Raw genomic sequence first — 283172 nt, forward strand, 5'->3', positions numbered from 1 at the left:
GCGGCTGATAGAGACAGACACGCGAAAGAGCGGTAAGTAGAAGAAACGTGGGCTTACATAAATCATCTGTTCTAGAGATGCAGAGGCTAAGACTCTGTGCTCCCAACACAGGGGGCCTGGGTTCAATCCCTGGTCAGGGAACTAGAGTCCACCTCCCACATGTGACCATGAAGATTGAAGATTCCATGTGCCAGAGGAGCCAAGTAAATAAATAAACACTAGAAATACTAAAGATGCAGAGACTTAAACATATTAAGAGGCTGAGGAGAAGACATTGGTGGAAAGAAATTTGAAAATATAAGAACTGCCTTTCCTTGACAGAATAAAACCCTTCTGAATGGGGAGAATTTACACCCTCTCCCCTTAAGCTGGAAGTTGGGTAATCTTTTCTTGGAGTTCATTGGAAGTATCCTCAAGTCGCCAGCCTATTCAAAGGAGTTATTCTAAATAATCAAGTATGATTTCTGAGCTTTTCAGATCCAATATTTGTAAGTTTTATTAATACAGTATCACCCATTATTTCCTAGAGTCTGAGAATTAGAATCATATGGTGTCTGACCATCTCATTTTACTAAAGAGAAAACTGTCATCCTAGAACTTTATTCCACTTAGTCAAGGTGATAATAAATACTATAATAAATTAGTGATGATTCCCAGGCTTGTGAATTCCAGTTTAAAAACAGTCCATTCAGGGAGTTCACTGGTGGCCCTAACCACCTAACTGGTGGTTAGGATTCCAGGCTTTCACTGTCATGGCCCAGGTTCAAATCCTGGTTGGGGAACTGAGATCCCACAAGCCACATGGTATGGTCAATAAATAAGTAAAAATAAAAATAGGTCATTCACTCACTCAACATACACTGACCATACAAAACTCATACCAAATCCCTGTTCTTGTGGCTAATACAGGATGATTTCCACTAAACCAACCTGTCCTTACATGTTTATTTCAATGTCTCTTCAAAAAATAAAACAACAAATTCCCTGGACATTTTTAATAATGACTAGAGTCAATTCTTACCTCATTATGGCAGTGAAGTCTTTCAGCCTCCTTCGACTTAAGCAGTCTTAGCTTCCCAGGTGATGTTAGTGGTAAAGAATCTGCCTGCCAATGCAGGAGACATAAGAAACTCGGGTTTGATCCCTGGGTTGGGAACATCCCCTGGATGAGGAAATGGCAACCCACTCCAATATTCTTGCCTGGAGAATCCCATGGACAGAGGAGCCTGTAGGGCTACAGTCCATGGGTTGCAAAGAGTTGGACACAACTTAGCGATGAAGCCACACATGAAGTAATCTAGGTTTTGTCCTGCCGACAATGGAAAGTTATCAAAGTTTTTTAAGAAGTGACATGATGAATCAGGGTTGGCACCAAATACGTGTAATAATTGGCAGGTACCAGGACTGGGGAAAGAGTTCGTGCCCTCCAGATGAGAGTCTCCATTTATCTGGTGAGCTCTATTTCTGAATTTAATAAACCTTGAAAATGTTAACTTTCAATAGACATGTTAAAATGATCAGAGTCCACCAAAAAGGCCAAGAGATGTACAAATTCAGTTTTCACAGTCCTGCCCCAGCTTCAGCGGGATCCTGAGTCCTTGAAAGCACTTGGTATGCATTGAGTTGATCAAAAAACATCAGGGAAAACATATTTCATCTGTGGACATCATTTTTCTTTGGTACAGAGTGACTTTCACTCCTAACCAAAAAAAAGGAAAAAATGAAAAGTAAAGTCTTCATATCAAAGCCTTATTGATTCTTTTCATTTACAAAAAAACTCAGTCATGCCTGTCTATTAAAAATAGAATGTCTAAGGGCCTGAACTTAATGTCGTGCCAAGAACCCAACTTTTCGCTGACTTCAAGGAGATTTTTTGGGTTGGAACAAAGCAGAAGAGGCCAAAAGAGGACTCAAAAGTCAAATCCCAGACCCAGGTCTTCAAAACCTGATTTTCTTATTCTCTCCCTATGCTCCACACAGGGTGGAGTTGAAATATCATGCAGGAGGTATCAAAGGGCTTCATAAGAGATGCTGTTGTGAGTGACAGCAAGACAGTCAACAGATATTTGAGGACCTGTACTGTGCTGCATAACCCATGACTTTCAAACTACCTTTCCAGACTCATTGCCCATCACTCCCCCTACCTACACTATATGCCATCCAAAGTGCAACCTGCAGTCCAAACCCAAACATGGCATTGACCATAATATCGTCAAACCTTTGCCTGCTTACCACCTTGTCCTACCACGTCCAGCCCAAACCACCTGAGATCAGTCTGTGCACACAGAAATTATGTATACATGTCAGCTTTACTGTTTGAGCCACCAGGGAAGCCCTTCTTCCATAATAATGGAAACTAACTCCACAAAGACACCAGGCCTTATTCACTTTGTACTTCCAGTACTCATCAATTTCCTTGAAAAAAAAATATAATAGGTGTTTCAAAAAGAATGCAGATAAAGAAAGGATGAGGTAAGCACTTCCGTGGTAGTCCAGTGGCTAAGACTCTGTGCTTCCAGTGCAGAAGCTGGGTTTGATGCCTGGCCAGGGAACTAGATCTCACATGCTGCAATGAAGATGCAAGATTCCTCAAGCAGCAACTAACACCCTGTGTGGCCAAATAAATACATTAAAAAAAAAAAAAAGAAAGGATAAGTTAAACATAGATTCTGCTATCAACAAAGTCTCAAAGGAGAAGTAGTAACAGAATAATATACACAGAAATCTTAAGCAAAGTGATAAGTGTGATGAGAGATGTTTAGAGAAAGTCTTTAGAAGCAGGGACTAAAAAGTAGCTACTGAGGGAGAAGAAGAGAGGTGTGGTCACGGAAAGCTTCATGGAGGAAGTGGCATGTGAACCAAAGCTTGGAGGATGTCTGGGGACTGAACCAATTAAACCAAGCAGGGCACCTGTAAGAGCTAAAGGCAGCATAAGCAAAACACCAGGTCCTTAATGAGAGCTAAATAAATGGCAGCTAATGAAATAATAGCAGTATATGTGCTCAGTCACTAAGTCATGTCCGAAAATTTGTGACCGCATGGACCATAGCCTGCCTGGCTCCTCTGTCTATGGGATTCTCCAGGCAAGAATACTGGAGTGGGTTGTCACTTCCTGCTCCAGGGGATCTTCCCAACCCAGGGATTGAACCTGTGTCTCTTGCATTGGCAGATGGGTTCTTTACCACTGAGGCACCCGGGAAGCCAAGAATAGTCTAGCTAGTCTCAAATGGATATGTTAATGGTTAGTGCTTCCATTTCATTTCTTCTATACTTTATCTTGACTGGAGTCTCAGGCTGTATGAGTCTGAAATTGGTATGTCTCAACAGTGAAGAAGTCAACATGTTAACAGTTTCTGTACAGACAGTCATGTAGGAGACTGAGCTCCTGGTTTGCTCAGCCTTGAGCTTTGCCTAGTTCCTAGAAGTTGGCTGAACTGGCAAGGCCGTTGCTGTGCTCACACTCTACGCTTTACAGCCAAGAGTCAGCTCAGGTATTTATTCTCCCACCAAGGGGGCAGACATTCCTCCTTTCCACCAAATGCTCCTACCTCTAAATGAGGACCCCAAGACTCCCTTGCACTTTCATTTTGATGATCTCGATAATTAGCCAACAGGGACGCAGGGCTCTTGCTCTTCATATGAGATACACAACAGGGGTTCCACCTACTCCTAAAATGGCTGTGGCCTTTTTTCGACCCACATATGTTTACGAGGGAGCTGTATCTTTCTCAGCTGTGAATGCAGTTCCAGCAAACATGGACGCAGTTCTCCTGAAGGCTCCCTGCTCCTCCCTACAGTCCAGCCTCACGACACCAGCATGGTCTTGCTGACACCCAGACATCCTCAGGCCACTCCTCTGTTTCAAAGCCCTCTGGCATCCTGTCCTTTGCTGCAGCAGTTTTCAAAATGGGATCTATGGAGTCTTAGAAATCCCTTAGCCTATGAATAACTTCTTAGGGGGAGAAAAATGGAGGACAGAGCAGAGATATGGACTCTGAAATGACAGGTTTGCAGTTTAAAACCAGTTCAGTTCAGTTCAGTGGCTCAGTCGTGTCTGACTCTTTGAGACCCCATGTACTGCAGCACGCCAGGCTTCCCTGTCCTTCACCAACTCCTGAAAACCAGTAGCCCACTGCTTTAAAAAAAAAAAAAAAGGTCAATAAAACTCACTGAAGATCACTCAAGCCCTTTGCAACCTTGCTGCTCTTCCCTCACCCCCCTAATCCATGGCCATGCCCGTGTACGCACTTAATGCTTCTACGAACTATCCTATGTCTTAGAAGTACTTGCCCAGGCTCACGTCAGTGACATCTGCTACATACACCCACCCGCACCCAACCCCACCCCTCCCCGGGACACTCATGTTCACGCTCTAACCCCCAGGCCACATGCCTTGTGCTCAGTCCATCATTCCTCAGCTCTCCCAGCAAAAATCCCCTGCTCCCTCCTCTCGACCTTCCCATTGACCTTCATACTCAGACAAGACAGAGCCTCCTCTGAGAACTTGATAGCTATTCTCCACAGTTACAAAGCTGAATAGAGAAGCCCAATGATCTTACAGAAATAATCATTATCAACTGTTTAAAAGAAAACAGTTCTTGTCACAACACGTGGCTCTATTCCTACCATCAGCTCTGGGTTCTTGTTGATTATGCCATGCCTGGCAAGCATCTCAAAAGGAAATTGTTTGCAAAATTAAATTGTAATTCTTACAAAGATACAGAATTCTGTGAGCTTAATAAAAGTGATGTTGGGGAACTACTCAAAAGAATAGGATACCACTGACAAATGATGATCTATTAATAACTCAGAGACAGTTGTCAAGCAAAAGGATAAAATCTGTAGCTAAAAAACAAGAGTTTACTGTAAAGCACAGGTAACTATATTAAATATCTTTTAATAACCTATAATGGAAAGGAATCTGAAACAGAATATACATGTGTATGTATAACTAAATCACTTTTGCTGTACACCAGAAGCCAATACAATATTGTGTATCAACTATACATCATTTGAAAAAAATAAGAAGAAATCTTCAAACTCAACGGGCAGTTCACAAGAGGTTTATATGAATATTGCAGAGTTAAAAGTAGCCATTGTTAAAATTAGGATTCCCTGGTAGCTCAGCTGGTAAAGAATCCGCCTGCAAGGCAGGAGACCCCGATTCAATTCCTGGGTCAGGAAGATTCCCCTGGAGAAGAGACAGGCTACCCACTCCAGTATTCTTGGGTTTCCCTGGTAACTCAGCTGGTAAAGAATCTGCCTGCAATGCTGGAGACCTGGGTTTGATCCCTGGGTTGGGAAGATCCCCTGGACAAGGGAAAGGCTTCCCACTCCAGTATTCTGGCCTGGAGAATTCCATGGACTGTGTAGTCCTGTGGGGTCGCAAAGAGTCGGACACGACTGAGCGACTTTCACTTTCACTTTCCTTGTTAAAACTGGTGAATCCCTTAGAAAGCTGGACAGTTTAAATTCATAAAGATAAGCTAACTATTGTAACAAACAACCTCAAGATTCTCAGGAGCTTTACATGAACGCAAGTATGTTTCTCACTCAAGAGGTGGTCTAAGGTGAGAGGCCAGGGGTGAGACGGGACGGGAAGGAAGTCCTCCTCCAATCTGTTTCCATACATGTCTCCTAAGACCAGAGGTGGGCAAACTTTTCCTGTAAAAACTAGATAGTAAATCTTTTCAGCTTGCAGGTCACCTGGTCTCTGTCACAACTATTTAACTCTGCCATTGTAGCATAAAAATGGCCATAGACAATGCATAAATGAATGGATTTGGCTGTATTCCAGCAAAACGAAATTTACAAAAATAAGCAGCGGGGGACTTCTGTGGTCTTCCAGAGGCTAAGATTCCACATTCCCAATGCAGGGGACCTGGATTTGATTCGTGGTTGGGAAACTAGATCTCACTTGCACAACTAAGACCCAGTTCAGCCAAATAAATAAACAAATAAGTAAATGAACATGTTTTTAAAAAGCAGTAAGTCAGTTATGGACAACTGGCTACGGTTTACTGACTTCTGTTGTAGATCTTCTCTTTATTCAAAAGGGAGAGAGGAAAGACAAGACACACCTCATAAGGTTACTAGCACTTATACAGTCCATGCTAGAACATTAGCTCTAGAGATATTTCCTGTTTTCATCACTGATCTGAAATACACAGAGGAATCCATGCAGGTAATCAATCAATATCTATTCAATGAAATTACTGAATATGTTTATTATAATAAGATTTTGAAAAGCAAAATGAAGATTTGATAATTTTGCTCATTCTAAAAATTAAAAATAGTAGCTAATGTTTATTGACTGTTTAACATATACCAGGTACTGTTCTAAATCAATTATGTGTAATATGCCATTAAGTTTCTCACAACCCTGAGACGGAAGTTTCATTATTTTAACCTTTTTCTTTTTTTCAGATGAGAGAACTAAGTCACAGGAAGGGTGGTCATAATTTCAATTATAACATAACTGAATCATTATAAGTAAAATGTATTTACTTTCAAAATTTTGAATTTTATGTTGCTAAATCGAAATAGCATTGAAAGCCTTTTTCTACCCAACTTACATTTTCTTCTAAAAGTAAATTCTCCTTGGGTGTCTTTCTCTTGGTACCAATTATTCTTCCTGACTGAATGCCTTCTATGATGGTTTATAAGTGTGTCTGTTATCAATTGATTGCCTCTTGAGTGCAAATTAATTCTTCAGTACCAATTCTGGAAAAAAAAAAAAAAGGGAGGGGGCGGAGCTGAGCGCTTTAACTATTTTTTCCCCATTGTGAACTTGCCAACAGAGGGCGCTGAAGAGACCTTGCAGGAGGAAGGAACTCCTAAGCCAGCTCCAGCTGCAAGGTGGCTTCCAGGCACCTCCCAGGGCTGTTCAAGGATGACTTAAAAGAAAAATGGAATGTAAAATACTGACATACAGTTCATGCACAAGCAACCTCGTATCCCTCTCTTAATAAGTAATTATACCTGATTTCAATACTGTGGAGGATTAGCAACAGAACGTGGGGATAAAAAGGGCGTAGAAAGATTTTTTTTCTCTCCCCTCTGTTATTTTAGAAGGAAAAATACCATTGCCCCACAAAACAAATATTTATCTCCTTTACTAAGATCATAAATTTACAGGTCAATGAACAAACATTCCCTATGTAGTCCTTTTGTCTCCAGAGAAAAATAGAATCAGAATCACATATTCGAAATATTTTGTCCTGTAACCTTACTTTGCCAGACTTCCATTCATCTGGGAAAAAAGATTTGGAGGTTGAATGTTGTCTCATTTTTATCAGGAGACTGCTTTTATGGAATAAGAAAAACTAACGAGGTATTCAAAATGTGTGCAATTATTTATCAAACTTGCAAAGCAAATCATTTCTGATCATCAAAGTAACAACAAAAGTTAAGAGGTATAATTCACACACTACAATGAGGAAATGTAGCTCAAAGAGTTTATGAAATTTACCCTATAGCACAAAGATTAATAGTGACACATCTAGGATTTGAACCCCAGATGCAATTGGCCCAGAACAGACATTTTGCTCTGACACTGTCATACTTCTCTCGCAAACTGTCAATGACAATAACACTTGATGAAACCGGATCATAAACCCAGGTCTACCTGACTCCATAGCAAACACCTTCTCCATTATAAAGGGCAGCGGATGGGAGGTGAGGTGGGCAGGAAGTCAGAACCAAGCACAGATATTTATCATGCACTAAGTCAAGAAGTTTGGTCACAAGTGACAGGATTCTAAGACCAATGAGCTCAGCAAGTTGCAATGAAGAGAATTTATTGACTCATGGCACTGGCAAGCCCTGGGACAAAGCTGCCTTCAGGCACAGCCCTGGATAAGGGTTCAGGAATGACTGTAGCTCCCTTTCTGTCCACTCATGCCCATCTCTGCTTCCCTTTGGTGACTGGCTTTATTTTCTAATTATAGTCAAGTTTTCTCCATGCAGTAGTCAAAATAGCCACCACCAGCCCCACGCCTCCATGTTTACTGCCCTTGATTCAAAAGAGAAAACTTCTCATCTACTGCCAATATGGAAAATTCCAGGAAGGTCCTCAACTGCTGAAAATCACTAGATTCCTCTAATTACTTGGGAGTAGAGGGAGGAGGGGAACCCTAAACCATGAAATGTTGACCAGAAGTTGTCACTACATCCCTAATACCCCCTGCATCTGAGCCAGAATTACATAATTCTAATGTCCCCAAAATTGAATATTCTAAGAGGTAAAACATGGAACATTTTCATACAGCCAACAGACAAAATCAGCTAAATGACAATCACATTGTTTTGTTGTAGAAGTGACATCATCAAGGTTTCATCCAATGAGAAACCAAACAAAATATGAAGTATTAACTGTGTCTCACTGAGAATTCTACCATCTCTATATCGGGTTGAGCCTTGCCAATCGTGACTCCTTGGCTTATTGTGCGAGCTTCAATATTATAAAGTGTGTGCAATATTGTGTGATGCTATTTTTGCCCAACTGTGAACTCCGGGAGTTGGTGAGGGACAGGGAGGCCCGGCGTGCTGCGATTCATGGAGTCGCAAAGAGTCGGACACGACTGAGCGACTGATCTGATCTGATCTGATCTATGATCATTTTGATCTTTTTTTTTTTTTTTTACTGCCTCTGATGCATCATGAAATATTCTACTGTGAAATAGCAAACACAGAGTCCCTCTTTAGAGTCCCTCTTGGAGAAAACTCTTGAGAGTCCCTTGGACTGCAAGGAGATCAAACCAGTCAATTCTAAAGGAAATCAGTCCTGGATATTCATTGAAAGGGCTGATGCTGAAGCTGAAACTCCAGTACTTCAGCCACTTGATGGAAAGAACTGACTTATTAGAAAAAACCCTGATGCTAAGAAAGATTGAAGACAAGAGGAGAAGGGGACAACAGAGGATGAGATGGTTCGATGGCATCACCGACTCAATGGGCATGAGTTTGAGCAAGCTCCAGGAGTTGGTGATGGACAGGGAAGCCTGGAGTGCTACAGTCCATGGGGTCACAAAGAGTCGGACATGACTGAGCGACTGAACCGAACCGATTGAAGCAAACATATGTGGACCATCAGTTCGGTTCAGCTCAGTCACTCAGTAACGGATATGGACCATAATAGATGCATATCAAGTTTAAATGGCCAAATTGCTATATTTAAGAATTACCTGAGCACAAGGACTTCCCAGGTTTCGCAGTGGTAAAGAGTCTGCCTGCCAATGCAGGAGACACAGGAAATGGGAGTTTGATCCCTGAGTTGTGAAGATCCCCTGGAGTAGGAAATGGCAACCCATTCCAGTATTCTCGCCTGGAAAAGCCCATGGACGAGTTACAGTCCATGAGGTCACAAAGAGTTGGACATGACTGAGCAACTAACACACAGCACATTTGGCTAATTCATCCAGGGGAGTAGTTAACGATACATGTCCTTTTGAGGACTGATGTTCCTTTCCTCTGCACTTCTAATCCTCTGATTCTGTTACTATTAGATAATGCAGGTACAGCATGGGGCTCGGGCTTCTCTGGTGGCTCTGACAGTAAAGAATCCTCCTGAAATGAGGGAGACCTGGGTCAATCCCTGGGTTGGGAAGATCCCCTGGAGGAGGGCATGGCAACCCACTCCAATATTCTTGCCTGGAGAACCCCATGGACAGAAGAGCCTGGCAGCTACAGTCCATGGGGCCGCAAAGAGTCAGACTCGACTGAGCACTCACGCACACTCAGAGGACTTTGTTCCCATCCTGGGAAGCCAGTATGCCTTTAATGCTGGATGATTCTCACCTCACATGAACTGACATCTAAAAGGATATCCTAAGCTTGGATACATGCTTGTTTACATTAAACCAACACTTCTGAAAGCATGTTCATATTCTGTGGGGGCACACGCCCTCAATATGATAAATCTAAAAAAGGTTCAATGACTAAAAGCATACCTTCTCTGAGATAATGATAATGTGAAATAGTAGATAAAAACTCTCTGAGAACTGTAATTAAGAGGAACTATTTAGCTTTTCTGAAACCATGTGTCTTCATTTGGATGTCCCCACAGGCAAAGTCTGAGACATAGATTTGCACAAAGAGTTAGAAAGGTGACCACGGGAATCGGGGTGGACAGAAAAGTAAGATTCGGATGGAGGCAAAGGTGATAAATGTTACATTATGGAAGTGGTTCCCACTACGGTTACCTGGGGGTTGGTCTCCGGAGGGCTCCCTACAAGGGATGGTGGGAAATGCCCTCAGAGTTTTCCATCTAAATTCAGGAAGCCAGCATTTAACCACCACCTCCGAACCTCTATTGCTGAGGGTTGACGCCCTAAGCACTAACCCTCTTACACGCCTGCTGACCTTCACACAGGACAAGGGACCTGGTGCAGCGTAGGGGAGACCATGGGGCCAAACCACAGAGGAAAGCACAGCGCACTACTGTAGGGGCTGAAGGTCGGACCCCAGGCACGGAACTGTGTACCGAGGATGTGCTGAAACAAAAGGTGGAAAAGAGAAAAAAACACAGATTTTTTTTTTTTAATCTGCTTACATATTATATTTCCCCAAATATTTTGAGAGTAGAGTCCTTGCTGTATGAAGCATCTTTTAACATCACACACAGTTTGGAAAATGTTCAGATCGACCATTATGTAGAAAAGAACCAATAAGGGTAGATTTCCAGAAGAGCAGAGAAAGAACCTCTGAAGATGTCCTCTTCCACAAAGCCAACAAGAGCACTGGCAAAAAAAAAAAAAAAGATCAAATCATAGGTTTCAAAATTCTTTAAATTAACAAATTTCTTATAATAAGCCAAGGAGCATTTACTCAAGGAAAAAAAAACAGCTGAATCTTGGAAAGAATCGGGAGTTTTGTGAGATTTTAACTTGCTCTATTTCCATCCTTTCTTCTCCACTCCGTAGGGACCTTGAAAACCAACTGAGCAGTCTTGACAGCTGGGCAGACAAGCAGCCTCGCAGACACTGACGGGTCTGGGGCTCTTCTGCAGTCCCACCCCCATCACATTGCACGATTTCTCTTGTCCAGCAGCTCCTTGGAAAAGCCCGATTATTTGACCTGAATCAGAGCTCATATAATGAGAAAAGTTCTATCCCCAGGGTATTTGTCAAAAACAATCAGTGGTCAAGAGGATGAGAAAACAAGCCAGACTCAAAGAAATATTTGCCAAAAACATATCTGAAAAAGGACTGTTATTCAAAATATACGAAGAATACTTAAAACACAACAATAAAAAATGAGTAACTGAATTAAAAATGGGCAAAAAATTTGAGCCATCCAATAGCAAAGAAGATGTACACGTGGAACATGGAACTGTGCTCAAAGTTATGTGGTAACCTGGGTGGGAGGGGAGTCTGGGGGAGAATGGATACATGTGTATGTATGGCTGAGTCCCTGTGCTGTCCACCTGAAACTGTCACACTGGTCATTGGCTCTACTCCAACATGAAATAAAAATATTTAAAATAAAATAAAATGGATAGCTTTTAACAAAAATTATTTCACCTCCAAAGAAAAGTATCTCATACCCAGTAAAGAAAACAATCAATAGAAACTGTCCACCAAGCAGCATGGATATGCTTACTAGATCTTCCCATCAGCTGTTTAAATCAGTTATTACAGTGTATTCAGTGTGCAGTGACGAGAAGCAGATCTGTGATTACTGGTGGATGGGGAGGTGATGAAGAAGGACTCCAAGGGGCAGGAAGATGCTTGGGAGGTGGCGAATGTCTTCACATTGTTGATTGAGGTGGTAGACTCATGGACATATATGTGCAATAGATTTTATGCGTGCTAGGTCACTTCAGTCATGTCTGACTCTATGCGACTCCATGGACTATAGCCCACCAGGCTCCTCTGTCCATGACATTCTCCAGGCAAAAATACTGGAGTGGTTGCCATGCCCTCTTCCAGGGGATCTTCCTGACCCAGGGATTGAACCCAGGTCTTTTATGTCTCCTACACTGGCAGATATTATATGTCTCCTACATTGAGAGCTCTAGAAAAAACATCTATTTCTGCTTTACTGACTATGCCAAAGCCTTTGACTATGTGGATCACAACAAACCGGAAAATTCTTAAAGAGATGGGAGTACCAGGCCACCTGACTTGCCTCCTGAGAAACCTGTATTCAGGTCAGGAAACAACAGTTAGAACTGGACATGGAACAACAGACTGGTTCCAAATTGGGAAAGGAATACGTCAAGGCTGAATAAGAAATGCTGGGCTGAATGAAGCACAAGCTGGAATCAAGATTGCTGGGAGAAATATCAATAACCTCTAATATGCAGATGATACCACCCTTAGGGCAGAAAGTGAAGAAGGACTAAAAAGCCTCTTGATGAAAGTGAAAGAGGAGAGTGAAAAAGTTGGCTTAAAACTCAACATTCAGAAAACTAAGATCATGGCATCTGGTCCCATCACTTCATGGCAAATAGATGGGGAAATAGTGGAAACAGTGGCTGACTTTATTTTGGGGGGGTCTTCAAAATCACTGAAGATGGTGACTGCAGCCATGAAATTAAAAGATGCTTGCTCCTTGGAAGAAAAGCTATGACCAACCTAGACAGCATACTAAAAAGCAGAGACATTACTTTGCCAACAAAGATCCATCTAGTCAAGGCTGTGGTTTTTCCAGTAGTCATGTATGGATGTTAGAATTGGACTATAAAGAAAGCTGAGCACCAAAGAATTGATGCTTTTGAACTGTGGTGCTGGAGAAGACTCTTGAGAGTCCCTTGGACTGCAAGGAGATCCAACCAGTCAATCCTAAAGGAAATCAGTCCTGAATATTCATTGGAAGGACTGATGCTGAAGCTGAAACTCTAATAATTTGGCCACCTGATGCAAAGAACTGACTCACTGGAAAAGACCCTGATGCTGGGAAAGATTGAAGGCAGGAGGAAAAGGGGATGAAAGAGGATGAGATGGTTAGATGGCATCACCGACTCAATGGACATGAGTTTGAGTTAGCTCCGGAAGGTGGTGATGGACAGGAAAGCCTGGCATGCTACAGTCCATGGGGTCACAAAGAGTCAGACACGACTGAGTGACTGAACTGAACTGATATGGGGGCTGGTTTGGGCAGATACTACAGGATTTTTTTTTAATTATGAAAGTATGATAACACATTTACAGAAGTCCTGGAAAATACCCAATAAGGTTACATATAGTTCCACTGTATATTACAATTATTTTTTAGTATTAATAGATAAATTGAAATTTCTAGCTGGAGTTTCAATATCAAACTCTTCTATATTAATAGAATGAATATACAGAGAAGTAGAAGGATATAGTAGATCTGAAAGGCACTATGAATCAAATCAACAAAACTAAGATTTACACAATTGTTCACACAACAGTAGGATACAAAGTCTATTCAAGTTCCCATAGACTTATAAACCAGGAGACACTGGAACATATCCAGGGACATAAAACAAGGTGCAAAAATGCTATGGTCTAAAGGATTAAGTCAAGATTCCGAGCCCCCAGAATGGATGAATCCAGGTAAGGCAGTCCCCTGCAGAGCCCTGAGACACTGCCCTGTTTTGCCCTCTGTTGCCCTGCACATGTGAACTTTCACTGGAAGGACTGATGCTGAAGGTGAAGCTCCAATACTTTGGCCTGTGATGCGAAGAACCGACTCATTGGAAAAGACCCTGATGCTGGGAAAGATTGAAGGCAGGAGGTGAAGGGGACAACAGAGTTGTTTGGCATCACCATGGTTGGATGGCATCACCGACTCGATGAACATGAGTTTGAGCAAACACTGGGATACGGAGAAGGACAGGGAAGCCTGGTGTGCTGCAGTCCATGGGGTCCCGAAGAGTCAGACAAGACTGAGGGACTGAATAGCAACACAGCTGGTAGCTGGACTGTTAGATGAGTCTGAGATTCTGATACACTGCTCCCTCCTCGTGCCAACGGAGAGCCAGCTGCTTTTGCAGCTCCAGGAGCTCCTGGGATGCAGGGCCACGCCGCCTCCTGCCCACCCCACTGCCCTCCCCCCGATTCCCTGCAGCCAAGAATCTACTCTGCTGCCTCAGAAGCTCGAACTAAACACACCCCACGGCCTGGCTCTGGACTGTGAAACCCTGCCCCCAGGAGCTTCTATTATTTTCCTTGCTTTCTCTTGAAAAATAGGATTTGCCATTTTTCAGTTCTGCAGAGGCAGAAACGAGAAGACACTGGCGGAAGCTGTCACCCGGAGGATCTGAATAAGATGTAAGGTTTTGTCTCCCCGAGAGTGGCTAGATTCAACACCTGTGTTCTCTGCTCCTGCGGTGAGCCAGGCTCTGGGAGGGACAGAGATGTGAGCAGGGAGCCTTCCAGCCCCCAGGGAATGTGTAAAGCCATGTCTGGAAAAACGTGTTGTTAAAAATGAAGGACAGAGGGGCTATGTGTATACTGATGGCCGATTCACTGTTGTTGTACAGCACAAACTAACACAACATTGTAAAGCAATTACACTCCAATTAAAAAAGAAAAAACTAAGGGAAAAAGCAGTGCTTTGATGACCCAGAACAAGTCTGGAATATATTCAGGCCTTGCAGTCAAAAGCAGCCACTTCCTGAAACCCTGCAAGAATGGCAGGGAATTTTTTCTCTCTCGGTTTTTAGTTGGAATATGGTTGCTTTACAATGCTGTGTTGGTTTCTGCTGTACAACGTGCATCAGCCATAAGGATACATGTATCCCCTCCCTCCTGAGCCTGCCTCCCACCCCATCCCACCCACTAGGTCATCACAGAGCCCTGGGCGGAGTTCCCTGTGCTCCACGACTTCTTCCCACCAGCTGTCTATTTTAAACATGATGGTGTATACGTGTCAACGCTGCTCTCTCAATTCATCCCACCCACTCCTTCCCCTGTTTTGTCCACAAGTCCAGCCTTATGTCTACGTCTCGATTCCCACCCTGCAAATAGGTTTGTCAGTACCACCTTTCTAGATTCCATATATATGCATTACTGTATGATACTTCTGACTTCAGTCTTTAACGGGCTCTAGGTTCATCCACCTCAGTTCAATGTATTCAATGAAAACCTATGAAGACAAGGAGGTGAGAGGAGAGGACAGCAATGAGCGGGCGGACTAAACTTCAGACGATGGAAAGTCTTTTTACTAACCTGCCCGGAGAGGCACCAGCGGGAAACATGCTGTGCTAACTGGGCATCCAAATTCTAGCCCCTTCTTTGCTTGATAAAGAAGCCAGTTTGGTTTGCAGCAGAAAAACGCAGGTCAAGGAATAATACTGAAGTGGGTTGCCCTTTCCTCCTCCAGGGGATCTTCTCAACTGAGGGATCGATGCCACGTCTCTTGCATCCTCTACATTGGCAGACAAATTCTTTGTACTGAACCCCCAGAAAGCCCTAAATACGTGATATGTGATTCCAATATTGTTTTCAAAATTTTGCATTTTCTAACATATATACACATGCATAAACTTATACAAAGGTATGTATGTAATTATAGAAAGAAAATCAGAAAGTTCTATAGAGTTAAACACCCAACTGTTAATAATGGATATCTTTCAGCAGTTCTTACAAGAAAAATTTTAGGCCATTATTTGTGTTTTCAAATATACCCTAAATTTCACTTTTATACTACTTTAATTATAATGAATCTTGTTATATAATCAAAAATAATATCTAAAAGTGGAAACAAACAATACTTAAAACACTTACGGCAGTGTTTAGGTTATAACAGGTATTCCTTGAAGGTCTGATCCTCTTATAGACATTTGAAGCAAGAACAGAGAACAAAATTAAGTGATTCATCTTCAGATCAAAGTTATGAACTTAATCCTATTCTCTCCATTCTCTGATTAACTTAACTTGAACCTACTAAAGAAAATACGTGTTTTATTGATCTTTGAATCTCATGTAGCCCAGTATCTGGCCGATAGTCAGTACTGCATAAACACAGCAAGGAAAATGAATAAGTAAAGAAATATCCTCATGTAGAAAGTAGTCTTCAGAGGAATCTGGAAAACAAGGAAGGGAGGGTACCACTGTGCCCAGTGCTATTTCAAGGTGCTTCATTTACGTGTCCCATTTATCTCACATTTGCTGTCGTTACGTCCCTCTTACAGATGAGGAAATGGGGATCCAAGGTTAAGCTGCTTGCAGAAGTTCGTACAGACAGCCAGGGGTGGAAAAGAATGGACAGCAGCTCTGTCCGACTTTCACATCTGTTCTTTTCCTCCACCCCTGAAACCTGGCCTGCAAATGCATGCAACTGCTGCTGCTGCTGCTGTTTAGACACTATGTCGTGTCTGACTCTTTTGTGACCCTATGGACTGTAGCCCACCAGGCTCCTCTATCCATGGGATTTCCCAGGCAAGAACACTGGAGTGAGTAGTCATTTCCTCCTCTAGGGAATGTTCCTGGCCCAGAGATTGAACCCGTATCTCCTGCATTAGCAGGCACATTTTTCACTACTGAGCCAACAGGGAAGCCAACGCATGCACTCGTGGGGGTTAAAAGCCAGCCTGATCATTCAGTCTTTACTGTGGTCACAATACCAAGCAGTACAGATGTGGGTCCTGATGGTCCAGAGGCTCCCTGATCAGGAAGGAGCTTGCAGAGACACAACCACCCCCTCCCCCCCAGGAAATGGGGTGGAGCGGCAGCTCTGCTCCGCTGAAGAAATTCAATGAATTTCCATCCAATCCCTTAAAGTATCCTTTTCTCCTCTCAGAAAACTTGGCAATCAAAGAGACAATGCCAAGAGAAGCAATGGGCTTGGGAAGGTCAGTGGTGCTAAAAAGCCCAGAACCTTCCTCCATTAATGCCCTAATTGTTTTTATCACCTAGTTTTCACTCAAACGTCAAACTTAATCTCTGCCTTTCTCCTCTCCCAGGTCACAGATGTTTAATATTCCTAACTAAGGCATAATGAAGCTTTTTATGTCACTGCAATATTTAGTCTCTTTAAAACATGATTAGCTCCATCCATTGTGCAATGCAGGGATGACCAGAAATTCTAGAGATGGGATTCTATTAGGCGGATATTATTACCAAGTCGAACCGAAAGGGAAATTAAGCCAGGTGGCAAAGTTCAGTGGTGATAAACTGCCCTGCCAGCTTGAGGTTGACTGTCTGTGAAACTTGGGGGAAAAAAATAAGTAGAGGATTGGGGTATTAAGAACTTTGGGAAGTTATGATTTTACAATTTTTTGAAAGTCTGCTTCCCAAATGAATAAATACATATATATTCTTTAATGTTCTAGAGTAGTAAGACTTTTTAAAGAGTAACTTCCATCTGTGTTCTTCTGAACTGTAGTGTTCATTTTGAGTGGTTCATTTGGTAAAAATAAGTTCACAAGTCAATGGATAGGCAATTGCTCATAAAACATCACTGAAAAATGTAAAGTGCATTCTTGCTTTTGTGCAAAAAAAAGCATGAGGCTGCACCTACCATTTCTTTTTCTTATTTCTCAAAAATAACATGCAGCCCCAAGCCCATGATAAAACCCAGAATATCTTTAAAGCATATCAACAGACCATGCAAGGAAGAACTGATAAAACTGAGCTGAACACACTCCAGGGTTCTTTGTGGCAATTACTCCAATTTTAAACATTTCATCCCAGACTTGTCACTTCAGTCTTTACCTAGGAATTCACTTCTTTATTTTTGTCTCCCAGTTGTCCATTCCATCGATGACTTTAAGCTTGAAATAACCCCATGAAGAAGAATTAGGACTATATCTGACATTTCTTCCGAATTACAAGTCAAAGGAAATGCTACAGAAATAAGGGGGAATACAGGGTCCATGAAGCATTTTTATAATTATCAAGGTGAAAACACTGGCTTCTGATTTTTGTCAACTTGCTAAAATAATAATTAAAATTCTAATAATTATATGAGCGTTGCTCAGCATCTACGATGATTATTTTAAGTTGTTTTCATTAGATATGTCATATGATGAATTAAACATATTGCCTTATAGCACACCACTCTTGATTGCTGGAATAAATGCCATATAGTCATGCTGTGATTTTTTTTTTAATGTTTTGCTGAATGGTTTCTTAACATTTTATTTAGGATTTTCTATTATCATGCATAGGACTTCCCAGGTAGTACAGGGGTAGTAAAAAATCTGCCTGCCAATGCAGGAGACTCAGGTTCAATCCCTGGGTCGGGAAGGTCCCCTAGAGAAGGTAATGAAAACCCACTCCAGTGTTCTTGCCTAGGAAATCCCATGGACAGAGGAGCCTGGCGGGCTACAGTCCATGGGGTCACAATGAGTCAGACATGACCGGGCAACTAAGCATGCACACATTATCATGTATGGCATAATTCATTGCTGGAGGATATAGGCACAGCTTGTGTGGCACCATCAGGAAAGGATTTTTGGACCTTTGCCCCTGGTTCCCTCTGAATTTTCCCTGAGTATCTTTTTTCCTTTGCTGATTTTGCCTTGTGTCATTTTGCTGTGATCAATTACCCCAAGTGCTTTGGAGGACTGGCTAAAGAGAGGTTAGTTGGGGATGTACTTAGTGGGGATTTGTTGAGATACATTTATTTGATTTGTTGTGCTGCCATTTATCGTTATTGCTAACCATCCTGGTAGAGGACTAGCTCTCAGAAGTCTTCACGGTGCCAATTACCCCACACAGCTGAAGATGCAGAGTGTGACCTGGAAGGAATCCATCCTCTAGTCCCTGGAACTGGGTCTATGTGGCTGGTGGGAAAGAAACAAGGTTTGAAAAGTACACAGCCAGAAGCCAGAAGGTTCCAAGGGCTGAAGATATTTCCTGTCTTCAACTAAGTTTGTTTCTCCTTCTCAAGTCAAAACAGAAGTTCTCTCCATCAGCAATATGCCCAAAATCACAGTAGTTACAATTATAAATGTACTCTACCTGTTTTTCTTTTGTGATGGGAATTGTACAAAATAGAATTTATCAAAATTCTTGTGTGTGTAGAGTAGAAACCAGTATCAGAACCAGAAACAGAATAACAACCAGAACAAACGTGTCTGTGTGAGAAGTTGTGTGTTTTATGCATCCTAACATACTGGATTGTGTCTACCACATCCAGTACATCTCGTCCTGAGGAAGTCTGCTGGTTCTGGATGAAAGAGAAGACAAAACTGTCAGTGACACAGCAGAGCAGCCTGAGGAAAAACGTGACGTTTCCCTACGCGTTCATCAGTACGTCTGCTACTGGATGTCGCAGAAAGAATAATTGGATTACACTATTAAGTAGCTCAGTACAAAGTAAGAGGCAATTTTTAAAAGCATTTGAATTCCTCTTGTGTATGCTTTAATTTCAGATTAATTTTATACATTTTAAGAAGTATTGATCAAAGCAAAATGAAAATGTGATGGAAAATATCTTAGTAGAAGCAAAAAAAAAAAAAAATTAAACAGGCCAAGACGGGCAGAATCTTTATGTCAAAAACTCTATTATTATATCACAACAGAAATTAAAAATTCTGACGGACAGAGTCAGAAAGATGAAGAAAAGAATCCTAGTAACCAAAGGATGAAAATAAAATGACAACTGAAAAAATAACAAAAGTGTGAAAATCAGGACACCTCCAAAGAGAAAACTGAAGGGAGAAGAAAATAAAAGTGAAATAAGACACAAGTTGTACCAGTGGCAAAGCTGGCATGAAGGCCATCCTGTCCTGTGAGCGTGCCCTTGTCTTGTTGCTCATACATCATGGCCCATTAAGAGAGGGAGTCAATGTTGTGCTTTTTTCATTTTCCATTTTTATATTTCACATAGGAGTGGGAAAAAAATAAGTGAACAAATCAAACCAAAGATAAACCCTTAGATACAAAGAGCACAGTGGTTACCAGAAGGGGAGGGGTTGGGGGAGGGCCATATGGGTCAACCAAATGGTGAGAGGTTGACACTAAATTTTTGGTGGTGAAAACATGCTAGAAATATAATGCTGTACAGATGAAACATATAACGTAATAAATCAATGCAACTGCAATTATAATTAATAATAACATCCAGGTGGGGAAAAGAGAGATAAATCAAATAAACCATCCCCTAAATACTACTTCATTATTTGTAGGTTCCACTTGGGATGTGGGCTGCCCAGATGAACCCATCTGCCAGTGCAGGAGTCGTAAGAAACATAGGTTCAATCCCTGGGTCGGGAAGATCCCCTGGAGGAGAGCGTGTCCACCCACTCCAGTGTTCTCACCTGGAGACTCCCATGGACAGAGGAGCCTGACAAGCTACAGAGTCAGACACGACTGAAGCAACTTAGCACACACGCACTTGGGATGCAGCCAACACTGAGATGTGACTGGTATTATGTGTTGGTCTTCTAATAAAAACCCTATGAGAAAATTTTAAATTTTTTTGCCAACAACCTATGACTTCATTCAACCAAGTGAAACAAGTTTGAGGCCACTGTAGCCAGCCCTTGAATCTTATTCATGGTCAGTCACATGAAAACACGGCTACTAAGGAGAACAAAGGGCTCCATGTGCGCTTTTAAAACATTTAAAAATAGCGCAATATGTGCATTGAGCATCTCACTGCCTTAAACCTATTGAAGAGAAAGCTGCCTCCATGGTGCTGAGGTTGTTGATAGCTTTGGTATTCTGCTACATTAAATGTTTTCTTTTCAGGTTTGAATTGTAGATGTGTTATTTTATCCACACAAACCAACTTGGATTTTTCTTTAAAGATTTTAAGGGTGATAAAATGACCTGGCTGTTATAAAGCTATTCTAGTCTTGCACATGGACATAAAGACATTAAAAGGACTCCGACATACATTTTTCAAGACTCAGAAGACAAACCTGAGCACAAAGAAAATGTAAAAAAAAAAAAACTATTCAAAAGTTGATAAAGCTTCAATACACCATTTCCAATACAATCTTAAAAGGCATTTTGGAATGTTTCAATAAAACATAAGAAATACAGTCACCTGAAATGATGTTTAGGAAGAGTACCTTCTTTTATCATCTTTATTTGTTAAGGAAATGAGAGGAAATGCAATTAAAAATTAATGAAAATAAAATGAAAAAATGAAGGAAAGAATGTGGTAGAAATCAACCTGACATTTAGGAGTGAATTATAACAAATACAATGGTTCAGTTCAGTCGCTCAGTCCAGTCCGACTCTTTGTGACCACATGAATCGCAGCATGCCAGGCCTCCCTGTCCATCACCGACTCCCAATGTGGTGATCCACTAGATTGTTTGATATTTTGATCAATCTAAAGGATTTGATCATCTGAATAAGTTGGGAAGGTATTCAAATGTCTGGCTTCTCTGAAATAAAACACTCACATTAATCAAGGTTCTACAAAACTCAAAACAAACTATGACAGGAGGAAATCATTGACAAGCTACCTCATAAATCAGTCATTCAAAGATAATTTAGTATTTAGTTACACAAGGAAACTTACAATGCCTTTATATGTTATACCCCATCTAAGGAAGACATTGGATACAGTTCTTCCTGAAATTGACAGCAATCCTAAAAACCTACAGGACAGGACTAGCAATCGATGATCAATAAATGGTAATAATTCTTAACGTGATTTTTAGCAAACTATTCTCCTATGTATCTCTCTCTTTCAACCATATTTTAAATGTCTTGGAAGGTCTAAGTCATCCATAGTTACTTATCCTTCTTTTCTCAATGCCAAGCACAGTGCCTGGTTCCTGATAATTAATAAACACTTGTACAGTAAGGTCAAGTAAGCATTGGGAACACACAGAAAGTGGGGTTTTGCTGCACTATTTTCTCCCAACACAAATGCTTATCTGGAAATATCACGGCTCTGTGTTTGGCCACAGGCTTTGCAGAGGGCAAGCCTGAACACAAGGTTTCTTCCAGCAGGACCAGCCTTCAGCTGGCCTCTCAGCAAATAAGGATATTCAGTTACTATGATTTAGTACCATCTGGTACAGAGTCCAGGGAGGTGCATCTTCATGGAGGTGAGAGAGAAGACCCTGTGAGCCACACACACAGCACACCCTGAGGAAGTAGCCACAGCCACAGCCAGTGGACAGGCCAGGACCAGCCAAACACCCAAGAAGGAGGCTCAGAGGGCACAAAGAATAAGAAAGACTAACCGTGGCGGCCGGTAAGCCCCAGTGCAGTGCCGGTGTACTCTAGATTGGTTCTCATCTCTTAGTTTCCACGTTTCTCCCTGCGTGCTTCTCATTTACTTTGTTCACAGTCCATGGTGCTTTCCCATTACCTTGTTTCACAGGGCAGCCCTGAATGTTCTAAGCCATGGCCCGCGGTGCCCCTGACAAGGTGGGGCAGTGCAGGCGAGCCTCAGCCTCCAGCTGCCTGCAAATGCTGCAGCCGGAAAATGGCGGGCACACTGGACCCCCAGAAGGACAGCCGCGGGCACGCTCCCAGAGCTCTTCCATCTGCGTTGAAATCATGTATAACAGTTTCTGAACCTCAGCTCTGCCACTCTTTCAGCTGTGTGAACTCGGACTGCTTAACCTCTGACTCAATCTCCTCATTTGAAAAATAGAGACAATAGCACCTACATAATTGAGTTGAAGAATTAAAACTATGGCTTATGAGTATTTCTCATTTCTCCTGCATTGTTCTAAATATTTCTAACACTTTAACCATTTAATTCTTATAACATCAACTATTAGTAGTCCCATTTTATAGATGGAGAAAGCAAGGCAGAGACAGGATTCAGACCCCATGCATGGCAAGGCACAGCTAGCAGTGAATTAACCCCAGACAGGTGGTGCCAGAGCCCACACTATTAACTCATCTTCAGGACTCAGTGAGCTGCTGCTGCTGCTGCTGCTGCTGCTAAGTCACTTCAGTCGTGTCCAATTCTGTGCAACCCCATAGACGACAGCCCACCAGGCTCCTCCGTCCCTGGGATTCTCCAGGCAAGAACACTGGAGTGGGTTGCCATTTCCTTCTCCAATGCATGAAAGTGAAAAGTGAAAGTGAAGTCGTTCAGTCGTATCCGACTCCCAGCAACCCCATGGACTGCACCCTACCAGGTTCCTCTGTCCATAGGATTGTCCAGGCAAGAGTGCTGGAGTGGGGTGCCATTGCCTTCTCTGACTCAGTGAGCTAAGGGTATGCAAAAAGCCTCGTAGGCATATAGCACATAGTATGTACCCTAAAAATAATGGTTATTATCCAGTTCCCAAAGTTTTGTGCTCACTTGTTCAGTTGTGTCCAACTTTGACCCCATGGACTATATAGCCCGCCAGGCTCCCCCATCCACAGGATTCTCCAGGCAAGAATACCAGAGTGGGTTGCCATTCCCTTCTTCAGGGGATCTTCCCAACCCCGGTATCAAACCCAGGTCTCCCACATTGCAGGGAGATACTTTACCATCTGAGCCACTAGGGAAGCCCCCTCAATTCTTAAGGCACATGATAAAAGAAAATTTACCCAGATTCAATTTGGGTAAATCTCCACTTTATGAATAAGTGACAGGAAACAGAAGATTTAACAGCTTCTACCTTCTAGAGCTCTGGTTCTCAATGAGGGGTGTTTTCCCACAGTAAGGGACATCTGGCCATGCCTAGGGACATTTTGGTTGCCCCAGCTGGGTGGGGATCCTCCTGGCATCTAACCTGTGTGGACCAGTAGCCTGCTAAGCAAGCTACAGTGCACAGGACAGTCTCTCACAATCTGTCATTTAAAAAAAGAATTATCTGTCCCTAAATGTCACTGGTACCAAAGCTGAGGAACTCCGTCCTCAAGCACTGAGTCTGGACCGTGTTCACTGATGTGGGCTAACTGCCCGGTACCAAGTGTCGCACAGAGTATGAATGAATAAATACATATTCTTCAGCTCTAAAGTGCTGTCCACTGAACAACGTAACATCAACTTAACAGATGTGGTTCACAGTGAAAGGAAATAGCACCACAGAGTGCATACAAAGAGCACCAGAAGATACATGCCAAGTCAAAAACGTTCAAGTGAATAGGAGGCGGGGGAGGTGTGCATCTTAGAATCAAGTAAACAGAATATTCCTTATGTTTAAAAATAAATGAAATCGCAGAAGAAACAATCTTCCCAATATGGAAAGAACCACCAAAATATAACCCAAGATACCTTCAGGGCCTTGCTCAGCCCCCAGACAGGCAACACATAGAAACCAGGATAGCGAGCAGAAGTTATCTTGGGCCTCAAGTTATTGGTAGAGGGCTGGGTTGAGAACAATGATGAGACAGTGTCTAAATTCAACAGGATAGGCACCATGATTGATTAGTAATGTCTGTGCAGACACGGAGGGGAAGCAGTGTTACGTAAGACACCAACCTGCTGTCAAAAGAAATCTACTCTAGTCAAACCTACAAGTGGATTCTGAATCACACTGTCTAGATTTGAACCTCAGCTCAGCCACAGAAGAGCTATTCCCTTCAGGAGATTGGCATGCTTCTCCAACAAATCTATTCTTCTATCAAATGTATATAATACATGTTAGTTCCATGACATGGTTGTTTGAATGAGATCCATTGAAAATACTAAGTATTACCATGAGATTAAAATGAGATCATCTATTCTGGTGCTTCATAACCTAAAGTTCCCAGGTACTCTCTAGGAAATATTCCATTTTCTGCATAGATTAGATTATTTGAAGGTGGAACTTTAGGCCATTCTTTAGGCTCATTTATGCCCTTTTTTAATCTAGATGTCAGAACTGGGCATGCTTTATGTAATAGGAAATTGATTGCAAAATAAATGACTGGTCTAATAAATGCCCTTTCCTGACTCATATTAGAGCCTTCCAGGGACAAAAGATAATCTGTCCACTGCTAAAGTGGATACACAAAGGAGCTATCATAACTAGTCTCCTTATGAGCCATGTCTCCCAGGCTTCACACTCTTGCATAATCTTTGCCCTTTGAACCTAGGCTGGTCCTTGTGCTTTATCGACTAGAACATGGAGGCAGTGATACTACATGACTTCTCAGGCTGGGTTCAGAAGAACACTTGCAACTTCCTCCTTGACTTCCTGGTACATTCATTCTCAAGCAAACCAGATTCCACTGAGCAGCATGATAACCTTAACACTGACATGATGTGAGGAAGCCCAAGCCATCCAAGAGCAGCTAAATGAAGAGAGAACCCAGCCAGCTCCCAGGAATTCTATCCACCCAACCAAGGCACCAGACACTGGTGAAGACATCACCTTGGTTGTCTAGCCCAGACAAGTCTTCAAATGACTCCACCCCCGGCTGCCATCGATTTGAACTATATGGAAGACCAAGCAAGAACCATCCAGCGAAGACCTGCAAACCCACAGGACCTAGAAAGATTATAGTAAATGATCATCTTAAGTCACTACTTTTGGGGTCACTTGTTACTCAGTGTTAGCAGTCTGAACCAGAAGCCATCTTGGATGTGCAGATGTGAGAAAGACCACCATGATAAACTGCTTACCTTCTGCCCTGGAGTAAGGCCACATTCTGAGCTGAGGCTTAGAATGTCAACAGTTATTTATTTTTTAGGACACAATTCAACACATAAAGTAGACACTCAGATTTTTTGTGGCTGGAGTATAATATCCACTAATTGCTTAATAGGCAATGAAGCTAGAAAGGTAAGTATGTGTCTGATCCTGAGTCTGATTCTGAGTCCATGCTAAGGACTTTAGACTTTACCATCAAAGAAACACAAAATGGATTTAAGCAGAAAGGTCAGGTGATCAGACCTGACTTTTGAATAGATGACTGTGACTATACAAAAATGTATGCTAATTCGTAACCAGAAACTGGGGTGAGTACCAAGCAAGATGCCAGTCAAAAGTCAAGGTGAACCTTGCAAAGTACATACAAATTTGACATGATTCATAAACCTAAATGTGACACAGTGAAGCTTCTAGAAGAAAACATAAGAGAATATCTTCATGCTGCTGCTGCTGCTTCTAAGCCGCTTCAGTCGTGTCCGACTCTGTGCAACCCCATAGACAGCACCCCACCAGGCTCCCCCGTCCTTGGGATTCTCCAGGCAAGAACACTAGAGTGGGTTGCCTTTTCCTTCTCCAATGCATGAAAGTGAGAAGTGAAAGTGAAGTCACTCAGTCGTGTCCGACTCTTAGCGACCCCATGGACTGCAGCCTACCAGGCTCCTCCGTCCATGGGATTCTCCAGGCAAGAGCACTGGAGTGGGGTGCCATTGCCTTTTCCTATATCTGCATGACCTTTGGGTAAAGATTTCTCAAATATGTCACCCAAAAAGCACTAGCCATAAAAAAAATAGATTAATACATTGGACTTCATTAGTGAAGAACTTCTGTTCATCAAAAGATACTGTTAGGAGAGTGATAAAACAAGCCGTGGACTGAGAAAAGATACTCGTCACATATATATATGAAAATAGACCCATATCCAAAATATATAAATAATTCCTACAACACAAAGGCTGATAACTCAATTTTTTAATGGACCAAACACACACATGTGCACTCAAGTGTACACACACACAAGCCTAAATGCAATAACAGAGTGTTGATGAAAATATGGAATAGCTTCAACCCTCCTACATGGCTGGTGGGAATGTAAGCTGGTTCAACCACATTGGACAACTATTTGGCAAAATCAACTAAAGCTAAATATACATATTGTATGACCTGGAAACTCTACTCTGGGCTTTGTCTCTAAGATAAACTAAAACTTTTTTCCACCAAAAAATAGGTGCAAGGATGTTTATAGAATTATTCATAATTTTAAAAGAATTTGGAAATTATCAATACCAATGCCCATTAAAAGTAGAAAGGATAAATCATGCAGTATATATAAATTTTCTTCCTTAGAAGATGCTACAGACTGAATGCCTGTGTCCCTCCAAAATGCATATGTTGGAAAATATGCCCCAATGTGATCATATTAGGAGTTGGGGGTCGTGGAAGGGGTGATTAGGAAATGAGAGTGAAACCTTCATGAATGGTATCTGTACTATTTATAAAAGAAACACCTTGCCCCTTCCATCACGTGCTGCTGCTGCTGCTAAGTCGCTTCAGTCATGTCCGACTCTGGGCAACCCCATAGTGAGGTCACAGCAAAAACACAGAAAGACAGCTATGCACCAGGAAACTGCACTTCACAAGACATTGAACTGCTGCGACCTTGACCTTGGACTTCCCAGTCCCCAGAATTGTGAGAAATACATTCCTGTTGTCTACAAGCCACACAGGACTACAGCATGTCATATCATTAAAGCCACTCAAAAGAACAAAGACAGTGGAACCCTTCCTCTTCATGAAAAAATCTACTTTCTAACACAATGAATAAGATTTATCTCACGGCCATAATAATGAGAAGAAAACAAACAGAAAAGCTAGATACAAAAATATATATTCTTTATGATTCCATTTAGAAGTTCAAGAACAGGTGAAAGTAACCTTGATAGAAGTGATTAGGATAATGTAGCCTTTGGTTACCAACAAGAGGGCTCAAGGGAGCTGCTGGCCTGCTGGCAATCTACATCTCAATCTAAGGTTCCACAGGTGTAGACATATGGAAAAAGTCACTGGAGGTACAGCTTGGGCTTGTGCACTTTGCTCATACAGGTAGCAGGTAACAGCTCAGTGATGGCTAAAGGAAGCTGGGGCTTCCTCGGTGGCTCAGGGGTATAGAATCCACCTGCCAATGCAGGAGATGCTGGTTCAATCCCTGGGTTCATAAGATCCCCTGAAGAAGGAAATGGAAACCCACTACAATATTCTTGTGTGGGAAATCCCATGGACAAGACAGGCCTGGCGGGCTACAGTCCATAGGGTCACAAAAGAGATACAGCTTAGCGATTGAACAACAGCAACAAAGGAAGCCCAGGAGAGCCGGGATGAGAGGCAAGCGGGGAGGGCAGCGCTGAGGATAGAGATAGGAAAGGCGCCTGACACCTGGGGGTGGCGATGGTGATGCCTGGAGAACCATTAGTCAAATCCATCTCCCCTGCCTTTCCAAACCAAAATCGTCTTCAAAAGACGCGCGCCTGCCAAGCCACACGTAGCCTAAACAAGAAGGTGCTCACCTGAGTTGCTGTCTTCCAGAAACTTGGATCAGCTTCATCCAGTTGGAGCCGAGCTCCTTAAGATTGGATGGGAATCATGCACCCTCCAATTGGGCATGCGTGGGCGTCCACTGAGTGACCTTTGGCGTCAGAGGGCTGAGAACTCCACCCTGTGCTCCTGCCCTGTTTTGACCTCGTGAATGCCGTAGCTTGGATAAGCCTCAGCAGAACGAGGACCACCATCACCGCATCTTTTCCCAGTCGCCGCCCCACACCCACCAAACCTCCCCACGCTGGGACCGCCGGGCTGCTTTAGTCTTCATCCCATAAATAGCCCAACCCCTGCCTTAGAGGTTTATTTCTGAGGTTTGTCTTTGTATCTCCTCTCTTGTCTTCCTCCTGAAAACAACCCTCTCTTGGCTGCAAACCTTGGCGTCTCAACGTTTTGGCTTGCTGAGCTGGGGGCTGAGACTAGGCTGGGTGGGTACCAGTGGGAAAAGCAAGACTGGAAACCATTCTAGATGGAAAGCAGGGGAGATGAGAAGATTCCTCTCTTAGTCCTGACTCCAAGTGTCTACAGGAGTGAAGGAAAAAAGCCAGGAGAGGCCAGAAAGAAACCAGAGCCCTCACCCAGGGCTCTTAAGAAGAAGCTGGATTTTGTTGGGGGTAATTGGTGTTTGGACAAGGGAACTGGCCCTGAAGGATGAAATCCATGCACAAGGGCTGTTAGATGGGGGCGCTCATGGCCCATTTCCCCACTGCCAGGAGAATTTCTAAGATCTTGTGATACAGGTCATTTTTTTTTAAAACCACTGTTTTGCAAAAACATGGTAACAAAACCCTAGAGTAGAAAATCTGCAGTCAAATCCTCCTCCAAGATGGAAAATGGCTGGGGGTGGGAAGGAGGGACGATCATATGTAAAACACTCAATGCTGCAGTCTTACCAGAAAAATGCTTTCCGAATCTGAAGCTCACTTTATCACAATTGTCAAAACAGACACAGGCAGTACATAATTTATGACCCTGGGGTGGCAGCTGAGGGGAAGAAGCCTAGAAGATTGGTTTATTTTTCTTATTAATATTTATTGGCTAAGAAATAGCTCTGCCCCCACTAGACCGGAATGTGGGCTTAATTTGAAGGAGACACATTTGATTTGTGTTTCTGAGCCCCTGGGGCTGGTCCTCCGGGCTGCCTGGAGCGGTGACAGCTTGGGGACACTGCCCTCCTTCACTCTGCTGGCCATGTGGCAGTGGGCCCCTCTGATGGAGCCCGTCCACTGCAGGGACACGTGCAGGGCAGGGGGTGGGGGTGGTGAGCCCCATGTGGGCAGAAAATAAAGGTCCCCAACACAGAGCCTGGAAGACACCTGGATACCTGAGGCAGCCCAAGGGTGCAGAGGAAAGAGACCTGAGCTACAGTCTAAAGGGCCAGAACTTCCGTGAGATATGGAGGAACGGTGCTCCGGGCAGAGGGAACAGCCCTTGTGAAGGTCCAGCAGCATAAAGGACTGCGTCTTTTCTGGGGAATGCTCTCCTTTTAGGAACAATAAATGGAAAAAAAAAAAAAAAACAACTTACACCTATCATTGATAATGGCTTCCCTGGTGGCTCAGTGGTAAAGAATCTGCAATCTGTCTGCCAATGCAGGAGACACGGGTTCCATCCCTGGGTGGGGAAGATCCCCTGGAGGAGGAAATGGCAACCCACTCCAGTACTCTTGCCTGGGAAATCCCATGAACAGAGGAGCCTGGCGGGCTACAGTCCATGGGGTCTCAGAGTTGGACACGACTGAGCAACTAAACAACCATCCTTGATATCGGGGTAGGAAAAAGAAGCAGACGAGAAAAATTGATAACAGCCCCTTCCTAGAAAACCTTGAGTGCTGAGTCGGGGGGAAGATCTGGACAACAGTCAGCAGATGGGAGCTTTTTCCAGCTAACTGGCCGTGGGCAAGGGGTACAGATGCCACCTGGACTTGAAGTGAGGCGGGCAGCTCTGAGGCCCGCCACCTCACCTGTGGCAGCCTGCACGACCTCCCTGCTGCCTGAGAGGTGGCCGGGGTGGGTGGTCCTGTCACAAGGAAGGAAAAAGGGCCAGGCAGCGGGGCACTGCCTGGGTCTCACTCTGCACAGAGTGTGGACTCGGACTCCAGGTTCCTGACTCTCCTGACTCAAAATCCAGCACTTTCTCCCTGACACCACCTCTGTCCAATCTCTACTTCAATCCCGAGCATAAACCTGATTTTTCAGAGAAAGGAAACAGCTGAAGAAAAGGAGGGTAGAGGGAAAAGGGGATGGAGGAGAGGACCAGCTTAAGGCGATCAGGGACTGGGCTAGATCCTGCCTTGCTGGGGGAGTTTGGACCAGTGACACAAAGTTTATGAGAGGTGTTCAAATCTTTGGAAAAGGGGCCCATATCTGTTTCATCAAGTGCTCATGAAGTTAAGAGGTTGCAATAAATACAAAAGAGCCCATCTTATGTGCCAGGCACTGAGCTGCACCCTCGTGCAATTTATTTACTCTCCAGACCATGCTGCAGAGCGAGTGTTACTACACCTGTCTTCTGGAAGAGGAGACTGGGGCCCGGAGGGACCACTGCAACCTGCCGAAGGCTAGTGGCACAGTGTCTAGACCCTAAAGTTAATAGTACTCTTCCTTTAAAGAATTAAAGGAGAAAATTCTAACCAGTCCAGACAAAGACAGGGGAGCGAAATCTCCAGGCCCCCCACCAGACATGCCCTGACCCCCCAAATCCAGCAGTTAGGATCCACTCTCTTAAATGCTTCTTTCTTGGTTTACACTACTTTGTCTTTTTTTTTTTCCTTTGCTAGGAGTCAAGATGTCTAAAGGGAAACCTTCTGTTTTTAGGTGTGGTTGTTTTTATTTATTTATTTATTTTTGAGAAGAGCTTTTAGGCTGTTTTAAAAATCTTTTCTGGGAAAACTCACTCCCAGAGAAAAGCCTTTCCTCAGAGCACGAGAATTACAGGGAGGTAATGGATTCTGATCTCATTAGCCTTCCTGGCCTGCCCCACCGATGGTCCCTCATCCCCTAAGCCTCAAAAAGAACCCAGGACGCTGTGCTGTGGCTACCAGATTAATGGGATGTCTTTCCCAGTGGAGACTCACACAGGAAGACCCCAAAAGAAGTACTGAAGGGAGAATGAGGGTCAGGCCTGCAGTGGTGCTGAGCTTCCCCAGTGGCTTGGTGGTCAAGAATCTGCCTGTGATGCAGAAGACCCAGAAGACACGAGTTCGATCCCTGGGAAGATCCCCTGGAGGGGGGCACGTGGCAACCCACTCCAATATTCTTGACCAGAGAATTCCACAGACAGAGGAGCCTAGCAGGCTACAGCCCACAGGGTCACAAAGAGTCGGACACGACTGAAGTGACTGAGCACACACTGGGGTGCTGCTGGAGAGAGGGGGCTGTCCAGAGGAGATTCTGGAGGGGGGTATGTCAGGGGAGGAAGGAGAGGGCGGGAGGAGGGCATCTTCATGATGACCCCCACATCAGTGGGTTGAACTGTCCCCAGAGAGGTAGGACCAAGGCCCAACTCCCTACCTGTGCATTCATCTTACTTGAAAATAGGGTCTTTGGGGAAGCTTCTTGAGATGAGATCATCCTGAATTTATGGTTTTAGGAAGGAGGGCATGGCAACCCACTCCAGTCTTCTTGCCTAGGAAATCCCATGGACAGAGGAGCCTGGCGGGCTATAGTCCATGGGGTCTCAAAGAGTCAGATAACACTGAAGCAACGGAACTCAATACACAGCATACCCTGGCTTGAAGGTGGGCCCAGAAGTCAAAGACCGACCCTTAGAAGACAAAGGACAGGGAGACGTGAGGCAGAGAGGGAGCCCACGTGAAGTTGGAGGCAGTGATGGCAGTGATGTGTCCACAGGCAAAGAGCACCAAGGCTTGGCAGCGGCCCCCAGAAGCCAGGGAGAGGCTGGCCTGAGCCTGAGGACCTCCAGAAGGGAATCAATCCTGCAGGCACCTTGGTCTCAGACCGCTGGCCTCCAGAACTGTGAGAATGAGTGTCTGTGGTTCTAAGATGCTCACTTTGTGGTAACTTGCTACATCTGCCCTGGGAAATGAATACACCCACCAAAGGGCCAGAGCCCTGAGGCTCCAGTTTGTCACTCATTTCTGACTGGTTTCAGGGGCCTCAGTCTCGGGGGGTGATGAGGCAGCTGGATCCTCTAGTATTAAATTCCGCTCGTTGGCCCCACGGCTCCCTGTTTCATTGGGGGCTACAGGAGTGCTACACGGGGGCTCAGGAGCTAACCCTCTGCCCCCAACACTCTGGGTCACATCTCTTCTCTGCTGGCAAAGACTTCCAAGGTTGAGCCAGGCCCTGCTACTGATGTGAGAGCAGGACCCAGCCACACAGCCTCTCCTGCCCCTCCATCCGGGCTGGTGGCCTTCCAGCCCAGCTCCAGGCTCCTTTGGGGTCTGAAGAAAGACCAGGGCATCTCCCACCCTGCAGGACTCAGCCCTGAACCACAGCTGGGAGGAGAGACCTTGGTACCATCTTGGACCCCACCCCAGGCCTCTGTGCCAAAGACCCCCAGCCCCTCCTCCTCCCCAAGCAAACTAGCTCCAGCAAGTCAAACGCCGGCAGGGCTGAGAACTCGTGGATTCAGCAAACACAACCAGACGCTGACTCCCAGCTCCCGCTCACTGTCCGCGGGTCCCAGCACCACGTGCTTCCCCCTGTTGGGGCCTCCGAGCACCTTGTGGAGCGCGCAGGAGCGGATGGACCAAGTGGGCAGGAGCGGATGGACAGAGCAGGCAGGAGCGGATGGACCGAGCGGGCAGGAGCGGATGGACCAAGTGGGCAGGAGCGGATGGACCGAGCGGGCAGGAGCGGATGGACAGAGCGGACAGGAATAGATGGACCGAGCAGGCAGGAATAGATGGACCAAGTGGCAGTGGAGGTTCTTTAGTCGCTCAGTCATGTCTGACTCTGTGACCCCAGGGACTGTGTAGCCTGCCAGGCTCCTCTGTCCATGGGATTTCCCAGGCAAGAAAACTGGAGCGGGTTACCATTTCCTCCTCCAGGGGATCTTCCTGACCCAGGGATTGAACCCACATCTCCTGCATTGGCAGGCGGATTCTTTACCACTGAGCCATCAGGGAAGCCCTTAGTCTCTCTTAATCTGTTTTAATGTTCCCTGAAGAGTGAGTCTCCAGAAAAGCTTCTGCCACCAGCCTTTGCCTGTGCTGGCCCCTCGGTCTGAAGCCCCCCACCCCCCATATTCACAGAAGCCGCTCAACATTAGCTCTGCCGCCCAGTCCCTTCCCTCTGTGCCCAGCGCTGGTTTCCATGTCTCTTCTCTGTTCTTCCTGTTGGCCGAAACAGCCCGTCAGGATTCTGGGGGTCTTCGGTGATCTAGTCTCACATCTGTGTGTTTGTTTATCTGTAAACACCTAAGTACTACAGATACAGGTGGCTTCACAGTCTGCTGACCCACAAGCCCAAAGTAAATAATTTTCTCAGCATTGGTCACCAGAGAAGGAAACTGTCGTGGGTGAAATATAAAATATATATATTTTTTACACCCTACAGGCAGGTTGAAACTGAGGTAGGACAAAGGAACGTGCGGCTCCTGTGTGGAAAACACCAAAACAAATTAAAACAATAAATCTGGGACAATGGCAGAAGGCGACTTAATACACCTTCCACAGAAGCAAATTCTGAGCAAGAACTCATCACCACCACCACCATGGTCCCCACCACCGCCGCCATCCGCACAGCTTCAGGAGGGCAGATGTGGGGTGGTGAGAGGCTGAGAACTCTGGGAGTTGGGATGGAGCTTCTGGTTTTCCTGGTTGCCTTACCCTAAGTCCATGAGATAATGTGTGGGTCGATATTCTGGCCTTTAAAATGGAGATAACGATTCCTTTGTAACTGTACCAAATAACTAGAAAATTTGGAAGGAACCCCATGGGAAAAGCATAAATCTTCTATAAATACTGGTGTCTTCATCAGCATCTAATCATTTTTATCAGAATTGAAATAACAACAATAATGAATCTGTTCACACTTAACCACTTTCTCTCGGAACTATAAAACCACACTTTATGGGTGAAGTTGACGAAGCTCTAAATCACTGCAGCTCCTCAGGGTCAGAACTGCCGTATACAGCTGCATAGGTTGTGCACTGCAGGACTCTAGGCTCTAGAGATGCCATTTTGGTTATCACAGTTTGATATCTCAGCAGAGGGCAGTGAGAAGGCTTGAGGAAGAGGCAACTTTTTTTTTTTTTTTACAAAATGAAATAGATGAAATACCAGATACCAGACAGAGATACAAAATGAGACATGAGATAGCAGAGACTGCTCTGTGAGCAATCACCAAGAAATAGAGGTGGACAAGGCTCAGGAAGCCATTTGAGCAGATGGGGACAGCACGCTCAGAGAGTGGGCCCTGATCCGTGAGTGCTCCAAAGCCTGGACCAAGGGCAGCCACCCAAGGGCTGGCATCTGAGAAGCTTGGAAATCAGGTCTCAACCCCACAGGTGTTGGTGGAGGAAACCTTACACCCACCTTGAGGGATGTGTCTGTAGGTCTTACATGGGAGGTGCTCTCAAAGGGCAGATTTCCCTCAGCTGAAAAAGCAGAGCACCCCAATATACCACATGTGGATCCACCTTCTCATGATGGGTTCCCCCCTCCATCACTTCTGGGGGCAGGTAGCCCAGCATCCCAGGCTTCCCGGGCGACTCAGTGGTAAAGAATCTGCCTGCCAAGCAGGAGACAAGGGTTTTGAAATAAAAGAAACCCGCTCAGATCCTGGTTCTACCCTATTCTAGCCGGTGAGCAACAGCATCTACTGGGAAGATTCTGTCCCAGCAAGTGGGCCGGGCTAGTCCCTGCTGTATACTTACAAGGAGGGATGCTCAGCCAGGAGTCAAAAGGCACGGTCCTTCCCTCCCCTTAGTGGCCACTCGCTACAGGTAAACCCCTTAACCTCACCCAGCCTCAGCTTCCTCACCTAAAAACCAAGCAAGGGTAATGATGGTTAAATGAGAAAATTGATTTAAAAGCATTCGAACATTAGCAGAAACACAGCTAGAGCTCAATAAGTACTGTTGTTATTGTTACACATGGGATATGTGTAACAATAACACTCTTTGTAACTCTTTGTAACCCCACAGACTATAGCCCACCAGGGGATTTTCCAGGCAGGAACACTGGAGTGGGTTGCCATTTCCTTCTCTAGGGGATCTTCCTGACTCAGGAATTAAATCTTTGTCTCCTGCTTGACAGGCAGATTCTTTACTACTGAGCCACCTGGGAAGCCCCATAGGGTCACTACCTCTCAGCTACTGCCCTAACAGCGCTGGATAACAAGGACTCCCTAAACTCGGTGGCTGACAGCAACAAGCATCTTCTCATCCTGCATGGTCCTGCAGCGTGGTCTATAGTGCCATTGGTTTAGCTGATCTACCCTGGGCTTGGCTGCCCCATGGGCCTCTTCTCCATCTGGACCAGCAAGGCATGCTCTTCTAGGCAGATCACAACCTCAAGAGGCAAGTCCAACCACACAAGCACGTTTCAAGCAGGCATTCAGGGCACGCTCACTAGCATCCTTCAGCTAAAGAAATTCACACGGCCAAACTCAAAGTATAAAGATGTACAACTCACTGCGTCCGCGTAGGTCTGGGCAGGGGTGTGGAGGTAGAATGGGGGGAGAGTGCAAAGAGTGAGGATCAGTCTCCAGAGGAGCCTGGATTTTAATTTGTTCTGAACACAATGGAGAAGTGAAAGCAGGGGAATTAAGGCCCCAGGAAGATCCTACTGGTTGAGTGAAGGATGCCTTACAGAAGGGAGGGGCGCAAAGCAGAAAGACCTCTTACAATAGAGCCTCTGGGAGTTCCATGGCCTGACCCCTGTGAGTGACCAGAAGGGTGAATTTGTGAACTAGCCCCAGGCATTTTCCGATAAACGAAAATCGCTCGCTTAGGTCACTGGGTAACTTGGGAAAGATCGGTCAGAGGATGAAATGATTTTTCTAAGGCTCCATTAGCGAGGATCAGGTGACCAACAGGACCGGCTTTTGCTTTCATGCCCACCAGCGTGGGTTGCCCACACAGTATTGCAAATTATTAGTCGCCGTTTGAGAAGTCTTAATTATCTGGATCCATTGGAAACCGTGTCAGTTATTTGAAACCAAGAGGTCGATAGCTCCGATCAATGCCGGGCCATTAAGGCACAGAGAGGTCGATAGAAACAGCTCCAGCTCCCCACGCCAAACTCAGGGAGCCCGAGGCACCTTCATTTTCTGAAACGAGAACCGAAAACTCTTCAAGTCGGACGGACAATGTGGTCAGACTTGCTGAGGAGGCTGTTACCACAGCTGTCAGGAGGATACCAAATTAGACTGAGATCTTTTATTTTCCATGGTTGTAAAGTCTTGCCTTTTACCCCTTAGGAAACTTGTTATTTATTTTCAGATTGAGCCAGACCTGCCTGAGGGTTTGTTTGTTTTTTTTCCTCTCTTGTCTCCCCTGTAGCCCAGTATGATTCCAAAGGGCCTCATCAGGCCAAGAAGAGCTGGCCTCCACTCAGGCTGCCCTTGCGGCTCTGCTGGGTGACCCCTGTGCCCCGAGGCACAGTTAGCACCCCCTTGGGTGTTGTGACGTGACTCAACCATGACACAACCCAGCCTGTTCCTCTGCATCTCCTCCGTCTCCAAAAGTGGCATATTGTGGGTGCCATTGACAATTCAAACAGTCTGGTACCTAGTAGACGCTCCACAAATATTTATGGAGTGGGCAAATAGAGGACCCTGGGGAAGTTATATAATCTCTTGGAGTCCACCTTCCCCATCAGTAAAGAAATGCAACGGTTTCTCCTCCTGAGGAGCTGTTTAACAGTTTCCCCCAAATAAGTGAGAACTTTAGCACAGTGCCTGACTCCCCTAGCGGTTCAGATGGTAAAGAATCTGCTAGCAATGCAAGAGACCAGAGTTCAATTCCTGGGTCAAGATGATCCCCTGGAGAAGCAAATGGCAACCCACTCCAGTATGCTTGCCTGAGGAATCCCATGGACAGAGGAGCCTGGTGGGCTACAGTCCACGGGGTTGCAAAAAGTCGGACACGACTGAGCAACTAGTACTACTACTATGGGCACAGCTAGGCCTGCTCCTTCTGCCCGCTGATGTGGGAGGCGGCCGTCTGTGCAGCAGGGGGCACTGGAGAGGGGGTTCCCAGAGCAAAGGGAGAGAGGGAATTGAGAGGACCAAAGCTTCTCATGCAAGCTCAGAACCAGCCAAGGATCACACCCCGACCATGCCACCTCACCCTGGCATCAAAGGGCAGGTGACCCTGAAAGGCACGGTGTTCTTAGCCCTCCCAGCTGCCTCTCCTCTGCAACTCCCCTCCCTCCACCGCCCCTGGAACCTTCCACTCCAAATTCAGCGAGCTACGTACCACCGCCAGATCCTGTGTCCTCGTGTCTGGCCCTTCATTCCCTCATTCGGCTATCCTTCATTCACTCCTTCCACAAAGATGTGCTGGTGCTCTGGGTTCAGGGCAAAGGATCTGAGGCACCCCTCCTCAGGGAGTTAGCATCTCCATAAGGAAAATGCTAATGGGAAGGGCAGACTGTTGAACACGAAGTGATTGATTACGCAATGATTAATTACACCCATGTGAGTGCCTTGCCTGAGACTTTCTGGGTGATGAGGTCAAACAATAGGGAACTAACCCAGAAGATGCCTCTAAGGGTATGAAGGCAGGCCGGGCAGAGGAAGCATGTGTATGCGGCCAGGAGCGGTCCAGAGCTCCCAGCATGTGGACGCAAGGAGGAAGGTGGTCCCAGGAGGCTCTCTGGATGGTCCATGTGTCTTCTGAGACCACAGTCAGGAACTGGTGGGATGGAGAGATGAAGTGCACTTAATGGGACCCCACTCTCAGTTTTCCCATCTTTGGCGTGACCGGGCTCAGCTTTCTCACATGTCTCTCTGGGACTTCCAAGGTGGTCCAGTGCTTAAGAGTCTGCCTGCCAGTGTGGAGACCCAGGTTCGATCCCTGATCTGGGAAGGTCCCACATGCCGTCAACTAAGCCCATGCACTGCCGCAGCTACCAAAGCCCATGCACCTGCCGCAGCTACCAAAGCCCACGTGCCTAGAGCCCGTGCCCCGTAACAAGAGAAGCCACTGGAATGAGAAGCTCACGCACTGCAACTAGAGAGGAGCTCCTGCTCGCTGCAGCCGGAGAAAGACTGCACAGCACTGAAGACCCAGCACAGTCAAAAATAAACAAAGAAAGGTTAAAAAAAAAATGTAAGTGCCTTTCCCCAAGAAAATATTGTGATTCTACACAATTCATGGAGGAGGCTCCAAGTGCCTTGGGAGTTATCCCAGGTTTTCCTACAGTGACGACAAAATAGCAGCCATTGCTGCCCGTCAGTTGGGTGAAAATATGGCCACATGTATGAAATTGATTTACTACCAGAGAAAGGGGCATTAATCCAGCTGCAAATTCTCTCTGCTGGGACACGAGGCGGTAAATTTCAGCTAGCCGGCAGCAGCTCCGATACAGCATGAAATATGGTGCTTGTGTTGTGTGTGTGTGTTTAATAAAGGGAACTCTTTTTCAGATTCTTAATTGACAATCACATTTTCCCATCTGAAAACCAGAGCAGATGATGAGATCATAAAATCGTGAGCCAAAAAAAAAAAAAAAAATGCCTTTTCCCTGCTCTTGTTGACACTTCAACACACGGAGTTTATTGAGTGAGCCTTTTGTCTGTAGTCGGGACATTCTTGTGTTTCTGAATATCAAAAGGGAATTAAACCATCCAGAATAATTTATTGAACACATATTAAATGCAAGTTGGCTTTTAAGAACAATAATAGCTTGTAGTATTATTCCTTGTTATTATTGTCATTAACATTTATTGAATAATCACCATGAACTTTCTAGAGCTCTCGCCTATAAATTCTGAAATAGCTGGGAAAGGCAGGCTGTTACTCTCCCCATGTTTGGATGAGCACTATGATCAGAGAAGGTAGGTGTGCTCTCCAGGGTTGCACAGGTAGATGACGAGCCAAATGTGAACCCGAGCTTGTACATTTCCCACCACATCACATAAATTAGACCCAGATCCCCAAGGCTGACACACATCCTCATGCTCTGAAGCGGGAAGCCCCTCCCACTCTTCCCCTGCAAACCGCCCCCTCCCAATTTCCTATTCTCATGGGCTCCAGGGAAGACTGGATAAAGTCCAAATCCCCAGCTAGTCCCTTGGTCTGGTTGTCTGAACTGGACCTTATGGCAAATTTCTCCCTAAAACAAAGTCCGTTTCAAAGGGCATTTTCCTAGCACTGTTTAATGTTAAAAGGGTTTCCCCTAGATAGCTGTCGTTTTCACCAGTCTTATTAATTTCATGAACACTAATTGAGCACCTACTGCATGCCAGAGCATGCCCTCAGCCGTGGGGAGACAACTCTGTGGTTCCTGCTCTAGGGAAGAGAGGACTGCTCTTCATCCAGCCCCAGCTAGCAGCCCCTCAAGCCTACTTCCTTGGAGAGTCCTTCCCTCGATGAGTGGAGGTGGGGCTGGTCAGCACGCACTGGACACAGGAAGCTACTTGCCCCCAAAACACCCTTCTCTCCCTCCTCCTTGACCAGCAAAACCTCCCTCCCAACGAGAGAGGCTGAAAAGACCCGTCCTCACGTTCTTAGAGTCTGCTGCAGCTAAGAGCAGTCACGTAATTGACACCAGCCAATGAGAGTAGACAGAAAACTCGTGGCTTCTAAGGAATGGTTCCTGCTGATCAGACACAGATGCTCAAGAAGAAAGCCTCAGCTCTTTCTCTTCTAATCTTGATTTTTATTTGGTTATGCAAGGAGGTCAGACATCCTGTGACACGGAGAACTTCAAAACACACTGAGGAGACAGAGTAGAGAGAAGGCAAGGACCCGGGTCCTTGACGGCATCCCTAAGCTGTCTCCTGGTCTGTAAAAGGAGGCTGTGTCTATACATGAAAGAATGGCAGCCCCAGAGATCTAGATATCACGGCAAATGTGGAAAATAGCCAAGTCGATAGTGATGGTTTCTCTCCAGAAAGCACATGGGTGTATCCGCGGAGACAATGGCCATTGGACGTAGTACTCAGTAACCCTTCATCCAGCGCCTGTGTATTCTTTTTTTTTTTTTTTTTTTTGATGTTAGTTTTGAATGGAGGATAATTGCTTTACAATGTGTTGGTTTCTGCCATCCAACAATGTGAGTCAATCATAAACGTAACATATGTCCCCTCCCTCTTGAACCTCCCTCCCTCCCACCCCACCCTCCATCCTATCCCTCTCGGTCGTCACAGAGCACCAGGCTGAGCTCCCTGTGCAGCCTCCCACTAGAGATCTCTATCACATATGGTAATGGATGTGTTTCAACGATACTCCGTCAATTCGTCCCACCCTCTCCTTCCCCCACCGTGTCCACAAGTCCCTTCTCCACGTCTGCGTCTCTATTCCTGTCCTGCAAGTAGGCTCATCAGTACCATTTTTCTGGATTCCATATATATGTGTTAATACACGATATTTGTTTTTCTCTTTCTGACTTACTTCATTCTGTGTAACAGGCTCTAGGTTCATCCACCCCTGAGTTTTCTTTTAAAGTATCCACAGTTAGCCCCAAACCAGGTCGGGCAGGATGAGGTGTGGGGTCTGAAAGCACTGACCCAGGCTCTGATCCGGATCCCAGGCTCTGGATCCCACCTTCACTGATCCCTATCCAGGTTTCCCAGCTGCTTCTAGGATTGAAAAGGGAAAAGAGGAAAACCCAGCCTGGAAGAGCTTGCCTTCAGTAGCGAGTCAGCTGGGATGGAATCAAATACTCCATCAAGGAGGAAACGAGGACACTGGAGTAGGGAATTGGAAATGAAGCTGAGACTGACAAGAAAGTAGATGGAGTATGAAAAGAAGCTCTCTTTTTAATGCATTTGTACATGAGGACATCAAAAATACCACATCTGAGAGAGCCCACATTTCCGTTTGCAGAAGGAACTGGGGGACTAAAAGTCGGGGTGGGAGGTGGCAATGGCATCATTACGGGGCCACTCGGGGGCCCAGGGGTTTCCCCTGTTCCTATCCAACGCATCCTCTGGGGAACAGCTAACAAGCATGTACTGAGCGCCTTCTGTGTACCTGGCACTGGAATAAACACCAGTACTTAAGGAAGAACTGGACACACTGCAAGCTTGGAGGAGTTGCTGACCTCTGGGGAAGACAAATACACAAAGAAATGATCAAAACTCGGTGTGCGCAGGACAACCTGCACATTTGAGAGGGGAGCCCTGTGTGAGGTGTCAGAGCCCATGTGGGGTGAGGAGGGCACCCAGGCAGGGGGATGGCCAGTGTGGGGTGGACGAGACCAAGCTGGGTGAGGAGGGCAGCCTCATAGTGCGGCAGCCCGTGGGAGAAGTCGGAGGCCAAGCAGGAAGAGGAGGACATCCGTGTGGGCGAAGTGGTGGAAAGGGACAGAGGAGATTCCAGGTACAGGAGGGTTGTTGACAAGTAAACAGATATATTGAGGAGGCTAGAAGTCAGACTTCTCACCATTGGACTTATAAATACAGAAGGAGTGAAAGCTAGAATAAACCCTGTGGGTCTGGATAGGAATTGGATGTATCAGAATTAACTCCTGGTTCTCAACACAGACAGATAAAGAAGTAAACATAGATTTAAATGTCCGATGAGAGTGCCTGGTGGCAGCCACACCAAGCTCACCTCTCCCCCAGATCTTGGCTTTTGTATTGCCCTTCTCTTCCCAAAGGAATCAAGCCTTCTGGATAAATGGCTATTTATGTATTTTGAATGTAATCCCCTCACAAAATACGGATCACTTGAAAGGGGAAGTCAATTACAATGGAGAAGCTCTGGGCGTCCCATCTACTAACCCAAACGTTCAAATTGATGGGACAAGTGGAAGCCATGAGCACAGCATCCCTTCTGTGATATTCCTGCCAAAGGGGCCTGGCCTGCACCCAGCCTAGAGGGCTCTTCAGCCTGAAGTGAGGGCTACGGACAAGAGAACGGACCTGACACTTTCAAAGGTGTCAAGGCCATCAAAGTTAGGGAGAGACTCGGATCTGGTATGTCCCACACACCTACCCAATCCCTGGGGGCCTGTGACATCCCCTGGCCGGCCCTCCCTTCTCAGCAGGGAGCCCTCAGCACTGAGAGCTCGGCCGTGGTTCCATTCATCTCTTCTGAGATGCAGAATTTAATATTACTGTGGGCCACCTCATCCCTTCCTCATACAAGTTCACCAGGGGAACAGGAGAAATTAAAGAGTACAGCAAGGAAAATAATTACTGGGCTGAAAGACTCGATAATTGCCAAATGATTGAAGTTCACAGAGAGCTGGAACTATGGAGATTGGCCAATTGATCTTCTTGACAAGGGTTCAGAAACAACATCACTTCCTGTAGCAATAATTGCAGAGTTCGCTAGTCCCAGGAGGGAAAAGCAAAGTCTGTTTCCAAGAAAGTGATCTATACAGTTACAGAGAAGTATTTGTCGTGTCTCCACCCCCAGTCAGCAGCAGACTCATCAAGTCTGAGCTTGGGGGTCAGGTTTTCGAGTGGTCACAGCATTCACTGGCGGTAGAGCCCTGGGCAAGTTCTTGTTCTATCTGAGCCCCAATCTCCTTTTCTATAAAATGGGTTTAATGATACAAATGTCCTAAGGTCGTAAAAGTGTTAGATCCTACATAAGCTAGCTATCACAGTGAGAGCTCAGTGAGGGCTGGCACCCACTGCTGTGGCCGCATTATGCACCTCTATCTTCTTACCTTTTAAGAGGTGATGACTTCCCTGGTGGCTCAGATGGTAAAAGCATCTGCTTACAATGCGGGAGACCCGGGTTCGATCCCTGTGTTGGGAAGATCCCCTGGAGGAGGGCATGGCAACCCACTCCAGTACTCTTGCCTGGAAAATCCCATGGACAGAGGAGCCTGGTAGGCTACAGTCCATGGGGTCACAAAGAGTCGGACATGACTGAGCGACTTCACTAGTGGAACAAAAATGGGAACCAGTGAGCGCAGAGAGGAAGGCAAAGTAGCTCAGGTCTTAAAAGAAGCCTTGCCTCCTCCAGGAAGCCTTCCCAGATTTCTCCAGGACAAGTCAGTGATCCCGCCGCTCCAGGCTTGCTGCAACCAATACAGTCTGAGTCAGACCACCCAGGGCCATGCCTACAACACAAGGGGCTCTCACAGCCCAGTACAAGGCAGCCCCCACCCCCCACCCCGTGCCCACACTCAGGTCCCAACTTGTGTGTCTCCTGAGTCTGACCTTGCACTTGATCTTTGGACTCATAACAGGTTTGGCTTTTCCGGCTAGACTTGGGCTTTCTGTGTGTCTTTTTTCACGTCTCTGTCTCTGTCTTTCTCTCTGAGCGACCTGGCCCCTACTTCCTACCTCTCGTGAGCCCCCAGCTGATGTCCCCTGAGCTTAGTGATGAACAGTGGGATTCTATGCCAGGAGACCCCCCACCCAGCCACCCACACAGTTCCTCTGGAAACCACCCATCCCCACCCCAGCTCCATCTCCAAGCCCACTCCCTCTTATAAGGCTGGGAGGCTGACTGGACCCAGGAATTTGGAGCTGTTCCCCAGAAATTTCCAGCTGCAAAGACACTTCATCTGCCTTTGGTGATGGAGGCTGTAGACATGAAGATAAGAGGCTGGAATTGAACAGAATCCTCCATGTAAAGGAAGCTAATTTGCAGCAAATGAAAAAGAATCCAGCAACTGGGAGACGCGGGGCTGGTGGAGCGGGGCTGGGTGCTTGGCACAGGGCTCCTGTCTGAGGATGGGTCTCCACAACCCCATGTGGCCCCTAATTACAGATGTCGCCGGAGAAGAGGGGAGCTGTGTGCATGGTTAAGAGGGCGGCAGGAGCCAGAGGCTGTGCTCCTTCAGCTGACAGGCCTGTACTATCCCACAACTCCAGCTGTCCCTGCTTTCCCTCAGGCTTCTGGTGGCCTTATCTCCTGACTGCTGGCTCTGACCTTTAAGGCCTGAGGACACCCCCTTCCCCACTGCTGCCCTAGGCACTTGGCAGGGAGCCCCAGGGGTCAGCAGTTATCAGAGCAAGGCTGTTTCCTGGGACCCCCGCCCACTCCCCTTCTGTGATTTGGGTCCAGAGTCTGGACGGGCTCAGCGTCCTGCATCTCCCACCAGCTCCAGCTTGTCCATCCCCGGGGGTGGCCCTCTGACACCCTTCCACGTATCCCTTCCCCAATCCCCCCCACACCCACAAACACCCTCCGTGCGGGTGTGCTAACCCGCTTCAGTCATGTCTGACTCTTTGCGATCCTATGGACTGTACCCGCCAGGCTCCTCTGTCCATGGGATTCTCCCTGCAAGAATACTGGAATGGGTTGCAATGCCCTGCTCCAGGAGATCTTCCCGACCCAGGAATTGAACCCATGTCTCTTGCCTCCTGCACTGGCAGGTGGGTTCTTCCCACGAGGGCCACCTGGGAAGCCCATAAACACCTAACTCCCACTGTGAATTCCTACACGCAGTCCTTGCATCACTTCTCTTCCCCAGCCCCAGTGGGCAATGCAGAGGTGGGAGGGAGCTGGACTCCTCTCTGGATTCCTCTCTCTGGCTCCTGAGACCCAGGTGAGGCCTCTTGTCCATGACCATCCAGCCCTCCTGTGGCCCCTTGGCCCCAGCACCCACTCCTGCCTCCCAAAAGCCTGTGTCTACACAGCAGCAGCCAGTCTGGGAAGAATTCCTACAGGTAAATGCACCAGGAACATGAATTCACAACTTAAGGGAAAAAATATCTCAGAAACACTTAAAACATTGTGAATGTGGAACCAGACCACAAATGATTAGGGATAATGTAATTTATTCACTTAATGTTTAAAGGAAAAAAAGAAACTACTCATTTTACATGAGATGTAAAATTGGCAGGCAGATCTAAAAAGTGATGCTTTTCTAAATTGAAAAAAATAATCATTGAAAGTTAGAACTCAGCAGGTCAAATTGCAGAGTGGCTACAGATGGAGAATTCATGAACAGAAAGGTAATTCTGAAGAAATATCCTCCAAATGAGGCATAAAGAGACCAAGCTGAAAAATGTAAAAGAAAGATTAAAAAAAAAAAACAAGGAGACTTATGTGAAAAGGGGTATGATCTTATGATCAAATTTCCAGAACGTGAAAATGAGGAAGAGGAAAATTTGAAGAGAAAAATCTGATTTTCGAGAAATGATGAAAGACAAGTCAGGGTTCAGGAAGCTCCACCTACACCCAGATTGAAAGTGAAGAACGCTGAGAACAAAGAAGATGCTAAAAGCTTGCAGAGACAGAAGCCCAATTTCCTCCAATGGAACCACCCAAACTGAGAGCTGACTTCTCTAGCAACAGTGAAATCCAAAGGACAGAAAATAATATCAGTGAAGTCCTGAGAGAAAACATTTGTCAACCTAAAACTGTATATTCAAAAAAAAAAACCCAAAACTTTAAAAATGGAACACACAAGACATTTTTCAGACAAGTACAGACCAAGAGCATTTATGACCAGCAGCCCCTTTACTGAAGGACATTCTGAAGGAAGCCTTTCAGGCAAAGAAAAAAGACCCCCTGAAGGTGGCACGTCCCTCAGAAGAAACAATGAGCAAATAACTGAGTAAGCAAATCTAAGCAAATTTTGTACGAAACAGCAATCTTTCAACAGCATTCATGTTTCATTCACTCATTTATCCCACGTGGATTTTTCAGGCACTTTCTGATCTTCAGCCCTGCCTGGGATGTATCACAAGGAAAATGGGCTTCTGTAGAAGAAGTCTTATCAATGACCTAAGAAACCAAGAGAAAATGTTCATTGAATTACTGTTTTTGATAGAAAGTGGAAACTACTGAAAAATAGAAAGGTGACCAAGAAAATGATGCATTCAGTATATTGACCTTCCCCATGGGCTGGGGAGCAATGCAAAGGCTTGGACCCCAAGCCTGATGTTTGCTCTTTTCTGCCACAGGACAAGGGGGCAGGGCCATGAGCATTCAGAGGCCGGGCAGTGGCGAGTGGTTTTCTAGGAAAGTTATACCTGTCCAGCCTGCAAGAGACAGGGGAGGTGAGCAATAAACCAAGGCTGGGAATTTTCTCCATTTTCCCCAGCATTTGCCCACTGCTCAAATCAGAAATGGGAGAAAGCAATGGCACCCCACTCCAGTACTGTTGCCTGGAAAATCCCATGGATGGAGGAGCCTGATAGGCTGCAGTCCATGGGGTCGCTAAGAGTCAGACACGACTGAGCGACTTCCCTTTCACTTTCCACTTTCATGCATTGGAGAAGGAAATGGCAACCCACTCCAGTGTTCTTGCATGGAGAATCCCATGGACGGAGAAGCCTGGTAGGCTGCAGTCCATGGGGTCGCACAGAGTCGGACACGACTGAAGCGACTTGGCAGCAAATCAGAAATCTTACCCTGTTTTGTTTTGTTTTTTCCTCTCCTTTTGTGCACTTATAAATTTTAAAAAGGAAGAGCACATATGTATGGGTAGAATTGGGATACTTGACATATACACTCTATGCTCTGTGCTTAGTGGCTCAGCTCTGTCTGACTCTTTGCAACCCCATGGACTTTAGGCCACCAGACTCTTCTGTCCACGGGATTCTCCAGGCAAGAATACTGGAGTGGGTTGTCTTTTCTTAGTCCAGGGGACCTTCCCAACCCAGGGATCAAACCTTCGACTCTTCCTCTCCAGGACTGGCGGGTGGATTCTTTACCACCAGCGCTGCCTGGGAAGCCCCATACATACACTGCTGCTACTGCTAAGTTGCTTCAGTCCTGTCCAACTCTGTGCGACCCCATAGATGGCAGCCCACCAGGCTCCCCCATCCCTGGGATTCTCCAGGCAAGAATACTGGAGTGGGTTGCCATTTCCTTCTCCAATGCATGAAAGTGAAAAGTGAAAGTGAAGTCGCTCAGTCATGTCCGACTCTTGGCGACCCCATGGACTGCAGCCTCCCAGGCCCCTCCATCCTTTGGATTTTCCAGGCAAAAGTACTGGAGTGGGGTGCCATTGCCTTCTCCGCATATATACACTACTATGCATAAAACAGGTAACTAAAGAGAACCTCCTGGATAGCACAGGGACCTCTACTCAGTGTTCTATAGTGACTTAATGGGAAGGAAATCCAGGAAAGAGGGGATATACGTGTGCATGTGTGGCTGATTCATTTTACTGTACAGAAGAAACTAACACAGCGGTGTAAAGCAGCTACACTCCAATAAATTTTAAATTAATAAAAATTAATTTTAGAAAAAAGTCACAAGCCAATAAAAAAAAGAAACAGGCTGATCGAGCATTGACTTTCTCTCCTCTCAGTTGCCACATACAGGATGTCGGGAATTAACAGTGGGATTGAGATGGCAAAGCGAGCTTGGAGATTCAAAACAAGGTGAAGCAAGAAAGCCCCCCTGTGTGCCTTGGCTCTTTCTGCTGATGCACCTCTTTGCTGACATTTACTGACAACCAGCATTTGATGGGTTTCTCCCTCCCCTCTCCCTCCCCACTGAGAGTCAGTCTAACGATGTGTATTGAAACCATTGCTGACATAAGCAAGCAGGACTCCACAGCAGCCCCTCCAGCTCCAAAGTGAATTTCCAGCAGCGAACAGCGACTGGAGCTCTCAGAGGACAGCTTTGCAGCCTCGGCCGTCAGCCTGGGCGGGGAGCCAGCGCATTCTTGGACAATCAAAACGTGTGCGGCAAACAGAACTGAATGGAATGGTGAGACTAGTGTAGGAAAGGGCAGGGAGAGGGGTCCCAACGAATTCGCTGTGGGATTCCTTGGGGGCAGCCTTGCCTCTTCCAGCTGGGTGTTGTTAAACCTCTGTGAGCTCTGAGCGCACAGGCTTCTAACATCCTCCAAGACAGAGTTCTGAACAGAAGATGCTGAGTTCATCGGGGGCACCGTCACATGAGTTGATCTGTCTTAGACATGAAGTTCCTACGGGGCAGGGCCAGATCTGAGGGCAGACTTCACAGTACAAACACAGGAGACAAAGGAGACACAGGTCAGGCCTCCACTCCTGGTCTTTCTGGTACTTCAGAGATTCAGGTTGGCTTTTCTGTCTTCTTTTTTTCATTTCTACCTGGGCAACTAAAATGTCCATCATGCCTCTGAGATGTGATAACTTTGAGCAACATTTAGCAAAGAAACTGTCTCCCGAATTCTGACCCAAATACCGATTCCCAGGGTTGCTCTCCCTAGGCCCCCAAGAAAGCTCTGCCTGAGATTATGGAAGCCAAGGCTACATTTATTTTTTTAATAAACACATTAGGATTTATTCATACAATTGAATATCCAGAAAAGAGAATGATAGTGTGAACACAACACAGAAGAATCACAAATGAACATCTGGTGAAAGTCACAGAAGAATATGTCCAGTATTATTACATTTATGTAAATGAAAAAGTTTGAGGATATAAAAACAAGTTATAAAAACTATATGGCGAGGAGAGAATACACACACACACACACACAGTCATACAGACACACACACATACAGACACACACACAATAATGGTGATCTCTGGGCAGAAAGGATAGGCCCATCGACCTGGGTCATACAGGCAGGAGTTGTAGCCACGAGTCTTCTAAGGCCTGGGCTTCAGCCACCACTGGGCTTGGGCTGCCTGAGGTTGAATCTTGCCTCTTGCAAGTGTGCAAAAATAGGAATTTTGCTTGATCCCCTGTGCTTACATCCATAAACTATGAAGCTATGAACTACTTAAGAGACTTGCTAAATCATGTATAGTGCTCATGTAAAATATTACTTGAAAGGTTTAATAAATGACATCCATTCTCATTATTATTAGAGCTACCAGGCAGCACTGGCCCCTCTGCTGACTTGCCTCTTCATAGCTCTGTTGTCACAATGTTCATCCATTCACTCATCCACACATCCATTCACCCATCCACCCATCCATTCACTCACTCACTCATCCATCCATTCATTGCACAGGTGTCGCTTGAAACTTCGTATACACTGGACCCTGTAGTGTGCTAGCAATCCAACTTTTAAAAGTGCGCTGCATTTATAGCATTTGCCAACTTACATGGTGTAAATATTCCTACCAATGCCAATTTCAAGCTACCAAACCATTTAAAAAATCCCATTGGCAAAATTGACCTGTGAAATCATCATTATTATTACCCCATTTTTTAAATCAACATTCGGAAAGGACAGCTTTAGTCTCCAACTTGTGGCTCTAAAGCAGCTGCGGAAAGCAGGAAATGGGTGTGGCCGCGTGCCCACTGCACTTTATTTACAACAACAGGTTGCCCACTGGATTTGGTGGACAGGCCACTGTTTGTCCACCTCCGTTCTCAAAAGTGTTAATTGTCTGGGGGCTTTGGACATTTTGTCTGTGGGCTCAATTTGCAAACAATGAATGAAGACTGTTTCCCTGAAGGATGGTTTGCTCTGTAAGGAGGCTCCATGACTGTGATGTTGATTTCTTTGCAATGACTAGATCAGAATTCCACTACGGCCTTTCGTGGGTGGAGGGCCGATCAAGCACTACTTGACAGATAGAACCATCAACCGTCAGGGCTACAAGGGAAGTGTGTATGGTAGAACCCCATGTGCTTTCCGATGAGGAAACAGGCATCCAGAGAGGGGACGGGACACCCCCAAGGGCCCAGGATGAACGTCGCACGCACGCGACTGCGTTAACAAGGTTTGCGCTGGGGGAATGCCCACCTTCTGCTGGAGGCTGTGTTTCAAACACATTTCCAATCCTGACCCACTGCCCTGCTTCTCCTGCAGATGATTCTCAGAGACAGGACCTCAAAGGAAGCCCCCATTCCAAGACTCTCTTGGTGGTGGAAATGGGAATTTCACGTGAGGGTTTGTGTGGAGAAGGGCAGCCGGCTTGAAGGTGGCTGAAGTGGCTGGCATCCCAGTTCTGTCCTTCCTGGCCGTGTGAGCCCCCGTAGGTCACTTAACCTCTCTGAGCCCGTCTTCATCTGCTAACGGAGGATGACGGTATCTGCCACGCATGGTCGCTCTTGTAGTTGAAGTAGGCATGGACACCGGTATCTTGCTGGAGCCACACCCCAGGAAGGGTCGTAGGCTCGCTGGGCCTCCAGTCTGCCCGACGCACACAGGGCAACGTCTCCCAGTCTGGAGGGACTAACAGCTGGGGCTTGATTTGAATGGTTCCGTGTGAGTCTGAGTCTTCAAGAGCTGAAGACTCATCTCAGCCAAGTGACTTAGGAAGTTCCTATGGACCCAAACTCTTAAAGCACAAGTACCCACTGAATGTCAGCCAGGCCCACGCTTGAGCGGGAGCAGGGGATGGTGAATTTCCCAGGACTTAACAATGCTCCAGCAAGATCGCAGCTGCCAAGGATGCTTGGTGAGCCCCTGGGATCCACTGAAACCGGGACTCTGGGGGTCAGGAAGAACATTGTGTTCTCTCTTGGGGCCAGCCAGCAGCCGCCTCATGGTGCCCACAGTGGGCAGAGAACTCTGTGATGTGGACCCAGGAGCCAGCCCAATTCACCCCCGCCCCCTGGGGTGGGGGGACTCAGATCCCAGCAACCTGCCCTGGGCAACAGTGAACATCAACCAAGGCCCTGCTTGGCACTCAGGAAACAAGGAGGCTTGAGACCCAGTCCTGTCTGCCGAGGGGCTCCCAGAGATGGGAGAAGCAGAAACAGAGGAGCCCGTGTCATTAGAGTGGGGTGACCGGGGCTCCCCTCCACACAGGTGTGAAAGAGCCTCTGCGAGAAGGCAGCCCCGCCTGAAACCCTGGGTGGCTGGGCAGGGCCAAGGGCCAGTGCTTAGGGCTGGCTGCGGGGCCTAAAGCCTGTCCAAACCACCTAGCGCCAGATAACCTTTGACACGCACTGTCTGTGACTCTGTTGCCCCTCACCGGCTGTTAACAGAGCCCGCTGTAAGAATTGCTGCCTGGAAAGAGGAGCAGAGAGTTTCAGAGTCAGGACAGGCTCCCTGCTCCTGGAAGGCAGGTGGAATTGGCCAGATAAGCTCAGGACACGGCTGCAGGCGCAAGGCAGCTGGCACACCTGGGCACAGGACAGAGGTGGGTCTGCCGAGAATAGAGACCCACTGGCAGGGCACACCTCCTGCTGTGTCCCAGGACCCGAGGCTTCTCTCTCACCCGGGGACCACTTTGGACCACCCCTCTGCCTGACCGTCATCCGCCAGTGGCCGGTCTAGGAATATTCAGGAGGCCACCGCTCCCTGCTTCCCCCGCCCCCTCCCAGTCCTTTGGAGTCCGAGTTCTGCTTCCTCTCTTTGGATGGCCCTCGAGTGCCAGATACCATGTGGGGAACTCACAGCCAGGGAGTCGCTAAGCCAGCGAGAGCAGCTGCACCCTGGACCTGCCCCCAGCCCCGTGCCCAGCCCAGGCTCATCCTTCATCATTACAGTCTGCTCATCCTGCCCTCATCCCAGAAAAGAGCCGAACTCCAGGCCTCCTGGATTGATCCTACAGCCCTGCCTGTTCTTTCTAATCAGAAAAATGCTGCATGTCACCCAGTCCCCTCTTCTTAAAAGGTGTGAGGCTTCCTGAAAGATGTGGGGAAGGTGATGGGTGGGGGCCCAGCTGTCGCGTAATCAAGCCCACGTGTCTTCATAGCCCGGGACTGGAGCCGGGGCGGCGGGGAGAGTGGGCCACGAGGCTCCATCCTGCCCTGAACACACAGCCAGGCCTCAGTGAGGGGCGCCCAGCAGGGCAGGTGGTCCCAGCCTGTCCCCCTCTCCCACCCCTCAGGGCATCACATACCAGGGAGGGTGGAACCATGGGGGCCCCCAAGGTCCAGGGCCTGTGTGCAGAACTGGGCTCTGCCACTCACCAACTGTGGGTCCTCAGCTTCTTCACAGAATGATGAAAAGCGGATGGAAAGGATTGTACTTAATTCCTGGAATCCTCAGGATTAACCAGGCCGAGGTAAGGAAAGCTCCCAGCTCAATGCCTGGCTTCCAGACAGGGCTGATCAAGTTCTACCTGAGGAAGAAAGACCAGATATAGAGTCACAGAGGCGAGGAGAGAGCCAAGGCCGGGTTTAGTGGGAAGCTTTGGTTTTACGGTGATGGCGTATTCCCCGAGATCTTCGCCTCCCCCTGGTCCTGCCTGGAGATGGATGAAAAGACAGAAGATCCCAGCATGTACAGTTTTCTCACAGATGAGCCCCCAGCTGAGAAATCTTGGGGAGCAAATTCCTTCTGGAGGGAATTCAGGGAGGGTGATGACAGTTTCAACACGAAACGGGCCTCCCTTCCTCCGGGGAAACTGCCTTGTTTGGCACCGAACTGCTGGCAGGGTCCTCATCCTGCTGAAACCGGAGAGTCTCCTCCCAAGGATGATCTGGGTGTGGGTGCTGCCTGCATCCACAGAGAGCTAACCTCATCTCTCTCTGAAAAGTGTGAGCATGCTTCAGAACAAATGGAGAGGCGAGACTCTAGTGTTTCCAGATGAAATATAGAGCAGTTAAATCTGCATCTCAGATAAATAATATTTCGAGGGTAAAATATGCTCAAATATTGCAAAGAACTTGCTTGTACTTAGTCTTATCTGAAACTGAACCAGGCATCCTGTATTTCTATTTGCTAAATCTGACCGCCCTAGCCTAAAGGCACTGCATTTCTTGACTCTGAGATGGGCATGGGCCAGTTCTGGGAAAGGTTGTGATATGAAGAAAAATGCCAAAGCAGCTTTTCCCCGGCTTCAACCTGCCACGTTCTCCTTTCTCCCTGCCCGTGGTCCCCTGGACCGGTGCAAACCCTGCCTTGCTCAGAAATCTGAGCCTTCCCTGTTGGCTCTAACCCCCACCAACCCATGTTGATGGATGCCCCCAGAAGCTCCCCTTTAACGACATCCAGACCCCAACATTGCCCTCAAATCAGCCAGACCCAGGGCTGAGCCAATCAGATTCTTCATTCCCCAGCTGCAGTGATTGGTTGGGGGCTGGCAACACATGACCCACGACGGCCCAATCAGAGTGGATGGCAGAGCTTTTGCTGGATGAGGATGGCCTGAGTCTCACCTGGAAGGACTCTGAGCATCACAGGACCTGAGTCGCAGCCAGTCCAGGACCAGATCTAAGAGACAAGCTTGCTGTATCTTCAGAATTTTCTGCTTGTTTAAATCAATTCATCTTTAGCTGAAAGCCAGCTTGTTTTGGGTTTTTCTGACCCTGGAACAAAATGTCCTGGTACAGATGTCAAAAACTGGCGTTAAGTGAGGGAGTCCAGAGAGCCTGTCCCATCTCCATGTAGGCAAAGTGCTGGGTCCCACATTTCCTCATCTGTTCCTTTTATCCTTCTGTACAGCACGCCCGCCTTGCAGGAAACCATCCTCAAATTCTGCCATGGGGAGAGAGACAAGTCACAAACGTTGGTGCATAGAAATGAATAAAGTCCACCAACTTCTATGCATCCAATTAACAAAGAGTAGGAGCAAGGCATTTCTCCCAAGGGGCAACAAGATGGTGTGTCTGCTCCTCACAGATTGTAAAGTGTTGTTAGCATTTAAGAGAAGTGAAAAATAAAACGTTCTGGCTTCTCCCTACCACTCACCTTCTGCTGAGTTTTCTCCGAAGGAACCTTAGAAACCTCAGAAATTCAGAATTAGGGAAGGGGGCCTAAGTCACTGATGGCCTCCCTTCTCATTAGTGGAGCCAGGAATGTCAAGGCCAATGGGCCTCACTCCAAAACCTAAGCATTTTTTTTTATCCTATTTAAGGCCACCTGAGTTGTCTTAGTGTGCATGCATGCTATCGCTTCAGTTGTGTCTGGCTCTTGTGACCGCGTGGTCTGTAGCCCTCCAGGCTCCTCTGTCCACGGGAGTCTCCAAGCAAGAATACTGGAGTGGGTTGCTATGCCCTTATCCAGGGGATCGTCCCAACCCAGGGATTGAACCAGTGTCTCTAAGGATTCCTGCATTGGCAGGAGGGTTCTTTATCATTAGCGCCACCTGGGAAGCCCCTGCCTTGGTGTATTACTTTCCTATTGCTGCCCTAACGAATTGCCACTGACTTATTGGCTTCAGTTTCAGTTCAGTCACTCAGTTGTGTCTGAATCTTTGCGACCCCGTGAATCGCAGCACGCCAGGCCTCCCTGTCCATCACCAACTCCCGGAGTTCACTCAGACTCACGTCCATCAAGTCAGTGATGCCATCCAGCCATCTTATCCTCTGTCGTCCTCTTCTCCTCCTGCCCTCAATCCCTCCCAGCATCAGAGTCTTTTCCAATGAGTCAACTCTTCGCATGAGGTAGCCAAAGTACTGGAGTTTCAGCTTTAGCATCATTCCTTCCAAAGAAATCCCAGGACTGATCTCCTTCAGAATGGACTGGTTGGATCTCCTTGCAGTCCAAGGGACCCTCAAGAGTCTTCTCCAACACCACAGTTCAAAAGCATCAATTCTTCAGCACACAGCCTTCTTCACAGTCCAACTCTCACATCCATACATGACCACAGGAAAAACCATAGCCTTGACTAGACAAACCTTTGTTGGCAAAGTAATGTCTCTGTTTTTGAATATGCTATCTAGGTTGGTCATAACTTTCCTTCCAAGGAGTAAGCGTCTTTTAATTTCATGGCTGCAGTCACCATCTGCAGTGATTTTGGAGCCCAGAAAAATAAAGTCTGACACTGTTTCCACTGTTTCCCCATCTATTTCCCATGAAGTGGTGGGACCGGATGCCATGATCTTCGTTTTCTGAATGTTGAGCTTTAAGCCAACTTTTTCACTCTCCACTTTCACTTTCATCAAGAGGCTTTTGAGTTCCTCTTCACTTTCTGCCATAAGGATGGGGTCATCTGCATATCTGAGGTTATTGATATTTCTCCCAGCAATCTTGATTCCAGCTTGTGTTTCTTCCAGTCCAGTGTTTCTCATGATGTACTCTGCATAGAAGTTAAATAAACAGGGTGACAATATACAGCCTTGACATACTCCTTTTCCTATTTGGAACCAGTCCATTGTTCCGTGTCCAGTTCTAACTGTTGCTGCCTGACCTGCATACAAATTTCTCAAGAGGCAGATCAGGTGGTCTGGTATTCCCATCTCTTTCAGAATTTTCCACAGTTTATTGTGATCCACACAGTCAAAGGCTTTGGCATAGTCAATAAAGCAGAAATAGATGTTTTTTATGGAACTCTCTTGCTTTTTCTATGATCCAGCGGATGTTGGCAATTTGATCTCTGGTTCCTTTGCCTTTTCTAAAACCAGCTTGAACATCAGGAAGTTCATGTTTCACATATTGCTGAAGCCTGGCTTGGAGAATTTTGAGCATTACTTTACTAGCGTGTGAGATGAGTGCAATTGTGCGGTAGTTTGAGCATTCTTTGGCATTGCCTTTCTTTGGGATTGGAATGAAAACTGACCTTTTCCAGTCCTGTGGCCACTGCTGAGTTTTCCAAATTTGCTGGCATATTGAGTGCAGCACTTTCACAGCATCATCTTTTAGGATTTGGAATAGCTCAACTGGAATTCCATCACCTCCACTAGCTTTGTTCGTAGTGATGCTTTCTAAGGCCCACTTGACTTCACATTCCAGGATGTCTGGCTTTAGGTCAGTGATCATACCATCGTGATTATCTGGGTCGTGAAGATCTTTTTTGTACAGTTCTTCTGTGTATTCTTGCCACCTCTTCTTAATATCTTCTGCTTCTGTTAGGTCCATACCATTTCTGTCCTTTATCGAGCCCATCTTTGCATGAAATGTTCCTTTGGTATCTCTGATTTTCTTGAAGAGATCCCTAGTCTTTCCCATTCTGTTGTTTTCCTCTATTTCTTTGCATTGATCGCTGAAGAAGGTTTTCTTATCTCTTCTTGCTAATCTTTGGAACTCTGCATTCAGATGTTTATATCTTTCCTTTTCTCCTTTGCTTTTCGCTTCTCTTCTTTTCACAGCTATTTGTAAGGCTTCCCCAGACAGCCATTTTGCTTTTTTGCATTTCTTTTCTATGGGAATGGTCTTGATCCCTGTCTCCTGTACAATGTCAAGAACCTCATTCCATAGTTCATCAGGCACTCTATCTATCAGATCTAGGCCCTTAAATCTATTTCTCACTTCCACTGTATAATCATAAGGGATTTGATTTAGGTCATACCTGAATGGTCTAGTGGTTTTCCCTACTTTCTTCAATTTCAGTCTGAATTTGGCAATAAGGAGTTCATGGTCTGAGCCACAGTCAGCTCCTGGTCTTGTTTTTGCTGACTGTATAGAGCTTCTCCATCTCTGGCTGCAAGGAATATAATCAATCTGATTTCGGTGTTGACCATCTGGTGATGTCCATGTATAGAGTCTTCTCTTGTGTTGTTGGAAGAGGGTGTTTGTTATGACCAGTGCATTTTCTTGGCAAAACTCTATTAGTCTTTGCCCTGCTTCATTCCGTATTCCAAGGCCAAATTTGCCTGTTACTCCAGATGTTTCTTGACTTCCTACTTTTGCATTCCAGTCCCCTGTAATGAAAAGGACATCTTTTTTGGGTGTTAGTTCTAAAAGGTCTTGTAGGTCTTCATAGAACCGTTCAACTTCAGCTTCTTCAGCATTACTGGTTGGGGCATAGACTTGGATTACTGTGATATTGAATGGTTTTCCTTGGAAACGAACAGAGATCATTCTGTTGTTTTTGAGATTGCATCCAAGTACTGCATTTCGGACTCTTGTTGACCATGATGGCTACTCCATTTCTTCTGAGGGATTCCTGCCTGCAGTAGTAGATATAATTGTCATCTGAGTTAAATTCACCCATTCCAGTCCATTTGAGTTCGCTGATTCCCAGAATGTCGACATTCACTCTTGCCATCTCTTGTTTGACCACTTCCAATTTGCCTTGATTCATGGACCTGACATTCCAGGTTCCTATGCAATATTGCTCTTTACAGCATCGGACCTTGCTTCTATCACCAGTCACATCCACAGCTGCGTATTGTTTTTGCTTTGGCTCCATCCCTTCATTCTTTCTGGAGTTATTTCTCCACTGATCTCCAGTAGCATATTGGGCCCCTACTGACGTGGGGAGTTCCTCTTTCAGTATCCTATCATTTTGCCTTTTCATACTGTTCATGGGGTTCTCAAGGCAAGAATACTGACGTGATTTGCCATTCCCTTCTCCAGTGGACCACATTCTGTCAGATCTCTCCACCATGACCTGCCCATCTTGGGTTGCCCCACGGGCATGGCTTAGTTTCATTGAGTTAGACAAGGCTGTGGTCGTAGTATGATTGGATTGACTAGTTTTCTGTGAGTATGGTTTCAGTGTGTTTGCCCTCTGCTGCCCTCTTGGAACACCTACCGTCTTACTTGGGTTTCTCTTACCTTGGGCATGGGGTATCTCTTCATGGCTGCTCCAGCAAAGCACAGCTGCTGCTCCTTACCTTGGATGAGGGGTATCTCCTCACTGCTGCCCTTCCTGACCTATAGCACAAATTTATAATATAAATTTAATTAAACTTAATATAGCCACAAGGGCTTCCCTTATGACTCAGCTGGTAAGGAATCCACGTACAGTACAGGAGACCTGGGTTTGACCCCTGGGTTGGGAAGATCCCCGGAGAAGGGAAATGCTACCCACTCCAGTATTCTGGCCTGGAGAAGTCCATGGACTATATAGTCCATGGGGTTGCAAAGAGTCGGACATGACGGAGTGACTCACTTTGAGCACAAATTTATCATCTGAAACTTCTGTGGTTAGAAGTTCGAACAATTTGGGTCCCACTGGGCTAAAACCAAGGTCCGAGAGGGTTCTTGGCAGCTCCCGCCAGAGGACACTTCTCTCTTGCCTTTTCTAGCTTCTAGAGGCTAGAAGCTGCGTTCCTTGGCCCGCAGCCCTGTGCTCACCCTCAAAGCACAGGGCTCCACCCTCTGGATCCGCCCTCATGTCTCCTCTCTCTGACTTTGACCTTCTTGTCTCCCTCTTATAAGGACGCTTGCGATGACGGTGGGTGCCCCTGGAGAATCCAGCATCTTCTCCCCACCTCAAGGTGCTTAGCTTAATCACGCCCAGCGATCTCGTTCTGTCATCGATGGTAACGTACTCACATGTTGTGGGGGATGGAGGCATGGACGTATTGGGGGACATCATTCTGTCTACCGTAGCTTGCGTTCCCCCAAATCCAACCCAGAGATAAGGACTTGGGTACAAATAGTTTATGTGGGAGGTGGGAAGAGAGGGCAAGGGGAAAGGCCAAGGGAGGTGCGTTAGCGAGAGGTCACCGCTGGGGGGCGCCCGGGGCTCATCTCACCCAGGCCCTTCTGGGAACCCGGGTAAACCCCGCCTCCCAGTTCCGTACCTGGAGGCAAGGAACACAGTGACGCCCACCCGGTGCGTCCCCTGCGCCCCCTGCGCCCCCGCCCCCTCGAGACTGAGGATTTCTCCTGGGGGCATCAGCTCGTGGGCCCCTCGTGAAGCCTCCGTGCTGGAGGTGGAGGCCATCCACGGGGGAGGGACTCTCCACACAGGCCTCCGTGACCGCCAGTGGCTGCAGGGACGGCCCCCGCCAGGGTCTGTGTCTGTAGGGTTTGTGCTGGGAGTCCCGAGCCCGCAGAGGCGCTGTGACTTGTTACTGAAATGGGAGGAAGGGGAACCAGAGAGAGAAGGGAAGGCAGGAGGAGGGGCTGCTGGGACTGCTTGTCCGTGCGGGGGGGCGGGGGGACAGCCCCGCAGCTTCCCTGTCCCCTCCAAGCCCATCGCATGGCTCGGACTGGATGCAGACTGGTCTGGAGAACCCCAGACTTCAGCTTCCAGAGGCTGCTCACACTGTCCTGTGCCACTGGGTGTGGACAGGTCTGCAGCGACACCTCCGTAGGGACACCTCTGTTTCCCACAAGAGGTGGCTCAAGCTTGGAGGACGGAGTCAGCGCCCCAGACCTTTCGTGGAACCCAGAGCAGCACAGAGCCGTGGGGAAGGCCTCCCAGCCTGCCCTGATGAACAGGGATTCAGAGCTTAGCAGGTGCTGTAGCCCACCGGGGATTCTCTAGGCAAGAATACTGGAGTGGGTTGCCATTTCCTCCTCCAGGGGATCTTCCTGATCTAGGGATTGAACCCACATCCCCCATGTCTCCTGCATTGCAGGCAGATTCTCTACCCACTGAGCCATCAGGGAAGCCCAGAATCAGACAGATTCAGAGAGACCAACCCAAACACAGAAGGCCTGGCTTCTCTTGCCCCTCTAGTGCCTGCCTGCGAGAAGTTGGTTTAGGCCCACGTTGGGGTCCAGAGAGTCCCCCCACCTCTGGGTGTGGCTTTGCCTTCCTGGGTTTCATCCCACTGATCCCCACAGGGGAACCTGTGCAGAGAAGGCTTGTCCATCCTTGAGCATGTCAGCACAGGTGGCCCTGTGTGCCGGTCACTTGTCCTCAGGGAGAGCCGGATGCTGGGGCTGGGGCATGCGGCCCATCCCAGATGTACTCTGGCCTGACGAGATCTCGGGCCTGGGGGAGGCAGATCTCCCAGGAGTGGGGACACAGGTCGGTGCTCAGGGTCACCATGGTGGTCCTGGGGGACCCTACATGCCACTGTCCCAGGGGCCCAGGGCAGCCCTCAGCCCAGAAAGTGGCCACGAGATGAAGTCCATCCTCCTTGAATCTTGGTCTGACCCTCTTTTCATCATTCTGGGCTGACTGTGACCTGCTGACCCCTCTTTTCTACCTTTTTGGCTGCATTTAGTACAATTCTGATAAAACTGAGCAAACCAATTTACTCTGAATGCCCTCAAAGGGGCCTCATCAGAGAAAGGGGTGAGGTCCAGGGAACCACTCAGTCCTCTCCCCGCTCACTGCTTTTCTCGAAGCTTTTCCCTCAAGGTCGAGTTTTCATCTTGGAGGCAGGGGGAGGCTGGGCCCCACCACCCCTCCCGGTGCCCGTCAGCCTCCCCCGAGCACGGCCCATCTCTTCTGTGAAGCATCTATTTACAAAGCAGGTCACAAGCAGCGCTGTGCTGCCGCCTAAAAATAGAAAGTCATTACGGCGCCGCCGCCAAGTGCCTGCGCTCTCCTGTGATCCCCCGGAGCTGCAGGAGCTCGGCGAGGTCCTCCTCTCCCATCTGGGCTCCTCCAGCCCCTCCCTGCCCCACCGTCCTGGCTCAGCCATGGAGCCTGCTCCCACGGGACCTGCTTTCCCTTGGATTCTTTCGACAACCCTCGCGAGGCCAGTGCTCTGGCCCATTTGTCCCCGGAGGGACCCAAGGCTTCGAGGCCCAGTGGGTGGTGGAGCTGAGGGCTAGCTGGGTGGCAGGTCCATCTCCGGCGGTTTGTCTATCACACCACGCTACCACGTACACTGGCATCAAAGGAGACCCGGGAAGAGTCGGCCCCTGTCTGCCCTCCCCATCCTGGGAAGCCTGCCTGGGAGGCTGAGATGGGGACCCTGATGTGCCTCTTTCCTTGGGATTCCCACCCCCGCCCGGGCCCCCAGACCACCCCCACCTTATCCCCACCCCCTAGTGTACCGACAGCGCCTGCCTGGGCCCGGTGGAGCCCTTCCACAGTGGATAAAGAGGCCAGCTCTGCAGGACAGAAGGGGGTGGTCTCTGGTGCCTGTTGAGAAGGAAAGGAGACAGGAGCCTTGGGCATCAGCAAGGGCGAAGAGGGGCCTGAGACCCCCAGCTCCTGCCTCCCCGGAGGCGGTGGGCAGCACAGCCAGGTAGGGAAGGGTGAACGTGCCTGGTTGAGAGAAGCCCCCGAGTGTCAGACTGGCTGGATGTGGGGAGGCTCCAGCTCAGGTGGGGGCTTCCCAGGTGGCTCAGTGGTGAAGAATCCACCTGCCAATCCAGGAGATGTGGGTTTGATCCCTGGGTCAGGAAGATCCCCTGGGGGAGGGAATGGCAACCCACACAGCCATGGACACAGGAGCCTGGTGGGCTACAGTCAGACATGACTGAGCACTACGGAACTACACAGGCGGGGGCATTTCTCCTGTCACTTGTGGCCAGCATGGCAGGGCCCCTCCTTTCTCACCTGCAGGGGCTGCTCTAGCTGACGGGAGGTGGATGACGTCACTGACAGTCTCCTGGGCTGGGGTCCATCTGCTTGGGGGTCCCCTCTCCCTGACCCACCAGGAACCTGGATGAGGCACTGCTCCCTTAGATCATCTGGCCCTGTTGAGCTCACAGTGACTCCGGAGACAGGCTTAAGGAGTATGCTTTGCTGAAGAATGCAACTAACTTTCCTATTGTAACACAGCGAGAGGACAGTTTTTTCCAGCTAACCTGATTCCCTCGTACCACACAGTGGAGGGGTATGGGACAAAATCTTATTGTTGGAGCCATGGCCATTGGATGCAAACAGCAAAGGCCTGCATCGGGCCAGATGGGAGGTAATAATAGCGTGTGAACTGGAGCAAACTAGTGCCCTGGCTCCATGCCCCTGCAGACCCGGGGCACACAGAAGGCAGGCTGGGGCTGTAGGTCCTCTGCTTATCATGCAGTCAGAAATCTAGTAATTGTGTGCAGTTATTTCGTAACAGATGACAATAAGCTGAAACAGCATCTGGGACAAAGGAAGCATTTTGTTGGCAAGGCAGAAGCAGAGAAAATACGCACAGTGCTTGATATTTAATGTGAAAGTTTTTCTAAGGTATCTGTAGCATGACTTGAATTATTTCATATAGTAGATGTGTGGGAAAAAATATCTAGGGAAGTAAATATTCTATGATATGGCTGCACTGTTTGGTTTAAGATGAAGTTAAGTGAGGTATGCTTTTGAACTGTGATGATGGGGAAGGCTCTTGAGAGTCCCTTGGACAGCAGGATCAAACCAGTCCACCCTAAAGGAAATCAACCCTGAATATTCACTGGAAGGATGGATGCTGAAGCTGAAGCTCCAATGCTTTGGTCACCTGATGCAAAGAGCCTGCCCATTAAAAAAGACCCTGATGCTGGGCAAGATTAAGGGCAGGAGAAGAAGAGGGTGACAGAGGATGAGGTGGTTGGATGGCATCACTGACTCAATGGATATTAAGTTTGAGCAAACTCAGGGAGATGGTGAAGGTCAGGGGAGCCTGGCGTTGCAGTCCATGGGGTCGCCAAGAGTCGGACACGACTGAGCGACAGTAATGATAATACAGAGGAGGAGCAGCTCGCCTCGATTAAGTCTGCAGTCTTAGCACGAGTGATAAGCCATGTGTTGTCGTTAGGAACACCGTGTGTGGTTTCCCTTATGGATCTTGAATCCCCCTCAATCCAGAGAATCCAGGTGGCGAGGCCCACGCAGGGCCCACGATCCTGGGACTTTCTCGGACTTGGAGCTTCCCCTATAGCTGTAGACAGCGGCCACCACAGGAGCCCAAGGTGGTCCTGGACTCAGCTGCCCAGGTGCACTTGCCCTTCACATCCCTCTTTGGAAGGTTTAGGATCTTGCCTCTGCACCAGCTTTTGACATCTTGGGAAATCATTTCCCACCCACAAAGGGAAGCAGATCCAATCCCCTCTGTCTGCACAGTTTTGTTATAATTCACTTTGGATGTTGACCTTGATTTCCCCAAGACAGCTGCCGGCAGCCTCCCCAGGGGTCTGGCCTTGGGAGGGGGATGAGCACAGCGTAGCACTTTGTCTAGGGATTTGGTCCTGCATCGTTAGGCGGGAACACCACGTGAGGCTACACTAGAGATCTGAGGGCGTGCTGGTGTTTAGAAACCGTGTGTGATCTCCCAGCCCACCTGTGGGTGGGTGTGTCCCCTCCCAGCTCCTGCCCCCACCCAGCTCCTGCCCCCTCTGCAATGCAGGGGCTCTGTCAGCCCACGGCCCCACCGGTCAGGACCCCACGAGGGTGGTGGAGATGGAGAATCTCCACCTCCATCTCCATCCCCAATGGAGATGGGGATCTCAGCACTGAAGGAACCGAGGGTCAGAGCTCTTTCACATCGCCCAGCTGATGGGGGGTGAGAAGAACTGGGAAGTATGGGCCTGGCTTGTAAGCAGCAGCCAGGGCTTAGGGGTGACAGGATGTCAGGGGTTAACGTGACACCCGCGGAGCCAGGCGCTTCTGTCTTGAAGCCAGTGGTCCGCTGCTGGGACCAATGGGTTAAGAGTCGCTGGGTGGGGCAGCCTCTTGCTCCCATCTGGTTAGACGGGTTGAGGCCGGCTCAGCCAGCAGCCTGCATCTTTGGGGTGGGGGGGGGAGGGGTGGAGGCCAGGGACCCTGGGTGGAGCCGGCAGCAGGGAGGTGGAGGGGCAGTGGACAGCAGAGGCCGAGCCTGCCTCGGGCCGCGAGGGTTAAGGGGAGCCTGGAACTCCCACCCAGGGGGCTGCAGAGGGCGCCTGCTGGGGTGAGTGTGGGCATGCTGGGGAGGGGGCAAGTCCCCATCCTGCCTCAGGAGCTCACTGCCATGGAGACGAAAGCTGAGGGTCTTCAAGTGGCGGAATGGGAGGGGTGGTGTGCACAGTCTCCATGGGACGTGCTTCTGCACGTCCGAGGAATTCACGGATAACACGGGGGAGCGCAGCACGTGCCGACCTTCTCCTGATGATTCCCTTGAGGGATCCAGCACCCCTGTTCTGTGGGGGGGGGACACTGAGGCACAGAGGTGTCGGGGAGCTTGCCCGGTGGGTCAGCTGCCAGGTGGCCCGGGGCCCGGCCTCCTGGAGCTCCCCACCCTGAGCAGTCACCCCCACGCTGTCCTGGGGCTGCTGGGGCAGACCACTGGCAGGAGGAAGTGGCTGTGTGACTTCTGAATGCAGGGCAGCATCTGTGGCCGCCTTGTTCGGAGACTCTCCCTCCTGGGGCCCTGGCTCCGGGGGAGGCTGGCTGCTCGGATGTGAGGACCCCGGGCAGCCAGTGGAGGGGCCCGGGGACAGGGCCCATGAGTGAGTCGGTGCGTGTGTTCCATGGCCTCAAGGGACCACAGCCCCTGCTGATGGCTTGCACCCTCGTGAGAGATTGAGCCAGAAAGAGCGCCAGGCCCCCCTCTCAGGATACACGCGGTGTGTGCCTCTTAAGCTGGGACAGTAGGTTACACTGCAGTAGACTGGAGCACCCAGGCATCAGCTGCCGGGGGTGCTCTGTGCCGCCAGAGGCTGCCCTGTGCTGGGTCACCTCCCGGAACCCAAATGAGGGACCACCTGGAGGAAGAGCCTCTAGGGGGAGGGCAGAGCAAGGACAACCAGCCATCTGGGACAGGCTGCCCGGGAAGGTGCGTCTAAAGGCAGTTAGGTGGGCGGCCTGGGGAGGGGCTCTAAAAGTCACCCCGGAGCAGGAACACAGATGCAGAGCTCTTAGCTTCTGCACAGAAGCATCTTTTTGCCAGAGTTTTCCATCAGGCAACACAAAAGCATCAGGGCTGGGTCACTGTGCAGAAGACTTTTGTCCTACGGAAGCCAGGACCGTCTGAAATCAGAAAGCAGAACTCCTCCGGTGTGGTGGCCGTGTTGTTGACAACTCCACGAAGGCATCCCTTCAAAAAGCCAGCTCTAAGGGTTGAATACAGTTAAGTATGCACTGAAAAAGCCATCAGTGGTTATTTTTAAAACCACAGGAAGTCACTCAGAGCCTTTAAAAATCAAACAGTAGAATGGCTCTCAGCCTGCCACGCTTGGAAGCTGCCAAGAAGACAGATGCATCAAGGAGGCACCCTAGCTGAGATGGACCAAAACCAGCTTAGCTGGAGAAAAGCTGAGTTTCAAATCTAAAGACTTTAGTCCAGTTGTTCCCTGCTGACCCCGCCCTCTCACACGTCCTCCCCCTCGAGGAGGAGCTACATTCCGAGAGCCTGTGAATGTAGGGGGTCTGGCCTAGGGGCTGAGCTGGGGAACGGTCATCTTGGGGCAAGCAGGTCCTGCAGGGCCCGAGAAGGCCGTGACTCCAGGGCAATGGATGAGGCCGGGGTCCACGCCCATTTCACATCCAGCCAGTGGCCCCGCTTCCTGAGCGTGTCTCACATGTGGACAGTCCTCAGGACCTGCGTGCAGGCCTCCCTCTGATCTCCACTGCAGGCTTGCTAATGGGACCCCACGTGGCCCCACGACTGCCTCAACGCGGTTGCCAGTTATCCTGCTGAAATACAGGGATCACATCCCTCTCCTCCCCTGAAGAACAGCTCCGGGCAGCCCTCCAAGCCCGGCCCCGGCCCCTCGTACGTCCCCCTACATGGACACTGCCTCTGTGGGGTGCCTGTGGCCCCTGCGAGGGCCTCAGTGCAGCGCATCGCTGACTCTTCTAGGTCCCGACAGAGGCGTCCCCATACTCCCCCACGGCCCAGCCAGGTCTGACCCCCTCCCGTCACTGCGCTGCCGCCCCTGCTCTGACCCTCCTGGCGTCCTCCAGTTTGCTGCTGATGGTCTGGCTCCTCCCACTAGGATGTGAAAGGTATGAGGCCCCTGGTCTGACCTGTGCTCTCACACACAGGGCAATGCCCAGCAAGTAGGAGATTCTCCGCCAATGTGTTTGCCGGGAATTCAGTGCCCAGGCAGCGGAGAGGAGGCCACGGTTAAGGCAGCAAGAGGGGGATCGGGAGAAGGGGACAGGAGGTGAGTCACAAAGTTCCAGTGCCTGGGATTCCACTCGCAGCTTTGTGACTGTGTCACTGACTTGGTAGAAGAGGCTGCAGGCCAAAAGGGAGTCAAAGTGTGGGAACACAGGACAATCCAGCTCAGGTCCTAATGTTCCTCCTTGTTTAGAATTAATTCCGCACAGACGGGTGCTCGGAGGCTCTGCTCTGAGGGGCACCCAGCGCCCTGGGATGTGGGTATTATTCTTTGCCCTTCTGAGATGAAGGGCATACGTGACAGACACAGAAATGTGAACTTCAGGAGCAGAAGAGCGCAAGGAAAAACGAACCTATCAGTAGCTGTTCTGTGCTCCCACCACAATGCTCCCCACACCACACCCCTGTAAACAGTGAATGCCTTGAGGAAAGGTGACTTTGAAGTAAGACAGTGACAATTTCACAATGCGCAGGATCGTTTTCGAAGTTTCAAGACTAGGAAGCCTGTTGTGTGAGCTTCTAACAGAAAGAATGAAACACCTCCTCCTGGGGTTGAGGGGTGGGAGGAGTTACTGAATTAAAATCACAAAGCACTAGCCAATGACGAAAAGAGCAGGAGCTGACTGCTACTGTCCATGGGGATGGCGACCTTTCTGTTTCATGACAGATTACGGAGGCATGAAAGCTGGGTTTCCATCCTGGCAGCGCCACCCTGCTTTCTGCAGAAGCCTTTTTATAAGTAACCTTTCATGTGGCGGAATGCTTTTGGCATAACATATTTGTATTTATTGGTCCAAAACTGAGATGGAGAAATCATTTTCAAATCTGGAATTTGTGCTGAGTCTTGACTTCCTGTAGTGAGGTGCAGCCACATATGGTTCTCAAGTGTGCAGAGTTCAGAGCTGGGCTGAAATAACAAGCCTTTGTTTTTCTAGGTTTATATTAAAGTAGAAGCGATTGAAATGGGCAGCCTTTATTAAGTAATACACAAATCATTTGTTTTCTGTTAGGGGACAAAGATTGATTTTCTTTCCCTTTTTTTTTTAACAGGCTTTTCAAATCAGAAAGCATACCATTTTATAAAACATTTCATGAAACACAAAACTGCAAAAAAAAGATGATTTTCAAGTTCTCAAGTGAATTCATTTACTGACTAGGCACGTTGGTGAGTTGACTATTCTTAAGCAGTCCGTAATTGGAAGGAAAGTTCCTGAAAGAGAGGAAAATGAAAAATATTTGTATACATCAAGAAACAAATATTTATACTCTGGTGGCAACACAGGATTTAGGCAGAGGAAGCAGGCGAGCTGAAATTTAATAGAAATGAGAATACTTACGGAAAACAAGGCAAAATAGAATTACAGAAATTAAGGACATAAAATCTTTGTGTTCAGTAGGCAGATGAATGATTTAAATAGTATGATGATCATCAAAATGCCATCCATTATGACATTTATGGGTCTGCTTTCAGAATGGCCATGCTTTTTTCCACATGGAACTTTCAATATTAAAATGAGGTGACTTCCTATGGATACACACTTGTCACCTGAAACTTGGCTTTCAGATGTATTTTATTAACACCAAATAATACATTTTGATGTGTTAACTACAACAAAATTGTTGTTTCAAAACCCAAGCGGCAATCAGAAGGGAAGAGAGCCGAATCCAATCACAGTGGAGACACGGCCATCGCCTCGCTTACTCCACAGCTCCGGTCACAGACGCCCGTCCGGGGTCTCCGGGTTCCCTGTGACCTGGCTGCCCACCCTCCTGTCCCCGCCCATGGGTGCCACACCTCACATTCCAGCAACTGCGTACTTGCCCCAGACCCGTGAGGCCCCTCCCTGCCTCGCAGACCTGCCTGTCACCTCTGACACGTCCTCCTCTTCCATCTGCTTCAAGATTTCAACTTATCTTTCAAACCCTCTTTGGGTTTCTCATCTCCTCCTCTGTGGAGCCTTTCCCTCCTTGTCCTTCCTTGACCATTGCACATGACCTAGGTCTCTGCACCCCCTTGGCCTTCACCTCGCCTGCCAGGACCGCACACAGCACCGGTGTTCTGTGGGACGAACCAGGCTGTTTACTTTAAAAAGGGAAACAGCTAATATGCATGTGTGCTCAGTCATGTCCAACTCTTTGCGACCCCCTGGACTGTAGCCTGCCAGGCTCCTCTGTCCATGGGATTTCCCAGGCTAGAATACTGGAGTGGGTTGCCATTTCCTATTCCAGGAGATCTTCTTGACCCAGGGATTGAACCCATGTCTCCTGCATTGGCAGACGAATTCACCACTGTGCCACCAGGGAAGCCCGAGTGTTAATTAGGGTACTGTTTAATCAATGCACATTTCCTCAATGGCTGGATGACTGTGCTCTCCTTGTACATGACAGACTTGCTCCTGACCCTCGAGGACTCTCAGGGGTTGCAGGACCACCCACACATCAATCAGTAGATCAGAATCAGGGGTTCGCCCCTTGGGTGCTGTCAGCCAGTGCTCCCACAGTGAAGAGGAAAAAGGGTTTTCGGGGGGCAGGAGGGAGAGAAGCTCTTGAGGAACTGGCAGGCTCTGGACAGCCAGAGAAGAGGAGAGGAAGCGGGGAGCTGGGCAAAGGCAGGGTGGACAGAGGGGCCAGCTGGGGGCCGGTTTCTGCGGAGAGGCCGTGGGCCCCGCGGGAGCAGAGGCGGCCCCTTCCCCTGGTGCATCCAGGGCTGAGCGCAGGGCCCGGGGCGGGCTGGCCTCAGACTCCATCGGCTCATGAAAGGAGGTCCCAGGAGCGAGAGGAGACCTGCAGGAGCCCGAGGGAGCGCGATCCGTCACCCTCTTTACCGTGGATCCTCAGCGATCACTGCAAGACACAGCCGAGCGCCCAGAGCTGGCCTCGCTCATTCCCACGGGGTCCGGCCCCACCACATGCACGTGGGAACAACTGTGAGCCCACTTTGCCGAGAGGAGTCTGCTGTGTGTAGGTGCTAACAGCTGTATACTGTGATGGACAGAAGAACACTGGGGGTTCAAATTTCCTTCAGAAAAGCGTATTAAGATACACGATTACCTCTACGGGGAGCAATACAGTAATAACTATAGGAAAATGTAATGACTCAATAAATCTATTTTAGAAACGTATTCTACAGATGTGTACGAACGTGCACAAGGACAGAGATGAAAGGCTGCACTGTCTAGCGCTGTCTCTAATGAGTGCAGAACACTGGAGGCAAAATGTCTGTCAACAGTTGTTTCAATTATGATGCATTCATATAAATATTATTCAGCCAATAAAAAGAAAAGCATACCTTTATAATTGAAAATGATAGAAAATGAACTCACAGATATACTCTAAAGTGAAACAAGGGAGGCAGACAACAGTGTACTGTTCTGTATGTAAAAACAGTAATAATCTGTGCAGAACCAAAGCGTATGTTTTTCTATCTCTGAAAAACACACAAAAAACCAAGACCAAGAGCTGCTTCTGGGTATTTCAGGGCAGGGGTGGGAATTAAGACCAACTTTCCATTGTACACTTTCCCCAAAGTTTTAGATTTTGTACCAGGTATGTCTATCGCCTACTAAATAAAGGGCATAGTTTTGTTTTCTAACTTCACCTTTCCTAGGGAAAAAGCCAGTGGTTACAGAAGTTAATGATCTCATTTCCACTGACAAACTAACAGCGAGAGGTGCTCAGGGTCAGTATTTTAAAATCACAGAGCCATTTGCTCACTGACTCAGTCAGTCATCGGCTCCTCCATGAGCACTGTCATGCCAGGGAGCACGCCGGGGTCTGGATGCAAAGTCAAATGAGACGTGGTTCCATGTGCACAGAACCTGAAGTGGTGCTGTCGGTGAGAAAGACAAATACAAAAAAACCCAGTGAGCGGAGATCAGCCCTGCCTTCACGAGGCGTCTGCTCACTTATTCCAGCCCCTCGGTTGAGAGCCTATTAGGCGCTAGAACTGTGTTAGGGAGTGGACATGGGCAGGTGAGGAAGGGCATGGATCTTGCCATGGAGGTCAGGTGAGCTTTTACATACGTGTGTATGTGAATGACTACATTTAGCAACCTGGTAAATTCTTTTCCAATGGAAGAATGACTCTAACTTGACCCGATGAGGCAGATTAAGTCCTAAGGCACAGTCCTGCACTCAGAGACACGATGCCACCTGGTTCATTTCACTCACCAGGTAAATGACAGCTGCATGGAGCCATGGTGCCTGCGCTGAGGGCGTTCACACCCAGAAGGGGGCGGGGGCTTGAGAGGAAGGGACCCCGTGCTGCACGTTAAGAGCCCTCAGGGCCCTCCGGGGGGATTCTGCTCCCAGGGCACACGTGGAGACACTGTGAAGACTTCCAGAGTGAGGAGGTGTGTCAGTCTTACTCCAAAACTGGACAGACCGGTGTGGGCTGGCTGTAGCAAGTGCTGGGGAGAAGGGTGGCGACAAGTGATCTGGGGCAGAGAACGGCGCAGGTTGCACAGCACCCTGAAGGTACGTGCCCGCGAGGCTGCAGCAGAGGGAGAGCAGAGGCAGGCAGGCCGCACCCGCGCTGGGAGCCCTGGAAGGACTCGCACTGAGACAGGACAGTGACAGCAGGCGGTGCCGGTCACAGCCAGACAACTAGGTGTGTGGGGTAACAACCCCTCCAGAATCAGTCCCGATCAGGTAGGATGAGGGGAGGATGCAAGTCAGATTTTAAAATGTCCTACAATCTTTCTCAAAGATGGAAACAGACTCAAGCATAAGATTTTGTTATTTTAAATATAATGATGGATTTATTTTCCTTTCTATTCCTACAATGTCAATACCAATCAATACAACTAGTACATCACTATAAACAGTAGATGGGCTTCTCAGGTGGTGCTAGTGGTAAAGAACCCACCTGCCGATTCAGATTAGACATAAGAGATGCGGGTTCGATCCCTGTGTCTGAAAGATCCCCTGGAGGAGGGCATGGCACCCCACTCCAGTACTCTTGCCTGGAGGATCCCATGGACAGAGGAGCATGGAGGGCTACAGCCCATGGGATCACACAGAGTCGGACATGACTGAACTGGCCTAGCATAAATAGATATGATTTGCATACAGAATAACAAACTACTATTTATACTTATCACATATAACCTAGAAAGTGGCTTAACTTATTAGACTTTTTACTACATTGTAATTTTTTCTCCGAATCATCAGAGTCACTGTCTAATTTTAAATTAGACTGCCTGAATTGTAATTCAATTTATGTGAGTGATTGCTTTCTTCCTGTTTTGGGTCTCTGCTACTACACCCAACCATTCCTAATACTGCCTGTCAGGAGTCACACGGATCACGCTGACAATATCACTCTTTCATATTCACTGACTTGCTAGATGCTTAAATTGTCACACACTGTGCTAAGAGATGCAACAAGAGGATGGAAACACTAGGCCCCTCTTTTTTAAGGCTCTCACCATCTGGCTATCACATCAATAACCAGTGCAAAGAGGTCTGTACAAAGTTCTTGCCGGAACAGAGACTGAAAAAGGCACCATGTCTGCCTGGGGTGTGCAGTAGGGCAGGTTCTAGGGTGAAGAGATTACATTTCGACATGGGCTGTCATGTTTGTGCTTCTTAGCAGGACCTGCAAGATCCTTCATTATGTGTCCCTTGTCTACATAGACAACATCATCTATTGGTTTCTCTAATAATCCAATATAACTAAAGTTTCCTAGATAACTGTGCTTTCTTATAATCCAAATATTTGCATAAAGCAGTAAACAAGAGCAAATACCTAGGTTTGTGGCAGGCAGGCTTCCAATCTTCACAGCAAACTGAGGTGGGCATCACTATTGTGTCCATTTTACAGATGGGGAAACTGCAGCTTAGACTAAAGTTCAGAGAGGTTAAGTCACGAAGCCGGTGGATGACAGAGCTGGGTGAGACTGCTTCCAAGAAGACCCTCCCTATGTGGTCATCTTCTACTGGGTCCTGAAACCCCTGCTGGCACCCTCCCTCCGCCTCCACCGCCCCACCTGGCGCCCATGTCTCTCCCCATGCGCTATACCTGTCTCAGCCCTGCTAGCACCTTCCTTGCCCGTCTCCCCAGCAGGCAGCTGCATCCACCATCACCGCGTCTCCACTGTCTGCAGCACAGCAGACGCTCAGCCAACGCGTCTGCATAAACACCGACACTGATTCAACTTGGAATATCTTGAACAAAGGAAGGTTCAGAACCTAAATACAGCCAAAGAATCTCTCCAGGAAGGAATCTGGGGCAGGGGGAGGGTTATCAGTCACAGGGTCTGCCAACACTCAATGTTGTGGGGTTACTTTAGGAATACAAGGTAAAAAAAAAAAAAAAAAAAAGGAATACAAGGTAAGATAGGAGCCAGCCCCTGTCCTCAAGGACCCTTCAGTATAGGGGGAGTAAGTGCCAGCCCAGAGAGCGGACAGCCTAACAGCACAGCTGGGAGCAGAGACCCTAGATTATAGTGGATGCTGTGCAACTGACTGCTGCCTCCGGGCTGGGAGCCTACACAGGGATCTATCGCCTGAAGCGTAAGCCTCTTCCTGGGTAAAATGGAGATGACCGTCACATTCTTACTGTTGTGAGGATTCAATGAAAGTGATTCAGCACAGGTTACAAGTTGGTTGGCAACTTCTAACCAATCTAAGTCACATGGTATCAATACTAAAAGGAGGAAGTGTAAAAGCATGCTATTTCAGAGAGCACGGCGGACTGTGGTTGAACTGGTGAAGACATCATGGAAGGGTGGGCAGGCACGGCTTCCAGGCGCAAAGGCCCAGCGACGGGAAGTGCAGGTGGGTCAGGCCACCACCTCCATCCGTGCTGACCTATACTATACTTGAGTGTAAGGTCCACGTCCCACAGACTGCAGCGCCCCTGGTGCCTCAGGTGTGTGTGCGGGAGAACTCAGTAAATGACCCGCGAGCCGGGAGGCCCCGGGGATGACTTGGGAAGGATGCAGTGTGCACGGAGGGACAGGGCAGGACCAGGCTGCTGTCTACAAGTCTTGGCTGTTGAGACAGGGAGGAATGAGGCTCAGTAGAGGATGTGCTGAGTAAGGGAAGCCCTCGAAAGCCAAGCAGAACCATCCAAGAGCATCCTGGTGGCTCCTGACCTTTCTGCATCACAACCCCCTTTTACAGTCCAATGGAGCTATGTTTTCTTTAAGAAAATGAAAATAAACATAAAACTGAACAATTTCTCAGAACGAGCTCTGAAGACTATCTACTAATTTACCTCCCAGGAATCTGTCCATAATTTCTGATTAAAGAAGCCTACACTTATTATTCAAGATGCCAATTCCTAAAAACAACAACAAAAACTTACTAAAGAAAATAGTGAAAAAATTTCAATATAACATCATAAATTGAAAAAATGTGTTATTCACATTCGCTTTCTGTACAAGAAAAGAGGCACCGAACAAAAGAGAACCCCAAACATTTATTCTGATTTATGAGAGTGAAGAGAACTATTTTCTTCCTAAGAGTAATTGGCTAATTTTGGTGATTAAGGAGAAAAAAAAGCGCTCATATTTCCCATGTATATGAAACATGTGTATTCGACTTCAATAATGAAACTCTACATTATGGTATCACCTGCCAGCCTTCAAAACACTCTGAACACTGCCTTGCTTAATGCTCAGAACAACTGCAGGAGATGAGGAATGTCCCCATTGTGCTGACAGCTGAAGCCAGACCACGTCACCCGGCGACGGGCAGGCTCACACACTCTCTTACAAGTCAGATTCTCTGGGATGTCAGGGCCCATGCAGCATTCCTGACAGTTTAGGAAAAAACAAGAGTAACTGAAAAGTGAGACCGTATTAATGGTCTCAGATAAATGATATCTTTCTTTCACGATCCCTATTGTTTGAATTTTATGAAACAATTTTATAAAATACTTGGCAATATTTACCTTCTTAAAAGCGAAATTTTGTTTTGCAAAACTCAAAGTAGAAAAGGACACACATGCAAAAATCATACTTTCACAAGCCTACGGTAATTATTGTCCCAAATTTCCAGCACATCTGCGTCGTATTATGAATATATACAGAGAGAATATATACAGCCTTTGAAGAAAAAGTGGGGGATCATCACAGTTATCAATAGGTTTGGGAAACTTTTTTTTCCACTTGAAACTGAAAATTTTTTCCTGCTACCAACCAGCCTGTTACATTTTTACTGAGGAGGTAACGGAGTTACTTACACACTGCGGGGGGCCGAGCCTCCTAGCTCCACAGCCTGTGCTGGCCTGACTGGGTCTGACTGGCTTACATTCCGGAAGGTAATTTGCCACTGGCGCTATGTCACTAGTTGGTAGCAGGAAGCGCGCAGAAGAGCCTGAGGCCGTCTTCGTCCTCCAAGCACATCAAAGAACCGGAACAAGGACACTCACCTGTGTCCGCTGGACTGACGGCCGCCTTCCTTTCACTTTCCAAGGTGGCTGACATTCCTAACAAAAGAAAAGACCTTTTTACTCAAAGAGAAGAAAGTCCCTCAGGAAATAAAAATTAAACATTTTACACAATCTACAGTTTTAAAAAAACTTAGGCCAAATGATTAAAGAAAAACTTTATTAAATATTTGTCAGTTTTAAGAAGTGCCCTCAATTACTAACCAAATAATGTATTACAAACAACTAGTTATGAGGTTTTACATTTGTTTAACAGGGTATAATTGGCCCCAATTAAACTGACTAAACTAAGGCTTTTTAGATTACTAAAACAAATTAAACTTTTTAAAATGAGAATTTAGGTGATCTTAAACCCTTTCTAAAATGGATAATGAAACTTGCTAAGTTGTAACCTCCCTGGTTTTATTAGTTATATTAAGATAAATTAAGTGAGATTAAAATCTTATTTGATTTATTTACCTTTGAAAATGAAGACCGTTTAAGGGTTACACATCCTCAGCCTTGTCGAGTGCGACCTCAATTAGTCAAGTCAGAAAGTCTTTAAAAGCTTTGTGCTTATTGCTTCCAGCATGGAGCGAGGTGTTCATTAAGGTACCAAAATTCTCATAAAAAATCCAAAGTTGCACTAGTGAAAAAACGCTCAACAAGATGAAAACTGATCACATCTTTTTCAGAAAATCAGTAGTTATTTTAAAACCAGTTTTTAAACAAGATTAGGTTTTGCGTAGTTTTAACGTGCCATTCAAGCAGCTGGACACCATTTGGACTCTTTAAACAGCATTTAAATCTACGGTGAGTATATAATGGTACATTTAGTTTTAAACCATGTTTTAAATAAATTGTACAATGTTTAGTGTGACCCTTTTTTGACAAGCATTGTTAAATGAATCTTTTCCCTGTTTACGACTATTTATGAAGGCCTTTTTAAATAAGAGAGACATGAAATTGTTAGCTCACACACACAAAATTTCTTTCAAAAGTTTATTTAGTATCAAGCAAGAGGAGACTTTGCTTAACACTACAGAACATTTCAAGACTTGAGTTACAAAAGAATACCACATTATTTGCACTTGTAACTGGCTTCCCTTTTTACGCATGTTGGCAAGAGAAAAAAAAAATAGCATATGGCTGAAAGATAAAATAACTAAATTTCTATGGAAACCTTTAAAATGAAAGGTGAGGCTTATGTTAAAAGGATGGATTAACATATTTAGTAAACCTATCTTTTTTGTTTAACACTAGTTAATCAAAGTTATTTTTTTTTTCCTTTTGATGACCTATTTTTCATATACAGACTGGAAATAACAAAATTTTACATGTCTTTTTTTTTTTTTTCTGCCCAGGTTGATGTTTCAACAAAGTAGTTTTAAATTCCATCCATTCAGATTTTAAGCATTTTGATTTATTTAAAAAGGGATTGTTCATAGAAAAAAATTACTTTGAACAGTATACAGGACTGGTGGAGACTGGCTATGTCACAACAGCAGACAGCACAGTCAGTATCTGCCGTATGGCTGGTCCCTGTAGACGCCCTTCGCGGTCCTCGCCGAGGGGGCCTTGTGTCTCGAGTTAGTCCACTCCTCTTGCCCTAAAGCCAGTCAGATGAAGCACAGTTAGATCAACACCAGAGAGCCCATGGCTTCATTTCTCAGAATCTAACTTAGCCCTGAACCCATGGTAGATGTCATACTGAAGATATAAATCCCCAAGGTATTAAAAAACCTGAGAGAATTAACTTTTAAACAATTACAAACACAATGGAAGATGTTCATCTCACTAGTAAAACCTACCAGCCTGGGAAGACATGATCCTTGTATCTTAAATGACAGCCAAGTTTGCAAGAACTTCCTTTTGGTCACTCATTTAATAAAAGTTCACAAACTCCAGCAGCAAATTGAGCTGCCTCTTGCTAAATGTGAAGACATTTATGCATGGGAAAAGGGTCACTTGGGATTTCTTCTTCAAAGACAAAGAAAACACAGATAAAAATCTGTGAAGGCAAAAGGAGAAAAATACTGGAGTGCAAAATGGCAATGGGCAGTTTGGGAAATGTGGCTTTGTTCTTCACGGGTCCTTCATGTAAAGAAGGAAGGAAAGCTGTACTGGGTGGAGATTTCTGTTTCCAAAATACTTCCTGGATAGGAAATAATCTCATGACATAACGTCAAATTGCACTCATCCTCATACTAAATCCACACGAAATGATGGATTTCCAACAGAGGACCCTGGTTCACTCCAGCTCAGGGCTGTCAGTGAGTCACTTGAAGGTCTTTGACAACAAACAGTTAATATCTATGCTGCAGCACACAGTGATTTAAAAGCCATGTGTCCACGGAGACCAATTTTAAAAAGCTGTGAGGAAAACTGCTTAAAATGACCTCTTCTTTGATACAAACATGCAATCAACATCATTCCCTCAAGCTAACTTGCATCAATTTAAGTAGACAGCATTCAACAAACCAAGGTATGTCTCTTAAGTGTTTGTTACGAATAACAACAAAAAAAATCCAAGGTGCGGTCATCAAGGCTTGGGGCAGGTGATATAACAAAATGCACTTCAAAAGGAACACTGGAAAATGGTTTTTCAGTTATGTTCAGAGAAATGTCATAACATCCATTAACGAGAATCCTGATTCACTTGCACTGGGCATGAGGCATTCATCAGAGCTTTGCAACTGATTGAAGCTTCGTGTTCTCTGATCTCTGCGCCCGGCAGCAAAGGAGGTTCTCAGTATCATTAAGTTGCTGCAGCCAATTCTTTTAATTAAACCTGTCGTCCTTCTGCATATTGAGACTCTGGATGTGGATTCCCCAGCACCTTGGGCAGCTCCCACTGGACTCAGTGGGGTTTCACTGTCTCTCTGTAAGCCTGAGACAGCCATCCATCTCCTCCCTGGCCCAGCGCTTCTGTAGCCTTTAACGAATGACTCCCACTGTAATGTTTTTAGAGGAACTGAGATTGGGAATAAATTAAAATATAAAGATGGCTGTGGTGGAATCACCACTACAGCAGTTGAGAGCTGTAGTCTCAACTGCTTCACTTTTCTTTACTCTCAAGAAGCAAAGACACTTCAGAGAGAGTCATTCTATCAAGTGTCTGTAGTTTGGCAAACTATTCAAGTAAGTGAGAAAATCAGCACATTGCAATCAACCCAAACAGAAAATCTTAAGTTCAGAATCAATGCCTGCAATTTTCTGCAAGTCTTTAGTCCCCTTTAAATATTAAGTTTAAACCTTAGAGAGCTTCTGAAAATAGCTGGATAAGCACAGATGAACTGAGAGGCAGCAGTGGTCTAAAATTCTGTCTGTATGAGTCTCCCCAGTTAAGTGCTTTAAGGTATTTCTATGACCTTTCTATTTATGGCTCCACTCCGCCATTTACTCACCATAGGAATCATACGTTTCTTCACTGAGTCCATGTCCATAATCATAGTAATCAGCACCGCTGCATGAAACAAAACACACAAGCAGAGAGAGACAAAAACACAGTTAGGACAAACTGATGTGGCTGTGAGTTTAAATCATACTTGATGAAGTATCTAAAACTTAAAGATAACTACTAAAAGCAGGGCTGAAAGCTGAACAGAGTTCCCACGGAGAAGAGCGATCTTATTAGGACTATCATCGGCCCCTCCTGTGGTCTCTGACTTGAATTCACAACAACCATGTCTGACACTGAACCACCACGATCAGCCTGTCCGTGTGGAGAGTGCTGACAGCACCTGAGGAGTACGCAGTCTCTTCTGGGAGGAATCGTGGTCTGAGAGGGTACGCGTATGCAGTGGACCCAGGCTGGGATCGTGCAAGGGATCAGGGTGGGGTGGGGGGGATGTGTGTGCAGGAGGAAGCGCAGCCACGGCTTCTTTCCTACCGACACCGAGTTCACAGAAGGCACAGCCCTACAGACCAGACACCTCGATGCTGTGCGAGGTCCAGGCACTGGGCTTTACAATAAAGCAACACGGCTATGGGGTGACATGTTTAACCCTCTAGCACCACACCATTACCATCAGGGGTGGCCGCTCAGCAGGGGCTGTGTGTGGTGGGTGGGAAAGGCCCCTGGGTCCAGTCGCCCACCCTGGCCAAGCCTGTGGGGACGGAGGCACGTGCGCAGCTGTCCTGTATTCTGACGCATGATGTCCCTGAGACCCAGGGAGGGAGTGATCTGTCACCAAGGCCATTTTGTAGATGATGCAAAACAGGCCACTCACATACACAACATGTGTGATCTAGGTGTAACCTTTACAGGAACGACTCTGGGGAAATCTGGATGACGGGACTATGGCCCACACAGTCAGTTTCTCACACTACTCTGGCTGTCTGAGGAAGGGCTTCTACCACTCTCCCTGGCTTCCCCTTTCCCAGTTCTCATAATTTTGTAGGGAAACAATCACCCTGAATTTGTTATCTTGGATTGTCCTGGAATAAACACTCTCATTATTCCAACTTGATGCAATCAAGCAAAGAAGTTCTAATCAGAATGGAAAACGATCCAGCTGAGCTGCTTAACACCCAAGGAAGCTGCTGCTAAGTTGCGTCCAACTCTGTGCGACCCCCATAGATGGCAGCCCACCAGGCTCCCCTGTCTCTGGGATTCTCCAGGCAAGAACACTGGAGTGGGTTGCTATGTCCTTCTCCAATGCATGAAAGTGAGAAGTGAAAGTGAAGTCGCTCAGTCGTGCCCGACTCTCAGTGACCCCATGGACTTCAGCCCAACAGGTTCCTCCGTCCATGGGATTTTCCAGGCAAGAATACTGGAGTGGGGTGCCATTGCCTTCTCTGCCAAGGAAGCACGGAGTGAATAATACCTGTGCCAGCCCCAAGACCCCCAAGCAGCCGTTGCCTCCCCTGGACGTGACAGAGCTGTCATGCCCATTTTACAGGTAAGGATGCTGTAGAGCAGAACAGCTGGGGCGCCAGCCTAACATCACACAGACAGCAGAAAGGGGACACATCCAGTTAAGTCCACACCTGGTTCTCCTACGTTTCGTTTCACAAGCCCAGGTGAACTTCACTGGAGACTAACCATCAACCTTCTAAGACAGCACAGGATGGCGAGCCCTGTGAGAGGGGATGGGGGTGGGAGCTACAGGCTTGTGTCATGCCTATGAGGACAGGTCTTCGCCTCTGCCCTCCTCTGCCAGAACGGTTCCTCTTGTCCTTTGCTCCCAAGCACCTCCTACCCAGTCGTTAGCCCAAATGCCACTTGTAGAAGCTGCAACTCAAAAAGGTTACACTGCCTGTCCAAGGTCACACTACTTGCAAATGGAAGAATAGGTGCAAGACTAAGTGTGCCTTTCCTTCACAACCCGAGCCCTCTGTCCACCTGCACGTGTCCCAAGGGACCGCATGCTGTCTCAGGGCTCTGCAGGAACCCCGCTGCCAGTGGGCCATGGTGAACTGCAACCGCCTCAGTACTCTCTGCTCTCCAGTGCCTCCTCTCCCTTGGAGCCCTAGTTTTCCATCCTGGTATACGTACATTTACGGCAAGAAGAGAAGAGGGGCTAGCTGAGTGAGGAACAGAGAGACATGCATAGTCAAGAAGGAAAAAGTCTAGCAAAAACAAGCAACAACAAAAATATATGGCCTCCCTACCTCTTAAAGTTCAACAGTTTTAAATATGAGAATGCTATTAAAGAAGAACACTTTCCTCACCTTGTAGACAGACATTCAGAAGGGATACTTTTGATAAAATGCCACTGTCCAACACGGGTCAAGACTCCTGAGTCTAAACCCAGGCCTCCCAGCACGGACAGTCTTGGGGCAGTTGTCCACCTGCCTGCTGAGTCCAAGTGCCCCTCTGCCTGCCAAATCTCACCACGCTAGATGCCCCCCAGACCCTGGGAAGCCCTAACGTTCTCAGTGCCTCACGTACAGCATCTGGACACAGCAGTCAACATAATTTCTCATTTTGTTGAAAATAAATCGGCTACTGTTTCTTAGAAACTCGGCACTAAATTAAAGAAGACTGAGTGAACCTCAGTCTTCTTTCCAAATGTCAGAAGTTACAATATAATGGCTCCTTAGACAAAGTTGCAATGTTCTTTAATATCTCATCTTTGCTGCACAGAAAACAATGAGAGTGACCTCTTCATAAAACTGAATAGAATTCCCTTTACTGAGACAGGTCGACTGTTTAACTTGGAACTGTCAGTGACAGGTACTGAGACCAATAAACAGGAGAAAAACAACTGCCTTCTGACTAAACAAAGTCCCCTTGATTAAATGAAGTGAGCATTAATGAGCATCGGGGTGGACTGGAAATCCACCTGGAAGTGCTCTCACACAGATCAGCATAAAAAAAAAACAAAAAAAACAGGGTGAAGAATGTTTCCCAATGAATGGAAGGATAAAAGGAAACATAATTTGGTCAGGCGATGGTTTGGTGATAAGACAATCTTAGTTTTGACAACTGGAAACTTTAAACTGACATATTTTATCATTTCACTCAGTTTCTGATTATTTATTTCAAGACTGTCATCAAGCCAAGAAGCTGGGAGCAGCTGAGCCCCATTCTCGTACCTGTCAGTTCCATCTGAATTGCTTTTGCAGCATTTCATTTCGTGCACCTCCAATGTCTATTAACCCAAGACGTGTCCTATTTCCCAAGGATAAACTAAAAACCCAACATAAGGCAAAGGGGGAAGACTCTAAAAATTTCTTCATTTATGAATACAACTTACAGCATTAATAAGAAGCAAGAAAACACGGTAGGTTGACTATGCCTTTTCTCCATCAGAAGGTGTCAATAGGAGTCCCTCCCTCAGGTGGTCCAGAGCAAGCTCCTCTCCCGGCACCAGGGCCGCCTCCCAGGCCTGCTCTGTCCTCCATGTCCCACCCTGCATCAGGGGTAGAAGGAAGTCCAAAGGCTCAGCGTAATTCCTGGCTTTCCCGGAGGTTCTCGATCCATCAACCAGAGTCAAGAAACAGGCCCAGCACTGGGAGTAAACACAGGGGTCACAGAGCAAATGGCAGCACTGGGACCAAGCCCACGTGCCCCAGGGCACGGACAGGCGTTCAAAAGGAGGACAAAAGCGAGCTCCCAGACCACCCTGTCTCCATGAATGGGACTAAGAAGGAACTCCTGACATGAATCTATCTGGTGTCTATCTCGTCAAGCCTCTACACGAATTTTGACCAAAAAGTCGCTGGGACTCATGTCATCAGGCCCTCGGCTGGTCATTGCAGCTCAGGGAACTCTAGATCACTAGTTACTCTTTATCTCCAGCACTTGTAGAGCTCCGCCCGTCCCCGTCTGTCCCCATCTCCGTCCCAATTCTCTCTGTGCCCTCCAGAAGTCACGGCTCATCGCGCATCCTCCACCTCCTCTTTAGACGCTCCCTTGCCTTCTTGCTCAATGAAACTCAATTCTCCTCTAATGCCACCTCTCCCTCAGTGGCCCTCTCCTCTCCCTTATCCCCCATGGCCCATGTGCCCCTGGGACAACAGGAAGGTGAGTATTCTCTTCACCAACTGCCCCCGCATTGCCACCTGTAGCCCATTACACTCCACTCCTCTGCACAAACACTCAGCTTTCAATCTCTCAATGGCATCTCTGTCCTAAGTCTTGCTGTTTTCTGTACGCAGGCAGATAATTCTTCAAATACGTTGGTCTGCTGACTCCCTGGACCACTCTTGTCCACTGATCTTGCCTCTACTCTCCTTTGGCCATCAGCTCCCAGGTCACATCTTAGTTCCTGTCATATCAATAACCCCTCTACCCCGCCTTGCGTCAGTTTCATGTACTCCATCCCCTGACTATGGCTTCCCCTCTCCAGTTTCACTCCCGTCCTCTAGTAACATGCTGACCCTCCTTTGCAGCACACTGCAATCGTCCCACTACTGTTGTTACATTTTCATCCCTTGGCAAGGGGACCAATGAACTTTAACCTGCTGGATTTGGTGGTCAGTTCGCAGGTCTGCTGTGTGACAGGGCAGCAGATGTGACACAGCTAGTCACACAGAGTGGACACCCCCTGAGGGGATGCAGCCTGGGTCCCACAGAGGTGCACTCTGGTCCAACGAAACAGGAGGGCAGTATAGCGAGAGCAGAGAGACCCAGGAAGGCAGAGGGAGGTCATGCAGACCACGGAGAGGCTTGGTTTCTTGTTTTTATCCTGAGTAAGATGGCTCCAGGGAGAAACGTCCCCATAATGAAGTTTGCCATCACCTGAGACGGGGAAGTGGAAGCAGAAGGAGCTCTGGGCAGGGAGCCGTCAGGAGTTTGGCCTGGGACAGGCTAGGTTGCATAGGCCTCTCGGACCTCCCAGAGCAGCTGGAAAGAGAAATCAAGAGGCTGGGGGAGTGGTCTGAACAGGAGACGTAAGTCTGCCGTCCTCGTAGTGTGAAAGGTACTCAAAATCCAGAGACGCCACGTGATCTCTCCAGGGACACATGCAAGCAGACAGAGAGCTCAGGCTGTGGAGTAAGGCTGCACTTAGTTCTGAACCTGTTTTTCCATTGGGAAGTGGTGTGATCTTCAACAGGAAGCATCATCTTTTTGAGGGGTAGCTTCTACCAGTGTCTGAAACACAAGAGGTGCTCAACAGGAGCACTGGCAGGAATGAATGGATGGCGTTTGCCGCTCAGGGTGAGGGCCCCAGCAGTGTCCTCTGACAGGGCGACAGGGGGGCCACAATGCAGTGAGCTCACACACAAAGCCCTTCTCACTGGCTGGACACTTCCTCTAAACCAAATAAAGAGCAGTGATCAGCCTTAACCGTATTGTTGTAACGAAGTTTGCCAAGCCTCATTTCAGATGAAACAATTACTTTGTCAAACAAAAAGATTTTAAATGTTAATGTAGGTCTGTCAGAGAATCAGAAACAAAAGGTTTGCCACTTACAGCAATCCTCCACCTCTAGTGTGAAAAACTTCTCAATCTGACCTCACTGTAAAGTGCAGGAACTTACTGGTACTTGACCGATCAAAGGCAAGAAGTGGGCCTTGAGAAATCACGTGGTCCATCCTCTGGGCTTCAGGCTAAATTGTCTTAATGATCTCAGAGAATGATTCCCTCTCCACTTTGAAAGACTTCCAGTAATACAGTCTGACTAACCTGTCACAGTAACACCCTTGAACAGGCCTGACAGAAAGTTCCATGTTAACCTTCATCTCTCACGAGACTCTCAGAATCCTTTCTCTCTGGCTCTGCTTCCCACAGAGCTCGAGAGCACCTCCTCCTGTGACAGACGGCTCAGGAAGGCAGATCACACAGGGCAGGAAGGAAGGAAGCACACGCCTCGGGGGTTACTGGTAAACCTAATTTTAAGGACCTATGTCAACTACTATGGCTTCCCAGGTGGCAGAGCAGTAAAGAACCCACCTGCCAACACAAGAGATGCAAAAGACACGGTTTTGATCCCTGGGTCGGGAAGATCCCCTGGAGGAGGAAATGGCAACCCACTCCAGTGTCCTTGCCTGGAGAATTCCATGGACAGAGAAGCCTGGCAGAGCTACAGTCCATGGGGTCGCAAAGTCAGACACTACTGAGTGACAGAGTACATGCACGCATGCACACGCGCACACACGCGTCAACTACTAGGATCGGGTACAGGCTACTGGGCAGAGACATGCAAACGAGATCTAAGACTAATGATAGATACTATCAAACAGCACCCACCACACATTAGCAAACACCGATTAGGAGCCGTGCATTCTGCACAAATTTTCTCTCGTATTTAAAACAAACTCGCAATCTGGATCTCTATTTTATAAATTTAGGTTAAAAACAACATTTTCCCACCATGTAAGAGAGAGACTCTCACTTGTTACGTTCTCTCCTGAGAAAGGTGCTCTTGGTAGGAATTTCTGAAGCTCAGATGTCACCTGTTCCCAGCATCTGTTCCACAGATATTTCTGGAACACCTATCATGTGCTGGGCACCAGGATGCAACAGTGAACAAGTTCCGGACTTTGTGATAAAACACGTCTGGTCTAGTGCGCAAGGCAGACAACTGTAACTAGGCCGGTGGAGGACTGTGATTCCCAGAAGCCCAGAGTTCTGATGGACTCAGGGTGGGGCACCTGGCCCAGTCCTGGGGTACCTGGGAGTGCCTCCTGGAAGGAGGAAGGTCTAAACCGACACTTAGAGAAGAGCCAGACAGAAAGGAGAACCACAACATGCAGTTTTGCCCTGGTGACAGCACAGTGGTGACTCAGACACGGAGCACTGCTCTAAAGCCGTGTGGCCGCCGTGCGGGCAGGGGCCAGGGTGCAAGTCTAGTTCCCCTGGCTCCCAGGGGCCTCTCTCCACCATCTAATCGGACGACCAGTCACCACACTCACAGCACAGTGGAAGTACGTTTGGGCACTTTTTCAAAAGACAGCGCCGTTCAGGGAGCCAGAAAGAGATGATGACCTAAGACACCCACAGTTGAAAAGCAGCAGCTGGAAAACTTCTTGCCTGGGTGCTGGAATCCATCTCCTGCTTACATGGTGTGTACACTGAAAAACAGTCACTCAACTGGACGCTTTTGACAGGTGTGAATTTATGCCCTTTGCTATAGGTATATAACATTTCAGGAAAAGGAAAACAAATCAAAAAAATAAAAATAAAAAAAAACTAACAGGTTAAAAGGGAAGAGCCAGTGGGCAGCTGTTGCCTATTCAGTGTGCACTCTCCCCGTCCTCCTTAGCAGAAGATGCCCTGTGAGACTGAGGGTGAGATGCTAGTGGTAACGCACCCAGCCATTAATCTCCATTTCTCGACCACTTCTACAGGGAGGATACTGATGAGACAGGAGTGTACTTCCGGGAGTGAAGCTTCCAGGGACTTCCTAAGAGCAGGCGGACCTGCCCAGGTTGCAGGGCCTTCCTCCTCTTCTTTCTCCCTGCCTGAAGCCCAGCCTGGCAGCTGGACTATGACCACTGCCCTGAGAGCAAGCTGAGCGTAAGGGCACAGGGCAAGGGCGAGGAGGATGAGGCAAACAAAGGAGCACCTGGCTGCTCAGAGACTCCACAGAGCGGTCCCAGGGGTCGGAAGCTGCTAACATCCATTCTTATGTGAGAGAATAAACCTGATTCAGTGGAATGTGGGGTTGATTCAGAGCTTATCCCAGTCCTACAATACGGTGCAAGCATCCTGACGTGAGGGGCACCACGTGTCTCTATTTTTCTCTGCTGCAAGGATATCCGCTCATGCTTATTTCAACAGCACGGTCAGTACTCTTCTCCATCTGCAGCAGTCTACGCTACTCCTATCAAAAGTTTCTTAAAAGACTGCAGATGGTTCTATGTAATCTTTTAGAAACGATGAATTCTGATTATATTCCAAGAAAAACAAAAGAGTAAAAAGATAAGAGTTTTGTTCATGAGCGTCTCTTCAGCTCACTGTGCCTCTCTCCTCCTCCCACACACTCGAGGCACGTCTGCACGGAGGCCTCAGGACACTCAGGGAGTGAGTTTCACAGAGACACGCACTGATGCTGGTGCTCCATGTGTACACCAGGCTAAACCTGCCTGACACACTCACAGTCACTTATCAGCAGGCTTCCTGTCTTAACATCATCATTTTGGAAGACAGTACAGAATTAACACTTAAGAACAGGGCTGTGCAGTCACACACATTATCAGAATCTAGGCTCCAGCGTTTACTGCGTGTGTAAGCTTGTGTGTGCTCAGTTGTGTCCGATTCTTTGTGATCCCCTGGACTGTAGACCACCAGGCTTCCCTGTCTATGACATTTCCCAGGCAAGAATACTGGAGTGGGTTGTCATTTCTTCCTCAAGGGGATCTTTCTGACCCAGGGATCAAACCCGCATCTCCTACCATTACAGGCAGATTCTTTACCACTGAGCCACCAAGGTGTAAGCTTGGGTAACGTTAACTCAATTTTATCTATAAAATAGTTTTTAAAATGAATCTTTCATAAGATTGCTGTGAGGTTCAAAGAAGATCGTGTGTTACATACATAAACTTAGCTCTTATTCAAGGACAGCTGTTATGAGTACTATTGAGGTAGAGGTTCCTTCTGAATGAGCAGTATTTTTCCTAGAGTCTTACTGATGTTACACAAGCTATTTCTGCTTATTTGCTAGAGTGAGGAATGTACCTTTAATGACAACAAATCCACCAAAAATACCAGTAACAACTAATAGTTTCCATCTATTTGAACAGTTCTCTGCAATTTCCTAACTTAAAGGAAGATAAGTGCTATTGGGCTCTTCATTACTTTCTGTAAAGCAATATTTTATTAATAGTTGTCAGTACAGAGGTCTTGAACATTTTGGTTAAAATTATCCTTAAGACTCCTTATACACCACTGGTAGGAATTAATGTACAAGTACTTTGAAAAACACTTTGGCAGTTTCTTAAAAAGTTAAACATATAATTAATATTTGACCCAGCAATTCTACTCCTAAATGTCTAAAGGAAGCTAAAATACAAGTCCGCACAAAGATCTGCACATAAATGTTCAATGCAGCATTATTCATAATGCCAAGGAGTGAAAACAAACCCCGTATCTGTCACCCAGTTAATGCATAAACAAGACACGGTAGAATCATAAATGGAAAACCATTCAGTAATAAAAAGGAAAGAAATACTGATCAAAGCTATAATGTGGATGAACCTCAAAAACATAATGCTAACTTCAGAATACCTGATGTAAAAGATCATATATTCTGATTATATTTATGTCCTTTTCCTTTAGTTGTTCTCAATCTTTTCTCTGTTTTTTAGCAACTGGTATACATTACACCTTGATGTGTTTATATTCATATTTATCCTGCTGAGGGTTTCTCTGCACTTTGCAGATCTGTGTGATGGTATTTTTTGTTAATTTTAGAAATGTTTGTCATTATTTCTTCAAGTACTTCTTCTACCTCATACTTTCTCTCATCTCATTCTGCAATTCTGATAACATTAGCCTGTTTTACATCATCTTGCAGATTTCATACCCAATGTTCCTTCTACTCTTCATCTTTCTCTTTTTATGTTTGAATACTTTTTTATAAGTTGTCTTCAAGTTCTCTTACTATTTCCTCTGTAGTGTACAATCTGTTAATAAGCCCACTGAAATAATTATTCATCCCTGACATTGTAATTTTCAATTCTAGCATTTCCATTTGGCTCTTTTTAAGAGTTTTCATTGGCTACATTCCTATCCTATCTGTTCATACATACTGTCCACCTTTCACACAATATCATTTAGCATATGGAATGTATCAATTTTAAGACACTGACTGACAATTGTAATATCTTGGCTCTCTGTTTCTCTTGACTATTTTGTCTCTTGACTCTGGGTTGTATTTTCTTATTGTATAATTTTTATTCATAATTGAATGCTGGATGTTTAGGGGAAAAAACAGAGTGAGATAAGTAAGATTTACATTTATAAAGGACATTTCTCTACCTCTGTCAGGCTGTTGGTCGCTGTATTGATTTTCTACCAAAGTTGTTACAGGTCAAGATATAAGGGTGTACAGACCACAGTCTTCTCCTGTAACTTCATAATTTTAAGTCTGCAAGCTCCTTTAATCATACTGGGATTAATTTTAAATAGGAAAAAGTTCTTACAACACATTCTTGAAAAGCAAAACATTTTGTTCCAAACTTCAAAGATATCTTATTCCAAAGGGAAATCTCAAGTTTTCTATTAGGAGAACTTGAAATTTAAATATGAATGGAAGAAAACTGTAACTTTAAGGATTTCCGAATACATAAGACACACTCCTTCTTTTATTTGAGGATTTTTGCACAGATCACTGTGTTCCCACAGATACATCCTTAGGCAAACTTTTACCTCCTTCAAGTCTTAAATCATCTTCTCAAAGAAGCTAAACAGGAAGGCCACTGGCTAAACGTGACCACCACTAGGACCTGAACTCTACTGGGCACCCTCCTTACCCCTTTTTGTTCACTGCTGCTTACCGAGCACCTGGGACAGTTGCTGGCAGAGTAGGTACTCTTTAGTTGTTTGCTGAATGAATGCATGAAAGACACGCTAGTGATTTATTTCTTTAGGAAATAAATATTTACTTAGCAAGTATCTGCAAGGCACTCTGAAAAGCTCTGAACATATAATATCTTATTCTCATAGTGCTCACTAGACAAGAAAAGCAGTTTTCAGCCTCGGCTGCTCATAAAAATTAGCTGTATTTTAAAAGTTTCAGATAGCTGTGCTATCTTAAAACTCAGATTAAAAATAAGAAACGAGAGATTGGCTTGGGAATCTCTTTTTTTAAAGGCTGTATAAAGGACTCTTCCATTTAGCCCAAGTTGAGGGAAGGCTACCTGCAGTTCCACATTAGACATTCAGAGGTACCAGACTTCTTACCGTGTTTCCAATAAAGGTACTTGTAGAACAGATGTGGAATTCTTAAATGTTACCAACTGAAATGAAAAACCCATAGAGGTCCCTTTCCTGGTTGGTACTACACTAGGTACTGCGGATTAAAGGACAAATAGAAAAGGGTTTCTGCCACCAAGGGCCTCTCTGTATAAACAGGAGAGAGATTCTCAAATCCAGCAGGTATGAGTGGTGACCAGAGGCAAGCATGCCATATTCCAGAAACACACAAGGCTGGCTGAGTACTCTGTGAATGCAAAAGGGGATGTCAGAGGCAGAGAGTTTATCAAGAAAGCCTGCTAGATGAAGTAACAACTCAGTCAAGGAACCTCTGCTCTGAGGCAACCCATCTGGCAAAGACTAAAATGTAAAGAAAAGGAAATTATCCTGTTTGCACCATTGCGGAAAAGTCTAAAAACACGACAGGCAATTTTTATAGAAACATGCCAAATAACCACAATGTCTTTAAACACTGTAAGTAAAGAAAATTACTGAAGGAGCCATGAAGAATTTGACAAAATTAAGTTTATTCACATAATGTATGCTTTGAGATCTATTTCATCTGTGACTGAGCAAATTATAAATGAATCATGACTGAAAAATTCAATACAAGGTTAGATTGGGTGAGTGGGTGACTTGACATGAGGTTAGAGAAAAATCAGGGCCAGATCAAGAGAGGTCCTCTTAATGCAATGGCTGCTAATAGATGGGAAAGTCCTGTATTAATCCTTCAAACTATACTATTTAAAAATTAATTGCTGGCACTAACCATACTTGGTAGGATTACAAACTGCCAAGGCTGCATACATCCCCCTTCAAATCCCCTTGTTTTTCAATTTGCCATACATGCTTTCCATCCCCCTTGGTAATCACATTTTCCTTGATCATAAACTTCACATAATCCAATGGGCAATCACTGTCCTGGAGAACCACAAATAGATGCCCCCCACCCCAAAGAGTTGTAGACACTTAGCCGTATGGCTTTTAGATTAAAAATTATAGAATTTTAATAATAGCTAGTGAGACCATTCACAAAGCGCCAGGTGCTTTCCGTGTATCAACTCATTTGACATGACAACAGCCTCAGAGGTGGTCACTGCAACCATCACGTCCGTCATGCAGATGAGCAAGCTGAAGCACAGGGGCGTGACGTGACCCCAGCTTCACTGTCAGAGAGCTGCAGAGCTGTGACAGACTCCTCCCCTTCACTCCCAGTAAACAAATCTCGATTCTGCCTCAACTGAGGTGCTGGTTTATCTACATTACTTTGGCCAAGTTGACATGCATACCTTTTTTCCTATAGCTAAAATGTATTTCTTTCCCTGAACTTTGCCAGAAACTGCTTATTCTTTTTAAATAGTTAAATATATTTACACTGTGTTAAGTGTTACATTGTGTTAAGTGTTACATTGTGTTAAATGTTAGACCTATCCAACTCTTGTGACCCCAGGGACTGTAGCCCACCAGGCTCCTCTGTCCATGTAATTAGCCAGGCAAGAATACTGGAGTGGGCTGGCATTCCCTACCCAGGGGAATCTTCCTGACCCAAGGATCGAACCTGAGTCTCCTGCATTGCAGACATATTCTTTACCATCTGAGCCACCACTTGCTATACACTAAGTTTAGGCACTTATTGTGTAAACACTGAGTCAAAGGTTACAAACACTTGGAAGGATCCGACGGACACTCATAATTCCAGAACACATCCCTTCATGATGTCAAATAAAAGGGAAAAAATGCTATCTCATTTAATCACACCTGCATGGTGTGTGAATTACTTCTGCTTCTAAAGCTGTAAGCCCAGTAAATGAGGTTTGACTAGATTCTGAAAAATTCACGCACTGACGTTCTCTACTGTAAATCATTCTTCACAAGCAACTTCAAGCTGTGACCTCAAGCCTATGCTTCCAAACATCTTAGGACTCTAGACTAGCTAAATTACATGAGGCTGTCCATAAGTTTTTGTTTCACAAATGGGGAATCAAAATGGGATAGACGATTTTGTTTCTTTGTTGAGATTTCATTGACTGCAGTTCTCCTCAGGAAAAGGCTGCACAAGCTTCTAGATCAGACAACTAAACTGATGAGGACAAGTCACCCAGAGACAGTGCAGCGGAGGGCTCAGTGCCAGCCTAGCACTCACTCTGAAACAACCACAGGGAAGTTCTATAATCTCTGGGCCTGAATTTCCTCATCTATGAAATGGGGTAACAGTAATAACCTACTTATAAGGCTGAAAAGTGCTGAGAACAGCTCCTAGTACATGTCATCTTTGCAAGTTTACTAAACTTCTGCTCTGTATACTGCTTTTGCTATCTCATTTAATCACAATCTCACAAGTCAAATATTCTTACCATCATTTTACAAATGAAAAATGAAGACTTGAAGAAGTAGCTTGGCCATAAACCTACAGCTGAGGAAGTGACAAAGTGGATTCAAATCAAGGTCTGAGTGGTTTCAGAGCCCTCCAGTCTGTTTAACAAAACCATGTGTCTCATTTTAAGAGTCAAGAAATACAAAAAGGGTTATCATCTTCTTTCATTAAAAAGAAGACAGAATTTGTTAGAAAAATTATTCTAAAACTAATAAAACCCATTTTAAGAACATATGAAACATGGGGAAAGAAAATATAGGAGATTCACCAAGTAGATCTTTATCTACAGACCTTAAAATCCGGTAGTGAAGATGTAAAGCTGGTGGCATGATAACCAACAAACCCGCTGTTTAGAATCTGCATTGTGGTGAGGAAACTTCTTCCCGGGCACGTTCCCGCCCAGCAGCATCTGTCACTGCTCTGAGTGGTTGATCATAAGCACCGCTGTCGTCTTCTCGATGCTATTAAGCAGATGGCAGTGCTAAATCCAAATGATGTAGTACATCTCCCCGGTGGACTCTGTTTTCACACACCACCATTATCCCACAGCCCTCGGTGATAAATCTCACGTGTTCTCGAGAACGTGAAAGACTGCACTGACGGCGGCACTTGACTTACTGCCATTGGCGCGCCTGTGCCCTGCTGCTGCTTCCACGCTGCCGTGGAGCTCACGTGCGAGGACTCCACGCGGCCACTTCACAGTTCTGGCATTTTCTACATACGTAGGGACTTTTTTTTCCCTTAGTTGCTTTCAGGTTAAGCAAAAGAATGTGCGCTTGATCTTAAAGAGAACTGGATATGAGGCCTGACTGCTATTCATAGTTTTGTGACTTTGGTCAAGCTCAAGTTCTAAGAACATTAGTGTCCTTTGTAAAACTAACAATCTTACAGATGTTCTTGGGAATTAAATAAAATGATAGACATGAGAGCATTTAATGTACTAGCTAATACTTGATAAGTACTCCTTGAAAATGTGTTAACGAATCTTGAAAAAAAAAAAGTGCTATGGGCAGTATCTGCCCAGCATCAGCCCTTCATGGACCACTTTCAGGATGTCTGCCATCTACGTCTGCCACTCATCCTGGGAGTGACTTAATATTATTCTCTGTATTATAGGTTTTATTTTAACTTAAGTAAGTTTACTATAATTTTTAGCAATACTATTCATAAAATCATGTGGTTGATATAGCAATTCTACTTTGCCAATAACTAAAATCTAATCATTAAAGCTAAAAGCGTCTGCCCATGTGCCACCTGAAAGCATGCTGTGAAACACCAGTGGTAAGTGTGCTTCTTTGAGAAACACTATGACAGAAAGAAAATGGACTGAGATCAGCATTGTCACTAAGCAAGTGACTCGGGCCACTTACTAAACCTCTCCTTGTGTCTCAATTTTCTCAAGAAAAGGGGGTGAGAATATCTAACTTTTAAAGTTAAAATTAAGATCAGAGGGGATACATGCGTGGGCTCACAAACACATTCACCCTGAGACAACCAATACTGCATTAGAGGTCAACGCACATAATTAACAGCGATACTAGTACATGTTAAAACTTTGCCCTTAGACTGTTCCTTTTCCCTTTTAGGTTGTAGCTTCATTTTCACTATAACCTTCCCTCCTTTTTCTTACCGTAGGGTCCTTGACTGAGAATATATTTACAGCTTTACTGTATAAACTGGGCTGGTGTGTCTGTCACTTGGTCAATGTCCACACATTACTGTGTGAGAAGTTTGTTGTCAATCGCTACACTGCTTAGTTTGTGTGCTAAAGAGATTCTTTCAGCGCTCGTGCAGCAAGCAGTTAAAACCCTGGGCTAGGTGAAAGCATATTTCACAAAAATTCTGCAAGGTGTGGTTAATCCAGGCCAAACCATTACTGTTTTTAAAAGTCCAAAACAACCAACCCTGAAACAACACAGCGCTATCTTCCAATAGACAGTGATTTTACTGATGTTGAAATGCTACATCCTAAGTTGAACAATAGGTCATCATTTCCAAGGTGAAAATCGCAAATTATATTCACACCTCTCAAGTCAGCTCCTGAGACGACATTATTGCACATATAATGCTAAAGCTGCCAAGAGAAGCAAGAGAAGCAATGGCCAACTAGAGAGCAGGGCAGACAGCAGCATTAACTTCTGGCTCATTGCTCTTCTTGCAACTGGCGTCTGAAAACACAGCTAGAGTACGTGGAGCTTCCTGACAGCCTCCATTACTCTGCCTATTTGGATAAAAGCGCTTAGGTGTTGTTTTGTCATAAAAACAAGTCAATAATTTTGTATTCTAAAATTTTTTCTTAGCTGGATAATGGTTTTCAGAGATAGACAAAAACCTAAGCTTAAGTACTCTTCAGGAGTGCATTCTTGGGAAAGTTGCTAAACATCACATCTTCAACTTCTATACGTGGAAAAACTCAGCAGGTAGGGCCATTGTGAAAACTGGAGGTAATGCATTTAAAGGACATAGACAGCTGAGTGCTAGACTTAATAGATTCTCCCAAACTAGCAGCTCTTATTTCTAATTTCTTCTTTCAGTATTTCTAAGCATTTTCAGGAAAATCACAGAGATTGTGGAGGATGAAATGAAATAAGTACTTGAAAGTACAATCAAACCACAAACTACTATGGGAAATTAGTATGTCAACATTAAACCTGCCAGAAAATAAAACTGTGACTATGCAGTCATCCACGTAGGCTCAGGGGGTTATTAGCACTTTTTGGAAACCCTTTTTGTTCTACTTTTTTAATAATTGATAATTAGAGGAATCAAATATTTCTTAGAGAATTTACAAATATTCAGAAACACAGACTAAAATATTCTGAAATTTGAATACAGTCAAGATAACTAACAGATCTCCTAATGTAGTTACCTTTTGGTCTGTGTGATGAGAGCACCTGAAATTTACTCTCTTAGCAAATTCCCCAAACTCAATACTATATTAACTACAGTCATCATGCTGTAAAATTGTGACTGTTGTTAGAATCATAAATAAGACATCAAATGAAAACTAATCCCACTTAGTTGAGAAGGCTCTGGTCATGCTAGGGCAGGTGCAGGTTGAGCTCTGAGGCCATTTATCATCTGCTCCTTTACTCCTCACAGCTACTCCAGAGCTGTGCGCCCATAGGAATGACTCAGTAACTATTTTTGTGCTGATGTATATTAGAATAATTCCAATATTGTAAAGAACAGTTCATATTTCTCTTCACAGATAGGTGACAGCTTGTTGCTCATTAAGCGTGTGAAGTCAGGTAAACAACGCTTGTTTTACACTGCAGTACGAGGCCATTACAAACACTGATGGGAAACACAGCTGAACCATGCTGAATTTTTTAGAACTCTGTAGGGACTCTTATTTGTACTCTAATTTTTATACAAGGTATTTGAAAATTGATAAGAGAAAATTCCTAATTTGTAAACCTCCTGAGAGAAACTTGTTTCCTGCAACAAAAGTGTGATAAAATGATTACAGCACATGAAGTGTAGATATCTAGTTTTAGCCTGCAACATTAGCATGAAGATAAATGAAATTCTTAGGTCTGATGAAAATGAAGAATCCTCCTGCCAATGTGGGAGACACAGCAGACCTGGGTTCAATCTTCGATCCCTGGGTCAGGAAGATCCCCTGGAGGAGGAAATTGCACCCCACTCCAGTATTCTTGCTGGGATAATCCCATGGACAGAGGAGCCTGGTGGACCTATGACTGAGTGACGGGAAATATGAACATGAATCAGTTTAAGCAACTGAAATCAAAACCATGACAAAAAGCAAGTTGAAAGATGATGGAGCAGAGTACAAAACAGAATGCATGGGGCCAATGTGGATCTACCACTGCTCAGCCCTGTGAGTTAAGACAGGTGAGTTAACCTCTCTGAACCTGCATGCAGGGAATGACATGCTTAGACTTGAATTCTGCAATATTTCAGGGCACACTGAGCAGAGAGAGTCTCTGTGAAGCCCACAGAGTACACCAAGCACACGGCCAACGTTCAGTACCGACAGTGAGAATGATGGCGATTTACAGGTCAGTACCCACTACTTGATTTGGGGGATGATTTCAAAATTTGCTCTAACTGGCTCAGACTAGATTTCTAATTCTGAGACATACAGTGTTGTACTTAAGCCAATGTTACAATATGTGCATATTATGAACTGACCTGTCCACCCAGAATCATAAATCGAAGCCCCACCCCAGTACCTATAATGTGTGTTTAGACACAGGACCTTTAAAGAGGTGATGAAGTCAAAGGAGGCCTTCCATGGGCCCTCGGTCAATCTGACTGGTGTCACTGTAGAGAGGAAATCTGGGTACAAGGAGGCAGCAGGGGCATGTGCCCACAGAGGAGACATCGTGTGAGGACCAGCACAGCAGTGCCAGCCGCAGGTCAGGGAGGGAGCCTCAGAAGAGGCCAGATCTGCCAACACCCTGAGCTCAGACTTCCAGCCTCTGTGGCCCTGAGAAAATAAGGATCTGTTGTTTACAACAGTCTGTGGCATTTTGTTATGGTAACTGTAGCAAACTAACACAGCTCCTGGAAACACTTCTTCATCCTATTCCGTAATGTAGCTGCTTCATCATGATTTACAGTAATTGCTGAAGAGGAAGACAGACAGACTGAGGTGCAAAGTCAAGCCCCTTAGCTTGTAAGATGCATGATCTTAGGCAAGTTTACCTAATTTTTATAAACCAGTCTTCTTTCTTTAAAAGGACTGATGCCTATTTCATAGGTTATGAGGATTAAATGAATATTCAGAGTACCTGACCAACAGCGATTTCTGCATTTTCCAGAACGTGCAATTCTCACACAGTTCTCTGCAGTCCTTCAAGTAAGATGAGTTGTAGCGCTGAAAAGATCATGACCAAGAAGGTGGCTGGGCTATCGGTAAGATGTTCCTTTAAAGTGAGTGTTCCTTGATGTTTAAAGGGCTTATAATATATAAGGTGCCATCTAACTGGTCTCTGCCTCCAGGCTCACCATCTGCTAACCTGGCCTCTACACGGCCTTTTGGTTAATTCTCCAAACCCAAGTGTGAACACACCACTCCCTAGCCGGCACCTCGTCGGCGGCTCCCTAGTGCTGCTGATGGTCTGGAGCCTGCACCCCAAACCTGGGAGGACACGGTCACCCCTCTCCCACCTCTTCTCTCCTGTGCATCACACCATGGAGCCCAGACAACACGCTCTGTGCCTGGCTTTGGGCAATGTCCTCTGGTGTCTGTACCTTCATGACTCCTACTAGCCCTTCACTTTCTCAGTGAAATGCCCCCTGTGTTCCCAATCAGACTCCAGCATTGTCTTAGCACTATTTTCTCTCAAACTCTCATGTGGTTACCATTTTACACTCCTTTTAAATATTTATATTTAATTCTAGCCTGTGAACTTTCCAAGGAGAGGGTCTCTGTCTCAATAATCTTTGTAATCCAACATTGAGCACAGTGCCTACATTTAAAACATGTAGTGGACATTTAATACATACTGGCTGAATAAATGACCACAGGAATGAACGCCTGTGATCAATCATATTACTATGTTATCACAGTTTAATACGGGCAGACTTCAAGCTCTCCAAGTCTGCTTCACACTCTGCATTAGCTATTTACTTCTCTGAACCTCGGTTTCATCATCCATATGACAGACGTGTTAACTCCTGTGCTGCCATTCAGATTAAACGAGACGTGTGAGTAAAGGGTTGTACTCCATGTATGATTCTTGACTAATTACTTAAACTTATGCTCTGCGCTTTTCTTCATCTATATAATGGGAACATAAAACTGCCGGACACTGAGGGGAAAGAGTCTTGTCTGCTGTTTACTGTGTGCGAGTCACTCCAGGTGTGCCCAGACCTTCACGGGTACAAACACCATGCACGAGGCTTCCTGGAAAGAGGACCAGCTGGGAGTCAAAGCTTAAAGGCCACTTACTTGTGACACACTATACTGGAGAAAAACCTGGCATGAACAAAATGAGAAGAAAGTATATCTCTGCCCACCTCAGGACCCAAATGCCGATCTGCTTAAAGCTTGCTTTGCCCCACATGACTTCAGGAGTGAATTTATGCTTCATCAAAAAACCCATGGAGTCCATATTTATTGAAATTTATGCTTGATACAGCCAGCATTTTGGCTTGTGTATGTCTATCTTTGTCTTCCACTTAGAGTTTTAAGCATAAAGCAAGAGGCTTCTCAGGATTTAGGAAAAGATTCTGAACAGAACACACAGATTTCATATACTAATGAACATCAAAGTCTACTATGCCATGATTTTAAAGCTGTGTTCCCCCCTGATAACACTCATTTCTAAGTGAACACTTCTTCAGAAAATGAATCAGAACTAACTCATTTTTCACAAATGGAATCTGAAGTTGTTAGAAAACAAGAGCACTGTTGCTAAGAAGCAGAAATGATTTATGAACACTGAATAAAACTTCCGCCATTCCCATCCCCTGCGCTGATGAAGCAGGAAAGTCACACGCTTCTAAGATACTCTGGAGCCTCTGGACTCGAGAGCCACAGACCTGGCACACACTGTTCTTCCTTAGAATGTACTGAATGCTTAAGCTAAATTTTTAGAGAAAATAAAAGTTTCGAATTGTATTTTCCAAGACGCATTGCTTTAGCACTACAGTAAATTTGAGTGTAATACATGCTAGTTGGTAGGACAGACAGAGTTTCTCCGCTTAAAACAAAACAAAGGCCAAGTCAGATCATCCTCACTGGCCAATCGTCATCCTGTTCCCAGAGGGTATAAAATGTGGACAGCACAAGCGTCTGCTATGGAGTCTGTTCAGAAAGAGTGACACTTACCTTTGGGTTGGGGCGCTATAGCTGTTATCATAGGAATCATAACTCTGTTCATCATAAGCAGTGCCATATCCATCATCATAGTCCTAAAATACAACAGAAGGACAAAAAGTTCAGAGAAGTTTCTGGAAAGAAAGCAGCATTCTGCTTTCACTGAATCTTTATTAATTCAGCTACCATTGAACTCTATATCTAATTATAATGTAAAGAAAAATATAAAATTTTCGTATCAGTGAAAATAACAGAGTAAGAACCTCCAAAAATTCCCTCTGAAAAAGCAAAGAGAAACTGGCAAAAACTGTCAGAATGAACATTTTTAGAACTCTGGAAATTAACCACAGGCTTACAGAGATCTAGGGAGCATTTATTTTTAAAAATTGGCTGCATCTTGGAAAGAACGGTGAGCTCTGATGTTTTAAACCTGTTCTGTTCCCATCCCTGACCCCAGCTCTGTAGGAGCCCAAATCAATCAGGCAGGAAAGCAGCAGGCCTGAGGCCACTGGAGGGGGCAGGCAGGGTGGAGTGCCTTCCAAACCCCATTCCCAGAGGACTTGGAGCTCATCCAGGGCACAAGGCCTTCTCCCTGAGGATCTCTGAGAAAATAACTAGGGGCAACTGTTTATGATCTCAGCCGCTTGAGGTGTGGAGGAAAACTGGTGCGAACAACAGGCTACAAGGAAAAGTAGAGGAACGCGAGATCCACTGGGGCTTTGCAAGGCTCTGCCATAGTTCTGGAGTTAGATACCGTGTCATATAGCTGCCCAGGACAGACCTGAGAAGGTCCTGAGCGCTCTCCTCTGGCTGACCTTGAGGTTCAGTGTAAGAAGGAAAGTCAAGGCTAAGCCAGAGTTAGTTGTAAACTGCCTGGCTGAGTGTGGAAGAGATATTCCAACATGTACTCACAGACTCTTGGCAAAGATGAGGGACTTAGTTTCTAACCATTTGATAAAACCTCCGTCCAGTCATCAGCTGAGCACCATGGTAACAGAGAAGACACTTCCCTGGCAATGCAGGATAAATACCGACTTCACAATGTAAGTTTGGAAAAGTAACTAAAGTCCCAGCCCAAAATGCAGAGAATTTGATTCCCACATGGAAATATTATTTATTAAACATCTAGTTTTAAACAAACGACAATATGCAATGTACAGAGAAATGCAAAAGTACAGTCCGTAAACAAGGAAAAAAGTAGTCAATAGAAACTGTCCCTGCAGAAACTGAGACAGTGCACTTGCTAGACATAGATCAGTTATCTGAGATGAATTCAAGGAACTAAAAGATAGACTGCATGGAAAAAACTAAAGAAGGGTATGAGAACAATGCCTCACCAAAATAGAGAATATTAGTACAGAAATGAGTCCAAAGAAATTCCTGAAGTGCAAAGTATAACTCAAATGAAAATTTCACTAGTGAGGTTCAAGAGCAGTCAGTCTTTGTCATCTTAGTTATTAGTTTCTTAGACAGGCTAACAAAAGCAAAATAACCAAAAAATGCAGACTCCATCAAAATTAAAAACTTCTCTGTTAAACGACATTAGGAAGAAAGTGAAAAGACAATCCGCAGTGTGGGAGAAAATATTTGCAAATCATACATCTGATAATGGTCGAGCATCAGAATAGATTGAACTGATGAAGAACGGTCATAGCTTAACAACAGAAAGACAATGCAACAAGAGCTAAAGCCGTCCTCCTGGTTCTACAGGGACATTCTGAGACACTGTGCAGATGTGATAACAAGTACACGATGGTTATTTCAAAGCTATTTTGGAAGTGAAAAACGTCCAAAGAAATGATCATTCTGTAAGATCAAACTGCTGCTCAATGACATTTATATCCATGGAAGTGTGAATCCTGCTCAACAACTGACTTCTAAGTTTCTGGGGGTAATCAATTACAGTGACTTTGCATTTACTGATATTTAGTTAACATTTAAAAGAGCCAGGATATAATCTAACTATTTTTAGAACATCAGTATTATCAATGATAATCAATTTAATGATTACCGCAGATCTCTTGGAGTGGAGAAATGTGGTCAAGGGGTAAGAGAAAAGATCTGGAGACAGATGGGCTTCTGTGTTTTATTGTCACTGATTTTAGACAAGATTTTAAAGTGATGACCATGGTTATTCTCTTTGAAGAAGCATCTAAATACCATAACTCAATTTAATTTAGAAAAGCAAAACTATCTAAATAGCAAGTTAAATTATAATGCATTTAATTGTGTGAGACAAATATTAATTCATAGGGATGACACTGTCTTTGTAGGAGTAGGCTTATACAATTTGTACATGATCACCTGAGATTTTTTAATGTTTATTCACAAAGGAGAAATTGAGTATTTATTGAAGAGGTATGTGTTCAGAATTTTGAAAACAGATAAATATAAAAGGAATACTCATTAAATAATGGCAGAGGAAGAATAAAAGTCAAAAATATCCTGGGAACATACTGGAAAACCACAATGTCTCCTGCAGTAGCTGAAAGTGAGTTGCTAATATAGCTATGCTCTTGCAGTGACCAATGCAAGGAGGAGAAACATATCAGATAAGATTCAAACCAACACCAACACAAAACAAAAATTGAGATGATTTTAGTTTTAAGTAGCAAAATGAGATATTACAATTCTGGTGAATTAATAAATTCAGAAGTTAAGAAAGCAACTATCATTCTTAACAACAAAAAAAGTAATTTTTACTACATAAAAAAAATCAAAACCCCAAAACAACCCAACAACACTACCTCCTCCCTGTGGCCGGCACTCCTGCTGGACACCAGAGAGGAAAGGTGTGTCCTGGTCTAGTGAGGACTCTGGCAGAGGTGACAGGTGACTAAAGAGAGAACCATCAGGCAACACGCCAGCTGTTGTGGCAAAGGGAAGCATCGGGGTAGCACAGAACAACCCAAAAGGCAGAGGGGAATTAAGTGTCCCAGAGTGATGAAAGCAGAGAAAAGCAAAAGCAGCTGGGAAGATTTATTAAAAATCAGGCAGAATGAACAGCAGGTACAAAACAATGGAGGTACAGTCATAAGACCCCTTCTCATCCAGGGTCAGGGGGGCATGCTGTGCTGCAAATGCAGGTGGGGAGCAATGAGCCTGAGATGCCCATATACAGACCACGTGTGGCCAAGGTACAGCGTGTGGGTTTAGATTTTGCACCTCAGGAATCTCTCCGGAAATGCTGTGGGCATGGAGGAGGAATCAATCTGGAGGGCTGGACGTGCAACTAGGTCACTGCCTTGAGTGTGTGGTTTGGCAAAATGTAGAGCTTACTGCTGCTTCAGTAATCCGTTAGCAGCTCTAAAAGAAAATGGCTTCAACCACGCAGAATTCTATGCTTATTTAAAGAATCAAGATTCTTTAAACTCCTGTAAATGACTACAATTTTCTTAACTGAAATGTAAAGTAACAGACTATTTTAAACTTAGTTATGTCATTCATTCCTTGCTCAATTATTCTGAGATAGTATTAATACAAGGCTGTGTGTGTGTCAGTCATTCAGTCATGTCTGATTCTTTCCAACCCCATGGACTATAGCCTGCCAGGCTCCTCCATCCATGGGATTCTCCAGGCAAGAATACTAGAGTGGGTTGCCATTCCCTTCATCAGGGGACCTACTTGACCCAGGGACTGAACCTGGGTCTTCCACATTGTAGGCTGATTCTTTACTATCTGACCCACCAGGGAAGCCCTAATACAGTGTTAGTTTATTTGAATTTTCAAATTGTTTAGGTCATGGAATAATTGACTTCCGTATTTAACATTGATGATTTAAAAAGATTAAAAATGCAACTCTCACAAGATTTCTTTCATGATGATTTCACAGCTGGATTTGTCCATGGTTGTGTAGCCTCTTCCATTACAAGCATTATTTGTTCAATGGACAGGACTTGAAAAATACAGGGAAAGCATGAAGCAGATTGTAACCGACAAAAGGAAGACAAATGAGTGTGAACATGGATAAATGTGGCTTCTGGGAGGGAGTGGAGTGGATTCTTGTTGATACCTGCTATTTTATTGCAAGACAGAGATGAGATCATTGGCTGAGAAACAGCGGAGTGGTCAGCCAGCAAAGGATCAACAAATGGTTAAAATGAGGAAGGAGCTCAAAGCTGTAACTACTGAGCCCATGGGCCCTGGAGCCTGTGTTCCACACGAGAGAAGCGACTGCAAGAAGCCCACACGCCACAACCAGAGAGGAGTCCCAACTAGCCGCAACTAGAGAAAGCCCAAGCGCAGCAACACAGACCCAGAAAACCGAGAGCAAATAATTTTTTTTTTTAAGTGAACAAAGATGGACAAGAAATAAAAGTATATTGATAAACATTCTTGCAGCATTCAAGAGACTTGTCAAGATCCACTCCTGCACTTTCATCTTTGATAAGGTAGACGTCTAAATGGAGCTGACAGGGCGACCTGGACACTTGGTAGGCGTCAGGGGGGCCACAGTAGCCAAAACATGTTCTAACACAGGTAAAGATCCTTCATCTGCCATTCCCCACCTGAAAACCACAGACATACGACCTGATACCAAGAAATCTTACTTTGAAGAGAAAAGATGTTCTAGGATAAAGGAAACAGCATGACCTATTTAATTCTATTTCTGTCACAAGTAAAATCAAGCATAAAATTTAAGATGGGAAAAACCATTTTAAACAGAGAATTTACAAAAGTGATTTAAAAATCATGTTTAGGTTCTGGGTCCTTTCAAAAGGAGACAATTATGCTAACTATACACCACTTCACTATAATGAGGGTGAAACCTGGTCATTTCAAAATGTACAAAGTTTTCATATAAAACAGTGTTAAAAGATTATTTAAATTTAGGCTTATGATTATTTTGAGTTTATCAAACACACACATCAGCTAAGAATAGTCTTTTGAAAAATTCATTTTTGCTGAAGTTCTGAATAATAGTAATATCCTTGTTGAGTATCACCAATGACCGTGAACACATCACATAGCCAAGTTATTTTTTAATTAAGGACAAAAATCACAATTTTAACAACAACTCTAAATAAGAATCTGTCCCCTATAATCATTTAAATAAGACATCATTAATTCAACAATCAAGCTGTACCCCCACGTGTTGATCTATGGCTGTGAGGAATACATTAACAGCTTCCAGACTCGCACACCCCCTCACCACAGTCTCTGGAGTCTGACACCTGTGTTTTGACCCCAGCTCTGCCTCTGATCTGGCTGTGTGGCTTTAGGCCATCACCTGCCCTCCTTCCACCTCAATTTTTTTTTTTTTTAACTTCATAATTTTCATCCCAATTTAGTTTTATTTTATTTTTATGTTTTTTTTTTTACTTTTTATTTATTTTTTTAAATTTTATTTTATTTAACTTTACAATATTGTATTGGTTTTGCCATATATCAAAATGAATCTGCCACAGGTATACATATGTCCACCTCAATTTTGCAATCTTAATTCATCCCCTGGCTGTTTCCAGGGGTTGGGGAGAAACTAACCCAAGAAATATACACGAAGGCTGTCTGGCACAGCTCTTGTCCAATAAACCTGGTTCCAGTTTACTGATGACTAATTCCTGTTAACGCTCTCAAGCTATTAGGCCAGAGAAACATCAGAGCTACCAACCAGGTAGCTTTCTTTTGGTGAATGTGATAAATTCTTAAAATATTGTCTAAACTGTGATGTCTACATCTTGACTCTGCAAACACGAGTATTAACTACTGCTGTGATTTTTAGATAGAAGAGTGGCTGACCAAGAGTAGTTGTAATTCTATCCACATCTGGCCACAGCTTTCAAAAACAGGTCTCCATCAATTATTCATAGAATGTCTTCCCTCCTCTGTTTGTCTCTCACTGAGATAGAGCTAGATTTATTTAGATTTGACAAGGAATACAATGTAATATAATACAGAAAATAACAAAGAGGTTAACTCAGAAATTCCACAAAGGAAAGAGAAAACTGTAAATAGAAAATTAAACCAAATATCCCACAAAGATGAGAAAAGGGGGTAACTCAATTTTATTAAGCCCACATTATGTACCTCTGCTAAGGATTTTTATGTGGGTTTTTCCATTTTCCCCGGGAGGCTGACATCTGTTGAATGCCTACTGCTCTGAGCCCTTGGGGAGACTGTATTGAACAAACAGAATAAAACAAGCACCTCTGTCCTCAGGCAGCTTCCATTCCAGAGGGGAACATAACACACCTCAGTCCTCAGGGACACAGGGAGAGAGCGGGGATGCTGGAGATCTCGGAGAGGGGCCAGGAGTCCTCACAGAAAAGACTACAAATGCGAAAGAAGTGAGAAGCCGCTTATGTGGATTTTTGATTTTGCTGGTGGTGCTACTGGTACTTCCAGCAGAAGGAAGGGCAGATGGAAAGGTCAATGTGGGGTGAGCCAGGGAAGGAAGCGCAGGAGCCATGTCTCAGGGGGCCTTTGGGGCTTCAAGTGAGGCGCCACTGGAGGCTCTGGTGCCTCATGCGATCTTCAGGGCTGTCCAGGTTTTTATCTATTTCACTGATTTAACTTCCAATACACTATTTCTTCCCTTATCTGAGTCTAACCTGGAACTAAAACCATCTCATTATTCTTTATATTTTTCAATTCTAGAGTATCTGTTTTCTATATTTTCCAATTCTCTGCTTAAATCATCAATTTTATCTTTTCAATTCCATGATTATAAAGAACATAAAGTTTGTGTCTGCTTTATGAATCTATTATGGTCTGTTTTTACTGGTTCCTCATCTTGTGTGCCTATAATTTTTGATTAATTGCAATTATATATGAAGAACGAGAGAAATACCTGAAGGCCCACACTGTTGTGTTTCTCTAGAGAGAATTACACTTGCTCTTGGCACAGGACAGGAGGAGTCCCAGTCCCAGCTTCACCGCACCCCACACAGGGCCATGACGACAAGCAGCCTTCCTCTGGGAGGACAGCTTTTCTGGGTTCCCATTCAGAGTTGAGGGGATTTATCAGCCTCCTACACCCAAACTTGGGGGGCCGTGGACTCCAACTACTTAACCCTCTCAAACTCTGGATTTCTTCTGAGGCTCAATTCAGCTTCTCAGCTACCTCTGCAGGAACTGGGAGACACCCTCACAGCCTTTCTCAACCAGGGTTCCACCAGAGTGTGAAGCCCGCTGCCCACAGCGTCCACTGTGTATCAAGTGGGCTCACTACTCTCCTAAGCAGAGCAGCGGTTGTTGGTACCACCCCCACAAAGCTAAGGAAATAATCATGCATGTCATTTTCTATGTTCTGCTATTCAGACGAGGAACCCCAATTCCTATCAAATATCCAATGTATCTGATTATTACCCATATCGTCCACTAGAAATGCAGTCTCCCTGAGAACAGGGGCTTCACTGACCTTGTCTACTAGTGTCCCCAGGGCCTGGTACAAGAAAGACTTCAGTAAACACTTCCTAAATGGTGACTGACTGGTAGGGAAGGGTTTACATGAGTTCTCTCATTCTTCCACGGGTCATGGCTTGACTGGCCAGGAGAGAGGCCCCAGGTGCCTCCGATCCCATGCTGGAAGGGGAAAGGGCTCCTGACCCACCAAGACGTATGCCTGATTCATAGTGCAGAGGTTGCTCCACAATGAAAACATCCCTGTCAGAATTTCATACGGTTAGTATTACGATTACTCCTTGCTCAGTTTGTAGACTTACCTAGAAACCTTCAGATTATCATCTAGTCTAATAGTAGAGGGACCAGATGTGCTCGAGGTTTGTTCAGCTTGAACAAATCTGCTTGATGAAAGACGTGCTGTTCTGTTATAAACAAGAGTATCTGGTCTGTCTAGTACAATGTTTTTAATACACAAACTGATCATGTTTTCAACTTTTTATTCATGTATAATGTAAGCCATACGAAGGCACACACCCCAGGTGCACAGGTCAGTGAGCACAGCTGTGTAATCAGCACACAGATCAAGAAAGGGAACATCTCGGCCCCCGGACGCTCCCCTTGGGCTCATCCTCAGTTACTACCTCCCGCCAGAAGGAACGCCATCCCGACTTTCAACACTGCTGGTGAGGTTTACTTGCTTTTGAGCTTCATAAAGATGGAATCAGAGTGGCAACCCCTCTGTGCCTGTTTCTTTCAATCAGCTTCATGCTCATGAGATCCATCCACTGTGCTGCAGGCAGCAACCACTGGTTCCTTCTCGCGGCCTGAAAGCTTGCCTATATGGCTGTACTATCACGTCCTTATCCACCCTAGTTGTAAATGCTTTTTCAGTTTTGCCTACACACCTCTTACATAAGCCTTATGAGTCTCTTTTGTGGTTCCCAGAGCAGAGCCGCTGTGCTTTGGGAAGAAGGCCTGTTTTTAGCTTTAACATGTGGTACCAAACCACCAAACCCTTTTCCAACATAGATGTATGGACTGACATTCCCATAGCAGTGGGTAAGAATTCCTACAGCACCCCATTCCAGTTAACACTTATTGTTTTAACTTTAATCTTCCTGGTGGGTGTGAATAGCACTGAATAGTTCCTAACAGTCCTATGTGATAAGCACTAATATTTCCATTTACAGATTAGGAATTGAAGTATAAAGTAGTTAAGCAACTTGCTTAAGGTCACACAGCAATTAAAGGCACAGCAAGGAATTAAAACTAGTCAGTCTGGTTCCCAACCTTGCTTTTAACCACTGTGATACACTGCCTGACTCCATACTGAGGGTCAGACCCTGTACCCTGATGAACTCCCCCAGATAATGTCACACTATGAGGATATCCCTAGATGTCCCCCTAAATACTCATGTAAGTCAACTGCAGGTGTTCTTATCCTGAAGAGTCACTGTGCTTTGTTCCCATGTCAAGAAATCAAACACTGATTACTCACTTGATGAGGGGCTCTGTGGATAAAAAGGCATGGCCCTATCATCAGCTTAAAATAATGGGAAAACTGACAAGTAAAGGAGTGACCATATCACTCCAAGGTGATACCCTAACTAGGATGTGCACACATGGATCCAAACAATAGAGAGGGAGCCCCTGGCGCACACAGGGGATTGTGGGAGGCTTCAACGGGTCCTCTGTAGACTAGCATCTACTTGCAGGCAGGACTGAGCTCTACGCAAGCTGATTAAAGGCTCAAGAAAACAATAACACTAAGATGGCAGGTTCCTGTAGGAAATCCATTGTAACCGAGGACTAATCGAGTGCCTCAGGACTGACCCGCCTGAGGACTAGGATGCATCCATCGTGCTCGCTCAGATAACCTTCCTCACTAGGGAGGCAGGATCTGCTTTCCAGGCCTCAGAGACACTATCATTTCAGAGTCCTCTGCTCCATGAACAAAGCACTTTTCTGGGGTTGTTTTTGCTTAAAGTAAGAAGGAAAAACAAAATCCCTTCATATTCATAAGTTTAAAATCTGAAATTATTTCCTAAAGTATTGCATTTCTAAAATAGGTCAACTTTTCAAGCAGTTTAGGAAAGAGACAGACTTGTGAAGCACCTGATAGACATTTCAAGTAAATTGCACACTGCACTTACTCTTGCTTCTGGTAAAATGGAGATAAAAAAATTATAGAACCTTCATCTTTTTATCTAAAATAAAAAGGTGTCCCTAGGCTTTTCAATTCACATTTAAAATGCATTTTCATAAATAACCTTTTCACAATCTGCACTGTTTTAATTAAATTTTTCGCTATGGAAAACAAGATAATTGAAGCAGTTTAGACATTAGTTAACTGTCAAAAAATTATACCAGCAGTCACTGCAACGGGAAGATTTGCGTCAGTACAACTCTCATTGTACTCAAACTCCCAGACTAGTCACATAATTAAAACTTCAGGTGAGCTCTCAGAAGAATGAGGAATGTTCCTTCACTGAGTCTTTAAACAAAAGCTATATTAAAGAATGACATGTACATTTTAAAGACATATTTGGTTTTTCCCTAAAGGCTTTCACTGATGTTCCTCGTTGACTAAACTTCAGAAGGGTTTATCCTTCGGGCAGATGGAGAAACAGTGTTCCCTGTGGTGCCATTTTACAGACAAAGACACTGTCTATGTGGTGTTTTCTGGAGACAAGTTTCTTCCTCTATAGCTTTAATGAGCCTGATCGAGGGACAGGCAGAAAGGGTGGCCTGCATGCACAACACAGTGAGGTTTCTCCCATTCAAACTGTCTCTATGACACTTCAAACCTGGGTTAGGTTGACCAATGTCAGAAGCCCCATGAGGAAATACTAGTTGCAGAAGAACTAGTGACACCAGTAACTTAGTCATAGACTGCTTGCTCTAGTAAGTCTCATGTAACAACCTTTATATCTGAAGTGATGAAATAATTTCCCATTCATTTGATAATTTCTCTGTTTGCAAATACAGAGTTTTAAATTAGATGGAACTGGCTTGTCCAGGAAGCACTGGGTCTTGGCTAAGAGTGTGGCTCTCAAGCCAGACTGCCCGGCTTTACATTACAGCTCTGCCCTGACCAGTGGCATGCCACTAGGAAGTGTTAACTCATGGTGGGGTTTTCTGGATATGATAGATCCATGCAAAGAGCTGAGAAACGTGCTTGTGAGGAAGTAAGGGCATGTGGGTTTTATTACTAACTAGAAGTGTGATTTGGGAAAACTTAGCTATCTTCTCTAAACTGCCTGGAGATCACTTCATGGGGATGAAGTGAGGACTAAATAAGATGATATAGGGTACAGTGCCCAGCAGACTAACACGTTCTGTAAATACCCAACAAATGGCAGCTTCCTTTTCTTCCATCAACTCTAGAAGTTGAAGGGTACTGTTTTTCTGTCGTTACTGAATCAGAAAAATACTAGAAGACAGAAGAGTACTATTCTGTACTTCTCTGATGGTTTCCAAGTAAAACCATCTGCTTCAGGTACTGTCCTTCTAAACATATAATAAATTAAAGCAGTAACTTCTGACCTGAAGACTGAAGTTGATGAGCTCACAAAGAAGCATCTAGAAAGCTCGGGAGCTTCTGCAGTCAGTAAGACAGGCCATGGACGTGGAAGGTCCATGGCTAGGGAGGTGCTGACACACAGTTATGACTGGGTCGCCAGCTCTGGTGCTTCTACTCTTTCCTCATTTATTTTCTCCTTCTTGATAGGTCATAACATTACACAAGTTAGAACACTGGGAATAAAAGCTTCAGAGTCCGGGTTAGGGAACCTGGGATTGACTCTCAGTTCACCCCTTTTCCAGCCCACAGGCCATGGGACAGGTGCCTGTCCTGGCACAGTGCCGGCCAGGATGCCTTTCTTTCCTACTGTCCGGGTGAGGACTCCACTTGGCAGCGCTGTGGGGCCTGGGGCAGCAGCGTGCCCCACCGCACATCGAATCGTCCATGGAGAGGGCCTGACCAGAGGGTCTGCAGGGAAGAGGGCCGGGTGCTATGGTCAGACAGACCTGGCTCTGCTACTCCCTATACCCCTGCAGCTTCGAGGAGCCTATGTCTCCTCCTCTCATACACGCAAATCCCTTCACGTGCCAGCCACCCTGCACTGTGCTCAAGCTGGCGCTGCCATGCCAGATGGGGTGGTTTGAGGACAATTCCACATTCTGTTCAGTAAACATCATACAGCTGCGTAATCAGAGCATATCAAGTACCTGAAAGAGCTTTCATAGTCTGATGAACTCATATACCTTCATCGAGAACGCTCCACCGTACGTATGTTTAAAGGTGATTAACCCATCAGCTCAGGCTCAAAAGCTTAGACTGATCACACAACATTAAGATAGCAAGGGATGTTAGTGAACGGTAAATACTTATGAATAGATGGCTGACACAATCATAATGAAATGAGGGAAAAAATTATATGATTAAAATTTCTAAGACAATTTTAGTTTATGTATCTTGAGAGGTGAGCTTGCATTTGAAAAAAGATCTTCATTTTTAAAATTACTTTTTAAAGTTTGTTTCAGAATTCAAAAGATTCATAGCCGCTCACCTTTTGTTTATTTCTCTCATTAGAATGCTTGCTTTGCTTATTCTGTGACCCTCTTTTCAGTATCAAGATTTCCATTTGATGAAAATACAGTTTCTTATTAAAAGAACATGTTTAGGGTGACAGTGGAAAGCAAGTCAGTTTCAGAAAACAATCAATTAACAGAATTTTAAAGTTGGAAAAGAGGTTAGAACAGCATCTGGTCCATCCTGCTGATTTACAGGTAAAATACCATCACCTGCATTTTGCAGATGAAGAAACTAAGAAGGTTAGTTTACATAAAAATAGTGATGTAGACAATAAGGAGAATTAGAAACTGAGTATTTTACATCTCAGAATAATATTCTTTTAATTAAACTGCACTCTCATATTTATTAGTTCACTGAATGTTTGCTACAATTGGCTTTATTTCATGACGTATGTTAACAGCGTGCATGACACATGGAATGACAGTTAGCTGGCCTTGGTAAAAGTCGTCCTCATATGTTTATTTAGTAGCTCCAAAATGTCAGGCCTCGTGATAGGCTCTGGGCAAACTAACGTTTTAAAAAATGATGTAGTTCTTCCCTAAAGAAATCCAGCCTATGGGGGACAAAGACAAGTCAGTTGCCTCTGAGGCAGGTTTCAGGGCACCCAGGATGCTGCTTCCTGTGCCTGATGAGGACCAGGAAGGCTTCAAGACTGAAGAATAAACAGTAACAAGAACTGGTAGGGACAGAACAAGAAAAGGCATTCGAAGGGAACCAAGAGCACGTACAAAGCCACACACTTCAAGTCCTGCTATGTTTAAGGAACTGCAATGCAGGGATCTATGGACCTAAAATGATAACGTGGGAAGGGCAGGGGGTTAAAAGATGCTGTTGAGAAAGTCTCAGACACCACTCAAAAGAATCTCAACTTTATCCTCCTAAATTTATAAACTAGTTCTCACGCTCCAGGGATGGCCGAGCAGTAGTATCAATCAGGCTTTAGATGCCAGAAAGTATAGACTAGGAGTAATATGAGAAACACATTATTTAAGGGAAGGACCCAGGAGGAGGGAAGGACCACAAGCAAAGCTCAGGCAATGACAATTGTCTGTCTGTCCGTCTGTCCATCCATCTCAACAACCAGCATTTACTGAGGGAGCACTATATGTGAGGTGGTAGGAACAAGAATAACACAGATTTAAGGTTTGTGTGAAGTCAGACATGACAAAACATACAGCTAACTGCTAGGTGTGGAAGGTGCGGGCTCTTTGAGAGGACATCATCACAGCTAGACGCGGGAGGTGGACGAGAATGCTTCCTGAGATGCAGGAGGACCGGCGTCTCCCCTGAAGTGGCTGTGATGGAGGTGACCTGGAGCTCAGTTCCTCATGGGGAAGTGAGCCGTGTCTACTGTGTGAACGCAGGGAACGAAGACGGATGCACGCGATCCTGGGCGCTCGGTTCCCTCAACCTGGGCCCTGGGGGCTGCACCTCAGCCTCCACCGAGCTGTGGGTGCTGTGGGGAGGAACAGGAAGGGACTCAATAGAGAGTCAGAGGGGTGGCCACTAACCAGCGATTGTCAGGTGACAGGATGGAAATGCACAAGACTTCAGAGACAGTAAATAAAGCGACCACACCGACTGTCTGGGGAACAGTCGGCCCTCAGTAGCCACGAGGGGCTGGTTCCAGGACCCTCTCAGATCCAAAACCCACAGGTGCTCAAGCTCCTATATAAGATGGTACAGTATCTGCATATCTACCAACCCCACCCTTGTACCTTAAATCATCTCTGGATTATTTATAATACCTAATGCAATGTATTGCCTGCATGTGGCAAATTCAAGTTTTACTTCAATTTAAAAAATTTCTGAAATAAAAAAATTCTTTTTTCCATTAGTAGTTGGTTGAACGCACAGATGCCAAACCTGTAGATATGGAGGGCCCTCTGTACTTTGTGCTTTCTTTGTATGTGGAGCCTAAAGCAATTCATCAAAATGGATTTCGCTTTAGAGATTCATATGTAAACTGGACTCTGCCAGGAAGCATCAAACATGTCCTTTTGTGTAATGACACCAACATTTTGAATTGTTAAAGTGTTCTCATTGAATAGATTCTGGGTTATACTAATTATTTGTCGCTTATTTAATTATTTGGACATAAATAATGAATCAATGTCATTTTGGGAAAAAGATTCTTCTTGTCCTCAAAAAAGAGATGAGAAGTTACTGTAATTACGTCTGATTTTACTAAGTTAAAAGTGGAGCAGAAAGCCCCAATTTATACTCAAATGGTTGAAAACACATCCATTACTCATTTTCTTCCTTTTTGGAAAAAAACTAACTATGTTGAATTGCACTGCATCCTTTAAGTTATTCTTAGAAGACCAGTGTTCACGGAGATGGTTAACCTCTGCTATTCACATGGCCACTGTGAGTTCTACATGCTTTAGTGATAATACTGTTCTCACCATCAGATTTATTTGCTAACAGAGGCTCTTCTCAATGACACACGCTCAGGGAATATTTGTGACGGTGACTCTGATGAAGAACAGTTGGCTCAGATGACATTATAATCAAATATCTTCACCAACACACTTTGAGAAAAATCAGTCGAATTTCAATAGGCACATTTCAACAAAAAAATACTTTTGCATTACCAGGCTTTCTTGCTTGGGCTAAGAGGAAACACTTTTATAGTGCACATACTATTATGCCCACTTTTATAATGGGTCATTATTTAATAAAAATAATTTCAACATATATCATAAATTGAGTTTTTCTTGGGCCTAATACTGCACTGGAATACCTTCATTTTAGTACACATAATCTGAAGAACATTGAGTATTCTAAGGACTGAAATATATAGTTTCTCAAAAAAAGCACCAGTTGTGGCAGAAATAAAAGAACAGGTTTCATCTCTTCTTTGTTTAAATAGGCAACTGATAGGACTTCTTTGCATCTTTTATTCTGGAAATAATGGCCTTAGATACTAAATGTTAAATGAAAATTAAAATAAATAAACCAAATGGGTCAGATATAACCAGCAAGTTCTATACAAAAAGATTTGTTACCACAAACATATTTCAAGTAAATCATTAAAAATTACATTTTTGAGTTCTAAAGGAATGACAAGCCTTTTTTAGAGATACAGATGCTCAGAAATTCCTAAAGTGAAAATGCCGGTTCAATTTTTTGCCAATACATATGATAATGCCTTATTTTTTTTTTTAAGTCCTAACCCCATCCCGTCCGTCTTAATGTGCTTCAGTTTCCATTGCCCTACTTAAGGCAGCTTATAACCAGAGAATGATTACACTGAAGGGACCACAGAGTGACCTGATCTCCCTCACTGCACCTCCGAGGGGAGCAGTATGCGGGGCCTGCGGCACTTTCCTGAAAGATGAGCAGACCTGACCCTGCCAGCTCGTAGAGCCTGGTCTCAATCCGGCACCGGCTGCTCAAGACAGAACACAGGCCCTGAGTCGTGGATCCCCGTCTGTGCCCTCTCTCCACCCTGTGACTTGGGAAAAGATACAACTCCCCACACCTTAAGTTCTCACAACAGGACCACAATACCTCTGAGTGGCTGTGAGAACAAGATGGCACAACATGTAAGATGGTACCTCATGGACAGCAGTTTCTCATTAAGTGTTACATCCTTCTTGAAAGTTCATTCTTACACTCAGATCAGATTTATAATACGTGATTCTATGATTTTCAGGAGTTATACAGAATCAGCCTTCCACCTCTGTAATCTGCAATTGCCCTCCTAACTCTAGAAGACGAGAATGATGAAGGGATGATCTTTTCCCAAATGCCAGCTATCATACTCTTCCTATGGGATGATTAGAGCAATTGGCTTGGAAAAGATCAATGGCAACCTTCATTAGGAAAACTTACCAGGTCTCTGTGCAGCATTGTCTAGTCCAGTAAATACTCACTAAGAGCTTATGATGTGCCAGTGAGACTACAGACTGACAAAGATACATGGTGCTTTTCCTGAAAAGTCTACTATTGTCTGAGAAACATACATATACTGAGTGAAGACTGCACAATACTGCTAACAAGTTAGATATAAACTGCTAAGTGATGAAAATCAACATAGCACACAGGAGGAGTTTGGGGTGGGTCCTCCACAGTTGGCAATTAAAAAAAAAACTCAGTCTTGAGAATATTGATATTAACTAAGGACTAACTATGTGCTGGCCATCATACTAGGTGTTGAGAATATAAATGATATTCTGATGCTGAAGCTGAAACTCCAATACTTTGGCCACCTAATGCAAAGAACAGACTCACTGGAAAAGACCCTGGTGCAGGGAAAGATTGAAGGCAGGAGGAGAAGGTGACAACAGAGGATGAGATGGTAGGATGGCATCACTGACTCGATGGGCATGAGTCTGAGCAAGCTCTGGAAGACAGTGAAGGACAGGGAAGCCTGGTGTGCTACAGTCCATGGGGTCACAAAGAGTGACTCAGTCACGACTGACTGACTGAACTGAACTCAGAATACAAAGGTGTGAACAGGGTGTGTGTGTGTTGGGGCAGGGGGGTTCTACTTTCATGGGATTTAGAGTCTAATTTATTATTATTCCATCAATGGAGTAATTATTTTAGTATATTCTAAGGAGACCACTTTCAACTTTCCCACTTGTCACAAGAATGAATAACCACTTGGGAGGTTACAGAATCCAGCTTTTCTAAGTTGGATATTCTGTAGCATACCCACCCGATCAAAAATCCTAGAAATTAGCAAACAAACAAACAAAATACTTTTCCCTTTTCCATGCTGCAAAGCTAAGCAGCCAGTGTGAGTAACCTGTAGAATCTCAAAAGGTTAAGACCAATGGCCAATTATATTCAGGACCACCACTGTAGCCCTCTGCTCTCTGAAGGCCCCGCTGTGGTCAGGCTGCAGGAGGCAGGCCCTGGGTGGGAAATGCAGGCTCGGGAATTACACTGAGTGTCTGGGGAGAGCCAGGCATGAGTGTGGGCTCACCCGATGAAGGCTCCGTCCTCCTTCAGAGCCTCCACCCTTGTCTGCTCCTGAAAGGACACGTGGGTTCCTCTGGGGAAGCCACTATCCCCTCCCTGTTGCAGTGGATGGGAGCAGGGGTTATTAAGAGGATATCTTGCAAATCAATTGTTTTAGTGCTTTTCTCATCATTTATCAATAAATGGCAGGGTTAAGCTTAGAAAACCAAGTGCCTTGAATTTCTCTTCCTTTTGCTCCCCTAAACTTTAAACTTTCAAGAAATTTATACTTGTATTCATCTAATTTCTCTCAAGACCCATTAGAGTAAACACTGAGACACAGAACACGTGCGTCTGGTTCACACTATGGGAATTCGATCCACCCCGTTGAGTGGAAAGATGAATTAATGTATGCAAAGAAGGCACTAGGTCTTTCTGAAACAGGCAGATTGTGAAGCCAGCAAAGCTAAGTCCTTTCCCGACTCATCCCATGCTTTTGGCGCAGGGAGGCCAGGATCCACACACCGGCCTGATGATGATGAAGATGCCACCCAGCACATCTACAGCAGCCAAGCCTATGAGAACTCCAGGGAAGCTGAGGTGGAAAAGAGAAGACACCAGGCTACCTCAAAGGAATTTCACAACATTTGCTTCCTTTCACAACAGTCTCTGCTACCCTCACAAGACTCAACCCTTGTGGATGAGTCTGAGGCCCCACTGCCAGTTTGGTAAGAAGACAAGTACACAGGACCACGTCCAACTGTAAGGAACAGAGACAAGACAGAGACCTGTCCTTCCCCAGCTGGAGAGCCAGGTGGTGAGACTGTCCATGTGGGATTTGTGTTTAAAATATACTTCACTGAGCTCCCGGTGTGCCCTCTCTGCTGAGTGTGAGGGGGCAAAGCTCTCGTCCCTGACCCCCAGCACCCAGTCCAGCTGGGAGGCTCTGGGGACACCTAGCAGGTAGGCTCCAGTAAGAGCTGACCCAAGTCTGCAAGGGCAGACAGGAAACGCTCAGAGGATAGAGAGGAGCTCTTGAGGCAGAGACCACTGCACAAGCAGAGCTCTGGAAGCCTAAGAGGACTCAGCACACTTAAGGAATTACCAGAAGTTCAGGATGACCAGGACAAGGGCTCAGGTCTTTCCAGTGGCTGCAGATGACATGGAAGAAGTTGTGTGTGGCCCAGGGATTACGTCAGACTTCCAGAAACTGTGCAAAGAGGTGCTGAGCTCCAAGCAGGAGACCTCCATTAAGGGAAACATGAAAACCTAGTGCTCTGGGCACTGCAGGACTGGCACTGCTTCCCTTTCTTTGACAACACTTGATATACTCTTCCTTTAATATTAACACTTTAATGACTAATATGACACATCTATCCAGTACTTATTTTCCTCCTTTATGTTAAAATAGAAAGTCATAGAAAGAATCCCAGGGGTTCTGTATTCTTGTTAAAGAATCCACTGCTCCCACCCCCTGCTGCCCATTTTCCATGGATGTATTTTCTTTCTCTTATGTTAAGTAAGTCTGTGGACCGTATCAAAGAATTACTGAATGATAAACGGAAAAACTGATTTGCATTAATTAAAAAAAACTAGGAACTTTTATTTTCTTCACTGAAAAAGAATTTCCACTAAAAATCCATATTCAGTAGCAGAGTCTAAGAGGAAACACTTAAGGGTAAAAACAGCCTGTTATAGGCAGGCAATTCTTTTTTAAATGACTGAATCACTCAGAGGCAACCTGTAGTGGATGACCACCATGTCACATGCCTGTGTGACGGCCTGACAGCATGTCTCCTTGGTCCTAGTCTTGAGCCTCCCCACCACCAAAATTCACCTTCATAGTTATTTGACAAAGGAGGTTATTTCTTTCACACTTTCTGTGTCTCTGATACCAAGTATTTATTTAGCACTCAGTAAATGCTAAAGAGCTCAATTTAAGCAGGGTGAGGGATACTGGTCACCACGCCTGATACTGTATCATAGACCATCAGAGCACCTTCACTTACATAGTCTCCATAGGTCTCCTGCGTCGGGGGCGGCGGTGGAGGTCTGTACCCAGTTGGGGGCACTCCTCGTGCTCTGGGAGTGAGCAGTCCTCTTCCGCGACTTACTGGCCCTCGGGTGGAGAGGACGCCCCTGGAAGCCGGCGTCCCCCGTGGTACCCCGACTCCCACCGGCCGGGCTGAGACTCCTCCCCTGCCCCTGCAAGCAAGAGGGTCACATTAGCAATTTGCATGGTGTTCTCCAGCATTCCAGTGTTCACATGTACTAATACCTCATGAAAATCAATGTTCCATAAATCTGTAAAAAGAAATAAGGACACTATATGCAAAGAAAACACTAAAGCAAGTCAGGAACAGATTATCTACCTAAAGAAAGGAACTTCAATCATTCAGGCACCTAGTCCAGTGAAAATAAACATGGTAACATCAAAGAAGCCCCAGCGTCGGTTTCTGTTTGGGACCCAGAACAGGAAGCTGACATCTGGGGAGGCTGCATCCCCTGGGACCATCACACCCCACCAGAGTCTCAGCCAGTCCTCACTCCAACACTGCGACATGGGCCTTATGGCTCGTCTGTGGACAAGAAAACAGAGCCCCACAGGGATCTTAAGGCTGTCTGAGAACACACAGACGGCAAACCCAGGACCAAAACACACACCAGATCCCGTGAGAGAGGGAATAAAATGGACTTTCTCAAATAACATATCTACTAGATAGGATGGAAAGCATAGTTCTTAAGTGAAATAAACATATATTTTCTGAAGAAGAATGCAACATATTCATGTATTTCTAACATAAAATATGAGACTTCAAGTCAAGAGAAGAAGGAAGGAGGCAGCTAAAACCTGAGCAAGCGTGCAAGTCCCATGAAGAAATGAGGACAGATATTTGACTCCACTGGAAAATACAGGCCCAGCCAGGCCTACCTCCTGTGGACAACGTCTTGCAAACAAGAAGAACCGAGCAGCTGATGGGGCTGCCTGTACACCAGTTCTCTCCTTCTTTAGTTTGATTGGGATAGTAAATACACAGCTGAAAATGCAAATTCCACAAACAACAGAGAAAATTAATGAAACCAAAAGCTGGCTCTTTGAAAGAATCAATAAAATTAATAAACATCTAGACAGGCTAAACAAGGAAAGACAACAATATCAGAAATGAAAGAGGGCGTCACACTACTGACCTCAAGGACATTAAAGATAAAAACAGGAAGATTATGAACAACTCTAGGCCCACATATTTGTTAACTTAGATGAACTGGACTAATTCCTCGAAATACACAAATGACCAAGAAGAGAACTAAATAATCTTATGTTTATTAAAGAAATTTAATTGATAATAATCTTTCAAAAAAGAAAGCATCAGATCCAGAGGATTCACTGGCGAAACCCATCAAATATTGAGAAGAAATTATATCAGTCTTCCACATTCGCTACCAGGAAGTAAAATCAGAGGGAACTTCTCCCAACACATTCCCTGTGGCTGGTCCTTGGAAATGCCTCCTGAAAATTACTTCTGCATTACAGGCTGGGCCTGGCCTGAGCCACCAGGGACGATGGAAGTGGCCGGCCCCAACTTGGCCTTGAGCCCTCGTAGGGACCTATCACAGGAGGTGTCTCCCAAGATATTTTTTTCTAAGTCCACCTGTGGGAGTCACGACTGGCCAAGGTGTTGGGAGACAGAGAGGCTGAGAAGGGTGACAAGGCTGGGCTAGGTGGTCTCTGACCTCCCTAGGAAGAGATGTGTGGTCCAAGGAGAAACAAAAGACATTAAGGATATTATAAAATGGAAATAAAAACTTATAAATCAGTATCTCCCATGAACAAAGATGCAAAAATCCTCAAAAATAAAGTAAGATTTATTCTAAGTATGCAAGCCTGCTTCAACTGGTAGCTCAGCTGGTAAAGAAACTGCCTGCAATGCAGGAGACCTAGGTTCAATCCCTGGGTTGTGAAGATCCCCTGGAGGAGGGAATGGCTACCCACTTCAGTATTCTGGCCTGGAGAATTCCATGGACTGTATAGTCCATGGGGTTGCAAAAAGCTGGACACAACTGAGTTACTTTCATCGAAGGTTGCTTCAACATTAATGAGAATCAATGTGATCCATCCATCACACCAAGAAGGCTTAAGAAGAAAAATCTTAAGATCATATAAAGAAGAAGCAGCATTCAATAAAATAAAAGGTCATTCATGATTTAAAAAATCTCACCAAATGGAGATACATTCACTCAAGTTAAAAAAGCACACCTACAAAAAACCTATAACTAATGACACATCAAATGGTGAGAGACTGAATGCTTCCCCTTAAGATTAGGAAGGAGGCATGATGTCCAGCCTTACCATTCCTATTGTACTAGAAGTCCTACCTAACTCAATGAGGCACAAAAAGGAAAAAAACTTTCAAGATTGTGGAGGAAGAAACAAAACTTTGTTTGCAGGTGACATCATTTCTCTGTAAAAGTTTCCAAAGAACCAACCAGATTAAGATTAAAAAAAAGCAACCATACAAGCAAACAGTAAACCAGAACTAAGAAGCACATGAAACACGGTCTTGGGATACAAAGGTCGTAAGTCAACTGCTCTCCTGTAAACTGCAATGAATAACTCAAACTTGCTAAGTGGCTAACAGTGATAAGCCATGCAAACAGTATGTTTCCATGATATGATATAATAAAAGTAGCTATTTACCCTGTGGTTTTTGTTCCCCAAACTAATAAGCCTAGGCTAATCTGAAAAATATTAGACAAATCCCAAACAAGGAACATTTTACAAAGAACCTGATTGGTATTCCTCAAAACTGTCAAAATCATAAAAAAAAAAGAAAAATATATGACTTTCACTTTTAGGGAACTTGTGCTATCCATTTTTCAAGCATTGTAAGTTAGATATATATATATATGTTTAAGTACTAGGCCATAAAAATTGGTGCAGTAAAATTGGTGGTCAAGAATGAGGACGCTGGATTCAGATCTGAATGTGATTCCTGTGGTTATACAACTCTGCCCTCCAGTTAACATTCAAATTCATCAAGGGTCTGAACTTCCCAGGACAGTTTCCTCAGCTGTGAGAACTCTTTTCTTGGTGTTATGGGGAAGGAAAAATGGCACAGGGCACACACAGTATTTAGCACATTTCCTACTCAAAACAACTTAAACAAATTTCAATGTCTCTGAACTGTATCGACAGACATCATATCTTTAGTCTTACTCATCTTTTTATCTCCATTATATATCTAAAAAAATCTTCAATGTAATTAGAGAATAGTTTCTACTTCTGGTACATCTGACACATGACTACATGTGCTATGTCAGTCATTCCTTGTATAATCAAACTAATTAAGGCTCCTGCTTCTTTATCTCATATCCCATCCCTGTCATCCAAGGCACTATATCAATCACAAAATATTCAATATTTTTGACTGTATAACTTCAGGTCTTTTAAATTGAAAACATAAATTTATATTTAAGAACCTCACAATTCTTTCCCATCGGCATCAACACGGTTAGGTTATGTGCCCACTGGTTATAGGAATTACACTAAAGAACCCGTTACAGTTTCAGACGAGTCATTTGATGCATGTAGCTCGGGACCCTTACTACAAAAGACACTTTGAAGATTCGTTTCTATGAGTCTGAAACCCCACAGGAAGGGTGTGAAGCGGAACAGCCTTAGTGCTGTATGAGGCTCTTGGCGGGGGAAGTCTTGACGGAGGCACGGCCAGCATGCACATCCCACTGCACCGCCGTGCACGCTCACCCAACGCTGCAGATCAAGCTCAGGGCAGAGCTAATTGGCAGGATTGACGACATGGGGTGAGAGCAGAAAACGCGTCTGTGAGATGAGATTTAAAATGATAATCAATGGGAACTCGTTTATTTTTTACGTGAAAAGTTGCTTCAAATAGACAGGACTGGGTGCTGCACTGCTCAGAATAGGGATAATGGAAAAGCAGAAACCTAACCCATCTGAGTACACGGTTTCATAAGCTGGCAAATGTGTGTGATTGTAATGCTTCTGTGCATTTGCATTTTTCAGCACAGTGACCTTGATTTCTGGATTTGCAGGTCAGATATGAAAATAATCGAAACAAGTTTTTTTCCCTGGGAACCGTGCTTTGAATGAATACAAAAAGTTATTGATCCATTAGGAACTAATTATTTAGTTTATATGTTAGTAAGAGGTTTTAGGATATAATGAAAAAGCCCGTGCTTTGGGTTCCAACACACTCAGCCTCAAAACTCAGATCTAGTCCTGCCATCACTGGGTTGCTGAGCCTGGGTTTCCCATCCACTGATCCAGTAAATAAGATCCAGCTCTCGTGGAATAGTTGTGAGGGTTACAACTATATCAAGTAAGTGCCCAAGCAAAAACAGGCACTCATTAAGTGGCGATCACTATATGGACTCTGTCCTTAATACTGTGCTTCTGGCTGTGGACCAAAGAGTGAGGAGAGAGACGGCAGAAGGTACAGCTTGCACTAGGTCTCATCTCACACGTTCGGCAGCAGCATGTGTACGGACCTTCTATACATTTAGCAGCAGTAATGCAGTGTGGTAGAATAAGGGTACAAACGTATATCACGGTGTTTGGCTTTTGTTTATATATTTTATGAGAAGCAAAAGTACAGAACAAAACAATGAATTTGGTGAATTAGCTCAAGCCAGCTCCAGCATTATTAGCTGGGTGAGGCCTGGGCCTCAGGAAGAGAAGGGCCTTTAGCTGATCATAGCAGGGGCCTGTGGATCTAGTCAAGGTCTAGCCAGTGTCACAGTAAGAAAAGCGCTCTCTGAGATCCATCCGGGGATCAGCCTTGATGCAGTAATGACCTGAGGGGTGCTTTACTTTCCCATAGAATCCCTGACATGTGTGACAGCTTTTCTTCATCTCTGATGGTGTGTGCTTCTAAGAGTCAAGTATAATCATTGAGATTTTTTTTTTCTTGCCAGAGGTTGAGAAGGGAATGAGAGGTCAGACAGAAGGGAAAGATAAATGCAGCCTGAGGTCTCAATCCCTCAGACTAAACATAAGAAACCGCGAGGGCGAGGGAGACTGACGTTCTGAAGAGAGGACTGGGGCAGCTCTCACCCGGAGCACCTCTGCAGATCCTGGCACGTGGGGCTGGGCCCGCTTCTCCTCTCACACTTTACTTCAGCACCCACAGCACCCGGGCCTGGTCTCAGGGCAGCGTCGATATCAGGAGGTCTAGGCTGGGACTGAGACTGTATGTCCAGCAAGCTCTCAAGTGCTGCTGTGTGTGGCTTGGATCCAGAGCTTACAGACCTGTTATGAAACCTGCTGGCTATCTCTCTTCTTTCCCCTGTGATTCATCTGATAGGGACAGAGTGAAGGGACAAAACAAGGGGTTAAACAGTTAATCCCCCTAGGTGATTGTAAGTATCCACAGAAAAAATATGGGAGACTCCTGTAAGTTAACGATTTCCCAAGAAAGCGGGTTTGCTTAACCACAAAACCAAGCAGGCTTGCTGAGCAACAAAACCATGAAAAAAACATGAGACATGTCCCCAAATTATGAAACAATGGTGGCATGAGCCCCACATCCTGCGCGTGAGCTCAGTAAGCTAGTGATCCTAAGGACATGCTCTCTGCACACATAAACAATAATCTGTGGACCCAGCTTGACCATATAGGGACAAGAAAACTCTCCTGCTCAACTGATGATGGAGGAGAAACTGTAAGAAGTATCTGTGCTGCTGCTGCTAAGTCGCTTCAGTCGTGTCCGACTCTGTGCGATCCCATAGACGGCAGCCCACCAGGCTTCAATTTTTAGTGAGGGGTCATTCTGAGTAACCAGAAAAGGAATTATGCCATAGTCTAAGCTTCAATGGGACAGTTAAAAAAATTAAGTAGGATTTGGATTACTGTGTGCTCCATGTTCTGTCCCCATTTCACTGATGAAGAAAACTAGACTTAGTGAGGGAAGTCCCTTGAGACCATGACTAGGAGGGCCCGGGTGACTCTGATTCTCCTGCAGCCACACTCCAATTCCAGGCATATGGCGCCACTTTCCTGCTTTCAAGCCCTGGCCCCTCTGTGCGGGATGACTTCGCTCTCCTGAGTGTGTCAGTGCTCACGCTCCCCATTTTCATTTCTATTTCACTTCACTCTTCCTCATACCCCTCGTCCTCTTTTCAGCCAGTCTGCCATCACTACTCACTTCTCTGACTTTCCTCTTACTCTCCCTGAACAGCCGGACAATGACTCGGTCACCATCTGTGTAGCTTCACTTCCTGTCACAGAAAGAGCTCAGGAAATGTGTGACATTAAATGACCTAACACCAGAAACTGACTTCACGTTCAAAAAGGAAAAAAATTGATTAAACTTTTGCAAAGCCAGGGTGCTCTGGTGCTGTGACCAGGAGAACCGTGCTCTGTTCCAGGCTGGCATTTACAAGACAAGTTCTAGTTGCAAGTTTTCTCATTGTTTGCCATGTTATTTGCCTCAGTTAGTGTCTTCCCCAAACCTACTAAGGCGATTTTACAGGCTTTTCTCCTGTCTCTCCTTAATCCACTCTAGTATGGCTGTACTAACTCAGAGAGCACGAGGGAGGAAAGGCAGTGCGTGTGAGGATGGAGGGATAGTTCTGGGCTTATGGCAAGACAAGCAGAGAAGCTCATTTCCAGGGAAAGTCCTCCAGCCTCTGCCTGCAGCGAGGAGCACATGTGTCCTGATCACTGCCTGGGTTTCCAGGGCACGGACAGTAGACACAGTTGGAAGGAAGGGGTGAGACAGTTCTGACAGGTCAGGTGGTACAAGGTCCTCAGAAGGCAAATCCAGGAGGGACTCAAACAATTTATATACCATCCCAAATTAACAGGTTTTTTTCCAGTTGGAAACTTATAATTTAGTAGAAAAAGAAATAGATCATTTTTCCTATTTCCAGCCTTTCCTTAATAATAAAAAAGGACATTTTAATATAGATTGGTAGATTAATGTAAATCATATCATATGCTGGTGAAATATTTATGGCCCATATATTAACTATTCAGTTTTCCCAATAACATTTCTCATAACTTCACCTACTGTGGAGAAAAACATATCATTTTCTCTCACTAAAACAATCTTCAGTATCTATGATATTATTCATAATCCATTTTAAAAAGAGAATAGGTACCACGTGAAGGTTAGTGTTGATGCGAAAATGAGGGTGACCATGTCCCGTCTGATCCCATGGTTGAGAAGTTACATGGTGCCCACTAGTCAACGCGACTGTGGCTAGAATTTATCAGCAGCTGCTGATGTGCCAGCCGTATAAAAACACAGTATCATTAATATCAGTGGGGCATGATCTAATGCTAAGACGACAAATGATCACCATACGCTGACAGTTCACACAGCGTCTGGAAGCTGCAGATCTCTGAGGTGGCCCCATGACAGTTTAAACCCCTCATGGCAGCCTGCGAGTGTGCTGCAGAGTCCTGCACTAGGCACAAAGGCTGGCAAGTGCAGTCTGAGGATCTAACCTGAGACTGCCATCCAAGAAAAGAAGAGAGAAGGAGCAGGCAAAATATGTGAAGAAACCATAGCTGAAATTTCCCCCATTTGATAAAAGGTCTTGAGTTGATAAGGTAAGCCTCATCTCCTAAGTTGAAACAAACCCACCACATGCAGCACCCAACACTGGAGAATGTGTATTTACTACCTAGAGAGACAGGCTGTATTCACTTTTTTCCCCCTGCTGTCTCTGGTAACAAATGCAAGGAGAAGACACTGCCTGCTACTCCGGGGAAGAGCCAGAGGGGTCAGAGACAAGGCCAGTGGAAAAGGTACACAGAACCAGCCAGATGTTCTGCAGAGTGGAAGGAAGGGAGCATCCTTGAGGGCTCAGATCTGTCTCACATAGACCATCCAGGCAGCAGCAAAACAAGGGGTAGAAACCCTGCGGAGAAAAACATAAAACTAAACAAAAGTTTGCCTGGAGTGGCGTCAATCCTAATTTCCCTGACACTTCTCTGCTGGGGTCCTTGCAAGGACCGAAGTGACATATCACAGTCGGCACAGGGTAGACTGGAAAAAAAGCAACTTGCTCATCTCCTAGTAAGAAAGGCGTAAGTTTAGTCCTCTCATCTGAAAACTGAATGAAAAGGTTTTATTAAAGTACGTATTACTCCCTATGGCAGGATTTAATTTTAGATCATTTACATCTTTTAGCAGAAATGTATCCTAAAGTGAGAACAGTGGGGAACATGCAAGAAGATTCCAGGAATGACCTGCTCCACTGAGACATTCCCCAGTGGTGCCATCCGAGTGACCAGTCCCAACAGGCGACTCCCACAGTAAATCAGTCACCTGGCAGACAAGAACTACACTAACAATACTTAAACGTCAACACTCCATCAGAAGAGTCTAAGGAATTTGCAAACGTACTGAATTCACTCAATGTTTATTTCTGAGTCCTATATGCCATGTATTAGAGACACAAGGTCCTTTAAGGTTCATGTATGGATGTGAGAGTTGGACTGTGAAGAAGGCTGAACACCAAAGAATTGATACTTTTGAACTGTGGTATTGGAGAAGACTCTTGAGAGTCCCTTGGACTGCAAGGAGATCCAACCAGTCCATTCTGAAGGAGATCAGCCCTGGGATTCCTTTGGAAGGAATGATGCTAAAGCTGAAACTCCAGTACTTTGGCCACCTCATGTGAAGAGTTGACACATTGGAAAAGACTCTGATGCTGGGAGGGATTGAGGGCAGGAGGAGAAGGGGACGACAGAGGATGAGATGGCTGGATGGCATCACTGACTTGATGGACGTGAGTCTGGGTGAACTCCGGGAGTTGGTGATGGACAGGGAGGCCTGGCGTGCTGCGATTCATGGGGTCACAAAGAGTCAGACACGACTGAGCGACTGAACTGAACTGAACTGAAGGAGTCACCAATGAAAATGTGAACAAGTCAGAAAGGTAAATTCAGTTTGATAAATGCTGTTACATAACCAAGAAGGGTGTGTGGACTGGCTCCTGGGCTACACGGTGGCCCTTTCAAACAAGGAGACGGCAAAGGCTTCTCGGAAAGGTGCCTGGGTGTACTGAGAGCAAGGTGCTGAGGGGCGGGCAGGCGACTGCAGACAGGCCTTCCGGGAAGGAGGAAGGAAGGCCAGGGACACGGAGAGAGACTGGGATGGCCTGTTTGAGGAACAGAAAGGAGACTAGTCTGGCCGGAATGCAGAATGAGAAAGAGGATCAAAGAAAAGTAGATTTATGGATAATTTTAGAGCGAAAATCAAAATGACTTCCAATGACTTCGATGTGGTGAAGATCCACCAAGGAGCTTCCAACAGTCCCAGGACTAAAGTGCGAGGATGCAGTAAGTACATTTGTCTTTCATTTTATGACTGTTTTTAGCCATTTAGACATCATGAATTCTATAACTATTTTCCTCAGCTTTGGCCACTAGAAAGGACAAAGCATAATCTGGAGACCAATTTTGCCAACCTTACAAAACAACATGCACCTTTTTGTGTATTAATCAGTCTCACTCTTAGGATTTTTGTAATTTTCTACCATAATACTTTCTGTATCAATTAACTTTTATTCTGTTAGATGAATATTAACTTACAGAAAGTTACCATATGATCTGATGAGGAAAAGTAGTAAAAATACAAATTTCTCATCGTAGTTTGTATTAATCATGCTGTAATTAAAATATAACAAAAGTGACAGAATGAAATGTCTATGGAAAAATGGCAAGGGAAGAATGGGTGGAAGAAAAAAACAAGATTCTGAATGAAAACTGAAGGGGAGGCTCAAAGAGAGAGGCAGGTTTCCAGAATCAGACTGCCCGCATCCCCCTGGGTTCCCTGCCCACTGTCCTCATTCATGACGTGGTGACGAGCAGAACAGCACCCGCCTCACAGGGCTGTTGGTGAGGCTTAACCTAGTCAAGGTCTGTGATACGCTCAGGAAGTACTGTCAGCAATGGGCGCTCTGTGAGTGCCTGTTGAAGTAAGTTGGCTGCACAGACAAGTAGGATTTGAACAGGTGAGCGGCGGAGAGAGGACTGCAGATGCAAGAACAATGTGAACAAAGGTCTGGAAGCGGGGAGCACACACATCCACCCAGGGGTGGGGCTAGGTGCTCAACACAGGGAACACGGCACAGTAATGAATAAGACCAGTTGGGAGACAGGTCTTAAGAACAGTACAGAAGGGCACTGTATGCCTCTTACAGGAACACGAATTTAATCCTGTTTAACAAGAGCGTCTGGAAGATGTGGTGCCATGGAGTCACATGGAGGGAGGAAGCAGAGTCCAGAAGTACCCTCATGAAGGGGTTCAGTCAGCACAGCCAGCCACGACTCCATACACTAAACCACAGGCTCTGACCTGTGAACTGAACAGCAATTCTACCCAAGAATATCAACCACCAAGGCAACGGAAAAGCTTAAAATGGTAAGCAATGCATATGTTGTCATCAAGAATATTTTTTTTTTCATCTGGGTGGATGGAGGGGTTTCTCTAGACATTACACTCCCTGAACAGAAAGTTTCTGCCTCCCTGCCTGTTCCTAAGGTAGCATTTTCTACGTAACCGAAAACATGACAACCAGACAGTACAATGAGAGGTCTGATCTGGGGACAGAGCACCCCCTAGAGCGAGGCCTTGCCCGCGCTCTGTGCTCTCCATCCAAGAGGTAAAATGGGCCTTTGCAGGTGTGAAACTCCAAGCGGGCTCTAAATACAGGCAAGCGCTCCCCTAAGGAAGGCGGGCCAATGGCGCTGAGCAAGACAAGGGGAAGGAGAGAGAGCAGATATGGACTCAAGGCGAGGACTGCCCACAGGCCCAGAAGCTGGCAGGGTCCAGAAAAGGATTCCTGCTACCACCTCCAGGGGGAGAGCTGTCAACACCCAGGCTGTGGCCTCCTTTAGCTGACTGCAGACATCTAGCCTCCAGAGCTGTAACCAATTTCTATTGCTTAAAGCCATCAAATTGGTAGTAACTGACTGCAACAGCTACAGGAAACTAATATAGCAAATATGTAATTTTTTATGATTTCAAGTAAATTATTTAACATTAGGAGAAATGGAAATGAAAGAGATTTACCATTTACTGAACAGCTACATAAATTATTTCATTATATCATCTGCAGCAATCCTATTATTAGCCTGTTTTATAGAGAAAACCCACCTGGTACCATGCCCAGGTCTGTGTTTATTCTACACTGCAATAACACCTGTCTGTAACTGCTCTGACAGTGTGCTGATCCGCAACACCCCCCAGGGAACTGACTTGTTATTCCTCCAAATGCACTTGATTATATGGAATACGCCTATTTAAAATTATTTCATGCAAAACTACCTGAAAAAATATATGTAGTCACTAGTAAAAAAAAGAAAATCTGTGTGACTAATTTCCACGGGGTTCTTTCAAGGGCAAAAATTAAAAAATTAAAAATAATGCTCAAATAGGTTTGAGAGTCATATCTTAATCTACAGTTTGCTTCAACTGACTTGTAATTCATTAAAACATTTTTCATGTTTAAAGGGGTCATGAATCATTAGTTTGAGACAAAAATAACATTTCAGTGTGCCTGGATGAGATCTGGAGTATCAGATACCACAGAGCAGCTACATGAAATAAAACGAGAACAGGCATGGGGGCATTTACCTGGTACCTGATACTGCTCACCACTGGAGATGTGGCACTGAACTAGCTTGATACCATCTGCACTCAAAAGGAAGCAAGCTTCCATGACGTCCACTTGTGCATCAAAGCTATTGCTTTCATTTTAAAGAATTAAGGGATTAATAACATGAAAGTGATTAAATAAACTTATCATTCATTAGCTAGTAAGTGGTACAGGTCATATTTAAGCCCAGGAATGTGCATGCTCAGTTGTGTCTGACTTTTCGTAACCCCACAGACTTTAGCCCGCCAGGTTCCTATGTTCATGGGAATTTTCCAATGTTTCTATGCTTCCCAATTTTTCCTATGTTCATGGGATTTTTTCCATTGGAGTGGGTTGCCATTTCCTCCATCTGGGGATCTTCCTGATCCAGGGATTTAAACACAAGAATACTGCAGTCCAAGTGAATACTCTTAATATGATACCATATTGCCTGAAAGCATTCCCACAGGCTTTGTACCAACACGCTGGTAGACCTGCTTACCTGTTAGTAAAGAAAACAGGAAAACTGTTGCCATGACACCACATTCTAACAACAAGGCAAGTCAATTAATCACACCTACCTGGTTATTGCTGGGGTTGGTACACCTCTTGTACGTAAGGTAGGTTTCCCTCGAACCACCGGGACATCGGCATTTTCGGAACCACCATTCAAATATGTTAATTCCTGGAGCTGTGCCTGCCTGATTTCATCATTATAGTCCTACACAAAAAACAGAAGAGAGCAAAGCATTTATGACAAGAAGCAAACAATTTTTAATAGAAAAAGTGTATGAAAAATAGTTTAAAAAGATAAAATAAGATTTGAGTCTGTTGAAATGAAAATATATGAATGAATTGTTGTAAAGAGAAAAACCCAAACAGTATTTTTCCCCTAAACTAAAATTTTCTATGGTCAGCCATAAGTCCTTCTCTTGGGCATACTCTCCAAGTGAAATATTTATAATAAAATTAAAATATCATGTAACTGATATATGGATATTACTATTTACAACTCAGTCAACTTGTAGTTACTAAGCATAAATGATGTGCCAACTAACACAACCCAGGGGAGCACACATGGTTCCTGCAGCCAAGGACTCAGTCTGACAGGGAAAGGGGGAAGACAAAGAGGCAACACGGCAGCTTTACTGAAACTAAGAAGGGCATGCACACAGTTTCTTTGTACGTATTCATTTGGATATTGTTCAAGTCGCAAAATTCGGCATTTCCAAAACTGAATACATCATCTTATTCTTGAAAACCTGCTCTTACATTATTTTCAAAATATTCAACTCAGAAACTTTGGGAGTTATCCTTGATTTCTCTCCTTTCCTTAATAATATCCCCAACTCCATTCAATAATTGTCAAGAAAGACATGTAATAAACATAAGTGTGGTCTGTTTTACAATCAAAAGAAAGTTCAGGTATATGTGATCAAAAAGGAAGGCCATCTAACTCAACCATGGACAGTTAAGAGTAGATTCTCTACAAGAAATGTCATCTAAGAGTGAGTGAACCAGTTACCAGAAGGGAGGCTGAAAAGTATTCTAGACAGAGGGAAAAGTATATTTTAAAATCCAGAGTAAAAGTGTGTCCAGGGAACTGAAATAAGTGCTATATGGCTAAACTACAAGAGACAGTCTGGAGTGGAGGAGTGGTCTTCAAAGTGAAAAGGAAAGCAGAAACCAAATCGAGTAAAGATTTAAGTCTTTTTAAATATAACATCAAATGTCTGAAATTATGGTACTAAAAATTATTTAAGAAAAGGAGGTTTATATTTTGAAAATGCTATGAACAACTATGTGCCCACAAGTTAGATAACTTAGATGACATGGACAAATTCCAAGAAAGACACACACCATCAAAACTGATGGAGAAGAAATAGAAAATACGAACAGTTAGTAACAAGTAAAAATGCTAAATTAGTACTAAAAAAATTTTTTTAAGTCCTGCAAAGAAAAGCCTAAGTCTGTGGGGCTTCACTGGAGAACTCCACAAACAATTAAAAAAGAATTAATGTGATCCTTCACAAACTTCCAAAAACTAAAAAGGAGGAGACATGTCCTCACTGATTCTATGAAGTAAGTATTGTTGCCCTGATACCAAAACCAAAGATATTACAAGAAATCTGCAAAAGAGTGTTCTTAGGAATATAGATGCAGCAGCTCTTGAAAAAGTGTTAAGAAGTCAAATCCACTAGCATGAACAATAGAAAAAGGAAATAGACACACAGGACCGAGCAGAACTTATACCAGGATTGCAAGCCTGGTTTAACGCATGTGAAAATCAATTAACATAATACCATAATAATAGAATAAAGGACAAAAACCACTTAGTACTTTTAATATACCAAGAAAAAATTTGACTGAAGAATCCAACATACTTTCATTATAGAAATACCCAACAAACTAAGAAAACCCATAGCTAATACCATATTTAATGGTAAAAGACTGAAAGTGTCAGCCTAAGTCCAGGAACAAGACAGGATATATACTTCTGCCACTTTTGATTAATGGTATTCAGATTGGAAGAGAAGAAACACAATAATTTCTGTTTACAGATGGCATAATCCTATATACAGAAAAACACAAAGAATCCACAAAAACATTAGAGCCAATAAAAGAGTTTAGTATAGTTGCAGGATACAAGATTAATATACAAAAATCAGTTGTATTTCTTTATAGTAACAATGAGCATTATAAGAATAAAAAAAAAAAGATTCCATTTAGAGTAGCATCAAAAAGAAGAGCATACTTAGAAGTAAATTAACAAAATAAAGGTAAGATCTGTATACTGAAAAGTACAAAGTAATATTAGAATACATTTTAAAAACTCTAAGCAAAAGGAAAGATACCTCATATTCATGGATAGGAGGACTCAACATTGTTTTTATGACAATAACTCCCCCCACCCCCCCGCAACATACACAAATGATCTACAGACTCAAGGAAATCCCTATCAAAATTCCAGCTGGCCTCTTGCAGCAATAGACAAGCTGATCCTAAAATTTACATGGAAATCCAAAGAATCTAGGATAGCCAGAACTATCTAAAGGAAGAACAAAGTTGGAGGACTGTATGCTCTGATTTCAAAAACTCCAGTAAAGCTATAGTAATCGAAACAGTATGATACTGACTTAAATAATACAGAAAGATCAATGAAATAAAACTGAGAGCAAAGATATCAAGTACAGTCAATTGATTCTCCAATAGTCTCCAACAAATGGTGCCGCAACAACTGAATATCTACATCAAAAAAATCAAGTGGGCCCTGTATTTTTGCCACAAAAACTACAAATGTTCTAATTTAGATTATGTTGATGCTTGTAGCACTATGGAATATACTAAAAACCACTGAATCATATATTTTATATGAGTAGATTTTATGCTGTGATTTATATCTCAAAAAAGATAATAAAAGGGGTGGAGGAACCCACTGGAGGCAGAAACATTAGGTGGAAGTAGTTAAGTAATCCCAGGATGTGGTAAAGATGACCTGGAGTAGGGAGGGACATGGAAGGAAGGGTGGGAAGAGGTTTAGACATGGAATTATTTATAATGCTTAATTTTATTAGATATGGTAATATATTAGATCTTTTGTGCAGGTGGAGTCTGCAATGGTCTATAGTATATAAAAATTGAGATATTCTATAGCAATCAGATAGAGGAAATGAAAACTTAGAAGTCAAAGAGAGGGATACAGAAGTGGGCAAGGAAGAGTTACACAGGCCCCACACATTACAGAGTAGGGTGTGTCGTCAAGGCTGGCCCATGGTAGGCTCTTGGCAGAGAACCTCTGAATCTGTCGTGGGTTCTGCCTATTAAGACTGCTTCCATGTGCCTGAGGCCTGAGGTCAGGCTGTACCGACTTGGCCAGATAAATCTGTCTCAGGAACATGACCAATGGGGAATGTCTGTTGTGGCTCAGAAAGGGGGATTCTGGTGCTGGCCTCTGAGCATCTGTCAGGGGCACTGCATGTCTTTGGAACTGATCTGCAATGAAAACCCTGGACACAAGGTTCAGGGGAGCCTCCCTGGTTCAAACGAACAGTCCAGTGTCGTCACATGGGGTTGCTGGGAGAGTCAACGAGTCCTGCGTAAGTCCACTGGGAAGGGACAGCAGGAAGCCTGGGCCTGGTTTTCCCAGCTGGCTCATTTTCTCTTTGCTGAGTGCTCCTAAAGAACAGCTGAGCTCGCAGGTGGCTGTGGGGACCTCTCATGAGAATCCATCTGTAGACAGCATCGGCAGCAGGCAGGGCTGTGTGGGAACCATCACAGAGTGAGAGAAGGGCTGAAGACACCGCTCTGAACACCAACATGCAGAAGGGAGAGGACCTCACAAAGACGACAGGAAGGTGTGGCGAGAGCCCGAGAGGGACAGGTAGGTGATCATGCTACAAAAGTCACAGCAAGTTAGTGTTGCATTCACATCAATAAGAAGCCAGGCACTGACTCTGTGGGATTCACTAACTACAGAGGCAGTACTGACTTCATAATCATTTTGGTGAACAGTGAGTGAGCTAGAATTCATTCAGGTAGAATGAAGAATGAATGGGAACAAGTCCCAGATACAGTAAAGGAGCCAGCTTCTCCCAGTTGTTTGCTACAAAGAGGAAGAGAGAAGGACTACAGTCTGAAGAAGGAAGGAAGGATTTGATGACAGAAAAAATAAAGCAAATCTGAGTACGAATAAAAGACTCAGATGAGACAGTATCCTGAATTATTTCAAATTAAAATATAAAATGCTGAAGCTGAAGCTCCAATACTTTGGCTACCTGATGCAAAGAGCTGACTCACTGGAAAAGACCCTGATGCTGGGAAAGAGTGAAGCCAGGAGGAGGAGGGGACGGCAGAGGATGAGATGGTTGGATGGCATCACCAACTCAATGGACATGAGTTTGAGCAAGTTCTGGGAGATGATGAAGGACAGGGAACCCTGGCATGTCCATGGGGTCACAAAGAGTTGGACATGACTGAGTGACTAAAAAACAAATGCTCTCTTCCTTACTTTTCAAAAGTAGAGTGCAAAAAACAACTTGTAGGAGAAAGCACTGTGAAGTAAGAAAAATAATATGGACACCAATCAAAAATGAAGCTGACATCATAACCAGCTAACACCTGCAGAGTAAGAGGAAGAAAGGTAAATGAAGAAAAATCCAAGTCGTCACCGTTAGCAGGGAGGCTAAGGCCTGAATCTAGGTTTTACTGTAATACAGGTTCTCTAACCTATCTGGGGTATCATGACCTCAGAAGTCATGTGAATCTATAGTTATTTCAACTTCTTTAAAATAAGCCTATTGACATGTTCCTTGCCATTTTACTAAAAATGTGTGATTGATAAATTATTTGTAAAGCACATTCTAAATAAAATGTGCTATGTAAATGCTAAGTATTGGCCCTATTGAGAAGTGTTAGAAAGCAGGACACAAAATTTTATGTGCTTAAAAACAGATTCAGGGAAAAAGAACATAACTGAGGCCCCATTAGAAACACATTAAAAATTAAAAAAAAAAATAAGCAAAAGCTTTGCTCTAAGTAAAGTTAGGTAATTTACAATGGTGCCACAAAAAGTTGAATTAAAAGCTTATTTTAAACATCATCTGTGTGAAAGTAAATTTTAAAGTACATAATGTAGTTAGGAGGGAAAACAAACAAAAAAATGGAATCTAAGTCAATCACATCTGAGGTTTAGCCTGAATTTAACCAACTGCAGAGCAGCTATGTAATTTTCGACAACTTCTTTAGACACGATGTAATTGTTTCTTCTGATGTCACATAAGACACTAGTTACAATTTTATTGGTCTTTGAAATAATGTTTTTAAATCAGTAGAGAAACCAAGTCATAGGTGGCACCTTACAGACTAAATTATTTTTACAATTTTACATTTTAAACTAGTCATTACTAAATTATCACTTTAACTCCCCATCTGAAAAGTGAAACTATCGTAACACTAACACCAACACTGTCATCAATTGTGAAGAGTAGAAAATGGATTAGAATTCTAATTAAATATGTGTAAATGGGATTTCTCTAGCCAATAAATTTAGAATCTATTTAAATGTGTTACCCTGGAGAATCAGAAAAACGTTTTTCAATAAAATCATTAAAAGTAATTTATTAAAAATTCAGTGGGTTCTTTGCCAGAAATGTACTCTTCAGATATGTTTGCCAAAATATGCTAATATTTATGTTCAAGGTTAATCCTGGGATCGGTGTTTGAATAATAATCTGTAAGAAATAAATGTTCATTATTTGAAGACTAATTAAATAGACTCTAAAACATGCATATAAAATATTATGCAGACATTAAAAAGAATGAAGCAAAACCGCATATGCTTATATGGACAAAGGTACAAAACAACCCATTAAAAACAAAGGTTACAAGCGAGCACGGGACTTGCAGGGTAACTGAGGAGTTTATCAAAGCTCTTCCATAAAAAGCAACAATAAAAGCTGACTGAATAGTTAAAAACAATTTTAGGACTCTGGAAACTTATTGAAGGGATACAATAAATGGAAAATAAAATAAATCTGTTTGTGAAAAACTGCTAAGTCTCAGGTAAGAACGGGGGGAGCCTGTGGTGATTTTGTCTGAGGATGCTTCCATCCCTCCTCCCAGCCCAGATGACGCGTGAGTTCCACTAGGATGGTAAACCACAAAAACCAGAAGGAGGCGGTTCACTCAGCTGCAAAGCACGAACGAAAACGCTTCACATCCAGCAGCACTGCCAATATCAGCAGCAACTGGGAGTGAATGACCAGAGAAGACCAGTCAGCAAGTCTAATCATCAGGTTTGGGCTGGCGCGAGCAACAAACAGAAAGATTGGCAGATTAGCCAGAAGTTTACCAGCCATGGGGAGCTTTGATAGCTCTCTGCCTGACAGTGTGTGTCCACGCAAAGGGGATACAAGGACTCCTGGCAGAAAGTAAAAGCCAGGGCGGACAGGAACCTGACTGTACTCCCCAGTGACAGCCAGTTCCATCAGCAGAGGGTGAAAGCCCTACAGACACAGGTTTTGAGCACAACCTCTGACAACTCACTGGTCGATCTCTCAGCAATGCTAACCCAGAGAAAACTCCTAGAAGGCCAGGCTTAAGAATAACATTGAGAAAAAAAAAATTAACAAAACTTTAGACCATGAAGGAGACAGACTGAAGTTTCAGTCCAATTAAATTATTAAAGAAAAGAAAAGAAAAAACCTGCAACAACAACCCTCTGGGAAAAAAATGAATCGGAATCAGACTCATTGCAAAACATTACCTAAAACATGGTGTTCTCACCAATAACCTAAGAGATGTGTAAACAAAGGAAAATGTCACCCATGGCCAGGGCAGGAAGAAACTTCCCAGGAGAGGACCCAAATCTGGACTAGCAAAAAAAGATTTTTAAAAACCCCAAATAACTATAACCTCAGATATGCAGATGACACCACCCTTATGGCAGAAAGTGAAGAGGAACTCAAAAGCCTCTTGATGAAAGTGAAAGAGGAGAGTGAAAAAGTTGGCCTAAAGCTCAACATTCAGAAAACGAAGATCATGGCATCTGGTCCCATCACTTCATGGGAAATAGATGGGGAAACAGGGTCAGATTTTATTTTTGGGGGGCTCCAAAATCACTGCAGATAGTAACTGCAGCCGTGAAATTAAAAGACACTTACTTCTTGGAAGGAAAGTTATGACCAACCTAAATAGCATTTTCAAAAGCTGAGACATTACTTTGCCAACAAAGGTCCGTCTAGTCAAGGCTATGGTTTTTCCAGTGGTCATGTATCGATGTGAGAGTTGGACTGTGGTGAAAGCTGAGCGCTGAAGAATTGATGCTTTTGAACTGTGGTGTTGAAGAAGACTCTTGAGAGTCCCTTGGACTGCAAGGAGATCCAACCAGTCCACTCTAAAAGAGATCAGTCCTGGGTGTTCTTTGGAAGGAATTATGCTAAAGCTAAAACTCCAATACTTTGGCCACCTCACGCAAAGAGTTGACTCATTGGAAAAGACTCTGATGCTGGGAGGGATTGGGGGCAGGAGGAGAAGGGGACGACAGAGGATGAGATGGCTGGATGGCATCATCAACTCGATGGACATGAGTTTGAGTGAACTCTGGGAGTTGTGATGGACAGGGAGGCCTGGCATGCTGCGATTCACAGGGTCGCAAAGAGTCAGATACAACTGAGTGACTGAACTGAACTGAAAGTTACTTAGAGGAGTTCATCAGAAGATTTGAGATGGCACAAGAATGAATCAGTGAACTTGGAGGTAAGTCAACTAAAAGTGTTCACTCTGAAAAACAGAGAAAAGCAGACGAAGGAAAATGAGTCTGAGATATCTCTGGGGCACCATCGAATGTACCAACATACACATAATGGGAATCCAGAGGTTGAGGGGGTAAGGGAGGAAGAGTAAGGTGGGAAAAAAATCTAAAGGAACAATGGCTGAGAACTACCCACGTCTGAAGAAAGACATAAACCCACATATCCACAAAAGCTTAATGAACAAGAAAGATAAACACGTACACCAAAGCCAAATTGTTGAAAATCAAAGAGAAAGTCTGAGTAGCAGCAAGAGAAAAACAACAGGTCATGTACAGAACAAAATAATTAATGATTCTTTCCATCAAAAATAGTGGAGGTTATAAAAGAGATGAATGGTCTTTTACTACCTAACCACCAATCAAAAAATATATACAGGTATAATTCAGAGATATTGTGGGTTTGGTTCCAGACCACTGCAATAAAGCAAATATTGCAATAAAGAAAGTCATACAAAATTTTTAGCTTCTCAATGCCTAGAAAAGTTATGTCTAACACTATACTATAGTCTATTAGCATGCAATAGCACTGTGTCTAAAAAAAAATGTACCTACCCTAATTAAAAAATATTTTATTGCTAAAAACTGCTAATCATTATTTGAGCCTTCAGTGAGTCCCAGAAGTAATAGTAGTAATAGAGATCACTGATCACAGATCACCATAACAAACACAAAATTAATTTTTTTAAAAGTTTGAGATACTGTAAGAATTACCAAAATGTGACAGAGACATGAAGTAAATAAATGTTATTGGATAAATGATGCCAACAGACTTGCCTGACACAGGGTTGTCACAAACCTTTAATTTGTAAAAAACATAGTATCTCTGAGGCATAGTAAAATGAAGTGCAATAAAAAAAAGTATGCTTGTAAACTAAACTTTAGGATATCGGTGAAATAAAGACATTTTGAGAAAAAAAGAACAATTTTACTAGCAGACCTATGTTACAAAAAAGACTAAAGGAAGTCCTTCAGGCTGAAAAGAAGCAACATCATATCATATGGCAATTATATCTGTATAAAGAAATGAACAGCACCAAAAGTAATAAATGTGTGTGTTACTGTCTATATAAATACTGTACTACAAACCAATATCACCCACAATTATAGATGTAAAAATCCTTAAACTATTAATAAGCCAAACCCAGCAACATATAAAAAGGACTATATATCAAGTTGGTTAAATCCTAAAACCAAGTAGGATTTAACCATGGACTGCACGGTTGGCTTGACATCTGAAAATCAACTATGCAACACACTAGGATTAACAGAATAAAGGAGAAAAAACACATGATCATCTCAATGGACAGAAAAAAAACATCTGGCACAATCCAATACCCATTTGTGATACAACAAAAACAAAACCAAAAAAGCTCTTAACAACTAGAAATAGAACTTCAACATGATAAAGGGTTGCAATAAAAAAGACCCTACAGCTAATATCACACTTACTAGTAAAAGACTGAAAACAAGAAAAAGATTTCTATCTTCACGTCTATTCAACAAAGCATTGAAAAAGTTCTAGTTAGTGCAATAAAGAAGACAATAAGATTAATAAAAAATGAAAGGCATCAGATAGGAAAGGAAGTAAAGCTTCTTTATTCACAGATCACATGTCCTTGTGGGCATCCACACTCTCAATCAGTGTGGGCATCCACACTCTGAAACTAGCACACACATCCAGCAAGGTCAAATAAGATCGGCTCCATTTTTATACACCAGCAACCATCTGAAAATGAAATTTAGAAAAACAGTTCCATTCACAGTGACATCAAGAAGTACTTACAAATAATACTTACAAATTTAACAAAAGAAATGCAAGACTTGGATTCTGAAAACTATAATAAAACACAGCTGAGAAAAAATTGTAAGTATCTTTTAAAAAACAGAGAGACATTTCAAGTTCATGGACAGAAGATGTAATACTGTTAAGATGGAAATTATCCCCAAGTGATCTTCAGGTTCTATTGTATCAAAACCCTAAGAAAAAAAAAATTTTTTGGTAGAAATCCACAAGCTAAATGTAAAAGAAACATAAAAGTGCAAAGCAGCCAGAAAAGACAAAACAACTGAAAAAGGAGAACACAATTGCAGAACTTACACAACCTGGATTTCAAAATCTGCTCTAAGGCTGAAGTAATTAAGAGCATGGTCCAGGCATAAGGACAGGTATATTAATCAACTGAACAGAACTGAGAATCCTGAAATAAATTCATACATTTATATGCAGTTAATTTTCAATACTGGTGCCGAGAATCCAACAGAATTGTCTTTTTAGTATATGGTGCTGGGACTACTGGATACCTACACAGAAAAAGATAAATTTAGATGCTAAATCTAATGCCATACACAAAAATTAACTTTGAACGGATCACAGACTTAAATCAGAGAGTTAATACCATAAAATGTTAAGAAGAACACAACAGAAATTCTTTGTAACTTTGCGTTAGGCAAAAGAGTCTTCTGGCCTGCTAAGGTTCAAGGGGAAAGAAGTTGGAACCTATGCCTTGGTGGAAGAGTGGAAAGAGACAGGGCGGAGGTCTGCCGCTGCCGCCTCTGGAAACAGAGTCTCTCCTGCTTGGCTAAGCCGGCACCCCCCAGTCCACACTGAATGACCAGGAAGGGAATAAACCCCTCCTTCCTCTTGTCAGAGTTGCAATTTTAAAGTCATTTATATCAGTATCTGATTCTAACCTGTCTCTCCCATTACATAAGCCCCATAAGGGCAGGGGCTATGTCATTTATTGGTTTACACGTGTCTATCAAATAGAAAGCACTCAAAAACTTTGTTTTTAAACTAAATGAATAATAGGATCATCTTAACTGGCTTGACGGAACCAATAAAAAGTTAACTATATTAAGTTCCCAAATTAAAGTACTTAATTCAATCTTATGCCCTGGTTCTTCCAAGGCAGTCATGATTTATAACATGCTTTCCTATAAATATGACAGTTTCCTCACAGATAATGTAATCATGACACAGGCTGCAGTATGCAAGTCAATCTACTGCATCCGCTGAGCACAATCTGACCCCAGACAGCTGTTGGCGGAGGCGACAGTTTCTCTACAGTAAACTGTCTGAAGAGGTTCGATTTCTATTTTTTTTTAATCTAGACAGGTCCAAGTTTTTGTTTTTTAAATCTAGAACATGCAAATTATACAGAAGGCCTGCATTAACCTTGTAGTGGAAACAAGGATATATTCTCTTTAAAATTCTCAGCAACATCAAGGTGTCTGAAGAGCATTAAAAGACCACCCACTGTTAACAAAACATAAACGTCTGCACAGCACCCTTCCTCTCTGTGCTCGTCTGCTCGTGTCCATCACCCTAATCACGCTACAAAAAAATCATCTGCATCCATCCCTTCCCTAAACCACACAGCCTCGAGGCCGGGGCTGCACTCATCTCGCACCAGCTCCAAGCACAGCGCCCAGCTCGTGGCCGGCACCAACGAGCTCATGCTGCATAGCAATGAACCTGTGAGGTGACTTCAGTGTCACAAAAAGGCTTAGGACCTGCGACCCAAAACACACACCACTGACTGCTCTTCACCATTCTTGCTGGGTCACCCGAGCTGTATTGCCTCATCTCTTTCAAGATCCCTAGCCTCACAGAAAAAGAAGGAATGATGCCAAGTAGTTCACAGGGACACTTTAGCAGATCAAGCACTATGCAAATAACAATTACTGATAAGAATTATCCAGGATTTTAAACAAAGGGAGGACTTTCAAGTACCAATTAATTATCAAGAAACACTGTACTAACTGGAATGAGGAACTTTTTGATTTCTTCCAGAGCATGTCCCATCCGGGCATAGGCTTCTGCTGGGGGTGCAAAAACTTCAATGAGAACGTGGAGATCATCATTGAGATGGAAGTACTTTGCTTCTCCACTTTTCCTCAACTCTTCTTCCTGAAGAAAGAAAACTCATGTTTAAAAGGGTGTCATTGTAAGAAAAGAAAAGAAAAACTACGAAGTTTATTTCACACATGGTGGTCCTAAAGATTCACTCAGCAGCAAATACCACCCGAGGAAGTACATTTAAAACATATACATGATTCTGGCATTCCTCGGGCCTTTATGGAGACTCCACAGGCTTCCTGCTGCATGGGAGGAAGCCTCAAGTCCTGCCTCTGGCCCAGGAGTCCTCCTGCTGTCTAGCCAAGGCCACGCATGCCGGCTGACTCTCTTCACCGCCCCAACTCCCAGGCCTTGCTGGCTCACCCCGCCCAGGCACCACAGAGAACTCCTCTGTGCTCCTCTTGACTCTCTTCACCAACCCCCATACCCCCGCCCCGGCCTTGCTGGCTCACCCCTGCCCCAGGCACCGCAGAGAACTCTTCTGTGTTCTTCAAACTGGCCACACAACCAGGCCTGTGTCTGCGCTGGTTACGCTGTGCGTTTACCGCTAATATCTAAAATACTTTACTGTTGGTCCATTTTCTAATCTCTCCCACTTAAAGTGGTTGCCATGGAGCAGAACCCATGGTTGTCTTGTTTTACTGCATGCTTCTTTGTCTAGAAAAGCGCTTGGTAGATAGTAGATGCTTAATGAATATTTCTGAATGAGTAGGTAAATATTATTCATTTTTATGTTCATTTGCTCATTCATATATTATTTCAAAAAATATTTCCACATGCCAAACCCTACACTCATCTGAGAAGAAAACTGTGAATAAAATAAACGAAAAATTTTCTATGATTTTATTTAATTATGAGAAACATTAAAAAAAATTTGGTTGATACAATGAAATTCAGGGTAAGAAAATAGGTGGGGGGGTGGGGCACTCAGATCATAAAGGACTCATATCACTAACTTTGCTTCGTGAGCTTTTTCAACAAGCCTTCATTAGAGCAACAATTACAGAATCAGATTCTTCTAACAGTCTTTGTTCTCAACATTAAGATCAGACAGACACAGAAAGATTAGTAGGAACCTACAACCGGAGAGATTTCCAAAAGGCAGGAATCCCTGCAAGCCGCTCCAAAAAAACCTACCCTGTAAGAGAGAGAGCCCAGGGATTCCTGGCACACCACCTGCTGGTCCTGGCATTAACCAAGAGGCCAAAGAGGCACACACAACCTGGATCTAAGGCTCCAACTTTTGTTAGTTAACTAATTTGAATTCTCATGAAGAAATGCAATCAAAATACAGAGCATGAAAAGGGCAGGGGACCTGGAGCCAGACAGACCTGAATTTTAGCCATGCTGGTCAACATGAGTGTGAGTCTGAACAGATCATATGTAATCCAACACTTAATTTGCAAAATCAACTTGGTGTCAGGGCTTCCCTCATAGCTCAGCTGGTAAATCATTTGCTTGCAATGCAGGAGACCTGGGTTCGATTCCTGGGTCAGGAAGATGCCCTGGAAAAGGAATGGCAACCCACTCCAGTATTCTTGCCTGAAGAATCCCATGGACAGAGGAGCCTGAAAGGCTACAGTCCATGGGGTCACAAAAGTCAGACATGACTTAGCAACTAAACCACCACCACTAAACCACTGTATGTATATGAATACCCTGGTGCTCAGATGGTAAAGTGTCTGCCTGCAATGCAGGAGACCCAGGTTTGATCCCTGGTTCGGGAAGATCCCCTGCAGAAGGGAATGGCAACCCACTCCTGCTTTCTTGCCTGGGACATCCCTTAGACAGAGGAGCCTGGCAGGCTACAGTCCACGGGGTCACAGAGTCAGACATGACTGAGAAACTCTGGCGATGTACATGAGTGCAGGCCCGCTGAGATGACTAAAAAGGCCGCTTGGGTAAAGGCTGACAGAGGAGATGGTGCACACAGTGCCCAGGACGCTGCCTTGCGTGCGGCAGGTACTCGGGAAATGCTAGTTTCCTTCACATTTATGGAAAGTGGACCAGAGAATGAAAGAAAAGAAAAAAATTATTTGAAGGGAGAGCAAATATAAGCTACCTATGCATTTCCTTCAAAATCTGTCAAGTGTGAAAAGGACTGTTCTTTATGCCACTGGCGGACTAGTTCTTGTCCCAATCAGAATATTTTCGTTATTTGATCTGACACTCTGACTTTCAAAGTTGAGGTCTTAAAAACTGGATTCTGTGCCCGGTAGTTCATCTTTGAAAACATGAACTACTGAAGTAAACATTTCTTATCTTTTTCTAATAATGGCACCAAGCTAATGCTCTTAATGAGATTATAATTGTTGATTCAGAGGCAAACATTTTAATTTCTATTACAAACTGAAGCTGGAACTGGGAGGCTTTCTGATCATAACCACAGCTGTCCTGCAACTCCACAGAGTGAGCAGTTATTACTGGGTTTCTTCTTGGGTTAATGATGAGAGGCAATACTCCGTTTAGGGAAGAACACAGACTTTATTGAGTTCTGCATTGAAACCCCAAATCCAACAACTGGTCAGGCTATTTTATCTTTATCTTGAAGAGGTGATTTTAAAATGAATAATAATAATGTAGTACCTACTGCTCAAAGGGTTGTTATAGTAATAAAGTAGCCATCATAATAGTCATTAGGAGTTATTAGTAATAAAGGTGTTAGAGTCATTCAAAAGACATCAGAAGTCTTTAGAATTATGCTTAGCATAAAACAAGCACTCAAATGATAAATATAGTAATGATAACTATTATAACATAATGATAGTATTAATTATTGTATTATCCTATAACATAGATGATGTGGACAAAACATTCAGCATGTCTGGCACAAACTGAAGGCTCAAGAGACCATAGCATTTTAGTGATTATTATGCTACATAACCAGTTGATACATGTCAGTAATGAATCCTACAATTTTATCAATACAGCAAGTACAAGAAGAAAATGAATTATGTTCACATTAGAACTTTAATGATGAACACTATGAAAATCTAAAAGGATGAGATTGTAATACTAGGGAATGGAAATGTCTTTAGAAATAAACATTATTAATGGAGGACTTCTGTAAAGTAAAAATCAATAAAAAGGATAAACTGAAGTTAGGCAGTGAGGATCTGACTGCTACCTGGCAGATGGGACACATCTGTCGCTGAAACAATCACTGTGGTTACTGTCAGGGAGACGCTTCTGAAGGTGTAAGCCATGGACCACGTGGCACAGTATGATGGGCGAGAAGGAGACGAGGTGGGCAGGGTAGGGTGAAATGGGCTCTTTCTACTGCATTGAAGAGTTCAAAGACGGAAATGGCAGACTCAGGACTTGACATGATCAGTTCAAGGCCCAAAGAGCAGAAGTATCCCAGAAAGTTTCCCTGCTGTGGTCACAGGCTGCTGGAGCCAACAGACCAGGCAGAGTTTGGGCATGTATAGCTGAATGACCAGCAGACTGCCAGCCATCCCTATGGGGGACTAAGGACAGTGTCTGGAGGACCACGAAACCCTGCGAGCTGGATGGGCAACATCTGGAAGGATTCGAGTAACTCTGAGTACAAACACTAAGTCCCACTGAGCCTTCCACACTGGCAAAAGCCTGTCTCAAACAGCCAAGGAAGCTGCTTAAAAGGAGATGACAATTCTCATGCTTTCCTTCTACTACCCTTTATCACCTCCTGGCCCAAGATTGGATCCCCGCCCACCCCGGGGATGCAGAAAATAACAGAGCTGAGCTAAATCTAGAGGAGAAGGTTGCATGAGGACAGCAGCTGTAGGACTCCTGGTGTGTGTGTACTAAACATTTACTCCCAGCCTTTTCAACAAGGATCTGGGACCTTTTACTATAATAAGCGTACGCTGAAAAGGAGAAATACTCATACAGTTTGAGGATGAACAGACTCGATTCTGAGCAAATGCTGCTCTGCTGAAGGCCACCAATGAGACTGGGGTTTATGGGATCAAGAGATAAAGTGCTTCTGGTGCTGGTCCCCTATCAGTGGGCTCAGTAGACTACGCTACGTCCTCAGCTCCCAGGTGCCTTGATGGGATGTAAACTATCAGCATGTGAAGAATCCCCATACTGACCCACTGACTGATGTATTCAAGGACACAGAAAGGAGATTTGTGAAGGGGTGATACCTGGTCTGGGAAAGAGGCCCAAGTGTGTAGTAACAGGGAGTCCCACGCGATGCGGAGCATGGCCTCTGTGACCAGGTAGCCCAAGGGACCCACTGCAACAGATGTCAAAGCACCTCACTCCCAGCCCCTTCAGTGCTACTCATGAATGTGACTGCACCACACGGACTGCCCTCAAAAAGGATTCCTGGCTCCTGTCACTGCTGCCTGTCTAACATGCCAGTAGCAGAGAACAATCACCAGCCCTTAAACTGGCCGCAAGATCTGGGAGGACCACCGAGCGTGGTTAGTGAGCTGACACAGTTTAGGATGCCTCTGATTATACCCAGCCAGGCACTTGCTCTTTGGACGTACAATGGCTGAGGACTTGCCTCCCCTGCTTCCTTCTTCCTGTAAAACCATCTGTGGACTCCCTGATCACTGGCACAGAACATTGCTTCTCAACAAGGAAGGCCCTTAATAACAAATAAGCAGCACAAAGTTGATGGGTTTCACTGGTCATATCATGGACTTCATTACCAGATGGCCTTCCTGAAAACTTAAGTAAGACATCAGCATAGATGGGATACTTCCCAGTAAGACACACACAGTTTCTGACCAGCTGACCCATATATGGTTCCATGTTCTCCACCTGCCAGAACAGGTGAGTCAGGGAATCAGAGGAACATCTTTTGTCGACAGTGATGCTTCATGAGCAGTTCAGCTGACCTAGCGTGCATCAGAATCCCTTAAACACCTACTGAAAGTTCATTTTGAGGTTCTGCCAAAACAGGCTGGGGCACGGGACTCTATTTTTAAACAGTATCTCATATGACTGTGATATGTAGCCATGTTTTAATAAAGTAATATAAACTCCACTAATAAACCTGGATAATAGATTTAGGTTCTCTGAATCTCACTTTTCTGACATAAAATAAGAAAAATATTATGTATCTGTCATCATTTTTCCAAGGATAACATGCAGTAATAATACATGTAAGATGGTGCACAGAGTACCTGACTCACAGTGGCTTTTAAATAAACAAATGGTGGCTTTTTTTTTTAATTATAAAAGCTATTGTTTAGACGGACTTTTTTGTAAGGAGGCTGAATTTTGTTTAAACATGCTTTTTGTCTGACATAATAATTGTTCAACATTTCATGGAAAGTGATCACTGAAGGCGGATTTCATTCTCAATAATATAAATCTTTCAATAATGAGAGAACAACAAAGTAATAATAGGACAACATAAGTGATACCACATTATGAAATGTGAACATTTCGTTTAGAATTGTTATATTTAAGAAAGTGATCAATAAAAATAATTCAGTAATTTTAGTTTATTAAGAAAAGAGGCAGTCATGTGAATACATCCAAGTAGAACAACTATGTGTCAGGTTAGGAAGCAATTAACAAAACATTTATGATCAATTTTAACTTGATAAAAAATGCATGGGGTAACAAAAGAAGGGCAAAAAGAGCAAACAAAAGCATATACTTTAAAAACTCAACAATATGAAACACAGGCATAGAAAAAAGACCCAAAGAAATTAATCTAAAATGCAAATAGTGAAGCTGAGACTTTAGAGAACTTTTCTCATGATAATTTCAATAAAACTGCACTTTCTAGAAGGTATTGTGTCTACTATTTCACTCCATAAATTAAAGTAATAGTCACAGATTTTGGTTTAAGATACTACATATTCTGAAACTGGCCTGAGTGACCCAACTTTCTGAATAGTGTCACAAATATATTACCATATGTAGCATTTTCATATAATTTACTTGGGACCCTAGTTAGCTTACACCGTGGCTGATCTGAAAGTACATTATATAACTTGACTGAACCAGGAGCCATTGTTTACAATAAGCTTTACCTTCGCCTTGTCTCTCATGGAGCCTTTTCCAAGGATGGACATTTTTGTCAAGGTTTCTTCTTGTAAACGCTTCAGAGAATTTCCACGTGGCCCCAAAAGTTTTCCCACAAAGTTGAACTAGGAAAAATTTAAAAAAAAAAAACAATTTGTAATATTCATATCTGAAGAAAGCAATTTATTTTGTGAATTTCGGGAGACACTGCAGTGGTACTGCAGTACGCTACACATCACTGATTAATGACAAATAATTTCAGTTCCTGCTATAGCATCACCCTATAACGTTTCCCACAAACTGCATAAACAGGGCTAAAAAATACATAATTTAAAACAACATGTACTTCTTCCTAGCAAGTCACTCCAGTGGTGAGTGTATTTCCTATAACTGTAAGTGAAGTTAATTCCCAGAATTCCTCAGTTGCCATCCTGACAATTTCAACACCCATTCAGTACCAACCACGAGCAGGCTGGGGGAAACAGTCCCAGGTGTCTTGTAAGGTGCTCTGAACGGGCACCATGAGCGCCTGCATCCTTCCCCCTTCATTAATCAGCACTGAGTGCTTGGTCTGGGTGTCCACCCATCCAGTCAGCCTAGGTGCCTAGGGCTCTCCTTAACAAGCAGAGTAGCAGTGAATTAATCAGGAGTACTACAGACTGAGGACTGTAAAACCTGGCTATCCCATTTTTCTGCTGAGAGACCCTGGCTCAGGGTAACCAGGCCCTGGTACTCTCATCTGTGAAATGGGAATCATAAATGGCAACAGGACCTCCCCTCACAGGGCTATTCTGAGGATTAAATGGGTCCACAGAAATAAATAATTTAAAATAGTGCATGGCACATAATAGACAATAGATACAACTGAATGAACTAATTATTGTTAGGAATTTTACATAACTTTTAAAAGCCTTATGGTAATTAAGAATCCTGTGTGCTTTCAAATAGAAAATCAGCCCTATTTACCAAGAGAGAAACATCTCTTTGGCAAGATTGTTGATTACAAACTTATGGAGTTGCAGCTTTGGTATCAGCCACATTCCAGGAGTTACACCACTGCTGTGCAGTTGCTGTTTTTTAAGACAAAATCATTTCTAATGTCTCTATGGTAACTGAAGCAATTTTCCTGAAATACGTACTTTAAAAAAAATCAAAATGGTACTTTTTTCCTTGCCCACTTTCCATCTTATTGGTCTTTAACAAAAACTACATTCTCTATTTTTAACCTTTACATGTAATTACTTTTTGTTTTTTAAAATTTAAATAAGTTACTTAAAAACTATAGAGGTGAAATGTACAGAGTTTAAAATATCAAATAATACTACAAAGTGGGGGAAAGAAATCAATGTCTCAACCCACTCGACCTTATTCTTGTTCCCCATTTTCTCTGCTTTATCTTTCTGGAAATTCTCCTATTTGGACACTGGGCCTCCTGATTAGGGTCTAAGTTTCTCTTATTCCTCCTCCTTCCTTCATCTCTCTGTTTTACTTTCAGGGAGATTTAATTATATTTCCTACACATCCACTGTTTTTTTTCATTTCTGCTATCAAATATTTTAACTACCAACAGTATTTTCTTACTCTGGTTCCTTCTTTATGGCATTTTAAAAATACTTTATGGAAGTGGTGTGAGTCCTTATCATCCTGAGGCTGTAATGGCACTAGGTGCCCCACCCCCACACCGGGGAGCTTCTAGGAACATATGTGTGTCTTTCACTGATGCCTCTTACCCTTTACATTTGGAGAATTTATTTCCTGCTACATTATGGCTTTTCCTCACATGACTGGTCACCCTCTGCTTTTTGTTTTTAAAATTTTTTAATTGAAGCTAAAACACTAACTGGACTTTCTGCTTTTGTACATGTGTGCAATCTGACAACTGCATGTAACAATTCACTGCGACACAGCAGCCCGGTTTTATCACCCAAAGCTACTCAAACATCAATGTCCACATTTCTCTTCTTTTGTGCTAGGCATTTCCCTGAATAGGAACTCCCTAATTTCCTAGGAGGAGGAACATGGAGAATCTTGCTATGAAGCACAAACACCTCTACTTAAAGGGATACTTCCTCATCTTCAGTGCACACCTCCTGGCAGCCCTGAGCCCCATCCATCTGGGTCTCAGAGCCAAAGCATCTCTTGCTCAGACTCTCAGGAACTCTCCCATCCCCTGTGAGGGTGAGAAGGGCGGATGCCAGGTTTGCTCAGCTGGGAAGAGCATCCAGGGGTCTAATAACCTCCACGCAGAGACTTTCCACCACGTCCTCTCTTGTCAGTTCTACCCCGTCAGTGTAGCTCCACAGTAACTGCTATCTACGATTCCCGAGTCTTCTTGAGGTTTTCCACACTAATAAGCATCTTTTTGGTTGCTTTCTCCTCCCCTGCAAGCTCAGGATTCTGCTTTCTCTGGTCTCCTAAATCATCACCACTTATCCATTTATTTTGCAACCACCAAATTTTACTAACATCGTTTAACTAAAGTTGCCTCACACGCCCATTCTTACCTTCATAGGTCTGTGCCGTTTTCATTCATTTATATTCATTTTTGCAGTTTTCAAGGAGAGCATAAAAATGAGTGTTCAAACAGCCACATTTACATCACGTCTGTAATAGTTAAATATCTCCCAATTAATAAACTTAAGGGAACCTTACAAAGCATCCAGCGCAAATACCGAATTTCACACTGAGGCAATGGAAGTCCATGGAACATGACTCACTCAAGTCACTTGACAATACATCAAACCATGAGATTCCAGCACTCCTCTTACAGGCCCTGTGCTCCCAGGGACCAGCCTTGGGTAAGACGCATTCAGGCAACCGTCCCTTCTGCCCGCCCCTCCCCACTCTGCCAACGTCCCTCGTCCCTCACCTTCCTGGCCTCGTCCACTCTCCGTCCAAGGTCTGACCACCGGGACATCTGCAGGCCTTGGGCTCAGCGCACTCTCTGTCACTTCAGCCCTTCCCTGAGCTTCTAGAAATCCTCCCAAATAAATTCTGTCCTTCCAGAAGCCAGGTTCTATTTTCTACTTGATGACTGTACTAGTAAGACAGACAGTAAGACCCTCGTACACATTAGTCTTTATTTTTATTAATGATTCCATTTGTGCACAGATCTGAATACAAGGTGAAAGTGTTACATCCAAGATCAATGATTTTTCCCCAGATGCCAATTATTATATGACAAATATACTATCATATTACAAATGTTACAACTGTAAATAATAAACTTTTCAAATGATTATAAAGATGGTAAACCAGCACAGAGTATATCTGAGTTTTACCACACAACCTATAAGATCCAATAATTATGTTCTTCCTCAGTAAAGATCAAGGAAGGACTAGCTTTAATTGATTCAAACTATATTTGTGACATGACACTGTTTCATGGGGAACAATTAATAGTGAAGCTGTCATTTCATAAACAACTAAGACTCAAGAACATGTCACTGTCTCCATTAAAAGGTTTCCCTTAATTGGGTGCTCACCAAAAAGTTGATTAGTCTAACAAAGGGATGCTTTGTTGACCTCTAACTCAACACTAAAACTGAACTTGTAATCCCTGCCAATGTAGCATCAAACACATTATTTTTCCCAGAAAATGGCACTACCATCCATGCAGGAGCCAGAAACCTAACAGTCATTCCATGAGGGCAGCAAGGAGGCCTTTTGTAGTCACTGCTCCAACACCCTTGCAGAGAGGGCATTTAATCAACGTCCAGCGAATCAATTAATGGTAGCAATGTCACCTCCGAGATCTCTCTGAAACCTGCCTATTTCCCTGCAGTCCCAGCTCAATCACTAGTCCGAGCCATCATCATCCCTCACCTCGCCCACAGCAGAACTCCATCTCTGTATCCACTTCAATCTCCTTCAATCACAGGGAGGTCTTAACAGCTTTCTGTGACCCTGTTGTATGTCTGTTTAAAACAAAAGGTCTGGCTACCCTTACAAGAAACTCCTCACAAGAAACTGCTGTGCACAGCCCAGCACTCTTGTGCCCGCCTCCCCAGCCTCCCCACTCTCCTGTCTCTGACTTTAGCCCTCTGAATTCATTTCAGTTTCTCAAAATTACCATGTTCCAAGAACTACCCAGTGCAGCTCAGATGTAGTGCTGTAAAGAACGTCACTCTCACCCTTAAAACAACAAGAAAACAGAAGAGAATACCAGCTAATGCTGAAGTGTCCAGGCAAACTCCAACCACACATCTGGAGAGCGTGCAAACACCTGCAGGGCGAGACAAGACTCAAGTATCAGCTTCTCAGGATGCTGGAGAGTTGACACCCTCTCAAAGGATTTTTCTGCAGGAATCCAACACCATCACCCCCTAACCCCCAAGTGTGCACAGGGAAGATGAGGGAAGACCCCTGAGAGCACCTGCCCTGGCTGGGGGCTGGGGTGGGGTGGGGAGCAGCCTCTGCTGAAACCTCAGAGCCCGGACCCTCTCTCTCCTCCTAAACAAAAGCCTGAATCTGCATGAAGAAGGGCAACAAAACTCGCTTTGCTTTGTTTTTTAAAATACTGACAAAATCAACAAAGCCTGTCCTGAGATCAGTGTCAAGCCCGCAGGAAGCGTTGTTACTGCTACACGCTGGCAATACTCAATCTTGTTCCAGGTGCTGGGTGGAGAACAGAAGAGCCAGACGACAAGAGAAGCAGACGTGCAGACACAACATCTGTTCATTACTGCTAAGCTCTACTGAGGTGGACAGAAGGCAAGGACAGACAGCATGGGTATCACAGAGGGCGGAGCAACGTCAGCCCAGGCGGGCCTGCGACCGTCAGCTTGGCTATGTTGTAGGCAAGGTTCTGCAGCAGAGAAGTTCCTGAGCTGTGAATAGCAAATGCACAAGCCCTCAGCCACTAAGGAGCTTCTCTGAAACAGGAAGGCGGCCAGCCTCCTGAAGCAGAGCGGCTGGGGCGGGAAAGTAAGAGGCAGAGTCATCCGTCTGGGCAGGAACCTGGGCTTAAACTGGTGTTTAAAATCCAGTCACTCTGGGTGGTTTCAGCTTTTCCTTGTAAAGAACAAACACAACACACAAGTGCAGGCACTGCCAGCCCTTTCCAAGGTCAGCGGCTGACAGGCCCGCGGCTGCGTCCCCGACACCCACAGCCCACACGCTCTCTCACCTCCTGCTTTCTCTTGTCCCACTCACCAAACTCTAGTTTGAGACATTTCTTTCAGGCTGTATTCCCTGCAAGAGAAATGCGTCTTACTCAACTCTGAAATCTTCTCCATCTCTCAATCCTGGTCTTCGTTCTCAATAGACGTTATGTGTGTGTAAGTCGCTTCAGTCATGCCCGACTCTTTGAGACCCCATGGGCTATAGCCTACCAGGCTCTGCTGTCCATGGGATTCTCCAGGCAAGAACACTGCAGTAGGCTGCCATTCCCTCCGCCAGGAGACCGCCGCCCCCCAAGGGATAGAATCTGGGTTTCCCCTGCACTGCAGGCAGATTCTTTGCCGTTCGAGCCTCCAGGGAAGCCCTGGTTTATTTATAAACACGTGCTTAGTCACTTAGTCGTGTCCCTGAGTGCCCACCTCCCACGGTGGCCTTGGGGTGACAGGACCTTGGCATGGCATGTGTCTTCTAAGATCAGAAAAGCAGAAGCTCTCAGGCTTCCTTAAAGCGTGGGCCTGGAAGTACACTTCTTGTCAGTTAAGGGAGCTGCAGGGTCAGGCAAGACTCAAAGGAACAGCACACACAGGGTATGAATGTGGGGAGCAGCCAGTGGGGGGCGCTCTCCCACAGACAAAAACCACAAAGCAGTCATTTATCAAAAAGGGAGGCTTTTACAGTCTCAAACCTCACAGTCTTTTTCCAGGCCCAGTGATTACTTCCTACCTTCCTTTTCTTAAGAGGGGATGGAGGTGCCAATCTGAAGGCAGAGACCCTGACTGACTCCCCTGTGTACCTCAGCCTTAGCGAAGAACAGCATGGGCTCCCGACAGGCAGGCAGCATTTCACACACTGACAGCGAGTCCTGAGTGCCAGCCAAGTTAATGTCCAAAATGCACCAATCTCTACCCAAGGTTTAATTAAAATGGACCCTAGACTGTACCACATAGGCACAGGTGGAGGTGTATTTCTGGTATACTGGCCCTAACTGCCCAACAACGTCTGGTAACTGAGCATCATATAAAGTCTAAATGTTTATTTAAAATCCTTAGAAAGACATCTAAGAAAGACTGTAAAATAGTTACTGTAAGAGATAAACAATGTAATTTATTTCCATAGAGGCAGGTCTAAAGTTGGATGTGAGAAATGAGAGGATATAATTTTTAAAAACTTTAAAAATGTTGGACAGGAGTGTAAAATTTATTGAAGAGCTAAGAACAAGTGAGAGAGGAAGGAGGTGAGCGAGCAGGTCCACAGGCGCAGGCCGGGGTGAAGGCAGACCCAGTGTTCCCTACAGATTGCAATGCCAAGTGATCCAGATCTCAGGTTAGGCTGTCAAGAAGTACTCCTGGCTCATACACTATATTTAATATTTATATAAAATGAATGTGTGTGTATGCATATATATGTCTGTGCGCATGTGCGTGTGTGCACGCTCAGTAATGTTTAACTCTTTGCAAACCCCTGGACTGAAGCCCACCAGGCTCCTCTGTCCATGGGATTTCCCAGGAAGAATACTGGAGTGGGTTGCCGTTTCCTTCTCCAGGGGATCTTTCCAACCCCAGCATCAAACTCACATCTCTTTTATCTCCTGCATTGGCGAAAGGATTCTTTACCAACTTTGCCACCTGGGAAGCTGATACTACGTTTATGTATATCTTTATTTATTTTAAAGTCCTACACCTGGCCTTCCATTGGTTAATATTTCAATATTTACTTATGTCAAGAGATTCGTCATTAACATACCAGATATAGAAAACCAGTCCCAAATCGAGAAGACTCTCCTTACCCCCAGCGGGATGGAGCTGCCTGCCCTGTCCAGTCTAAGCCTGCACGGGAACAGGGGGTGAGCAGTTCCACTGTCTTCCTGGTCGCTTCAACTGCATCTCCAGTGGCCCTGAAGTTGCAGTTTCTTTGGCGACAGTCTTTGTGTACTGAAAGGTAAGTTAACTAGGAGACGCAATCCAAGCACCCATAACCAGACATATCTAGCAGCTATGTGCCCCAACCACCGAAAGCAAGTGAGTGACTAAAGCCTGGTGGGAGCGCCTGCAGTGGAGAACTCCCTCTTCACACCGGGATCCTGTCTCATTGCCTGGCACTCACATGAGCCAGGTAACAGTACTAGCCTGAACCTGTGTAATAAATAAAGCTTAATTTCTTGAACAAGACCATGGACTCTGGAGCCAGATTTCTTCAGTTCAAATGCTTGTGACTTACTGCGTAACATTTAGCAAGTTACTTAACTTCTCTGTTCTTTAGTTTTTCACATGTAAACAGGAGATCATGCTTCCCTCCTCCTAAAACTGTAAAGATTAACACATGAGAAGTTAATAAAAGTAAGGCCTGAGATGCAGAAACCATAGGCTACATATATTACAACAGATATTCTAGCATGTTTTTCTAGCACCCATATGTAAGGCTGGACTCAACATCCCTCTCTAGAAAACACCACCCCACATCCTCTCTCTAGACTTACTGGGGAGAAGAATTAAACTGTCAAGAAACAACATTTGGTTCATCATCTCCACATTCACCTAATTACTGTCCAATGGCAAGAATCAAAAGACAATAAATGAGGTTTGTTTTAACCTATCTTCTCTTGAAACAAAAGACCAGCTCACTATTTTCATTAGCTTTACCAGCCACTTTAGGTTCCAATAATTTAGCCACTAACACAATAAATAAGGACTTCCCTGGTGGCTCAGATGGTAAAGCGTCTGTCTACAATGCGGGAGACCCAGGTTCAATCCCTGGGTCGGGAAGATCCCCTGGAGAAGGAAATGGCAACCCACTCCAGTACTATTGCCTGGAAAATCCCATGGACAGAGGAGCCTGGTAGGGTACAGTCCATGAGGTCACAAAGAGTCAGAAAAGACTGAGCGACTTCACTTCACTTCACTTCACAATAAATAAACAAACCCACCTTCTAGTTCTAGTTCTATTCAGAACACTGATCTCATTTGAATTAAGTCAATGTCATAAATGCAAAACTCCAAACAGTGGTAAACCTAACAACAGACTGTGGACTGTTTCATTCACATGAAACAGAGCAGCCTCTTTGGTAACCAAACACTTGTTTCTCAGGATACTTAGTTATTGAATCAAGCTCTGGATTACTGACAATAATTTTCATGATTCTGATAATCACCTCTAAAAATAACAATCACTTTTACATGGAAGTTCAATTTCCAACTTGAGTTTAAATTAATCATTCTTAAATGTTGAGTTTAAAAACAAGGTAAGATCTTTTATAATGCAGAATACTTCCTACTATACATTCTACTTGCTTATTTATATCTCTCATAAATCTTCCAGGCCTCCCTAGGCTATATAAAGTCTAACGCACAAGTACAGTACCAAAGGCTTTCCATGCTAGTCATCACCAACGACTGCCACAGTCTACATCCCATAATTAAATAATTCTGGCCCCACAGTTACTCTGCGCTTCCCTCTCATCTCTGCTTGTTAACATCCTGAACTTATACTTCAGTTCAATTCAGTTCAGTCACTCAGTCGTGTCCAACTCTTTGCGACCCCATGAACTGCAGCACACCAGGCCTCCCTGTCCATCACCAACTCCCGGAGTTCACTCAGACTCACGTCCATCGAGTCAGTGATGCCATCCAGCTATATCATCCTCTGTTGTCCCCTTCTCCTGCCCCCAATCCTTCCCAGCATCAGAGTCTTTTCCAATGAGTCAACTCTTCGCATGAGGTGGCCAAAGTACTGGAGTTTCAGCTTTAGCATCATTCCTTCCAAAGAACACCCAGGACTGATCTCTTTTAGAATGGACTGGTTGGATCTCCTTGCAGTCCAAGAGACTTTCAAGAGTCTTCTCCAACACCACAGTTCAAAAGCATCAATTCTTCATTACTCAGCTTTCTTCACAGTCCAACTCTCACATCCATACATGACCACTGGAAAAACCATAGCCTTGACTAGACGGACCTTTGTTGGCAAAGTAATGTCTCTGCTTTTGAATATGCTATCTAGGTTGGTCATAACTTTCCTTCCAAGGAGTGTCTTTTAATTTCACGGCTGCAGTCACCATCTACAGTGATTTTAGAGCCCCAAAAAATAAAGTCTGACACTGTTTTCCCATATATTTCCTATGACGTGATGGGACTAGATGCCATGATCTTAGTTTTCTGAATGTTGAGATTTAAGCCAACTTTTTCACTCTCCACTTTCACTTTCATCAAGAGGCTTTTGAGTTCCTCTTCACTATCTGCCATAAGGGTGGTGTCATCTGCATATCTGAGGTTATTGATACTTCTCCTAGCAATCTTGATTCCAGCTTGTGCTTCTTCCAGCCCAGCGCTTCTCATGATGTACTCTGCATAGAAGTTAAATAAGCAGGGTGACAATATACAGCCTTGACGTACTCCTTTTCCTATTTGGAACCAGTATGTTGTGCCATGTCCAGTTCTAACTGTTGCTTCCTGCCCTGCATATAGGTTTCTCAAGAGGCAGGTCAGGTGGTCTGGTATTCTCATCTCTTTCAGAATTTTCCAGTTTATCATGATCCACATAGTCAAAGGCTTAGGGACTACATTTAATTCCACCTGTAATTCTTTCTCCAGAAATAATTCTCCCTCACTCTTTTAAGTTCTTGCAGTGTCCATTTACCTCTCTTATGTTAGTATGGTCTTTACTCTCTATCATTTGGAATAAATTTACCCTGTTTCTGCTGTTCAACTGTAAATCCCTGGAGAGTAATCAGGACCCTTATTTGATTCATCATCTTTCCTGCACAATGATTTCTCAATAAACACTTGTGCAATTAAAGTTTATTTTGCCCCGAATCAAATGGCACTGGTCAACATAGTTTGTATTGATTTTCTTTGCTGCAGAAATCACTGCAACACATTAGATCTATATAAATACTATTATTTAGATTTATTACTTTGCCAACCACAAATCACTAAGCATTATTGGTAGTGGTTGAGATTATCTGGTACTACACCATTGATTGTAATTTTAACACAGCATCTACTTTAATGGTAAACAGTCCTACTTATTTAGACATCAGCAGCTCTGAAAATTAGTCAAGCAAAATATACAAGTAACTTCTTCAGGAGATGATACGGGGAAAATCACACATGCAGAGACACATGCAAGTGATACAGCATCTGAATCACCCACTCACGTGCTTTTTAATCTCTGTATGCTCAAAGCTGGATTATATTCTTTGGGTGGGGGTGTGGGGATGGGTGGACAACAAAACAAATAACACAAGCAATGAAGCCCATTTATACGTAAGTTTGAAACTGTTAATCCAGAAAATCTCAGACTGCATAGTCTGGCTTCAAATGTGGAGAATGGGATGGAGGATTTGGAAATGGATAAGAGGATATTACAAAAGACTGGTGAGGGATGACAATGGTCTAAGTTAAGGAGTGGCAATGTAATCCAGAGAGTGAGAAATAATTTATAAGTAGAAATTACAAAATGCATGTCATTGCATTTCAAGAATCGACTGGGAAAGGTAAACGAAGAAGAAGTTAATAGACAAAAATGATGTGCTAGTTTTAGGCATGGGCTCTTAGATACGTGTGCTGTCTGTCATTCACGGACAAAGCAGCACAGGGAAAGGTCCAGGTTTGCCCAGAAGAGTATGAAGCTCACTTACGGGCACGTATAATATAAGATATATGAAGTAAATATAAGAAGTCCGCAGGACAGCGAGGTGGAGGCGGTGTGGTAGGCGTTTAGCCTGATGAGAGAGAGGGAGAGAGGGAGAGGACAGAAGGAGAGAAGGGCGGAGACAGAGGAACAGCTGTGCCGGCCCTGGTGTCAAACAGGCCCATGTGACAGAGCCAGGGCCTCACCAAGAGGGCTGACTGCCACAGCTACCCAATTCCCTCTGCCACCGTCTCGGGATATATACTAAGTGCCCCTGGCTTCCTGAAATTGTGTGTCAATCCCTTGTTTTCATAAAAGTTCATTCTTTGGGCCATCTACTAAATTTTTGCCACTTCACTCCTGTAGGGTAGGGGGGAAATCCGTGAAGAGACGGGATAAGCTCTGTTTATACTTCCTGTGTCCAACAGTACAGCTACGCAATTTTCAGTTGATTCAACCTGGAGGGCTTCACGGGGCCCAGGGCCAAAATAAGCAGTACAATAATATTTAAGACACCTAAGCCAGTAATACACTGCTAAGCACTAAAATTGTTTTACCTTTTGGCTCAGCAATACACTTAAAAGACCTATTCTCCATCACCTCTCAAAAGGAAGCAGTGATGGGAAAAAAAAAAAAAAAAGACTGACATAGGAAGTATCCATCACAGACTTCAATTTCTTAATGTACTCCACTGTGACCAAAGTACATATAATGGTAGCATTTCTAGATTTTAAATGTAATGAGACTGTGGGGGCGGGGGGCGGGGGTGCTATATACAACCAAAGTTTTTAATTACTCATTTGACTCAGATTCCTTACTGTCTAAGCCACCAGGGAAGCCCATAATAAAAACAATAAACCTCTAAAAAAAATGAATAAATTCTTTCATGAGCCCCTATATATGTGTGGCTGTTTCTGAACTCTGCTTAATAATTCTAAAGCTAAGGGGCTATTTTCTGGATCAATAATCAAGCATTTTAAAAGAGAATAAGGGGAAAGTCATAGCATAAGATTTGAAATTCCTTCACAATATTTTTTGAAAGCTATGATATTCACAAATATCAACTTTCCAATTCTCATGACACAGGGGTGAGTATTAGAAGACCTCAAGGGCCCAGAGAAGACCTCTGAGGAAAGAACAAAAGGAGCCTGGGAAGAGACTCATCTCTCCTTACAAGCGCACCTCCCTCCAGCCCACTGTGAGATGCAGGCGGTCAGGATGGGAGGGACTGGCCTGGAAGGGGACCTAGGCTCAGTGAAGCAGAGGCCTGTGGGCCACAGGTCTTCCTAATAAGGCTCTCTGCTCCAGAGCAGTCCTTCCACTTCCCCACAGGGCCCCAAGATTTAATGAATGCTACAAGGGGCAATGATCGTTGCCTTATCACAGAAAAGGCAACTTTTAACACAACAATATGACTGTCAAGTATTTACTACTCTATGAAAAATTTAAAGACAAGATGACTTTTATGAAATAGTCTTCCACCAGTAGCAGATTCACGGATTTTTAATTATCTGCAGTTCACTATAAGGGAAAAACAAGAGCCAACCTTAGCAAAGGAAGTTTCCTGAGCTTTATTTCAAACTCCAGAGGAAACATGCTTTTATATACACTTTTCTCTTCTCCCTCAAAGACTCTTAACTGAAGAACTTCTGTGAGATAGTAAATATATCAAATTAAAATATGCATATAATAGGAAAAGATTTAATGTAAGAACCCATATTAATATAAAGTTACTGAAAATAATATGTAAGCATTAGAATGCTTTAAGAGATTAAACAATGATCAAATTAAGAAAACTAATAAATTTCATTTAAACCTATAGAGTTTAAATCAGTACAGTAAATCTTAAAAATCACAGTAATAGTACACAGGTATCTCCTAAATTAACAATCTGGGGCATGTTTTTCCCCCCAAATGGGAATGTGTTTTTTAACCTAATTATAAAAGTGACACCAAGTTATTGTTAAAACATTATAGTATAGTAATATGTAAAGTGAAAGTGAAAGTCATTCAGTGGTATCCAACTTTTATGACCCCATGGACTCGATGGAATTCTCCAGGCCAGAATATTGGAGTGGACAGCCTTTCCCTTCTCCAGGGGATCCTCCCAACCCAGGGATCGAATCCAGGTCCCCCACATTGCCAGCTGAGCCACAAGGGGAGCCCAAGGATACTGGAGTAGGTAGCTTACCCCTTCTCCAGTGGATCTTCCCAACCCAGAAATTAAACCAGGGTCTCCTGCATTGCAGGCAGATTCTTTACCAACTGAGTTAATCAGGGAGCCCTATGTAAAGTAGAAAACTTCTAAACAAGGGCTTCCCTTGTGGCTCAGATGGTAAAGAATCTGCCTGCAATGTAGTGGACCTGGGTTCGAGCCCTGGGTCTGGAAGATCCCCTGGAGGAGGAAACAGCAATCCACTCCAGTGTTCATGCCTGGGGAATCCCACGGACAGAGGAGCCTGGCGGGCTACACAGTCCATGGGGTTGCAAAGAGTCAGACAGGACTGAGCGACTAACACTTTCATTTTCAAAATAGAAAATAGCATAGAAGCCTATCCTCCAGAAAATAATTGCTCTTAAGATTTAAGTTATATTCTTAAAATAAATGTTCAACTAGAATTTTATCTGTTTTACATGTTCCTTCTCCTTTTTTATTTTACAGTATGATGGAAATGGCAACATACTCCACTATTCTTGCCTGAAAAATTCCATGGACAAGAAGAGCCTGCAAAGAGTCAGACACAACTCACAACTGAGCAACTGAGCACAAAATAAAGACAATCTTACCATAGTGGTAGATCATGTATGTATAATGATATATAGAGATAAGATATAGCTTAATTTTATATAACAAGTTTTTTAAGACTTTACACACGGCGTTCCGACTCCTGATAAAGTTTAAAATAATTAAACACCTGGAGAGCCACCTCAGACTCTAAAGCAGTCCCCACTGGCCAACCCTACCTTATACTAATATATACAGTGACGGGGGTAGTCCCTGTACACAGCTCCCGTTTCACTTTATTTATAAATCCTTAATGGAAACCCGCACATCATTTTGCAATTACGCTGCTTAGCCAAGGACGAGGCTGGTGGTGTCTCAAACACCCTGTGCCTGTGTCCCTCTGTCATGGCCATCCCTCCATCTTCCGGTCTCACTTCGGACCCCTCCCCTGCCAGCTCCTTCACAGCCTTAGGGAAGGCTTCTGAGACTGTCACATGATCCTGTATCCTTCCAGAGCATCCCAACATTGAGCTCCTCACACTGTATTATACTCATTAGGTGATTCATCTCTATGCCCCACAAAACTTAGAACTTCTTGTGCAAAAAAGCAAATTTTAATCAGTTTGTTTTCCAGGCACAATTCCTGGCTCAGAGAAGACCCTCCATAAATGTTACGTGTATGAATAGATAGATGGGTTCAATGATGAAGAAACAGTTTATTAAAAAAAAAAATCAATGTAAAACCTAAACCACAAGGCATTCAAGGTCCTCATAGACAGCATGCCTTGTTCCAATGGAGATTTGGCACTTAGGTTAATTCTTACATCTAGTCACTGTCCAGAACCAAGAATTAGAGTTTACCCACAAGTAATATGGAGGAGAATTTCTACAGCTTAAAGTCTTAAAAAAAAAAAAAATCATGAAACAATGTTTGAGTTTCATACTTTACAATCTTGCACACATACTCAAGAGAGCAAATGTACTTTGGGTTTGAACACTTGAGGACGCATGTCCAATGCTGTGCCTTTGAAAGAGAGTTGAATAGGTTCATTAAGAGAAGAGAAATTATTCAGTTAATGGAATCACATTCTCTGAACAGGTATTGTGCCCTCAATCCCACACCAAGCTGCCCGCCCGCTGCTACTCGAGAGGGGCGAGTACTGCCGGCTTCCTCCAGCTCAGCCTATTAACTGATACCAGCATCAAAGTTTTTTCTTAGAACTGATGTGAGTGCTATATTAGCCTCTACACAAGGCTGGCTTGAGATTCAAATGCTCAATTTGCTAAGCAGAAACATCCTTTTCTGAATTCTGAAAGCAGATTTTCAAGCAGCCTACTTCAGACATTATAAGGACTTGAAATGGACTCTGCTCTCTGTGAGACGCAGCAATTATAATCTGTCTTCCCCTATTCTCCTCAAAGCTGACACTGAAAAACAACATTTGAGGTTTATTCCATATACTTAGCTCAAACACATTCTGTCACATAATTACTTATACACAGCAGAGTGTTAACTTCAGATTAAGCATCTGCTAGACTATGAACTCCTTAGAGACAGGGACAGAGTCTCTGCACCTTTCCTCCTACTGCATACGGCGCATACAGTGCACATCAAGCCTGGAAAATTAATTAATGAAAGTTTCCATAAGCCATGCTTTGCTTAGTAATTAGTATGTCTATAAAATGTTCATAACAGTTTTCTGTTTACTAAAATGTATATCCTCAGTTTTTGCAAGTAGAGCTAATTAAGTTCCTAATAGGCTGTCTATAGGTAAACAACTATAAACTCTTAAATGTGGAACAAAATACAAAAAGCAACCATCTAAAGTCTGTATAAAGCTCAAAATCAAAGGGATTTTATAGAAGGGAGTCAAGACTTGGAAGAAGGGAATGGCCTGGGTGAATTTACTGACTGTAGAGCTTTTTAGCTGAGTAGCAGAGTTTGAGGCAAACACAGTGCTGAAATCAATAGGAGGAATGCTAGAAATGACAGTTAGACTTGGGGAGCCCCACATTTTGTGTATAAAATCTGCCAATCATGTATGACAAAAATAAATGTAAAAGTCCAACTAAGAGGTAAACTAAGTTCTGCATTCCCATCCAACAGTCTGCAGTGTGAATCCAAAAATATCAACCTTCCTCAAAGAAAGAGAACAGAATCCAGTTTCCACAGTGTAGTACAACGTTACAGTACACAATCCAAATGTATATGATATTTGATTCATATATAAACATATATATTTGAAACATTTTCATACCACCAAACTCCAGGCCCAGATAGCTTCACTAGTAAACTCTATCTAATAAAGAAAATACAGCACCAAATGACATATATTCTTTAGAGGGGGAAAAAAAAAAAGGAGGGGACACTTCTTCACTCACTATATAATTTTATATATATAAATATTAGTCTATGTATACTTTTTATTATAAATATATATTTATGTATAAATATATATTTACATAAATTTATATAATATTTTATATAAATGTATATAGGTTATAGGCCACTATCACTCAGGAATACAGAAGCATTTGAATCCAACAATGTATAAAAAGGATAATATATCATTAAGTAGACTTTAATTCAGAAATGCAAAATTGGTTTAATTTATTAACACTATATTAACAGTACAAAGGAGAAAAATCCTGTGCTCATTTCAGTAGATGCAGAAAGGATATTCAACAAACGTCAGCATCCAGTCAGAATCAAATAGTCAACAAAGCTAAATTAGAATAAAACTTCAAATTCCCATAGCTGTTACCACGCTTACTGGCAAAATATTGAATGTTTTCCACATTGATGTGAACAAGAGAGAAATGCCTAATCTCACCACTTGTATTCAAGCATTATACTAGGGATCCTAGCCAAAATAATGATACAAGATAACAATAAACATAAAAATTGGAAAGAAAGAAGTAAACTGTTTATGCAGATAATGATTATGTACATAGCACATTCTGAAAATTCTATAAAACAATTACAAGAACAAGTGAATTTTAGCAAGGTAGCAGAATACAAGGTCAATATACAAAAGCTTCTATTAGAGGCAAAAAACTGGAAGAGAATATTTCAAAATATTCACTTTACAAGTGTTCAAAAGACATAAAATACTTTTAGAAGTAAGTTTAATAAGACAAGACCTTTCCCTTAAAAGTGATGGAAATTAAATTGAAAGATACATCGTATTCAAGGAAGGGAAGACTTAATATTATTAAGATGTCAGAGCTCCCTAAATGGATCATCAGAATCAATGCAACTGCATCATAATCCCAGCAGAATGTTCTGCAAAACTAATTCTTAAATTTATATAGAGTTGCAAAGGATATACATCCAAACAATCCTGGAAAAGGACAAAGCTGAAGGGACCATATTACCTAACTTCACGTCTTACTATAAAAAGCTGCAATGATGAAGACTGTATGGTACTGGCATAATGATCCATAAATAGGTCAATGAAACAAATCAGAAAGTATAGAAATAGATCCTCACTTAACACAGTCACCCAATTTCCAACACAGGTACCAACACAATCAGTGGGAGGAAAATATCTTTCAACAAATACCACTGAAAAAACTAGATATCCATATGAAGAAAAAATGAATTGACTGTCTATCTCATACTGTACACAAAAACTAATTTGAGATGTATCACAGACATATAATTAAAAGCTATAATGTTAAAGCTTTTAGAGGAAATGGAAAAAATAAACTTATAAAGGATTCTAACATTTCCTTGAGGTTGGCAAAGATTTCTTAGTTGACAGAAGGTAAAATCATAAAAAAAAAAACTTGATCCATTACATGTCATCAAAATTAAAAATGTATCACAAAACTCCATATAGAAAATAATATGCAAGCTACATATTGAGTCAAATATTCACAAAACATATCCACCAAAATATATGATCCAGGAAATATGTCTTTAAAAAAGCTCCTATGACTCAATGATAAGAAGACACACAGCCCAGAGAGCAGAAAAAGATCTCAAAAGAAACTTCAAATTTGAAGATATATAAATGGCCAATAAATGCACACCAGACAATTAATCATCAGGGAAATACAAATTAATACCACAAGAAAATACCAATACCCTAGCAGAATGGCTGAAATTAAAGAGATTGACAATATCAAATAAGAGTTTAGATATGGAATAACCATAACTTTGCATGTGTTAGTCTAGAAATGCCACAAATACAACCACTTAGGAGGAAAAATTATGGCAATTTATTATAAAACTAAATCCACAGCAATTTAAATCTTAAGTATTTACTAAAAATAAATGAAAACATATGGTCACAGAATGACTTGTATGAAATGTTCACAGCAATTTAATTATAACTCAAAACTGAAAACTACCCAGGCAATGGATAAACTCTAGTATATTCAGGTAATGGATTATTGTTCTGCAATCAAAAGAAATTAACTACTAGTGTATACAACAGTATGCATAAATCATGTACAAAGACACATAAAGAAAAAAGAAAGCAGAGAAAAAAGCATCAATTTAGGCCAAATCTAAGATGATCAATATTTTATAATTAGATAGGATTTAAAAGTACTTATTGTAACTGTGCTCAATGTCATAAAAATCACACTTCTTTCTAGAATAGATAATTAGAGAATTTTTTGAATATTTATGTGCCAAGCCCGATGCAAAGCATTTAACGTGGATAATTTTATTTAATTCTTATCAACCAAGCTTATCTTACAAATGAAAAACTACAACAGGAAAAAGTTGAACTGTCTGTCTGAAGTCTGAAATATAACTCAGAAGAATAATTTTTAAGACTTCATAACTCACACCAAAGTCAAACAAAAAGGATAGAATCACTAAGTTTTTAATTAATTTTAAAAGTATGCATGTTGGGATATTCTGCGAAGGGAAAACATCTCAAGAAGACACTAAACAGAATGTAAATTAAACAAGCGTTCCCTTGTGATAAAGATTAACACGCCAGCTGTGCGCACCTGTCTTACCTTAGGAAACTGTTTTACAGGAATTAACACTTTTTGTCCCAGCTTCATGTTCTTATTAATCACCACATCAATGTACTTTTCTTCATCCTTGCCTTCTCCTTTTTGAAACTTCTCTATTTCTGTGGAAGAAAAACAGAAAACCAGGAAGTGTCAGACCTGGAACTTCAGAGACTGGGGGTCCTTCTTAGCTCTATGGTGGCAAGAAACCAAATAAAGAATGCGGACTTCAGATGCCTACAGCTTGCTCAGGTAATGACATGTTCCCGTTTTATTGATGATTCTTCAACAGTAAGTAGGGAAACACACACACGTACACACATACATGTGCTCCAAAGTCAAGTGTCAACGACCCAAGCTCATGGAGGGGAACAATACACTAGCTACAAACATAAAAACAGACTCTTTGAGGTCCTCTGGAATTCTCAAAAAAGGCTGATCAAACAGCAAAGAAAAGCCGGAAAGCATTCTCAGTTTAGCATTACCAAGTACCGACAGCCCGTTCTACCAGCTCTGCCTGTGTCTCCAAGGTGGTTCCCACCAAGAAGGATTCTTTAAGGGGGCATTAAAAGCCCTAGACAGCCTTGTGACAGTCACCTCTCCAACAAAATCTTCCCACCTCACAAGTGACGAGCCCAACCACAAGCTCGTGGCTTTGTTAGTGCTCTTTTCTCTACTGGTGATGCTATTTTGATGATTTCCATTTCACACATCGCCTTCAAGATTCAACCATATTAAATACTACTTTTTATGCAACTGTCACTCTCCTTGACGGGGCAGCAGAATCAGTCATTCCCACCATGGCACTCACAAAGTACTTCATGCACAATTCTATTATCATTCCCAGCTTAGGCCTGCAGCTTCTGAGCAAAGCTTCTAAGGATAAAGATAATTACTAAATCTCCAAATACACTGATTATTTTGTTTGCTTTCTTGTATTATATTATGCTTTGCTTCTGTAAAACTGATCATTCTATATAGAATCTGCATGGGAACAAGATGCATTGAACAGAAGTATGTGAAATATAAACATTTACATAGATAATTCTTGCCATTGTTCTTGGAAAAAACCTTTCGAGAGTACTTTTAATTTTGAAATTTTTCTATAAATAAAATATACAATTAAAAGAAAGTTTCTCCTATATCCATACTCCAGATGTAACAATATACCATGTTATATACTCTTATTTTCCATAAATAAGAGTGTCTGTGCGTGCAGACACAAAATATATTTGAAAATTGTAAAACTAATGGTGGATATGAGCTAAATTAGTTTCGTTTTCCTCAGTAAAAAGCAGTAAGTCACATGCCATTTGCTCCATCGAGTACAACAATTCATGAGTTCAGCTTTAATTAGTATAAGGAAAATAATTTCTACATTTTATTTTTATTTATCCATTTATGCTATAATTGAGAATACCTTTAGCGAGTTAGAAGATTTAACAAAATTAGGTTCACTGAAACTTTCTAGAAAACAGAAGTTTTAATGTATAATACATCAGTCAAGATAGATTTAACTACCTATTTTCTTTTTATATAACAAAGGCTTTTTAATAATTGTTGAGCATTGATAGGCACAATTTAATATTTAATTCTTTAATCAGCCTTCAAAATGTTACTCCTTGTATCAGTGATATTTATCATTTGAAGCAACATGGAAAGTCATGTTAGGTTAAGGTTAAAAAATCACAAAGACTTACGCATTTTACTATATATTAAAGTTCGAGATATCCCTACAATTTTTAAGAAGGAAATAAAAATTAAAAGAAAAGTAACTAATTTCCTCTCCAGATGCTAAAATACCTTGTTGCTACCTTAAGTAAGCTTCGAAATATGCTGAAATACTTCACTGTTTAAGATTTTAGAAAAAAAATGTAAGGCCCGATGCCATGTTGAAGCATGTAGGTGTGCTAGACTTCACATGCCACACGGCACCCGAAACAGCCCCGCCCCTGTCACAGGCGTCACGCAGGTCTGGTTTACACCTCGGCTATTCTACTTCTCTCAGGTCCCCGTGGCCCCCAGTGGTAAAATTCAGAACTGGCCAAACTTCCATTTTTTTAGGCGCCGTTCAATCAACAGTTTGGCATTTTCTACTTGACTGAAGATCGTAAGTAGGTTTATTGTGTTCAGGGTGTCCAATAAAGTACAATGCAAAATAATGGGAAGCAACAAGATGACTTATGAAATCTTGAAATTATCCGTAAATGGGAGTTTCAAACTCTCAAACTCATACTACCACCCCTCTGGGCTTCCCTAGGTCAGGAAGGGACTGGACAGCTACCAAGGTAGCTTTAACCTTTCAGTAAATTGGAGCATATGAAGGCAAACCACAGAAAATCCAGCCAGATGCTCAAGGTCGAACACATAGGGGATTTGACTTTCACTAATCCCCAGATTACATTCATTACATACAGTTTAATGTACCAATGCCATCTCCCAGCTCAGAAATAATAAGCAAAAGTGTGATTAGGTTTTAGATGATGTAGAGGATTAAAATGCTATGTTTTCAAACCATGGACACCAAATTTCTGTCAACTGGGAAAGCTAGTGTCAGTTATGACTTTTTTGGCTTTTTTTTTTTTTTTTTCTGTTTCTGTCTTGGTTCAGTATGGAGCTTCCTAAGCAATGACCACTTACCCTACCAAATATGCTAAAATCCACGAATCCTCTAAGACACAGCCAAATACTCTTTGAATTAAATAAGCTAAATTTTCAATATAAAAAAATTTGGTAATGTAAATTTTCATTAAAACTGCTTAAATTCTCTCACAGAATCAAGCACATCAAAACTGACATTTTCCTTTGTCCCAGCAACTCCATTTTTACAAATTTGCCCTAAAGATATATGTGGATAGATATAAAATATTATACACAAATTTATCCATTTAACACACTGTGTTTAATAGTAGAACACTGGAAATCATCTAAATATCTAGAATTAAGAGCTTGGTTACCTAAGCAAGGGCACAGCCAGTGAGACAGCATAAGTTACTTTACAACATCAGGAAAGATGAAGAACATGAAGACATGTTCTGATGAGAAAAAGTCTCTACCAAATACACTGTTTGTACACATAGACACACAAACACAAGTCACAGTGGAAAGCAGTGGAAGACTATATGTTCATATTCACCTGCATATCCACAGCAAAGAGCTCCCTTCTTACATATAAGAAACGAGTCACTGATTGTCAAGGGAGAAATGCAATGGATAAGAAACAGGAATAGAGACTTCTCACTATATTGCTCTTTTACACTGTTTGAAAAGTTTGAATCATGAATATTTTACCCTTTAAATTTGCATAAATTTAAATTTTTAAATACTTTTGTAGAATTTTTTTAAAATACCAAAACAGAATAAAATATGAATGTATACAGGGATGGTCATGTTTCTATTTTGCATGGCTGAAAATCCAGAGTTTGACTCTCCCTTGATCATTCATTTAAATCCTTCACTAAAATACTCTTTCACTGAAGCTGTGATAAGGATATACCTAGACTGCTCGTCTCACTTGAAGTAACACACACATTTCTGGAAACTACATATACAGTATTTCACTTTGAGAATCCAAATGCAGCGGGGTTCACGTGGTGAGGGTGAGAGGAACAGGGATCTATCCCAATCAGGCGTCTGTCCACAACACTGACTCAATTCTGACACACGGAGAAAGTGCACGGGCTGCTGGGGACAGAACACACAGTCTGTGGGACCACACGGGCAAGCGCAGTGTGCACAGGGCTGAGAAGAGGGGCTGACGGCTCTGGAGCCTGGAATAGTGTTCAAAAAGCTAGTTAAACGTGAGCTGAGTTCCTAGAGGATAAGGAAGGGAGGCTGCCAGGCAAAGAGCTGATGAGTGCTTCAGTGAAGTGAAGGAACCCTGGGTTACACCAGTTCCCTTTCCCTCATCTGACTGAACAGCTGACACATGGAGATTTACTTTTTTTGGTTTCCTTTTCTCCTTTAACAGTACACAAGAGAATGAATCACACAAGTAGTGGTGACAGAGCCAGTTAGTGAACAAGCCGAGACATGAACGCAATTTCCTCACCCCACACCCTGGGTCGCTGCAGAAAGAAGCAGGGTGAGAACAGGGGCAGTTCTCCGTGGCCAACACAGAGAAGAAAGGAGGACAAAGGCATGAAAAGGCAGGCCGGGTTCTTAATGTCTGCATGGATCAGATCCTAAGGGTTCAGTAACAACAGGGGGATGCGGAAAGCAATCCGCTGAGGAGAGACGCCCTCCTGGAAAGGCGGACCTGAGCAGAAATGGAATGGACGCAATGTGGGGAGAGAAGGCAGATGACATCACAGCTGGAAGATAAGACAGTCTGTCCCACGAACAACCAGGGAGGGCGGAACTAGAAGGGCTGATTTCTATTTGAAGTGGACGGACAGCCATCAGAGGAGGCATCAAGCCCTCGGGACACCCCACCAGAGTAAACCACAGGCACTTGCCTTGAGCGCCTCTCCCCTCTAGCATCCAGCCCTTCTTGGCTTCTGAAGCACCCGCTCACTGAGGCTAGAGCTTCTGCACTTGTCTCCCAAGACAGGAACATCTCTGGGGACTTTCTCTTTGGTGCCTCTGCTAAATTCCACTTCCTAGAGAGGCTCTTTTTGAATTCCCAGACTACTTAATCAAAATAAAGTAGCATTTTTACCACAGGTATAACTTCCTATTTAAAGTCTGTCTTCAACAGACTATCAGTCCCCCTGGCCACACGCCCTTAACTCCTTTTATGATCCTGACAATATATTGGGAAGGTTAAAGTATTGTTCACATTTTGCACATAAGGAAAGTTAGAAAATATATTTCTAAAAGTCATACAATTAGCAAGGAACATACCATGACTCAAACCTCAGGTCTCCAAGGTGGAGACACTTTCCCAACCCAGTCTATCAACAGGTCCTTAGAATATTTTGTGTAGCTAACAACCCAGTAAAGCCTATGGTACATAGTGCTTCTATACAGGAAACAAACATTCTTTACAAAACAAGTCCATGAGAGAATGTGCTAATGAACCAATGAATTCCTGTGCGAGCCCACATGGAATCTATCCTTTAAGATCAGAAACTGTGAGTTAGAAACCCTGATACCCTGCAACTCTGTTTATTCCCAGAGCCTCTGTTCTTTCCTGGGTGAATGATCCAAGGAACTGTATTCCATGAATAAACAGATGGCATTCAAAGTAGATAATCTGTAGAGAATTTAATTAAGGACCTATGTATAAAGATGTGAATATCCTAAAACAATAGCAACAACGAATGGTGTGGTACTCTGAGGTTAGGAAGGAAGTATGGCTGCCCCAAAGCTGGGAAGCAGGAAGGGGCAAGGAAGAAAGGAGACTGTGTGGAGGGCAGCCTGGCAAGGATTATAATGTCCTCCGAGGGAAGCAGCCAGCTTGTGCTGACCTAATAGGGAGGAAGCTAAAGCGCACACAATGGGACCTCACTTCCTTCTGCAGATCTGCCTCTGGTGGCTCCGCAAGGAGGGACCAACCCAAGCAGAAGCCAGAGGTAAGAGTGTCTGCTGACGCATCCCTCAGCCCCCAGGCACAGAGCAAAGGACAAGAGGCAGCAATCCAGTCCCCATCTTGGCTAAACTGAAGGAAGCTTTAAACAGAGCATCTGATGCCTCCTGTACATACAGAAGTTCCCATTTGTCCTGATCACATAAAACATTACACAGCAAAGTACTGAAAAGTAATGAAAACCATTTTGAAAGTGAAAGTCACTCAGTCATGTCTGACTCTTGGCTATCCTACGGACTATAGAGTCCATGGAATTCTCCAGGCCAGAATACTGAAGTGGGTTGCCTTTCCTTTCTCCAGGGGACCTTCCCAACCCAGGTCTCCTGCATTGCAGGCAGATTCTTTACCAGTTGAGCCACAAGGAAAGCCCAAGAATACCGGAGTGGATAGCCTATTCCTTCTTCAGGGGATCTTCCCAACCCAGGAATCGAACCAGGGTCTCCTGCATTGCAGGCAGATTCTTTACCAACTGAGCTATCAAGGAACCTCATTTCAGAGATCACTTATTATGACAGTACTAGGTAAATAATAATTGTTATGACTTTGTTTGCAAGGATTCACCGAGTTAAGGGCTGTGCAATTGACATGAAGTCTCTCTTTATTCTAATGAACCTATCTATGATAGGTTTACAGAATAAACCTTTGCTTTACAGAATAAGACCCTGAGGATTCCAATGGGTAAGAAGCTTGCCAAGGGCTGGACAGTTCATAATCTCTTTAGAGGGATTCACACTAAAGTTTAGTTAACTTGAAAGCCTATGTCATTAGCTGTTTAAAAGTTATTTAATAAACATTCATCAAAGGTTCAGAAAAGAGTAAATAATATGTTAGCCTGCACAACAGCTCTAGGGTAAACAGTAATACAGTCAAACCCTGCCCCCGGCCCCCTTGGCCGAGGACCTTAACTCTGTACCAACTTATTAAAGGACAGGGGTTAGCCTGATCTATAAGGAAACAAGAAGTCCATATAAACAGAATGATAATACCTACATGCTCAACATTTAGAAATCTATTTCAAAGTAATATAAGAACCTAGCTGGAGGATTTAAAATGATCTTAAAATATATATAGTGTTCAAAGCCAATGCAAATTCTATCTGACAGATTACTAAAATGTTACTGTGGCTGTTGGTCTAAAAAGATATCTTTTAACCTCCAACATGACAGATGTTTTCACAAAGGAATTATTTTATTTAAGCAATCCAAACCTAACAGAACACCTATTAAACCCAAACCAGAATTGAATACACTAAAACCTGCCCAGACGAGATTGATTCAAACAGCTCAAGATCTTGCAAATAATCTTCCATAAACAAGAAATAAATGGCACAGCAGAATAGATGCATATCACTCTCTAATAAGAATGAATGAGCTCATCACAAATAAACAAAAATAAACCATCCAGGGAGCAAAAAATAGTCAATACTCTAAATATTAAAATGTTTGGAAGTAAACTTACAAAGACAGAGCTAGTATTTGTACACAAAGTATTCTTAAATATATACACACTGCATAAGATTAAAGCACACACACAAGGAAATTCCTCCAGGAAGGAAGAAGACTGACTAGGGGGAGCGGGGCAGGGGAGGGAGGAAAGACAGCTGACCCTTAAACAAGGAGGGGGTCAAGGGCGCTGATCCTCCACCCAGTCCAAAACTCCAGGTATAGCTTATGGTTGGCCCTCCATACCCATGGTTCCTCTGTATCCATGGTTCAGCATCTGTGGATTCAACCATATTCTCTGTTTTTAAAAACTCTGCATATAACTGGACCTGCACAGACCAAACCCACATTATTCAAGAGTTGGTTGTAATTCTACCCATCACAGGTAATTAACAAAAATATAACAATAACACTGATAGAATTTATTTACTGACAGTCCAGTTCAGGTATTTAATCCTTGTAACAATGTAGCAGAAGAGTGGTAATAATTTTACAGAAAAGAAACAGCTACTTAACAGATATCTAGTGATGTGGCTAAGATTCCACAGCAAACCCAGATCTAGGATTCCAATGCTAGTGTACTCTGACCTAAAGCCTCCAGTTTCTTGGTATTATTGAAGTAAAGGGATCTTGACTTTGAGAAAAAATTATTTGGCTTATTATTTAGTTTTGAGGGAAATTAACAAGGTTATTTCAAGTATCAAAAGATATGATGCTTATCAAAGTGATCTGAAAACTGTAACACATAATGCAAATACAGGTTATTATTGCCTACTTAATACAAAGCCTAAATTGTGGTAACTGATTTACATGTATTTCATTGTAGAATGGATTTCAAGAATTTGTGAAACCTATATGATTCTAGAAATTAAAATGCAGATAACTAAAAAATTCTGAGTGCTACTCTGAATTATCATTACACATTTTATCAAATTATTTTCAAGAGAAAAAATGCTTCCATGGTACTGACCTCTTATCTTTCCCTTAAATATAGTGCAATCATTCACCAAACAAAAGGCATCATGGTAGAAAAAAGAAAAATACAAAGATAAGACATGATGATCACTGGATGCACCAGTGAAATGCAAATTTATCATCTAAACAAGGGGAAACACTCAACGACCTTCAGAAATGAGGAAGTTACTAGATTTTGGTACTAAAGTCTAACAATTTTCAAAATAAACTTTTAAGTGTAATGTGTTGTTTTGTTTAAATCATTTTAAAACAATAAAGATTAAGGGATGAAAATCAGAGATGAAATGTTCCCTAAAACTCATAGAAGGAATCTAACAATTTGCACAATTACTATTTCCAGACACCATGCTGGAGGCCCTGCACATGAAGCCCACACAATTCTCAGCATGCTGGGACAGGAATCAACGTCCCCTAGTACCTAGTACGTGGCAGACCTGAAATTTGATTGCAGGACTGCGGACTCTCAAAGGATTTGCCTCTTCTCCGAATTACCACACAACTGGCTTCTGTGAAATAAAACTCATATTTTATGGCAAGACAAGAAAAATTTAAACATAAAGATTTTTCTCCGCCCTTTGGCCTCCTCTGCCCCCTCTTCTGTGCAGCGTGTACCTGCACCACGCATCGACCAAACCTCCCTCCGGCAGAAATACCCGCTCAGCCGTAAGAGCAGCATTCTAGCTTCAACAAGACAACTCCTCAAAAAGATAACCTTCCTTCTTAATCTTGCAAAGGGCCACACTGACCCATGGCCCACTACCTGCTTTGTAAGCTTAGATCTGGACTGTGTAAACTGTCAATAATACATCATTTAATACATAGCCCTCTGTCTCAAAAACGTATACAACTATGCTCTGGCCTCTCATAGGCAGAACAGTTCCCAGAACTTTCCAAGAGGCTATTCTCAGATTATAATCCACAATTTGGCTCAAAAAAAATTTTAGATTGACTGATCAATTTTTGCTGACACTTAAAAACCTCCTAAACCAACAGATAACAAATTAAATTCCACCTCCAACATATGAACAGAATTTTAGAGGACGAGTCAGTCAACTTTACTCATTGAATGTTCACTGTTTACTGAGAAACACAACAGAAGCAACAGAGAAGATCAAGACATGAAAGTGTAACAGTCTGTATCAATTCCAGCATGCTTCTACACACAGTGTGGAGAAAGTAATCACTCAGGGCTCGGGGGCCCATGGTTTTATCAGCCCTAAGTTAATATTGGCTAATTTCTATTCACTCACTTTCATCTGGTAGTAAGAAAAGTTCTGAAATAAGTTTTTATTGAAACCGGGTGCAAAGAAATGTCTCAGTTTCTACTTAAATCACCCAAAAAAGGCAGAAAAATGAACCCAAATGACAGAGAAAAAAGAAGCTAGGCGTTCTGGCCATCCCAAATAGACCAGTCCCTTGGCTCTTCCAAATGACCCAGGATTACTCCTAATATATCCCAACGCATTTGTCAAATGAAGATTCAGTAAACCCCCAGACTAAGTGAAGACAACAATACATTAGGTTAATTCAAGTTAATAATGACTCAAGTCAATAACTATTGGGAAGAGGAATGGGAATAACTACTAAAGATTGGGAAAAAAAGGAAAATCTACTTTTTAGTTACACCTGCCTAAGGGTTAAACCACATTTCTCACTTTTAATTGCAAACATCATTAAGTATACTGCAAAAGACCAGCTATCTTAAACAATTATCAGGCTCCAGAGGTCACCAATTAGAACCCTGCAAGGATTTGAATTAAAAAAAGGTTTTATGATTAGGTGAAGTAATGATCCAAGAAAGAGATTAGTTCTGTTCAAACTGCACTCATTATAAAACCCATTTCCTTTGTGTGAAGATTCAATGTCTTTCTCATTTATCCCGCTGGCATTATCACACTTTGAGATAGAAATATGACTGTACTAATGATATTCTATAACAACCATATAATACAAGCATTTTGCTCTCTATTACTTTCATATCTAATAAGATTACCAATGAATATTTTCTATTGGTTAAATGTACAATAATACTAACTCTGTAGGTGCGACAGACTGTGCAAAATAAATTCAAAGCAGGATACAATCATGCTTTGGCTATACATTTTTAGGTTAGCTTCAGAATCATAACTGGTCCTATTTATGCAGCAGAGAGTCAGAATAATCAGAGGGAAATAATCCTTAAGACATTAAATCATGTTTTCATATAACAATTATTTACAGGTTCGCTTTTATAAAAGTAATTCTAAAAATAAATAGCATGATCAGGATTGCAATCAGATCCCCAGGAACATCAACTCTGATGACGTTTGAAGCCATATTGACAAAATCATGAGAGCTATGCTAGAATAATGAACACCACTAAAAAAGAAAAAAAAAGTGCAGCTTAATATGAGTTTAAAACATACAAGGTGCCTCAAATATTATATTTCCCTCATAACTCAATGTTGTTCTAAGGTATCTAGAAACTGCCAAACAAGCATAAAACACTTTTTAAAAACAAAATACAATTACAGAAGGAACATTTTTTGTCACTCATATTTAGTCATCATAGAAAGTTAAGACACTGGCAAACAATCCAGCAGTGCACATTAAAAGTCACAGCCTCCGAGGACAGGAAATGTCTACACAGACACCTACAAGTACTGAAAACGAGGACACCTTCCCACATCGATTTCAAGTCAGGATGTGTTATCTGTACTAGGTCATTCTCCAGTCATATTTTATTTTCCTTCTCCTTATGAGTCAGATGCTGTCTCTTCACAGAGGACATTCCCACTGGAGGTTTTCTCAAAGGGATTTGTCAAGTTAGGTACAGATCTTCACATTTGAGACCAAGCTGTACATTAAAATCATTTAGGAACTTATAGAAAAATAACTACACTAAGGTCCGTCAACAGCATTCCTCTGTTCAACTATCAAGTACCTGGTTAAGCAATCATGTATTCTAGTGGGTTCCACTTGTCAAATCTACTGACAACGGACTCATCTATTTTAAGGCTAAATATACAGCTAACTTTTAATGTCACGAAACTGCACCACATGGACAAACGAGACAGAATCAAAGGATAAACACAGAGCATTACTCTAGCTAAAACTAATGACAAGTATCTCAGGTTGATGTCTGACTGCCCTCTATTCTCTTTTCTTAAACACAGAGGTCAGATAATTTATTGATCTATTCTGTGAGTCTCAGTGAACTCCGGGAGTTGGTGATGGACAGGGAGGCCTGGCGTGCTGCGATTCATGGGGTCGCAAAGAGTCGGACATGACTGAGCGACAGATCTGATCTGATCTGATCTGATGAATGAGTAACAAACTAAGATGAGAACACAGAGACTAACAACATGGCCAGGAATCCAGAAAAGTGTTCCCTAGATTTTCAAGAATTTACCAGTTTTCAAGCAACAAAGGTGATTGGCTCACCAACGGGCCACAGTCCATAATCAGATACACAATTAATGTTAGGTATCACCATTTCATCAGAGAAGGGGGACGAGAGAAAGATTGAGGAGAAAAGATGTCTAAAGGGGCTCTGTAAGAGAGAAAATAATGAAAACCAAGTTGAAAAGTTCCGTTCAAGACAAAAACAAAACCAACTGAAATAACAGAAATGGCCACCCTGAAGGGTAAAGGACTGAGGAGAGAATCACTGACTCGCATACAATTATTTCTGTATGTCATGCAAAAGAGGGATTAGATTTGTCAGGATTAAGGCCAGTGACATAGCATTAATATTGAAAGAAAGAGAGAAAGGAGCTACCATTCATTTTAGAGATGAAGATTTTAAAAATAACATTTTCCAAAGATGGAATCTAAAGATGGCTATCTTGAAGGAATTTTAAGTTCATCCATAGAGGCCTGACCAGCAGGCTGGACCCACCTGACAGGAACATTATAGAAAGGATTCAATTACCTGACGGCAAGCTAAACTTGAAGGTTCCTTTCAAGCCTGAGATTTGCATACATCCCTATCATTTGTCTCACTGACTAGCTCTCATAAACACAAAACTGTGTTATTAATCATCACATGCCCAGTACTGAGGTCTGCATCATGAATATAACATGCATTCAAAAAATATTTGTTTAGTGAATGAGAGTGAATGATGATATTCTTCATGGAAAAGCACAGTAAGATTTGATGAACCTTTAAGAATACCCAGCGTCTGAATTAAGCAAAACGAAAGTCATCTATCTGCCTTTCATTTTCCTAAACAAACCATCTCTGCCAGTTACTAAGCACCATCTCTCAGCTCCATACACACCCATCAAGAATGCTGGACAGGGAACTCGCAAGCCCTGCTTCTCTGCTGCCTGGGGCTCCCACTAGGTTCTACATCTGGGAGGCCAGAGCAGGGTGCCATCCCTTCCGTTTGCTCCAGTTCCTGGCAGCGTACAGAATAGAGTTTCCAAAATTCTGGCTATGACTCATTTTTCACACACACACCCCAGCCCCAGTCTTTGCACCAGGTCAGCAAGCCAGGACCCCCTGCTCTGAGGCCTGAGTCACTGGACTTAACGGGTCTTGGTCCCAGCTCCATGGAGCATTTCCTCCCAAATGTCTTCCCTTTGTTCCTCCAGCCCTGGTGGTTCTGGCTCAAGGCAGAGCCCGTGTTACTATTTCTGTGTCCCTTCAGTATCCCTCATTTGCTTTTTCAGTCGAGTACTTCCCTAACCAATCCTTTCTATCAGATCTCCTTTGTTACAACGCCTGCTATGATTTCTGCTCTCCTTACGGACACACCACCTTGGTGAGTTCCCAGAAATACCGAGGACAATGCTGGACATCTCAGGACTCTGTGCCAGGTGCCATGCTAGGCCCCCACCGGCCACAGAGTGGTGAGTGAAGGACAGTGAGGTGGCAGGAGGACACAGGCTGGGGGCAGTCCCAGCCTGACCACTAGTGGGCCTCTGGCAAGTCACTAGCTTCGCTGAGCCCTCCTCTCTTCATCTGTAAAAACAGCAGAGCCCACGTTTGTGTGACCCAGCCCCAACTCTGGGGGCCAGAAGTCACTAATCTAACGGTATCAGCATCTTCTAATTCGATGCTTCTAGTTCAATATCACTTGGAAGCCCAAATAAACATCTTCAGACCAGTGATTTATGAATGGTAAGAAGGCTTCCTGGCAGCATCTCTTCACCTGCTGAGAGCGCTTTCTTGCTTGCTCCCTCTGTCTCAGGGGTGGGGGCTGCTGTGTAACTGAAGAACTGCGGGTGGCCTGTTATTCCCCACTCCACCTCCACATATACCATAACCATCACCATCAGAGTCTGGGAAACCGGCATCTCCATAATGACATTAGCATAGATGGTCTCTATACAATGGAACCATAATGAATATCCTGGAGGCTGAATTATCTGAGCTACATCTCTGATTTCCCCTGTGAAAAGCACAGGAAGACAATACAACCCAGGACCATTCGGCAGGTGATGTTTACCTTGTGAGGCAGACCTATCAACATCCTAATCTGAGAAGCACAGAGTAAATGTCTATGAATATATAACCATTCAACACACTATTCAGAGGAAAAAGTGTTTATCATCTGCAAAACATTTGCTATTCCAAGAACTAATTAAGTTTACAAACTGTGTTGTGAATACCAGAAGGCAGTAGACATACAAATCATATTGTTAATTATGCCTCTGACAAAGAAACTATTCCAGGTATTACATACAAATGCTACAACCAGCCAAGTCCTTTACATTCCATGATCTCAAGCTCAGGAACAAATGAAGCCAAAACATGAGTAAAAATGAATATAAAATTAAGTTGCTTAGAGGAAAGTTCAAAAAGAGCCCTAAGTGACTACTTAATTGCGTTATTCTGTCACCGTTTTTCCTCATGGCCCCCCCAGAGCAGCCCACTAACCCAGAGCCTCCAGACAAGCACAACTGTCTAGCTTTTTGATATCTGCATTGAGAGAGTATAAATTAATGATAATATGGGGAGAAAAGAGCTTAATTTAATGAGACTTTAAGTGATAAAAACATGGGTTCAAATCACAGACCAGCACTTACAATTGACACTGGGAAAAAAATCAGCAAGTCACAGGGCTCTCAGCCCCAGGCCATCAGTTAGGGACACTGACACCCACGAAGGGTCGCAGGGATTCATGGTACACCTCAGGCACTCTGTCTCAACACATGCACAGCAGATTCCAACCTCCTGCATACTCCAGACTTCGGTACATTAATGCGTACAAAGGCATATATGAAGAGAGGGCTAATAAAACTGTAATGAATATTTAAATATTAATATAACAAAAACAAAGATCATCAGAAGAGATCAGAGTCACAGTCGTCTAGATTCTCTTGTAGTGAGAAAGCTGATCGGTTGTGGTCCTGCCACCCCTGGACAGGGTCTGGGCACTGCTTACCAAATTAGGGGCACACTGAACAAGGAGTCAGTCGGAAGGTCTTCAGGTGAGCTATTTATCCTCTCTGAAACTCTACTTCCTCCCTTAGTTGAGGTGGAAATGAAATGAGACCATGGGGAAAAAAATTCACAACCAGAAAGAGTTATGCAAATACCAGAAGAATCAGAGCAAGGGCCCCAGGAGCTTCCTGTGCGGGCTGGTGGGACGTGGGGGTGGGGGTCCATCCAAGAAGGAGAAGAAGCCGCAGGAAGGTGGGAGTGTCTAGTGACACATCTGAGAAGGTGGAGAGACTGGAGACAGACTGGGAAGGACTTCTGATGCTACACTGAGTGAGCAGTTGCGTTAGTCAGGACTGGAAGAGTCATTGATACAGGGCAGGAGCGGAAGAGATTCAGGGTTCAGAAAGAGAGAAACTGCATTGTACGGCAACGCCCCAGGGCCATTCCATTGAAACTGATGACTCAGTGTCCATAGCTGTTTGTGCAACTTTCATAAACAAAGATGCCACGTAAAGGCTGCACAGAAACGAAAAAACATGATAAAGAAAAAGTGGATCTTGAGACCCTCTACAGGCCTCTGTAACTGCCTACATCAAAAGAGTGAAGCAAATTTTAAAACTTCAATACTTCATGCAAAAAGTGCAAAATGTGCTGGTATGAGTTTCAGTGAAAAAACTCACACATTATAATGTTAAATATAAGGCTGTAGGCTGAAGACTGAAAAACATGAGAATTACTACACAACAGCACCCACAATGCCTTCCTGTAGAGTCACTTTACTCTGAGACTAAAAATTAAGACATTAAAAAAAAATTCTGTTATATAACATCTATGAAAGAACCAAAACCCCCTACATTACAACTTTTCTACAAAACAGAAAGAACACAAGTGACAAGCTTTATACCTTTGGTAAACATGATTAACTCCAACTAGTAAAGCAGATATAAATCTTACTGAAAGATGGATAAAAACCTGTGACTTCATATTTCTTTTCCTCAGGTCTACTTCTAGCTTAAATCTGTTGAATTCATGCCTACCTACTTCCTTCAAATGCAATCAGATTTCTTAAACACTCTTTATACCTTTTAAGCTTCTTCCTCAATTGCTACATTTGTTTCTTAAAGAAATTATTTTTACAAGTCACAGAAATTATATATTTAAAAAAAAACTGTGCCTGAAACAAGAACCAACAATGATAAGAACAGTGACTGATATTTTATGTGGACTTACAAAAGTCTGAATGCCAAGGCATCAAAACTTTCTGTATTCTCATAAGTCACCAGCTGCATATAACAAAGACCCTAAATTCTAAGAAAGAAAAAATTACAAAAAAAGAAAAAAGGTGGGGGGGGAGCTCAGAATTAAGCCAGTGCCATTATTGGTTTTTCTTTTTTTTAATAAAATGTCTGCTCAGCCAGAGATGGGAGTCAGCATTTACTGAGAGCCTCCTGAAGCACAAACATTTTTGGCACTTTTAAATACACTGTTTTCTTCGAGGGAGGCAGAAAAACAAAGGAGGGTCTTGTCTATGGAACTGGTAAGTGAAAGCACTAGATATTGCATCCACATGTGATAAAGTGTGATACACTTAATACAAGCTGCCACTAACTCCTGGATGATCATTTTACTCACCTTTCCAATGCATTCACCCCCTGCTACCTGGCAGCATCAACCATACTGTTTGAAAGTGAAAGTGAAGTCACTCAGTCATGTCCAACTCTTTGCGACCCCATGGACTGCAGCCCACCAGGCTCCTCCATCCATGGAATCTTCTAGGCAAGAGTACTGGAGTGGTTTACATCTGTCTTAATCATGGCTGAATTTCAGCACTCAGGACAGCGCCTCACACATGGCAAGTACAAAATGAATAAAGCAATGTAACTGTAAGACGTGAGTTCCCTGTTGATTTTGCCATGAACTATTAAACGACCTTGACCAAACTATTAAAAGTTCTCAGAATTTTATTCCATTTCTTCTAGGAATTATTTTCCAAGCTCTCTTTCCAGTCCAGCCCAGCCCAGCCCAGGTCAACAATAGGTAACTAACTGCCTTCTGAGAAGAAGATGGGGTGGACTTCTGCTTCCTTTTCAGACAATTCCTCTTCTGAGTGGTCTTTCTCCTTCCCATTTCAATATCTGCTTCTCTAATCGTCTATCAACCCTATGAACCCCTCAAACCCTCTGACAAATTCAAGTTTTGTTGGTCAGCCTGGGTCAGTTTCCATTCTTTGAAAACAAAAGACTCTGAGTGACATAGTGGGAAGCAAAATCTCCTCCACATTGTAAGTGTTTCAAGATTACTTCTTTTCATGTAACCCATTTAAAAAAAAAAAAGGCTTTAGTCAAACTACTACCAGATCCTGCCTGCCTTATCAATACCTCACAGTTGCATTTCTTCCCCATCACCAGAGCTCTACTTCTGCCTAAACTTCCATCTCTTCTTGAAATCCTTTTGTCTGTGTTTCTAGGGTTAAGTCTCACCTTCCTGAGCAACTGCAGTGATTTTCCAGAATCAACGGTGCATTTAGAGACATGTAGTAGCATTAAGTATGAGAATATGATTTTGTACTTAAAAAATCCATCAAATGATAGTTTTAATTCTATCATAGAACTATACAAAGATAAAGTTTAAGTGTAGCATTTCTTTTTCATTTTAACCTTGTGGCAGCATGAAGGGGATAAGAACTCTAGGAGGGGAGGAGAAAAAAATAAAAGGAAACTATTTAAAGAATATTTTTTCCTTGCCATCTAATATAAAAAGCCTCTTTGATCAAATAAAATCCAGAGTAAATCTCCTCCCTCCAGGCAAGGTTAAAAACTCAGCAAGAGAATGTAAGTAAGATAAATGAGTTTCAGGCACTGTGATGTGTTCCTAGAGTAAAAATTAATAATTTTTAAAATCTAAGATGTATAGATACTACACACTAACAAAAGTATGACCTGCTGGCTATAGCCTCTATCTCAAATTTTGTATCTTCAGAAATAGGAAATCATAATGAAATCAAAGTTACAGATAAGAGCAGCAATTTCCTTTTTGTATAGATAAAGAAACATACACACATACAGCCAAGTATTTGGAAATTTTAATAGCATGAAAGTAGATCAGTAGAAATACTGATTTAACAATAAGAAGAAGGAGACTTAATTTTATCTCCAATACAGAAACCCACACAACTTTGGTCAAATTACTTAATCTTTGACACTGTCTTTTAATTGGCAACATGTAGGTCATGACGGGCTTTCCTGGTGGCTCAGATGGTGAAGACTCTGCCTGCAATGTGGGAGACCTGGGTTCGATCCCTGGTCAGGAAGATCCCCTGGAGAAGGGCATGGCAACCCACTCCAATATCCTTGTCTGGAGAATCCCACGGACAGAGGATCCTGGCGGCCTACAGTCCATGGAGTCACAAGAGTCAGACATGACCGGACACAGCACAGATCATGATGCCTTAATATGCAGAATAGTAACAAAACAGAAAACAAATATAAACAAGTCGAACAGGCAGTAGATATTTATGTTAATTACTTATTTATACTGCTATAATATTTCATTTAGGCACATCTAAGGTGACACCGTTTCCTCCCAAAAAGACACTGTAAACATCAACCTCTCTCATCCACAAAGCTCTTTGCTTTCTTCCAACTCCTTTGCCTGCACGGTTGAGTGCCCACCCACTAGAACAGGCATCAAAACTGACTTGTGGTTGTAGGGTAAGAGAAATAGGAAAACCAAGTAGATTCTAAAAAGAAAGCACAGTGAACAGAAGCGTTGGGAAATGGATCTACCCCAAGCGTATGATGATGAGGCTCCTTTCAAACACCCAGAGGTGTCCAGCACGGAAGGAGACAGGTGTGCAGGAGCCCTCACTGTGACAGTGGCACCTAATCTTCTCCGAGCTCCAGACCATGTGCCTGGGGGCAGATTAATGTCTGTCTTTCCTCTTCCTTATCCTCTACACCTCAGGGTAAACGCTCAATATATTTAAGATGACTAAGTGATTAACAAGTGTACTTATATCCAAAACAAACAACAGAAGAAGCAAACAAGCATAACCCTTACTTACTCCTTCAACATAATTTTCATTCACCTAAGTATGAAACGTCTTTTGCATGCCAGGGACTCTGCCGGCTGCAAAGTTCTTCCAGAAACAAGACAGACAGAGAAAGGTGATCATGAAACGTAGCAGAGCAGCAAAGGCAGGCATCAGGGAGATAATTACAGCAAAGGGTGATGAGTCCTCGGGTACGGGATGCACAGACTGTGAAAGACAAGCCCCAAAGCCTGACGGAGTCCATCGCAGGGTCAGAGGTGGACAGACAAGCTAAGACTTGTTGAGAGGTTTTCAGTACAAGAATTACATGCTCAGATCTGGCTGTTACAAGATCTCACTGGCCATCCTAGATGGATAGTCTGCCGGGGATAAGCAACTTCAGTAGGGCAGATGGACCACTTAGGAAATGGCTGCTGAGACGTTTCTTAATGACTAACAGCTCTCTTTACCAACCCCCCAAAATTCCCAAAGAAAGCGTGTTTTATGTACTGTGGTTTCAATGTCTCAGAGCAACACAATACAGACAGAACATAATCAGGGTCTTCTCATCTTTGAGTTTGTGAACATCTTGAAGCCAATTCATTCCCTTCATACAGAGCCATGAAATACGCTTCAATGAACACATGAGTCTAAGAATCAAACTACAAACACAGCATAGCATAAAGAAGATAGTTTCACTGCACCTGGTGATTCGGAGGACTTACTATCACATGTTAATCATTTGACAGTGACCTGATTACTAACAGAATAATAATATATTTTTGAGAAGTTGCACAGGATAGTACAAAACAAACGGCCAATTTCTAGCCGTGTGACCTCAGATAAGTTACTTTTTCACTTGGTTACAACTTTACTCATTTTAAAAGATGGAGAAAATACTACCTACTTTTCATGACTATTGAGTAAAAGTAAGTTCAGTGTATAAAGGAACACCTACTATTTGAGGGGAAAAAATTACCTACTAATACAGTATCCAACAGCAGATGTTAATAAATGCTGCTTTCACAGGCATTTACATTAAAACATCAACTTCTTCCAGTGGGTCACTTCATTTGTATAGACTTGGCCTAATAACCTTACAAGTCTTGTTTCTTTCATTCCCTCTCCCAGCCCAAGAAAAGAGCCTCCATATGTGCAGCTTCCTATATAGTAACAGACCACAAGACAAGCACTTATACTAAAGGTAGCAAGGCTGAATCATACAGAAAGGAAATGTTTAAAAACCTGGAAGCCTTCAAAACAACCACTAAAATGGAGCAATAAGTAGGAGGAAAAAGTAGGCAGGATGCATGCTGCTAAGGTCTTGAGAAATACCCTCTTCTCAGAAACACCCATATACCCCTACCACCAGGACACGGGGGCACCTCTGCCACATCACTGGAGGCAGCACAGTGGGTTTTCTGAAGCCCCCAAAGGGCACTGACAGCCAAGTGTGGGAGTGAAGTAGGCAAGTCCTACCTGGACCGTGCTGCTGTGCACGAGAGAGCAGCATGTCCTACTGGAACCGCCTGTGCTCATCACAGTTCAAATAACGCAGACGGTGGCGATTTCTCCGCTACTCCTCCCTTGGAGAGATGCGAGCCAAATTCATTCATCTTGAATCTGGGCTCACTCCTCTGACTCAGCCAACAGAATGCAGTGGAAGTGGCACCCCAGGACTTCTTAGGAAGCACTGCAGGTCCTGCTCGGCCTCTTGACGTGCTCTCCCTCCCTTTGGGAACTGCTGTCCGGAGCTCTAAGAAGCCTGTGGCGTGCATGACGAGGCTATAAGCCAGCTAGACAGCCCACAGCTCGGGCTAGGCTCTCAGCTGAGGTCCCAGCACCAAGGGCTGCCCTGCCAGCTGCGGGAGGGAACCTCCTGGGCGCCCAGGCTTCAGGTGACTGCAGCCCCAGCCTCCCACCTGCTGCCACACAAGAACCGCTCAGCAGGGCCCAGGCACTCACTCACACAACACACTGCTCTGGACCACTTCAAGGCTGGGGTGGCTGATGACACAGCCACAGAGAACAGACACACTGACCAGGGTGTGCAGGTGTCAAGTTGAGGAATATCACCAGGCAGTCACTTGCCTCAGTATTAACTGGCCTTCTCCAACTTCAACATGGCCAACGTTTACTTTTTCTAAAACCGTGGTATGTGTGCTTTAAATACTTCTGAAGAGTTTCCTTCAATTCCTTGGTCTATCTTCTTCACAAGCATTTTTTTCTTTTTCAGTCTGACCTTTCCATTTCCCTGCAGTTTTCCAATTTCTGCTAATAGAGATCAATGGGTAAGCATGGCCCTCAGCTGGGGGTGCAATGCCAGCTTTCCCCGCCCTGGCCCTGAGCATATCCACAGAGTCTACTCTCCCCGGTGAAGTGAGTGAAGGGGTCACTCAGTTGTGTCCGACTCTTTGTGACCCCATGGACTACACAGTCCACGGAATTCTCCAGGCCAGAATACCGGAATGGGTAGCCTTTCCCTTCTCCAGGGGATCTTCCTGACCCAGGAATTGAACCAGGGTCTCCTGAATTGCAGGCGGATTCTTTACCAGCTGAGCCACAGTTCTCCACAGCACATATGTACATTTCAAAAGGAGTATTTGCTTCAACTATACATCCCAAAATATTAAAAATACCATACATCTACACTTAAAACACAAGTAACAACTACGTCTACCTCACAGTGACTCATTCCCCAAATTCTCTAATCATCTTCCTGGAGGCAAAAAATAGGCTTTTTCACACACTGCCCTCCTCCTGACATTCGCACCCATTCATCCAGCTACAGTGACTGCCCAGGTGCCAGGCCTGGGCTCCAGCCAGGAAACAGGGCATTATAAAACAGCCCCTGAGCACACGGAATTCAACCCTGGTAGAATAAACAGACTTGCAATGGAAAACTGAAAGTGTTAGTTGCTCAGTTGTGTCTGATTCTTTGCAACCCCATGAACTCAATGAACCACCCCCGCCAGGCTCCTCTGTCCATGCAATTCTCCAGGCAAGAATACTGAAGGGGAGCCATTCCCTTCTCCAGGGGATCTTCCTAACCCAGGGATCGAACCCAGGTCTCCTGTACCGCAGACAAATTCTTTACCCTCTGAGCCAGCTGGCCCAAATCAGAGTATAGTATGATAAGGGAAAATATGGAAATCACAAAGGACCCACAAACACCATGAAGAAAATGGAGTTTAATTGCTGTTTATCAACACAAATTCAGTGAGGAGACAACACCACCTTTCTGATTGTTATCACATACTAACCCTAAAGAGCAGGTATCAATGAAATTACAAATGTACAATTGAAGAGGAAAAAAAAAAAAAAAAACAAAATCTACTTCTTTTAAAAGCTCAGTAAAATTGATAAGCCCCTAGCCAGAGTGAGAAAAAGAGTGAAGATATACTACTAACACCAGGAATAAGAGTGACATCACCACAGATCCTACCATTATTAAAAGAATAAAGAAATGTAACCCAACAGTTCTATATCAATAAATTCGATACTTCAGATGCAATGGACAGTTTCCTTATAAGACACAAAACTACCAAAGATCACTCAAGAAGAAAAAGGCAACATAAATAAGCCTTTACCTATTAAATAAACTTAATTCATAGATTCATAAATTGGTGACTGTGGGTGGAGAAAGCGTACAGTAGATTTTACAACATATCCTTTAAAAAATTAGTGATTTTTCCTGTTGTCAAAATCCTCAAAATGTGCAAAAAAATTTAAAACATACTTTATTACATTAGAATAGCAGTTTATAGAATAAGCAGTTACTAAATTGACAAGCAGAACAACATCAAACAACATGTTAATAGTTATTGGTCAAGAAACATATTCACGGAACAAACTTTTGTACATCTTCTGGCAAAAGTACAAAGCATTACTGTAGGTGTGAACCATGGTCTCAAAAACCCGGGAGCTTTCCATCTCTTTAGTCTTAGGATCCCTTTTGACTTGGACTCATACAAATTTTTAAGAATGTCAGAGAGTTTTTTTATTTATGTGTTATATAATCCATCAATATTTACCATATTCTTGCAGAGATGAAGGAGACATGGGTTTGATCCCTGGGTCGGGAAGATCCCGGAGAAGGAAACGGCTACCACTACAGTATTCCTGCCTGGAGAATCCTGTGGACAGAGGAACCTGGCAGCCTATACAGTCCACAGAGTCCAACAGGACTGAGCAAATGAACATGCATGCACAAATTAAAACTGAGAAATTTTTTAAATTAATTTTAAAATAATTATTTTAAAAAATAAAATAATTATTTGGTTCTAAAACATCAGTCATAATAAGTATGTGTACCAACGATATAAATATTAGATTTTATATAGGGTCAAATGCTAGTCACCATTTTTCAATGCTATTTTTGTCATTGCCTATTTTAATAATCTGTATTTAAACCTAAAAGTATTATTAAGCAATAATACCTTTTAAAAAGCCAATAAAAATTTTTAAATTGGCTTTTTAAAAATCCAATAAAAAAATAAAGAACAGTTCTCTATCATTCATGACTAACACTGGCAGACAGTGAAGTTCAGAATTTCAATCCCTGGTAACAGTTCCTTTTCTAAACAATGTACCTCAGTCTGCTCCTTGGCTTTCCTCGTAACACCTGACTACCCAGTGCCTTGTATTACTCACTCACTTTCATATTATTAATCTTTTCAAACCTAATGATATAAAAAATGCTGCAAGCCACACCTGTGTTTCAATAACTCTAACAGTACCAGTGATGGCACTCTGCCTTTGTGTTACATTGACCGTTTACAAACTGAAGAGTCTCTCATGTCTTCCAGTTGATCTTACTCTGCACCATCATCTCACCACTTTAAAGAGGAGGACACAGAGCAGGAAGTCATTTGTCTGAGGTCACAGGGTTCAAAGAAAGGCTCTACATCACCAGCATCCATGGAGGGTTTAAATAAAGGCTCTTCTTTAAATAAAAGCTCTTGTTGCTGTTACATCAGCAACATCCATGCAGGTATACAGGGAAGAAGGGCAGGCCTTTCCCTCCAGGTACCATTTCTTGAACAGAACACTGCACTGAACAAAGAGCAGTCTACTTCTTAAGGTCTAAAGTTGCAAAACCAAACCGTAGACAACTTTTGTCAAAAGAAAGGGACACTGGACAGACGTGCCCTTATTCACAGCTGGAGGCGGGGTCAAAACAGCTGCTGGCCTTGGATGAGAAGGCCTGCTCCCTCCACATGTAGATACAGATCCGTGGTTTCTCTCCTCCAAGGAAGAACCCCGGTCTTTCCCAGATACACAGGGTCCTTCCACTGCATCTGGAGGGATTAAGACTATGATAAGCACTCTGTAACCAGGAAATGGTAAAGTGTTTCTGTATCTACAACACACGTCATTTATTCCACAAGTCTCTGAAGCCCACTATGTGCTCCGACACCAACAGTGACCAGAGACACATCACATGCCTTGCTGGACCTTACATGTTAACGTTAAACATATTAACCACCACTGACAAATGACGTTAAATGATACATATACTCAAGACATTATGTGAAAATATTTAATTTAAAATGTTGAGAAAAACAGAAGAGAAACAAAGATTATAGAAGGGAAATTTATTTTACATAGGTCTAAAGTTCAAGGTCGGGGCTTCCCAGGTGGCACTAGTGGTAAAGAACGTGCTTGCCAACGCAGGAGACCTGGGTTGGATCCCTGGGTCAGGAAGATCCCCTGGAGGAGGAAACAGCTACCCATGTTCCAGTATTCTTCCTGGGAAATCCCAAGAGCAGAGAAGCCTGGTGGGCTACAGTCCATGGGGCCACGAAGACTTGGACACGACTGAGTGAGCACACACTTGATGTTCAATGTTAAAATACCAGACAGAAAAGAAAAATCATTTTTTTTCCAAACAGATGAGCTCGAACTGGCCTCTTTTAGAAAAAGAGAGAAAATAAAAGAGCAGAATCAAAATGGTGTCTTTCATCAGAGATGATTTTGGAAATGAGTATTTTTGTGTGATATTATTCATGTTTGATCAGATCTGATTACAGTATTTCTGCAAATCAATTTCTGTCACAGTTAAGCATGCCAACTTATAAATGAATATATACTGTATAAGAATGGGTTTTGCTACAGAAGTAAACTGTCAACTGTTATTATTCAAATTGTGCTCATACACTGGGAACACCTGGGAGACAAAGCACAGGACACACATGCCTAAGTATGCACAGCTTATATATAAACAACTGTTACATTCTTTTTCAATGGAGCTGAGAAAGCTGTTCAAGTTGCGTTGGAGGGACCTGGGCTTGAGCACTTCCTGCCACTTGACTACAATATAACTCAGGGCAAGCTACTGAACCTCTCTGAGCTTCAGTCTTGTCACTTAGACAATGGAGACCACATCCACTCTGACTACTAACAAATCTCTAATTTCTGGAGGAGTCTAAACTTCCCCAATCTGCTCTTGACCCACCAACAGGAGCTCGGACAAGGGGTAGCGAAGTGGACTCTGGCAGACAAAATGAGGCCACCACCCATTTACTGTTCACCCATCCAAATGCCTCTGCTCTCGTAAAGCTTGGCTTCTGTGGAAGGTACGACGCTCCAGAGAGCAAAATAAAGGATCATAAGCAGTACTGGAGAGGGGCTTGGGTCCATCAACCACAGTCACATTGCTTGCTTCTCCCACGGGAGGCCCACAGGCTGGCAATGTGCCGGAGAGCCTTGGCACTGTGCGCATGTCACCCCTGGAAAGCTAACGGGGGATCAAATGGAGCACACAGACCAGGCTTCTTGGACACGCTGCTCTCTACACCCCTGGATCCCCGGTCCAGGACCGCAAAAGTCAAGCAAAAACAACATAGAGCACTCAGAAGCTAAGGTCTTTGGCAGGAACAGGAGGATATATTTCAAAGGCCTAGGCAAATGAAGATAATATACAGATGAAGGATGCTACTCAATCCTACTTACCTCATCAAGCTATTAAGAGGCTTAGTGAAGCAACACATGAAAATCTTGGTAAGAGAACCGTAAAGTGACCCACAAAGGCCACCATCATCATTACTACTACCTTTACCATCACTATTTAGTTCTGCTTGTGCTTGATATCACCAAGGAACAGCTAATATTCAAGGGATTAACTTCACCCAAAAAGATGAAGCTACCATATGAAATCTCACATAAAACAAATAATTTCCTACAATAAACAAAACAAGAGTTTAGACGAGAACTAAACCCTCGGTACTGAAGACTAAATAACCAGTCAGAAAATGAATTCCTATTATCTCCATGCAAGCTGGCCATCAGAGCATCTGATGTGACAACAGGTGGCAGCCATTCCTCCCACTGACGTGCCAGACCTCCCGCCTCAAAACCTCGGCTTCTCTGGCTGCAATCCCTTCTCCACCGGGAGATAACTGGCGCTGGGTCGCCCTTCAAGGGTAAAGAGCATCATCTGTGTAATTCTCCTCATTCCATTCAGGTTAATGCACCGCTTTCCTATCAGCGCCGCCAGGGCACCATCGGCATTCATTCGTCCACTTCTCTCACTGAATGCCGACGTGCCAGCCACCCTGACAGGCGCTGGGGACACAGTAGCAAGCAGACCACATGCTGTGTGCATGGAGTTTACACTCTAGGAGGGAGATGGACAGTAAACGTATCACCTGCCAGACGGAGAGGGATGCTCCGAAGAAAGGGCACTGAGGGGGGGACCTCTCCCCACTTGTGCAGTTTATCCCACTGCACAGTCTGGCAGATGTGGCTCCTTCTTTCTTATTCGTTGCCACCTCCCCAGCGGTTAGCACAACGCTTTGACAAATACAAATTGTAATAATAATAATAATAATAAAAACCTTAATACAGAAGCTGCCATTAATTGAATGTTCCCACCCACCATGTAATAAATGCTTTATGTATGTTAGCAGATCTTCGCAACAGGCCTTGGAGGTAGTGTATTTACAGTTTCCACAATTTATTCTGGAAATTTAGGTACTGAAGGGTTAAATTACTTGCTGCTGGCTCTGTGCCCAGCACACAATCGTCTATATTCAGAGTAGGAATCTTCCGTCCTCGGGTTTGGTGCTGTGCCGCAATGCGAGTATAATACAGTAATTACTGGTTTGAGCAGACAACGTTTTCAGATAGGTCTGACCATTGTACCACATTTAAAATATAACCAGCAACTTTCAAACATGAGCCAGGTGGAAAGGGGATTTGACTAGTTAATATCTGCGCCTTGACCTTTCTTTTTATTGGACAGGGTTACAAAGTTAGGGAAACAGAGAAAGAAAGGGAGGAAAGAGACTCAATGTCTAGGAATGTTACGGAGAAGAAAAAATGCTACTACTGTTCCCAGAAATAAGCACAAGAACAGTAACAAAGCAAAACCTACTATCTAATGTACTGAGTTCTTCTCCAGATGTTCTGATGGGGAAATCCTTATGAAAAAGAAAGTTATGAACACTGGCTGGGCATCGGCTCTGTGTCAGGTACAAATGTTTCCTTTACCACTCTGACCTTCACACACACACACACCTCCCCATCCCCTCGGCTGGCTGCATGGTGTCACCCCCTCGCCTAGGAGGGCGCTGCTGCAGGGAATGTACCTGCCCACGTGCTCCTGGCTAACAGATGGCCCAGAGCCCATCTGCCATGTACTCTGCCAGACTCCCTATTCAAACAGTGAAATCAAAATCTCAGAGGGCAAGCTCTTCTCAGGCCCTAGGGCCTCTTCCCACCCATCCCAACACACAAACTCTGGACCAAAAACTTAGACAAAGAAACAGTAAGGGAGAAAAAGAAAAAAAAAAAGGCTCCATTTGGGACCATGGAGGTATAAGGACAATGGGCATATAACTGGTAGAAAAATATCTTCCACAAACTGCTCTGGTAACCAACAGTTCAGCTCTACCACCCTTTTCTCAAGGATTAACCCTTACAAAAGTAACCATTTTCTATATCCCAGGGCAGCACTGTGAAATGCTTTGTAATTCTGTGAGTTTTATCAGATGGAAATCCAAATACTATACACATCATGGCTAATTATTTTTCTCTCCATCCTATCGACAACTTCAGCCATGAGTCCATCATCCATGAACTTATCTATTAATGTAATACTCAATAACATTATAACACCTTTGTTTTTAAGTTTGAAAAACCGTAAGGAGATCAGACAAAAGCACTTCTTCAAGGGTGTCTCCAAATTCTGAAAAAACACTAATTCTGGCAGTGGGCCTCTTCCTGCTTTGATCATTATGCTGAGTGTCAAAGAAAGCTCTCTGCCCGTCTACAGCATCAAGGAACAACATCTGAAAGATAACCACACAGCAGAATGGGAAATGGAAAACCAAACAGCCAAACAGCTGGCTTTCTAGTTTAGTACATTATGCTCCCATTACCAACTACCCATAAAAGGTGCCAGGCTGGGAGCCTGCCAAGTAACACTTTCTACTTGGCATCTCCCTAAATAATCAAGCTGAGTACCTGTGTTCCAGGTACAGTGGACACAGCCCCGCCTTCAAGGAGCTCACTCTGTAAAAGGAGATGTAAGTAAGGAGATGAAGATCCAGAGTGATAAAGACTGTGACTGAGCTATGCACAGTGCTGAGTCCTAGTGCCTAAGAGATCAGAAAAGAACAAAGGAAGGCACCCAATCCAAAATTGAGAGTGGGCAGCAAACTGGTTTCTTCTGGGTGGTGACACTTGAGCTGAATCCTTAAAGATAAATGGATTAAGCACATAAGAGGGAGAAGGGCATTTGTGTTACACAAAGCAGAACAGAAGAGCAAATGCGAGGTCTCACAGAGAAGAACAATTGGCTGTCATGAGTCAGACAAGAAACTGAGCACAACTGTAACCTCAGGATCAAAGAGGGGAGCAATAAACAGAGACTGGGAGGCCAGCAGGGCAGGGACCACCACCCTGAGGAAGATCCCGAGGACACCATTTATCCGGCAGATACGATGCACTAGTGAAAATTTTAAACAAAAGCAAGACTTCATTAGATTTGCAGTTTAAAACAATTTGCATTTTGCATTGCTTCTTTTTAAAACGCAAATCTTGAAAAAGAGGAGAACACTAGTGGTAAGGAAAAAATTCAGGCTCTTGCAGTGATCCAGGTAAGGGCAGAAATGCACAGAATGTAAAGACACAGAACAGACAAGTCAGAATTAACAATTAAGTTAAAAAGTTGGAAATGTTCATTAGTGAGCAATCAGCTAAATAATGGATGACATACATCACATGGAGTACTACTGAGCCATGAAAAACAGTATTCCCAGTATTCTGATGATCTAAGAAAATGATGATGACAGATATTAAGCTAAAAATATGAAATTATGACAATTTATATGGAGAAGTCAACTGTCTAAAATACTAACAATGACAATCTCCAAATGACTACTTTGTGGGGAGTGCAACTGTTTTTATCTTTCACACTTCTTTTTGTCCACAACAGGCATTCGTTTATCAAGTGTGTAAAGAGCACTCTCCATGCTCAAGGCGCGAGCGCAGGTGCCTGGCCCAGTGGTCTCCAGAACAGACACGAGTCCTGGCCTCATGGGATTTATAACCCAGTGAAGTACACACTACACGTACCACCACAAGAAACACTCAGTTTTTAACTTAAATACAGAGGGAAGGGAAAGACAAACTCATTTGCTAGTTTTAACAGATTTTTAGTGGACTCCTTGTGATTTTCTATATATGAGATCGTGTTAATTGTACTTATTCCTTCCCAGTCTGGGTGCTTTTCATCTCATTTTCTTGCCCAACTGTCCCAGCTAATACCTCCAGAACAATGGTAAATAGAAGAGGTGAAAGCTGACGTCGTTGCTTGTTCCTGATCTAGGGCAAAAAGTCTTTCACAATTAAGTATCACCTGTGGGTTTTTCATACAGTGTACTTTATCAGACTTTGGGAACACTCCTAACTTGTTGAACATTTTTATCACTGAAAGGGTTTCAAAATCTATCAAATACTTTTACTGTGTCTTTTGAAGTAATTATGTGATTTCTGCCCTTTATTCTATTAGCATAGTATCGGAAATTAATTGATTCTCAGATGCTAAACCAACCTTGCATTTCCGGACTATGATTGTGTATGATCCTATGGGATCGTGGTATATCCTTCTTACACGTGGCCTGGATTTTGTTTGCTAGTATTTCACTGTGGATTTCTGCATCTATATTCATTAAAGATTACTGATTAATCTAATGGTCTGTAGTTTTCTTGTGATGTTTTTTGGAATCAGGGTGATACTGGACTCAAATAATGAACTGGGAAATATTCCTTCCTCTTCTAAATTTTGGAATAGTTTGTGAAGAATGAGTTGGCTTAAAACTCAACATTAAGAAAACTAAGGTCATGGCATCTGGTCCCATCACATCATGGGCAAATAGATGGGGAAACAGTGAAAACAGTGGCAGACTTTGTTTTGGGGAGCTCCAAAATCACTGCAGATGGTGACTGCAGTCATGAAAGTAAAAGACACTGCTCCTTGGAAGAAAAGTTATGACCAATCTAGACAGCATATTAAAAAGCTGAGACATTACTTTGCCAACAAAGGTCCTTCTAGTCAAAGCTATGGCTTTTCCAGTAGTCACGTATGGATGTGAGAGTTGGACTATAAAGAAAGCTGAGTGATGAAGAATTGATGCCTTTGAACTGTGGTGTTGGAGAAGACTCTTGAGAGTCTCCTGGACTGCAAAGAGATCCAACTAGTCCATCTTAAAAGAAAGCAGTCCTGAATATTCATTGGAAAGACTGATGCTGAAGCTGAAACTGCAATACTTTGGCCACCTGATATAAAGAACTGGCTCCTTAGAAAAGACCCTGGTTGAACTTTCCATGGCATCACCGACTCAACAGACATTGAGTTTGAGCAGGCTCCGGGAGTTGGTGAGGGACAGGGAAGCATGGCATGCTGCGGTCCATTGGGTCACAAAGAGTCGGACATGACTGAGCAACTGAACTGAACTATGAAGAATGAGTACTAATTATTTCTTAAACGTTTGGTAGGATTCACCAGTGAAGCCATCTATGCCTGTGCTTTTCTTATTAAGAAAGAAAGTTTGTTTTTAACCAATTCTCTCTCTTTACCAGTCCATTCAGATTTTCTATTTATTCAGTCACTACAGTAATTTGTGTCTTTCAAGGAATCTGTCCATTTCCTCTAAGACACTTAATTTATGAGCAAGAAGTGTTCAAAGTATTCCTTTACAATCCTCTTCATTTCTGTAAAGTCCATAGTGATGTATAAGTATTCCCTTGAGACCCGAGTTCGATCCCTGGGGTTGGGAAGATCTCTTGGGAAGAGAACAGCAACCCACTGCAATACTCTTTCCAGGAGAACTCCATGGACAGAGGAGCCTGGTGGGCTGCAGTCCATGGGGTCACAAAGAGTTGGACATAACTGAGTGACTAATGCAGACATAATCCTTTTCATTTCTCTATAATCCATAGTTACGTATCTTTTTCATTCCTGATTTTTGTCATCAGTCTTCTTCCTTTCTTTCAGTCAATGTAGCTAAATTTTATCAATTTTGTTGATCTTTTCAAAGAACCAATTTTTGGTTTATTTTCTCTGTTGTTTTTCTATTCCCTTTTTCATTAACTTCCATTCTAATCTGTATTACTTCCTTCATTCTGCCCCTTTTAGATTTAATTTGCTCTTCTTTCCCCAATGTCTTAAGATAGAAGCTTAGGTAACTGCTTTGAGATTTATCTTCATTTTTAATATTAAGTATTTACAGCCAAATGTTTGCTTCTAAGTACTGCTTTAGCTGCATCCCATAAATTTTGAAATGGCTGTATTCTTATTTTCATTCATCTCAAAATACTTCCTAATTTCCCTTGTGATTTCTTATGTAGCTCACTTGTTATTTAGGAGTCAGTCTGTTAATTTCCAGATATTTGTGAATTCCTCACATTTTTGTCTGCTATTAATTTCCAATCTCATTTCACTGTGTTAGAGAACATACTCTAAGTTCAATCGCTCAGTCCTGTCTGACTCTTAGCAACCCCATGGACTGCTGCATGCCAGGCTTCCCTGTCCATCACCAACTCCCAGAGCTTGCTCAAACTCATGTCCATTGAGTTGGTGATGCCATTCAACCAGTTCATCCTCTGTCGTCCCCTTCTCCTTCTGCCTTCAGTCTTTCCCAGCATCAGGGTCTTTTCCAATGAGTCAGTTCTTCACATCAGCTGGCCAAAGTATTGGCGTTTCAGCTTCAGCATCAGTCCTTCCAATGAATAGTCAGGACTGATTTCCTTTAGGATGGACTGGTTGGATCTCCTTGCAGTCCAAAGGACTCTCAAGAGTCTTCTCCAACACCACAGTTCAAAAGCATCAATTCTTCAGCACTCAGCTTTCTTTATACTCCAACTCTCATAGCTTCAACTAGATGGACCTTTGTTGGCAAAGTAATGTCTCTGCTTTTTAATATGCTGTCTAGGTCGGTCATAACTTTTCTTCCAAAGAGCAAGCATCTTTTAATTTCATGGCCGCAGTCACTATCTGTAGTGATTTTGGAGCCCAAGAAAATAAAGTCTGTCACTCTTTCCACTGTTTACCCATCTACATGCCATGAAGGGATAGGACCAGATACCATGATCTTAGTTTTCTGAATGTTGAGTTTTAAGCCAGCTTTTTCACTCTCCTCTTTCACTTTCATCAAGAGACTCTTTAGCTCTTCTTTGCTTCCTGTCATAAGGGTGGTGTTATCTGCATATCTGAAGTTACTGATATTTCTCCCAGCAATCTTGATTCCAGCTTGTGCTTCATCCAGCCCGGGATTTCCCATGATGTACTCTGCATGTAAGTTAAATACACAGAGTGACAATATACATCCTTGACATACTCCTTTTCCAATTTGGAACCAGTCCGTTGTTCCATGTCTGGCTCTAACTGTTGCTTCTTGACCTGCATACAGATTACTCAGGAGGCAGGTAAGGTGGTCTGGTATTTCCATCTCTTGAAGACTTTTCCAGTCTGTTGTGATCCACACAGTCAAAGGCTTTTGTGTAGTCAATAAAGCAGAAGTACATGTTTTTCAGAAATTCTCTGGCTTTTTTGATGACCCAACAGATGTTGGCAATTTGATCTCTGGTTTCTCTGCCTTCTCTAAATCCAACTTGAAATCTGAAAGTTCTAGGTTCATGTACCACTGAAGCCTGGCTTAGAGAATTTTGAGCATTACTTTGCTAGCATGTGAGATGAGTGCAATTGTGCAGTAGTTTAAATATTCTTTGGCATTGCCTTTCTTTGAGATTGGAATGAAAACTGACCTTTTCCAGTCCTGTGGCCACTGCTGAGTTTTCCAAATTTGCTGGCATATTGAATGCTGAGTCCTCTACATGATTTACATTCTTTAAAATATGCTGAGGCTGGTTTTATGGACTAGCATATGGTCTGTCCTAGAGAATATTCCAGGTGCACTTGAGAAAAATCTGATAGTTCCTGCATGTTCTATAAATGTTTTCTAAGTCTAGTCAGCATACAGTGGTGGTGTTCACGTCTTCTATTTCCTTACCAATTTTCTGCCTAGTTTTGCATCCACTATTTAAAAAACGTATTGAAGTCCCCAACTGTTCTTTTGTTAAGCAGTTCATAATTATTTAAGGAAATTATATTAGTTTTCTATTGCCACTGTAACAAATTGTCACCAGCTTAGTGGCTTCTTGTTTATAATGTATTACCTTATGGTAGTGAAAGTCAGAGTCTAAAATGGGCACATGTAGGCAGCATTTCTTCTGGAGACTCCAAGGGAGAACCCTTTTCCTTGTCCCTCCCATATTCCAGAGGCTGCCAGTACTCCAGGCTGCAGCCACACCACCCCAGTCTGTTTACACCGTCTTCTAACTCTGACTCCTCCTCCGCACTCTTCTTGTAAGGACCAGTGCTGATCATACTGGGCCCACCCAGATGACCAGGGATATCTCCTCCACCTCAAGGTCTTTAACTCAATCATATCTACAACGTCTCTTTTGCCATTAAAGGCAGCATTCACAAGTTCTGAAAATTAGGATATGGCCATATTTGGGGGCCACTGGTCAGACTACCACAAACATTAGTTGAAACAAATTTCTGAATCAAGTCCTAGTTTATTTTTATTTCATGCCACTGAGCATCAGGGCCAGCATAAACCAAGCACTTTTCAGCCCTACTTTTGACATATAACCTTGTGTTCTTTGGGCATTCTTTATTTAATTACTATTGCATCAATTATTTTTAGTTATTTTCTTTTTATATTTTTCTCATATTTTATGAAATTATTTCAAGTGATCATGTTGAATATGTATGACTGAAACAAAAACCTGCAAACAAGATACACCTTTTATGGCATCAAAAAAGAGCACAGATTTTTAGTCAAAACAGAGCTTGGCTTTACTCTTTCTCAGGCTCAGTTTCATTATATATAAAATAGGGATATTAAGAGAAGGCCATCTTCCTGACCCAGGCACTGAACCCCAGTCTCCTGCATCACAGGCAGATTCTTTACTGTCTGAGCCACCAGGGAAGCCCATTTATCTGTAGAAGGCTGCTGCAAAGATTAAATAATGTATGAAACAATATGGAAAATAGATGGGAGGAATGGTAACTGAGGAGTAATTTAACAGAAAGAATATGAGCTTGGGAATCAGACTGACAAAGTCCACAGCCTTCAGTTCAAGCTTGCCATGTAACACTGAGCCAATCACAGTTCCATGGAAGCCTGTTTTCTCATGTATAAAGTGAAATTTATTCCATTCATCTCAGATTCATCTCAGAGGGCTGTACTCAGAATCGAGAAAAATATGCTCTGTAAATCTCCTGACACAGCATATGACACTTAGCAAGAACTCAACAAAATACCTCATTATTATTAATAATTACATGACACAAATAAGTTATTTTAACATCTCTAAAACCCCTGATGTATAATTTGAGATAATGCCCTAATACATGAAAATCCCTAAAACCATGTTGAAGCTATACTCACTCAGTACTTGATAAACATCAGTTTCTGCTGCCTCTCCAGTCCCTCTAGTGGTTGACAAAATAGTGCCCCCTCCGTCAAAGATGCCCACATCCTGATTTCCAGAACCAGAAAATTTAAGTTGCAGGCAAAGGAGGATTAGTGGTTGCAGAGAAAACTAAGGTTCCTGATCAGCTGACCTTAAAATGGGGAGATTATCGTGCATTATCCTGGTGAGCCAAATATAATCAGGATTTTAAAGACAGATGAGGAAAGCAGGAGAGAGAGAGCCGCAGAAGAGGCAGTGCTGATACCCTGACTCCAGCCCAGAGACCCATTCCAAACATGTCACCTTCAGAACTATAAGATAACGAAGCCAACAAACGTGCAGCCATGTGTCCCAGCAGACACACAAAACTAATGCACTCTCTTGTCCAGTTTTTCAATTTTACTGTAAAGTGTCATCGCCCAGTCGTGTCCGACTCTTTGAGACCTCGTGGGCTGTAGCCTACCAGGCTCCTCATCTGTGGGATTTTCCAGGCAAGAGTACTGGAGTGACATATGAATCAGAAAAATGAAAAAGGAAAAAGCAGATTGTTTTTGTTTTCTCTCTACAGATAGATGCACCTCATGTTAAAATGATGACTTAAGAAAATCACTTCCAACTGATCTGTATTGAATGAGTGATCCTAACAGGGCTTGATTCCTGGTCCCTGCCATAAAAGAACTTAGAAGATACTGAAATATAAACGGACTTGTTAACATTCTGGCCCAACAATGTAAAATAATATAATTAAGATACAATGTACAGCAAAGAAGAACCTAAGGCTAAAAGAAAGAGTCAAAGTGAGTGGAGTCTTTATTAAAGTAAGCAAAGAACTTCCCTGGTGTCCAGTGGTTAATACTCTGCACTCCCAATGCAGAGGACCCAGATTCAATCCCTGGTCAAGGAACTAGATCACACACGCCCCAGTTGAAAAAGCCCATGTGCCACAACTGAAGTCTGGTGTAGCCAAATAAACTAAAAACCTAAGTAAGACAAAATCAAATCAGTCAATCCTAAAGGAAATCAGTCCTGAAAACTCACTGGAAGGACTGATGTTGAAGCCAAAACTCCAATACTTTGGCCACCTGATGTGAGGAGCTCTGACTCATTGGAAAAGACCCTGATGCTGGGAAAGATTGAGAGCAGGAGAAGGGGATGACAGAGGATGTGATGGTTGGATGGCATCACTGACTCAATGGACATGAGTCTGAGCAAATGCCAGAAGATGGTGAAGGAGAGGGAAGCCTGGCATGCTGCAGTCCATGGGGTCGCAAAGAGTCAAACACAACTGAGCGACTGAACAAAACAAAAGCAAGACATAGTATGCATTTCCCTTGGGGATTGGGCTAGATTCAAGAGCACTACATGGTAAGTTTCAAGGGAAAATTCATGGTTTAAAACCTATACTAAATATTGTGATTTTGTTTAACCAGAAAAAATACTTTTTCTTTATGTATATGTGATAACAGTAGAGACCATTATCTTCTCTTCAAATAAGAAAACCAATTCAAGGTACTTAGAAAAGTTTGCTACTGAAATTTTCAAACAGAAGGCAAAATTATACTGGGGAAGGGTTTGTTGTTGTTGTTGTTGTTGTTGTTGTTGTTTTAAGGTTAACCGAGTACTGACAGCTTTAAAATGAAATGAAATCTGAAACATGAACTGACACTTTACTAATTCTTACTATAGTCTGAAGGCAAAGGAACTGAAAAACAAAACGTCAGGTATGTCAGTGACATACCCAATGTCTTGGGGACACCAAGGATACGTGCTGTCCTCTCCAAAGCCTGTAACAGCATTACCAGTGGAAAGAACCAAGGCTCAAGTGAGGCTCTGGGACCCCTGTCACCCCGCCTGGGATACAGCACAGGAAGACGGGGCCTCAGGGGGCTGGAAGTGAAGCTAAAAACCATCCTCTGAAAAGGGGGACTTCTCTGGGCTTTTCTCCTCCCACTCTCCTTTTGGGGCCCACTTTACCATGTAGCTGCGGCAGTAAGAAAGCCCCACGGGGCTACCCATCTTGGCTGAGGCTCTTGCCAACCATGCAGAAACCCCGATAAGAATGACGTGAGCCAAAGAGAGCAGAAGCTCGTCTGCTCCTGCCTGAGTCCTAAGTGAAAGGTGCTGGGGCCAAAACAATTGCCTGCCAAAGGGTCACGTGCCAAAGTTCTGTGGCCAGAGTTCTTTCACTATGATCAGAGCCTGGAAGGCTGCTTGGAAGGCTGTCTGCTACCCAGCCTAAGTCCCCAGGGAGCCCTGAGGCCTGGGGAACCTTGGTCAGCCAGCAGGACTCACACTCAGGGCGGAATCCGGAGCCGCCACCACCTGCGAATGTAGCAACACAACAATCTCAGAGAGCAGTGATGTCTACCTGTATTTGCGGTGAGAACCAGAAGCCGCAAAGCATAGCCTTTAAAGTCTCCTGGAAAGTGTAAACCAGCCCCAAGTCAATCCAGAAGATGTGTGGTCAGGAGCCAGTGCGGAAGCCTCTGACATACTGACCTCCCCCACGTTTCCTGAGGCTCCTCCACATTCTATCACTTAGGGTTCGCGAAGCCTACAGAGACCCTACTTGGCTTCAGAATCACCAGTAGCGACAAATTTTAAGATTTCTATTTGAAATACATCACACATAAAAAAGGCTTTTAAAATAAACATTTTAAAGTGTAATTTACACTAATGGAATCACGCGGCCTTTATGAAGCTACTCACCTTAAGAACAGGAAAGAATGGCGGGTTTCTTCTCCTTTGCCCAAGCCTCCTGTTGACATGGCTGCACTGATTCCATCCTCTGCCCTTTCCTCCTTCGACCCTGCACAGGCACCCTCTCCCTGGGGGATATCATCTCCCAGAGGATCTTATCATCCTCTGTGATTTCAAATGCAAGGCAACGCATTTTTATGAAAGCCAACATCTAGAAATACCACCTGTAGCTCTGAACTCACATAATTCAAAAGCTTTTCAACCTGCACTGCTCAGCAAATACTTTCTAAAATGCATAGCTGACCATGACATTGTCCCGCACTGATGCTTCAGCTGTGCTCCAGAACCTTAAAATGCATTCACACTCCTTAGCCATTCGGGGCCTTGCATGCTCTAGTGCCTGCCTACCCCTCTAGCCTCACTTCTTAACACACTGCTGCTTTTACCTTATATTTCAGACTGACTGATGAAAGAAACTGCTTTCCCCTGTCATTCACTCAACAGACACCGAGGGCCTGCTGGGTGGCAGGCACTGTTCTGGGCACTTGTGATTCATCAGGGAATAAAGCCTCGGGGCTCAGAAGCCTTGGAGAAGGCAATGGCACCCCACTCCAGTACTCTTGCCTGGAAAATCCCATGGACGGAGAAGCCTGGTGGGCTGCAGTCCATGGGGTCACTGAGGGTCGGACACAACTGAGCGACTTCACTTTCACTTTTCACTTTCATGCTTTGGAGAAGGAAATGGCAACCCACTCCAGTGTTCTTGCCTGGAGAATCCCAGGAACGGGGGAGCCTGGTGGGCTGCTGTCTCTGGGGTCGCACAGAGTCGGCCACAACTGAAGCGACTTAGCAGCAGCAGCTCAGAAGCCTGAGTCTCAGTGTCTTGTCACCGAAACCTCACGGGAAGTCTGGGACATGGGGAGTGTCACGACTGTCTCAACAAACTAAAGCGCTGGTGTTTAGGGAAGCGAAGGGATGTGCCCAGATCTGGAAATCCCTAAACAGCCCAGGGAGGTGGCCCACAGGTCTGAGTCCCAGACTCAAGGCTCAAGTGCACGCTGCCAGTGCACACACGGTCCCAGCTGCCCGAGAGAGGGAGCTTCTCCCCTCAAAAGCAGCAGCCGGAAACTCAAGCCAAAGAACAGCCTTTCTCCATTTTCCTTTACCAAGGCATCCTGAAATCATGAATCCACAACCCTGAGCCCAGCTAACCAGTCATCGTACAGACACTTTCTGGGCACCGACCGTCTCCTGGGCCCTGCGCTCAGCACTGGAGGAGGAAGCCGAGCCAAGAAGGCAGATTTTCTGTCTGTAGGAAGCTGGGATGCCCATGGGAGAAACAGCTCCCAACAAAGCATTCTAATCCAGAGTATGACAAAGGCAGGCATGGCTGAGAAGAGGCGGGGCTGTACTGGGGCCTGGGGGGAAAACCGAAGAGGAGAGGGTGGAGGAGGAGAGGGACCTCACAGGCAGCCAGGCCTTGCTTTACCAGCAGGAAGCGGCTGGAGCAGGAAAGGCTGCCCGCGTGTCTCCCCAATATCAGGCCTCACCCCGGGCCTTCCCGCTGCCCTGGTCCCTAGGAAGACCCCGTGCGCGGTCTTTATTACAGCATTCACCACCCTGCAATATAAATGTCTTTTAATTTGGCTGCTTCCCCACTGGGCTGAGAACCCTTTAAGCAGGATGAAGGACTCCCAGCCCTGAGCCCAGCCTGAGCGTGCCACCCTTCCTGAGCAAGAAGTGGACACCCTCCAGCCCAGCGGAGACACTAGGGAGAAACTCACACCTCCCGGCCTCCTCCTGAGGGTCCTCCCCAGCAGCCGGCAGGGGTTTCCTAAGGCTCTGAAAGTCCTCAGCATGAGGAGCAGACAGCGCCCCACCTGGCAGACGCTGGCTCCCAACACTCCCAACACTACCTTCTGTTCCACATCCTTTGCTGCAGGTAACATGGGGCCCAGGACCACAAAGACCGGCAGGCAGGACCCCAGGCGGTTTCTAGACCAAAGCTCAGAGCAGGTAAGGGCAGGGACAGGGCTGGGCCACGGCCTGTCTCCCCACTGGGCCCCACGAGACGGGAACAAGGACCATGCTCTGCGGCCAGCGGCCTCCGGGACACAGGGCACTGACTGCGGGACACAGATCCCCTGATGCTCATTTCAGACATGAAGAGCATTCAGCCCAGAGAGTTCATTATCAACAAGGGCACTGCTCCCATCTAGCATTTCAGGAGCAAAAAGCCCTGACAGAGGACAAGGAGATACAGAGCACACGACCCATGCACTGCACTGAGTGGCACGGCCTCCGTTGCTGCCCGCCCTCCAACCTCACTGCGGACCACACGAGTGGGCAGCAGCTCTGTCCCCTTGGGCTCTGACCGGCGGAACCAGCACACTCACTCGGTGAGGGGCCGGGAGAGCTGCCTCTGACTCAGAGTCACCACCAAGGCATAACTTCCTCAAGAGTACTTTTCACACTCAAAACCACAACACAAAGTAAAATCCATTGAGCAAATCAAAGTCCTATGGAGCCACCTCAGGACCTGAGGACAGAAGCCCAGGGGGAAGGAGACAGCCGTCTCCCACTTTCTCACTAGACCAGGGCTCCCCACAAAACCATGAAGTGCTCTGAGACACAGAACTTTAAGACCACTTTTTATGGATTTGAGAGAAACGGTTGTGCCTGCCAATGCAGAAGACGTGGGTTCCATAGCTGGGTGGGGAGTATCCCCTGAAGAAAGAAAGAGCAACCCACTCCAGTCTTCTTGTCTAGAAAATCCTACAGACAGAGGAGTCTGGCAGGCTACAGTCTGTGCGGTTACAAAGAGTCAGACACGACTTAGCGATTAACATTCTCACTTTATACAGTAACGGTGAAGGACTACAACCAACTGAATGTATACAGATAGCTGATGGAGGGCAGGCAAGAGGTAGGGAAGATGAAAGAAGGAAAGAAAAAAAGAAAATTGTTCCCTTTCAGCAGAATGTCAACCAATACACATGCAGACAGAATGTCGGAGTGAAAAAATTACCATTTTACAACCATCACAGTAATAATTAATTCATGTAAGAAACATTAATGGGTACTAAAATTTGTGAGGGAGAGTTTAATAAGGAGTATTTACACAGTCTCAAAGCATCACCCTACAAAAGTACTAATTAATTACAAAAGGAAAATGGAAACTTTACAGGGGACAAAACCAGCACCACCTACATCAAATGAACAAAACTTAGCCTCATCAATAACAACAGGATAAAGTGACAATGAAACTGTGTGCCTCCTGCTGTGATGTATTGAGGAGGACACACCATCACCTTGGTGGAACTCCTGCCAAGAGTGCACAGTTCAGTTGCTCAGTCGTGTCTGACTCTTTGTGACCCCATGGACTGCAGCACGCCAGGCCTCCCTGTCCGTCACCAACTCCCAGAACTTGCTCAAACTGATGTCCATCAAGTTGGTGATGGCATCCAACCATCTCATCTTCTGTTGTCCCCTTCTCCTCCTGCCTTCAATCTTTCCCAGCATCAGGGTCTTTTCTAAGGAGCCAGTTCTTCATATCAGGTGGCCAAAGTATTGACTGGAGTTTCAGCTTTAGCATTGTCCTTCCAATGAATATTCAGGACTGATTTCATTTAGAACTGACTGGTTTGATCTCCTTGCAGGGACTCTTGACTCCTTGCAGAAAGGGACTCTCAAGAGTCTTTTCCAATAACACAGTTCAAAAGCATCAATTCTTCAGTCCTCAGTCTTCTTTATGGTCCAAATTTCACATTCATACATGACTACTGGAAAACCACAGCTTTGACTAAATGGACCTTTGTCAGCAAAGTAATGTCTCTATTTTTAATATGCTGTCTAGGTTGGTCATAGTTTTTCTTACAAAGAGCAAGCATCTTTTAATTTCATGGCTGCAGTCACTATCTGCAGTGATTTTGGAGCCCAAGAAAATAAAGTCTCTCACTGTTTCCACTGTTTTCCCATCTATTTGCCATGAAGTGATGGGACTGGATGCCATATTGATCTTAGTTTTTTGAATGTTGAGTTTTAAGCCAACTTTTTCACTCTACTCTTTCACTTTCATCAAGAGACTCTTAAGTTCTTCTTCACTTTCTGCCATAAGGGTGATGTCATCTGCATATCTGCCCGGAGGTTTCTCCCGGCAATGTTGATTCCAGCTTGTGCTTCATCCAGCCTGCCATTTCCCATGATGTATTCTGCACGCAAGTTAAATAAGCAGGGTGACGATATCAGCCTTGACATACTCCTTTCCCAATTTGGAACCAGTCTGTTGTTCCATACGGACCTGCATACAGATTTCTCAGAAGGCAGGTAAGGTGGTCTGGTATTCCCATCTCTTGAAGAATTTTACATAGTCTGTTGTGATCCACACAGTCAAAGGCTTTTGTGTAGTCAATAAAGCAGAAGTACATGTTTTTCTGAAATTCTCTTGCTTTTTCAATGACCCAACGGATGTTGGCAATTTGATCTCTGGTTCCTCTGACTTTTCTAAATCCAACTTGAACATCTGAAAGCTCTCAGTTCATGTACTGTTGAAGCCTGGCCTGGAGAACTTTGAGCATGACTTTGCTAGTGTGTGAGATGAGTGCAATTATGCAGTAGTTTGAACATTCTTTGGCATTGCCTTTCTTTGGGATTGGAATGAAAACTTTTCCAGTCCTGTGGCCACTGCTGAGTTTTCCAAATTTGCTGGCATACTGAATGTAGCACTTTCACAACATCATCTTTTAGGATTTGAAATAGCTCAGCTGGAATTCCATCCCCTCCACTGGCTTTAACAGTGTGAACAGAGTGCACAAGATGAACCTAAATGTAAAGAAGCAGACACGCCACACTAAGAGGTCTCTACAGAACCCAGCCTGTGCAGTGTTCAAATATGCATGCCATGGAAGGCAAGACAGAGGAGCTGTTCCAAATTAAGAGACGAAAGTGCCTGACAGCTAAATGCAATGTGTGGTCTTGATCCTGATCCTATAAAAGACAAAACTGGAACAACTGGCGAGAGTAGCACATGGACTATAAGTTATATAATAAAAATACCAAAACGATGACTAACTTCTATCATCACTGTTAACTGGTAAGTACAGTTATGTCAGAGACAGCCCTTAATCTCAAAAAATACAAAGGTACTTAGGTAGTAGGAGTAAAGATAGATAACACACACACACCCCTTACTCTCAAATGAGTTATGAAAATGGACAGAATGGCAAAGCTAAATATGGGAAAATGTAAACAACTGGTGAATCCAGATGAGCAGGTATACAGGAGGTTTCAGCACTATTCTTTTAACTCTAAGTTTAAAGTTGTTTTCAAATAAAAATTGTAATACCAGGAAGGAAAATGGGAGGGGGAGACGAAAGAAGACAGATAACCACAACACACAATGACAAGCAGGAATGTGAAGATGTTATGCAAACACAGAAACAGGAATTAATAACCTGGAGGAGTCAGAAAATTTACCTATCCCTGACAAGTCCTTTCCTCCAATTTCTGCATCCAGCTAATCCTCTCTGAGAAAGCCTCTGCCAGAAAGCCTAGCTTGGTCCTGAGATGAGAGAGGTCATTCTGATTCCCTAAAGCCCGTATGTCGTCTTCTTCTACAGCACTTAACACACTCTTAAAATTGTTCCCCCTACATGTTTATCTCCCCCACTGGATTACAGATTCTCTGATTAAAATATGATAGTGGTGGTGATGAGGAGGATGGTGAGGAGGAGGGTGGTGAGGAGGAGGAGGATGGTGAGGAGAAGGAGGGTGGTGAGGAGGAGGAGGGTGGTGAGGAGGAGGGTGAGGGGGAGGATGGTGAGGAGGAGAGTGGTGAGGAAAAGGATGGCGAGGTGGAGGACGGTGGAGAGGAGGAGGGTGGTGAGGAGGAGGGTGGTGAGCAGGAGGGTGGCAAGGAGGAAGAGGTGGTGAGGAGGAGGATGGGGGTGAGGAGGAGGAGGGTAAGGAGGAGGAGGAGGGTGAGGAGGAGGGTGAGGAGGAGGGTGAGGAGGAGGAGGGTGGTGAGGAGGGGTGGTGGTGAGGAGGAGGTGGTGAGGAGGAGGTTGGTGAGGAGGAGGAGGTGGGTGAGGAGGGTGGTGAGGAGGGTGGTGAGGAGGAGGGGGGTAAGGAGGAGGAGGGTGAGGAGGAGGGGGTGAGGAGGAGGAGGGGTGAGGAGGAGGAGGGGGTGAGGAGGAGGAGGGTGAGGAGGAGGAGGGGGGGTGAGGAGGAGGATGGTGAGGAGGAGGGTGGTGGTGAGAAGGAGGAGGGGGGTGAGGAGGAGGATGGTGAGGAGGAGGGCGGTGAGAAGGAGGAGGGGGGGTGAGGAGGAGGATGGTGAGGGAGGAGGGCGGTGAGAAGGAGGAGGGGGGTGAGGAGGAGGTTGGTGGTGAGGAGGAGGGTGGTGAGGAGGAGGGTGGTGAGGAGTAGGAGGAGGGTGAGGAGGAGGAGGGTGAGGAGGAGAGGGTGAGGAGGAGGGGTGGTGAGGAGGGGGGTGAGGAGGAGGAGGGGGGTGAGAAGGAAGAGGGGGGTGAGGAGGAGGAGGGTGAAGAGGAGGAGGGTGAGGAGGAGGGTGGTGAGGAGGAGGGTGGTGAGGAGGGTGGTGAGGAGTAGGAGGAGGGTGAGGAGGAGGAGGGTGAGAGGAGGAGGGGGGTGAGAAGGAAGAGGGGGGTGAGGAGGAGGGTGAAGAGGAGGAGGGTGAGGAGGAGGGTGGTGAGGAGTAGGAGGAGGGTGAGGAGGAGGAGGGTGGTGAGGAGGATGGTGAAGAGGAGGAGGGTGGTGAGAAGGAAGAGGGGGGTGAGGCAGGAGGAGGGTGAAGAGGAGGATGGTGAGGAGGAGGGTGGTGAGAAGGAGGAGGGGGTGAGGAGGAGGAGGGTGGTGAGGAGGATGGTGAGGAGGAGGGTGGTGAGAAGGAGGAGGGGGGTGAGGAGGAGGAGGGTGGTGAGGAGGATGGTGAGGAGTAGGAGGAGGGTGAGGAGGAGGAGGGTGAGGAGGAGGAGGGTGAGGAGGAGGGGGGTGAGGAGGAGGGGGGGTGAGGAGGAGGAGGGGGGTGAGAAGGAAGAGGGGGGGTGAAGAGGAGGAGGGTTGAAGAGGAGGAGGGTGAGGAGGAGGGGGTGAGGAGGAGGATGGTGAGGAGGAGGGCGGTGAGAAGGAGGAGGGGGGTGAGGAGGAGGTTGGTGAGGAGGAGGAAGTTGGTGAGGAGGAGGGTGGTGAGAAGGAGGAGGGGGGTGAGGAGGAGGAGGGTGGTGAGGAGGATGGTGAGAAGTAGGAGGAGGGTGAGGAGGAGGAGGGTGAGGAGGAGGGGGGTGAGGAGGAGGGGGTGAGGAGGGAGGAGGGGTGAGAAGGAAGAGGGGGTGAAGAAGAGGAGGGGTGAGGAGGAGGGTGGTGAGGAGGGAGGGTGGTGAGGAGGAGGATGGTGAGGAGGAGAAGGGGGGTAGGAGGAGAAGGGGGGTGAGGAGGAGGGGGGTGAGGAGGAGGAGGGTGAGAGGAGGGTGGTGAGGAGGAGGGTGGTGAGAGGAGGAGGGGGGTGAGGAGGAGGGGGGTGAGGAGGAGGGAGGGGGGTGAGGAGGAGGAGGGGGGTGAGGAGGAGGAGGGAGGTGAGGAGGAGGAGGGGGGTGAGGAGGAGGAGGGAGGTGAGGAGGAGGGGGGTTGAGGAGGAGGGGCTGAGGAGGAGGAGGGTGAGAAGGAGGGGGTGAGGAGGAGGGGGTGAGGAGGAGGGGGGTGAGAAGGAGGAGGGGGGTGAGGAGGAGGAGGGGGTGAGGAGGAGGAGGGGGGTGAGGAGGAGGAGGGGGTGAGGAGGAGGAGGGGGTGAGGAGGATGGTGAAGAGGAGGAGGGTGAGGAGGAGGAGGGTGAGGAGGAGGAGGGTGAGGAGGAGGAGGGTGAGGAGGAGGAGGGTGAGGAGGAGGGTGGTGAGGAGGAGGGTGGTGAGGAGGAGGGGGGTGAGGAGGAGGGGGGTGAGGAGGAGGAGGACTGCTACAGCAACCATTTATTCTGCACTTATTAGATGCCAGACATGACAGAGCTCTTCACACACCCCACTGAAATCCCACAAAAACTTCAGAGGCTTTATTAACTGTTCATGCCCATTTCTTCATCATGGAAACTGAGGCTGAGAGGGGTTCACACATCTACAGTCACAACGCAGAGAAGCGGCAGAGCTAAGATGTGAACTCAGGTCTGTCTGATTTAAAATTGTGTCCTTAACCATGTGTCCTTCTCCACTCATATGAATCTTATTTCAGTATCATCTTTAGTTAGCTGCAGTTTGCATAATGAAGCAAACAAAAAGTGAGAGAGATTTTTCTAAGCTTCTGTTTGTGTTTGCTGAGCCCATGTAACCAGAAGAAAGGGACGGGGTGGCACAAGGCGGCAGCAGCCAGCCAGCCCTGAAAATGACTGGCAGACAACCCACTACACACGTTGGTGACCATGACCTGATGCATGAAATTCAGATAGAAAAAATAATGTAAAGTGAAGATAAACATAAATGCATAATGATCTCATATTGGGTATAAAAATATACCTATATCCTATATATTAAAAAAATTTTAATAAAATTTAAAAATACAAAATCATTGTCATTTCGCCCCAATGACCTACAAGGCAGGCATTACTGCCAATGTGCAGACAAGGGAACAGAGACTCAGAGAAGTAACTGGCCCAGAACAAACAGTTCAGTTCAGAAGGGCAGATACTCAACAAATATTAAATAAATGAATGGAGTTAAAGAAACTTCAGTACAAATTTTTCAATTCCTATGGACTCGATCTAATATTTCAGCTAAAATTACTGAAAGCAGAATCAGAGCTTTGTTCAAAGTTCCCCATGGCTTTGTACCTGGTACTGATCTAGCCCCTGGGCCCACAACAAGTTAGGAGACAAAAGAAGCAAAAGGAAGCAGCAGTTTCCACACCAGCTGACAAAGCTTCGGCTACCACTGTTTGCTTCCTCACACAACGGATTTGACTTCTACATGCCAATGCAAGTCACCATCAGCACTATAGTTCTCCCCAACAAAATCAACAGAGCACATGTCCAACAGCCGTAAGCCAGACTACCCCAAAACTTTCCTCCAAAAACTGTTGTTGTAAGTTAGTTGCATGACCCTGAACAAGTTATATAGCTCCCTAGCCTCCATTTCTTTACCTGTAGAATGACAACAACAAAACTACTTCCCGAGGCGGTCACCAGGACTAAAGGGGGTAATGTATGAAAAAGAACCTTGCAGCAATGCCAGGCATACCTTAGGCACAAAACAAAACTGATCTTGATTTTCTGAAAATGCTGGCTAGAGAGTATGCATCTTAAAACATCAGCAATGTGGAAGATTAATATCAGTACATGAATATCAAAGCAACGCAAGCTTGATGGATCAAGACTAACACTGGCTCAGATGAAGTCCCCTGTGCGGATGCAGAGGGTGACTGGGCTATACGGAGCGCCATCTAGTGGAAGAAGAGCAGGGCACGGGGCGCCAAGTAACTGAAGCAGCCGGAGAACAAGGGAAAATGACGGGAAGGAAACCATCCGCTCTCCCCTACGTGACAATTTCTCCATGGGCGCGTGAACCAACAGTGACCCCAAGTGTAAGATTAATATCAAAAAGGGTGCTCTCACACACTCACAACTCTTTATCACACCAAGGAAGAACATCAATAATATGCCAAGAACATCTTTTAAAGTTCTTAAAATAGCAGCAGGGGCTGATTGGTGAAAAATTATGGAAATGCAAAAAATTATGGAAATTTACAGCTTACCAATTCAGAGCAAGGTACCCTGTGCCTGTGGAGAGCGGCTGCTGAGTGTCCAGACATGTTTTAAGATGTGCAGTCATAAATCTGTTTATGGAAGCCTCATTTGTTAATGGAAGCCTCAGGTGCTGCATCTTGACTAGCATAATAAAAACCAGTCAGAGCTGCTGCTAATTTTGTACATGATATTAATGAAAGAGGCTTCCCAAAGAATGAGTTTCCCCTTCAGTATCTCCAGGATTGGAAAACTAAAATCATTTTAATAACATAAAATTACCCTGAGGAAGGAGACTGGATGATTTATGCATTGAGTTATTATTATATACTTTATGTCTGGAAAGTGATGCCTGTGCGCACACACCTGTCTCGGGCAATTCTGTGAAATGAGCAGGTAATGTTTGTTCAGGACACGGTACTTAGACCCCATCTAAAATGGCCACCCCACAGAGGAGGTATAAGGTCTCCAATGTTACAGATGAAAACTGCGGCTCCGGGAAGCTAAGGAACTGGTACAGGGTCACGGACTAGAAAGTCATCACCTGCCAGAATCACGTGACTCCTCTGGCAGCTCTTCCCTGTGAAGCAGCACCGTTGCCCATGTAAAGGCATCCACCAGACCTTCCACGCCTCTTGTGGTCACACAGCTACTACCCCGCACGGTCGCCGCACTACCTGCCGGCTGTACAGTCAGCCGTGCTCACAGAGCGCCAGGTCAGTGCCAGGCAGCTCACTTTAAAAGCTGCATGGCCGAGGTTCTCCCAGGAAAGTCAACAGGAAAGCCCAGCCACAAGGAAAGCCCCCACCTCTGCTGGAGTGCACAGCACTCTGCAGGGGGCAGATAAAGATCTGAATCCTGGCTTACCACTTATTAGCTGTCTGACATTATGCAAATTATTTAACCTCCCTGCCCTCAGCTTCCTCATCTACAGTATAAGGTAAAATGATTTACTCTTTCAAGACTGTTTAAAAAATTAAATGAAATCATGTACATAAAGAATCTAGCCCAAAAAAGGTTCTTGATAAAAAGTAGTATTATTAACAATTGCAATCAAGTATATTCAAACATACCCCACTTCCTTCACAGAGCCAAAATCATTATCTGTGAGACTATGTTCTTGTATATTCTTGATATTTTTTTTTCTTTTATAAGCCTAGTTTTAAAAGATGGGGAATTTTTAAAACATACCATAAACTGCCTCTAAATTCCTGATATCACACCAACTGTTTCTGCGAGAGTATTTAAACACGAAGAGCTCTGTCTCTAAGAGAGAGAGCTTCATCAAGAATTGACTTATTTCAATACAGAAAGGTTTCCTACTTTATCCGTGATTACTGGAATATACATAAGCAAAACTCCTTACCTTGCATGCTTACTAAAGACTGAAAAGTACTGCTGGAGAACATAGGAAAAAAGGGAGCTTGCCTTTTTGGTAAAATACATTCTGGGAAACCTCATTTAAAAATTCATCATCACAAAGGGAACTTCCTAACTGGCTTTCACTGTAATCAAACAACAATGTTGGGTTCTGTCTTTGAGTCTCTTCTTAAAGTATCTTATCAAAACACAAGATGGCTTGATTTAGAAGTTCAGCCTGAGGACTGTGCACCCTTTAGAGCCTCAGATGCCTCATCTGAAAAAACAAACGACACAGGCAGGGAATAAAATCAGCTACCTTCCAAGATCTTGTGGGGACTTGATAATGCACAGGAAGCACCAGGCACAGAGGCCCTCCTTTTGGCAGCTTTTATTGTGATCATTATCCCAAAGCTACCAACACTCTACTTCTGTTTCTTGGTAAAACACATAAGCCATTCTATCTCCACTCAGGGGGAATGATGACAAGCAAAGGGTCTCGTGACATCCAAACTGCTGCTGGCATTCCATCCGCAACCACCACTGTTCCTGGGTCTGTGTGGCATCTGAGAGTGAAGATTAACTCCTTCAGGTAAGCCTTATTCAGCAAGCGACGAGGGTCACCCAACTTCTGGTTTAAATCTGTTATGAGAAATCTCATTAGTTTAGGCAAGGAGCACTAACAATGTTAGAGTGCACTGCCTAATAAGTTCCTCAAGAAAGAATAAAAGTAAATAATCATCAGATTCCAAGCAGATCTGATAAGATCTCCTCACCTCCTGAGAAGGACCCCTACAGCCCACCCCATGGAGTGAGCTCTGGGGTGCTCTCCTGCTTGTTCAACACTGCATTCACTTAGAACCCCCTCCCGTGTCTGCCTGCACACCTGCGGGGGACTTCCTCCTACCCCTACTCAGTCAGGTCTCTCAAGTGGTAAAAAGCAAAGGCATTAAGGACTGCCAAACTCCAAATACTTTCTGATTCTTCTACCTTTATGAGAATTAAAACAACACTGAAATGAAGACTGGAGTTTACAAGGGCTACAGACTAAGAACTATATGAGATTCTGAAGACACAAAGATAGGTAAGACCAAGCCTTACCTCCCGAAGAGCTCACACTCTCCAGGGAAAACAGAGATCCAAATACTACACTGTGATGACTATCACCCCATCAGAGAGTTAGGCACCACCTGCTTCAGGACCAGAAACAGGCACTCTAGCCCATGGAGGGAGGGAAGTGGTCAGACAAGATATCTACAGCAGAAACTTGGAGGATAAAGTATCAATGTAACAATGGATGCTATATAACTCATCTTTCAATTCCAGCGCAAGCTAGAGAGAAAAGAACAAACTGCACATAAAAGGCCAGAGTTTTAATCCCCCTTCTGTCATTAACTACCTGTATCATCACAGGTTGACCCTTCATACGTCCAAAGGGCCGTGTGATGTGGAAAACAACAAAGCTTGAACATCCCCTCGGACATTCTGTCAGTATGTCGCTCTGGGTAAGTATTAAGTTTATAGATATGGCTGAGTATGGAGAAGTACCTGGTAAATGTTTCTAGAACAAGAATTAAATCTAAACCACCTTGTCACAAAATAGTTCAAAAGGATAGTTGACGGCCAATAAGACATTCCTCTGGAAAGGAGAGAGCATCTAAACACTTAAAGCCCACTCTCAATCTGATGCAGAAGAGAGCAGATATTCCTCAGGAGTAGAGGCTGAAATTTTTCCCTCTCTTGGTCCAGGACCAGCAAAAACACCCTGCGAGGTAGGTTCTCAATAAACCTGCTACTAATGTCTGGATACCAAAGCGCCATAACTGACAATCACTGGATCCTTCTGAGTCATAACACTACAGAAAATGATTTATCTAAATATGTGAGTCAAAGAATAAATACGTGAGTCATTGCATCCATTTTCTTACAAAAAGCAAAACCTGATAAGCCTAAGAAAAACTATTAGAAACTAAATAACCACACTCTTCCCTGGATGAAGCAGAGAAGTGCACGCTATGGCGTGAAGGCACCACAGCTAAATGGAATTCTGCAACCTTCACTCTCATTCTTCTCCTACTTTATACACTTGACAACACACAAGCAACCAAAACAATTTCCAGAAAGGGTCCCCCAAAGTGAAACTCTTAAGCCACCGAGCTTTGTTGTACAAAGAGAAGCACATAAGGCAAAATAATGATCCTTCCTTCATATATGTTTATCCCACATACTAAATAATGCTAAGAATCTCATTATTAAGAGAAACTGATGTAATATGAAAAACACTTATTTTGAAACACCAAAGAAATTTATCTGGACATTAACGCATGCATGCATGCTAAGTCGCTTCAGCTGTGTCCAACTCTGTGCGATCCTATGGATGGTAGCCCACCAGGCTTCTCTGCCCGTCGGATTCTCTAGGCAAGAATACTGGAGTGGGTTGCCATTTCCTTCTCCACTGGACACTAACAGACCACCATAACCTGGAATCCTCTGCTCCACTTCCTCTTGTAACCAACCACTAAATATAACTTGGCAGTGAACCAGCCACCAATCCATATATTATATCAGGTAATTAAAAATACAGGGTTATGTAATCTTATTTAATGGTTACTTGGCTTGGACTGAAAACCATCCAATGCAAGACCAGAGAACTGGATTAAATTATAATGCGTAAGACATTTCTGAAGATGTTTTTAGTAAGAGTCAGCACATCCCCTAGTAGCAAATATAATATAAAACACGGAATGCAACTTTCATCTCCAATTAACCTCCTTGGCAAGAAACTGCAATGTCAACTCACTCTACAGGCAATGGAGGTGGGGATTTAAAAAAAAGTTTATTTTATTTGATTCAGTTTTAACATCAAGTAAACATCACACGTTATTTTTGGCAGAGAAACAAGAGCACTCAATATTTGAGGGGGTGAGAGGAAGGAAAATTTATCCTGAGAAATTGCAATAAAAGCCAAGAACTAATGCCCACTAGGAAGAATAAGCCTGGAAAAAGTGTAAAAGCCAACCTACGTTAGCATAGAAGCATATATCTTGTGCTTCCAGCTCAAGTTCTTACTTGAATATAATTAGGAAAAAAAGGTAATTCAGCTATCAGTGTCTACAAATGCCAAATTTTTAAAAAATGAACATACCTCATTTATCAACACTATCACAGTGTGTTGATTACTAAAATCATATATTGGTCCCCAAAGGGCTTTAATTCAAAAATGCCTCTTGACCTGAGCACTAGAATCCTGTAGGAAATATCTACCATGAAAGCTTGTTTCTTCAAAGAAGACCACTAGACAAGCACAGAAACAAACGTTTTTAGAAAATCAACAGGAAGTCAACAGGAAACAAGCATATTAGTTCTATTGACTTCGGCAGGGTTTTAAATTCCCATCTGTGAAGTGTTTCAGTGCCATCTTTTGGAGAAAGTCTGAGTATGGAGAACAATGGCCTTATGAGACCAAAGACCTGAGTTCAGATTCACCTATCTCAGTCACCTACCAGCTGCCTCCCCTGAAAAACAGAGACATCAGCGTCTGCCTCACTGGGGCTTGAGAGTGAGAACACAAGTAGACAGCTGGGCCTCAAAGAGCCTGGGAAACTTTAGAATACTATGCAGAGGCACTGACAGCATTTGGTGATGTTAACCATCAAGTCTACTTATCACAGGCCACTCCACAATAAAATAAAGGTGTGACCCATTACCATGTACAAGGTAGTGCCTGAATACCCATCCTAGTATCAAGATTCATCTGAAAAACAGATGTCTCCCTTTAGAGGGAAATAGTCAAAAATACAGATTAAAAAAAGAATAAAAATGCTCTTGGTAGTCAATCACAAGATGATTATCAGATTTAAAATCAAAGCTTCATAATAATCGATTCAGATTTAAGACACCGTGTTTTAGAAATGCCACTTGTAATCCTGGAGTTACATAACAGCATAATTAATATTTTAAATGATAGAGCTTTGCATTCCAGATATCAGCCTGTGATTTAAGAGGAAAACATTTCAGTCTGAAAAAATCAAAATTAACAGTAGTAAGAACATCTGAATAAGTTACTTGCCTAACTGTTCAATGTGAGAAATGTACCTCTTGCAAGAATTACATTCTTAATGAAAAAGTAAGGTAATCAGGTTTAACACCATTAAAAAAAAAAAAAAAAACACTAAATGGCAACATTGCCCAAGATCTGTTTCAAATAACTGAAAGCAATTACCACAGGTAAAAACAAAGAAACCAAAAGAATTCCGAATGTATTAGCAGAATGAATGCCACAGCAACCTGGCACAGAAAATTAGTTCTGACTTTCAAAATAAGATAACTTACTACACTTTTGTTAAACTGCTTCTTTAATTGAGTACAACCTAACTTTGACTCAGATTCTTTATTCAGAAAAATACACTTCATTCCACAATCCAGAATATTTCTAATGCCAATGATCTCACACAACGTACAAAGAAATTTCTTTCATAGAGATGACAGCCCAGCAGGCAACAAAAGATATATGTAAATCACAAAGAGAGAAGAGTACAAACCCAACTGTAGAACTGTTCACAAGAGCATGGCAATAAAACTTAAAATTCGCTTTCTGTAACGCATAGCCATTACTTTTTCACAAGCCCGTTTTATTAAATAAAAATAAGCCTACAATTAAAATGGGAAAGCTCAGTGAACCCATCTCTGTTCAACAAATTAAATATCAAGCTTAAATTCTTGCAGACAGTCAGTCCCTCCACCAAGACCCTCACTCGACCACACACACACCCTACTAGGAAGAACGGGTTGCAATAGGCAAATACCGGAGGTCGCTGTTGTAAAATATAGACACCTATATCCAAATAGAATATGTCTGCCTCATCTTTCACTTTCAACAATAAAACAGCCAGGGCCAGCATGAAGATCAGCAGACCCGGCTGAGTCGGGAACCACAGACCCTCAAGGCACAGTGATTCGTGCAAAAGGTAACAGATCTGATACCAGCGTCTCCCAAACCCATCTTTATCTGAAACACGCATTCCAGATCCATGGGGGGATGAAGGACACCGCTCTGGGGAAGGCGGGCTTCATTTACCGTCCATCCCGGCAGATTACTCGGGAAGCTGGAGAAGGAACAAGCCAGGGAACGCCGTCCCGAGCGGGCACGCCTCCGTACGCCCCTGCACCCCGCGTCCGGTACTTCCCCGGGCGGCTCACGCCCTGAGCTGGCCGGAGGCGTGCTGAAATGGCATAAGCAGCGAAGGCTCCTTGGCCAGTGTTCTCAACCCCGAACCAGCCCCCAATGAGGGTGACCCACAGAGAGCCTCCCACAGAGAGGACAGGCAAGTCAAGAAGCGGACTCTCCTGCGTGGGTCTCTTCCCGCCCCCCGATGACTCTCCAAGGGCCGGCCTGCAAGGCTAGGTGTGAGCTGCCCACCCCCGGGGAGGGCGGCGAGAGCCCGGACCCGTGAGAGAAAGAGAGAGAGAGAGAGAGAGAGAGAGAGGGATGAAGAGGGAACCGGGACGGCGGGCCCTGCTCCTCCAAAGTGCCAGGGGTTCTGACCCCAAACCTCCTCCGAGGTCCTCAAACTTCACCAACAATCCAAGCACCTGTTCCCTTCACCTCTTCTGCTTCCGATCCCCTCGAATCCTTCCATTTTCCTCGAGTTCTTTCTCCAGCTCCCTAGACTAACCAAACGCAACTAGTCCCCTAGAGCCCCCCACCGCCCCATTCTCCCCTCCAATGAGCTCATTCAACCCCCGCCCCAACGAAGCCCCCAGATGTTCGCGGTCCCCCACCCGCAAGTTTCCCTGGGGTACCCTCGAGTCCCCCACAGATTCAAGTCTCATCCAAACGCCCAGCCTGCCTTCCTTCCCGCGTCTCCCCACAACGCGCACAGAACACTCCGGCTTCCCCTAGGTGTCCCACATCCCCACCCGAATCAGCTCCCCCAGATCGCGACCTGGGTCCCCTCCAGTCGCCCCGAGGTCGACGGCCAGCCCGCCCCCACGGCTCCGCAACTCCCAACACCTGCGCCTCGCCCCCGGGCCCGACGCCCCCCAGTCTCCAGCCCCCCGCCCCTCCCCCCAGCCCGCCGCCGCTCCCGGGTCCCCAACGGCAGTGGGCGACCGTTAATGGTCGGTCGGCCGGCCGGCCGGCCGGCTCGCGCCCTCACCTTGGTTCACCAGCCGCAGGGCGTGCGTGAAGGAGGGGTCCAGGGAGTCCTTCTCCGCCATCAGCTCCGGCAGGTACTTCTCCTCCATGCTCGCCGGCCGCCCGGGCCCGGGACGCGGACTCCCGGCGGGCGGGCGGCGGCGGCGGCCCCGCAACCCCCGACCCCGCCCGCGCCCCAGCGGCGCGGAACCCGGGCCGGACGCCGCGGCGGGGCTGCGCGGGGCGCGGCGGAGCCAAGCCGATCGGTCGGCCCTGGGGCGGCGGCGGCGACGGAGGCGGTGGCGGCGGCGGCGGCGCGGGGCGGGAACCGGCCGCGCAGCCCCGGTCCCCGGGGGTTGGCCGCCGACGGCCCCGCGCTGGCGGCCGCCGCCTCCCAGACGCGGGCCCCGCGCTCCCGCCACGGGCCGGAGCGATCAGGCGGCCCTCCGGCCGAGCCGGCGGCGCGCTCCGCGAACTGGACACAGTCCCCGGCGAGCCCCGCCAGCCGGCGCCGGAGCGGAGCTCAGCAGCGACCCGCACGCCGCGCGCCGCCCCGCGCTCTCTGAGCCGCGGAGCCGAGGGCCTGGCCCCGCCCGCCGCGCCCGGCCCCGCCCCGCCCGCCGCGCCTGCGCGCTGGGCCCCGCGCCCTGCCGCCCGCCGCCCGCTGCGGCGCGCCGCCTGGTGGGGCTGCTCCCGGCTGCGCGGCCGGGCCCGGGAGGGGCGTCCCGGGGGCCTCCCGCCGGCCCCGCGCCCGTCCGCAGCTCCGGGAGAGGCGTGCGCGGAGCGCCGCGCGGCTCGGTCACGGCGGGCCGAGACGCAGAGCCCGGGCAACTGCGCCCAGAGAGGTCAAGCGGCTCGCCCAAGGTCACCCAGCCAGCGATCCCGGGAGGAGGGCTGCGCGCTCGGCTCAGGGGCCGGGCGGAGAAGGACGCGGAGGAGCGCCCGGGCTCGCCGCCGCGGGCTCTGGGAAAGGGCGGCGGGGCGAGCTGCCCTGCTCTCAAGCTCCCTGGACTTCCATAACTTAGCTCGCTTTGCCTCCCCCGCTCCTGTTTGCTAGGAAATAACGTGGGTGCCCAGCCGTCCTGTCTCGGTGGGTGCCTCTTGCGCTCAGCTCCAACCCGCGAGACCCTCGGAACCGAGGTCGATTACATAAAAGCGCGTGCCCTTCAGGTCGGCTTTGTCATCCCGGCTTGCTGCCGGGTTGTCATTCTCTTCACGCAGAAATCCGCCGAGTCCGGAGGCGGGGCAGGGAGCTGCGCCCCAGCCCGTCCCCTCTGGGGCGCAGTCCCCTGGACGCACGTGGGTGCTGCCGTCCTCCTTTCATTTACGCCCCGCCAACCCCCTAGACAAATCCTCCATCGGACCGTTTTCAGATATCCAGGTAGAGTCAGTGGCGGGGCCCGAAAGTCTGTCCTGTCTTTGCCCCACCATATCCCACCTCAAGTCCAGGCCTCTACGTCTCTGTTCTTGGACAGCCTTCTAGGACTTCCCCAGCAAAGTGGTACCTGTTCTGTGTCCCGTCAGAACTGGTCAGGCCTCGCTCACGGAGAACTCTGATTCTGTTTTCCCCAGACCATGAGCACCTCACAGACAGGGCTAGAGCTTTCTTTTATGAGGAAGGGTCCGCAGCACTTAGTGGCCTAGGACGGGTGTAGGGGCACCAGAAATGTGCGATGAAGGAATAAGCCATAGACATGCCACTCCTCTGGGAGCGGGTCTTCCCCCCAGGCTCCCAGGCAACTGCCTGTACTCTTGACGCAAATAGAGGTGACTCGACACCCAAGGGGGGCCTCCCTGATGGCATGGGAGGAAGAATCCACCTGCCAAGGCAGGAGATTCAGGGTTCGATTCCTGGGTTGGGACAATGCCTTGGAGAAAGAAATGACAACCCACTCCAGTATTCTTGCCTGGGAAATCCCATGGACAGAGGAGCCTTGCGGGCTTCAGTCCGTGGGATCGCAAAGCATCAGGTGGGACACGATTTAGTGACTGAGCACTGCACTATACCCAGAGATGCTTGGGGCGGGAATCAGGGAGCTCCAAGCTGCCCAAAGTCCCAGCCCGAAGTTTGAACTTCCTTCATTCTCAAGCTCCACCCCTAGATGAAACTGACTGCTGGTGAGGTGCCATTCCAGAGTCCCAGTAAGAATCTTCTTCATGTCTCTCTTTGGTCTAAACTTGCAAGAGGTTGTCAGATGAGACAGTTCAGTAATGTAGCCTCTGGGACCAGAGAGCCTGCATTTAGAATCATGGCTCAGTTGCTCACTAGCTGTGCTGTCTTGGGCTAGATACTTCACCTCTCTGTGCCTCAGCTTCCTCATCTGTAAAGTGGGAATGATAATAGAGCCTATTTCCTAAGAGAGTCATGAAGATAAAATGTATCACCTCTTAAGGAAATCCACATAAAGTGTCCAGCACACGTAGCCAGTGCTTAGCAGTTCTTTGTTGGGTTTTCACCCCTGGATTGCTGTTTCCTGGGTCTTCTGAGCCTCTCCTTCCCTTCAACTGTAGCTCCTGGGGGCACTTGCATCGCCCCAGCATACCAAGTGAAAGGCCTGGGACCACTGTTTCTGACTGGGGGTCCAGAGTGTGGTCGGTCAAACACTCTGCAGTCCCAGCTCCTCTCTGACCGCTGTGCATCCTCAGCTAAATAACCTTTCTGAGTTTCAGAGTTCACCTCTTCAAAACTGGGCTTATGCCAGCAGTCCTTGAGGGCAAGTTGGAAGGATTTAAGGGGAAATGTTTTCTCCTTTAAAATTAGAGTGGAATGCACAGACCTCTGACTTCCATGCCTTTATCACAGACTTTGCTTTCTAGGGTGTGAGCCCTGGCAGCCACTTTTCAAGGGAGGAAGGGAGAAGGAGAGAGTCTAGAATTCACCTGCCAATGGAGGAGATGCAGGGTTGATCCCTGGGTCAGGGAGATTCCCAGGGTAGGAAATGGCAGCCCACTCCAGTATTCTTGCCTAGAGAATCCCATTGACAGAGGAGCCTGGCGGGCTACAGTCCATAGGGTCGCAAAGTCAGGAAAGACTTAGCATGTGCACACACACACACAAACACACACACACACACACACACACACACACACACACACACACAATCCCAGGGGAGGAGTAGGGGCCAGTGTTCAGCTGCTCCCCTCACCACTTGGTCTAAGACCCTCCTTTCCATTCAGACCTTCTGCTCCCGTGACACTCCAGCCATGGAGTAACTGCTCTTTTTATTGAGTATTTGCTTTGTGCCAGGTGGGATGCCAGGGTCTTTGTACCCACTATTTTCCATTCCCTCAACACCCTGTAGGGAAGATACTATTCATTAGCACTTACAGTTGAGGACACTGAGGCCCAGAGCAGTTTAATACCTGCTTAAGTGCCACTGATGTCAGAGAGCGGTCCCAGGCCCATGGGACCTCTAAGCCTCCTCTCTTCCCTTCCCTGTCCTGCCCTCGCAGGCAGTAGCCTGGGACCCTGGAGACCAGCTCCTCCCCTCCTGCATCCAAACAGTTGGCAGACAAGTCTCACCAGCAGCTGGGGAGGAGGGCTGTATGCCGGGAAGCCGAGAGCAAAGGCACTGAATCTTCTGCTCCAGACCCTCCTTCTCTCAGAGCCGTCCAAGAGGGCAGGTGCCCGGCACGTAGAGTATCCCTGTGGGGTCCTCCAGGGAGGAAGGAGACAAATGTCTCTGTGAGATGCTCAGGAAATTATCCCCACCCACCAGCCTGGCCAGGCCATTGACCGTGGGGCACCTCCACGCCTCCTGCAGACTCTGCTGGTCTTCTTGAGATGGCCACCCTGCAGGTCCCAACTCTCCCGATCCCTGTGAAGGTGAGAAAATCAGGCCTTGGGAAAGGTCATGGTTTTCCCTCAAGCAGCTGTGGGTAGTGCTAGTGCTCACAAGGTCTAACGACTTCCAGGGCAGAGAGAGATCTCTTCAGGCACACACCAGGACTTGCCGAGCACAGGCTTGGTGCATGCACAGTTCTGGGAACAAAGGACGGGCTGTGCACAAAACAGACTTCTCCAGAGCCACGTCGGCCGGAGGCTCGGGGCCGCTTACTCCATCCACAAGGCGTGTGTCTGCCCTGTACCGGAGACCCTAAGATGTGTTAAGAAACTCACAGTCACACGTCTGGAAACAATGTCTCAGTATCAGAGACAGAAGGGCACTTTCCCGATCAGCCTCAGGTGAGGCTGATGAGGTGTCACTAGGCCATTTCAGGAACTGCACTGCCCCAGAGCAAGTCCCCCCTGGCACAGCCGACCACCACATGGCTGACGCCCCACCCAATCACTCCCACCACCGCCACGCCCACGTCTGGAGAAAGATACCAACTGCAGTGGGTCAGACACGGCTATATCAACACCCCATGTCATCAGGGGCTAATGAGTGTGAAGAGTGTCTCTGAGGTCATTGTCATGTTCCTGCTGAGTTACTGCTCACAGTACAAGCTTCCTGTTCCTTTTGTTTTAAAAAGGTGCATCCTATCCCGGTTTCCCTGAGACCCGGCAGTACCCTGGGCGTGGTGTCCAAATCTGACTGGCCAGAGGGCCAGAGAGACCTTGATTTGGCCCCCAGCTCTCCTACTTACTAGCTGTGTGATCCTCAGTCAATGACTTGATGTCTCTGAGCACAGGGAGAGGAAACACCAACCTTCCAGGATTCTGCAGGGTTTAAACAGAAGCATGAAGCCTGTCCTTGGCACTGATGGTGTTTGGACTCTCCCTGCTCTCCACTCCACCAGTGCTGTCTGTGTTCATGGTCGGGCCCCAGTCACTGGTGGACCCCCTTGACCACACACTGTCCTCGGAGCCTGCTCAGCTTCACAGCCCAAGTGCCCAGCCAGGTGGTCAGTTCACAGCAAGTACTCAACGCTCGTTCAAGTCCATTTCTCCTGAAATGCAGTCCCCCAAGAGCATTGCTTCCCAGCTACCAGAGATAAATGAGTTTGTCATGTAGGACAAGCACCAAAAGATGGCACCAGCCTTACCTAGAAATCAGTCATTTATGTGTCAAGGAGACAGACACCACACATGTTCACCGTGATCCCCGACCCCAGTGAGTTACAGAGGGAAATGCATTTTCAAACCTTGAGAATGACTGGAAAGGCTCAGCACACGTGGAGCAGGACACAGAGAGACTCTTCAAAGTTGGGAGGCTTCGCAGAGTTCACAGCCCATCCATAAATCAGGCATGCCTCCACCGAGGACTGGCTAGTCTGTGAGTGCCTCTCTCCTATTTTATTCCACTCACCTTCCAAACAGCCTACATTCAAGACCCAGAAATACAACTGGAAGGAACCACAGAGATCAGCAGGCTCACAAGTCACTAGTTTGTAGAGATCAGGAAACAGTTGCTCCAAGCACTGAAGTGACCCCAAGGTATGAAGTGAGAGTTGAACACACACACACACACACCCCACGCACCCTCCAGCCGTGTCTAAGGATGAATGGAATCAAACATTTCAGCCCAGTCACTCCCATTCCTGAAGACTTATGTTCTGTCTCTGCATCCATGTTCCCTATGTCTGCTTCCTTCTCTTGCTCCTTGCTACTCTAGCCCACTTGCTTCTTTCTCCAGGAAAGAAGCCATTCTGCTGCTTTCTTGCCAGAGCGAATAAAACCACAGACATTGCACAGGCACCCCCTAGTGGCTACATGTGAAAGCACAGCCTCTCCCCCTCCCCCACCTACCCAAATTAGTTGAACCAGATTGAAAAGCCCCTGGCTTGGACCTGTGCTGTGCTCAGAGGCTCAGTCCTGCCTGACTCTGTGTGACCCCATAGACTGTAGTCCGCCAGGTTCCTCTGTCCATGGCATTCTCCCAGCAAGAATGCTGAAGTGGGTAGCTATTTCCTCCTCCAGAGGATCTTCCCAACCCAGGGATCGAACACACATCTCCTGCACTGGCAGGCGTGTTCTTTACCACTAGCACCACCTGGACCTAGTCTCCTCCAAAAGGGAACCTCACACAGGGTTTCAACTCGTTCCCAGGAAATGGGAGAGTAGAGTATGATCTTAGATGAGAGTGAAAAATGTAGAGGGTAAAGAAAAGGAGAGGGTGGAGGGAGAAAGGGAGAAAATGAAGACAGGAAGAGATCAACGGGAAAGAAATGAAGAGAAAGTAAAAGACACATAGTAGGGGAGAGTACAAGAGAATAAGGAAAGCTTAAAGGAGAGACATTTCTCTGTGTTCAGCCTTGTTCTAAGATAAACACTCAAGGAAAGAGTAATGGAAAATAAGAATTGACATACCCAGGGTGCCCTGTGCCACAGGGTTGGCTGCCCTGTGGCACAGTCAGGTGGGAACAGAGGAGCCAGGGAGAAGAAGGGACAAGGACCCTGCAGTTGACCCCATCACTGCCTGACTTGGTAATCTTTTCAAAATCCAAATCTTTCTCTGTCTCTATTTCTGTGCGTGTAAAAGGGTCACTAATAGCAGCTGTTCTCTTCCTGTTTTATTGAGATCCAGTGAGAACAATAAAGATTTGCAGAGAAAGCCCCGAAAAGTGCTCGGAAAAGTTCCCCGGTATAACCATCACAGAAATGTGTTTTATCGTTTTTCGCTATGCAACAGCAGCTCTCCATCCTCTGCTTCGGGGACCAAAGAGGTAATATGTGATGCTGGACTGCCAAGGCACTTGCTGTATTTCAACCATGCATCAACTTATCACGGCCTCTGGTGCTTTATAAGGTGCCATGATTTGAAAGGCGCTGTCGAAATGTAAAACCTTATTGCCACAGTAGTAAAAAGATCAATGTCCATCTCCTTACCCACTCTTTCTTGTCAGGATGCATAGAGATACACACCAAACAACTCCATCCACATTAGCAGAATACTTCGCAATAAAACTGCACATGTCTGAGTTCGGCAGAATAGCCACAAAGCAAAATATTTTTGGAAGTGTCAAGGTACCCTTCATGTCCAAACAGCTGCCAAGGGGGTGATGACATTTTTAGAGTCCGCTGCAAAGGTAAACACATCCAGGTCTCATATAAACATGCCAGCTTGTGTTTGTGTTCTTCAGTAGTTAAAAAAAAAAAAAAATGGAGAGAGAATCTTATCAAAAAATGGCTGTGGGAGAAAAATGGACACAAAGTCGTCCAACTTTATGGAGTTGTGTATGGAGCTGTGTAGTCACGTACATGAATCCTGTGAGAAAACGTGTCTTCTCAAAACAACGGTGAACTTTTGTCAGTGCACACAGTGCCCTGTGCACAACTTCCTAAGTGTCTCTGTGGTTTTGTCCCTTGGCGTCTGTGTATCACGACACTAGCCTTCCCACAAACCTCAGCGCTCACTGCTACCCTGTTCCAGTTTATCCCAGGTGATGTAGAACACCTCAGCATTCATTGCTTCCTCCTGATAGTGGAGGGGAGTAGGGTGCCAGGTGCGTGCGTGCTTTGCATGCTAGGTGATTTCAGTCGTGTCTGACTCTTTGTGATCCTATGGCTCCCCCATCCATGGGATTCTCCAGACAAGAATACTGGAGTGGGTCGCTGTTCCCCCTCTGCCAGGGGATCTTCCCAACCCAGGGATCGAACCCCCGTCTCTTCTGTCTCCTGCATTGGCAGGTGGGATCTTTACTACTAGTACCATCTGGGAAGCCCAGGTGTACCCAGGAGATCTTGATGGATTTGATCCAGCCTCAGATGGCAGCTGGTACACAGGGAAGTCCCAGCTTCCTCTGTCGAATCTCATCCTGGTAATTTTCTCCTGGTCTTCTTAGCCACATGCACTGGTAACAGGTCTGCAAAGCTTCAGCAACTTAGATGTAGAAACCACAGTGATCTGTGTGCCTGGTAAGTTAAGCTTTGAGCAGGTAACTGTTGGAGCCACTGGCTGAAGAACCAAACAGAGGTGTGGGTGCTCAAAGCAAAGCGGCCTCTTCCAACCCCTCTTGCCCCACCTATGAAACAAAGGTAATACCTCTCCTCACAGAGAGTTCCTTAAGATCTCCATGAAATAAATGTCCGTGAAGTGCTCAGCACAGAGCTGGCGCTCAGTGGGTTTGGAATGAGTGGAATAGCCATAGAGCAGAAATATAACATGAGCCACAGAAACACTTGTACATTTCCTGGCAGCCACATTAGCAAGGTGAAAAGAGAACAGGTGGAATTTATTTTCATAAGATGGTTTAATCATACATATCCAGAATAGTAGTTCAACATGTAAACAATAATTTTAAAATATTAATGAGATTATTGTTGTCATCATTGTTTAGTCCCTAAGTCATGTCCAACTCTTTTGTGACCCCGTGGACTGTAGCCTGCCAGGCTCCTCTGTCCAAGGGATATCCCAGGCAAGAATACTGGAGTGGGTTACCATTTCCTTCTCCAGGGGACCTTCCCAACCCAGGAATCCAACCCACATCTTCTGCATTGGCAGGCGATTCTTTACTGCTGAACCACCAGGAAAGCCCTATAAATGAAACATTTTATGTTAAAAAAAGTTATCTACTATGAAATCTGGTATATATCTGCACCTACAGCACATCTCAATCCAGAAGCAAAATTTTCAACAGTTGAAGTAAAATGTGGTCCTACTGAAATTGTAAAGTTGTACTTAATGGGAACATATTTTACACGGCTTCCATTTTAAAATTAAAATTCAATTAATTAAAATTAAATAACACCGGTTCTTCATAATGCTAGCCTTAATTCACGTGCTTGTTAGCCACGTGTGAATAGTAGCCATGGTATCGGCATTGCAGATCAGAGGAAGGAACTCGGGGGCATGGAACAGAAAACACAGCTGTCAACTGCTTAACCAAAGAGATGTGCCCTGGTCTCGCCCCACGTGAAGCCCCAAATAGGCTGCCTGAGGCTGGTGCAGTGGGTGCAGAAAGTCATTGGTGAGCCAGGCTCCTACCTCCTTTCTGCTCTGCCCACCTTAGCAGGGCAGGATGGGCAGATGGGCAGGTGGGCAGCTGCCCACCGTGGGCATCTGACCTCACTCCAGGCAGGAAAAAGGGGAGGAGTGAAGGTTAAAGGGAAGATGACCATCATCTGTCCAGTCTGCTCACCTGTTGGGCTTTCTTGGAAGTCCCATCTAATGGCTTTTGCTTAAGTGTCATTAACCAAACTGCATCACACACGGACACCCTTATTTGTACAGGGCAGAGCTGATAAATATAGCATTTTACCTGGGCACATTGGTACCTTCAACCAAAGTGGTTCCTTGGAATAGAGGACGATGGATATTGGGAGGCAAATGACAGCCTCTCTCAGAAGTGGCACCTGCAATTATTATTACTCATGCCCCCAGACTTTGATTCTCAAAGAATCCTTAAAGAAATAAAATGAGAGAGTTGGGGTGTTTTTTTTTTTCTTTTTCTTTTTTGCTGAACAAATCAGAAATTCTCTTACTGCATCACATCTTAGAAAACAGTTGGGTGAGGTCCAGGGAATCAGAATTGATAGAGCAAGGAAGGCAGGTGGACTGGCTGCTTCCCTAGGTGGGCAGAATGAAGGGTGGCGTGGGCAGAAAACAATTCCTTTGTGGGGGCAAGACACGTGCTTCAGCTCAAGTGAGTATTGGATGGAAAACTGCCTTAAGCAACAGGGCGGGTCACGTAATGGAAAGCAAGAGTGCTTCCTGAGGAGGGTCCTTCTCATGGACAGCAAAGATGTTTCTATGAGTTCAGCTGCAGCTTGGCGATCTTTCTTGGGAAGCTGATCTCCTATCCCCCGGGCCTCCTGACTACAGCCTGGCTCATCGCTGAGCTGGGAAAGATGCACTACCAACCTCAGTGTCACCCAGGTGGTGACCTTGTTTGTTCTTGGAGGGTCACTGAACATCTAAGCCTCCCTTTCATCCTAAAATGGGGACAATAACAGGGCCACTTAATAGTCCAATTGAGAGGATGAAATGAGCTAGTGTGTTCAAAATGCTTAGCTCAGGCCCTACCACACAGAAAGTGCTCGATAAATTATTATTCTGAGTTTTCTCTTATTATCCTAGAGTGAGTTTTGTGTTTCCTTTTGTCTGCTCTATTATTTTATATATTGGTTAGAAGCCTGGCAAGAAGCAAAGGGTCTCAGAAGGAGTCATTGAAGAGAACTCCATAAAGGGACTCTTTACAAGGCGTGTGTAGGGCAAAGGGAAACGATGAAGGAGGAGATAAGCAGTCTGCATAACCTTGCCAATTTGTGCCTGAGGAGGCAAGAGGGCAGGTCCCAGAACCTGCAAGAACCGTGGAAGTAGGAAGACTTGCAGTGGGAGCCAGGGCAGTAGACAGAGCCCAACCCCTGCCAAACAGTGACGTGACCTGGAAGGAGCCAGGGGACCATACACCTTGACCTCTTTCTTCTGCACCCTCATCTCCTGCAGGTGCCTCCAATCAGCGAAGTCCAAACTGAAGCCAGACCCCAAGGAAGCCCAGCTGATGCAGTCCCTAGATATCAGCCTCCCAGGGCAGAAAACAGTGTCAAAAGGGATAGAGAATGTTATGCAGAGGGACGAGACAAGGATGACCCAACCACGCTGCAACGTGCTATAGTAAAAGATTTCACCTCAAATATCCGGAGCTGACTTGCTGGATTTGCACTCTGGGTAATGCTCTTTTTCTGCTCGGGGTGTTTGGTAGTCAGGTTATGTGAACACTTGGCTTCTGTTGAGAGTCCAGAGGCAGAGAGGTATCACAGTATTAATGTTTTACAGTCACTGACCCAGAATTATATGCCACATTTCTCCCACTCACCAGCCAGTGACCTAGTGCAAGCTAAAGGGCCCCTCTGAACCATGCTGTCTAGTCCATATCATGGGAGAAAAAGCAGTTGTCTCGCTGGCTAGTTAGGAACATTAGATGAAATGACATGAGTTTCCTTTGCCTTTACTACTATGTGAAACCCAAAGGCACGGTGGCTGAGAGTGCAGGTTCTGGAAATGGGATGACTGGATTCAAGTCCCAACTCTGCCATTTAAAACTCTGTCCTTGGACTAGCTACTTAACCTTTTAGCATCTCAGATCTCTCATCTGCAAAACGAAGGAAACCTGTCCCCACTGTATAAGGTTGTTGTGAGGATTAAATGAGCTATTACATGAAAAGTGATTAGAACAACGTGTCACTCTATCATCAACACGCTGTTATAGGTAAAGCTCTGAGACGAAGACGGTGTGCTTAATACACACTGAACTCCCTTCTGCGGTGTTCCTGCATGATCAGCACCAAGAGCTCGGACAGTACCCTCTCAGGACTCCTCCTTTACCCATTAGGGCAGGTAGTACAGAGGCAAGTGTTCTGAGCATCTGAGCAGGAACAAAGTACATGTCGTGATTCATGAGGGGTAGCTCCCTGTTCTTCAGGAAAAGGAAAGTCAGTGCAGAATCCACTGCTCTCTGCTTCTGGCCAAGAAACATCTGAGCCTAGTTCAAGTACAGGGCTGCTCAGTATCGTGGTTAAGAGCATAATTGAACGAGTCAGCTTTTCTCTAGCTGTGTGATCCTGAGCTGGTTACTTAAAATCTCTGTGCCTGAGTTTCCTCACTTGTAGAAAGGTGATTACAACAGTGTCTACAGCAATGGATTGTTATGAAATTAGTCAATATTTGAAAGTGCTTAGAACAGGCCCAGGTACATAATATGTGCTTTATAACAGCTTCTTGAGTAAATAGAATAATCTCAGTTCTGTAAACAAATTTTAACCAATTGATTTCCTTTGTGATCTGTACAAATCTGAGGCACTGTTCTCTCTTGGGAACTAAGAGCAAATCAAAACTGTGTTTGTTCAGGGGAAAAGAGAAAATGCTTAAGTCTGCAAAATGAAGAGGTCCATTTATTGATAGAAGTCACTGAGATCCACTCTGGCATCCCATAGTCTGAAAACTCTTTGGTTTTTCATCTTGTGAACAAAAAGCACTGCCAGATGCTTTCCGATCACCAACAAATCATTTTGCAGATGGGAAATGAGATTCTTACTCCTTCCCTTACTGGCTTGTTTATATGACTTGGTCATACTATTTCATCTTTCTCTGAGCCTCTGCTTTCTCATCTGTAAAATGGGAATGTTAATTCCTATGTCCAATATTCCTTCAAGCACACAACAGTTAGTTAATGGAAGTGGTTTCCTTCTACCTTTGTATCTATAAACAATGAGAAAGTCTGGGAGAGAACTAGTTTGAGAGACTGAATTTCACAGATGGCATCAGCTAATTAAGTGTTAACAAATTTGAAATCACGTGTACAGCAGGGTTTCTCTCTCTTTTTTTTTTTTTTAACTGAGCAACACACAATAATGCTTCTCACAAGTGCTAATCTGAAGAAGGCTCTGGCTCTTCTGTTTTTGCTTTGGATGAAAGAAAGGCTGATACCTCAGAGGCACGGTAGTGAGAACACAGCTCTTGGAATCCAACTTTTCAGCTCCCTGATGTGTGATAACCTTTAGCAAATGACTTAATTTTTTTTGTCTCTTTTCTTTCTTTTTATCATTAAAGTGTCTTTTATTCTGAATTTCAGAGTCAAGACCACTAACATCTTTTCTAAGCCTCAGTTTCCTCAACTGTAAATACCTACCTTACAGAAATATTGAAATTGATTAATATTATGCACACAAAATGCCTGGCACACAGTAGGGGCTCAGTAAATGGTAACTGTTATCATAAGTGCATAATCAAACAGACTGTATAAAGTGGAAAAAGGAAAAAAAAAAACATTATTTGCTACTTTCACTGATGATATATCTTCTGGATTTCCTGAAATATGGGGAGGAATGGAACATTATCCTCCAAAGAAATAACACTGAAGAAGCTATTAAGCTTTAATGACATGAGGACGATTTACTTGAAATAAAGTCCAAGCAGATGCTCAGTGCTGGTGAAGTTGCTCCTAAATAGGTCTTTACAATTAGCTGGGAATCTGAGGCTGCATGGGGAGCAGTCGTTGTAGCCAATGAATAGTTTCTCCAAGATGTCAAGTTTGTTTTTATAAGAGGCCCCTCAGATTAGCCTAAGAGCCCTTACAACAAGTGAGTCTGATTAAAGGATTGTTGTTGCATCTGCCACTTTTGTCTTCCTCTGAGAGAAGGCTTTAACTTTATTCCTCCTCCCCCAGCCTCCCAGATCTGTTCTCTATCTGTGTTCTCCATCTCATCGAGTGGCTGCTCCATTATTCCAGAAACCTGGAGGCTACCACCCTCTCCTCCAGCCCCTACAGTGACAGCCAGCAATTCCTGTGGATTTTCCCTCCTAAGTAAACCCAGATTTCCCTCAGCTCCCCTCTCTAGTCTTCTTCTAGCTTCTGGCCTCCCTCCTGCCTGTTGACTGTGCTGCACCCAGACTGACCCCTAAGAATGCAAGTCTCGTCATCTCTTCTTTGTGGAAAACCTACCAGTGGTCTCCTTTGCTCTTGGTTTAGATGAAGGACCAGATCCTTTATTCAGCCTGCTTTGCCAGTCTTTTCCCACTCTAGCCGAACAGACTTAAAGCTTGGAGACTCGAACCTGGAATGAATGGAATGGGTGCACCATAGCCTACAGTGGCTCCATTTTGCTTGTAGCATCAAAGTTTAACATTCCTCTCACTTTGACTATGAACCCATTGGCTGCCATGCCCTTTCCCTCTCTTTGCACCCAGAACCCAGCGACATTTCTGGGGCTGGCTTCTCTCCACTGGAGGCAGCTGAGGTAATGTAGGGTCAAGTCCCTGTTCCTCTTTCAGAGCGTCATGGTGATGAGCAGATTCAACCTTCCACACCTTGATCCATCCGCCTACCACACATGCACCGAAATACACACACTTGCATACACACATAGGCACGGACATGCACACACTTGCACATGCAATGGACACACATACAAGAGAGTGCATGCATGGACTCACGCACACACACACATATTCACTCACATACTAATCCCCAGACTAGAGCACTGAAGTCAGTGCCCAGACTCGATAGTGTGGTCAGAGGTAAAGCAGCTATTTCTGAGCACACTTAATAGCTCAGCTATGTTCTTTTTTCCCTTAGCATTCATCTCTGTATTGATTCAGTGTTTGGTGAGTGCATATTATGTGTTAGTTACTGCTTCAGCTTTTGGAACAGAGTCCCTGCCCTCACAAAGCGTAGAGTCTAGTGGAGGAGACATATGTGCTCCTTATCAGCTCTATGACCTTGAGTAAGTTACTCAGCCTCCCCGTGTGCCAGTTCTATTATCTGTACAATGAAAATATTAATGTCACCTTTTATAACCCTGTTATGGAAAGAAGTAAAATAGAGTACGTCGATGGCTAAGTGCTGACTTCATGAGACCGATGTGAGAGGTAATGAGATAATACAGGAGAAGTGCTTGAAATCATATCAGGATAATATTTCTTCAATAAGTGATGGCTTCATATTATTTTGTGAAGAGCGGAACGTAGAATTGCAGATTGTGATCAGTTCTCTGAAGGGAGAAGGGCTGGCACAGTGACAAAGAATGCCAGGGACTTATGCAGGAGGAATGGCTGGGGAAGGCCCCTCTGAAGAGGTAACTGTCAGGATGTGAAGGAGTCAGCCTGGAGAATCAGCCGAGGCAGGACCAGCATGGGCCTCCTAGACGCCCAGGTCTAATTCGAGTGCCTTCCCTGTGACTCTCCAGCCGTGTGTCCTCAGGAGACCCTGACTGTTTCCCTGAGGCTCAGTCTTCTCATCTGCAAAATGGAAATTACAATGTCAGTGATAAAGAGAAGTCATAGGATGAAGAAGATAATGTCAGCATGGTAGATTTTTTTAAAAAATATTTATTTATTTGGCTGTACTGGGTGTTTTATTTTGGCTGTACTGGGTATTTATTTATTTAATTGGCTGTACTGAAGCTCCAATACTTCGACCACCTAACGCAAAGAACTGACTCATTGGGAAAGACCCTGATGCTGGGAAAGATGGAAGGCAGGAGGAGAAGGGGACAACAGAGGATGAGACGGTTGGATGGCATCACTGACTTGATGGATGAGTTTGAGCAAGCTCTGAGAGTTGGTATAGGATGGTCAATCCTGGCATGCTGCAGTCCATAGGGTCACAAAGAGTCGGACATGACCGAGCGACTAAATTGAACTGAACTGGGTGTTAGCTGTGGCATACAGAATCTTTAGTTGCGGCATGTGGAATCTAGTTCCCTGACCAGGGATTGAACCCGGCCCCCCTGCATTGGGAGTGTACAGTCTCAGCCACTGAACCACCAGGGAAGTCCCCAGTGTGGTAGATTTTAAGTAAGAACTCGTGTCAGTCACCAAGCCAAGAGCTTATGCATAACAGGCAATTTAATAAATGCTAGGTTGCCTCCGCTCCCCGGTGCTAAGCATCTTCCCAAAACGAACAACTGCTACCTTGGGACCATTCACACAACCAGGCACTCAGGCTTCAAAGCCAAGCCAATCTAACTGCAACCCTGGGTCCATCCTCTTCACCACCGAGCAAGTCCAGAGTCATCACAGCAGCAAACACAGGGGTAGGAACACTCACTCTGTCGGCACGTGTGCTAAGTTGCTTCGGTCGTATCTGACTCTGTGAGACCCGGTGGACTGTAGCCTGCCAGGCTCCTCTGTCCATGGGATTCTCCAGGCAAGAACCCTGGAGTGGGTTGCCATGCCCTCCTCCAGGGGATCTTCCCAACCCAGGGAATGAACCCACGTCTCTTGCATCTCCTGCATTGGCAGGCAGATTCTTTACCACTCGGCCACCTGGGAAGCCCAGTTTTTTGTGGAGTAACTACCAAAGGCTGTTATCAATCCTGTTTCACAGATAATGAAATTGAAGCCAAAGGTCATTTAGTTCTAAGCTGCTGGAGGCCTTGAACGAAAGCCTGATGCTCTCTCCTCCTGAGAGGTATCGCTCTTCATGTTCACATCTTATCCTGTGAGGTCCACAGTAAGCCTTCTGTGGTCCACAGAACTGTTGATGTGAGCCTCAACCTACATACAGCCATGCCTTCCCATCACACTTCAGAGCCCATCCCAGACCCTGACCTTCCCTCATCAGTGTTCATCTTTTTATGATGAAATGATCTATTGTTACCGGCCTCTTGAATTGTGAGCTCACGACAGATTAGTTTCGTGTTTGTGCTCCAGGCTTGGGACAGCCACATCCTCCTGCCCTTGTTCTACACTCTAAAGGATCACTTGTCCTGTTTCCCAGTGCTCCCTCCCCTGGCTCCTCACTTCCACCCTGGAGGAGTCCTCCTGATGGCATGCCCTTCCAGGAGGAGGTGTCCCTCCACGGGACCCCCAGAGCGAGGGGCTTCCTCATGGCTAGGCAGCCTCCTCCAAACCCTCGTCTGTCTCCCACCAGGGTCCTGTTTCCCTGCTCAGTCCATGTGAAATGGATAAATGGACAAACGACACATTTCTGTTGTAGCCCTGAGTTTGTGGCAAGTCTTCCCATGCAATCAGTTAAAAAATGCTAAAAAATAAATGTTAATATGTACTGTGTTAGCCATCTGTGTTCCTTTCATATCCAACAGACTTATACTGGGTTGATTTGTTCTGAGACGTGGCAATTTCAAATACAAAAGGAAAAGATACTGCTTATGGTTTAACCAGTTGCAGCATTTAGAAAAAAAAATTCTCTAGGTATTATCTGGAAAATTTTTAAGGAGGTAGAGGTGGGGAGGGCTTCAAATACAGGGTATATTTTTTTTTTCTCTGTGCTTATAAGAAGCATCAAGTTTCCGTGTTTTAGCAGCTAAGAGTGTGAAAAAGAGCGTTAAATTACTTAATAGTTCGTTACATATCAGGTCTAGAAAACTTATTATGTAAAAAAAATCCACATGTATTTAATAAAATTGAAATCTATGTGAGATTAAAAAAATAAAAAAGCTTGTTACTCCGGAAATTCAGGTTACAGTCTCTACTTGCATGATGGTCAGAATGTGTTTCAATCTTCCATTCACTTATACATTCAGTACATTCTTGGGTACCACACGCTGTGAGCACTGGGAAGTCGGCTACATCCTCGAGTTATGGTCTCTGCTCCTCCCCTGGGGAAGACATGTATTAAACAAGCTCACACATCAATATGGAAGTTACAAATGGTGAGAGATGCTCTGAGTGATGGAGAAGGCACTGGAACCCCACTCCAGTACTCTTGCCTGGAAAATCCCATGGATGGAGGAGCCTGGTGGGCTGTCGTCCATGGGGTCACTAAGAGTCGGACACGATTGAGTGATTTCACTTTCACTTTTCACTTTCATGCGTTGGAGAAGGAAATGGCAACCCACTCCAGTGTTCTTGCCTGGAGAATCCCAGGGACGGGGGAGCCTGGTGGGCTTCTGTCTATGGGGTCACACAGAGTCGGACACGACTGAAGTGACTTAGCAGCAGCAGCAGCAGCTCTGAGTGAAGAACGTCAGGTGACCCGCTTAAATCAGGTGATTAGGGAAGTGACTGGCTAGAGGAAGACCACTTTGTCCCCTGTCCTTGTTTTTCACTTGGGAAGACAGAGACCTAGGGCAGGACTGCTGTAGAAGCCCAGGGACAGAGATGAGGGAAAACTCAGGTCTCCTCTTTCCATAGCCTGAGCTTTCTCCACTGGTCACAGTCCTCCTTTGCCTAAATGCCTTTCACAAACACGGAATAAGGCCTGGTTATTTCTAAGATCTTTCTACCTCTAGCAGTCAGTGATCTGATTTGATTCAATCCACACACAAAAAGATACCTTTTGATTACTTTTTCTGACCCAAGTATGAACGATTGACAAAAAACAATCATAGTCATTCCATCAGAGGATTATTTTTATCCCCTGCTCCTTTTAAAAAATGTTTTCTCACAATATCTGAAAACTGTTTTCTTTACAACTTAACTCTAAATATAAGTTTGTGTTAACAGACACAAAATAATTGAATGAAGTTCCACAAGGGTGAAACTGGGGAAAGGAAAGATATAACCAGATAGCCCATGCTTATTTTAATATATAAGTAATCAGAATGTTGGAGAAGGTGATGGCACCCCACTCCAGTACTCTTGCCTGGAAAATCCCATGGACCGAGGAGCCTGGTGCCTGCAGTCCATGGGGTCGAGAAGAGTCGGACACGACTGAGCAACTTCACTTTCACTTTTCACTTTCATGCATTGGAGAAGGAAATGGCAACCCACTCCAGTGTTCTTGCCTGGAGAATCCGAGGGACGGGGGAACCTGGTGGGCTGCCGTCTCTGGGGTCACACAGAGTCGGACACGACTGAAGCGACTTAGCAGCAGCAGCATCGATCAGAATGTATATGCAGTAAATATTTTTCTGAAATAGTCTGAAATAATCTATACTTCATTAGATAGTAGTGTTTGTAGAACAAAATCTTGCCACAAAATAAGTTCTCTGCAATCTGCAATTAATTAAGCAAAGGGACAAATTGTATTTAAAGATCTGTTGAAAGGATATCAACACCATTATTTTCCTGATACAAAGTGCCTTTTGCCTTAATGCATCTGACCTCTCTCTTTTTTTTTTTTTTTCTTCTTTAGTACTCGATTGCAATGAAATTCTTAAAATAGGCCGAGTTCTCACCAGAGCATTTTAGTGATCTGTGGATGTGTCTCAGATCCCCAGATACCATCTTCCCCCACTGTCCTCTGAGATTTCACCACGGTGGTTTCATTCATAAGGCTTTGTTTTATACTGAACAGGACTTCCCCTTCCTTCCTTGTCCTTCCTTCCTCCCTTTCTTCCTCTCTATCTCCTAACCCTTCATCTTTCCACCCTTATCTCCATTCTGCCCAAATATCAAAACCTCTCACCGTTCCTGGTTGAAATGGAAACTGAATCCACCCTAGTGCCCTCATCCAGACCTTGCCCACCTGGAGCCAGCATAGCACCTGTAGCCTCAGGAGGAGTCCAGGGCACCCACTTGCATAGATCATAAGACAACACCAGAGGGGGGTCTTCCTCACCTCTGCACAGTGCATGGGACAGCATCTGACACCTCTAGTTGCTCAAATAGTGAAGCTATTGAACTGAATTCAACCGAGACTGGCTGGCTGCGAATTATAGAATTCGAATCTTGTCCTACTGTGCTCAGCTGGCTTATGAGAAATTATTTATTCAAGTGAGAACAAAGCTTTTCTTTTCAGGGTGTGATGAAAAGTGTTGGACAGACTTGTTTTCAAGTCCTGACCCATTCATAGCAATGGTAGAACTTTGGTCAAATCATCTAACTCCATTAAAATAGGGATGATAAGGCATCACTGGACGGCTAGGAGAATGTAAGATAAGATCACAATCAGGTGTCTTGTAGGCTCTGGCACATACGAGGTTTCCAATGCATGTTCACAGTCAGCGAGGGCCTTTTCACCTCCACCACCTGGAGGGTAGAGCCACGAGTCGTAACTTGACTATTACAACTCTCCACTATTCTCCAATGCGTCTGCTGAATGAACAGAATTCCTCCAGCATATTTGTTAAGCACCTGCTCTACCTACACAGGTGTGCTGCTATGAGGAATAGGAGGAAAAAAAAAAAAAACTAAGACAGGGCTCTAGCCATCAAGGAAGTAATCATTATGTTTGACTGGATCATTTAATCCATCTCATTACTTGGTAACAAACTGGGCCAGCTGCAAACTCCCCTGGATGCAAATAGAAAGAAGGGTTTAAACAATTTACTCCAACAAACTGCCTTCTTTGTCTGAAATACTGGATGAGAAACAGGAATAGCTGCCTTGTCTTTCTGGTTTGTCACCAAGATAGACAAGGCAAGAATCTCACCAGCTACTTTTCCATTTTCTTACAACCTCCATCAGAGTGGTGCACCTTTGATTGGGTTATTGGATGAACGAGGAATGAGTCCCCAATGTTTTAAAATGCATACTAAAAAATGAATGAGTGAACACAGAATGTCCATAATTCTGGGCTTTCCTGCTTAATTTTCAGTGTGCAGGTATTTCACTCATTCAAGCACTTATTTCACTAATGTAAACAAAGCATCTCCTATGTGTCAGGCACTGTGCAAGGGACTTTGCTAGACTATTGCTGATCCAGACAACAAACTTGCAAGGTCGTTATTATTATTCCCATTGTATAGATGAGGAAACTGAGGGTCAAGAGGTTAAATGACTTACTTTATACCATTACCAAAAAGCAGAGTCCAATTCTAATTCCAAAACAGTCTTCGTGTAAATAGAAATTGTATTTATTAAGGGGTGTAGGGGACTTGCCCTCCGTAGCTTCGCTTCCTACGTTTGTTCCCATTTCATTTCAACCATTTGTCCTCTTTTTCTGTTGCACTGAAATTTTTTCCTCTGATGCTCCACACCCAATCCACCAAAAAATCCTGTTGCCTTTACCTTCCAAATAAATCCAGAATGGACCACTTCTCATGACCTTTCTCCAGACTCTCAGCGAGTTCCTGTGGCTCTCCACTCTCCCGGGTTTCACCCTTGCTCCCTAGAGTGTATTCTGAACTCTGAAGCCAGGGGGGGCTCTTACCAGTGGACAGTGGGTTGTGTCCGCTTCCTGTGGCTCCCACCTCACTGAGAATCAAGGCTGTAATCCTGACAAGGTCTACAAATCCCTGCCTGCCCTGGCCCTCTACCCCCACGTCTACCCTCCCACCCTCTGCTCTTCACGCCCTCCTGCTCCTGGCATCCACACAGGCACATCTTCTAGCTCTGGATCTTAGGCAAGTTACTGAACCTTCCTGTACCTCGGTTTTCTTATCGTAAAAAATGGAGACAGTGATAGTAACAGAACTGCCTGAGACAAGGCAACCTGGCTCTGGTGCCCTGGGAAGACCCGCTGTAGCCTCCTCCAGCCACACACTTTCCAGGGGACCAAGGAGACATTTCACTGGGACCCTCCACACTCCCTTCCACAGTGTTCTGGATGTACCACATTCCAGAATTCCCATCCCAAGCAACCTCTAACCCATCTGCTTTCAGGGCCTCCAGGGCCTCTTTCCTAGCCTGTCCCCTGTGGGCAGACTGCCCCAGGGACACTCCCAGGCAAGGCGAGTGGCCAGTGAAAGTGTTAGTCACTCAGTCATGTCCAGCTCTTCTCTGACCCCATGGGCTATAGCCCACCAGGCTCTTCTGTCCATGGAATTCTCCAGTTAACAACACTGGAATGGGTTTGCTGTTCCCATCTCCAGGGAGTCTTCCCAACACAGGGATTGAACCCGGGTTTCCTGCATTGCAGGCGGATTCTTTACTGGCTGAGCCACCAGGGAAGCCTGGCAGGTGGCCAAGGGGCCACTGTTTGGGAGACGTTTCTGGACTGACTGAGGCTGAACATGAGACTAAGAGTAGAAAAAGAAGAGAAGATTAAAAAACAAACAAACAAACATGAGACTAAGGATAGAAAAAATAACATGAGGCTAAGGGTAGAAAAGAAGGGAGCTATCTGCTCACTGACACGGGTCTGCAGGAAACTGTTCAATGTGTGATACAAGTCCTTCCTGAAGCTTCCAAATGCTCAGAAAAGTTGACCAAGCTCATACAAGTTTATCATAGGTAGAGTACGTATGTGGATGTGTGTTGTGCAGAAACGGGGCCCGAGCTTGCTTTCACATTGGGGTCAGCACAGGGTACATAAGGACAGCACAAAAAGTAGGAGACAAGCTGAAAGAAGGGAATGTCTTGGGCTCAGCGGGAATCATGCAGGTGCATGTGGATTCCCCTGCGCTGGGAAGTGTCTGAAAGTGGCTGACACTCTTGCACCTGGTCTTTGGGGGCAGGGGACCGTGACTGACATTTGGGTTACACGGAGTGAGAACAAGTCCTCATGCAAAGAGTCAGTGGGCCCTCACAGGACAGATGAGAACTGAGCACTGTCTGGAGACGACAGTGCAGACTGACTGGCTGGACCAGAGAGCAGGGAAGGAGCCCGCTGAGAGGACGGCCCAGGGTGGGAGGAGAGGACGCGGAGTGCCTGTTGACGCCGGTTTCCCTGGTCCAGCTCCCTCCCCCAGAGTCTCTGCTTCTCCAAACAGATGCTGAGTTACACTGCTCTCTCTGTTCCCAGGGCCTGTTACGTGCCTGCCAGCAACAAGGCACTAATAAATGTTTGTTGAACAAAATTAATGGAGATGTTTTTGCATATAAAACACGATATGTTGCTTAAAAATTCAATTTGTGCTCAGCTTTGCAGATGCGCATCAATAGTTGGTTATTTTAATTACATCCAGCTTTTTCTGTGCAGCGTTTATGAAGTGGACTGTGGCAGTAATATAATTAAACTAATCAGAGTAGCAAGCTAAATAGGATTATCCAAGGGTGATGTTGACCCTCAATTATATGATATGGTGACCACTATTTAGGACAGTTTAAGAGGTGGGGTGGTCCGCTGGAGTGATCAACTCCCTGGGACACACCTTCTAGGTTCAAATCCTTGCTCTGTCCCTAAACTTCTGTGTTAACTTGAAAGTGAAAGAAAGTGAAAGTGGCTCAGTTGTGTCCAACTCTTGGCCACCCCGTGGACTCTACATTCCATGGAATTCTCCAGACTAGAATACTAGAGTGGGTAGCTGTTCCCTTCCCCAGGGGATCTTCCCTACCCAGGGATCAAATCCAGGTCTCCCACACTGCAGGTGGATTCTTTACCAGCTAAGCCACCAAAGAAGCCCAAGACTACTGGAGTGGATAGCCTATCCCTTCTCCAGTGGATCTTCCTGACCCAGGAATAGAACTGGGGTCTCCTGCCTTGCAGGCAGATTCTTTACCAGCTGAGCTACCAGGGAAGCCCCAAGTGTGCACTTGAACAAGAATCAAATCCTTCCTCTGCTATATGAAGGGACTGATATTTACTTCCTAATGTGCCATTTATGAGTGACAATGTGAGGCTGTACGTGGAATATTCAGTAGAATTACTCTACTTTCGGGTGCTGCTCTTCTTGAATGCAAATCTTTAATCATTGTGAACTTGAGGTGCAGACAGGTAAGATGCTTTAGACATCAACTCCCAAGTCAGGATTCAAATGCCATGAATGTCAGAACAGTTGACTCTGTCTGGCTTTAATCCAAACCCCGTGACCCAGCATTCATCTCCATGCAATATGAAGTCTGATCCCAAGCACTGAAACAATATTTAATATCAGCCCGTTGTGCCACTGAGTTCTGCCATAATCTGTTTTCAGATTTGCTGAAGTTTTCTTTTCGATTTTATTAGCAATTATTTAAAATGAAATTGGCACCAGACAACCGGATTACCGAATCATCGACTCCCATATCCTAGTAGACGGTGAAAAGCAAATGCAATTTCCACCAGTTATGTGTCAAGCCTTGGCCTAGAGAGACGCAGAGGATCTGAACGGATGAGAAACCTGGATGTGAGCTCTTTCTATGAGCATGGCTTATGTTTATAAAACAGGACTTGCAAGGCTTAATAAATCAGCTTCTTATTGTTTCCACAGTACATATTCATGTCAACCACACTTCATTCCTTTAAGACATTTTACCATGCCTTATCCTCCAAGTAACTCTTCAAGGAAAAATAGACCAGATGACTAGCACAGACATCAGGGCCGGAGAGAACCAGATTTAATTCCTATTCTAGCAAGATGTTGTTTTACCTGAAGAAAGACATGATAAAACCTCCTGGAAAACTTGTTAAAAAATTGAAAACAAATGGTCATTTACAGCATTGTCTCAGTCATTCCCAATTCTTCCCTCTTTTATGGATGAGGCTCAACTATTCATCTATTTGGCAGGTAATGTTTTTGTCAGGTCCTAAGTGGGGTTAAATGTGTTACTGCTGTCAATTATCTGCCTTTTTTTTTTTTTTTCTGTTCTCTGGGTCTTTGAATGTGAAAACACATGGGACAGATCTGAATTCAATCTGCAGCATTGAATACAATATTGTAACTCACTGACGTTTCAGTTCAGTTCAGTTCAGTTCAATCGCTCAGTCGTGTCCGACTCTTTGCGACTCCATGAATTGCAGCATGCCAGGCCTCCCTGTCCATCACCAACTCCCGGAGTTCACTCAAACTCACGTCCATCGAGTCGGTGATGCCATCCAGCCATCTCATCCTCTGTCGTCCCCTTCTCCTCCTGCCCCCAATCCCTCCCAGCATCAGAGTCTTTTCCAATGAGTCAACTCTTCGCATGAGGTGGCCAAAGTACTGGAGTTTCAGCTTCAGCATCACTCCTTCCAAAGAACACCCAGGACTGATCTCCTTTAGAACGGACTGGTTGGATCTCCTTGCAGTCCAAGGACTCTCAAGAGTCTTCTCCACACCACAGTTCAAAAGCATCAATTGTTCGGCGCTCAGCCTTCTTCACAGTCCAACTCTCACATCCATACATGACCACAGGAAAAACCGTAGCCTTCACTAGACGGACCTTTGTTGGCAAAGTAATGTCTCTGCTTTTGAATATGCTATCTAGGTTGGTCATAACTTTTCTTCCAAGGAGTCTTTTAATTTCATGGCTGCAGTCACCATCTGCAGTGATTTTGGAGCCCAAAAAATAAAGTCTGACACTGTTTCCACTGTTTCCCCATATATTTCCCATGAAGTGATGGGACCAGATGCCATGCTCTTCGTTTTCTGAATGTTGAGCTTTAAGCCAACTTTTTCACTCTCCTCTTTCACTTTCATCAAGAGGCTTTTTAGCTCCTCTTCACTTTCTGCCATAAGGGTGGTATTATCTGCATATCTGAGCTTATTGATATTTCTCCCCACAATCTTGATTCCAGCTTGTGCTTCTTCTAGCCCAGCATTCCTCATGATGTACTCTGCATAGAAGGTTTAGAGGGTGTTTGTTGACACATAAAATGCTGACTAATACACTATATGCTTACAGTAAAAGACTGAACAAAGCAGCTGCTGTTTCCAGCTCATGGAAGTCATACTCTAAGAAGGAAGCTATTGAACAAGTAGTTATAATAAATTGTGCAGGGCTCCATGAGGGACAAGGGAGGGGTTATGGGAGGCCTCGTCCTACTTATGAGGTCAGTGGCCAGAGATGAGGCCACAGGCCTGGACAGCTTTTTTTTTTTTTTTTAAAGAGCTGGAGTGTGGATTTCATGGAAGGAAAATGATGGCTTCTCAAAGATGTCCACGTCCTAGGTGGGAATATAGGTGTGTTTACCATTAAGATGGTAAACAGAACTCAGATTGTTAATCAGCACACCTTAAAATAAGGACATTATCCTGGATTATGTGGGTCAGCCTAATGCCATCTCAAGGGTTCTTTCAAGTGGAAGAGGGAGGCTCAAGAGGGATCCTCAGGGTCAGGGACAGACTAGGAAGTGTTACCTGCTGGATTCCAAAGTGGCAGAACCTGCTCCAAGCCAACGAATTGCGGTAGCTAGAAGCTGGAAGGGCAAGGAAACAGCAGATAGGTTCTCCCTCAGAGCCTGTAGAAGGAGCACAGCCCTGCCAACACCTTGATTTTAGCCCAATGAGACGCATTCTCAACTTCCAACCCTCCAGAACTCTAAGATAATACATTGTTATTGCTTTCAGCCAATATATTTGTGGTCCTTTGTTTGAGCAGCCGCAGGAAATACAGATCCGGCTCTGTCTCCAGAGCCTTCGGTGCCTAGGGGACTACTTCCTGTCTTCTCTCCCATGAGCGCTGAGCCCCTCTAAGCATTTCAACTGACTTCAACACCTCAGACGGTGAAGAATCTGCCTGCCATGCAGGCAGGATCCAGGTTAGATCCCTGGGTCGGGAAGATCCCCTGGAGAAGGGAATGTCTACCCACTCTAGTATTCTTGCCTGGAGAATCCCTTGGACAGAGAAGCGTGATGGGCTACAGTCCAGGGGGTGGGAAAGAGTCGGACATGACTGAGGGACTAACACCACTACTCAGCTCCAACTAGAGGCATGGGAGGAGCCACATGGAGTCGCACACATCAGCCCAACGTCCGATTTCTGATCACGTCACCAGGGTAGAGAGTCTCTTGGGCAAGATGAGAGGGGCAAGAGAACCTGAGGGTCACCCGGTCCATCCCCTCACTTGACAGCTGGGTGACTAAGGTTCAAAGATGGGGAGAAACTTGCCTAAAGTACAGGGAACTAGACTAGACCCCCATCTCCTGAACCTGGATGAGATGTTTTCCTCGTAATTATAAGGCAAACACATTTCTTCCCCAGCAGCTCAGCCTTCAAAGCTGGTCGTGGTGCCACATGACAGTCGGTACCTGAGGAAGAGGGAGGGGTTGGGGCCGGGGACAGCATGGTGGCAGGGCTGCAGGAGGAGGGTGCGTTCCTCCAGAGCCTCAGCAAGGTGGCCGCCTCTGGTTCAGCAGCAGAGGGCGGGGCTGGGACGCCCTCTCTGGCTCTGGCCCTGGCAGCTGCATCCTCCCACCAGCTAACTCCAAGGTCCCTCGTAGAGAGCAGGCAGGTCGTGCTCCCTGCCGGCGTCTGTGAAGCCTGGGGTGGGCTCTTCCCTCCCCCTGCCCACCCTCCCTTTTGCCAAACCCAGCAGGAGCAGCTTTCGACTCTGTGCTCTGTCATCCCCGTCTCTGCGCCTCTTCCTCCTCCATTCCAGGCCGGTGGGAGATATATTTGTCTGACTTCAAAACGTCCCTGGCAGCCAGCGGCTGCCGGGTGAAGGCACCACGCGGGGCTGAGCTCATTTGCAAGCAGCCCTCTCTGAGCTTCAGACCCGGCTCGCCCAGTGCCGACCAGAGGCTCCCGTGGCTGCACGGCCACCTGCTGCCCTCGCCTGGCCCCTGCCACCCGCCAGCCCCACCTTCCCCTTCTGTAGAAGAAAGGCTCCCAGTGGCCCGGTTCCTGTGGGGCCAGGACAAAACTCAGCGACCGTGGTACCTGGGCTCCAAAGGATCGTCAACGAGCCTCTGAAAAGCCTCAAAGCCGCTTCTGAGACCTCTGTGATGTTTCTGCAGGGAGCTGCCAGCGTTTAGGGCCTGGAGAATATAATCAAGAAATGCAATTAGTGTACCGGCCACCCTTCCTGCCCGGCCACCACCAAGACTAATCTCCCTTTGCCCCAAATGTGCTAAGTTGCTTCACTCATGTCCGACTCTTTGCGACCCCGTGGACTGTAGGCCCAGTCTACAGTCTATTCTTGCCTGGAATTCTCCAGGCAAGAATACTGGAGTGGACTGCCATTTCCTCCTCCAGAGAATCTTCCCAACACAGGGATTGAACCTGCTTCTCTTCCGTCTCCTGCATAGACAGGTGGGTTCTTTATCACTAGCACCACTTGGGAAGCCCTTCCCTACAAATACTGTAATGAATTTAAGGTGTTTTCACTTACTACTGGAAAATAAACAGTTATGGCCTTATTATATTATTTTAAGAGTCTTTTGTGGGGAGGAGGTAGGGGCTGACGGGGAGGGGTGATACCCAGTAGCACATCCACAGCTCCCCAGGGACCACAGCAAATTTCCATAAAGCAGCGCCCTCCGACTTCGCCTCCATCGAGGACCCAACTTGGAAAGAATGTCGCTGACCCTGGTTTAGATTTCAGTGTGCAGTGTTCACTGTTCTGCATTTGAGGTCTTTCCTAATGTGTAACTTTCCTTTCTCTCTTTCTGTGCTGCTTGCACGAGAGGAAAGAAGACAGAGACAGAAGGAGGTCTCAGCAGGGCCCTCACTCCTTATTCTTAAACAAAGCCTCCAGTGGGAAGGGAGAGCTTTTCAGATTTGTCCATTGCGGTTGAAAAAAAAAAGTCCTGGTGGATAGGAAGGGATATGAACATGACCCAGGAGTGAAAAAGAAAAAAAAGTTGCACTTCTTTAAAAGTAAATTGAGTAAAAAAAAAAAAATTCAACTGGGACATCCTGATGGTTCCTGTAAGACTGGAGGAGGGGCTGAGGCTATCACTTGACACCTGATATGTTACATTTTATCTAGACTTGACATTTTATTTTGGGACATTGTTCTTTTCAGGGTATCAAGGTCATCAAGATCACCCTGGGATGTGAGAGCCTTCATCCTCACCTGGGGCCTCAGTTTATACTGTTTCTTCAATCTTACAGGGCTTCCCAGGTGGCTCAGTGGTAAAGAATCCACTTGCAATGCAGGAGACACGGGTTCAATCCCTGGGTCAGGAAGAGCGCTTGGAGAAGGGAATGGCAACCCACTCCAGTATTCTTGCCTGGAGAATTCCAGAACAGGGGATGCTGGGGGGCTACAGTCCACGGGGTCTGTAATATAGTATGTATGGCCATAGTCTGCCAGGCTCCTTTGTCCATGTAACAATCTATTGTGATACTTTTAATGTCTCCACATCCAGTGTTCACCATCTCAATAAATGACGACAGCTTCTACCCAGCCGTTCAAGCCGAAAACCTAGGAGTCATTCCTCATCTTCCCTCTCCCTGAGCTCACACCCAATCCACCAGCCATAAGCAAATCTGGTTGAGTTTCCCTCCACGATATCTGTGACTCCATCCATGTCTCTCCTCTCTCCTGCTGCCCTAGTCAAAGCCACTATCATCTCTTGCATAAGCTCTATCCAGATCTTCCCAGAAGGCCCTCTCCTCAAAGTTCCTCTACAATAATATTCACACATCACCAGAGGGATCTTTTAAAAATATATAAATTGGATTCCACCATTGCCCTACTGCAAGTCCTTCAACATTTTCCCCTGTAGTTAATGAGGTTTAATGATGTACTCCTTGTTTACATCTCCAGTCCTGTGTCAGTCCCCTCCTTCTATCTCCTTGGCTCATGCCAAGCTTTTTCCCACCCTGGGGCCATTTTGCTTGTTGTTCTCTTTGCCAGGAATCCTTTCTATCTAGGTTCTTTGTGCATCTGGCTTCTTCTTGCCCTTTAGGTCATCGCTTAAAGGTTACCTTCTCAGTAAGACCTGCCCTGGCCATACTAGCTAAGAACGTTAATCTGCCTTTTCCATAATCCTCTCGCTCTTGCTGTTGTTTATGTAATGGAGTTGAGATTTACATATTACTACCAATGAGAAATGCAAAAGCAACAGCTTAATTTTTTCCCTGTAGGCAACCTCCTTCTTCCCTAGAGTCCCTTATTCGGCTGTTGGAGACAACAGTGGTAGTGGGTGATGGAGGGAACGTAAACTCACACTCTTCTGGTCTAAAAACAGCTTATTCCGGGTAAGCACAGTCTCTCTGGGGAAGATGCTCCATCTGCTCTAAGACCGAAATTGTCCACCTCTCTCAGAATGATCCTTCCCTTCTTTTGTTGCTCTCCTCTCTCCATCCGTTTTCCCAGATACTGTCGAGGTACTCGGGGAGGCTGTTTACCTTCCCCAGCACTGGGAGACGGTGACTCTGTGTATTTCGTTCCTGATGTTTCCACTGTTGGCCAGTTTGGCCTAGTCCTGTGTCTCCGGTGTGGGTCCTTGTGTCCTCTGAGGCATGGCTAATCCTGCCTGGTTCTTAGGGGTGTCAGGTGGTTCAGCTATTGAAATACCCATCCCATTTCACCCGCTCTCCGTGGAATCTTCTGTGGGTCCACCATCCACTCAGGACCTCCATGACCATCCCCTCACCCAGCAGAACTTCTGGATTGCCTAAGGATGGGTTTGGGAAGCATCTCAGGGCCATCCATTCACGAACCTTCCTCTGCTCCTGGTGCTCTAGCGGTTCCCCTTCACCATGAACGTGGGGAGAAGGTGGACAGGAGGCTCTACCTGACACTGTTTCACCTGCTGTCGCCTGTGTGCGGCTCTTCCGCATCGCACCATCTTCTTGTGAGTCTCACAACTCTGCATGGGGAAGATGTTTCCCAGAGGCAAAGCCAGCATCTGCAGCCTGGGTGGGAACCCTCCAGGTCTCTTTGCTTTCTCCTGCTCTGAAGAATATTCCACTTCCTCCTCTTCTCAGCTGGGAACTTGCCTTGCCTGACACCTCCAGTCTCTTTATGTTTGGGGTGACTGTTTTGGAAATCAAAAGTTCCATATGGACTCCTTCTCAGTGTTCCTGCTTTCCATATCCTAACCCTCCCTAAGGCAGTGGATTCCCCTGGCTAAGTAGCATAGAGACAGTATAAAAGGAAGCATTAAAAAAGCAGACATGTGAAGGAGCGTGTGTGAGGGTTTGTGAGTTTGCATGTCACTGGTGCCTATATGTGTGTCCTCTATGTGCATACGTATTGGGTGTCATGTGTGTGAACGTGTGTGAATGTATAAACATGCAGTTATGTGTGCAGTATTGGCCTATGGAGGTACATAAAATTGCCCCTATCGCATCTACTTCAAGACACTTGACATGGTTTGTTTACTTGTTTATCATCAGTTCCCCTCTCCAGAGTATAAGCTCTGTAAAAGAAGGGACTTGCCCATCTTGTTCATCACTGTATTTCTAGCACAGCCCCTGACCCACAGCTGGTGCTCCGACAGCATGCATTGAATGAATGAATGAAGAATGAATCGGGATCCATTATGGCCTGAGAAAATGCTGGGCTTTCCATTTAACTTAGGATTTTACCCTTGTCACTAAGGTTTCTTATTTTCTGTAATGCTCAAGGATTGAGTAAAATTTGTGAACGAAGTACCAACATGTATTGACTATGTCCTGTATTGTGCTAAGCATTAACATGAAAATCTCCTTTAATCTTTGCAATTATCCTCTGAGACTTGAAGCCTGATCATCCCCTCTGCCCAGAGAAGAAGACTGGGGCTCAGAAGAACGAAGTGATTTTTCCAAGTTCGAAAAGCCAAGAAGCGGCGGCGCTGAATTGGAACCCATGTTTCTGTCACGCAGGATCCCAAAACCTTACTTTGGAGAAAGAAGGCAGGAACAGTCAGGGTGCCTGCTTCACAGGGTGTGTGGATCAAATAAGTAACAGTGACTATTCTCTTGGCACAGAATACACAGCTGGCTCTCAAATGATGTGGGAATTAAGGATGCCAGCTCTCTGGACAGTCTAAACTTTGCCTGTAACTTACAGTCAGCCTGCTGGGCCCAACAGCTTCATATCTACAGATTCAGCCACCCATGGACCCTTTAGTACTTGAGAGTGTACCATTGCAAAAAAAATCCATGTAGGACTTCCCTGGCGATTCAGTGCTTAAGACCTCACCTTCCAACGTAGGGTGTGCGGGTTCGATCCCTGGTGGGGAGCTAAGATCCCCCATGCCTCGCAGCCAAAAAACCATAGCATTAGCATTAAAACAGAAGCAATATTGTAACAAATTCAATAAAGACTTTATAAAACTCGGTATAAAAGTGGACCCACATAGCTTAAGCCCGTGTTGTTCAAACTGTACTGCTCATATTGGTAGTCCTGCTGTTGTTTTTACCCAGCTGGTGAAATTGGCTGGTGTACTCACCTGCCAATTTATTGTTTCATAGTTTCCATTTTCCTTTCAAGAGAAGAAGAATAAATAAACTTCATATCTCTGAGGGTAAAGGGCACTTGCACATTACCTTCTCACCTTCCCTCCTTCCTTCTGTTCTTCTTGATAGAAGCGGGGAGAACCCGGTGAGAGCGCCACCTGCAGGCGGTCACAGATGAAACTGGAGGAGGGCGTCTGACACTCAAAGGCTTATTTCAGGGCGGAGAATGAGAAAAACTGCACTGAAATGAAAGTCATGGTTGTGAAGACGATATTGCATTCCTACAAGGACCCTCAGGAGCTGGAAGGGCTCCGAGCGGGACAGATGTGGGGCTAGGGGGTAGGGTGGGCGCTGGGACTTAGGCTGTGCCTGTAAAGAGGTAGCAGAACCCAACACACATGGTGCCCAGAATGAATCTGGGGAGGGCGTCTCCTACTCTCCCAGGGGCCAGGGCACCAGATTTGGGCTGCTTTCTGTGGACGTGGGGAATAACCTCATCGAGACCAGAGCGAAGATGGAAGTGGAGCTCAGGGAGACTTGCAGCCGAAAGCAACGTTCAGAAAGAGGAAAGTTAGACGTTTGGCCGCAGGAAGGAAGGAAGTAGAGATGCAGTCAAGGGAGCTTTGGAGAGAAAGGCTAGTGTGATGGGACCTGGCCACCATCCCCACCTTTCAGGGAGCCCCCGGGGCATCCTCTGAGCTATATCTGCGGATCTTCTTCTACGGGAAGAAGGGTGGTCTGACCTTCTCTCCTCCTTTTCCATATTCTTAGACTGAATAATGGCTTTACGGTGACTCATGTAAACTACACGGAGAAGGCAATGGCAACCCACTCCAGTACTCTTGCCTGGAAAATCCCATGGACAGGGGAGCCTGGTGGGCTGCAGTCCGTGGGGTCGCAAAGAGTCAGACACGACTGAGCGGCTTCACTTCACGCACTTCATACTTTATCACCGGAGAAGGAAATGGCCCCCACGCCAGTATTCTTGCCTGGAGAATCCCATGGACAGAGGAGCCTGGCGGACCATGGTCCATGGGGTCACAGAGAGTCAGACACATCTGAAGTGACTGAGCATGCACATGTAAACTACAAGTACTGTAAAACCACAGGACATTGCTCGTGTTATAATCTTTGTTTCTCCAAAGCAGAAGAGGGAGAGAGGTGGGTCCTGAGGAATGGAGGCTGGTTCTGAGTTGTTAAAGAACATCTTTCCAGTCCCTTCAAAGGAAAGAGTCCTATCTTTGGATTTGAGAAAAGCCAGAGAAAAAACTGGCTGTTGGGAAGCCAGAACTGTGAATGTAGGCAGCTCAGGGCCCCGCCATGGGGGGAGTCTCACATTAAAGAAACAGGGAAGAGGCAGGATATCAGAGCTCAGAGGGACCTGCAGGAGGGTCTGTGCCTGAAGGTTTCAAACCTGCTTCCACCCAGCAAAGGGGCTGCTGAACTGGTTGCCATGGAGTCTTTCTCCACCCTTGTTCCTATTTCAACCTAAACGCTTCTACTTCTGCACTCTTTAGGTTGGGTTTCTGCATACAGTTCTGCTGTCGCTATATGAAGTGTGCAGAACTCAGCCCTGTTCCACTTCACTCGGTGCATTGGAGGAGGAAAGGAAGTCTTCGTGAGCAGAGCACACTGCTCCCAGATCACGCAGCTAGTTTGGGGCACAAAAGGGACTTCAGCTTGGCACCCCAGAAGGAAACAAATGGGACAAGGAAGAATTCATTTCCCCCCAAGGTGCTTCCTGGGTCAGAGCCAGTGGCCTGGGAGGGCCTGGATGGCTGTCTGTCCACTGGATGCCACATCTGATTAATAGCCCAGGACAGAACCAGGCTGCTGGAGTTGTTTATTATCTCAGCCAAGGAAGACTTGACAGGGAGAAAAAAAAAACACCTCTTCATACATTTGCATCAAAATGCTCTCCAACCTTTTACTTCAGCACTGCCTTTGTTAGCTGGAGAGCTCTATTATCATCTCTCTATAAATCTGGCAGCGGTATTTGCATATGCCCAGGTAGGCGCTATACCATTTCCAGGCTGTCATGACATACAGAGAGGTGAGCGGGAAGAACATGCCACTGGAGTGAGAGGTGAGCCTCCCCACACCTGTGCCGATGACCCCCTCGGGTGTGGGTGCAGCTTGGGGGAGGGAGGCGCACTGTCTACTGATCACAGGCAGGAAGCTAGCCACTGCCCTCGGCACCCTGGTTGGCATCCTTCGGTCCCCAGGACAGCCTGAGAAGTGAGCATCCGGTAGTTAGAATGGGCTAGGCTCAGATCAAAGCTACAATGGGGTATCACCTCACACTGGTCAGAATGGCCAACATCAAAAATTCTACCAATAACAAATAGTGGAGACAGTGTGGAGAAAAAGGAAACTTCCTACCTTGTTGATGGGAAGGTAAATCAGTGAGGCCACTATGGAAGACAATATGGAGGTTCCTCAAAAAAGACTAAAAATAGAGCTACCATATGATCCAACAGTCCCACACCTGGGCATATATCCAGAGAAAAGCCTAATTCGAAAAGATACATGCACCTCAGTGTTCATTGCAGCACTGTTTACAATAACCAGGAGATGGAAGCAACCTAAATGTCCATCAACAGACGCATGGACAAAGAAGATACGGTACATATATACACTGGAATATTACTCAGCCATCAAAAGAATGAAATAATACCACCTGAAGCAACATGGATGGACCTAGAGATTATCATATTAAGTGAAGTGAGTCAGACAGAGAAAGATAAACATCATATGACATCACTTATAGGTGAAATCTAAAAAGTGTGATACAAATGAACTTATTTACAAAGCAGAAATAGACTCACAGACTTAGACCAAAGGGGCAAGGAGTGGGGAGGGATAAATTAGGAGTTTTGGATTAACGGACACACACTACTATACACAAAATAGATAAACAAGGACTTGCTGTATAGCACAGGTAACTATATTCAGTATCTTCTAATAACCTTTAATGGAAAAGAATCTGAAAAAGAATATATGCAATGATATACAAGGGCTTCCCCATGACTCAGCAGGTAAGAGAATCTGCCTGTAATATAGGAGACATGGGTTCGATCCCTGGCTTGGGAAGATCCCCTGGAGAAGGAAACAGCAACCCATTCCAGTATTCTTGCTTGAAAGTCCAGTGGGTTGCAAAGAGTCAGACATGACTGAGCAACTAAGCAGCAGCAATGATATATAAATATCATTATAACACACACACACACACACACACACATAATATTGTATCACTTTGTGTACACCTGAAACTAACACAACACTTTAAATCAACTATGAAGTCGTGTCTGACTCTTTTGCAATCCTCATGGGCCGTAGCCTGCCAGCCTCCTCTGTCCATGGGATTTCCCAGGCAAGAATACTGGAGTGGGTTGCCATCTCCTTCTCCAGGTAATCTTTCCAACCCAGGGATCCAGCCTGTGTCTCCTGCATTGGCAGGCAGACTCTTTACCCACTGGAGCTAGAATTTTTTATTTCAACAACAGAAGAGCACGCTAGGCTTTGTGACAGTAACGTATAAACTGGAATCTCAGTGGCTTCACATAATGAAAGTTTACAGGTCTTGCGAGTCCAGACTGGGTTGTGAAATGGATGCTTTGCAGGATCTTCTTTCTTTTGGCCAGGTCTCTCCTACTGTATCTAAAATCAAGTTCATCCTGCTACCTCTAAGACTGATTCTTTCTTCCTTATTTATAGTGTAGGCCACACAGGATGTTCATAGCTTTCCTATTAATAAAATTTTACCCTATTCCCCAATAAAATCTCGTGCTTTGTCAACACATGTGTTTCCTCAGACATTTCCAAGTATAAGAAAAGAGCCCCATTTAGGCCTTGGAAAGGGTCCCCCTTCCTGAAACACTTTGGCCACCTGATGTGAAGAGCTGACTCATTAGAAAAGACCCTGATGCTGGGAAAGACTGAAGGCAGGAGGAGAAGCGGATGACAGAGGATGAGATGGTTGGATGACATCACTCACTCAATGGACATGAGTTTGAGCAAGCTCCAGGAGTTGGTGATGGATAGGGAGGCCTGGCGTTCTGCAGTCCATGGGGTTGCAAAGAGTTGGACAGAACTGTGCAACTGACAACAACAACAGAAAATTAAGGAAGGTACATGATATCAGCATCACAATGGAGCTTTTTAGAAATGCAGACCCTCCAGGCACCACTTCAAACCTTCTGAATCAGAAATTCAGAGGGTGGGGCTGGTAATCTGCCTTAACAAGCCCTCCAGGGAATTCCTGCACAAAATCCAGATTGAATCACTCCTGGTTAAGTGAAAGTGAAGTAGCTCAGTCCTGTCCGACTCTTTGCAACCCCAGGGAATGTAGCCTACCAGGTTCCTCCCTCCATGGGATTCTCCAGGCAAGAATACTGGAATGGGTTGCCATTTCCTTCTCCAGGGGATCTTCCTGACCCAGGGATCGAACCCAGGTCTCCTGCATTGCAGGCAGACACTTTAACCTCTGAGTCACCAGGGAAGCCCTGGTTAAGTAGCCATCTAAATTCCACTCCTTTGCCAAGGAGCTATGCAACTTTGGAGAAGTTACTTGACCACTGTGAACTTCTGTCTTCGCATTCGTTTTTGGGGTTCATCATAGTATGTTCTGGAGAAGGCAATGGCAGCCCACTCCAGTACTCTTGCCTGGAAAATCCCATGGACGGAGGAGCCTGGTAGGCTGCAGTCCATGTGGTCGAGAAGAGTCGGACACAACTGAGCGACTTCACTTTCATGCATTGATTGGAGAAGGAAATGGCAACCCACTCCAGTGTTCTTGCCTGGAGAATCCCAGGGATGGAGCAGCCTGATAGGCTGCTGTCTATGGGGTCCCACAGAGTCGGACACGACTGAAGCGATGCAGCAGCAGCAGCATAGTATGTTCTGGGCTTCCCTGGTAGCTCAGCTCGCAAAGAATCCACCTGCAATGTGGGAGACCTGGGTTCAATCCCTGGTTTGGGAAGACCCCCTGGAAGAGGGCATGGCAGTTCATCCCAGTATTCTTGCCTGGAGAATCCCATGGACAGAGGAGCCTGGTGGGTTACAGTCCATGGGGTTGCAAAGAATCAGACATGACTGAGCAACTAAACACACCCTATTTCTTGGGACGTAATACAATGGCTTGATGATGCCAGTGGGGAAGGCAGCTTTTTCCTGCCCAGACTTAGATTAAAAAGCATTCACTGTGCATGAAATTAAAGAATATCACACTGAAATTCCCTTTTTTATTACCTGGGAGAGAAATTTTAGGTCTCATTTCATCCCACCACAAATACAGCTCTTTCATGAAAAATGACAATACTGATTTCATTCATGATATAATTAAGGGGGTGAGAAACAAACACTTAAAACCTAAATATGGGGTTTAGTGGGTTTGCTAAAACTTTTATGATTAGCTATAAACAATCAGATTTAATGAAGCGATACATCTGCTCTTACAAAGTATAAATGATTATTAGAGTTGTAGACAAAACATTCCTGCTCACAGAAGGCCTAATGGAATGAAAACAGTAATTACAATGCCAAAAATATTGTTAAGTGTTAAAATCGACACCGGGAAAATGAAACACTTTGCTTAATTTTTGATAACGTTACATGTTGAGACATGACATGCCTGGCATTTCAATTGACACAAACCCTTGTTTCTTAGCTCAAACACATTTCAGACTTTCACACTCTGCTTTGCAATATTATTTCCCAAGTTTGGCCAGGTTCCTGCTGTTTCAGGGCAACATGGGTCCAAGTTACATTTCCTTTATTCTTGTACATTGCCTAGACTCAAGAGTTTTGTCTTGTTGCTGTTTTCCCTTTTAAATACAAGTTGAATACTATAATCTGAAATATCATTGCTTGCAAATATCAGCTCCCCTCCCAAGAGAAGCAACATGTGTGTGGACAAAGCATATAACTCAGGCCCCACAGAGATCCATGAACCATATTCTGTATCTGCTCCTATGACATCTGATACTATATATACAAGCCAAACGTCAAGTGGGGACCATTTTGCATTTTGCCTGACGTCTCTGGGCCATCAAAACATTGCCTAGAAATGGTTTATAATTTCTATTTTAATATATTCCCTGTAATATATGCAGGTTTCTACAAACAAAAGGAACCCCACACATTTCAGGAGGCCGACAGTCTGAAAAGGCTCTCTCCTCAGAGCGCTGAAATCAGCACCATTTGAACAAAGCAGCCTGTCCTTTTAAGAAAAATCCCTCTATAGAAATGCTATAATTTCCCTGTTACAAAGGAGCCTTTTTCAGAGCACGTAAAGTGCCAGTTTGTTCAGTGTGACCTCTGCTTTCATTCTATCAAGGTTGTATCTGATTACAATATAAGACAGATGAAGGGGATGTCGTGTGAGGCAAAGAAGGAAAAAAAAAGTTTTAGTCTTGGGTCACTTGCAAAAGTGGTTCATCACTTTTATTGGCAATGTTTTCAATAACGTTCTGGGGGTGGTTCTCCTATGACAGTCTGAAAAGATCTGTCTGGGATATATCTTCAGGGGCTTTGAGGTGCTTATTGGGAGTTGACCCACAAGGGTGAATTCTGTATTCCTGCTCTCCTTCCAGAAAACACAGCGGCTGAACAGGAGGGGGTCTCAGCGGACATCACGTGTGCATGGGACCTTGTTGTGTCTCCGGCCATTTGGTTATAAGCCCGCACTGGCCCACGGTCTGAATCCTACAGGAGTCGGTGTGACTTCAGAGGAAGATCCTTGAACAGTAAAGAACAAAACAGAAGTTTCTTGTGCATTGCCGGATACAGAAAAGCATGGTGGGAAAGAGCCTGAAAGAACTGGGTCTTAAAGCCTGGCTTTAAACTTACTAATCCTTGCAAACATTCTGTACCATTCTTATTATTTAGGCTAATTAGCTCTCTGAGACTCGGTCCTATCCTCTATCTCACAGGGTTGTCAGGAGTTAAAGGAGACGATGTCCATTACTGAGCCCAGGACACAGTAAGTGTTCAAGAAATATCATATATGATTATTATTCGTAGTTCTTACTTTGAAGGAGAGAGAAAGCCCTGGGAATTCTTGCCTCCCTGAAAACCACGGGAGGAAGCATGCTGCTGCTGCTGTTGCTGCTAAGTCACTTCAGTTGTGTCCAACTCTGTGTGACCCCATAGACAGCAGCCCACCAGGCCCCCCCATCCCTGGGATTTTCCAGGCAAGAACACTGGAGTGAGTTGCCATTTCCTTCTCCAATGCACGTCCATGGAATTTTCCAGGCAAGAACACTGGAGTGGGTTGCCATTTCTTTCTCCAATGCATGAAAGTGAAAAGTGAAAGTGAAGTCGCTCAGTCGTGTCCGACTCTTAGCGACCCCATGGACTGCAGCCATGGCTGCAGGCTCCTCTATCCATGGGGTTTTCCAGGCAAGAATACTGGAGTGGGGTGCCATTGCCTTCTCCGGGGAGGGAGCATGGTTGAATGTAATAGAAGTCGCCCAGACATGGGAGTTAGACTTGTATTCTGTCCCCAATCTGAGACTCTGGCTTTATGTTTCTGTCATCGAGCTTCCCAAGTATTGAAAACAAGATGCTTTCTCTTCCTAGTGCCTAGCCTATGGGATGGTCCATACATGCCTTGTGAATGCAGGGCTGAGATAACAAATGGAAAGCGCCTGGGACATAACAGACACTTTAACAACGTCACAGGCATTTAGGGGTTGGATCATCTCCACCTCAGCGGGTAAACTGTGCTCCTTTCAGTGCTACCTTCAAAAGCACAACCAGCCCTACCCCTATGCTGTGGTCCAAACCCTCGGCCCCTGCTGGGAGCAGAAAATTCCTTCCTATCACCACTCAGACTGCCACCTGTCCTCCACCCAGCAGTCTGGAGGGATCTAGCCCCCCAAATAGAGTAAATCATGATGCTCTCTGCTTGAACCCTACAGGAATTCTTGTTGCTCTCAGAGTGAACCTGCCCAGTCCCCACCCTGGCCCCTCCTCGCTGCCCATCTAACTTCACCGCTGCTGCTCTGCCCTCCACTCTTTCCCACCTGGCAATTCTGTTGTCCCTCTTGTTCCCCAAATGCGTCAAATCAACCCTGAATATTCACTGGAAGGACTGATGCTGAAGCTGAAGCTCTAATAGTTTGGCCACCTGATTTGAAGAGCCGACTCAATGGAAAAGACCCTGATGCTGGGAAAGACTGAGAGCAGGAGAAGGAGGTGACAGGATGAGACGGCTGGATGACATCACTGACTCAATAGATGTGAACTTGAGAAATCTCTGGGAGATGGTGAAGGACAGGGAAACCTGGTGTGCTGCAGTCCATGGGGTCGCAAAGAGTTGGACATGACTGAGCGGTTGAACTACAACAACAACACTTCAAAAACTTGGCTGTCCCTCTGCCTGGATTTTTCCTTATCCAGATCTTTCCTGGCTCCTCCGTCTCTTCACTCGTGTTTCAGTTCACATGTCTTCCTTTCGAGAGGCCCCTGGACCAAGGAGTTTTCATCCTAGGCCCATCACCTCTTGACCATACCGTCTTACTGTCTCTTGGGCAGCAGTCACTCTCAAGCATTCTCCGCTTTTTTTCTTACCATTTTTCCCATCTCCCTGACTGAATTATACCTAAGATCAAGTGCTCTGTATGTAATGGATCAGGTGTATCCATTACCCTTGTATCACCCGAGCCTAGGACAGCTGCTGGCATATAGTAGGTGTTCAGTCAGTGCTGGATTAATGAACATTGATTGCTTACTGTGTGCCGGGCACCCGCTGTAAAGTCCAGGATTCAGAGATGAATGGCTGTTTTCTTCTCCAAACAGATACATATTGCAAGAGATACAAGCTTAGGATATTACAGGAGAACAATAGATAGAGAAATACATCCACAAAAAATAGGGTGATGATGAGGGTGGTAGAATCTTCCCAGGGTGGCCCAAAACACCTGAATCTCAAAGACCATGGACTGAATTGTAATGCCTCCCTTGCCCAAAATCTGTACCAGGTAAAAATGGATTACCTATGAAATTGCTTTGTAAACAAATTTTTAGTGTCATCATCACTGGTAACCTTTGTATTGTATAAGGCTGTATGTTGGCCTTTGCTTCTCTGAGCTTGGATTTCAGGATGGTCCATTTCTTTTCTCTACCCATGCAAAGAAAACCCTAAACCTTCAAACTCTAACCTCAAGCCTTTACATTCACCAAGAGACCGTGGGAAGTGGATTTAAGAGAATAGAGAAGCCGGCTCTGGGCAGAGCCTCGGGAGATAGCTGCTGTTGTTGCAAAGAAGGATGATTCCGCTGTCAGAGCACTCTAGCCCCTCACAGTGTCATCAGGGGAGATGCAGGGGAGAGGCTCTCACAGAAAAAACACAAGAAGAATTGCTGTTAAAAATATTGTGACAAGTTATATGAAGCACTGAGGGATATTCCTGAGTTTCTCAAGAGTGAGGCAATCGTTCCCATAGTCATAAAAGTGCCTTGGCAAGCAAGGATAGTAAATGTAATAAACAGGGGGAAATGTTGTCTGAGCTCATAAAGGAGGAGGGTGATTGTGTAGTTACAGACCTTCATAAAATCCCTCAACACAGTGGAGGGAGAGAAATTGGGTCAGCAGACGATGCCTCCATCATGCTTGCTAACCTCAACAAGATCGGCCACTGGAAAAACAATGGGACCATGTCATTATTCTAGTGAATAAAGGCGGGGTCTCGGGGGAGAGACTTGTCATTTTAGAGGCAGTACAAGACACATTCCAGAAGTAGGAAACTTACTGGACTAGGGATCAAGAGACCTAGGCTCCGGGCCTTTTTTTTTTTTTTTTTTGCTCCTTTGAGTTTTAGCTTGAAATAATCACACAATGTATTAGTCAGGGTAGTTAACTCCAGATGCTATAACAAACAACTCCATACTCTGAGCAACCCAACACATTAAAGAGGTGTTGGTGAGGTCTCTGACACCATGAAGTGAGTCAACAGAGGGCTTTGCTCCACAGGGTCATTCAGGGACTCAGGCTAATGGACAAACTGCCATTTTTAGCACTTGATTCTTAAGATCACCCTGGTATTAACCTATAACCTGTAGGTAGGAAAGAGAGAAAGACTTTTGAGGACCACAAGGGATATTAGGAATCTTGGGACTTACAAACTACAATTACAAATTATCTCTTTCTCCTGATGTATGATGGTGGAGCAGGAACAGAAATTCCACAATAAAGTCTCCCAGTCACAAAAGGAGGGGAAAGAAGGCACATGGTAGCAGAGACATCACTTTGCTGACAAAGGTCCATCTAGTCAAGGCTATGGTTTTTCCAGTAGTCATGTATGGATGTGAGAGTTGGACTATAAAGAAGGCTGAACACTGAAGAATTAATGCTTTCAAATTATGGGGCTGGAGAAGACTCTTGAGAGTCCCTTGGACAGCAAGAAGACAAAACCAGTCAGTCCTAAAAGAAATCAACCCTGAATATTCATTGGAAGCACTGATGCTAAAGCTGAAGCTCCAATATTTACTTTGGCCACTTGATGCAAAGATCTGACTCATTGGAAAAGACCTTGATGCTGGGAAATATTGAGGGCAGGAGGAGAAGCAGGAGCCAGAGAATAAGGTGATTGGATAGCATCACTGACTCAATGGACACAAGTTTGAGCAAACTCCAGAAGATAGTGAAGGACAGAGAGGCCTGGTGTGCTGCAGTCCATGGAGTCGCAGAGTAGGATACGACTTAGCAACTGAACAACAATTATGTGTGTTGGGGAGCAGCTCTGCTTGAGGAATGTAAGTTTCTGGAGCCTGATCTTTGCTTATAGTAGGTTGGAAGGCAAAGAGTTGTCTTAAGTTTAAATCATCAAGGATTTTTTTTAGTCTGAAATGATGGTTTCCTTGGTAATACAATCCTCCCTAAACCTTATTAGATGTCTGACCTTTTTGCTTCCAGGTGGTTCAGTGAGCCAATAATGATACTCAAACATCTCTCTTGGATGTATTTTCAAACCTACTTTATCTCTTAGCTTCCCCATCCCTATACCCTTCTCTCTCAACTTTGTGGTACATGAGGCTGTCAGGGTTAAGTGGGAAGATCACGTTTTTAATCCGGTCTTTGCTGCAAGTTTTGTTTGATTATTTAGACAAAAGTCTTTTTAATTCCTATTTTCTACCATCTGGAGTCTAGAATCAGTCAGCTCTAGTGATCCTCAAAGTTCCACATTTCTGGACTCTCTCTGTTGCCCTGCATTCTTGCTCAGAAACCAGCTAATGGTCCCCCGAGCGCATCTTGCATTGCCTTGTCCAACAGCCAACATTTGCCAAGCCCTTCCAACATTCAATTTTTCACTGGAGATGAGAGATTTAGTACCTTCAGATCCAGCCCACATCAAATGTTCTATTTCTTGGATCCATTCCTGTACCAAGTATGGAAAGAGTCAGGGTTTCCTGTTTCAGGAAAAGAAAAATTCCCCCAGGTGTTCTGAGCAGGAAGGGATTTAATATAGGCAGGTAGAATTTGCCCAGTCATTGGAAATGCTAAGGATGAAAGGTCATGAAACCCATTGCACACTCATTCAATCCTTCAGAGGGGAAAGGCAGTTATTAAATTGCAATTGTATTTATTTGTTTAATATTATGATGCACGTTATATAAAGAAGTTCTGGGGTACTCTGAGTGCACAGCTGGGCAACCTAGTGTAATATGAAACAAAAAGAATAGACTCCTCTTAATTCCTTTGTTTAGGCTTCAGTACTACAAGAAAGACTAGCTAGCATTCCATATTTCCCTGACATGAAGGTATTGTGAAGATTGGCTCTTGTAAGCCATACTGATTAGATGGCTCCATAAAGCATTCTGATTGAGTCCAGTGTTTAGATTCAAAACTAATAAGCGGAATGCTTTCTACTCCAGTACTTCCAAGTTACACTCTGAAATCTTTAGCATGACACACGGGGGTATTCAGGGTCTGACTTCTTACCTCTTATCTGGCCTTTGATTGGATACCACTCTCATATTCTGTGGTGGTAGTTTAGTTGCTAAGTTGTGTCCAGCTCTTTTCTACCCCATGGACTGTAGCCCGCAAGGCTCCTCTGTCCATGGAATTTTCCAGGCAAGAATACTGGAGTAGGTTGTCATTTCCTTCTCCAGGGGAATTTCCTGATCCAGGGATTGAACCTAGTTCTCCTGAACTGCAGGCAGATTCTTTACCAATCTATAATACAAACTTTAAAATATTTTTTATAATACACTTTTGTATTATAAATTTTTTGTATTTTTTATAATACATGTAAATGTATGGGTGAGTCCCTTCACTGTTCACCTGAAACTACCATAACATTGTTAATTGGCTATCTCCCAATCAAAAATAAAAAATTTAAAAACAGCCCTTTAAAAATTTAAAAAATAAAGTACAATCATATTGTTTACAGTTAATAAAATATTTTGAGCTAAATTAAATTAAAAATAAAACTAGTCAAAAATCATTTGCTATATTAAAAGCAGTACTGTAAGCTGAATTTATAGCAATATGCATATATTAGAAAAGAAGAAAGGTCTGAAATCAATAAAATTAGAGAAAAAGAGCCACATAAACCTAAAGCAGTAAAAAGAAGTAATAAAATTAGGAAAAGAAACTGATGAACTTGAAAGCAGAAGAAAAGTATTAAAAAGCCAGTTATTTGAAAAGATTTTAAAAACTGATAAACCTCTACCCTGTTTAATCAAGAAAAAAGAGACAGAAAAGGCACAAATTACAGTATCAGAAATGATATCCTCACTACTGATCTCATGTACATTCAGGATAAAAAGGAATATTATAAATAATTTTCTTTGATGATTGATGAAATAGGTCAATTTGTATAAAAAGATGTAAACTACTAAAACTCATACAAAGAGAAATAGTTAATCTGAATAGACATACCTATTAGAGAGTTTTAACCAATAATTAATAACCTTCCAAGAAAGATGGCACCAAGGCTAGATGGTTTTCCTGGTGGATTCTACAAATATTTAACAAAGAAATAAAACCAATACTATTTGATTTCTCCCAGAAAATAGAATCAGGGAGAACACTTTCTAACTCATTCTCTGAGGAGGCCAACAGTACCTAATACCCAGTTCAAGCAATTACAACAAAAGAAGTTTACAGATCAACATCTCTAATGAATATTGATGTAAAAATCTTGCAAAAAAATCAAATTCAAGAATGCATAAATAGAATTATATGTTCAAATTACAAGTGGAATTTGTTCCAGGTATAGAAGACTGATTTTGTATTTCAAAACCAGTCACTGCAAATCACCTTGTCAACAGGCAAGAAAATCCATATGATCAAATCTATTTATATAGGAAAGGCTTTTGACAACATCCATTCATGACAAAAACTCTCAGCAAACTATAAAGAAAGGAGAACTTCCCCATCTTGATAAAGAACATCTATAACACACAGTTAATACCAGACTTAATGGAGTGAACCAAGGTGCTTTCCCTCTAAAATTAAAAACAAGGCAAAGACACCCGCTCTTCAACATCATTTTAGAAGTGCAATAAGATATACACAGAGAGAAACTACAAAAAGGAAATAAAAGGTATACAGATTGGGAAGAAAGAAATAAAATTGTCTTTGTTCACAGATGACATGTTTCTTCTGTCGAAAATTTTAAAGAATAGCCAAAACATTTCTGGAGATAATAAGTGATTATAGCAAGATTAATATAAAAAGTGAATTGTTTTCCTTTATACCAACATTGAACAATTGGAACTGAAAATTGAAAATTACTATCATCCTCTGTCCATGAGATGCTCCAGGCATGAATACTGACGTGGGTTGCAATTTCCTCCTCCAGGGGATCGCTCTGAGCCAGGGTTCAAACCGGCATCTCTCATCTCCTGCATTGGCAGACATGTTTTTTACCACTAGTGCCAGCTGGGAAGCCCCAACAGTTCAGTTCTGTTCAGTAGCTCAGTGGTGTCTGACTCTTTGCAACCCCATGGACTGCAGCATCCCAGGCTTTCCTGTCCATCACCAACTCCTGGAGCTTGCTCAAACTCATGTCCATTGAGTTGGTGATGCCATCCAACCATCTCATCCTCTGTTGTCCTCTTCTTCTCTCGCCTTCAATCTTTCCCAGCATCAGGGTCTTTTCCAATGAATCAGTTCTTTGCATCAGATGGTCAAAGTATTGAAGCTTCAGCTTCAGCATCAGTCCTTCCAATGAATATTCAGGACTGATTTCCTTTAGGATGGACTGGTTTGACCTCCTTGCAATCCAAAGGACTCTCAAGAGTCTTCTCTAACACCACAGTTCAAAAACATCAATTCTTCGGCACTCAGCTTTCTTTATTTATACTCTAACTCTCACATCCATACATGATTACTCGAAAAACCAAAGCTTTGACTAGACAGACCTTTGTCAGCAAAGTAATGGGAAACCACAAAACTCTGATGCAATTAAAGATCCAAATAAATGGAGAGAGTCCATGTTCTCAGGTTGATAAACCCAACATTATTAAGAAAACCATCCTTTACAAGTTATTCTACAATTCAATGGAGAGTATGGGAAATTATTGTTAAATGGGTATGGAGTTTTCGTTTTAGAAGATGAAAAGTATTTTGGAGATCTTGGTGATGTTCACACATGAATATGAAAGTACACTTATAATAGCTAAAATGGTAAATTTCATATTATATGTATTTTACCACAATTTTAAAACATGGACTGGAAAGCTGAACAGATATCTCACCAAAGATATACAGAAGGCAAATAAACATAGAAAGGTAGACATCATTTGTTATTAGGGAATCACAGATCCAACCAATGGTAAAAGACTACTACACACCCACTGGGTTTCCCAGGTGGTGCCCTGGAGGAGGCTGTGGCAGCCCACTCCAATACTCTTGCCTGGAAAATCCCATGGACAGAGGAACCCGGCAGGCTACAGTCCATAGGGTCGCACAGAGTCGGACATGACTGAAGAGACTTAGCATGCATGCACACACCTATTAAATGGTTAAAGTACAAAAAACTGGGAATACCATTTCCAGTAACAATCACACCTACCAGCCAGATCATGGTTGCTAATATCATTCTCCAGTAAAAGGAACCAGGATTCCTTAGAGAAATACATAGATGCCCGGGTCATGAAACACACAAGATGTGCCTTGAGATACTGAAAATTTTCGAAGCTAAAAAATATAAAATGGAGGGGAATCTATTAAAGGAATGTAGGAGCCCGGTAAAAGAATTCCCAACTCTCAATAGCAAAAGTTGGAACACTTGAAGCAAAATCTTACAGTGCTATTATTGGATTATAACCTAAAGTATAAAGTAAAAATTCCTGGGTCCATCCTGATAGAAATAAATGGTTGAATAAACAAATAAGTGGGGGAGAACACACAAGTCTTCAGTACAGAAGAAGTCCAAATAATGTATGTAGATACTCTGCCCTTCAGAGGGTTGATCCCAGCCCTTTGGTGTGGGCTGTGCTTAGGGACTTTCTTCTTAAAAGCACAGTAAGGAAAAGGGAAGAAAAAAGTAACAACAGGGGAGAAAGCGACAAACACTCTTAGCCAGGTGATCAAGGTAACACCAACGGCGCTAAGTCGTGTTGATGGCATATACCCTTGGTGCAATGTGACAAAAATGGCATTTTTCCTCTGTGGTTTTCCTCTCAAAAGCCCATCACCCTAATCTAATCATGAGGAAACTCTCAGAGAAATTTCAGTTAAAGGACACTCTACAAAATATCTGACCAGGACTCATCAACAATCAGGAACACCCAAGGAAGTATCAATCAATAAGCCGAAGAACACACGATGACTAAGTGTAATGTGGGGTCCCGCTTGGGATCCTGGAGGGAAAAGGTCATTAGGTAAAAACTAGGGAACTAGGAATAAAACATCTTTATATAAAATATCATTAACTTTAGCTAAGGACGATGTAAGAATATTGGTTTCATTGTAACATGTCCTACATTAATGTGACATATAAGCAAAATGGAAAACCAAGTGTGGGGTATATGGGAATTCTCTGAATTATCTTCACAATTTTTCTGTTAATTTAAAACTGTTCTAAATCTAAAAGTTACTTAAAAAGGGAAAAAAGTTTAGGTTTGACAAATTACATGGAAAATAAAATTGAAGACAGTCAAATCACTGAAATAAATGATTATAAATGTTTTTGCCAACATCAAGAACATACAAAGAATATTTTTAATCATTAAAAAACCAAGAAGTACATTAGAAAAACAGGTAAGTCACAGAAGAAACACATTCAAAAACACAAGAAACACATGAAAAAGTTCTCAACTTCTCCAACTGCTGCTGCTCTGCTAAGTCGCTTCAGTCGTGTCCGACTCTGTTCAACCCCATAGACGGCAGCCCAGCAGGCTCCCCCATCCTTGGGATTCTCCAGGCAAGAACACTGGAGTGGGTTGCCATTGCCTTCTCCAATGCATGAAAGTAAAAAGTGAAAGTGAAGTCGCTCAGTCGTGTCCGACTCTTTGAGACCCCATGGACTGCAGCCTACCAGGCTCCTCCATCCATGGGATTTTCCAGGCGAGAGTACTGGAGTGGGGTGCATTGTCTTCTCCGTCTCCAACTGCTGAAGACAGTCAAATGAAACAAAGTTAACTTTTTTTTAAATTGCTTGGTTTGGCAAAGATTAAAGATTGAGAACCCTGGGCTGGGAAGATGTGTAGAAATGGGCATTTTCATACATTGTTGATGGGAGATGAACTGGTACATTTTTAAAACAAATTTGACTATAGCTATCAAAATTTAATTTGGCCCAAGGGTTCTACTTCTCTGAAAAAAAATTGTAAATAAGGATTCATTTCTGGGCACAAATATGTTAATTCTAGAATATTAACTGGAAATTTATTTTTAACATTGAAAAGGGCAGATGACCTAAAAGCCCATGAGAAGGAAAGTGGTTAAAAAAATTCATGGCATGTCCAGGAAAATCTGTTTATCCATTTAGAAAGAGTCAGGCACTGTATGGAACTATTGCTAAGAAATATTTTAAGTGAAAACAGCAATTTTCAGAACCATGCTTATATTATTACCTCTTGTATCTACACATACAGATTTATGTGTGTTTAAGGACTTAGAAAAGAACTATAAAACCATGCAGTGATACGTTTGAATCTGTGTCTTTGGGGGAGGGGAAAGGGTAAGGAGAACTTTGTTTTTGTTTGTTTGAAATATTTACATTTCTTTACTGGGATATAACTGATGTATAAACGATGTTAGTTTCAGGCGTACGAAAGGACGATTTGATATTTGTACACACTGCAAAATATCACTATAATAAGTCTAGGTAACATCCATCACCACAAAACTATATATTTTTTTCTTGTGATGAGAACTTTTAAGATTACCCTCAGCGAGGGATGGTGTGGGGAGGGAGGAGGGAGGAGGGTTCAGGATGGGGAACACATGTATGCCTGTGGCAGATTCATTTTGATATTTGGCAAAACTAATACAATTATGTAAAGTTTAAAAATAAAATTAAAAAAAAAAGATTACTCTCAGCAACTTTCAAATATACAATAGAATATTATTAACTATACGAGCATGCTAAGTTGCTTCAGTCATGTTCAACTTTTTCAACCCCATGGGCTGCAGTCCGCCAGGTTCCTCTGTCCATGGAATTCTCCAGGCAAGAATACTGGAGTGGGTTGCCATGCTCTCCTCCAGGGGATCATCTAGGCCCAGGGATTGAACCCACATCTCCTGTCACTCCTGCTTTGAAGCAGATTCTTTACCATTGAGCCACCAGGCAAGCTCCCATTGATAACTATAGTTGAGTTATATTATTAATAGAATGAAATATGAAGTCATGAAGTAATGGAATATTACTAAGTTGTATACATTTATATTTTTCTAAATTATACTTGATGTATGTCCTCATTTTGAAAAACACAAAATTAGCCACCCTAAGTTCGTCTTTAACATATTCTTTGGAACTTTATTAACACATCAAATTCCAAAGCCTGGGAGCCCATGGGTTCCACCCAAGCTCCTCTGTCCACACAGCTTCCTGAGCACAGGGGGCTCAGGCTGCAGCAGCTGCAAAACGGCCAGCTAGCAGCAGCGGTGTAGACTGTGAGTTCTCTTTAAGCTGAACACCATCCAGCCTGATTTTTGTCTGTTCTTTGGAAACAACTGGAGAGATGAAACGATGTATTTATACTAAAAAGATTTTTAGTCTGAAGGTTGGAGAGTCTTGATCATGATTCCAGCTCATCACTAAGCAAGTCACATAACTGGTACTCAGTTTACAAATAAATCAGAACAAGAAAAATAAGACCAGCATCTGCTCACTCACATGGGTATGGTGAGGTTCAGACAAACTATTATATGTAAGCGCCCATTGACAGTAAAATACCCTAGAATGTAAGTTAGGACTTGATTGTCCAAAATAGCGAAGATGATAATGCTGAGATGACCCCTGTCAGGGTCTCTCCCAGGGACTCCAGGGTCACCCACTGAAGGGGGCCCCTGTGGAGCTGTTCTCTGCTGACCATGATCCCCCCTAGGGTCTTCTGAGGTTGGATCTGCCTCCAAGACCCTCGCAGCGCCCTGGTCTCTCCTCCTGCAAAGTCAAATGTTAATATGCCCTGTGCCTTTGCGCTCCTGGTTAATAGAAGTCCTTGTCTTTCAGCAGTGGCCTTGCTCGCTGTCATCCAAAAGGGACATGTGGGGACGTTTCGCGTTCTTGCAAGTGACAGGCTGGAAGCGCGTCCCTCCCCTCACTAGCCTTGGGTTCACTTTCTAGTGACAACTGTTCTAAACACGAGCCTCATGACTTGCCTTCCACAACTGTGTCCTCCCTTGCATGGCCCTGGACACAACAAATACGCCAAACAAATGAGTGAACAAATGATGATGATGATAAAGAGCACTCACCACATGCAAACACTGTTCTAAGAACCTCACATACAGTAACTCATTATGAACTCATATAATTCCCACCCCAGCTCTGTGAGGCAGGAACATCATTATGCCCATTTTACAGACGGGGACATGAGACATCAGGAGACCCATGTTCATATAGCCAAGAAGCTTTGGGGCCGAGATTTAAGCCCAAGCATTTCTTGGATCCAAAACATGGCCACAGCCACTAAAATATATTATGCTGCCTTATTTTTTTTAACCGTCAAGGATTTTGAAGTGGATCAATTGCATGTTCTCTTAATCCTTCTTGTCCTGCCTCATCAAACCTGAATGTACTTACTCCCTCACACTCTGGGTCTGTCTTTGTTTGGAGTACATGTGTCCAATTTTGTAAAAAATCTAGTCATCTTCATGACTCAGTTCAAATGTTTCTTCCTCCAGGCAGTTCAGTCTTTCGATCGTGTCTGACTCTTTGTGACCCCACGGACTGCGGCATACCAGACTTCCCTGTCCATCATCAACTCCTGGAGTTTACTCAAACTCATGTCCATTGAGTCAGTGATGCCATCCAACCATCTCATCCTCTGTCATCCAGGGGGCCTTCCGTGAACACTTCCTTCTCTGGGTTCCCAAAGTCTCCTGAGCTCTGGTCTCATAGCTCATCACAGTGCCTTGTCTGTCTGTCTGCATCTGAGGATGCATGTCTTGTCATGGCTGAGCTCTGGAGCCAGACTCCCCAAGACTGAATCTTGGCTCTGCCATTTGCTACCTGCATGACCTTGAGAGGTTGATCTAAACCTCTCGGCCTGTTTTTCTCTTTTAACCTATAAAATGGGGATGATAATGTGAGGGTTAAAAGATTACACTACAGTAAAGAACTTGGAACACTGTTTGGTAAAGAGTAAGGGTTTTATATCCATCCCCCTCCAAACCCTAAGCACTGTTAGAGCTGATTTCTGAATTTCCCAGGACTGGTATAGTATCTGGCACATAGTAGGTGCTCAGTAAACATCTGCAGACTAAATGGATACACATGCAAACAGCTCTTGGGAGAAAGTGCAGGGACTCATAGGCACACCTAAGAGACCAAGAAAAAATCCTTCCCGGGGACGAGAGAGAGAGAGACGTAGGGGTGAAAAGACATCTTCTCAGTTATATCCTGGACAAGCACAGTGGGATGGGGAAGAGGGGCAAGCAGCCCCGTGGAGGGAAGTCATTAATACTGCACATTCTTTTATCAGTTGTAGCAGCAAGGGATGGGGACGGTTTCTGAAGACTGCATGGTGTCGGGGAGAGCACGCAGCTGGGAGTGAGAAGGCCCGATCTGTGGTTGGTGGGCGAGGCGGCTATAGACCGGCAAGTCTGAGTCCTCCCTCCAGGTAGGGGGCCAGGATTTGGCAGTTGTTAGGAACTGATTATTCGTACGTGCGTGCTAAGTCGCTTCAGTCCTGTCCGACTCTTTGTGACCCTGTGGGCTGTAGCCCACCAGGCTTCTCTGTCCATGGGATTCTCCAGGAAAGAATACTGGAGTGGGTTGCTGTGCCCTCCTCCAGAGGATCTTCCCAACCCAGGGATCGAACCCGTGTCTCTTGCATCTCCTGCATTGGCAGATGGGTTCTTTACCACTAGTGCCACCTATAAAGCCCCAGCTTTTTTGTAACTCCTTCACATTCATATGCTGATGCCCTAACCCTCCGTGTGTTTGGAGATGGGGCCTTTGGGAGGTGACTAGGTCCTGAGGCAGGGCCGTGGTCTGACGGGGTTAGTGCCCAGGAAAGGCCACACGAGGATACAGCGAGAAGGAGGCTATCTACAAGCCAGAAGGTGAGTGTGTACCAGAATCCAACTGTGCTGCCTCCTTGATCTCAGAACTCCAGCTTCCAGAGCTGTCAGAAAACCCATTTCTGCTGCTTCAGCCACCCAGCTGATGGCATTTTTTTACGGCAGCCAGGGCGGGCTACAGCACCACCTTAGCCTTTGTGATCTTTCTGTTAACCTGCTTTATTCTCTCTGCAGTACACTTTGAGCCATGCCTGCGCTCCTATTTGAGTATCAGTGCATTTGTTTTATCTTCTGTGTGCCCTTCTACTGCCCTGCAAGACCACACAGCCTCGATACAGACCCTTTGGCAGGTTATTTGGGGAGTTTCCAATGCATTTGCTTATATAAAACCTGTGGCCATGAACTTCTATGTGCGTGTCTTCCATGCGCACGCAGGAGTGTTTCTTTGGAGGGTCACCCCACGAGTGGCTGCCTGGGAATCGCTTATGCACATGCTTTATTAGCAGCTGCCAAAGAGCTCTGCGAAGTTGGCTGCATCAGCTTACACGCCCAAGTTGGGAGGACTTGAGGATGTCTTTGAACGTGGATGCTCTGTGAATTTATTATCTCCTCCCTTCCCCATAACTGTCTTGCAGTCTCCTGGAAGGAAGTGAAGTACTCTGGGACCTTGGGAGGATGTAGCTGTACATTAAGAATAATGCTGCTTGCCAGAACCCAGAGAAGAATACAGCTTAGGAAGGGCAGTCATGACTAATGAGAAAGGCTTTGTTTCCAGGCCTGCCACTAACTCCCAGTTACTTTGGGCAGGTCTTTACCTCTCAATGCCCAGGAAAGTCAGGAAGTTTTAATCAAGTACCAGAACTGTGGGAGGTGGAAAGTGTCACTTACAGGACTCACTGACTCCTCCTGTTGCACCAGCAACTGCAGAGTACTGGGGAACACACCTATGACGCCACCTCTTATCCTTCCTCTGGAATTCACAGATCAGTTAAATGAATTCTAGAGTTTGCTGCTCAAATAAATCATCAGAGATATAGGCTCTTTTATCATCAGTCTTTTCATTTTCATGCTTGTCACTTAATGGTTGCAAAGTGGCTGACACAGCTCCAGGCATCACATCATACTTAAGGCAACAAAAAGGGAGCAGAATCAATTCCAAATGGTCATGTCTCTTTCTTTAGAAATGCAAAAACGTCTTCAGAGATCCCCAGCAGTCTTCTCTTAAAATTCTGTTGGCCAGAACCATTTCTCACCACCGCTTTTAGCTGTAAGGGAGACTGTTAAAGGGTAGAGCTTTGAAAGGGGGATGGAAATAATAATTGATGTAGCCTAACTACCTGCAAGTCACCTACTTAGGATTCTCGATGCTTTCTGTAGTTTTGCCAGGGAAAGAGATGGTCTTGGAACAAGTTGAAGGTTCTGGTCATTCCCTGTCATATACTTCCTCCAGGTCCTGACCTGAATAATTATCCTTGTTCAAAGACATTCAGAATTGTTTCAAATCTCAGCAAGATAGTGTAGAGTAGAAGTTAATGAGCTGATCCTAAAATTCCCAAGGAAATACAAAGTCCTAATAATAGACAAACAATTCTGAAAATGAACAAAGTTGAAGGACTCACCCTTCCTAATTTCAAAACTCACTAGAAGTCTACAGTAATTAAGACTATGTGGTATTACCACATACAGGTCAATAGAGCAGAATTGAGAGTACAGAAATAAGCTCATCCATTTATGGTTAGTTGATTGTTGCAAAGAATGCCAAGACAATTAAATGGGATAAAAACATCTTCTAAAAAGAAATGGTGATGAGACAACTTCTTATCTTATACAAAAGAATGAATTTGGACCCCTACCTCACACCAGACATAAAAATTACCTAAAAATGGATCATCAGTTCAGTTCCGTTACTCAGTCATGTACAACTCTTTGCAACCCCATGGACTGCAGCATGCCAGGCCTCCCTGTCCATCACCAACTCCCAGAGCTTGCTCAAACTCATGTCCGTTGAGTTGGTGATGCCATCCAACCATCTCATCCTCTGTCGCCCCCTTCTCCTCCTGTCTTCAATCTTTTCCAGCATCGGGGTCTTTTCCAATGAATCAGTTCTTCACATCAGGTGGCCAAAGTATTGGAGTTTCAGCTTCAGCATCAGTCCTTTCAATGAATGTTCAGGACTGATTTCCTTTAGGATTGACTGGTTTGACTGGTCAAAGTTCAAACCAGTCAAACTAGTCAAAATGGATCATAGACAAAATAAATCATCAGTCAAAATGAAAGAGCTAAAACTATAAAGCTTTTAGAAGAAAACACAGGTGTAAATCTTTGTGATCCTGGTTTCTTAAGATAACATCAAAGGGACAATGAGAAAATTGAAGCAATGGATATACTAGACTTCATGAAAATTAAAAACTTGTGTGCAAAGGACAGTGTCAAGAAGGTTAAAAGACAACCCATAGAAAGGAAGAAAACACACATCATATATCTGATAAGGGACTCATATCCAGAACCATAAGGAACTCTGACAACTCAACAATAAGGGGATTTAAAATGGGCAAAGGATTTAAATCATTCTTCGAGAAGATATGAAAATGCAAATAAACATGTGAAAAGACACTTAACATCATCAGCCATTAGGAAAATGAGATTCCACTTCGCACCCACTATAATGGTAAAATGGACTGAATGTTTGTGTTCCCCCTAAAATTCCTATGTTGAAGTGCTATCCCCAGTGTGATGGGATTTGGAGGGAGGTCTTTGGGAGGAAATTAGGATGGAGTCCTCAAGAATGTGATTTAGTGTCCCCTCTTACCATCTCCAGTCCCCTATAATGAAAAGGACATCTTTTTTGGGTGTTAGTTCTAAAAGGTCTTGTAGGTCTTCATAGAATCGTTCAACTTCAACTTCTTCAGTGTTCCTGGTTGGGGCATAGGCTTGGATAACTGTGATATTGAATGGTTTGCCTTGGAAATGAACAGAGATTATTCTGTCGTTTTTGAGATTGCATCCAAGTACTGTATTTCGGACTCTTTTGTTGACCGTGATGGCTACTCCATTTCTTCTGAGGGATTCCTGCCTGAGTAGTACATATAATGGTCATCTGAGTTAAATTCACCCATCCCAGTCTATTTCAGTTCGCTGATTCCTAGAATGTCGACATTCACTCTTGCCATCTCTTGTTTGACCACTTCCAATTTGCCTTGATTCATGGACCTGACATTCCAGGTTCCTATGCAATATTGCTCTTTACAGCATCGGACCTTGCTTCTATCACCAGTCACATCCACAGCTGGGTATTCTTTTTGCTTTGGCTCCATCCCTTCATTCTTTCTGGAGTTATTTCTCCACTGATCTCCAGTAGCATATTGGGCCCCTACTGACCTGGGGAGTTTCTCTTTCAGTATCCTATCATTTTGCCTTTTCATACTGTTCATGGGGTTCTCAAGGCAAGAATACTGAAGTGGTTTGCCATTCCCTTCTCCAGTGGACCACATTCTGTCAGCAGAATGTGACCAGCAGATTTGGAATATGCCAAATATCAATATGCCAGCAGATTTGGAAAACTCAGCAGTAGCCACAGGACTGGAAAAAGTCAGTTTTCATTCCAATCCCAAAGAAAGGCAATGCCAAAGAATGCTCAAACTACCGCACAATTGCACTCATCTCACATGCTAGTAAAGTAATGCTCAAAATTCTCCAAGCCAGGCTTCACCAATATGTGAACCCTCAACTTCCTGATGTTCAAGCTGGTCTTAGAAAAGGCAGAGGAACCAGAGATCAAATTGCCAACATCCGCTGGATCATGGATAAAGCAAGAGAGTTCCAGAAAAACATCTATTTCTGCTTTATTTACTATGCCAAAGCCTTTGACTGTCTGGATCACAATAAACTGTGGAAAATTCTGAAAGAGATGGGAATACCAGACCACCTGATCTGCCTCTTGAGAAATTTGTATGCAGGTCAGGAAGCAACAGTTAGAACTGGACATGGAACAACAGACTGGTTCCAAATAGGAAAAGGAGTATGTCAAGGCTGTATATTGTCACCCTGCTTATTTAACTTATATGCAGAGTACATCATGAGAAACGCTGGACTGGAAGAAACACAAGCTGGAATCAAGATTGCTGGGAGAAATATCAATAACCTCAGATACACAGATGACACCACCCTTATGGCAGAAAGTGAAGAGGAACTAAAAAGCCTCTTGATGAAGATGAAAGTGGAGAGTGAAAAAGTTGGCTTAAAGCTCAACATTCAGAAAGTGAAGATCATGGCATCTGGTCCCATCACTTCATGGGAAATAGATGGGGAAACAGTGTCAGACTTTATTTTGGGGGGCTCCAAAATCACTGCAGATGGTGACTGCAGCCATGAAATTAAAAGACGCTTACTCCTTGGAAGGAAAGTTATGACCAACCTAGACAGCATATTAAAAAGCAGAGACATTACTTTGCCAACAAAGATTCGTCTAGTCAAGGCTATGGTTTTTCCTGTGGTCATGTATGGATGTGAGAGTTGGACTGTGAAGAAGGCTGAGCGCCGAAGAATTGATGCTTTTGAACTGTGGTGTTGGGGAAGACTCTTGAGAGTCCCTTGGACTGCACGGAGATCCAAACAGTCCATTCTGAAGGAGATCAGCCCTGGGATTTCTTTGGAAGGAATGATGCTAAAGCTGAAACTCCAGTACTTTGGCCACCTCATGTGAAGAGTTGACTCATTGGAAAAGACTCTGATGCTGGGAGGGATTGGGGGCAGGAGGAGAAGGGGACGAGAGAGGGTGAGATGGCTGGATGGCATCACTGACTCAATGGACGTGAGTCTGAGTGAACTCCCGGAGTTGGTGATGGACAGGGAGGCCTGGCGTGCTGTGGTTCATGGGGTCGCAAAGAGTCGGACACGACTGAGTGACTGATCTGATCTGATCTGATCTTACCATCTCTCTCTTGCACATGAGGACAGAGCAAGGAGATGACCATCTGCACACCAGGAAGAGAGCCCTCAGCAGAACTGAATCTGCTAGACTTCGATCCTGGACTTTGCAGCCATCAGAATTATCAGAAATAAATAATTCTCAAGCCATCCAGTATCTGGTATTTTTGTGATAGAAGTTGAAACTGACCAAAACAGCTAAAGTACAATCACAAATACTGTTGAGGAGGTAGAGAAACTGGAAGCCTCCTTCATTGCTAGTGCGAATGCAAAATGTTACATCCACTTTGTGAAACACTTTGGTAATTTTTCAGCTAGCTAAATATACAGTTACCATATGATCTGGCAATCTACTCTTAAGAATATATTCAAAAGAATTCAAACAAGTGTTCAAACAAATATTTGTGCATGGATGTTTATAGCAGTATTTTTCATAATAGCCAAAAGTGGGAAAACCTCAATTAGAGAATGGATAAACAAATGTGGCATATTCAAAGGAGCGATACTCAGCTATAGATAGGAATGAAGTAATTGTCCAATATAGATGGACCTTGAAAAAATTATACCAACTGAGAAAAGGCAGACACAAAAGGCCACCTACTTTGTGATTCCATTTATACACAATGCCCACAATGGGCAAATCTATAGTGCCAGAAAGCAGATTAGTGATTGTCAGGGGATGGGGGACGGGGAGGATAAATCAGGACTGACTGCTAATAGGTACCAAGATTCTCTGACACTGCTGGCAATTTTCTAGAATTAAATAATGGTGGTAGTTGCACAATTCTGTGACTATGTTAAGAACCAATGAATGGAACATTTTAAAGAGATGAATTTCATGGTACAAGGATTGTATCCTTTTCATCATCATCATCATAATGATAGAAGGATAACCTAGGGCAGATGTTCCCAGAATCCTGAATTTGGTGAAATTTCAACATTTCAAAATAATATGGGGACATGGTTTGCCAATTAAAAAAAAAACAAAACTTGTTTTTGCTGTTAAATAAGATGTTAAAATAAAAAGAAACCTGTATTATATGCTACCACCATAATTTTTTAAAAAGGTATTCTGATTTTCCACATCAGAAAGTGGGAAGGACATATTCTTGGAACAAAGCTCAGTTCTTAAAATTTACTATTTACTTTTTTGAAAAATATATTATATTCATTCATTCATTACTCAAAAAATGCTAACATCAGGCACTGTGCTTGACTTTGGACAGGGCTAGTCATCAGCTGTAACCCACTGGTACAGTGTACTGACCACCATTGGCTCTGACTGGCAGGACCTGCATGTAACACCAGCTGTGATGTATTTTGAAAATCATTCCTCCTATTAGACCTACAGAAGTGAACAAGGCAACGTCCTTTCCTCAGGGAAAATCTGGGCTTTTAGGGAGACAGATATTAAATAGGCACACATACTCAGAATCTGTGATTAAATATTTTGACAAGCACTCTGAAAGACAAGTACTGGACTCACAGAGGATGCACTTCTAATATTAACAGGGCAGGGCTCTCAGAGGCTTTCTTTTTCTTGTTCTACCTTGGACTGGTGCAAACTTCACAGATCTGCACAGATTTGGAACCGGGAAACACTAGGGTAGGTGAAAGGCTCCATGAGAAATGTGACCAGTGACAAGTGTCAGAGGAGACTGTAGGGATACGATGGAAGCTGTTTGCACCAAAGTGCAGAGGTGTGTCTTTGTCCTGAGCAGCCTGCCTGGGCAATCGTTCAAAGAGAGAAGCCAATCTGGTGGGAACAGTTGGATAAGAAGGTGCGAGCTGTGAGCTTGTTACATTTCTGTCACCCTCCCAGGGAAGCCAGGAAACCTTGCCTAGCAGCCACGACCTTCTCTCCAATCAGAGCATCTTCTGGACAGGCAGTGCGTGCCTCCAGCTGACGACGGGAGGAAGAAGAAAAAGGACATGGACAGATTTCCTCCAGGGTGTCAGGCAACCTCCCAGCATTTTATATTTGCTCTCAGCCTCTCTTTTAACCACAGTTACCTAAGCTCCCCTCCAATGGCTGGGAGTGTTTGTGTGTGAGCGGGGGGAGTTTGACTTTTCCAGAAAGGAAGTTTGGCTTCTCTGAGCTGGAACCTTGGCCTAGAGTTGCTTCCTGAGCCAAAAGGAGAGCTAAGAGCTGGAAGGGTGAACCAGGGCCATGTCTGCGAGGCAAGCTGAGGTCTCGATATGGGCTAAGCAGACCGACACCACTTTCTTTCAGTTGGGAGTGTCAGAGACCGAATCAAGAGATGAAGCTCGTGGCCCTTGTCTTAATTTCACAAAAGTTTAAGTAAATCAATCCTTTATCCGGTTATCCTTGTAGACCTGATAGAATTCAGCAAAATAATTGCTTGACACTGTAAAAAACATCAAAGGCAAATAACTTGTTTGTACAAATTAAAAAGAGAATTCTTTAGGCCAGGGGTTCAGTGACCATGGCCCTTGGATGAAATCCAAGCCACAGTCTGTTTTGTGAATAGCGTTGTTGGCATCCAGCCATGCCCATTTATATCTGTATTGTCTGTGGCAGAGTTGAATGGTTGTGACATTGACCATATGGCTTACAGAGCCTAAAATATTTCTTATCTGGCTTTTCATGGTATAAAGTTTGCCAAGTCCTGTTTTAGGTCTTCAGTGCACAGAATTCTATCTACCCAGACATGTTGCATTCATTCATTCATGCAATACAGGCTAATTGAAACTTACTGTTGATATCAAGCAGGATCCCATGGGCTTCCAGGACACAAAGGCTTCCTGTGTCTCCTATTTCTTGATCACAGGAAATACGCTTCATTCAGCGTTAGGAGTCTGCCTTCAGCAGAACTGACTCAGCCTATGTGGGGCCTCTGACCCCATGAATGGGGCCCTGGCTGGCACCTGGCTGCTGAGAAGACCCCAGGTCTCCCTGAACTCTCCTCTCCTAAAGTTCTGGGTGTTTGGACCATAAAGAAGGCTGAGCACCTAAGAATCTATGCTTTCAAACTGTGATGCTGGAGAAGACTCTTGAGAGTCCCTTGGACAACAAGGAGATCCAACCAGTCAATCCTAAAGGAAACCAACCCTGAATATTCATTGGAAGGACTGATGCTGAAGCTGAAGCTCCAATACTTTGGCTCATTGGAGACTCATTGGAAAAGACCCTGATACTAGCAAAGATTGAAGGCAAAAGGGAAGGGGGTGGCAGGGGATGAGATGGCGAGATAGACTTATCAACTCAATGGACATGAATTTGAGCAAACTCAGGGAGAGACTGAAGGACAGAGAAGCCTGGCATGCTGTAGTCCATGGGGTTGCAAAGAGTTGGACATGACATAGTGACTGAATAACAGCAAAAACCATCCTTTCCCATCCTGATGTTTCTTTCACCTTCTGTATCAGCTCAACAAGTTTTTCTTATTTCTCCCCACCCCCGTTTTCCAGACTTCCCTGAAGATAAGCATCGCCCAGGGTTCTGTAATAGGCATCAGACTGCTGAATATTTAGCTGGACCTCAGCGATTTTTATCCTCAAGGAGCTTGGGGAATCTGGGCCCCAGGACTTAGGAATGTGGGTGCCTTAAAGCAGACGTGGTACATTTGCATGCTGTGTTCACAATAGATGTGATGCAAAAAACACCGTGTCAATCAGACAATCAGTCAGACATGGAAGCTCAAGCTGACAGGCGATCCGAGAATTCCAGACATCTGGACCCAGGACCTGAGGAGTGCGTGCAATGTCTCGAGTTTTCCTTCCATCTTTCTCTTCCTCCTCCTCTGGCTCCTCTTCATTCTCCTTTCCTTTCTTCCTCTTCCCTGCCAACTCCTATCCTTGTCCCTTTAATCTCCCTTGTCTCCTTCCCTTCTCTCTTCTATTTTTCCCTTCAGAATAGACGTTCAAATAAATCAAACGACTTGCCCAAGGTCAACAATGGAAGTGAAAAAAAAAAAAAAAAAAAACAATGGAAGTGAGTGTACTTACATCCCACTCTAGAATCTTTCACACATTTTGGAGGATTTCATTTGAGGAACATTAAGCAAAATCATTTAAAAAGCAGAAAAAATCTGCCCAGCTAATATTAATAATTTAAAGTTGTACTCAACATAGGTGTGACTCTGAAGGAAGCTCACACGGCGAGGGTTCCACCTGATGTTCAAAGGTCTCTCTCTTGCAGCCGGGAGTGGGGGGGCCCATGTCACTGGAAACCCCATTCTGGCTGGGTGTTACAATGGCAGCCATGCTGCTTGGAGAAGGTATTAGACACGTAGGATGTTTGCTAAAGTCATTTGTGTCACAGCAGCAGTTATTATAAAACAATCACAGTTTCTGTGGGGTTCAGGGAAAAAAATAATTTGAGAGAGAAGGCTTTCAGGGAGTTCATTAATCATGTGTACGCTTTTAAGGGCCAACAGTCAAAGGAACAAAATGACAACCTTTTCTCACCACCAAATGCCCTTTCTTTCAATTAAGGCACTCCTGTTGGTCTCCCTGAGACTCAGGAGCACTTGTAGAAAAACCCCACGTCGTGTGGGAGAAGGCTTGACTGGTGCTGCCTCAGGGCTTTGCATTCAGAGGGGCTTTGCAGAGGAGAAGAAGGGGTCCAGGCAGAGGGGTGCAGCCACCGTCTGGGACCTCAGGCAACTCTCTCAGCCTCCGTGGCCTCCACTCCTAGGGATAAGAAACCTTCCTCATAGGGTTCTTGTAGGAAATAAGAGGGGTTCACTTATGTGAAGGGTTAGGCCACCAACTGCTACTCACTACGTGGTCAACACAGAGGAGAGAGCTTTTGGACACATCATAATAGCCCCCATTTGACAGACGCATCATGCCTGCCTACTGAGTGCCTGGGACTTTACATGCATCATTTCTTATCTTCGTAACAACCCTACAGGAAGGAGGGTGGAAGCTAGGCATTTTGGAAAGTTGCGATTCATATTAGAGACTGTGATATCTCACTGACCTCCACAGTCTAGGTAGTAAGCACCCACTGATCTGTCTTGCGGAATATTGAGGTTGAGAGGGATCTTAAACATCTCTGGTTATGCTTGTGCTGAGTATCACCCAACTCTTTGCAACCCCATGGATTGTAGCCCCCAGGGTCCTCTGCCCGTGGAATTTTTCAGGCATGAATACTGGAGCCGGTTGCCATTTCATCCTCCAGGGGATCTTCTTAACCAGGGATCAAACCCGCATCTCCTGCATTGGCAGGCAGGTTTTTTACCACCTGCCACCTGACTCTAACCACCATAAAATGTGTTAAACCTCTCTGCAACTCCAGGACAAGGGAGACACAGCATCAATTTGAATGCACGTCATGATGGAGAAACTGGTCAAGCAGACAGTTTCCTTGCAGAACGTTTTCGACCATTAGAAAGTTCTAAATAATGAGCCAGTTCTCATCTTCACCTTCCATCCTTGATCATTGGGTTTATGCAGAAAAATGTCTAAGTCATGCTTGGGCTGAGTTTATATAGCTAGCTGCTAGATAATAGATCTATTTAACAGAAGGACAGGCTTGTCCCTTTCCTCTCGATTTTTATATTTTGAATGCATATAAAGTAAAGTGCTTTTAAAGTCTGGGGTCATTTTAATAGCTAATAGTTATACTTTGGTTAAGAAGTAGGGATAATGCTGTACTTAACAGAGTAGGCTCTGGATTTCTACAACCTAAGTTCAAATCCCAGCTCAGCTGCTTACTGGCTATGCGACCATGGGGCAAGTTACTCAACCTCTCTTAAATCAGCTTCTTCACCCACAAAAGGGGCATGATGAAGTTAATACCCACCTAAAAGCATTGTTGTAAGAACTAAATGAACTCATATATGAATAATTCTTAGAATGTGTCTGTAATATGGGCTTTCCTGGTGGCTCAGACGGTAAAGAATCTGCCTGCAATGCAGGAGACCCGGGTTCCATCCCTGGGTTGGGAAGATCCCCTGGAAAAGGGAATGACTACCCACTCTAGTCTACTTGCCTAGAGAATCCCATAGACAAAGGAGCCCGGCAGCCTACAGTCCATGGGGTCTGTAATACAGTATGTATGACATAGTATAGTAATCCCTCTTTGTGACTGAAAATCAGGTATAATAGGAAAGAGGAAGTAAGAAAGAAGGATGTGAGGTTGAAGCCGTGTCCGTTGACAATAAGACTCAGGGGGATGTGGCCCTGTAACTTCCTGTTCTGGATGTGAGGCAGGAGATAGGTGGACTAACCCCCCTACCCCATCCCCGACAGGGTAAGCAAATGGAATCCATTCCCTGTGGACAGAAACTCCAAAATATGAATAGCAGGACAATCGAGAGAGGAGGCTGAGCCCTGCCCAGATAAGAGATTAAAAACCAAATATTCCTCATTCTTGAGGTCAGGGAGACCTTCCTAACTATACATGTGCAGGAAGGCTTCTCGGAGGTCAAAAGGGAGGGGCCTCACATCATAGTCAGTGATGCAAACCTCCCATAGGCCTCTTCACTAGAATCCAGCTTGGCCAAGAAATACGCACATACAGGAGGACCCTGAGATAAACCAAACATGGTCTCAGAACCAGGCAAAGCCAGATTATTGGCCAATGGAAACCGGAAAGAAATGCCCCATAAAAAGGATTCAAGCTACCACGAGGGCGGAGCCCGCCCGTGTGTTTATCCACACGTACTGTACTCTTCCCCCTAATACACACTTTCCTTGTTTCGCTACTTCCTTTTTAAAAAATGTTTACCTGTTTATTTTCTGGTTTTGGTGGCACTGGGGCTTGTTGCTGCATATGGGTTTTCTCTAGCTCTGGTGTGCAGGCTTCTCGTCGCAGTGCTTCTCTCGGTGCAGAGCACAGGCTTGGGGGTGCGTGGGCTCAGTAGTTGTGGTTCCTGGGCTCTAGAGCACAGGCTCGGTAGTTTTGGAGCATGGGCTTAGTTGCTCCGAGGCATGTGGGATCTTCCTGGACAAGAGATTGAACCCATGTCCCCGGCACTGGCAGGTGAGCCAGGGAAATCCCTTGTTTCACTACCTTCTGTCTCAATGTAGAAATTCCTTTCTACACTGTTGACAGGCCAGGGCCATGTTACTAGCTACAGTCCCTGGTGGCCTAGGGGCCAGGATTCACCACTCTCACTTCTGTGGCCCGACCTCAGTCTCTGGCCAGGAACCGAAATCCTGCTTCAAGCTGCTGCAGGCTGAGGCCACTCGAGATCAGATGAGTGTATGAATGAATGACTACAAGAAATCCACAGAGGCCAAAAGAATACCAAGCTTCTCCCCTTCAGGGCTGTCCTTTTCCTGCCATGCTCCCCCATGGCAGCATGCCCCATTGTGTACACACACAGACGCACCTGTGACCAGCACTCAGCGTTTGTTAGGTCATTGGTCTTTTGCTTGTCTGTTTCCCGTGGCTTCAGCGGGCAGTGACCCTTCCCACCTCTATACCCAGCACCTAGCATGAGTCTTGACAAGTAACAGGTGCTCAGTACGTTGTTGAATGAGTGAATGAACGCACCTACAATCCATCAAGCTGAATTTGAGTTTTACCCGCTCCCAAATCAAATGAAAACCACAGCTTTAAAACAATGTCTTAACAGTGTGCATGGCTTTCCCCTCAGAGTGCTAAGGACAGCGCTCTACTCAGATGAATAATGTTCCCATCAAACTTTACCTACTGAATGGAAATGAGTCCAGATGCTAATTTGGGGGCGACCTTTGTGCTTCCACCTGTAGAAAAATGAGCGCGTCCTGCTCAGAAATCAGTCTGTGGCTCAGTTGGAATCATGCAGAACTTCACAGCATGCTTTTCTGCCTGATGACTTTCTTTTAAAATTGTGTTTTCATCTTATTATTCCAGCTTATTCTCCTTTCACCCCAGTCTTCTAATTTATTTTTATTTTTGTCT

The 283172-nt window shown here is 44.5% G+C and overlaps 1 protein-coding gene across 5 annotated transcripts; it reads right to left on the minus strand.

The window, feature by feature from the left end:
- Positions 1-66353: 66353 nt before the first annotated feature.
- KHDRBS3 (KH RNA binding domain containing, signal transduction associated 3) lies at positions 66354-219176 on the minus strand. Of its 5 annotated transcripts, none has more exons than XM_059893349.1 (10): positions 218635-219176; positions 164339-164457; positions 145896-146012; positions 139813-139959; positions 128320-128459; positions 97264-97346; positions 77181-77239; positions 75233-75382; positions 73777-73833; positions 66354-66606 (listed from the first exon to the last, which is right to left on the minus strand). In XM_059893349.1, exons 1-10 carry the CDS (start codon positions 218720-218722, stop codon positions 66577-66579), a joined length of 990 nt encoding a protein of 329 aa, XP_059749332.1. In that variant the 5' UTR covers positions 218723-219176; the 3' UTR covers positions 66354-66576. The 5 variants fall into 5 exon arrangements, 4 of the variants coding, with proteins under 4 accessions (XP_059749332.1, NP_001076981.1, XP_010810225.1 ...); XR_009497082.1 differs by lacking the exon at positions 66354-66606 and adding an exon at positions 116116-116311; NM_001083512.1 differs by lacking the exons at positions 66354-66606; positions 73777-73833 and adding an exon at positions 116116-116311 and having other exon boundaries at positions 74762-75382; positions 218635-218730.
- Between the last annotated feature and the right edge of the window lie 63996 nt (positions 219177-283172).

This window comes from Bos taurus, chromosome 14 (genome assembly GCF_002263795.3).
Source record: "Bos taurus isolate L1 Dominette 01449 registration number 42190680 breed Hereford chromosome 14, ARS-UCD2.0, whole genome shotgun sequence".
Taxonomy (NCBI): Eukaryota; Metazoa; Chordata; class Mammalia; order Artiodactyla; family Bovidae; genus Bos; species Bos taurus.

What these genes read in the sequence shown, in the direction of transcription:
- KHDRBS3 (NM_001083512.1), bottom strand. Translation starts at nt 218,722, where the DNA reads ATGGAGGAGAAGTACCTGCCGGAGCTGATGGCGGAGAAGGACTCCCTG. An exon ending in CCATGAGAGACAAGGCGAAG is followed by an intron (nt 139,960 to 145,895) that starts GTAAAGCTTATT and finishes TTCTTTCTTCAG; the next exon opens with GAAGAAGAGTTGAGGAAAAG. An exon ending in AGGAGACCTATGGAGACTAT is followed by an intron (nt 97,347 to 116,115) that starts GTAAGTGAAGGT and finishes GTTGTATTTTAG; the next exon opens with GACTATGATGATGGATATGG.